General features: G+C 38.4%; 1 protein-coding gene and 1 long non-coding RNA gene across 3 annotated transcripts; one reads left to right on the top strand and one right to left on the bottom strand.

Moving 5' to 3' along the window:
• The first annotated feature begins 41827 nt into the window (after positions 1-41827).
• On the top strand, positions 41828-220138 carry LRRC4C (leucine rich repeat containing 4C). Of its 2 annotated transcripts, XM_088145767.1 has the most exons (3): positions 41828-43790; positions 94365-94537; positions 216430-220138. In XM_088145767.1, exon 3 carries the CDS (start codon positions 216472-216474, stop codon positions 218380-218382), a length of 1911 nt encoding a protein of 636 aa, XP_088001893.1. In that variant the 5' UTR covers positions 41828-43790; positions 94365-94537; positions 216430-216471; the 3' UTR covers positions 218383-220138. The 2 variants fall into 2 exon arrangements, with proteins under 2 accessions (XP_088001893.1, XP_088001894.1); XM_088145768.1 differs by lacking the exon at positions 94365-94537.
• Positions 94877-147783, bottom strand: LOC112541336 (uncharacterized). The gene is made up of 3 exons (XR_003085353.1): positions 147692-147783; positions 145508-145599; positions 94877-95271 (listed from the first exon to the last, which is right to left on the bottom strand). It is a non-coding gene; the product is annotated as an uncharacterized LOC112541336 (long non-coding RNA).
• Positions 220139-288358: the final 68220 nt, after the last annotated feature.

Genomic DNA, 288358 nt, shown 5'->3' on the forward strand with positions numbered 1-288358 from the left:
TGTCCCCCCTGATCGTTCATGATGGCAGGGTCGGTCAGAGTCCATTGTCCTTGATTGCCAGTCCCCCTCCGGCTGGGTTGGCCCCTCCCTGCTACGTGCAGACCCGCGGGTTCTGTGCTGCGTTGCGATCTTGTTTCGCTGCCCTGCGGCCCCGTTCCTTGCTTGCTCGCGCCGTTATCAGTTCGTAATTAAAAGCTTCCGCTGCGGTTTTCCTGTTTAGCTGGCCGCAGGTGGCTCGTTAATTAGCGGCGCTTTCGGTTCCTCTTTTCCCCGCTAGCTACCGCCGGTGGATTCCGCGTGGTCTGGTTGCGAGCTTCCCTGCAGCCCCGTGCTTCCCTGAAACCTCGTGCTGACCGAACCTGACAGAGAGATCATATTCTTTGTATGTTACTTGTTAGGACTCTGCAGATTTTCAGTCAATCAAAATTGAACTGTGGTAGGGATCTGTTCTAGATTCAAATCAGGTGGTTTTTGTTGCACTCCTGAACAGCATTCTTTGACTCATATAATTTGACTGTGTAGAACTCATTTTAGCAGAAGTTTAAATCTTTTACACTCCTGAGAAAGAAATAAGGTTGTATTGTGCTGCATAATGCTGAACATTCATGTAGTTGGCACGTTGTGCAAGACATAAGCAGAAGAGTTCATGGCTCTTATTTTCCATTGTTGTCTTTTAAAATCACATCTGTGCAAAGTTGCTTGATAAAAGAAACAAGTTGTGCTTTGACATCACTGATAACTCTTGAAGTTATTTCTGTAAAAAAATAGGTTCCATAGTAGAAAATTAAGTCCAATATCTTGTATTTTGGATTTAAAATATGAAACTTAGCAGACTAACAAACATTTATTAACTTTTAATTTTTTTTTTTTTACATAGATCTTAGTAAGCAATGCCATTCTTGGGGGAAGAGCAGAGAAACAAATATGAATACTTGTATTAGTCCATGAGCTAGGACAAAATACTTGATGAATAATACAAATTGTAAAATGCACCCCAAAAATAGATGTTAGACTTGCAGCAATCACATGATTTAAAAATCTTGCCCAGAACCAACCCTACTTTAGGTAGTGTCCACAACTGGAGATGGGAATATCAATTTCAAAGTTGTGTTAGTCATGTTATTTTATGAATTGGCATAAGAGGTCTTCTGGCCTAATATTTTATTTGGGTGACAGACACCCCCTGGAACTGGCAACATTCATCACCCACGGTAAATATTTTGTTATGCAAATCTTATAGCCACGAAGGTGTCCTTTCAGAGGGTGATGTCATTACACCCAGTCAACTCTTTGCTCACTTCTATTTCTTTATTTATTTTCTGGTCTAAACTTGAGGCTGTTTAACCACCTATGGTTTTCTTTTGCCAATGATTAATGCAGAAGTTTCAGTGCTATCTTATGGATATTTGTTGAAAAATCAGCCATATTCTTGGGTAGGATTTATGGCTCCACTTGCCAGTTAAGAGTCCATGGGCAACATGGGAGTCAGCATATAATGATTCTCATCACGTACTATACTAAAATGAAATGGCTAAGTGATCTAATTACTCCAAATATCATTTTCTTTTTATTTCTAATAACACATTGTCTAATCATTTTAAGAAAATTCACTGTTCCTTTTATTCTTCTTTCCCCTAGATTCAGTTATTGTTGTTGCTGCTGCTGCTGTTATTTTAACTTTGTAAAACAGGAATAATGTATTTCATTATTTCATTGTCAGTGCTATATATCTCATCTAGCTACAATATATATGCTCTGTCATTTCCATACAGCCCCAAGCATTTTGTTATATCTGACATGTAATTCCAATTGTGTTTGGAATTTTCTTTAATAAAAATATATTCACAGTTGATATTACCTACCAATATATGAGACTTTTAAGATATCCGAACCAGGTGAAAGGAATTACTACAATAATTTTTATAAATGCTGTTTCCATCTTTGCTTCTAGTACAGTCAAAAAAATCTGTCTAACGATAATGCATATTTACACGCTCATTTTAATCCCAAAGGATCTAAAGTTCTTTTCATACAAAATAGAGTTATTTATTTATTTATTTATTATAGTTGCTTGTATGCTACATACTCCATAAACTCATGGCAGCTTGCATCAATTGAATAGCAAGAATGCAATCATAAAATCCAACAACCATAAACAGTGTAGCATTCCATTAAAAACACAAGCATCTCAACCCCATAAAACCCCACATAAACAACAAGCAATTCCCTGCCCATCCTGCTACAGATAAAAAGTACAAGTTAAAAAAAAGTGGTTTTCAAAGCTTTCCAAAAGGCCAATATAGTGGAGGCCCATCTCATCTAGGGGGCAACATCCACAGATTTGGAATTTCCTACCCATTCACCTTGTGAAGCTTGTTGTGAAGTTTAACTCATGGAGATATATAGGTCAGCTTTTCTTATACCGATAAGGCTAGCCACACTGTCAAATTAGATACTGTGCTAATGCAAAAGAGGGAAATATTATTAAATATGCAATCATTAAGGTATATAGCATTTTACTATCTGTATATATATTGCAATATATTTATTAGCCTTCAGTTACCTATTCACCTGTTATTGTAAGTCTAAAACTCAAAAACCTGTTTCATAGGCCCTTCAATCATACCTCATTGTTTAATTACGGGGGGAAATCCTAAAGATACTTGCAAACCTCTTCCTTAAAGTGGGGAATTTATAATATATGGATAATGACTAAAAGGTCTCAGAATAGCATATACAGTCCAACTTTCCTTAAGCTCTCAGGAACGACACAGATGTTATATCATGTCATGCCCCCATGTATGATATTTACATGACTTCAACCCCTCCTTCTTGGAGGGGAGGGAATTCCTCTATTTTTGTACCATGTATATTCTGTGTGGTATTTTTCAATTACAGTGACCACCAGGAGGTATTGTGTTACCAGTTTCATCCTTATTCGTCCTAAATAACCCACATCTGATAATTCTCAGTAAGGATAAAACTGGTAACGTGATGCCTCCTGATGATCAATTTAACCAATAATGGCTAGGACAATTTCAAAGAGCAATGAAAGTTGATACTTGAACTAAGTGAAGCTCAAGATATATTGATAAGCAGGAAGTTCTGAAAAATTAATTTTTTTTTCCTCTCCAACAGTTGAATTTTATTGCAAGAAACCTCATAATGAAGATGAGCATTAAGACAACCCCCCACCCCACTGCCCCAAAAATCAATTGATGCTATAGAGCATTATACCCTGGGCTTCAGAAAACTTTGGTTTGGGAGGGGAGGGCCTTCTGGTTTTATCTCTTTGCATGATTTTGCCAAGCGTCTGAACTCTCTGTCACACATGGGTGTCCTAAAGAAGGGCCAAGGGAGGAAAAATAATACGTACGTCATGACATGACACAAACTCTAGTCCTTCCATATTTATATTGCAAATGTTGCATGCAGGTAGATAATGGGTGAGGCTTTATTGTGATGAAATCATGATTTTGATGAAATCATGGCTTGCTGTGAATGCCCCTGCTCTAACAGGGGTAGTGTTTTAGCTCTGCATATATGCCCTGTATATATGCCACATATAGGAAATTATTCTACCATCTCTTCAGCAATCTTTCAAAGATTCCAAGAGAAAGAAAGGAGAAGGAAATGTGCTTTATAAGCTTCCTTCCACCAGCTCAAGGATGGCTGGAATCTGAATAAACTAAATGTATTAAAAATGCTATATACATACTCTTTAAAAGAATGATTCATTGTTATATCTTAAAATGCAGCAAATTGTAATAGAAAAAAAATATACAAGTTGTAATAAAGGCATACTAATTAGCATTATTGGCACCATGTTATTTCATTTTGTCAAAATGGTCCAAATTCAAACATCTCAGAAAAGGCTGGGGGACTCATTAAGGCAGACATAGAAGCGTGGCTTCATACCAATTTTTCGTAGGAATCTGATGTCCAGTTGTGTGGCTTAGGTTTTTTTTTTTTTTTGCTTTTGCTTTACATCTTGGACGCCAAAGCCGATGAAATAATGTACCAGCTGTGCTACACTGCATAGCTTAACTAGCACAAATTGACAGGAACATTTACACTTCAGAAATGTAGTTTTTGAAAGTATGAAATTATCTAAGCTGGAATGTGGCTAGGGCCGCAGCACAGTGTTTGCACCTGCAGAATGCTAGAATCCTCCTCACACCTGGCTAATAATATCTTCCCTGCTACCCTTAATTCTTGTGTTAACAGATGTTAGTCCTTCCTGTTGGAATAAAGACTTCATGTTATTCCTGCTTCTTCTGTATTCAAAGCTCATGCATGGCATTTTCCCCTGTCGATTAAAGAATGATAAGGCATCTTCCTCATATGCATTCTTACTGTGTGTGGATTAGAAGTAATGCCATCACTGGAATCTCAGAGCCAAATTCTGCATACTAAATCCAACATCAAGGACAATAAAGATCATCTGCTACAATGCTGATTTTTTCTCCCTCAGCAGCATTGCTGTCTGTTAAATGCAATTTTACTAGTTTAAGATCACATTGCACTCACCACACTATAACAGGTTTTTATAACAGATTTCACCTGGTTTCCTTGATTATGAGCTGGGTGCTATTATCCTGTAGCATTGCCAATCCACACTTGGTGAAGCAATTGTTTATTTGAATATTTAGGTACTTCCAGTGTTAGTAACATATCCTTCCTGAAAAAATCCAAAGTCCCATGACTGTGATTTTGTTGTTGCTGCTGCTATATGGTAAGTCACTATCTTTTAGCCTATTTTCAACAGTAAAATAAAAATAGTGAATTTAGGATTCCTTTCTCTAAATCAGTCACTGCAATGATGATTTGACACTGACTTTCTAAATATTTAAATAGACAGTAAACAGTATTACTGTTCTTTTTGATACAACAATGCAAATATTACAGAACAGGAAAACAAGAACAGTAACTTGTTTCCATTTTTTTTCAATCTTTCCTGTAAAAAGACATTATAGATAGATAAATGAAAAAGAGAAAGCCAAGGATAGGAACAAAATGATTGCTTCCTTAATGGATGTATAAGCACCAAAGTGTCCCAAGGATCAGTATTGGGACTGATGCTTTTTCACTTGGACACAAATATTCTGGAACTGGGCAATACAAATGGAAATGTATTCATGTGTTTTTGTCCTGCTTGTGAACTTTCAATGTGCAGGTGAGTCACCAATGTAGATATAAATGTTGGACTACATTATCTTTTGGCCTAATATAGGACCGTTTTTCTGCATTTCTTATACCAAATAATAGCTTTCCCTTCATTTGAGTTGAATGACTCAAGGATAAAATATATTTGTGCATCTCCTGAGGTCACTACACCATTCTTAAATCTTTCACCACTTAGCACAGAAATAGCATTGAATTATGATGAAATTGGAGGTACAATGCGGTGAACAGGAAAAAAAAAGTTGGCAAGATCCTTCCTTGAATCCTTCACACAGATACATTCAGGCAGACAAACAGCTCAGCTATGCAATGCATATGAGAAGAGTTGTCAGAAGTAGGACTCAATGGAGTTTTAAGATTATTTGCAAGTCAGGGTCTTGATGCGGAGAGCAATAGCTAGAAGAGTGTTGGCCCTTCATTTCTCCCAATATTAGAAACAGCCAATGTACTCAGAGATATGGTACCAAGAACAACCAGGAGGGCAGAAGGACATATACTGTTTCATGAGTTTATTTAAACTCATGAAACATTATATGTCCTTCTGCCCTCCTGGTTGTTCTTGGTATCATTATCCCTGAAACTTCTAAATTTAGAAATTAAAGTTTCTAAATAATGTATAATGAGTCATGAAGGACACTTCTTTATTTTTAATTCTATATTTTCAAGAGTACAGCTCATGCAATAATACTGATGAATTAGGAGCAGAATTCCTATACATTTTGTTTTTCATAACATTGTGTTTTGGCTTTCCATGCAGTAAAGTGACATACCCTCAAGTGAATGGGTATGTCAGTACTTCACTTTCCTTCATCTATCCAAATACCTTGCTATAATGTTGCAAATGTAAGGCACTTGTTCTCCTAAGGATTTAACTCAAGGTTTACCAAGCAAAAAATCAATATTTTGATGAAGTCAGTAACACTGAAGAGTAGCATATTATGCTACCATTTCTTCTACTCAGTTGAACATTAGAGATAGTCTTGAAAAAGGATTTCAAAGACCATTACGTAAATATCAGTTTAGCCTAGCTGGACAGGAGTCAATCTTTTGACTGACTTTTATAGTTTGGGGGATATCAGTTACTGACCATATATACTAATCGCAAACTCAGCTGTCAAAACCTTAGATATTCTGTAGTGAAAGGAAGAAATTAGTGAACTAAAAGAGAGAAACGAGGACTCTTTGGGAATTCCAAAATTTGAATAAGTGTAATAGTATTTACAGAGGAGACATGGAAGTGCATGTGGGGATCCTAATGGAAACATAGAATGCTTGTTCATTTAATCTATGTGTGTGTGTATACACACATACACACATATACACATATGGAGAAAAAGGAAGAGTGGTTGGAAAATTGTACAGTGATATCCATCTATGATACTTAATCATATTAATTTATGAAATATATTCAACATTTCAACAACTGGAAAAGGCAAGGAAATCAGTAACATCTCCTTTATGGTTATTATTAACAGTCTTTCCTACACTGATTTTACTTCCATGCTCAATGGGGAAATAATAAAAGTTACAACTTAAGGTGCTTTCCTTGTAGATTTTTTAAAAATATTTTTTTGTTAAACATTCAAATCAAGTCAGAAAAACTATGAGAAAATAACACAGGGAACACTGTAATATTTTTTCCCCCATTGTCATCTGGATTTTCCTGTGAGAAGTAAAAGAATAAATGAAAATGTTAAGGAAAAAAATGAATTAAATCTGCAAATGTAGCTATGCATTGTGATCCAGATCTGATTATTTATCACACTTTGAGGAGCCAAGGCCAGAGCATCTTTTGCAGTATCAAATAATGATACATGCCTCTACCTTGTTTCTCTCTGTGAAATTACTTGTGATTAGTTCCACACAGCAAAAGCTAGTTCAAAGCCAAACTGTTCAGTATTGGGATTTTGCCACACCATATTTGCATCCCTTTAAACAAACTGGAGAAGTCACATTTCTGCATGAAGGAAATCCTGATGGTTTTACTGATATAATACTCAGAAAACAAGACAATGCAATCATTCAGGGGATAACACATAACAAGGAATATTTTGCTGCACAATGCAAGCATTAAAGAAAAGGACTGAGGAATAAAGAGGTGCTAAGCATAGGCAGGCATTTGCAGACTGAAAGGAGATCATGAACGTTATTCACTGATGGCAAGGAAGCCTTCCTCTCTTCCCTCCTCACTGCTGTGTAAAGATGAAATTTGAGAGGAAACAAATTAGGGAGAAACAGGTTAAATTTTCCTTGGAGTTTTACTTTACATAAGATAACATCCAGACTAATGGCTTTGTGTTTCTTAACTAACATAAGGGATAGCATGATCTTCAGCTGTAGCAATGTCATATTTGGGATTTTTTTTTTTTTAAAGATTCCACCTGCTATGTTTAGCCAGTAGCTTTTTACAAAGCTAACTAATGAACAATCATTATGTTGTTTGCACTGTTACAGCTCAAGCAGTTTTATGTATCTCAGAAACCCAAATTCTCATATATTAAGATCAGACTTAATAGCATTATCACTTACTATTAGAAGCAGTTAAGACCAGATGTCTCATACTCAAATCATCACAAGTGCTGTTTGAGAGCTAGTCATTAGCCCAAAGAGTGCAACACTGAAGCTTTTTTTCCTGCATTGATATCAACTCTCTAGTGAGTCAAAAATAAAGAAAATGAAGAGTATCACAGTATATGATGAAGCATACATTTATTACAGAGGGGGAAAAAAAATCATTGTAAAACCAAGCTACTTTTTCACCATTTTAATTTGGCCACAGGTCTCAGCATTGTTCATTACTCAGAATAGAACATCAAAACATGGGTTTGGGAAGAGAACCTCGGTGTAATAAATATTAATCAGCCAACCTTGAGAATTTACCAGATGAGGAAAAAAGTGTTTGTGTGTGTTCTTGTGGAAGCAGCAAGTAACTTGGGAAAGAACTGGTAAGAATCTGGATTTCAAACATTTATATACTTCTGCTTCAAAATGGTATCACACTGAAGCTCTGTTCACTCTATTTCCTCTGCAGTATTGTCAATTTCCACAGCAAATGGTATAGACAAAAATGGAAATTGTGGTTCAAGTACCTGAAAATCATTACAGTGTATATCAAGTTGTTTCTGTAAATGAGAAATGATGTCTGTGAATTCTGAGTTCAGCTTTATCCAGAGTTGGGAAATAGATCAAATGACCAGCAGTCCATCAGCTCTCTCCCACCTCACAAAGTAAGCTTCGCTTTCAACAATTTAATAGTGTCCTACATCTGCGTTATCACTGGTTCTCTATTTTGAAGCTCTAAGTTCAGTGCTTTCAGGTGATCAGTTGCATCTGTTAGAAAAGCAAGATTGCAGATAAAAGTAGAATAATCTAGATGGGAAACTGCCTTTCATCTTCATGAAGGAATTAATGTCCACCTCAGGACATTCCCCTGAGTCAGCTATCTAACTTTGATGTGGTGTAGAAGTTTGCCATACTCACCATCTATATTTATTAGAAAAGAAGGGAGTTTCCTGGGATTCAGCCTTAAAGCATTTAAGGTTTTACAACTACATCCATAATGTCCTCATTTTTATCCTTTTACAATAGAGAATTTTCTGGTACAAAATGTAATATATGCTAATAAAGTTGATTCCTCCTATAGTTAAGCTTACGCTGGATGGAGTGTGGTCTTTTAGATCAAAATTATTGCCCATTTGTTTTGTCACTGTAGTTGACCAATAGTACTCACCTACCATAAAATCAGAAGGGAGGGTGATTTTAATGGATAGAACATATGCCTATTTCATGGCACCTAATTTTGAACATGTACGTTTTGTTGCAGGTTACAGACTTGGAAGGTGGCATGAAGCCCACAAGTTTAAGATCCCTAAAATAGACATGAGTATTTATATGGAAACATAGTTTAGATATTAAAATCTTCTAGTCAAGTGGGATTATTTCTAGAATCCATTCCAAGTTGTAAATCAGTGATAAACATTTACTTATGAATGTATTAGAGTTACATATTGCATTAAAACTGTGAAGACTGAATAGAATATTAATCCATGTCAAGGATGGAACTTGAGTAACCAAACTCAGGCTATACAGTATATTCTTTCAGTTATATTCACTTTTAACTTCTTCCTACATCAATACAATAATTTCATTCCCATATTCCAGTTTCAAAGTGTTAACATCTTTTCTTGTACTTCCTAGTCATTTCCTTAGTTTTCCATTTCAAATCCATTCCACCTATATCTTCCTTTTTACTAGAGTTCTGTCGGGCAGAGTGATAATCACAAACACTCCTGTTTGTGCAGAGCTCAGCAAAAACTCCAGGAAAATATTAGCCATGAAAGCAAACACATTGCAATGTCCATTTCTTGTTTCCCAAAGAAATCCAGTCAGAAAATATATATTAACTGGTGTTTATTGATAAAAATGCAAAATTCCATAAAATGCAAATATCATACAAAATATAAAGAAAAACACATCTTCTCATGTAATGTAGCATCCAAGACTTATTAGCAACACAAGCTTAACAAAATCTCTAGCTACAAACTCTTAGAGAAGAGGTACACTACTTGGTACTTTGTTACAACTACGTAGCCCATAAAACCTACATAGTGGCTAACACCAAAACAACTACCAACTACTCAGAGAGACTGAACATTTTCCTCCCCTTGTATTATAGCTCTATGCCACCCCCACTGAGTAACTAGCATACACACTCCAATAGGTGGCAGTAACTAGCACAATACACAACACACAATAACAGGTGTTTTTCACATGATCTCTGTAGTCAAAATATTATTTGTTATTGTTGTAAAGATAACGGGATGAATCCTTTCCCATGAGAAAGACAATCCTGACAAGTTCAGCTCACTGTTGCTCCTCCTGATTTTCCATACAACTTTGAAAAGTTCTTGTATTTCTCTCAGCACGCACAGGTAATTTACATCCTTACTTATGCCTTTCGCATATATTTTTATCACAGTCACACTGCTTTTTCAGTACCTCAAATGTCATTTTTCAGTACCTCCATTCTAGCATGGAGTTGAATTCCCTATGGTTAGACATGCCTGTTATGCTATTAATCTATTAATCTGAATTTAAGACTGGAGTGGCCCAGGTTCAAGTCCACCCTCAGCCCTGAAAAGTGACTGTGTGACTTTAGGCCAATCAATCTCTCTCAGCCCAACATGCCTTTTGGTGTAGGTGATATAGTAAAGGGATAAAATGGGGATAAAATGAAAGGAGTTCTCCATGTAAGCTGTCTTGACCTACAAGAGGAAAGGCAGGATATAAAATTTATCAAACATACATATATATTTGAAAGACCCCAACATTCTGTCATAATCTAGGATGAGCAATAACCCAATCCACCACAGGAATATGTTGATAAGAATATGTTGATAGGAATATGTTTGATCCTTAATAAGTGGGATCAGACTTCTATTCCTGGACTGTTTCAAGGCATTTCAAAAGATCTCTTCATGAGGATGACTTCACTGAAGGACAGGAAACAACCCCCCCCCCCAAATCCTTTTCATCATCAGGCCATTTCTCTTGTAGTTAAAAATACCTCATTACTTACTGAAGAGTGAGTTTTAATTAGCTATTTCTACTCTTCTCTCTTTCCTATACAGTACAACTGATAATTAGTAATGAAATAAAAATTATACACCCCCCCCCAAAATTAATGTTGAGTCAATTCAAGAATTAAAAAAGGATGGGCTCACCCAAAACATGAAGTTAGGGTAAAGCAGGCTTGGATTATTTGTGCTGTAGAAATTTAAACAGTATCCAACGGCTTATTACTTTCAGCATAGCAAGTTGAGTGAACATTTTAACTGCATTCTGTTAATCTAGGGTTAGGTTTGGGTGTGCTGTGTGATCCCAGCCATTATATAATAACAAATCTGGAAAAATATAAAGCTCCTCAAACAAACATACAAAAAATGGTCACGGCTCACTAAAAGGTGAGGGCACTATATAATAGTTCCTACCCTATACAGGTAAATTGTGCCACGCCAATGATTCACATAACTCTGCTGGGATAGGGAGATGATCACTTCCAGGTTTGTTTATGCCAGTGTTGTCCAAACCTGGCCACTTTAAGATGAGTGGACTTCACCTCCCAGAATTCTGGGAGGTGAAGTCCACTCATCTTAAAGTGGCCAAGTTTGGACAACATTGGTTTATGCCCATCTGAGCACCATGCATGATTAACAGAAAGATACTTCCTACCGAGATCTTCTTTCTAAATGTGATTCTATTCTTGACCTTACCAAGTATTGCAATATAGATGCTTGTTGCCTTCTTTCCCTATTCACTGTTGTTTTGTTATCTGTGTTGTTTTGACAGTTACTGACAAGTGTCAGCTCACATAATGAATTATGCATGGGATGCATTCTCCCCCTCCTCCACATTTCCTGCCTGGCAATCATATTTACTCCCACACTTGTTCTCAAGAAAAGGACCAGCATATGCTTATATCCTGGTGACCTCTTAACCTCCTTTACCTACATCTTGTCCCTCACTAATCTCATCATCCACAGTTATCAACTTCTTGGGGTTTTCTTCAGTCCTCAGGCCTTGCTTCCTGATCTCCTGCCCTTGCGTTTTCATCATACCTGTCATACTACACAGAACCCATACAAAGTACATTTCTTGTTTCTTTCTTTCAGCTCTCAGTCAGGCAAGGAATATTTGCTTCCCATCACTAAAGTCTTTTCTACGTGACATTCTGCAGTTCTGAAGGACAGGCAGATGAGTTTAGCTAACATGGTTCGCATTACTAAGTTTTTAGTTTGTTTCTGGAATTTGTTGGAATAAGTGCCTGCCTTGGTCTTTTGTCATGAATTGGTGTCAGCATCTATTTTGTCTCAATATTCTATCACTGATTCTCCTCTTGCTACCTTCTGACAGAGTTAATGGCAGAATCTAACTCCATGTACTTTTCTCCCCTTGCCCTTGCTGGTTGAAAGCAACTAAAACAGGAGGGAAACACTGCTTGTTCCACAGTCTGCTTCCTTGTTTCCAAAAAAACAGTCTATGTCCATAGCAGTCTACAATCCATGAGTCTTAAATTATTCATTATTGTTTATTTGTGGTTCCTGTCCTAATGAATAAGATTTGTAGTCCTTAAATCTCTGGAGGAGAGTTTAATCACAAGTCAAAAACACAGTGGTTGGAAAAAATCTTCATCAGCTAAGGGGAAGATGGCTTTTGGAATCTGACTTTTTTCCAGTCTGAAATAGCTTCAGGCTCTTTGAATTAAATGTGAATCTTCGAAGGCAATATCAAAGGCAGAGTTCCTCTACATTCCTGACATGCCAAGTCCTTTTGCCCAACACAATGAAAAAAACTACTGAATTACAATCCCTTTGCACATGATTCCTACTCATTCTGATATGGTGACAGCTGGCTGATTTGCATAGACTTGAAGGAAAGCAACTTTGTTTGACATAAGAAGAGGGGAGACTTAAAATCAACTGCCAAAATCTTAGAATGGGTGTGTCTGTCAAAAAATACAAAAACTCTGTGATAATTCTAATGAGTACATCCTAGCATCTGCATTTCATGGAAATGATGGCTCTCCTGATACAAAGATACATCAGAAAATACATCAGTGACCAGAATCTTATAAAACCAGCCCTCCCATTTCCATTATTTGATTCAGAAAATAGTTCAAGGGGAAAAAGAAAAGATGAAGGAACAAACTGATATTTGACTAGTGCATTTAGACTTTTTAACTAGTGCATTTAGACTTTTAAAGTGTTGTCCTAATAAGGGAGCAGCAAAATATTTTGGACTGGCATATAGTAATCAAGATGTTCTGCTTGTTGTTGAGTTTAGCATTTATTGTTGTTTTTGTTTTGTTTTGTTTTTGTATATACTTTTTTATTAAAGATATGGATTACAATAATAAAAACTAATACAAATAAATCTTAAAGAAAAAAAGAATAGAAAGAATAAAAAGTACAAGAAAAAAGAAAAGAAACATTATATATATATATATATATATATATATATATATATATATATATATGATTTCCAACCTTCATTACAACAAGTATAGACAAATTTAGTAAATCCATAAAGGGTTGCCAGAACTTTGCAAAAAAAAAAAAAAGTCTTATTTTAACCTTGATCAAATAAGCCAACTTTATATTCCTTCCTTTTTCTTCTAACAGTCTTAATCTTTAGTTCATTCAAATTTTGTCATAGGATTTAATTTGTCTTCAATTCTTCTTTTTCCCATCACACAGATTTCTTCAAGGGTTTAACAAGCCTCTTTTGTTAATCCAATAAGAAAACATTTTCCAGGTCATTCTCTTGATTTGTCATTTGTATTTCCATTTTAATTTTTAAAACTTCAGTCAGTTTCTTTTGTATATCCAATCAGGTGTCCTTTTCCAAATCATTCTCTTGGGCTGTCATTTGTAGTTCCACATTCTCTACTTTCTCTATCTTGTCACATAAAATTTGTTCCACAACTGTCATTCCTTCATTAACATCTTTTGGACATAGTCTATCCATAGAGTCAGACACCATTACTGACACTGTTGATAATGTAGCTACTAATTTCTGGCTCTGTTCTTCAAAGATCTCTTTTAATATTTCCAATGTTATGATATTTTGTGTCATTTTGTAAGTCCCAGTACTAATTGACACCAAAAGCATGTATTTTTTTTCCCTTCTACTTACAATTTTTAGTTTCCTCTAGTGTCCAGTTCCTAAAATCATAAAGTCATGTACCTTTTTATGTCTTACTATAACCTAAGATAGACAAAATAAGTTTGGTTCCCATGAGGAGCTATTTATTTTTTTATAGTTAATTCCAAAATCTTATAGTAAAAGTTAATATTCCAAATTTAACTGGACCCTTAATCTGTTTATAACTTTCTTAGATTAAAATCTTATTTAGCTTTTTGCTGTTTATTTCAAATTCTTTAAGTTCTTAAGCTTATAATTAATTTTTCTTTAGTTCAGTGGTGAAATTAAACTGACCTGGTGACATTTCAAACTTGTTGTTCCGAATGTCTCTAATAGCTTTAAAATGATTAATAGGCAATTTCTGAAAGTGATTAGAAAGTGAATTTGGCACCATCATCATCATCATCATCATCATCATCATCCAAAGAGTTAGGCATATCAGTTTCTTGGAACAAAAATAAGGAAACACATTTGTGGCACCTAAGTAGATAACAAATTAATCTGCCATACACTCTTATGAACTAAAATGTACTTCATGAGATGCATGCCATGTTACCCTAAGTTAAAGGAATATATGTACATGATTAAGTAGGACATTGTAAATAATGGGGATAGAAAAAGAGAAGTATGATAACACTTGTTTAGAGATAATAGTCATGATATCCTGCTTGAAATGCTGTTTTCTAGAATTTTGATTCTTCTTATTCTGGCAAAATTAGAATTTACTACCAGAAGGAAGTTCTATTTTGTTTTTAAATAAAGCATAATTTTCTTTATTAGAAAATACTTTATTGAGGTTTCCCAGTATAAGGACATAAACATTTCATTATGGATATTCTATAATCTACGTTTTTGCTATAACATAAAATTTTATAACATAAAAGGACAGAGCAGAAATTAATCTGCTGATCCCTGTAAAAATGTGGGTGTGTAGACAAAGCCTGAAGACCCATCCAGGGATATGGACCAAATCATAAACTCTTGGTCCACCTCATCCATGTTCATATTACTTCCTTCCCATAAAGAAGTGATTGCCACAGATCATGAGAGAATTTGGACTCTTGTTGAGACCCATGGTTTTGTAATTTTGCATTCTCTAATTGTACAACCTGCACACATGAACACAAAAGATTAATCATCTGTGTTCAAGCTTCTGCATATGTTTGTTCTCTGCACACTAAGATTTGCATTAAAGATTTGGTTAAATTGTAAGTGATTTTCTCCCTTCTTATAACTGATTAATAATAAGCCAACTTTAACATGGCGAAGTCAATTCATCATGATTTAGTTGTGTAGCTAAGAGGGTGGGACTGTCACAACAGTTCTCTAAACAATGAATCATCACATAGTTTAACAACTTCCAGTAGATTTCTGAGTCATTGATGTGATAGGTAAGCTGACATGTAAAGATACTGTATTCTAAGGCAATCAAATTTGTTGATCATGTGTTGAAATAAATTTTGTTTCAAAAGCTCAAAATCCTCCCCCATTTTTTAAATATAAGGTTGAACTTCAAAGGCACCAATTTCAAGGCACAAATAATACTTAGATAACACATTCCAAAAATAAGAATCTGCTATATTATTTTATAACCAAATGTAAGAAACCTATAATGTATCTGCCAGTTTGGAAAATATTGCATACTGTTAATATAGATTCTTTTGCAGTATGAAATAGAAGCACAGTGAATCAAAGTAAGAGTTTCAGAGATTCATACATTTTCAACTATATTTAGATTTTAGAACTCATAAGAATTCATGCTTTTTTTAAAAAAAGTCACAAAATTTATATCATTCTGTAGGAATAGCTCGCATCAGATGAGATCAGGACTATTTCCAACCCTCCAAAATTAATTTTAAAATAATGACATTGTTGCTTGCATAAATCTAGGACTTTTTGAACTATGACTGTATCTTCCCTGATTTCTATATACTTATAAAAGACGTGCAGTTGTTTTGTTAATTTACAATAACACTGTCTCTTTTATTACAGGACTAATGTTACCTTCATCAGGAAACATAAATTCTTTTATCAAGCAGACTGTCATTCCTATGAAACATTAGATAAGACTTCTTAAGGTAAGACTGACCATAGCTTGAAGACATGTTATAGCCAATATATATGGTACAAAATTGAAGTCATATTTTCAGGACAATTTCTTTTCTCGGGAGTGATTTCTTTTTCTTACTCATTTCAATAGTTAATTTTGAATAAATTCCAATGATATACCATATTTTTGTGTTCTTATTCTCAAAAAAAAAAAAAGTGAGAACATTGAATAACTTTAAAGTTCTTGATGACAAATTCTTTTAGCCTTCAATTGTCCTGTTATCATAAGTTTTATTTTAAATGCAATGTCTGTATATTGCTTAGTATAAAATTATAGCTGCAATTCTAAGTATATTTATGCAAAATTAGTTCCCATTTATGTAATGGGTTTTATTTTTAGTACATGCATGTACCATTGCATCTAATGTCCTGACAATAAAAAACAAATCTAATTCTGAAAATATAGCACACTGAGAAAGATCTAATAAATATAATATAACATAACAGAAAAATTTGCAAATTGATGAAAAGATGTTCATGAATTCAAGATAAGGATGGAGATATATATGTTGTATAAAATAATACTGATACAACTTAAAGACAAATATATCTCTATTGGCATAAACGTTATATGCAAGCAAGATCTTATTTTATGAGATGCATTCAATAGACAGCAAAACCACTGGAGGTATATTCATGAATAGGTATATGGGTTTTTTCCCATAAATTGGAGCATTTATTGATGGATAGCACATGAGATGGCTGGAATATTATGACATACCTGGCGTAGTGTGAATCATAGCTTAGGTTTGTAGGAAGTTAGAACGGGTGAAATTTTGGAGAGCGGGAAACTTATGCTGTGTTGTTCAGGCAACAGCACTGAAGAAGCAAAGATAAAGGAACATTATATTTTGGAATATGAGAACGAGTTTGGTGTACTGGTTAAGGCACCAGGCTAGCAAAACTGGGAGACCGTGAGTTCTAGTCCCACTTTAGGCATGAGGCCAGTTAGGTGACTTTGAGCCAGTCACACTGTCTTAGGGCTAGGAAGAAGGCAATGGCAAACTAGTTCTGAAAATCTTGCGAAGAAAACTGCAGAGACTAGTTTAGTTACTAGAAGGCACAAATTGGAATATGGAGGCAGAAAGATGGAAGCAGGTCTGATGGAATTGTGATCATTGATTTTTTAGGGAAGAAGAGAGGTGACAAAAAACAAGTGCATCTAAAAAATAACCTAGAAATTATTTTCAGAGTATTCATAATTTTGAGTAGTAATGTGTTATATTGTCAAACTCAACAGAATGGGGGAGGGGACAAAATAAATCAAAATATGTCATGGCTGTTAGTATAATCTTGCCAGCCTTCTTCCAATTTAGAGTTCTCCATGAAAAAGATTATAGAGAAGCAATGTTTCACAACTGAAAACTTTAGATTTGCTATCATATTCAATGAGAAAGGAAGGAAGGAAGGAAGGAAGGAAGGAAGGAAGGAAGGAAGGAAGGAAGGAAGGAAGGAAGGAAGGAAGGAAGGAAGGAAGGAAGGAAGGAAGGAAAGGCTAATGTGCTGGCTGAAGCATGAAGCTATTAACAATAAAGCTGATACCTAGGCTTTTGTTGACACTTAATGAGCATGGAATTTGTGCCAAGTATTTCAGTCCAAAAAGAGAAGCATTTGTGCTCACTTTTTCTCTTGTACAAGAAAAAAGAAAAAGAAAGAGTCTAAAACATCTTACATGCTGAGAAAACACTATTATCTTCCCCCTTTTCATGACAGGACCTCTAAAAAAATTGCCAAGTAGAATTTTGTCAGCTCTCTTGAAACTGTTACCACCTTTGGGCTTAGAAAAATAAAGTTCAAGCCTAGAGGGTAATTTATTTCAAACCTATAAGCATCTGAAAATAGAGGACTGAAATGAAAGTGTCTTTAAACTACTGGGAAACGCTACCAACTTTCATCTGTGAATACTTGAAGAGGATACAGGAAACTGCGCCTACAGCGTATATGGAAGGAGAGGTTATTATCTCGTTATCCCATGAAACTTTAGTTCTTGATCAGGCTCTTTTGTAATCTTATTGCTTTTCCTCTGTTTCTTTGTCTGTCCTCTTCCTTTCTGGCCTACTTACACAAATAGCAAGAAAGTTGGTAAAACAGCTGTTCCTAGAGGTAACTTAATTTAATCCAGCTACACCTACAAAACCAACATAGGCCAGAAGTCTCCTTTTTGATCATTATCATCCTGAATATGGACCTATGTGGAAGATAGCCTCCCATATGACTCTCACTGGTAGCCAAAGTGGTGTAGTCCATCAAGAAAGGCTTACAGGCTTTATATGATTTCCTTCGTGTGAAGTAAGCCTCTAGGCTTTCTGCCTTTCTGCTGTTTGTCTGACACTTCTCTCTCTGACTTTCTGCACTGAAAGTTTGCACAGCTGCAACTTCAATGTTTCTAACCCTTGAGATGGGAGGAAAGAATGCCATTTTTAGTTCCTATATTTTCCTTTTGAAGCTAGTAGAACTGCTGCTCTCATGTGAAACCTGCAGTTGCTGCTGCTGCTATCAGGGGCAGCAGTGGTACCCTTCAGAAAGCCACCAGTGTGAAGGGCCAAAGAGGGGGAGCCACAGCAGCAGTGATTCAACCTGGGTTTCATACCTGAGCCATTGCCAGAAGAAGAATGGGGAGGATGCTTTGGACACACCTGGGAGTCTCGGATCCAGAACAGCAAATCTGGCATCAATTATCAAGCAAAAAGCTTAACCTTGAAGTGCTGCAGCCATTTCTGCTCATGTACAGAAAACTGTGTGAGCTTACCCACCCATCCTGCCTCCGGGGGATGGGTCTGGGGGATGGAAGACGTCAGCCTAATAGCATCTACCTAGCCTGGAGTCCTGGGATGAGAAGGCTTGGTATGTAAAGGACATAAGGGAATCACTATTCAGGGAAGACTTCCACAAACATTGGGCTTGAAGCTTACTCGTGGGAATGCTTACCTTGTGGAAGACCCACATTTGATCTTCCAGAAACTTGATATTTCCTTGAACAAACAAGCATAAGAAAGAAAATAGCACAGATGTCACATATAATCTCACAGATATTTCCAGCCATAGCAGCTCATCAATTTATTTTTTATCTATCCATTTCAAATATGTGCCATATTTTTGAAACCTAACTCCTTGCAGCATTGGTTCTAGCATTGGTGTTTTTAATAATGTCATCAGACTTCAAATTCAAGATATTGGATCATTATTTTTTAAAACTTTCATGCCAACTGAATATCTTAAGAGTGACCATTAAAAACTTTTACTGTAGCTATATATCAACTTTTCCCTGAAGAATTCATTCTAAATAGACCAGAGCTTTTTCCCCTTCTGTATACCAACACTTTTGTCCCCTGAAAATCTGATCTTGGAAATCAGGAGTGATGTGAAATATGGTGCATAGGCACACATGAAAAGAGGAACAGCTTAGGAACCAAGCAATGGGTTTTCTGAGCAATTCGTACTGGAACCTACACTTGTGATTTGTCTTTATTTTTGTCTTTCTTTATTTTTAATTTCCCATCTGCCCTTAAAAACTGCCTACTGCCCTTTGGTACCATTTCTCTTTGATTCTTAGTCACATGCCTAGATTTTAGCCAAAGAGTTTTGCAAAAGATAAAGATAATTGTGAACACATGATATGATTTTATATATATATATATATATATGTATATATATATACACACACACACACACACACACATATATATACACACACACATATATATATGTGTGTGTGTGTGTGTATGCATATATATATATAAAATATCATTATAGACTCAGTGAGTTATCTGTAATTTAAGTCAATTTGAGTCAGTTATCAATTTTCCTTGATAAAGATTTTTCTCATTTGCTGGGCAATAAAAGCAAAGAGGACTATATGCTGGACCACCTATTTGTCCATATTATCCACCAGTTCCTTCAAATTGCTTCTTACATTCTTTCACAGGATTGGTTTTCAAGAGGCAATAGTGATGCGAGACATAGAAAGGATGCCTCCCCTTCCACACATCCCCAGTGCTTGTGATATCGGGCTTATTGAGTTGTGATATACCTGCCCATAATATCTTGCAGTAGCCTCTAGGAAATATAATCTTCATAAAGGCAACTGACATTATGCCAGCCTTTGATATGTTGTGACATTTTACCCAACCACAAGAGAAAGAAATATTAGAAGGGTTTGTCCTATACATTTGATTGTCTGTGAAAGAACAGGCAAATTTAGGGCAATTAAAAATAATTGGAGAAATTCCTCTTGTTGCTGATTGCAATGGCATTAGTCATTCGCTCTTGGAGTGTGTCCTTCCCCCCCCCCACACACACACACTGTTGTTGTTTATCATGGTTTATTATATATTCTGCCTTCCACACAGACGAATCTGTTTCAACAACTGTTTTTAAGATGTCTCTTTAGTCTGTATCCGTAATTGTCTTACAGATATGCATTTCTTGAATATATATATATATATATATATATATATATATATATATATATTACACACACACACACACACATACATAGACACACACACATAGCTTTCCTGAATTGGATGCTTGCTCAGACAAATAGATATATGCAAATTTTGCCTAAATAATCCGGGGGGGGGGGCATTCTGAAGAATTATGTTTTCCATTACTTTTCCTAGTACTTTGTGCCAATACTCTTTTCTTTATGGTTGCATTGCTAACTGTTTCACATAGTTGACCCTCTTTAGTTCTCAAATGGCTAAATGATTACAAATTTGAAACATAAATTAGAATGAGTAAAATGTTTCATTTGGGGATGCAATATATAATATTCCAATAACCATTGCTGTCGGTGTTATTCTCCAGTCCTTCCACAACCATTTTTTGCCCTATTTGCCATCATACATATGTTTAAACTATGTCTGTTAGCAATTTAGCTCAAAAATAAAGCAGCATTTGATTAAATAAGATAATCTGTTCAAAATATATCTTCACTATATCTTACCCTTAGTTCTGTTCTGGTACTTAGAGAACATTGTTGGCTCATTTTGAAACATGGTGTTTGAATGTCACCTTTTTCTCTCTCTAGAAACAGTCTTCTATAATCTAACTATTGTGTGAGATTGATTATGTAAAAATATTCACATTTTCCATGTGGTTGGACTTGATCCAATATATCTAGTATTAACATAAGCTGTTATTTCATATAAATTTGGATGTAGTTCGATATTGTTATTGCCAAATTGTTACCATTTCCTTGTTATAAACGACCTTTCTGCAATATTTTGCAGACTTAGTGCTTGAATATATTTCAAGATTTAAGTGGAACCATTAGATAGGGAATAAAAAGATAGGGAATAAAAAAATAAAAAGCCACACATTTGTTCCTTATGACTTTAAGTTCTGTATGCTGTATGCTGTATGCTGTATGGCCGTGAGAGCTGGACCATAAAGAAGGCTGAGCGCCGAAGAATTGACGCCTTTGAACTGTGGTGCTGGAGAAGACTCTTAAGAGTCCCCTGGACTGCTAGGAGGTCAAACCAGTCAATCTTAAAAGAAATCACCCCTGATTGCTCATTGGGAGGATTGATAATGAAGCTCAAGCTCAGATACTTTGGTCACCTAATGCGAAGAGAGGACTCTTTGGAAAAGACCCTGATGCTGGGGAAGATTGAAGGCAAAAGGAGAAGGGGATGGCAGAGGATGAGATGGTGAGATGGCATCACTGAAGCAATGAGCATGAAACTGAGCAAACTCAGGGAGGCAGTGAAGGACAGGAAGGCCTGGTGCAATATGGTTCATGGGGTCACGAAGAGTTGGACATGACTTAATAACTGAACAACAACAACAATGCTTATTCTTAGTTTTTTATGTATTTATTCTTTTTAATTGTTGTACGCTGCCCAGAGTCACCTTGTGTGAGATGGGTGGCTATATAAATATGATAGATAGATAGATAGATAGATAGATAGATAGATAGATAGATAGATAGATAGATAGATAGATAGATAGATCATTAGATTATTCCAGAGGTTCCTGGGGAGTGCCAAAGGAGTCGAGAGCAAATTTGAGATGGATGAAAACTGGCTCACACATCTAAAGCCGGTTCCCTGCTAAACCCTGTTCCTATTCTGCCTAGGCAAGCCAACATATAATTTGTCCAAGCAATGCCTCAAGTAAGTTCTGGCAGGCTCCTGCTTTGCATGTGGAAGCCCTATGTCCTGTGTACCCTTAGCTGAAGCATTGGCAGAACTTGTTCTCGCTCTACCTGGACAAAAAGACAGCAAAATCAAGTTTTGTTTTTGTTTTTGTTTTTTTCCTAACTGCCACTATAAAAACACCAATTGGTCCAGAATAAATGTGCAGCCAGAAAGGAGAGCAGCTGTCTCAAAAATAAAACATAGATTTAAGAAAATTGTGCAAAATCAAACAAGCTCACCTTTCCCATTAAAATGTGGTCTTAAACGTGATGGTTTTATTGATTATTTCCAATGAAAAAGTTGTGTTTCATAAACTGTTCCATCTGATATACTGTAGATTAAAAGTTATATACTTATTACTTGTCCAGACCTAACACAAATGAAATGTTAGTTTTATTCATGTGGTGGATGTCACCATAGTAAAAAGTTTGGAAACCTCCAGGTTAACCAGAAATGTTTGTTTTGAGAAAATTTTGGGAACTAAATCTCTTTGGGAATCACTTAGATTGCTTCCTGTTCTTCCTGTACACCTCTCTGGATTTATATCAAACTATACAAATGTTTCTTATTATTTTATTGAAGTATTTATAGTCAATTTCTTATGCCAAGGCAAAGTGGAGTTGGTCCATAAAATAAAATAATGTTTCAAATGTTCATTGGAGCTGGTAATACAATTTGATTTTAACATAGGAAAACAAGACAAACTTACATTGGAGTGCATATGCATTTGATTTGTCTCATCATGACTTTTCTTGTACCCTTATCCCAAGGACAAAAACTATGCCCACCATTTATCCAGCCATCTCAGGAGTTGGAAATTCTCTGCCACTGTGGAAATGAGTCAGTTCAGCCATCCCTTAATGTTTTTCCGTGGTATGAATTGCTTAATTGTAAACATCAGCATATCAGAAACATTATTATGTCAAATGTTGTGAATTGTGATTAATAAAGAGGGTGCCAATCTTTTAACCTACCCACACACTCTCTATTTTCCTTTCCACCATAACTATTCTATATTGTGAACACAAGAAAGTTAATCTATGTATAGATTATCTGCTAATACATTTGATAGTATGTCATCTTCCTATTACTAATGAAAACCTAGGCAGACATTTATAATTACAAAATGATAAAAAAAAGTTCAGGAATTGTCCTGAAAATTCCAAACAAAAGAGGCAAACAATGTCATCGTCATCATCAACATCAGAATCATCAGCATTGTTATTTTATATTGTAACTTGGAAATTAGCAATTATAGTAAATGTTCATGCATTTAATTCCAATAGCGCAAATATTTTGTGTTAATCTCAGAGTTGTGCTGATGGTGCTCAGAACAGCATGGCCTTTTTGTTGTTGTTGTTTTCCCTTTAGCTTGCAATGATTTGAAGAGTTTCTGTTTTTTCACTGTTTTGAAGCAAAAAAGTAGTCTTCCCTAACATACATTGTAAATACAGTTCAACCAGATATTACAGCAGATGTGACATGTAGAAGCCACTTTCTCATACAAAGAGAGAAATATAATCCCGTTAAATGTGGCATCTGCTTGCATTGCAGTTGGGCTGTGTGTGAAGAGATTCAAGGAATCACAAATATCACCATTACAAACTTTAACTATAAAATCTGTACATAGGTTTCTCTTCATAGTGCAGTAAGAAAACTGTGATTCACTTTCACTGAAATCAATATAGTGACTTGCAGAATGCAGTATTCTACTGGAATAACCCATCAATGGATTAGATTCTTTTGCCCTAATATATAATTGCCATTTGAACTATAATTGCCATTTAATTTCCATTCCTGCAGTTGAAGAAATTGCAGATATCTAAAGTGCTTTGTGAATGCATATCTGTATTTGATGACAACTCTGAAGTTTATTCCTATAAGCGAGTCTGGAGATATCACTGCTTGCTTCGGTTTACAGATTATATATTTATTCAATTTACATTCTGCCTGTCCTCTTGGAGTTCAAAATGGTATTCAGTATAGTACTTTTTCATCCAATTTGACCTCTACAACAACTCAAGAGGTAGGTTGAACTGAAATATTGTGACTGGCCCAAAACACCCAATTAGATGCCACAGAGAATTTGGGTCTTCTTGGTCCTAATTTAATGCTGTATCTGTACCACACACTTTTTGAGCCATTATCAATATATGAGTCAGCTATGGGTACAGTTTGTTTTATTTAAATAAGCCTCTGTCTTAATATACATCCTTAGGAGACTTATCTGGATAGGTTATTTATTATTTTCCATTTATCAGTATAGTCTAGAACTCCACAGTTTGCTCCTGATCCTCCTAACCCTTTCCTTAAAATATCAGATCTGGCACATCTTTTGTATGAAGACAGGCCTAAACTATTCATCAGTCATCCATTCAATTCTACAGCTTCTTTAGTACTTATTTAACTACTTTGTCATTGAAAGATACAGCCATCTCTTTACCCAGTTACCTGCTTCTGTAGTATTTAAATATTAATGTTGGTCTTAATGTTACTGGTATTATGCTTCTCAGAATTTTTATTTTCATCAATTACTTGTTTTCATGCTTTCATTACTTGTTTTTCCTGTGAATATTCTTACTCTTCTTGATTTCTGCTTTCTGACAGAATCCATCTTTTTCCTAATAGTATCTCTATTGTTGCTTATTAATCATGCTACTGACTTCTAGGACTTGGAAAAATTTTAGCTAGCATACGAAATGAATTATTCAAAGTGTATTGCAAGATATAAACAATATATCAACATGTCACAAAATACTTCTAAAACATTACTTCTGCTTCCTCAATTTTAACTTTTACAGTGTAAATATAGTATGTATATGAACTTGCAGACAATTTGCAAAAAAATAAAAGAAAAATTTACACAGAGAAAACCTTTTCATTCTTGCATATTGAGGGGAAAAGAGGCTTGTGGTAAAAATTATCTTGTTCAGAAATGCTGAAAACTAGGACTTACCACGTTCATTGATTATCCCTGTTGAATAATAGAACCTCAAATATTTTCCCTTTGTAAGCTTGTTCTATATTTCAGTCATTTCATTCATTCATTCAGTCAGCGGTCATCTCAGCCCACCCCACTCGGTCCAGCAGAAGGGGCAGGTTGCAGACCCTACCAGTCAAGGAATTTTGATTGGTGGGGTCTAGGCAGAGAGCCTTTTCTGCTGCAGCTCCTGCCCTATGGAACATCCTGACCCCTGAGATCCGGTGTACCCCCTCCCTCATGGCCTTCAGGAAAGGGACTAAATCCTGGCTCTGCCAGAAGGCCTGGGGCTGGAAGGGGGCCCGCACCTGTGGAGATGGCTGGTGGGGTGATGGGTTTGTCCCCCCCCCCCCCAGCATCTTGCAGGTTTTTAGGCCTAAAAATTATAGGAGGTTTTAGGGCATTTTTAATATATGTTTTTTAAATTATTTATAGATTTTATCCATGGTTGGAGGGACTTGTGTTTTTTCTTTTTTGTTATTGTGAGCCGCCCAGAGTCACCCGTTGGGGGAGATGGACGGCATACAAGTCTGATAATAAAATAAAATAAAAATAAAAATATCACATTAAGTTATACATGGAGACTTTCGATTACAGAGTAAGCATATATCTTTTGGGTATAGCCTATAGCCAGTGTTTCTCATGGTGGCTGGGGAATTCTGGGAGTTGAAGTCCACACATCTTCAAGTGGCCAAGGTTGAGAAACACTGCTATAGCAGTCACAAAGGTTCTGGATGAGTTAGGACACTGAGATTGGTTGCATAAATGAGGATATATTTGCAATCCAAACAGCTATACATAGCTATGTAGACAAATAGCCAGATAATAGTAACTTTATTCAGACACCATTTGCTTTCATTACTTTTAAACTGCACAACCAATAATGGACTCGGGATATATGTGATATTTTCTATACATGAAATGTGATCTCCATTGTAAGCAGTAAATGTAAATGTAAACAGTAGTGTTCCTGCTAGCTGCCCATCAGCTTTGGTCTTGGTCAGAAATTACAGCTTCAGGAAAGAACTGCAAGTGGAATATGCATTTGCTAAATGTTAATATACTTAGCAAGACATACACAATCAGAAATAAACTATATAGGTAAAAAAAAATCTATACTGATTAACAATATAGAAAAAATTATGCTAATACCTTATTCAGGGTGATACAATCCACTTTTACAAATAGTTACAGATATAGTGTATATTGGGATAAGACTTCCAATCATAGTTCCCAAGCTAGGAAATATGAGCCTTTCTCCTAAGTCTTAAAGAATTGCTTAAATAACCCAAAATTGCCTGTAGTAACCTACCCAAAACACACACCCCATAGGGCTTATAACATGTCCTAATATGGATTACAGCCCTGCCCCCTGCATATGATGTGACAACGTGCATGATCAGAAGAGTTTAACAGTGAATAAAATAAACCTGGTAGAAACAGCAGGAAAAATCAGTATTTTTTTCCAGATTAACAGGACATGTTAACCCAAAGACAGCACCAGAAATCTCACTTCACACCTTAGTTACTGCCAGCAAATTAGGAAAAAGAAGAAACACAAAGCCCAGGTTTATACTAAAGGTGCAAGCTGGCATTAAAGATGACCAGAGCATAAGATGGGAAAATTACCTTGTGCTAGATAAAATGTAAATTAGTGTGCATTATAATAAAGCCTATATAAACCTAGAAACGTAATCACATTATAGCCCAACTGGTATGTAAAAAGCAACTGGCTTCATAGTACAACCAGGATATACAAACCAAACCTTTTGCAGAATGTTAAACCTTAATCAAATAGCACAAATGGACCAGGAAAGGGACATAAGTCAGACCTCAGATAGAAGTACAGGCAAGAATTGATAACACTGAATAAAAAGAGGAACCAAAGCATCCAGCAAAGATAGAGGCTTTAAACTAAGTTAAAGAACGAAGCAGAAACAAGGTCATAATACTTAACGAGTAAGAGACAGTGTATGCCTTGTCTCATGAGAAGAGACCTGAGTTGGGCCAAGCAAACATAGTCATGTTCATCAGAAAATGGATTAGCTCTTTTAGGTTGTTTAATGAGTGTTCTAATTCAAGACAGTAGTTTTCTGAGTCTGTGTGATGAGTGTAATTGCAAAGTTTAGATTGAAAAGATAAATCTGAAGGCATTTCATTTATCTACTCGGAGAAAAGTTCTGTTGATTCTAGCTTCAGCAGTTACATGGTTGCTACTAGTTTCAGTGAAGCAATTTGTCTCCTATTGAAAACAGTGCATATAAAACACAGATGTCTTGTATCACAAATTGTTGCTTTTGTTTGAGACTTGGGCAGTTTAACCCAGCTGGACAGCTGTAGAGACAAACAAATGGAGAAAGTATCTGTGGGAAGTGGCATTAAGTTAACAAGAAGCATCTGCAACATTTTAGTATTTTCTCTTTCCAGGAAGTAGCTGCTGATTTTCAACTAGACTACATTTGACCCTAGAATATAACAACTTAATTCAAGGATGAACAAGAACGACCTATCGAACACATGTTTCTTCGGGATGTGTTTTTGTGGGTGGGGGGTGGCTTTGGCTTCGGTGTAGAGTTTTGGAAATGGCTGGTTGCTTTTGCTGTTAATTTTTAATCCTCTTCACAGTAGATTTTACTGAGAAATGGAATGCCATAAATGAGCGACTGGAAGCAAAACACTACATAATTGCTGCTAAGATCACATTCTAACAGCTTGGATGTCAGCTGGGGAACAGAAGCATTTCACTGAGCTGATCATCTGTTCAGAAGATGATATTGATAGTGCTGATTAGTTCTTAAGCAGGCATGAATCTGGATTGGAGAACAGAAGCTTATCATTTGTAAGCAGGGCAGATGTTACCACAGAAAAACAATCACAGTTGACGTATTGGAAAGGACAAAGACATGGTCCGGTAGCAGATGGGTTGGCTGGAGAAACCCAACTGCTAATCTACGTTTTTCCTATCCCAAGCAGTAAACTACAGTAGTAAAGTCCTTATCAGGCACCCAATGGTCTAATCATGGAGTGGGCATGGCATGAATGTGTTACCCTGGGCTCTTCAACCTAGATTTCTTGGATTGAACCAGAAAATCTGAAAGGAGATTGTAACCCAGTTAGTGTTGCAGTCCTTATTGTATGCACTCAGTAAAACTGATTCCAAGGGATTCTTGATCATATAGAGGACTGTAACTGTTCTCAGAGAACACATACAGTGTTATCAGATGAGGTTGGTACATGCACCCCCTTTTCACTGACATACCTTTGAAGGCTTGAAGAAAACATGCATAATTTCTCTGTGAAATCTGTTCCCATATAGAGATGTTTGTAATATTCAAAAGCAGCTCTATCCAATCCAGATCTCTCCAGGTGTATTAGAATACTACTAGCATTATTCCTGGCCATCTGCCATGCTGTTTGGGAAAGATGGGAAATGGAGCTTGGTTTATCCGGTTTATACTCAGCAGATTCAGAACCTTGCAAAGAGATAGAAAAATCAAATTATTGGCTTGAATTTATCACAAAAAAAAAAATATATATATATATATCCATCACATATGGTTTGGGATTCACAATATGCCTGAAGTTCTGTCTTCTATCACTAATGGATATCACTAACATTATATCTCAGTGAAGATGCCTGATGTTCCCCAGTCAACTTCAACAAATGTATAAATATTGTAGAGGAATGCCCAATGTAATAACAGAGTATAATTTTCTATTTTAAAGGTTTCCATTTTCAAAGAAAAAAAAATCTTCAGTGAATTCTTGCTATTCTGAACAATCATTTTTTTAAAGAGATCGGCCACATGAGAAAGTTGACATATTGTAAACTGAAAATGTATTGTTGTGGTTATAAGACATTTCCCTCCCAGCAGACAACCCTTTTGATGTGGTGGGAGTTTTGATTTGACCAAAACAAAAAACTAAAGTTTCAAAGCTTATAAGAGTCACATTTATATCTCAAATATAGATACTGCACAGCTATGGAAACTGCTTAATACTTCTTTCAACTTTGTCAAAAGTATACATTTTAGGAAAGTTTAATAGTGCTGCAATTAAAGTATGAATTTCTAACTCTTTTAAAACTAAGTATGCTGAAAATTGGAGATAATATAATCACTGAAATGTATATGATTAAACACATATCAAAATTCTAATATGCCAAAATCAGGAGTTTAATTTCCACTTGTAAATTTTATTACGTTTAATTTGGCTATTTTAATTTTTCAGCTACTAAACTATACAGTGATAACTTCAAAGGGATTAGATTTTGCAAGTGTTTAAATGAACTGCAAATCCCATTTTTTAAAAGAAAAACAATATTTTTGTGTAATAAAATAGGTCAAAATATCATTTTTTAAATGTTCCCCGAAAAATAGATAGGCATATCAATATTTTCTTAGAAATACATTTTGACAGAATACCACTGGCTTTTTTGGAATTAAAACTAAGAACACAATCAAGTGAGCATTAAGAATTTTAAATCTGACTAATTTCAATATGAGTGATGCTGATTAATATACACTGTTATTTATGCCCCCTCTATGTGCACGTTTTAAGCTCTCTGGCTAAAAATATCATGTAATCACAGTTCTAACCTAGTTGTATCCCTTTTATATTAATTGAATACTTGCAGGATGTATAAATATAAGAGAACATTTAGAAATTTGATCCATCCTATAAGATATAAAAATAATAAAAATTAAAAAAAAATTCTAAACAATACTATTATACATCACCAAATAACTGTGTGTTTAGTGGATCATAATACAAGCAAAGTTTTAAATGTAGTGGTTATTTAAAAAAGAAAGGCAACATACAAATACCACCATTATAATTCTGCTTTTAAAAAAAAGTAAAGCAGGATATAAATAAATATCTATCTTAAAATTAGCAGAAAGTTAACATGCTATGGATCCAAAAGATAATATTTTTAGGTTGCTTAGGTTTAGATTCACGGCTGCTAATATGTTTTGTCCAGATCATTTTATAAAATTGCAAAATGCCTTCCTTCCCTTTATCAACACAATTAAACCAACACAATTAACATCAATATAAATCTAACCTAAGTTACCTTGACTTACACTTGCATAAAAATCAAGAATTGTACTATGCCAAAAATGGCAATTGAATTATAATCATTGAATAAAACTAGAATAAAACTCTATGTGTAAGAGAAAAAGAGTGCTTGTTTGAACCTTCACGAACTTTCACAGCAAGCAAAAACAGCTACTTTTGAAAACTCATAAAGTAAAAGGCAGAGTTAATAGAAAAGCATGTGCCGCAAGAGCTGGTAAATTATTAATTTGACTCTTTTGCACCAGTCCTAAGAATTAATGCTGCAGAAAAGCACTACCCCAGTACTCATGCAGGCAACAACTCTAATTCTGAGTAAATCCCTAAAAGAAATCGTACTGACAAAGCAGTAAGCTCTGTGTCTGTTTCTCTGCTGTGGCGTTCCTCCACCAGCTGTTTACTCCAGATGGGAGATCTTGAGCAGTCTGCAAAGCAGGTCTTCTCCGCTTACGAATCACTTCAAGGACACTTCCTTTGTCTTGGCATTCTTGAATCTACTTTTAAATTCTTTGTCTCTGATGTGCAAGGCTAGAGCATGCTTCTGATATGAGAGCGTTCACTCAGGGTTTTTTTTAAACAATATAATCCACTTCAGTGTGGCCACTGAAGAAAGCTGGAGATGGGAATATATTTTTTTGTGTAACTCCACACTTCTCACTGACCGGGTTGAGAGTCACAATGCAAACTCTTTTGGTGCTTGCTTAGGAGGCTCATGCTTCTAAAAACATGGAGAAGTTTATAGAAGTACTTAAAGCAAAGACACAGCCTGAACCAGGGTCCCAATCTTCTTATTAAGCAGGCAAGAACAAATCACCGTAGTTTTTCATGGATAACATCAATTAGTTGGGATCTCCTATTGATCTCTATACCACACAAACTTGGTTATTTAAGCAGGCATTTGGGGATTGAGATGAAGGACATACAGTATGTACCTAGGATATAAGTGGACATTGCTAATGATGTTGTTATTGTTACTATGTTTCTACAATAATGTCATTTAACAATATTATGAATTTGAATAACATGTTGCATATCACTGTTGTAAACTAGGTAGATTCAGTTTGATTAAAGCAGCATAAAAGCACTTGTAATAAATAAATAAATAAATAAATGAAATGTTCCCAGCATCACATTTCAAACAACTAAAGTTGTAATGCTTCCATCAGCACACACTTCTATCCTGCTTGATCATGAGATTATCTAGACCTGAAGCTCAGCTTATTACTTCTCTCTCATCTCTCCCAATGGATACTTGAAATGAAATCACTGATGGATTATTTTTATTGAGAACTAAGCTAATAGCAATCAAGCCAGAATTATTTATTCCCCTAATTCTCCTTATCTCTGACAGTAACAATGTCATGGATGAGCAGATAGGTCCCTCCCCTCTGAGGAAAGGCTTGGAAGATGACAGTTTTGTTCCCAAACGCTCTATGAAAAGCAATGCAAATAGTTTAATTGTATTAAATTTAGGGCCAGACCTTTGATCTCAGAAGTTTGGAAAAAGTGTTTTCTTTGAGTCCCATGAATTAGAACACTATACACCTTTAGCAATCAATTCGACGCATCTTACTTTCTCTTTAATAAGAGAAAAAATATTCTTGAGTATATTGACCACTAAGTATGAGTAGGACAGGACACTGATCTTAATAAAATGAAGAGTTACTTGGAATATAGATAGCAAACTGAAGATATAAATGCAGAAGCCAGATCTTTTTTTTTTTTTTTTAATATTGTTTAATTGCAATAGGAGACATAATCCCATAATGCTACTCTTATGTCTAATTTCATATTTCTTGGGTCAGAAAGCTAAAAATATTATGTCTGGGCAATGGCAACTCTTCTTCAGTTCTAGTTGTAAATATATTTATATTCTTCCTCTATAGAAATGATGGCAGACAATTGGAAACTGCTATAATTTTTTTGTTACAATTTCAACAATAAAAAAACTAATACAAACTTAAAAAATAAAAAAATAGAAAGTGCAGATAAAGAAAGAGAAAGAAAAATAGAAAATAAAGAAAAATAAGAATATAATAAAGAAAAAGAAAAGAAATATATAAAGAAATGACTTCCAAACTTCATTACAAGTAAAAACAATTTTAGTAACTTATCACCTCCTCTTAAAATGCAACAAATGATCTCTTCTTCTCATAACCCTTCTCTTATCTATAAACAAATCCATAAAACTTCATCATTTCAGTCTTAGCATCAGCAAAACTCCATTAAGGATTACCAGAGATAACAACATATCTATTTTAACCTTGACCAAATAAATCAACTTTATATTCCTTCCTTTTACTTCTAACAATCTTGATCTTTGGTCCATTCAAATAAAGTCCTAGAACCTCATTTCTTTTAATTTTTTCTTTGTCCCATCTCATAAAATTCTTCAAAGCTTTAACAAGTCTCTTTTTTTTAAATCCAATATAGGAAAATTATCCAGGTCACTCTCTTGGTTTGTTATTTGTATATCCCTTTTAATTATTAAGATGCCAGTTTCTTTTGTATGTCCAGTGTAACATCTTTTCCCATGTCAAAAATATAGCCTGTCATTTTTAAATCCACTTTGAAATCAGTCTCAATCTTGTCAGGTAAAATTGGTTCCTCTCCCATAACATCTTTTAAACATAGTCTAAAATGTCTAGAGGCAGACACTCTTAAAATTAACTTCTGGGTCCAGTGCTCAAAAATATCCTTCAATACATCTAATGTTAAAATATGTTGCTTCATTCTGTATTTGCAAGTCAAGTTTAAGTGTTCTTCTCCTTTAATTGTAGTATTTAGTTCCTTCTAGTTTCCTCTACTGTCCAATTTTAAAAATGTTATTATTAAAAAAAAAAAACAACTCAAAACCATGGAAGGATTCTTATAACTAATTTCAAAATCTTATTTCAAATGTATCTGGTCCATTTATCTGATCAATTTTATCTGGTCCTTATTTAGTCCATTTGTAAGTTTCTAAAATCAAAATTTTAATCACCCTTTTGCTATTCTTTTTTTTAAAAGTCCTTAAACTTGTATTTAAAACTTATTTCGCTAAGGATTGAAGGAAACTCATCCACTGCTGTAAAACATGTCAATCCAAAGGCTCCTAATAGTTGAAAAGACGTTAACAAACAATTTCTGAAAGTGATTAGAAAAGGAAGTATGCAACCCAGTGTCCTTTTAAAGGTGCCGATCATGCTTTGAGCTGTTCCCTCATCTAAATCTGCTGGAGACCACTGTTTTGTGGAATGAGGAGCAACTGCCTGGAGCACTTGTGGGAAATCTCAAGTTCTCTCCTTGTCTGGAAAGGAATTACAAAGAGCCAGTCTACTTGCCACCCTTACATTCCGCCGCAGTTCAGCTCTGCTTTTGAGGAGCTGTCTTCAGTTCACCATTTCTTCCCCAGAAGTCAGAAACTGCTATAAAATTGTTTTCTGGAGCTGGCTTGTTTCTGTTCCTCAGCTTGTTTGCTTATGGGTGGTGATTTTAATGCCAGGAAGGCCCTAATGCTAATGTACAATGTGGCTCAAAATTCTAGAATTTGGAGAACAAACTCTACACATTTTCCAAAGGTTGCCATGTTAATCTTTCAAAAGATTGTCTGGTTCCGTTTATGCAGTGCTGGAGGAAAATTTCAATGGAACAAGATTTAGCAATCAGTTGGGAGACAGAGATAGATAGATAGATAGATAGATAGATAGATAGATAGATAGATAGATAGATAGATAGATAGATGGATGGATGGATGGATGGATGGATGGATGGATGGATGGATGGATGGATGGATGGATGGAGTGTAAGTTACATAAGAAGGTAATCATGTGGTAGATTATCTTCTCATTTCTGATTTCTTTTGAAATTACGTCAGCAATGTTGTAATTAGAGAGAGACCAGATAGCAATTAGAGACCCCTAATATGACCTCTGGACACTCCAGTTACAACTCATTTAAAGTGGAAAGTTTCAGCTAATTACCTTGTTTCAGTGAAAACTGGTGCCTTTCCTTCTTTTTCTTAGCTCAGAGAAAAATTTAGTCCTTCAAATAAAGCTATTATTACCCCCATCTATATGAAAGGCAATAGAGCAGATCCCAATAAGTGCCACCCAATAAACTTGCTGTCCATTACTGGAAAACTATAAGTTAAGTTTTTATGTAATAAACTGAAATACTGGATGACGATTACAAAGATGACTAGAGATGAACAGTTAGGTTGTAAAAGAAGACTTCTACCTTAGATCATTCCCTGACACTTTTCCATTTTGCAGAAAAATATCAGTATCCTAAAGAAGATAAATTATTCACTGCATTTATTGATTTAAAAGCGGCTTTCGATTCCGTCTCACATGAAGCTCTTTGGAACATTTGTCAATTGAACCTTGCCTGTTGTTTTAGCTAAAGGCACTATATTTTAATATCTTTGCTCCAATGCTGCCAGGACAAAGGGCCATCTATCTTTTCAAAAGGGGTATCAAGCAAGAATGTGGCTTGCACCCCTATTGTTCAATCTCCATCTGGCAGATTTATTCCTGGCTCCTAGTAAAATTGATGCACATCTACCAAAGCTGTCAACATGGAAAGTCTGCCTTCAGGTATTTCTACATTTTACTATACGCTGGTAATGCAGATCTCTCTTCTTAAACCGGGCTGATTGGAAAGCATCTCATAAATAGGTTAAATGGCAGCTTGAGTGCAAACATAACTTTCTATAAATTATGAAAAATCCAAGGTCTTGATCTTTTCACACATATCAGGTATTTATATGGATAGCAAAATTAATGTTTCTTTTTTAAAAACATGAGAGCCTCACTTTTCTTATTTCTACAAAGTGTACAGTTCAAAGGAAAAGTATTCTGCTGAAGCTGGGAATTGTTCTGTGTCTTTCCTTTTATCTCGTAAATGTTATCAATTCTACATAATCAGTTCTAACTTGATATTTAACTGTATTTTTATGGTTTGTGTAGTTAATTGACTAATACACATATTTTTGATTCAAAAGATTACAGTTTAAATGCCTGGAAAAATCTTCATAAATAAATAACCACAAAGTACCAAACAGGCATTCTTTCAAGAGGCATTCAGGAATAATTATAAAACCACTAACAAGAAGGTCTGGTAATAGCTTATTGGTTGAGAGACATGGAAAAGAGTTTCTAAAGATGATTTCAGATTTTGGATAGGTACATAGGCAATCTTCAAGTTATTTGATCCTGCTATTTTCAGGGCTTTAATTACTAGAGTTTTGAAAATTAGAACCAGCATTTTGAACTGGACACTAAAACAGATTGAGAGCCAGTGGGAACCATTGGTGTAACTTCATCAAATCATCTTCTTTTATTAAAGAAATATTCCCCTGCTCTATGTAACTGAAGATCTTGATTCTATTTCAAATTATTTGAAATTATTTGAGGAACCGCTTCCCTGATTATGTCCAGCAGGTCCAGCAGGAGAGGCAGGCTATGAGTCCCATCCATTAGGGGATGCCATCTAGTGGGGTCCAGAAGGAGGGCCTTTTCTATTAGGGTGCCCACTTTTGGAACACCATCCTCCCAGAGATTAGATTGGTCCTGCCCTTGCTGGTTTTTTGCAAGGCCTTAAAAATGTGGTTATGTCACCGGGCTTAGGGATCCAGATGCCTGGCAAAACCCATGCAGGCTTGTGTTACTTTGCTGTTTTTTTTTTTTTTTTAAACCTTGGCTACTGATTTTATTTGTGTGGCTTTTTATATTGTTTTATGTTTTTATATAGTGTTTAATTGTTGCTAGCTGCCTAGAGTCATAAGTCTGAGATGGGTGGCCATATAAATTGAAATAAGAAATAAATAAGAAATAAATTCAGACCCATTTAGAACACATTGCAGTTATCTAAATAAGAATTACAACCAACTTTGAAAATGATATATGCAGGAGAAAGTTTTCTGGAAATTATTTGGGTAATGGAATTCTGGCTACGTTGTATCTTAGAAGAACTGCTCATAATGTGTTTAGCCAAATCTTGGTATGGTTGATCAGGAGGGTTTTAAATTGAATCCTGTGGGGGTTGGAGATGTTAAAACCAGACAGAGATCTATCAATAGTAGAGGATAGAAGTAGGAGTGCTTCTGCTACTATTAAAATACTTAATGAATAATTAGAAAAAAATGGTTCATAAAGTAAATGGTCTTCATTGTCTCTGTGCTAATGCTCAGAGTATAGGAAATAAATAAGATGAACTTGAACTCTTGTACATGGAGACAAATATGACATAACGGGCATAACTGAGACCTAATGGGATGAGTTCCCTGGTACCAATATAGCAGGTGAAGGATACAATTTGTTCAAAAGCTACAGAAGCAATAGAAAGAGTGTAGTAGTGCAGTATGTTAAAATATCTACATTGTCCAGAAATCAATGTGAACATTGCAGAGATAATTCAGGTTAAAATTAGCAGAGGAAAAAAATAAAAAACAATATTGTTGTTGGTCTATAATCACCTGTGTAATGATGGAGAAGATGTGGATTATGCTTTCTAGTAGCAAGCAGCAGATATTTCAAGAAGGCATGAAATAGTAGTGATGGCAGAATGTAATTAACCCAACATCTACTGGGAGACAAACTCTGCCAAGCAAGGACCTTGGCATTCTCAAGTTATCTTGCTGACAATTTTCTCCTTCAGGGAGCAGGAGAAGGCATAGCTATTCTTAATATGAGACTGATAAGGAAGACTTAGTTAATAAAGTGGAAGTAGTAAGAATATCGGGGGGAAGTGGCCATGCAGTGATGAAGTTCAAGGAAACTAGAGTGTAATCAAATGCATGTTTTGGATTTGAAGGAAGCAGAGCAATAATTGGGATTCTTTGGCAGGAAAACGTAAAGGTCAAGCTAGATGGCTGGATAATAAGATACTAAAGGAAAAAAATTCAAACAACAAAGGAAAAATAGAAGACCCAGAAGAAGCAGCTAATGTGGCATAGTGACAATCTAAAACAAACAACATACACATATGAAGTGGAAAAGGAAGAAAGGGAACACAGAAAGACTGAAGCTCAGAATGCAAACAGCAGCAGCAACTATGCTGGCTATGGCCAAAATAAGAGAAGGAGAAAAGAATCACTATACCATGTGCCCAGTAAAGATGGCAAAACAACAGACAGTAAAGAAAAACAGGACCATCCAACTCTGTCTCAGTTTTTTCTGAGAAGAGGATATGTATCCCATTAGGCAATTAAGAAGAACAGAATGAAGAGGCAAATTGAGGCTTGATGCTGATGGAAACAGAGTCAGGCAACAAACATCTAAACTGCCAAGACCAGATGCATTGCATTCTAGGGAACTAAAGGAACTTGATTATGATCTATCTTGAACATTTCTGGAGAATGAGTGAAATACCAAATGCTTATCTTCAATAAAAAGGAAAGGGGAGAATCTGGGAACTATAGACTAAGCAGGCAGACATCAATATTTAGGAAGATCCTACAGTAAATCATAAAGCAACCAGTGGTTCCCTGAAAATGATGGATTTATCAAGAACATGGATTTATCAAGAACAAGTCTTGCTATACTAATTTTATCTTCTTTTTTCTGTTGGATAACTTCTCTTAATAACCCTAAGCCTTATTGCATTGTGGGACTGCTGTAGACAATACTATATCTTGTCTACAGCAAAGCATTTGCTAAAGTATCCTGACAATCTGATTAGCAATATATGAAGAGGTGGAGTGAATGATAATTCAATGCAGAGACCACAGAATTGCTTGGGATAACTACCTTAGAAGGCAGAAAGAAAAGTCAAAACAGCCTTGGTAGGCTAGAAAAATGGGCTGAAAATAACATAATGAAATGTAACAGAGACAAATATAAAATTCTTCACTTTGTAACCAGAAACACATGGGCACTCAACTGGGAAATTGGACATGACAATAATACTTGTGAAAAATATTTGGAACAGTACTTCACAAATGGAATATGATTCATTAGTGTGAAGTGACTCCAAAAAAGGTAAATACAATGTTAGAGTTGTCAAGAGAAGTACAGTTCAAAATTCTCACTTTATTCAATGTTGGTCAGGCTGTGTCTCAAGTATTTTCTCTATTTCTGGGCACACTACTTTAAGGAGTATTCAGGCAAAGCTGAAGAGGGATACAGAATGTCATCAAGGACAATTAAAGCCAATATGAAGAGACTGAAGGAAATGAGAATATTTATTTTGAAAAGTTGTCTGGGAGAGGTGAGGTTATGATAGCATTCTTCAAATACTAGAAGGGATGTAACATAGAGGAAAGCCAATTATTTTACCCTACTGTGCAGGTCATGGAATAATGGCTTTAGTTAAAGGTGGACTTTATGATTGAATGTTAATAAAATTTTCCCAATAGCAACAGTTGGTTGACAATAGAACTGATCATCCAGAGAGGTAGTGGTCTCCCCTTCACTGGACATGTCAAAATGGAGATTGGATAGCCAATCACAGAGCATTTTTTAATGTGTGTTCCAGCACTGAGCTGGTAGTGGTCCCTTCCAATTCTCTGTTGCTATGACTGTATGAAACATTGTTAAAGACTCTGTCCTTATTCTGCACGTATGTGGTGTACACCTGAAGTTGAAAGGTGCCTCTCTTAGAAGATGCAAGATCCAGAGAATGTCCTCATTAAAAAGGTCTATATTTAAAAAGTTACTAGATATATAACACAACATGAGATTTGGGCACACTTCAGAAGTTTTGAGGGGACATCAGAACCTTGGATCAGGTCAAATGAAATAGATGGAGGGATATCTGTGGGAGGGGGAGATCAATTTTGACTTTTTTGACCAACCACCTGCAGATGCCCCTAAAGAGAGCACTGCCCCTCTTTCTTATTTTTTTCAGATGAAGTTCCAAACAAACCCAAGGACTGTCTAATATTGCTACAGGAAATAGCTATAACAATTGAGACTGCAATCCTACAAACACTTAATTTGAGACTATATTAAGTTTATTAAGATTTTATGTGAAGAAAGTATGCACAGAATTACACTGTAAGATGAGAAAGCTTACACACTCAGGTAACATTAAGACTCATTGCATTCACTGTAGGGATATAAACTGGGCCTCAAGGGTTGCCCCTCACCCCGTAAGAGGGCTCACACCTGCAAGTCTTTCGGTTTTCAGAATACTGTATCTAGCCTGCATAAGTCTGGATGACCCACTAGATGGGAGTGAAGAAAGTTTTCGGTATCATTCTGCTGTCCTCTAGTGGTCAAGTGGACATTTGCACCCCAAATGCTACGGTTATTCCTTCTCCCTCCATTCTTTCACAAGCAGGAAGGAAAAGGAGAGTAAGAAGAGGAAAAGAACCATTGGGAGTGGTCACTGGGAAAGTCACCAGAGCTTCTGAAGGCTTCACTTTCAGCACATGCAGCTTGAGGCATCAGCTAACTAAGGAGCAGCAGTAGAGAAGGAGGTGGTAGCAGGCAGCAGTGGCAGCAGCAACTCTATACTTGCTCCCTTCTTCATTCTTATTTATTATGGCTCCTATTGAAGCCCTGCACTTGGGCTGATAGCTGAAAATGCAAATGATCTGCAAGTTCTAATAATGAAAGTCAAGGAACACCATAAAAAAAACTGGGATTAAGATTAAATATAAAGAAGACCAAACTGATAACAACAGTTACAACAATGACAACAATTACAATGACCAGCCTTAGAACTGACAATGAAGATACCGAAGTAGTAGACAGCTTCTGCCTGTTAGGGTTGACTGTCAACAGTGAAGGAATCAGCAGTCGACAAATACTAGCACTTGGTAAAGTAGCAATGGTTTCTGAAAAGATACTTAGATGCTGTGATATGCCTATACCTGCAGAACTGGGCAGCCAATGGTTTTCCCTTTAACACTTTATGGAAATTAAAACTAGAATTTGAAAAAGCAGGATAGAAAGAGTATTGAGCTTTTGAACTTTGATGTTGGAGAAGACTCTTGAGAATATCATGAATAATCAATAAAACAAACAAATGGATCATAGAACAAATTAATCCAGAGTTCTCACTCAAAGCACAAATTATCAGGCTCAAATCAGCATATTTTGAACGTATTATGTGTCCTCTGTCTTAGGAGGTCCATAACGCTGTGATAGTTAGAAGGAAAGAAAAAAGAGGATAACCAGCATCAAGGAAGACCTGAAGAACCAGGTTGAGGACATATCACCTTGGAGAAATTCTATATTTGTTGTTGTTAAGAGTCAACACTGACTTGATGGCATATAATCTTGATCATCAATCATAGAGAGAGAGAGATAAGGGAAGGGATAAGGGAAAAAATAGCAAAGAGCAGAGAAAATGGTTTATGCATTCTGAAGAACTCTTTATGCATTTATGCAGAAGAGGACAAAAATGAACCATCTTTAGGCTTCACATGCAACAAAAATGCGATTCTGAAGACTTCAGTCTACAGGAATCAACTGGGAGATTCCTCAATCCCTGAAAACTGTTAATGTTTTGAGGAAAGAACATCAGGCTTGTATCCCACCTTCAACTGTCTCTGCAAACCATATATTAGGACAGTGCACACTTTCTAGGAGTGCTTTGTAGCTCCCAGAAATACAGCTATCCATTAAAAGAGATTCAATTTATTTTTCAGAGTCTGTTCTTTAAGTTAATGCGACTCTTAAAATAGTGCCCTGTGGAAACCTGAAGAAACTTGGGTGATTTTAATGAATGCAGATAGGTAGATATTGGCTGGTGTGAGATTATTTTCAAAACATACATAATCCTATTGCACATTAAATCATCATCATCATTATCAAGTTCAGAATTGTATAGCTCTGAAACCTCCTTCCTTGGAAAACCTGGTGCAAATGATAGAGCCCTGAGATCATTCCTTATGTTAAAAGCTTTCTCTTCTTTAAGATTCATCTTAAAGGAACTTCTTCTCTTCTTCCCCTTATGTGGAAACTTAACTTCGCAGACTTAATCGGCTGTGTAAACTGCATGCATGGCCTTTCACATTTATAGACTGTGATTAAGGAGAGTTTGCCCAGATGACTTTTTGAGATACTGGCTTCAGAGATAGAAATGATATCACAGATATTGCTGTGGCCATAAGCCAGTGTTTCTTAACCTTAGCCACTTTAAGCATGCTGGCTGGGGAATTCTGGGAGTCAAAGTCCACCCAGCTTAAAGTGGCTAAGGTTAAGAAACACTGCCAGAAGCCTTGTGGGCTTGCTTGCAAGGAACTGCCATGAAAGGAAACAAGTGTGTTGCAGAAAAGGCTGCCAACATGGGGAGATGTTTATGGGAAGCAGGTACCCCGTTCTACACAAGCTGACTTGTCTCGTGTAGCTTTCTTTCTCCCGGATGATTTTCTCTTGTTAAGCATGCACCTGTGTGCACTGCGGGCCGGCTTTTAAGAAAATGAGTTTTGACATTGCTTTCCTCAAGATGAACCCTTCTTTTCCGATTACGCCTCGCTGCTCGGAAGTTTCCTGAAGTTCACACGGCCAACGCGTTTCCTAACTGTCCGCTGGGTGGCAGCAGCGCCCCACCGCAGAAGCGCCTTTCTCTTAACATCAAGTGTTAATGCAATTGACCAATCAGTGCTAAGATGATGGGAGGTAATTGGGTAATTGTATTTTACTGATCCCAAGCTGGGGGGGGGGGGGAGAAAGATTCAGTTGTGTGTGCGTGTGTGAACGTGGCGGGGAGACAGAACGACTGTCGGAAAGTGTGTAGGTAAAAAGCTCGGCCCGGGTCAGCTCGCGTTGCTCGAGGCGCAATTGCAGAAAGGGAAAAAAAGCGCAAGAAAACGAGCGCTCCCCTCCGCAGCAGCTGCTCGAAAGCGGATTATTTATTTATTTGTCCCCTCTCCTCATCCTGGCGGGCGGAAGAGTTCAAACCGAAGCGGACGTCCGCGGAGAAAAGGGGCTGCAGGTGCGCGAAGGGCTGCGCGTTTCTGGAGCGAAGGCGGACGGTGTCAAAGCCCGCGGCGGCCGACTGCCTCGGAATGTGCCATTGAGGAGAGGAGAGGAGGGGAGGGGGCCTGACCTGGGGAGGAGGAAGAGGGAAGCCGGCGGGGATGGTGCCCAACTTGTAGATCGGAGGGTCGCTAAGCAGATTTGGAGCTGCTGGGAAAAAGACAGTTGGAGAAATACACCTCCTCCTGCCCCTCACCGGCTGCCTCGCCATCTCCCACTTTAGCTTCTTCTGAGTATTCCAAAGAACACATTTTCCCCTCCAGCGCCCCTTCTCGAAGCGGCCCTCCAGCAGGCTGGCAGCAAAAATGGAGGGGAAAGCGAAATGAAGAGGAGGGGGAGTCCCCGGCTGGCGAAATTCACGGCGAGCCGGACGAATCGCGCCTCCCCAGGGAGAGCGGCGGGTTCCGCCGGGGGAGATTTGAACGCCAGGAGGATTTTGATGAGGAAGAAAGGTGGAAAATGCAGCGAGGGGAGCGCGGGAAGAGGTGGGTGAAAGCCACCCACTTCAGGTGTTTGGAAAAATGACGGATTGGTTTTTGACGGCTGGTGGGAACCTTGTTTGCTCACTCGCTCTCCTCCCCCCCGCATCCCCCCCCCCAAGCTCGCGCCCGCCGCCGCCACTGTTAGCCTCAGCGTCTCTTTTCATTTGATGTGAGGCTCTGAAAAACGCAGAGGAGTTGGAAGGGAGGCGAAGGGATATAGTATCGTGGAGAGTTGGGCTTGCTGGCTCCTGGCTGATATCAAAAATCCGATTGCGCACTGGGTTGTGATTGGAAATCTAATCAGATCCTTGAATCGGCGCGGGGGGGGGGGCGAGAACCCTAAAGTTGGTTCGGGGAAAAATAATGTAAGAGGCTGCGCGCCCGGCTGGTGCGAAGAGGAGGGAGCAAGAGCATCGAGATCATGGGAACCCCCGATCTGTGGTGGAAGCACATGGATCGGAGAATTGAGCGTGCGGCAAAGAAGAAAGGACCCGAAGAGTCTTGCCTGGCTCCAGCTGGATCTTAGCAGACAGACCCAAAAGAGGAGAGATCGCCTTAAACGGACGGGCTGGGGGTCGTTGCGGGAGGCTGGAGAAAAGAATACAGAGCAAACCCTTCTCTCCTTCGGGGATTCAAAGGGGTTAAATATCGAAGAGAAGGAAAGGCAGAGGATCTCAGACCTCACGAGAAGATCCAGGCAGGAATGAAAAGTTTCTCAGCGGAGAAAGACTCTTTTCGTCGAACTGGTTGTTTTTGTTTTCTGTTTTCCCTTTCTCGCCTTTTTCTGAAGCCTCCCGCCCCCCGCCCCATCCGTTTGTCCCCTGATGAAGAAAGAAGTTCATACACGCAGGGACATTTGAAAACAGCCACGTCCTAAGAGTGACGGCCGGGGAGTGGAGCGAGGAAGCAAGGGAAGAGAAGTATCATGTGAAGGAAGCTGGAAGGCGAAGCAGCAGGCTTGGAGCTCTTTTGGACCGAACTAGATGGAAAATTGCAGATGGATATTTAATTTCCTATCCTTTTTTCCTCCCATCAAATTGGATCTGTTGCCGAAATGATGTAGTTTTGCCATCGGTGGTGGTGCCTGGTTTTTTTGTTCTTTTTTTTTTTAATCTTTCTTTTCACCTCCCCCCAACCCCATTTCTTCTTCGGAATTTCATTCTGGATATTCTTCTTTTGCTCCTGGGTGATTTCAAATACAGTGAGTGCCATATTCATTTTTTCCCTCTTGTGTCTTGATGCCTGCCCTTTAAAAAAAAAAGGTGATGGAGTTTGAAAGGTGATTTATTTATTCATTTGAAAGCAAGGAGAGACCAAAGAGGAACCTAAAATGGTATCTGACACCAACAGTGGGGAGGGAGGTACTTGGGAGGGAGGGAGGAGGGAATCAACCTTTGGGTAAACCTTGCAGATACCTTGATTCTGTAGCTGTCCTTTCCATTTGTTCTCTAGTAAAGAAAAGCAATGTCTGTCATACTCCTGTAGTATATTGCAATGTAATGCTTGAGTTACCAGCTGGCCCAGGGCTGTCAAACTCATCACCATTGCATAACAGTCTTCTCCAACCCCAGACTACACTGGATTACAGTTCCCATCATCTACAGGCAGCATGGCCATGCATGGTGGCTGGGGGTAGGAAGTAATAGGAGTTGCAGTCCAGCATATCTGGAAGGCACTAGGTTTGGAAGGTGGACCAAAGGAGTTTGGCGTGCTGAGAGTCAAGTAGGGGAAGGGGAAGAAATGGAAATGATGGAAATGTCATCATCTGAAGAGATCTTTGTGCGGGAAAGTACAATATGGAACCATGGTAATCAGACAAACTGGAGAAAGGATGATTCTGGGAGGCTGGCACAAGAGGTGCACTTGGCAATCTGTATCCAAAGAAGGCATGTGAGGGAGATCTTTCCTCAAATGTCTCCCAGAGCTCTTACTCTACTATGACTTGATGGTAAATCCTCTCAGTTCCCCAGAATATGTCTTTGGCAGTGAGTAAAGAAAAAGATGAACTGCTTGGGTCTTCAGACATGACACTGTCTTAAATGTTATTGGTATATCTTATTGTTTTTAGATTATTTAGCTTTCCCTTTAAAGCATGAGTTACACTGGATGCAGTGGTCTTAATGCTTGGGTTTAAAATGAAAGAGTAACATTGGTTCTGTGTATGTTCACTATGGAGATAGGATTGCACATTATGTTCTTCAGTTCTGTAACACTGTGAGGGACTCGATCTGTTTGTACAACATGCTTACCCATGGTTACTTGGACCATCATTTATTCAGTTAACCAAATTTTCTGGGTCCACACAACCCACTGAACCATCAACTAACAATAAGGGTTGAGTTTGCTCAACAGACCAGGTTCAAGTGGTTCAGTAGTTGGACAAAAATAGCCTGTAATTGTAGCTCTTTCATAGGTTGGAAAAATGAGCATGAAAAGTTCTGACTTTCCATTAAGAAAGTTGACTGCTGGTCATTTTGCCTTATTAATTACAAGGGCTTTCTGTTCCAGAAGGAGAACATTTAATAGTTGTAAAGATACAGTGTGTAGACACAGACATACTTTAATGGAGGACAAGGAATTTTTGAGGCTATTGCTGTAAGTAATCACTTTCCTTCACTGGAATATCTTTATACAGGCATTGCTATTTACCTACTAAGCATATTTCTCCTTCTCACATGTCGCTCCCCTGATCTTGCATCCATGGGCTGATAACCAAAATGTCTCTCTCTGTGTACCAACATACTTAATCAGAATGGGGAGATCTGCTTTTCTGTAAAAGCAAAACCTTCACGGGTAACAACTGGAAAATGTCTTTCTACATATCCCCTCTCCAGGATTTTCTCCAGTTGCAATCTTATTGGAGGATGAGCATTTTATCAGTTTTTCCCCTTCTGTGTCATTTAGACATGACTTCTGAACTTGTTTCATATCCTGTCGATCCAAGAGTAGTATTTCTGAGATATAGTTTCATTAACCTATGAGGAAAAGAAAGATAATTAAAACATCTGTTTATAAAAGTTATACTATATTGGTTTGGGTCATGCCTCATAAGTGTTAGGTACTTAAAATACAGTAAATCTTTGAGCTACCTTCTTAGGGGCACACATATACACAGGGATTCCCAATCCTGCAATGCTTTCATAGCAAAGTATCCAGTAAAAGCAAGTTCCCTTTCTTTATTCCATAACTCACTTAATTAAATCAATTAAACAGATTAATGATTATAGTTTCTTTTTGAAACACATGCCATTATTGGGGGGATCTGTTAAAACAAATCTTACTTGTCCCCCACTGACTCCAGTGGTTCCCTGCATAAATTTCTGCCCAGTTACAGGCTATCCTTGCATTAGCAGTGATAGAACATGGATATTGTGCTTGTGTTAGGAAAGTCCTAAAATAAGATGGAGAAGGAAAAAGCAGTGGGTTTTTAAGGGAAAAAAAAAAGTGCAGTCCTCTTGCCACAGAATCACTCTGCTATGATCTGATAAATCAGAGTTCATTGGCAAAGCCACCTTGCTATTTGGCAAGAGAATAGTGGTGTCATTGTTTCATCCTGGGCCAGATACACTGCAAGGCTACTTATCCATTGAAATGCCACTATAGTGGGTTTTATTTTTGGGGGGGGGGGAGGAGGAGGGAATCTTGATGAACCAAAAATGAAACACGAGTAAATCTCACTGCTGTGTGGAGTTGTGATGGTGGATGTGGACTTTGAGAGATGTGAAACCTGCTTGACATGGGAGCTTTCAACATGTGGACCAGATTGGACTTCAGCATCTCTTCTGTTGCGATAGGAGGGACTTTGTCATTCAGAGGTGCCCACCAGTGCTGTTTATGGATAGTGCCAATGCCACTGAAAATATACTTAAGAACCTTTGTTTTTATTTTTGTGTCCTATTTTGAATGTGCAGTGTTGTTTCCATTGTGGCGAGGATAGGCATTTTATCTGGCTAACTGTTTTCTATTGCTTGTGTCAGAATATAAGTGCAACATTCATCAGCATCTGATAATTAGCCAAGATGCCTTCCAATTTTTTCAGGATAAAAGGGTAAGCAATTCTGTAATTACCACAGGCAGCTAGGAAAGTGACAGCCAGGAGTTTGTGAATAGAGAACAATTTTGGGTATAAAATGCATGAATTGCCAGTGAAAAGGGATAAGTACTGACTGTAAAAGGTTTGTTTCATTTAGCATGTTTGGTTTTAAGAGGATCTCAAATTAGCTAATCTAAAAATATATATATTTTTAGCAGTCAGATGGTTAATGATTCAAAATAGCTCTTACAGAGACAATACTCTCATGATGATCAGCTATACAGGTTGCTACAGGGTGGGATGCAGCCTTTATCTCATTAAAAGAACCACGTTAGAACAGCATAGACGATCCCTCGTAAAGTTTCTGTTCTTCTCTTTCTCCTCCTCTCTGTGTCTCAATATAGAAAAGAGTGAGAATTATTATTTAAATATCTATGTTTTGATACTTTAGAGTATTGGAAGAAATTGTGAACAAATCAATTACATCAGTAAGTTTAGATGAAACATGATTGGTATTAAAGACTGGCCTTCAGTGCTGTAAGAAGTGACAGCAGGGAAATGGAATGTGTGCATAATACAATATACTGCTATGAATGTGAATTATTAGGGATTTGATGGGTGTCAGTTGATTTTTGCCAGGGTATCCCCTCTTCCTATTTTAAAATATGAAATGAGTTGCAGAAAGTAATGAAATCACTTCTCAATAAGCTCTGTTTTCAAATATGGCTTGGAAGGATTCATGTGTCCATAATGTACTCTTAGTTATTGAAAGTTTTGTACAATTAGTAAAGCTATTAAATAGTAGAAAATTTTGTAGGAGAATTTTAGAGTGAATATATTTTTGTCATGGAGCTATTTGGGGTACTCTACTCATTAAAACTATTAATTGATAGTGATGCTGATTTTCTAGCCATAGGAATCTTCATTCTGTAAAGTTTGTGCAAACCATGATTTATAGCAACAGTTGCTTTAATGTGGACAAATCAGTTTCTCTTTAAACAGGATTTATTTCATTTGGCAAGAGGTTGAGAGATGACATGCTAGACTATGATATAAACAGTCTTCCAAAAGAAATGCAATAATATATAACTATTGATTTTCCCTGATGGATCAAAGATTTGCAAAACATTTTTTTTATCAATTGGCTCGTAGATTTTCATATTTGAATTACATAACAATTTTAACTCTCCATGCAGAGCAGAAAGATTCAGCTTTTTGTGGGAACATTTCTAAGCTGCTTGTTCCCCTCTCCAGCAATGATACCCATGTGTTGGCTTAACTGTGTTGTGGTTAACTGATGAAATAGCAAATGCACTGTATAGGATATTACCTACTTACATTGATTAAAGTAAAGAGAGGAAGAATATTATTGCAGGTAAAGAAAAGAGAAAATAACACATTTTGCATTAAGTACACACATGTACATCACAGACCAAGACAGAGAGAGGTCACTTATATCTGGTATCCAAGCAAGCAAATACAGAACTGTACACCATTTTCTGTGCATTGTTTAAATGTTGCTATAGTGATACTTCAGGATGCAAGTTGCATGGTTCCTCCTGCTCCTGCTCTAGAAAGACTTATTCTCCTTCTTCTTGCTCTTTGTTCTTTTATAATAAGGTTCACAGCAACAACCATGTCCATAGAATTTGATTAAAAGAGATGGAAATGAGAAAATCTGCTGTTTCTTGTTTATTTGATATGCATATCCCAGCCTCCTAATATCCTACAACCCTAAATGGTTTCTGAGAAAAGTAGGGCAGGAGATACTTTTCTAATGTTAAAATATTGAACATATTACAACATTTGGGGTAGTGGTGATATGTTAATATTTCCAGGCAGATGAAATGCAGCTGTTGATAAAGAATCCGAAATAACATTAAGTCTACTTGACTTGAATCTTCATTTTTGGAACTTCTTTGGAATAATGGTTTCTGGGTAAAATAAAATGCCAGTCAGAATCATAAACAGATTCCTGGCAACTGATAATCACTTAAAGATCCTTAATTTGTGGTTCTGCAAGCCAAAGGAAACCTCTGTCATACTTGGTTTGGAATATGGGAAAGTTATTTACATTTTTTAAATCAAGTGCAACATGGTGCAATAAATGATGGTGGATTTTATGAAACAGAGATCTTCTTTTTTTAAAAAAAAGGTATTTTTCCTAACTTTAATCTGTAATCTATAATTATAGTTAGAAAAGTTAAAAAAACCCCCCAACAAATCATATTTTGAAAAATACATAGATCCAGAGCCATGGACATAACTATTGAACTAATGAATCCTTCAGTATTTTTTTCCTGGAACAGCAGAGGGAAATTTTACTTGCTAAAGCCTAAGCAAGATAGATAAGATTTTCTCCCAGTTAGTATTAAGCATTAAAATAATTCTGGGCCATCTCATGTATCATTTGGTATCTCTTGCCTGTGCTTTCCACAAAAGTGCATCAGAAAAGTTCAATTTAAGCAGTTCATTAGAAATAGGAGCAACCTCACCAATAGGAGCTTCTCACCCAGGCAAAATAGCTTGCCTGTATTCAACCATATTGAGTCTTGGAGCTGCTTCAGTGTTATGCAATCAGTAGGGTCATCACTGATGAGATGCAATGACTCATTAATTCCCTTGTCATGTCAGTGATTGACTCTTGGGGAAAGTGATATCAGGTGGTCCATGAAAGTCAGTTTGCCTCATGCATGCTAGATTGGAAAACATTAATATACTGTTGACCTGGATGCAATCTGCTACCGTGATCATCTTAGCAATGATGCTGCCAAATCATACAAAGGGATAATGAAAAGAATTCTCCTGATATTTATTTATTTAGACCTCAATCTTTGTAATGAGGCATGACTACTTTTTCTTTAATAGAAGTTTAACATTTTCTTGTTTCAGTGAGATATTGCAATAGTGTACACAAATAATTTCAGCTAATTCATAAATTTGTTCCTTCCTTTTCCCCACTGTCCTATTTCTGATTGCAAGTTGACTATCTTTCTGATGATCTTTAGGGAAAACAAGCACATTTTCTTCCTGCAGAAAACTGACTAGTATGTTACAGGCTGAGCTTTTGTGTGCATGCATCTGTGTTCAGCATGCATGTATGTATAGGTACACAGTAGGAATCAGAGATCAGATGTTCATAAAAGATTTTGAAAGGGGCTGTGTAGTACAAAGATTGTACTGCATATACAAATATATTAAATTCCGAACAACATCTCAAATCAACGACATGTGTAGAGTGCCCGTAGTTAGTAATCAGAGTGATTGCCATGAGGTGGGTGACTATATAAATAATTTAATTGTTTAAATAAATAAATTGCAATGGTGGATAGCATTATCATACCTTCAGCACTTGTGTGGAATTTGGCAGGGCTGTTGGGAAGAAAGCAAAGCTGAAACTAACCAGATAATATTTTATAGATGGCTCTAACATTCAGAAGATCTGTGGTCTGTCTTATTTGGTTTCTTATTGAATGTGGACAGAATAGATTTAGTTAAAGAATAATAAGTACAAATATTCTTGTACTGATACTATTTTGGTTATGTCAACTGCTTATAAATGCAGTGTCCACTTGACAAAATTGATATCACTTTTTAAAAATAGCTGGCTTTTCTATTTTTTCAGCTTGGTGTTATCAAAGAAGTAGCAGGACACAACTTGGTCTCTTAGTATAAATACTAAAAATACAGGAAATAAAGATTGCCTAGCCTTGTGCTTCAGATTCAGTTCCAAACAGATGCACCAGCACATGTTGCATCTGTCTGCAACTCTTTAAAGCAGCCATGTCTTTTCTCAGGATCACTAAGCTGCGTTAAAGTTCTGCAGACAGGTGTTATGTATCTCTGTATGCTCCAAGTTACCTTTTTGGAGTCAAATCCAAAACACGCTACGGCTCTAAGACTTAATCCAGGTTGCTTTGGGAGGCAGAGGGAAGATGGTGCATGCAACTATATTTTCAAGTTGTATTACTCTTTTAAGTTATCGAGAGATTCAAGTAAGTGTATGGAAGTCAGCTAGCCAATTTTCCCTCTGTTGTTTTGAGCATCCTAGATGAAATAAAATGTACATCCTGTGCCGAAGGATTAATTAGCTGGGCAATAAAGCTTTTTTTTTTTTTTTTAAATGAACTGCAAAGAATGGTGAAATAAAAAGACCAGACATCCACAACAAACAGATTTCATTACATAAAATTGTCTCAGATGTTGAAGAAATATATTGAATTCAGTGACTTGTTGCCATAGGCCTGTTCTTCTGTTTTGTTGAAAGAATTTTATGCTTGATCTGAAGCTGTCCTGTGAGCTGGATTTTATGCAACTAGTCACTCTTTTAGGCTACTGTTTAGGCTTCCACAGTTGTCATTGGTCAAATAAGTTCTGGATAATAAATATTTATTTATTTATTTATTTATTTAATAGACTTGTCTCCGCCCATCTCCCCACAACGGGGGACTCTGGGCGGCTTACAACAAACTAAAATCAGAAATACATAATTAAAAGTTATAAAAACCTGACATTACAAAGATAAAAAGGCTAAAAAATCCAAGAGGCCGATAGGGGCCACACCAGGCCGCTAAGAGGCCAGCCAACCCCATTTCTGATATCCTCCCTTCCTGCCCCAGGCCAGATGGCAGAGCCAGGTCTTCAAATCCTTCCGAAAGGCCTGGAATGAGGGGCCTGTCTCACCTCCGGGGGCAAGATATATATTAATGTTTCATTAGCCATACTGCTAACTTTAGAGTAGACCTGAATCTGAACTTAGCAAGAGAGGTTTTATCCTAATATACTGCCTGTGTTCCATAGAGCAGAATACTCACAACCAATTGCTAATTGTCATGTAGGTGACAGTTAACCTTTCTCCTGATTTAAATTATTTGCATACTTATACATTTTGATTCCTTCTCTTGTAATTCTGGGGAAATACCTGTAACATCTTGCCAGGATGCTGATGTTCCCCAGGTCTGTTTTGTGATTTAACCCCTGTGATTGATCTTCAGCAAGCGCTGATTGTCCTATTTTCAGGCCAAAGGTTCTTTCCATGTTCTTGATTCTGCATTCTGCAGAACGTCTGCTTTTTCTATTGTAACTATTCCCCACAAATTTACAAATGGAAGAAATGAATATAAAATAAAATTACTAGAGATAGTTCCACTGTACAAATTGGATGTTCCATTGAATGCAACACATTAGACTTAAAAACATACAACATTCAGAAGTTTACATACGTGTATGTATGCATAGATGTTTGAGGCATCTGCAGACCTAAGAATACACAATTGGTAGTAATCTGCAATGCAAATAATGTGGTCAAGATCTGGCTTTAAATTTAATTTCATTGATCAGCATTTGCTTAATACTCCTGATTATTCAGTCTTATTTTAGAAGGTTGGCTTTAAACATCTGTTCTTTTACTGGTTTACTTTGGGGAAGTCTCTGTTGCTCAGTTTAATGTATTTCACAGAGTTTTTGAGAAGATAAAAAGAGGTGACTTGTTCTTTTGGATAAGGACAGAATAAAATTATAATAAATAAGTAGCTTCTAGGATAGGCTGAAACCTGATATAGCTTTATGTACAGCACAAGGAAATAGTGGTTCATAAAATTCACTTTTAGGATCTTGGAATGAGCATTTTAGAGTGTGCACGAACATATGTTCCTTTAGGTAATTACATTTCCAGATATAAACTGTATGCAGGAAGAATAGAGTAATTAGCAACAACAACTTGAGAGACCTGCAGTTGTTTCTATTTTTCATCACAATGGGTGGCATTTCCACGTTTCTGGCTTTTAAAACTTAAGGCTATTCTTAATCTGAAACATTCATTTTATGCATACAAAATTTTCTAACATACCTACATCTGTAACAACAGAACGGTTAGCGCCTCACATAGAGAACATGACAGAACACAGAGCTAAATCTAGCATGTACATTAACAATGAAATATATATTTTGCTAATTGCCACCCCATGTTTGTTAAACTGTTCTCTCTCACACACACACACAAAACAGGTACTTAAAAATACTTCTTAAGAACACAGTGGAAGAAATAACGGTTCATAGATATTACAAAAATACATGCTTTTCTTATTATGCTTTTCTATAAATAGTGGATATGTTTTAGAACTCATCCGTACATTGTACCCTGGGGTCGATTGAGGTGTACATTATATATACCGTAGCCTTGTAAGGCTTAGGTAGACGATTCTCACTGATAAAATCAGACATGGAAGAAAGGGGGAAGCTAAAAATAGGAGCTTTGGAGCAAAAGGAAGAGATAACATTGGGGGAACATGTATATTTTACTACCAGTTTTAATAACAGGAGTAACTTAAAAGTCTTAAAACAAATTTAATACATACAATCCAGAGAAGGCATAAAAGAAGAAGGAGAGAAAATCTGATTCCCTAAACTTCCATGAGGCTACAGGAAGACTACAACCATTGTATTTCCCACAGTTGAATTCTGATTGGCAATCAGCTGTTTTAAGGTATAATTAACATATTTGGATTGTAAACTCCAGGTAACCATTAGACAGAAGCAAATAGTCTGTTAAAGCCTGTCTTTGCTGACATCTCATAGTCACCTGGACTTTTGCAGCCCAGATATGGAAGACTTAGCCCATGGACACCACTATGCCTGTATTTGCCAGACTCTTTGCTTCATCTGACTTTATTGCTTTTAAGGATTATTTTAATTAAAAAAAAAAAAGTGGAATGCTGACATGCTGCATCATTTTCAAGAAACTCTCCGGACATGTAGACATTCTTAGCAAATAAAAATGGTGATGAATGTAGTTCAGTGCTTTGTTTTGATGTGTGCCTACATGCCCTGAAAGCAAACAGAACAAAAGACCATCTGCTGGATAGCATCCTGAGAGGTTAGTAAGGGTGACAGGAGTGACTTCACCAGTTTAGCTTCTGCTGTATGAGTGTTTTTTAACTGCTCACTGGCCCAGTGATTGTATGAATAGGCAAGTTCCCCTGTTCAAGCAGAATGCCCAGAACGTGGTCTCAACATTCCTAAAATATTGATCTATTTCTTTTGCATTAGAACAAAAAAATATGGTAAACGTAAAAGGCTATTTTGAAAAAGCTGCCTACTCACCTTCAACCTAGGAAAACGTAGTTTCTCTCCTTGAATTTCCCTCTTTCTCCCTGTGGAATTGCTATGATAATTTCTGAAATAATAGAATGTCACTAGTATATGGCACAATGCTTTCATCTAAAGATATGCAACAATGCAATTAGTGTTGATTTTCCTTGTCTGGTTTGTTTGTTTCATCCAGGGTCTGTGAGTGTTGATTGATTATGTGCCACCAAGTTGTTGAGTCTTAGTGACCACATATATTTTCTCCATGACAATCTTTCCCTAACCCGGTCTTTCAGGTCTTCCAACAGGTCTACCCATCACCACTGTAACTGAGTTCATCTATCTTACTACAAGTCATCCTCTTCTCCTCTTTCCTTCTGTCTTTCACAGCATTAGATCCTTCTCCAGAGAGGTCTTTGCATAATATGTCCAAAATAAGACAATTTGAGCCTGATCATTTGTGCCTTGAATGAGAATTCTGTGTTGATTTGTTTGATGATCCATTGATTTGTTTTCTTGGCTGTCCACAGCATTCTCAGGAGTCTTCCCCAACACCAAAGTTCAAAGGTGTCAGTATTCTTCCTATCTTGCTTCTTCAAAGCCCAACTTTTGCCTCCATAAAGTATCACAGGGAATACTGTGGCTTGCACAATTCTGATCTTTGTAAGTATAGACACATCACAGCATTTGAGCAACTTTTCCAAGGCCTTCATGGCTGCTCTACCAAGTGCTAGTCTGCAGTGTATTTTTTGACTGCTTGTTCCTTTACTGTTGATGGTTGATCCTAAAAGGTAGAAGCTAGCCACCACTTTGATATCTTCACTGTCAGTTCTAAGGTTGGTTGTTCTACCTGTTGTAAAACCACTAATGAGTTTGGTCTTCCTTATATTTAATTTTAGTCCCATTTCACTGTGCTCCTTGACTTTTATTACTAGTGTTTGCAGATCCTTTGCATTTTCATGACATAATTTTGTCAATGTTAGTCACAAAATTATAAGAACATGACATATTTTGCTTTTGCTATAGGTTTACCTCAATCTTTCTCATGGTTGGAAAATTTAAATTGTTAGTAACTTGAACATGGAAAGAGAAAACCACAAAATATTCTCTAAGTTTCTTTCCTTTCTGTATACAGCAGCAATATGTTTAAGCAGCCTATACACTACCAATTCCCTGAGATTGAGAATATTCAGTTACAGTAAATGAAAATAATAATGTTGAGACAATTCACCATGTCCCTTGCTTTTTTCTCATTCAACAACTATTTGTGTACTTTTGTGAATGACAGCTCTTGTTTCCAAACAGGAATTATTTCACTAGGAATACCCCTGTCATGGAAAGAGAAGCTGAAATCATCTATGTGCTGTTCTTTTATTGTGTATTTTCTTCCAAGCCAAGAATTGTTATTGCTTAGTGCAAGAGTGGAAAAAATGGCACACCCCACTCCAATCCAGTTTTTGAAAAATGGGATCAAATTATTTCATTTTCAAAAACTTGAATAACAGTCTTGTTTATCATAGCTGTAAGACACAGAATTACTGTCAAACTTAGTAACCTTTTTCAAGTGTTGCTTGTAAAGCAGGGCAACAGAAACGCAAGGATTTTCCCCACATACCCATAAGGGCATAGCTATGTCTTGCGGCCTTTCGTGAATAACCTGCAGAGGGTTAATTTATGCAGCAGAGAGGTTCTCTATTTGTACTTCTCCAGACATATGTGCCCAGATCTCATTCTGTGACATTCAAACCAGGAATTGAACTCATGGGCCACTGTACTTTAGATTACTATGTACAACGTATTAGCTTTAAGAGCTGTCCAGGTGCACTGTATATAATCATCATGCAATGGTCCCTAATGTCAATTCTTGTTAGAGGGTTTGAACACACAGAATAAGATCTGGCTACATATGTCTGCTGATTTGCAAAAAGGATGAAACTGGTTATGTAGTGCCTCTGGTGTTCCATATAACTGAAAATACTGCACAGGATATACATTGTATAAAAATTTAAAAAATTCTGCCCTTGGGTGGTGGGCACAAGGGCATGACGTAATGTAACTTCTGTATCTCTTTCTGTCTCTCAGACCTTAATGAAAAGTGAACTGTAGATTTTTTAAAGATTGTGCTCCATCCTGAATTTTCCAAAATGGTTTGTATTCTTCAGCCTATATCATCTAAACACCTATGTACTCATATACACACTAATTACATTAATGTACACTGATCATATTTCAGTAAACCATCATCCTCTCTATGAAGAATGAAATGGGAGGACAGCAGAGCTCCTGTTCTCCCAAGACATTTTCGGAGAGAGAGGCAGAAAGAAAAAAATGCCAAGATTTCACTCCTACAAAATAAAGGCAAGATGGTAATGAAACTTAGTCGGCTAAATTCTCCATTGACTCTGCAGCTTCCTTACACAATACTATGTTTACATTTATACAAAGAATATTAACTGGTTTACAGTTGAAGAGAAGCATTGTGTAATGTATGTGTACTGGACTAGGCATGAATGTGCATTCTTTAATACAACTAGTAAGGTCTGAGAAGCATATAAATATAAATATCAGATTTCTTTGCCTTTTTATTTTCCTAGAGTATCTAAACCACGGTTTCTCAACCTTAGCAACCTTAAGATATGTGGACTTCAATTCCCAGAATTCCCTAACCAGCTTGCTAGTTGGGGAATTCTGGGAATTGAAGTCCACGCATCTTAAAGTTGCTAAGGTTGAGAAACCCTGATCTACACCATGCTCTTTATATGGATAGCTCTAGTAAGCCTTTACATGTTCTGGTTTAAGAAAGTATTTCACAAGCAGCAAAGTAATTGCTTTAAGCATAGTATGGTAACTTAGGGATGTGCATGGACTTTTAGATAAGCAAGTTTTTAATGTTTGGAATGCACATAATGGCACAAGCATTCTTGTTGAAGCTAAGCAGATTTAGATCAGTCTTAATGCATGTATGAGCGGTCTAATGTGAGTCCTAAAGTGTATCCCTTTAAACTCACCAGAAAAAAAGGTATTATATTAAAAAAGGTAAAATATTAATGCAATAATATTTTAATGGCTGGCATTTAGGGCATCATTTCCAAAGCTACATATGTAGTTACAATTAAAAACTGCAGCTAGTAGACTACATAGTCTATGATCCTTGCAAAAAACCCCAATCCCTATATAGATGTTACTTTCTCGAGGAAGATACTGTAACTGTTGACTGCTTTTTATTTTACATTTAGAAAAGGGATGTAGTCACACATTCAGCATTTCATCTCATTTATCTCTCAAACTTGAAAGTATATGTGACATTAAAAATAGGCGTAGAGGAGGTGAGTCTGTATCTGAACATGAAAAATTGAGTTTTACCAAAATTCACTGCAAGGGAATTATCACATACCAAGCGGTTGTTCTTAGAAATAAAGAAAATGTTAAATGGGTAATTAAAGCAGAGGCCACAGTTCATTTTGTCAGATTTCCCTAGTCACCTATAGACAAAGCCCATCACTTATTTATTGGTCAACTATCAACACTATCAAATAAGAACTGCCAACTCCTGATTTGTTCAGTTAAGAGAACCAAAAAGCAATACATTTGTCTGGCTCAGAGAAAGAATTCTATACTTTTGAACTTATCTGAAGAGTTTAACTTCAGTAAAATCATATGCAAAAGGAATGATCATGCCAGAAGGTTTTTTTTTATATGTATGTATGTATGTATGTATGTATGTATGTATGTATGTATGTATGTATATATATAGTTTCTCTTAAATCTAAAGTTTATCTGCCCAGCATTTGAGCTATCAACCCTATTTCTCAAGCAGCATTGGTCTTTTGGCAATCCTCAGAGGCATAAAATAGAGGTTTATTAATGACACGGTAAATATGGCTCTGGATTTATGCTTTGTGCTTTACAGTTTGAGTATCCTGAAATAATATTATGAATTCTATGTATCCAATAAACATTATGTAACCCACTGCAACTGTTAGTACTTGATAATTCCTGCTATTTTAAAGTCTTAAGGGAGTAGCAAAAAGAGTAACTGATACTTCATAATTTATTTGCAAACTGTATTTAGCTTTGATGAAAATATTAGCAGAATAGAATAGAAACTCTTAGCATCTCTCTTGTACCTAGATGTGTTAATTTTGGTTTCTCTCAGGTTCTGAACCCACATAACAGCCAAACACATTTGAAAAATAGTTCTGATGATTAATCTCTGTTCAACATTTCATACTCATGATGTGCTGTGTTGTTACTGGACAACAGTAAACACAGCATGTGCAAAATCAAGCAATTACAGAAAGCATTGTGACTCTTCCTGTTACGATTGACTGAAAAAGACTGCTGTGGTATATATGGCTTATTCACAAGCTGAACTTCAATGATACATGTGTGCGAGAATTCTGAGTTATACTGAGATCTTGGATTATTTTAGTATGATTTGTAAGGTTGAGTATAATATAGTATAATTTAGTATTTAGTATAATTTGTAAATCTGTAGTTTGGCAAGCTAATTTTGATTTCAGATAGGGTAGATTAGCCCATCCCTAGTAATTTTAATGTTTTAAGTGGTGTGTTCCTACTGGCCTTGTATGCCAAAATGTGTTAGGCTTGCAAACTTCAATACATTCTGTTATATAACAATATTAGTGGCATCCCAAAACTACAGACAGTAGGTTTACAGACAGGGATATCTGCATCTACAAATTAGGATTTTTTTTTAAATTTAAATGCATACTCAAAAATCTCTCTGTCACTCCAAGGACTTCATAAAAACAATGGAGCCATTCACCATCTATCTCTATCATGAGTCTCCTCAAGTCCTCCTGTAGTTTCTCCCATTTATCTGCCCCATTATCCCCAATCTCTTCTTATGTACGTAGTTATAATGAGATTTTGCTGAAAACTTTCTCCTTCCTGGATCCCTAGAAGCTATTATGGCAACTGTCCTAATAACATAATCTCGTACTGCAGTTCTCCCAGGGTGTTTGAATGTTTTATACACACTGGCTAGTATAAGGAGCCCAGTGGCATGTAGCTTTCACAGCATTTTATTGATCTACAGAAGCCTCTAGCAACCAACATTTTCTTTATAGAACTTCCGAGGATTGTTTTGAAGAACTCTCAAGAACTGGGGATCATATGTCTCCCTTGGCATGAGAGTCCCCCACGAACTGACTTAAGTTGAATGCACCAGTTTCATGGTTTTCTAGGAATTGTCAATTAAATAATTGACAAATGTGCAAAATACATTTTCCATCCAAATGGGTACTACTTAAAAAAAATACCAATGGGCCCAACCGGTTGTAGTTATACATTGGTCCATATTAATATGTATGAATGAGATTAAAGCAATCATAATTAGTTTGTGGACTATCATTTCGAGTTTTGATCAGTAAAGATGCGAACGTGCATGATTTATTTACTTAAAATGCTACTACTGAGTCATGTTTGCTGAGGAAATAACATTTTATTGCATGTAGGAAACACAATATAACATGAATGCATTTATGATGGTTAATTAATAAATTAATTAAGTGTATATGCCATTTGATTCTCAGCAACTCTGGGTGCTCTGCAAAATGTTTTAAAAAACCACAAGAAAACAACATAAAGCAAATACTTGTTGGACAAACACCACATAGAAATGTTAACTCAAGACAACTGGAGCTGAAAAGAAAATGCATACCAATAAGAAAAGGAGGAATTTACCAGGGAGGGGAATTCAGATTATTCACCATTGCATCCTATTCCTAATACCTCAAGAAAATACTGAGAGATACAGAATTCAGTTTAACTCTTACCCAGTATGATGTAGCATAATCTCACACAGAAAGGAGCTGATCCAGAAAATATTATTTTTGTTTGTTTGGGTGTGTGCCTTGAGTCAGTCTTGACTCCTGGTAACTGCCTGGACAAATCCGCGCAGTTTTCTTTTGGCAAGATTTTGTATATATAATTTTTATTAAGAATTTTGATTATAATAGTAAAATTTAATACAAACCAAACTTAAAGAAAGAAAAGAGAATACAGTAGAGAGAAGTAATAAAAAGTGCAAGGAAAAAGAAGAGAGAAGAAAGAGAAAAGTAAGAATATAATAAAGAAAGAGTTAAGTATATAAAGAAGTGACTTCCAACCTTCATCCCAATAAGTATAAACAAATTTAGTGACCCTTCACTCCCACTAGGGTTACAAACATTTATTTTTTTCATCCCATATCCCGTATCTTATCTATAAACAAATCCATAAAACATCCTTTTTTCAGTCCTGGTGTCAGCAGAAAGTACATAAAGGGTTGCCAGAAGTAACAGCATACCTTGTTTTAACCTTGATCATATAAACCAACTTTATATTCCTCCCTTTTCCTCTAACAGTCTTAATCTTTAGTTCATTCAAATATTGTAGAATTTGTTTTCTCTTCATTTCTTCTTTGTTCCATTGCATAAAGTTCCTCAAGGCTTTAACAAGGCTCTTTTGTAAATCCAGTAGGAAAAAATTGTCCAAGTCACTCTCTTAGTTTATCATTTTTTTTTCTCTTTTAAATTTTAAAACGTCAGCCAGTTTCTTTCATAGATCCAGTGAAACATCATTTGGTAAGACATTCTCTTGGCCTGGCAGTTTTAAATCCCTTTTCAATACCATCTATATCTTATCAACTAAAATATGTTCTGTATCTGTCATTTCTTCGCTATCATCTTTTGGACATAATCTATCCATAAAAGCAGACATCTTTATTGACATTTTGTTATTATGGCTATTATTTTCTGATTCCATTCTTCAAAAGTCTCCTGCAGTATTTTCATTGTTAGAATATTTTGCATCATTTTACAGGCCTGTATATCTTTCCTCTACCTGAAATTTTTAGTCCCCTCTAGTGTCCAGTTTTTGAAATCATGAAATTGTTTAGCTTTGTTATGTCTTGTAAAAACCAAAACAGAATCTATTTCCCATGAGATGCTGTTTGCTCTTTATAATTAATTCCAAAAGCATATTGTAAAATTTTATCTGGACGCTTAGTCTTTTTATAACTTTTTAAGATCAAAATCTTATTTAACTTTTTGCTCTTTATTTCAGATTCTTTAAATTCTTACGCTTATGATTAAAATTTTTCTTTCAATCAACGTTGAAGACAGACTCACCAAGAGTTTTTAAACTTCTTGTTCTGAAGGTCTCTAATAACTTAGAAGTAGTTAATGAATAATTTCTGAAAGTGATTAGAAAATGAGGTTTGCAAGCTTAGTGTCCTTTAAAAGTCTCTGCTGTTGATGCGAGCAAGATGGCTAATCCCATCATCTCCCAGTGTTCAAATCTGGGGAAGACCATTGTCCTGCAGTCACCTTGTGAGAAACAGCCGTCTGGAGTACATGTGAGTGGTCTCCTGTCCTCTCCTTATACAGAGAGGTTCCAAGAAACCGGTCTACTCACTGGTTCCTTGATTTTTGCTGTGGTCATCTTCAGTTTGCCGTACGTCCCCCAGAAGCCTCTTTTGGCAAGATTTTGGAAGTAGTTTACCATTGCCTCCTTCCTAAGGCTGTGAGAGGCCCATGGTCACTCAGCTGGCTTTGTGCCTAAGGTGAGACAATCTTCTGGTTTCTAGCCTGCTGCCTTAACCACTACACCAGACTGGCTCTCCCCCAAAAATAGTGCTGTGTGATAATGATCTGAATGGCTACTTACCATTATTAGGGAATAATTGCTGCTGTAAATCTTAGTTACCATTGACTAAGAACTTGTGATATGTTTTACCTCTACAGACTCACCACCAGAGCACATGGAATAAAACTTTCAACAGGTGAATGCAGTTTCCTATATTGAATCAGTGAGTAGAAGGCAACATATTGATGTTGGGGAAGGAACAGAATTAGTGGGGCTATGGTCATGTTAACCCTCTAGTTTCATTCTCAAGAATGTATTTGTCAGTTCCAAAGGAGCAGTCACAGAAACTCCATCTTCAATTAGTTTTTTATTGCTCTCCACACCTCTCTCGCATCTCCCTGTAATGAAGCCATTTGGCACTCATAACTAAAAAAAAAAAAAAAAGTCTCATGTCCTCTAATGGCATGCAGGCTGCAAGCAAGGCTTAAAGCAACCATGGCCAGTGATAAACCAGCTGCTTTAATGTGAAGTTTAATCTTTTATATGTCTATTCCTATTCCTCTGTGTACTGCATGTGAAATATATAGAACTGATGCAGTTCAGCAGTATCAAGCATATGAATATGGTATGGGGAATGATCTCCTTTTCTCCCATTATCATGCATCTCGTAGAAGCCAAGGGATCCTTCAGGAAAAAAAGGGTGGCAATTCTATGTTTTTCATAGATAACTCATGTTACATATAATTAATATAATTCATAAAACTTAGGTTTGTTTCACCCTACCAGTTCAGTGGTCAATTGATAAAGACAGTGCCTTTCATTGTGACTTCTAAAGTTTTCTTTAGAAACTATCATGGGTGACAGTTCCAGTAGTTTCAGCCTTTCAGTATCATATGAACAATCTGCTCCACTGCACTTATAAAGAGTCCTGATGCATCCTTATGTGCAGTCACATTAAGATGGCTTTTTAAAACAGTATTTTATCAATACACATTGAGGGAAAATGCATTAATGAACTGAAAATGATATTAATGGAACCATGCTGTGTTCAGTGCTCTAGAAAATTTAAACGCTGAAAGATTTCCACCACCTTCGTTTTGGCCTGGCCTATATAAGCCAATAATTTTCTTCATATAAGTAGCCACTTTATATTCCATGTGTATTTCTTTATCTACACTTATACATATGCACACATATAGAAATATATTGGTATGACAGGGACATCCAGAGCAATGGTCACTGGGTTCAAAATGGTGGGCATGACTGGGTAAATACAGAGATGTAGATAGACATATACTGTAGGTTATTGCATTTGGAAAGTATCTTATAATCACTACAAAGAAAGAAAATTGAGACAAAATGAAGGGAAGCCTATGGACAGGGAACTATTCCTATTATGAAAGAGAAATAAGTCAGTTGCATTCAATGTGGTAAAACAACTTACAGTGTAAGTTTGGTAGGCCAGCATCCTATCAGTTTATATCAGCAGATGACAAGAAAAAAAATAAAATTAATATCTAGCAGTATCCTATTCATGTTGTCATAACTTAAAACAAATGGTCAATTTTTGCTTTAGTGTCTGTTATTTTAAAAACAGTAGAACTGTCCTGAATTCCCTTTAGTCCATGTGTTCTGTGTCATCTTTCCATCTGCTTGGTTTCAAAGTTTAGTACTGTATCTTGTCGTACACTACCTGTGTGTTTCTGCATCTAGCAGTAAGGACTTTCAATTCTGCATATTTTTTTAACATAACAATGGATAATATCTTTATTCGGGATGATATCCATGCCATTCTCTCTATTTAGGATTATATTATTACATTACGTTATATTACATTACATTATATTGAACTCAGCACCATGTTAAAGTCTGCATATTCCCTTTCTACATTATAATGTATTAATGCTGTATGCTAACTAAGGAAAATTGCCTTATAGATCAGGGATGGGCCACTTGTGGCCCTCAGGTCATATGCAAAGTTGCCCACAGGTCTTGTTTGTGGAGCTCAGAGCCTCTAAACTCTAATTTGTTTTTTATTTTTTTATATTTCAAATTTGGTCTCTGCCCATCTCACTAGAAGTGACTCTGGGAGGTTTACAGTAAAAAACTTTATGTTTAGTCATTAACTATAATCAATGTAATTTATTGTTATGCAGCCTCAATTTCATTGCATTTAGTTTTTCTCCTAGCTATGCCCATTCCTTTGCCTTTGTTTTTTTGTTTCTGCATGCAGTTCAAAAGCCAGCTATAGCCTGGTTTAAAAGAAAGGAAAAAAGAGTGTACCCAGACACCAAGGCCAGAAAAAAGCTTAATATAAAATTATTTAACAAATACAAAATCAATAATTGCACTGTGAAAAAATGATGAAAGCAACTGAATAAACATTGCACTTGAATAGGAAGCAATAACTAGTATATTATATCCTTAACAGAGTACAAAAACACAAGGAGGAGGGAGGGACTTGCCTCAGAGCTCCTCCCCCCCATGCAAGGTTCCCACTGAAGCTTGACTAACCCTCAAAATCCCTACCTTACTTGTTTTGGGAAGTCTGCAAGAGGGTTCTCCTTGAATACATGAATAGAACCCTTGGTGTCATGGGAAATCTGATGAAGTAGACTCCCCAACCAATTCATAACCCAATAAACCCAAGTAGAAGTTTCTTGTCAACCCTTCCAATCAGCACAGCGAGTTCAGGAACATCAGGTACAAGGCCGGTGCGTGCCTCCCCCTTCTTTGTCTTTGTTCAGCTTTATCCTAGAATCATTATCTAAATGTGGCTTTTGTTTGTTTGTTTTTTTAATTATCATCATCACCAGCAGCATGTGTGTGCCTGCTGGCTTAGCAGTCTACCTATAATAAAGCAGTCTACCCTTTGAATGAAACAAAACCTATTTCTGAGCAGTCTTACATGTTGCACTGTGAATGCTATCTTAAACACTGCAGAAGGTAACACGTTCGTTTGAAGGAATGCATCGAGTGTTTGTATTTTGTCCTCTTCTAGAAATAAGATGGTGGGATTGCCGACTAATACGGATTTCTGAGTTTCTCAAGGACAACCAACAGCTCTCTTTTCTCCCAAGAAGCATTCCAAAAATTCCATAATCCTTTTGCCTCTCTGCTTTCATCTGGAATATGGGCATCTGGGAAATTTAAAAACAACAACAACATTAATGTAGTTCAAATAAGTTATCAGACCCTCCTTATCCTTATATAACCATCTGTAATTCCATTCTATATTTGCCATTTGTGTTTGCCTTTCACTAGGAAGTGACAGAATGGAAACAGTCCATGAAATCCTAACTTGCGTTTTCTTGCTTTGCATAATTGTTTCACATATACTTCTTCCCCCTTAGCTCTTGATTAATTGAGGAACTTTAATTGAATGTATTAGTAATTTTTGAATGAGGCAGTCCATTTTGATATTAGGAACAGAGCTGATCCAGAGTTTCTTTTATATTCACTGGCTTCATGTAGAGATGTTTTCGAAAAGCGTCTCTACTTGCAAGCGCCTTATAATGCAATGGAAGAAAAGAAAATGACCCTACAAAAGTAAACTTTTATTTTTGTTATTATTTTTTGTTTATTTTGTTATTTTGTTACTACTGTTATATTAATATTTGGAAATATTAGGCTTGCAGATCTGCAAAATAAATATGTTGTGGAACTATCAGCCTAGTCATAAAGGAAAACTGAGTTTCAGAGGAGAAAATAAGTAAAACAATAAAGCACCTACAGTCTTAGAGCAGGTGGCAGCCTTAAGCGGCTCTTGTGGCAGCTGGATTTAAAAAAAAAAAAAAGATTTTAAAAAATTCAGCCCTCTCAGGCTTTTTGGTAGCACCATTCCTTTCCTATGACTTGCTCTGTCAGACCTAGGAAGAAGGCCATGGCGAACCACTTAGAAAAAATGTCGCACCAAGAAAACTGCATGGACTTGTCCCTGTAGTTTCCAGGAATCCAGATTGCCTTTGAGGCAATGACTTGAAGGCATTAAAGTGTGTGTGTGTGTGTGGGGGGGGGGATTAGGTTTTAAAATATAAATATATATGCCTACAAAGTCAAATTAAACTTATATACTGTATATATATTAGATATTAGATATAAATTTATATACAGGTAGTTCTCACTTAACAACAGTTGTGACCAGAATTTCCATGGCTAAGTGACACAATGTAAAGAGCGACATCATGTGACTGCTATGCTTAGCGATGGAAATTCTGGCACTTCCAGTTGCTGTTGTTAAATGAAACACCAGGGGTTGTTAAGTGAGGATGTCACGTGATTGCTGTTTGCGATCTCCTGCCAGTTTCTCCATTGACTTTGCTTGTAGGAAGCCAGCAAAGGAGGTCACAAATGGCAACCACGTGACCGTAGGATGCTGCGACTGATGTAAGTATGAGAAGCAGTCATAACTACCACTCGTTTAGCACCATTGTAAGTTTGAATAGTCACTGAACATATGGTCGTTAAGGGAGGATCACTTGTACACTGTATAAATTATGTGTGTGTGTGTGTATATATATACACACACACACACATAGTATTATATACTGAATATATATACTGTATATATAATACATACTGCAAATAAAGTTAAAGTATCAAAACACACATGTATGCAGATACAAGAATCAGATTTAATATCAAACACACACACACACACACACACACACACACAATCCTCCTTTCTTGCATTTTACCAGGTTTGACTAAATAATGTCTGCTCTGGCCACTTTGTTCCAATAACAGTGGTTGTAACCTTTGCCTGATATAAAAAAAAAAACATTACTGGCTCAAAACTGGCAGAAATTACTGTTTTTCTTTGAGCTATTGACTTTACTGGGTATTTTAAACAAACCAACAAATTCAGCATTTTATCATTTTTCCTATCACTTGACATAGAAGGTTTCACCCAGCTTCCCAGTTGCCTAAACCAGATTTTGGAATATGATTCTGTTGAGTTATTTGGGAGCTGGATTTAAAAAAAAAGAAAAAAAAAGAACAGTAGCTGCAGGAGACATTATGGAGCTGCTGGCTACGACCATTAACTCTGGTGAGGCAGTGTTCTTGCCATTAGCTGTTCAGCAGCAGCTAATCAAAGTGCAGGAATTTGCCTAGAACAGCCATTTTCAAGGTGTGCTCTGGGGACCCCAGAGGTCCCCGAGACCCTTTCAGGGGGTCCGCAAAGTCAAATACATGTAAATATTTTAAAATTTCCCAGTTTTCATTTCTAATACAGTAGGTATTGATAGATATTATCCACATAAACCAAAGCTCTTTGGGGTCCTCAGTCATTTTTAAGAATGTAAAGTGGTCCCGAGACCAAAAGGTTTGAGAACTGCTGGCCTAGCAGAAACTAAAGTGAAGATGAGGAACCAAACAACAGGTTTTGAGCCAGTACAAACTGGAAAATGCTACTATGAACTTGGAGTGAAAAAACAGAGAGGTCACATTTGTGACTGGGGTTGAGTAGAACTTGGTCTATCCATTCTTCCAGAAACAGCCGGTGTCCTATTTTGGAAATAGGCAACCTGGCAGCATGGATGTGCCCTTTGTTTAAACATTTATAGCAGGAGAAAAATAAACAATGAACAGCAACAAAAGAGATTAGAATCAAGCCAGAGGTTAATTTTATATTTTAGAACTTTTATGATGGCTGATGGACCATGCAAAAAGACAGTAAAACACCAAGTTGTTAATCTTTAATACTGTTAAAAAATATATCCTAGTGTGTGAGCCTCTCTATGTAGGAAATTTCTAACAGAATACTATTTAGAGAAGGCACTCCTAAATTACAAGAAAGGTAATGAAAAGTATCTACATGCAATGGGTAGACATATCAAAATATTCTGAAAATGAAATCTGCTGGTAAGAAAAAGAAATAAGCATTCTCTTAAAGGTCATTGTCAAGGTAAAAATGAAGGTCTTCATATGTCCGAGAAACAGCCACTTGAACTTTAGAAGAAATACATTTAAGAATACACTTCATTTCCAGTCAAATAGGTTTTCCCTGTACTCAGTTCAAAACAACTGTAAAGGATATCAGCTCAGTTTCCTGTTCTCATATTGGTTAATTAATTGAGCAGTCCTGTGCATGTCTGCTCTAAACTCGGGCTAGAACCTTTTCCTATGAAAATACACGGTACGGTATGTGTATTCAATTCATTTGAATGCTAGTTTGTGTGTGTCAGCGTGTTTGTCTGTACACAGGCATGCATATATGTGTGTGTGAGAGAGTATCAGTCATTTTGCAAACCAGCTCATCTGTGCTGATGCTCAAGAGATCCGAAAACTACCCATAAATTGCTGTTGAGCTCTATCTTTAAAGACACTTTGTGTGCCCAGTTGTTATATGACACTGCAGAAGCTGGTGATCATTGGGGGTTATGCTATAATATCAAAGAGTGATACAAGTGAAAGAAACACTCCTGCCAGAAAAGTCCAGGTGATGCTGCATCCTGTTTTTCACAGTGACCATCCAGATGTTTCTGGGGAACCAGCATATAACACACAAAACAAATAACGCTTGCCAGGAGAACATCTTGCCAGCAGCAGAAATCCTTGTATATGCTACCACTTGGTTTAGCTATACACATTTGATATGCTGCATTCAGTACGGTAATAAGAATGCTGCAAATGCCAGTCAATGAGCAAGGCCTGATACATGGTTTTTATGATACCTGAGCGCTCTAAAAAAGTCTAAAATATTTGGCATACGACAGCTGATTCTGGATGAAAATGTACTAGAACAAAAGTGCATGCTTTAAACATTTGAAAATATGACAATTGTTGGCCAACTAGTTAAATGCAATAAACTAGACTTCTCATTACTATAAGACTACCACCAAAACGTATAATAGAAGGGATCAGAAAGTTAATTCTTTCTTCTATCCGCCCCCCTTCACAAAGGAAGGACCTATTTTATTAATTCCATGCTGAATTACTTATATTCGTTCCAAATCATACTATGATATGAATAATGAACCAATCTTCCTGTGCAGCAAAGAATTTTGATGAGGCAAGCAGCAGGGCAAACACAGAAATCAGAATATCTTCATCTCTGGGAAATAATTCATTCCTAATAAGCACATATGTGAATTCACCAAAGCCCTAAGCATGAGTACTTTTCAGAACAAAATTGTGGAGGTGGTGCTATTCTAGAATACAGATCCATGTGGTAGAGCACAGATGAAAACCGAAGAGTTAAAGTGGCATTATTTTATGATAAACATGCTACATGATCATTAAGCTTCTATGAACATTTTAAGGTGTCAGGGATTTTTTTTTCCTTCCTTCTCTTCCCTGTTGTGTATTGTCTGGCAGATCTGATTTCTGTTTCTCTTATATAGGGAATGGCTACTTACAGACCAGAAGGTAAAGGGAATTCCTACTTTAAAGGGCTTGAAAATAAGTATTCTTGAGGAATGTGGCCTTTGCAAATTGAATGGGGCTTGACAATACCTTTGAGATAGATCCTTTAAACTTCAGATGTCTAAATTTTAGGATTTAGTTCCAGGTTCAATAATTGCATTTAAAACGCTTATTTTAGAGTAAGATTAAAAATGTGTGTTCTTTTTCTAAGATAAACATGATCAAGATCATATATTTTCTGAGAAAATTGATTCAAAAATATACATTAATTACAGACTTTGTGCTGATTTTTCTTAAACTTAAAATGGAATTGAGGTAGAACAGACTTAAGGATATGGAAAATGTCAGTAAGAAGAGAGAAATCTCCATCTAGAGATGGATCTAGAACCAGATCAATGTATAGACTGAGCTTTTTGCTTCTGCTTAAAATATTTTTTCTAGAATCTTACATTTTAAAAGATTTTTTGAAAGTCTTAAGCTGTGCCTAAAACTGCTTTGAATCATGTTGAAAGTCTTAATTTTAACTTGTAATTGAGTGCCCCTAGGCTTGACCCCTTTTTTTTTTTTTTACTTTTTCTAACTCTTGATTTATTATTTTATTTTAATTTAGCATGTCTCTTGCTTTTTGCATATATTTGACCTACTTGTTGTGTATTGTCTGGCAGATCTGATTTCTGTTTCTCTTATATAGGGAATGGCTACTTACAGACCAGAAGGTAAAGGGAATTCCTACTTTAAATTAAGTGTCCTTTTTCAGTGTGCTGTGAGGTTTTTGTATTTTTAATCTGACCTGTAAGTTACATGTCCAAATCACCATCTGGCCATCACTGAAGGATGACAGTAGAACTAATAATATGGAGAAAGCTAGATTAGAATTTTCTTCTACCATTTTCTATAATTCCAGTTATGGAGAACTTTGCCTATGGCAGAGTATTTAAATGTTCACCCAAACTTTGACACTGGTCTGCCTTGCTTTTATCCCCTCTTCCTGAATATTTGGACAAGCTCTGATATTCTTGGCCGAATTAGTTTACTACATCTAAATTCATCTTGGCTGAACTGAATGAGTGCATACAAACTTGGAGGAAAAAAAAAAAAACTAATCAGAAACATCCTTGTGTTCAGCGGTATTTAAAGGATAGCTGAAAAGGAAGAGGAAGAACAGAGGTATGGTAAAATAGAGATGCTCCTTTCTAGCTCTAAGTTGATTAACTTTCCATTCCCTATATGAGAGAGTACATCATGTCTGATACTGTGAATGTATCCTCAAAGTAAATGGCACATTTCTCTACTTCTTAGTTGCCAGAAATAGTTTCTGAATGTGTAAGCAGAAAGATAATGTAGAGTTAGAGTCTATAAGGTCAGAAGGAAGAGATGGCTTAATTCTTGGTAGTTGAGAGTGTTGCAATTATGATTTCCTGGAGGAGCAAGGAGGGAAGAGGAAAGGAATGGTGCTACCAAAAAGCCAAGAAGGACTAGTAGATAGACTGATGAAAAATAATTAATAACTCAACTGAGGTTTCAAATGTTAAGTTCCTAATCTGTTCCACATCAACACTGTGTCCTGTTAATCAGAGCACTTCTACCTTTGCCTCATAACAGTTGAAACCTTTAGGCACCAGGAGTAAGCCAGGCAGTATATTCTCTAACAAACATTTCATGTGTTCTTCACAAGTTGTTAACTTCATCAACATCTTATGAGGCATCAATTTGTGCTTTGTATGAAAATATACAGAAAATGCCGTGAGATGCAATGTCATACCTTTATCTTCTCACTTTTTTCTTTTTCATTCAATTAGGTAGAAACAACAGCAGTTGAAAGGAGAATAGAATATTTGATTAAATTCTCATAGAGGATATGTGGGATTCTTCAACTGTGGATGACTGAGGATGGGGGGTATGCTGACCTGTATTTCTCCTGTAAATTCATCTCTCTGGTAGCTGTCCACACTTCAATTAACGACCAAGTAAAATCACCATGTAAGAATCACTCAACTGGTTTATTTCATTTGAGAGTGGAATTCAAATGATACAAATATCTGTAATTGTCACCCCATGGTACTAGATTGTGTTGAAGATTTTGTGATTATAGCAGGAAGTAGAAAGAATGTCATTTTTATTCCTGATTATAATGCAACTTTCCAAAGCTGATGTAAGTGATCTATACGTTAGAGACTGTAACACAGTTATATGCTGATATTTTTATGTTCTACATGTTGACGCAGCCTGCAATTTCAGATGCATACCTTAAGAAAATATGTGCACAAATATATGACATATTGGAGAAATCTGTTGTTGATTTCTTTTTAGCAGGTGCATTAGGAAAAAAATGGAACAAAACATGCCTGAATGGCTTGTTTTCCATATACTTTTTAAAAAGCACAAGATCCAAAAACATGATGGAATGGATTTCAGTTTGAAAATTATGTTGCAGCCTGTTCTGAAAGTGATTGTAAGTTCAAGTTCAGTTTCTGAAGGGTCGGTTTCACCTGGAAAAACAATGGAAATTTAGACATTATGGTTCATCCTTTTATTATGTTCCATTTGGAGTACTGCAACAGACTTTGTTTAGGGTTTCCCTTGAAGCCTATCTAGCAATTGAAGCTAATGCACAGTGCAGTGACCAAACTCCTATTGTGCAGTGCACTTAGATTTTGATCTGATTGCTCTCTGCAGAGTACTTTTGCCTTTAGTTTCTTGTGTTCTTACATTTAGATCTTTATTTTTATTTTATGAATTTATATGCCACCTACTCCTAAATGGCTTATGATGGATCTCTCTTCTCCCCCCCCCCCAATGAAATTACACTGATCTAAAACCAGATGTCTAGCTTTTGGTCTTCTCTGGCTTTCGTTTCAAGCTGTTGGTGCTTATCCATCAGCTCCTAAACAGTTTTGAGGGTGCAGATTTGAAGAACTGCTTTCTCCCTTCTAAGCCTTCTCATAATCTAAGAGCTGTTTTGTAGGGTCTTTTACGTATCAAATCAACAGATAGATTAGGCATATGGGACCATACCTGCTGGTTAATTTGAAATATAATTTTGCTCTCTGGCTTTAAAGACTATTTCTGCTTTATTTATTTATTTTTAGCCATTTTACTTTTTTTGGTAGATAGATTTGTCTCTTTTCATTTCATGTAACTTTGAGAACCATAAAATATCTAATAATTAATTGGTGTAGTGGTTAAGGCACCAGGCTAGAAACTGGGAGAGAGTGAGTTCTAGTCCTGCCTTAGGCTCAAAGCCAGCTGGGTAACCTTGGGCCAGTCACTTATCTTAGCCCTAGGAAGCAGGAAATGGCAAAGCACTTCCAAAAAACCTTGCCAAGAAAACAGCACAACTACTCTAGGCAGTAGGAATCGACACTGACTTGAAGGCACCCAAAAAAGTCCCACCGAAAGACAAAAAAACATTGGCCACTCTTAAAAAATAAAGTGAAAGTTCATAAAAGCACTGTACATTGTATTCTTTATCTGTTATTTTTGAAAATGAAATTTCAAACATTCAAATACAGTGTATTTGACTCTTCAGCCAATAGACTTGTGATTTTTTTTTTTTTTGATGAACATCAAGGGATTTTTTTGATAAAATCTGTTCATTACAAAAAAAGTATATCTTAATGTATTATAATATTAGGAAAATATAGATAGTTAATGCTTGAATCCTAGCAGAGGACTCTAAGGGCTGTAAGATTAGTTGCCTCTTGTGTTTTATTAAAATGTGGATTCCCTCCCAGTGTTCCCCCTAAAGACACATAGGTCTGACCGGGTGGCAAAAGCTAAAGCAAAGCAATCAAGATTGACTTGTATTATAAGTTTGTAGCTTGTTATAGCACACTTTCTAAATAAGTTGTTTGGGAAGAGAAGGGAAGTGTGGAAGAAAATGAGAGGAGGAGAGGAAGACTGTTTAACATACTCCAGTGTGTATAACTGTTTATTCATGTTTCATATTTGTCTTTATAAGAAGATAACAGGTCAGCACACAGTACTACAAGACTCTCAGCATTTCAGTGTTCTCATAAGATCTTACAACATTGGAATTTCACAATCTGATTGCAATGTCTCATGAAATTTTGACCATTTATTCTTTCCAACCCAACAGCATGTTTAACAGAAATTACATAAATGGGCTTAGAACTCTATGCATCAGCAGGAAAATGTTATGAAAGCAGGATAGAATGGGACCAAACTTGGTGTAGGCTAAGGAGCTGAGTTTAAGTTAGAAAATGAGCTGGATCCAGCTGGAGGCTGCAGAAAGAAACATTTCAGGGAAAATTTCCCCCAGTACATCCCAATGAGAGAAGCAGTTGGTCTGCAATTAATGCTCCTGATTGTTTCATTCTAAGTTACACTCCTGGTCATGTAACCCAGTGGAGTATATGCCTTCCCTGTGCTTCCTGGTGATATAAACAAACACAAAGGGTGAGCACACACACAGAGGCAACACATATTAGATCCTTCCCACACATACAAAGAAGCAACACGTTACTTCATTACACAAAATGGTCACTGTTGTTAAAGAGATTGGAGAGTATTCTAGAATGCTTTGCATACCTTGTTAATTTTTTTCTTTAAAAACCTGTCCCATTTTGTAAGATCATACAATGAGATCCAACACCTGAAAAGATTTCCAGTCTCCATTTTATATTGTTTAAGATGCTTTGATAGGAATACATAAAAATGAAAATTGTGAAAATTATTGTTTCCCATACCTCCTGCATCTCCCAGTACCTTCCAGTCCATCCCAGGATGTCTATCAGTCACATTTTTTTTTCTTTGATGGAATGATTGCATTGGATAGAATCCTTAATCATAATCTAGATTTACCCATGAACACGGTATTATAATTTATGCCCCTGGAAAGTCTGATTTAAGCAATACCCACAATGAGGAAAGATTATGTTTAAACTTTATATAAGTTGTAAAAACCTTTCAGTGGCATGTCACCTTTTGCTACACATAGGAATAGCCTATCAGGGTATTTCACCATACAAAAAAACTTCTCCTTCATAAAAATACAAACCTTATGTAGCGTATTATTATGGTAGATGGAGAAACAGATAAGTATTTGAATGTAATCAGAAATTATATAATCCATAAATTGTTTTATTGTTTCATCAGCTGTTCGTGAGAAATGAACCTAAGCAATGTATAGGGAGGACATTGCAGTATCATCATCGTCGTCGTCCTCATCATTATTAGGTAGTAGTAATAGTAACTGTAGTAGTATTAGAAGAAAACACACTGAATCAAAACATTGCACTTTCAGGATTATTTTCATGTACACATTAGTGTTATTTTATGTATCAAGTAAGAGTGACAAGCAAGACAATGATTGTGGCCAGAACAGCATAATCAGTAATTGTGGGTCATCTGAGTGTGTGTTGAATACCTGAGACAGAACTGGGCCAGTTTGTCTGGAGGGGAAAAGTGGATCAGTGGAATAGTCAAAGTTGAAATCTAGGGGAATACTTGGTCCTTGCTCTGGAGGAAACAGCAAAACAAAATCAAAACACTTTGTGAAACTTACTGTATGGCAGTCCTGCAGTTGAAATAGTCAAGGCTCTGGTTAAGGCAAAGACATGGGGTGAATCTATTTTGGTCCATCTCAGTTGCTCACATTTCACTAGTTTGTTCTGCCTGATCTTCACCAGTTTGTTTGCGTGACCTCTGAATCAGTTTGTGAATAGATTTTTAAAAGAAAATGAATTTATTTTTATATGCATTTCTCCTTTTTTTTTTCACATGCCACATCCTCTTAATGTATGCCTTTTCAAAGCTGTTTTCCGTAATGTTTGTACGCTTTGACTGATACACATTGCACAAATTTGAGAAACGTGAAAACTGGAGGGCAATACAAATTGTATTTCAGTTTGGGTATTCATTTAGTACATATTCAATGCATTTGCTGAAAAATGCACATTAAATGTAATTCTCCCCCATCCCTTGTTGAAGCCTTATGAGACTTAAATCCAAATGATGATGCTTTTATTTCATCATCCCTCATAAGTGAGTTTCTGGTATTTTTCCAGAATTCCTGATACAGAGTTCAAAACCAATTTTTTCTACTTTCATCAAAAGGGGCCAACTGCCAAACCATTCAAGCAAAGGTAAATTATTAATCCAGTGGAAATTCAATTATATCCAGGCAATGAAACCAGGGTGAATTCCAGAACTACTGAATTAATAACATTGCACTTGAACTCAGCTGTTAATGACTGTAAAACTGAGGTGTCTTTATTTTTCTTACTTCAAATACTCACCATGCATAATAGAACTGGGGTCTAATGCCATTGCTTGCTGAAAATGTGGAACTAAGGTGATATGTTCTGATTTAAGGGAGTTAAGATATGTCCCCTTAGCCTTCTTCAATTAGTGAATAGAAACAGCTGCTATCCTGACTGCCTCTAGCTGCAGTTGCTTTATTTAACATCACACACACACACACACACACACACACGATTTTTTTACTGCTTTTCTGTTAAACAGTTGATGTGAAACATATCGTTAGTTTATTCCATCTCCTTATATGGAGGATATCTGCATAGCTTTGTGATGCTGTCAATTGCATACTCCAGTCAATACATGTGATTTAGCTTAGTAATATATTGCATGCATCGTTAGATCAGTTTTATACAATGGCATCCATTCTGCTGCCTCCAGAGCTGCTTGATTACATTCTCGTGGTTTCCACTGCATTGGGATATAGAATTGCCTTCTCTCCCCAGGCCATTTTGTTTATTCTGCTAAAAGAGAAGAGGAGAAGTAAGATTTATTTCTTCAGAGTGAAAACAGGTGTAAGGGGAGACAGACAGACAGACAGACAGACAGACAGACAGACAGACAGACAGACAGACAGATAGATAGATAGATAGATAGATAGATATAATATTTGTAATTTCAAGGCAATCATGACTCCTGGTGACTGCCTGGACTAGTCCCTGCAGTTTTCTTGGCAAGCTTTTTCAGAAGTAATTTGCCATTGCTTTCTTGTTAGGGCTGAGAGAGAATGACTGGCCTAAGGTCACCCAGCTGGCTTTGTGCCTAAGGTGGGACTAGAACCCACAGTCTCCCAGCTTGTAGCCTAGTCCTTTTAACACTACACCAAACTGGTGCTCATAAGTGATCCATAAGACCACTAAATTATCTATTTACTGGTGCCTATGTGTACTAGAGAAATGCACAAATCAGGACAACTTCCTCTGGGAGGCAAGTCTTTATTGGTTGGTTGGTTTTGAATCATCCAGCCCATAAAGAGACTCCATGGTGGATTTCAGCTTCAAAATACAAAAGAAAATAATATGATTAAAAACTGTTACAATGGATCCGTGAAATAATTAAAACAAGAGAGGTATAAACAATTGGGTCAGTCCTGAAATAACTATTTCCCCATGTGGGATGTTGAAATAGATAAAAGAGATTGTAGATGAAAGAAACAAAAGTCTTTGCTGATCTCTTAAAACTCAAAATGTGCCAAGGAAATTTCTTTGGGAAAGAAAATGATGCAATCTGAAAGTCAAGAATGAAGAATTGCTTTGGGGTCTTCACCAAATTCATTTCTGAAGGGGGTAGAGTGCAGAAAAGGACTTCTGCTGTTGCATCTACTGCTTGAGTAGATTCATGCTTCAGCCATTTTTTTTTTTAATAACCTAATTCTAAGCCACTTAAGACTTTACAAGCATTGATAATGATTAGCTCTATACATTGTGCCCAGAAACAAATCAGAAGCATGTGCAGAGGAAAAAAATCCTGGTATAACACATCCTTGGAAATGAATATTAAATCCTGGTGCATTTTCTGCTAGTGGGGTTTGTGGGCATTCAAGAAAATCTTAAGTGTTGCCTTCAGGAGGGAACTTAAAACAATCCTATTTCACCTGGCTTCTGGGTATTCACCTACTGAAGATCGCTGCTATTTTATTTTACAGTTGAGTTTAGCCATGTTATTCCTTTTCTGCTGTTGTATGTTTTGTTTTATTTGTTCTTAGCTCTTGTAATCTACCTATAGTTAAATGTGATTTCAAAAGATGACGATGATGATGATGTTGATCTAGTTAGCTGCTGCAAGAAGATCACACAGACTGACTACAAACAATGGTGTGACAAAGTAGGAACAATGGTTCACTGGAATAATTGCAGGAAATTTGTCTTCAGGCAAGAACTGGGGGGAACACAAAACAAAGTAATAGAAAATGAAGAAGCTAAAGTGCTCTGAGACTTTAGAATTCAAACAGACCAGCACCTGCCACATAACACTCCAGACTTAACAATTGTTGATAAAAAAGACAAAAAAGTCTGGATAGTGGACATTGCAATACCTGGAGACAGCAGAATAGAAGAGAAAGAACTGGAGAAAATCACAAAATAGAACTAGAACAACTGTGGCAACAGAAAGCAAAGATAGTACTTTGCTAATAATAATAGGCACCTTGGGTGCAGTCCCAAAACATCTGGAGCACCACTTGAACATGATCAGCACTGACAAAATCACCATCAGTCAATTGCAAAAGGCAGCTTTACTTGGAACAGCTTACATCGTGTGATGATACCTTTAACACCATCAAACATCAACATCTGCTTATTTCAGGTCCTTGGGAAGGATTTGATAGGTGGATAAAAATGCCAAATCCAGTCTAAACAACTGGATGACTGTGTGACCAACAACAATAATAATAATAATAGCATAATCCTCTTGTCCAGTCTGGATGGAACTAGTGAATGAGTGACTCTAGAATGGACTCTGCATAATTCAGCAAAGGATACAGCTGGATTTTAAGCAGTCTTCATTCCATTCCCAAAACACTAGAGCTTCAAGCTCAGAGCAACTCTCATCACTCCTGTTTTTGTCAGAATTAAGTTTATAGTTATTATATTGCATCTCTAGCAAGCCTGCATTTGGGCAGAACTTTATTACCTTTGGTATTAGAAAGAGAAGGAAAGAAAGAGAAGGATTTCATCTGAAGGCAGTGTGTTAGGATGAATAAAAAAAAGAAGATGCACTCCATTTTAAAGAACATTTGTTTTGATCTACCTTCCCCCTAAATGAAGGTTCCTCAAACTGTGAGGTGTACCTCCCTTGGGGTGGTGCAGACAGAGTCCAAGGGACATGAGAAGAACCTTTTAGCTGTACATTGTTACAATAAATCCATCTTCCTCAAAATACTAGTTTCAAGTGAGTTACAGGGTGGCGGAAGAGATACAAACTTTGCTTTTTTATTTTTTTATGTCTTTATTAAAAATAAAGTTTAATTGTATTGTTTTCATTGTTCATTTTGATATGTACATTAAGATTACACTAAAGGGAGATGTGATGACAAAAAGTTTAGGAACTCCTACCCTAAACTATTTAGTAAGGTCCTCGGCAGTCTTCCTGTGAAAGTACCTTCAGAAAATGCTTTCTCAAATCATATTTTGTGAAGTATTACCTTGAAATAAGAATCAGTGATGATGAGGTGCCCCTATCAACATAGATGGACTCTAACACAGACACAAAACATATTTGTCTGAATGCCAAATTTATACTTTTGAAATATCTGAAGCAATAAAAGGAGATACCAGGAATGCCAACTGGTATGCTAACTTTGTTTTATTTATTTTTATTGAAGGACTACACTCTCTTTCTATCAATAGATGGTGCTCAAAGCATAAAAGTAAATAAAAAATAAATAAAATGCAATTAAAAACTTCATTAAAACACCATTAAACTCCTTTAATGAAAACCCATTTTCAATGCCTGTCTGAATAAAATCTTTGCTTGCTGACATTAGCATAAAAAAAAAGAGAAAACAAGCCTGACTTCCTTGGGTAGGTTGACATTTCCATCCACTCCACCAATATGCTGATGATACCCAGCTGTACATCTCCACCCCAGGTTGGAGAAGTAATGCTATAGAAGTGTTTATCCAGTGCCTAGAGGCTGTGAAGGTCTGGATGGGGAAGAACAAGTTGCAACTGAAGCCTAGCAAGACTGAGTGCCCTTGGTGTTTTGGGCCCCTATTTCTGGAGTCAATCCACCCATAACTCTAGATGGCGTTGCACTCCCTCAGATAGAATTGGTGTTCAGTCTGGGGGTCCTCCTGGATTTACAACTCCTGCTTGAGAAGCAGGTGGAAGTTGTGGCTAGGAAGGCCTTTCCATAGATCCATCTTGTGCTCCAGTTGTGCCCATTCCTGGTTCAGAGGGCTCTGCCACTCACTCATGCCTTAGTCACTTCCTGTCTGGATTACTGCAACACTACATGCATTCAGAAGCTTCAGCTGGTCCAGACTGAGATGACAAATGCAGGGTTGGGTGCACCAAGGTTTCCTCTGAGCTGCATTGGCATCTACAGTGGTGCTTAAAAGTTTGTAAAACCTTTTGAATTTTCAATATTTCTGCATAACTATGACCTAAATCATGATCTGTTTTCCCCACAAGTGTAAAACTAGAGAAAGAGAACCCAGTTAAACAAATTGGCCAAAAACATTATACTTGTTCCTTTATTTATTGAGGGAAATGATCCACAGCTATATATACATCCATAAAAATGAGGTGTTAGTAGTAGAAGGGGTGAATTTGGGAAGGCAGCAGAGAGGAAGGAGCAACTACAGTTCTCTGGTTTCCAGTAAATGGCATGGAGATAAGAATAAAACAAGAACAGCCTTCAGCAAAACACCATTTGGGTCATCCTCCGTAACAATTGCCAGTGTGATAGTTATTCCCTGTACAGCTGTTGCCATTGCAACTCTACTGCAGTTCTAGGGAGAAGGTGCCTAGAATTGCTGTTGAGAGAGTTCCAAAACTGAGGAGAAGGAAGCCCTGTTCTCATGTTTCTTTTAATCCAGGCTCTTGAATGCCTGATACGGGGTATTTGCAAGAGTCTTGTTGCTAGAAAGGTAATACAATTCAGGGAATGGATTGTTAACTCATGTGATCTTGGCTTGTCCTAATGCTGCCACATTGAAACATGAAATTAACAAAGGACTTTAAATATGATTGTAGACCAATTGTTGCATACTAAGAATGCATTAATACTTTTCTCTACAATCATACTATTTGGAATCTCTCATCTTGAGATGTTTCAGTACCCTTAGCTGTTCTAGAAGGAAGATATAGATGGATCCCTTCATGGATCGTTATTGTCTTTGTGTTGATAGTGAAATAGAAACTATTGAACATATCCTTTCCCATTGTACATATTATAGAGACGTTTATTTATGCTTATTCACCCATAAGGATACCTAGCTATGACCATTCACTTTTGGACAATGACTCTTTGATTATTTATAATGTATCCAAATTCTGTGTAGCAGCACACAAAATATAATGGGCACTGTTATTCAATAAGTATTAACTGATCTTAGTAACTAGCTATTTGAATCTATTGTTCTAAGCCATTTTAAGTAAGATATACATATTACTTTAATTTGATTAGATATTATTTTAGGGTTAGCATTAGGATTATATTATTTTAAATTAGGTTAGTTCAATACATTTTATAATTTGTAGTTTTTAGATTTGTAAATTTATAGTTGTTTGGATTTTAACCTTGCCACTATTTGAAAATACTGTATACATTTTATAGTAAAGTAAAGATTTTAGATTCATAGATTTATTCACTTGTCTATAGTTTATAGATTTTTATAGATTGTAATCTTATAGTAATAGATTTTATGTTCTTAACAGCAAGCAGTATAGTTACAAACTGTACTAATTTTAACAAATGAACTGAACTGAATTGGAATCTATCAAGACATAAAGAAATGTGGGCTATTAATTTGTGAGGGAAGGCCCAAAGGATTATTGTACATAATTGAAAAGTTTTATCTTGAACCTCATTGTAATAGTGGATTGCTGATTTGTATTGTTTATTAACATTTGAATCAGTCTTTTTGATGAAAGTATAAGAAAGAGGACTTTTCAAGAATTTGGTCAACTGTAGGGAATTATTTTATTTATGATAAATTTTCCAAGCCTTTCTTATCTTATTTCTTCTTGTTGTCTTTTAAATATAGTGTTCATAATCCAGTTCATAAATGAGCTAGAGGTATGCAAAAATTTTCTATTAGGAGAGAAGTTGGATTTTCTCACAATGTAGATAAAGGAAGAGGCTGAGCAAAATAAACACTCCAGAAAAATTGCATTCTTGAAAGGCAAAAGTATACCATTCTTGGCAGGGAATAATTAGTGTTGGGGATAATTCATGCACCTTTTGGAGAATAAGTGACAAGTTTTGTAAGATTGTGGACTGATTATGAGATTTCTCCCAGTAATTCTACAGCAACTGATGCATTTATATGAAGTGAACATTAGTGTAGACAATTCAAATCTAACTTGTGTAGTACTCAGTGAAATGAAGTCCCAAATTTAGGTCTACCTTATTTGGGCTGCAAATCTCTGGAGAATCATTAGACAGCAGCAAATCATGCTTGAAAGACTAACTTTTTGCTTCCAATAGAAGAGAATATATGTAGCTCAGGGTTGAATCCTTGGTGCTTTCTGAGCTGGGTTGTTTGCTTGCAGACATTTCATTACCCAACTAGGTACCATCATCAGTGCACTAATGATGTTACCTAGTTGGGTAATGAAACATCTGTAAGCAAACAACCCAGCTCAGAGAGTACCAATAACTTTCTGCTGTCATCTAGTGGTCAATCTCTCTCTCTGATTTTGGGTCTTGTTAACAAATTGCAGCAATAAAATTATTCCCACCTATTCTCTATTCAATTTTTTAAAAAATATTGTTATTGTTTCATATGATGTGTTTGATACTTTATTTGACTGTTTGCTTCTCACAGAATGTCTGCTAGGACAGCTGTATGAATAGATTAATACAGTAGATGCTTACATTTTAACTTTAGAATGTTTAAATTCTATCTCCTTTGTATTAGACTCCTAATTATGTATCTAGTAAAAATTACTACTACTACAAATAGAGCTACCCTGTATGGGCTAGGGTATAAAATCCAGACAACCACTATATATATATATATATATATCAATCCTGATGGGGTAGCCCTAACTACAAGTACATTCCAAAAACCTGAGGTCTTTCCATCATTCTTTAAGTTCTTGATTGCAATTTTTAAATTAGTGATAGAAAGAAAACTAGCTTTCTTTCTTGGTTATTGCATTTCAAAATGATGTCATAGAGTAAATAGATGTATCTGTATTTAATGAATTAATTGGTCATGAAAACAATGGAAGTGGGTTCTGTCAAAGAAAACCCTTTACAGTTACTGAATGGAATCTTGAATACTAATATCCTGAGTTGTGAAGTTAATGCAAATTATTCCTAGGTGTTCCTTGATGGTGAGATGTTTGAAAGCACAGGTTTGTTCTTTAGTCTCTGCCATTGTGAAATCCAGAGATCTACACTATATAGCATCATTTAAGTTCTCCCTGAACCTGTAGCAATGCAAACATTTTAGAGATGAGCTGATCACTGTGAATTCACTCTTGGCAATTCCAAGTGTTCCAAAATTCTTTGGAATAAATTGAATTTGAAGAAAGAAGAAGAAGTAGGGGTATTTGCAATAATCACTTGCTGGCTAATTATTGTGCACTAGTGAACCAATGTAGTGTAGTAGATAAAGTAGTTCAGGTCCTCAATCAACATTCACTCATTCAGTTAGATTTAGAGGCCATCCAACGCTCAGCAACTCTGGGAAGCTTATATCTATTGGCAGTAAGAAACAGTAAAATGAAAGAAAAAAGACATGGACATCTATAACATGTATCCCAAATGCATAAAAAAAAACAAACAACTTAACAGAGGCTTGATAGCTACCTTAAGCCCAGGCCTAAGAGTAGAGCTAGGTTTTCAAAGACTTGCGGAGCAGCTGCAAAATGAGAGCTTTTCGGAAACTGCAAGAGGTGGTTGTTGTTGTTGTTGTTGTTGTTATTATTGTTGTTGTTATTATTATTATTATTATTATTATTATTATATTTATTAAATTTCTCCCCCCGCCCATCTCCCCCCAATGGGGGACTCTGGGTGACTCACACAAAACATTAAAACCATAAATACATATTAATACATAAAACATCAAAGTTAAAAAAAAACATTACTAAAAAAGAGGGAAAATATTTTATTATACTCTTCCTCTTTTTTAGGAAGAGGTTGCTATTCCAGAGGGCAGGCACTGTGACAGAAAATGTATGTCTCCTTGGTCCTGATAGATACTTCATTGAAGGAACCTAAAGCACACCAACTCTGCCAGACCTTACTGGGCAGGCCAAACTATTGGAGGTAGGTGGCCCCTCAAATAACCAGGCCTTATGCATAACCAGCACCTTAAATTGCACCTGGCAGCCAAGTGGCAACCAGTGCAGCTTGTGAAGCAGCAGCAATACATGGGCATAACATGGTACACCATCACCTTCCATGCCACTGCATTCTGGACCAGCTCTAGCTTTTGAGTGGACTTCAAGTGCAGCTCCAATAGAACGCATTGTAGTAGTCCATTGCGACCATGAATTCCCCTATGGAAATTTGGGCCAGTTATTCTTTTTCAGTCCAATACAGTCCACAGAGTTGTTGCTGTGGGGATAAAATAAGCGGAGACACTCTCCTCCAATCTGTTATTCTGAGTACTTAAAAGTCAGGTAGAAATGCAACAAGCAAATAATGATGGTTTTATTGCCAGACTTTCAAGAGCAAGGCATTTTTAAATACATTTTTCCTTTCTCTTAGTTTTCATTGGTTGTAAGACAACTCCAGTAAGTGAATGAGAAAAGGGGAGAAATAAGAAAAGCAAGGAACTGTAGAAAGTAGACATCACAGCAAGGATCTAGTAAATAACCAGTGACAGATAATTAAGAAAGAATTGTTAAATATATGTTGGGGTCAAAACACCCCAAAGGTAGCCATTCTGACTTGATGCTTTCCAAATATGCTGGAATTTAACTTCCAACAGACTTCGATTCCATTCGTAAGAATTGCTGATGGAACAGAGATGAATTCTGGGTTTCACAAAGGCTGCATTGATAAGTAGCCACATAAGAAAGCAGACGTAATTTATACAGCTATGGGTAGGGAACATTTTCAGAACCATTTCATTGCATGGGCCTGAACTTATCCAGAGATCAGTATTCAGTGGATTTTATACTGGGCTTTTACATCATATAGATTGTAGCACTCAGCATTATAATTAATCCCTACCTCAAAACTATGTGTTTATAAATGAGCTTCCTTCTGTAAAGGGAGGGGGGAGGGGGGCTAGATCAGCATGTTCCTTCTGAAAATTAAAAATATGTGGGACTACAGCTGGTATATTAGATTTTCAATGATATGTAATCCAGCCTGTTATAGTTTTGTTTCATTTATTTGCAGACATTGGATTGTACTTTGCTTAATCCATAAAGAGGTTTATAATGAATATAAAAGTAATAGTCAATTATATCCAGTAAAATAACAAAGTGGCTGAAACACAGTAGGGCTATCTTATGAAAGCATTTTCCCCCTAAATAGTCCTTTCAAAAGCTTGGCAGAAGGAGAGAGAAAGAAAAAGAGAAATAGAAAAGTTGGTTTCTGAAAAGAAGTCAGTAATGGGGGCAACAAGCATACCCCTGGGGGAAGGTATTTCAGATTAGCAGGGCAATTTCAGATGGCTGAGTTCCTGGGTTCAAAGTCCCTAACCCACAAAAGAGCATATATTGGCAGATTTCAAAGCAAAAGGTAAGAATAAAAAAGACAATCCCTGAGATATTCTTGCTACAGACCATTTAGAGTTTCAATGAGACTTATTCCCAAGTAAGCCATGCTTACTTCACAGCCTTAACCTACATACCACAATCATATGGAAGCATTAATATGATTCATGTCTATGGACAATCCACTGATAAATATAGAAACACACATTAAGGAGGGGGGGAAAGGGAGTCTCTTACTATTCTTAAAACATCAGTTGCACTCTGGTACTATTAACTCCTTCATCAAGATCCGTTATATCTGTTCAGCATGTTTGTCTCATTTACAGGCAACACTCCAGATTCGGCAGGAATGTTTTTAAAAGAGGTGGTATGTACTTTAAAGCCATTGTTGGTTCCATGGTCCAGTGGAAGTAATTGGTTTAATTGCATAATGAGCACCTACGGTTTGGCTTGTCTATTCTGAAATGTGCCTTTGAGAAGAAAGAGGAGAAGGGACGACGACGATGATGATGATGATGGAATCATTTCATGGTGATTAAAACTGCTAGGAGTCACATCTAAAGGACAGTTCAGCTGCTTTATCAAACCATAGTTAAGACCCATGCGGTGGCTTGAAAGACACCGGTGGCAACTATGTTGTAGATTGTTTTGTCAGCCTTCATTTCTGTAAGAATAGAAGTACATGAGAAGAACCAGCTTGGATTAGACAAAACCTCTATTTGTTCCAACATTCCATTCCCATGAGAGCTGAGTAGATGCATGCAAGCATAGCATAAGTACAAAAGCATGCTTGTATTTGGATTTTCCAGCAAGTTGTACTGAAATGCCTTCTGTTCTCTACTCAGTTTTTGTTTTTCAGATTCATAAATTAATATACGTATTCATTGCAGAGTACCCTTTTAAGTCCCAGGGATGGGTGTCATTGTGGTTTGCCAGTGGGTTGTCAGCTGGCAGAGGTTGTGTTATAACATTGGTAAAATACATATGAACACTGCATAAAATTTGGTGTGTTTGTAGCAGGGCACCTGAGCAAGAACTACATCAAGACTAAAATTGAGTGGTAATTAGCAGAACTTACTGAATACAGGACATAGAATCTGGTATGAAGGATAGCAAAGTTCCAGATACAATCAGATTTGAGCATCCTGTCCCACCATATTGGGATAACATTAACAGGGATGGTAGGAATCTTGGATCCACCATGATATAAATGCATGCATATGCATGCATTAGGGCATATGGCAGGTATACTAGGTCCTGAGCTGAATGGGACCCTTGGAACATAACTCCACGTTCCCTTACAGGTGTACTTCCAGGAATGATCAGGAAGCTTAAGGCTGCTTACCCCAGCCACTGTCCCGCACATCTTCAGTTGTAGTAAATGGGAAACTATACCTTTTCTGTGGGAAAGATTTAAAAAATACAGCCATTACAGTACCACTGAAACCTATAAGATAGATAAGTTGCTTCCAGCCTCATCTACCAGTAGCTAAATTTCATTCTTCAAAAATAGCTAGATTAGGTTGTATGAAGGGGAGGTCCTGGCAGTTTCAATATTGAAGCTTGCAAGAGTGCCTCCTCTTTCTCTTCAGCCAAAAAGATTTCTCCCCAGATTTTGCTCCAAGACCCTGTCTACCTAAATGAATGCAATGGATTGGTTTGGGTAGGACGTGGGCTACAGCATATCAGAACAGCAAATTAATGGTGCTAGTGACCTTCCAGCAGCCATGATATAGAGTTTGAAGGGACCCTTCCCTTCTCTTGGAGCTACTGCATCAGGAATGGAGGCACATTTCAAACAATGTATTTGCAAAGTAACTTAAGTACATGCTGATTGGTGAAGTTGTTATTTAGAGATTTTTACATTAAAAAATCTTCAGAAGAACTAGTGTTTCTTTAAAAACAAACAAATGGCCAGTATTCAACTAAAGAGATACCCTTTCTTGAAAGTGCAGTTATGAAAAGGTATTGTATGGGAAATAATACAAAGATGAAACAGGTATTTCCCTCTGCTAAATTATTTTATTCATCTTTTCTGTACCTTTTAAAATGGTCAAATTTCATCACATTTTAAAAAACATATACGCAAAGAAAATGTAGGGGGCAATGATTCTTTTTTTTAGCAGTGTTTTCAAAGGCTTTGGCTTGGAGATATACGTATATGTCACAGGAAAGAATGAAATATTTAGATTAAATATAATGCTTATTTGTATGACAGCAAGAGATTTTAGTTTTGTTTTGCTTTCCGACTCTGTGTTGTATGATCTTGAAAAGAATTATGTAGACTTTTAGTTTATATGTATGTTAGGTAGTGGGAAAGGAAATGACATCTGACATTCTTCCTAAGGGGGGGGGGAATATTCACATCCTAATTAAATTTATATAGAGTTAAATAGATACAAGCACCATGGTCACTTTATAAAAAATGTTCTAAAACTATCTCACAAATTAATTGATGCCATAAATGTGTGTGTAATACTTTTTGAATGTTTTATGAAATGCCTGATTATCTAACTTGTGAATATTAATAAGATTAACAAATGTATGTTCTTTATTGAAAAAAAATTGAAGCAAAGGTCAAAGCAAGAAGAAAGCATTTAATAAAATAATATCTTCTGGTAGTGTGAAATTGTAATTTCTAATTCCCTTCCCCTGCCTTTCTCAAACATATTGTCTATTATAGCATTTTAAGATTTCTGTACTCCAGTCCTATCTCATCCAAGCTGGACAAGGGAGATAAAACTAGCTTCATAGTTACTTTCACCAAATATATATATATATATATATTTTGATAGGATAAGTCAAAGGAGAAAGATACATGCATTGCTGGTGGATAAATCCAAACCAATTCCGTGTCTTGCATCTAAACAGATCTTTATTCTTCTTTCCTCATTGTTGCTTCTTTTCCCATTATGATCATCAGTGGGAGAGCTCAGTGTTCACCTGCACACCTCCTCGACCCAGCAGCAGCCACCCCCGGTCTCACCACTCTCACCCAGCGCCACACGAGCCATCCATGAACCCTTGCACTCTTGCACATTTTATCTATTTTCTACTTTATTTATTTGAGCCCCATACATACATTTATAGCTAAATGCATATATTTATCAATTATAACTTAATAAGAGTCTCAAGATGCTTTACAGAAGTATAGCTAATACAGCAACTAAAAGCTATTACATTCTGATCTGAAAGCTTGGATAAAAAATATGGCAAACAGTAGCTATCACACCCTGTACATAAGGAGGAACTTGGGAGCAGTGATTGGGAATGCCGGACTTCTAAGTCATCACCAAATCAGATGGGGCAACTAAAGGCAGATTTATCATGTTGACTATAATGGAGATAATGTGTGCATACCGCTGGTGTGTGTGTATGTGTGTGTGTAAACAGTATTGTGAAGTTAAAAAAACCCCAATCCATTAAAACATCAGATATCAGGAGGAATTGTGGCTGAGGAATGCCAACATAAAAATATAAATTTCTAAATGACACCTAAAATGTGCCAAAGTTGGAGACTGGTGTAACTCAAAGGAGAGATCATCCAATAGAACAGGTGTTGTCGCAGAGAAGACTGTGCTTGAAGTGGCAACCTGCAAGCCATTATACGGAGAGCAATCGCCCCCCCCCCCAAACAACAACATTCTTGCAAATATTCTTCAAGCAGTTTTGATCCCAAGTTTTTAGGACTTTGTGCATTAATATTAACACTTTGAACCTTGCTTGATAGCAGACCAGAAGCCAGTGCTCATCTCATTATGTTAAATTGACCTTGGTTGTCATGGAGTGTTCTGTACATACAGTATGTTAATTGGTGTTAGAGGACTGCCAAGTGTTTAGAAAAACTATACCCTTTAGAATGAATTGAGAGTTTTTGTTTGGCTGGGTTCTGACCAACAGCTTGGTTTTCCATTGGCTCAAATGGATTCAGCTTCTGTTTCTGTTAATCTCTACTCCTAATTACACCAAATTCCATCTCTGCAGTTTCACTGAAGTGCCAAACAAGGGGACATGTGAAGTATGATTTAAAAAAAAAAAAGTAAAAAAAAAGAGAATCACTTCTAATATCAATTTCTCATGAATACATTATCAGAAGAGGAGGAAATGATGGTTATATTTTTTGTGTAACTCTTCTGTTTCTGCTGTGATTTCATGTTTATACACATAGTAGTTCATGTCCTCAATATGAAAAACAATACTATTGGAAATGTATGGTAAAGTGGAAGAACACTAACTCAGAGTTCACTTGGGGGACTCAGAGAAGCAGTAAAAAGTTGTATTTTCGCAGCTAATCCAGAGGGACACATACCTTCCTTACTGTGTTCTAGAGGGATTTGCAAGAAGTTAGGACCACATAAAAAGACAGGGGAGGCAGACAAATCCGTTGGAGCCTGCAGTCATGGAACATTTAGTAGGATTTCTTCATACATGCAAACATTTACCTTGTTTTTCTTAAGGAAGGGAGCTACGCATATCATAAAGAAACACAAAATCAAGGAAGTTGCATTATACCATCTTAATACAGTATTTCTAGATGCTTTCTGTTGATTCTGTGTCATCATATCAGATTGTGACACATGTTCTCTGTCTCTGCACAATAAAGTCTATTAAGGTTTTTTTTATGAAAATCAAACATTGCATACCTTGAGTCCCTCCCCTTTGATTTAATCTGGTCCCAAATTACCGATCCAAAGACAAATTCTGTTATGTGTTATTTCATTTTTGAAAATGTGATGTTAGCCTCTATATGAGTGAATTGGCCAAACAGGGAAAAGAGTGCCCCTACAGTTGCTTCTCTTTGTTTCTTCTGTGTAGAGCTCTGTGGTGTGTGAAGAAGGGTGTATTTTATGCTGCATGAATGTTTGCTGTTCTCATTCTGATAATCAATGAGATGTAAAATTGCAGCAATTCCATGCTGCCTAGAGCCGCTGCTGATAAACCTCATTTGGTTTGTCAGAAGGCATAAACCACTCATTAGACCACATCATTAGCTAAGCTTGCCTTTTAATGTGAAGGAAATGTGAATGAGGCCTTTTTTTTCCCCCAAGACAAAGTTTTACTGTTGTAACTTTAAAGAAAGTGCACTGAGAAGCTGCCTTCTGCATTCAAAATAGTGTAAGAGGGTGAACACAATATGAACCCAGACTTTTCCTTTGTCCTTTCAACATCCTTTACTGGCAGGTAAAGTCTATAGGAAGAATGTGATCATATTCCTGGGAAGGTGGCTACAACTAATAGTATGGCAACATCTGGCTTCCAATTTCCTGAAAGATTTTTTTTTTAAACCTCTGAAAAAGACATCTATTTTACTTCCTTATTATCAAATGCTTTAGCATTTCTTTCAGCAACCTATTGTTGCAAAGGCCGCTGTTGTTAACTGTTCTTTTATTGCTCTGCAGCCTCAGTAGTAGCTCTCATTTTCTGATCAGAAGAAAAAAGATCCATAGGAGAAATTTCCTTAGAATTCAATTAAGTCTGAGCTGGAAGAAGACTGAAACTGTGTGATTGCTCAGTGAAACACAAGACCTAGCAACACCCTTCAGCTATTGTGTAAGAAAGGGAAGTGCAGGTACCTCTCCTGATGAGGGGCAAAGTCTAAAACATTTTTTTCCTTTCTTTCTGATAGAGTTAAAAAATGCAAATGCAAATTGGAAGAGCAGGCCCTCTTGCAGTTTGGCTGCTCTCCCCCTCTAATTTTTTGAAAAGCATTATATTTGACACTTCTTACAATCACAGTCTTTTCTTCCAAAGATTAAAATGTCTCCTATAACTGTCCTGGATGTTCTTGCTTGTTAGTATACCCCTGGGTTGGATTTTCGTATTTCATTATATCTTTTTCAGGTATTCCAGTCTTCAACAAGAGTGAGAACAAGAAGGTTAGCTGTGTCTCCCTGCATGCTCACTTTCATGCCTTCCCATGTTCAAAAGGAATATCTGCAGTGGGCAGCTTCTTCTGTCTTTCGTGGGTGTTGCACAGTGAAGAATTGCAAAAAAATCATGCAGATTGGTGTTTTCAAACTTGGCAACTTTAAGATGCGTGGACTTAGCATGCTGGCTGAGGAATTCTGGGAGTTAAAGCCAAACTTCTTAAAATTGCCAGGTTTGAAAAACACTGATGTAGACGCTTCCTATACTATGTTTCCAGTTTGTAGGAGGGTCATTGTAGATGTGGCAGGCAATTGAAGTGGCCTGGGACTGTTTGAATCCCCTCAAGGGGTGACCTGCAGTGGACCCCATGTCACAAGCCTAAGACAAGGCAGTATTCACAGAGTCTCTGAGAAGAATCTAAGGTAAAAAGCTGAGAAGCGACTAATCACACACAATGAATAATTACCTTCCTTAAGTTATAAATGTTGGTCAAATGATTCATGAATTCATAACTGATGAATCATTACAAATGAGGAAAAATGTTTGGATATTAACAGATTATTTCATCGAAACACATCAACTGGGACAAATAGCTGAAAGCCATGTATAAATACTTCTTTAACTACGCTCAGACTGCTGAAGTAGAATGATATATAAAGATGTTCAGGTGTATGGAGAGGTGCTTTTGATCTTCAGTACCCTGGGAATTTACTGTGGTTTCGATGGGCAATTTCTCATAATTTGTTTTACTTCTCACAGCCTTCATCCACTTGTCTGTTGCCTCTCTGTTATGGAGTATATCAAGGGTTATTTGGTAGCAGTTTGTAACAAAAAAAGATCTAACCTTTGCTTTCTTGATCCTCTCTGAAGCCCTCTTTCTTGTTTTGCACAAAACAAGCTAATGTATAGTGCTACTGAAACGTTGAAGTTTTTACTGCCGCTATTTATTTTAATAAGAACAATGTGTTTCATCTTTTTGTTGTTGTTGTTGTCCCTAACCTACTTGAATGGACTAGCTGCATTTTGATGATGAATTACCTGCAGTCTGTGACTCTAAACACATTTACCAGGAAATAAATCCCACATACTGTAGATTGTATAAACCACTCCTTAGAACAAACCATTCACTCATTTTCTGAGGTGAAGAAAAATTGATCCAGTTTTAGAATCAGATATTTTTTTGGAGCACAAAAGTCACTTTTGGTAGTGAGCAAAGATTTTCAAATGTATAGTTTTATTGGGCCTAACCGATAAAGTACTGCAGTAGCGCCAGGAGAACCTTTTCTGGACCTGAAAGCTAGCAGGGTCCAACCTGCTTAGGACTTGAATAGGAGACCTCCAGTGTATACCACTCCTATAGGCTAGTCTGGAAAGTCCAAAAGCATCCTGGCGGAAAGCTGGAGCAAACCACTTCTGACATGGTGCCAAGAAAATGTCTGGACATGTCCATAAAGTCACCAGGAGTTGAGTTGAATTGAAAGGGACTTTAATTTTTATTTTTACTGGAAAAAAATGTTGTGGTGATATAGACATTAAATAAGTTCCTCTTTGCAAATTGCATTATAGAGCCCTCTGTTAAGTACATTGATGCCAAAAGTGGCTTGTACTACAGGTAGTCCTCAACTTATTACTATTCATTCAGCAACCGTTTGAAGTTGTGGAAGTGCTGAATGAAGGGACTTATAACCTATGCCCAAAGTTACGGCAGTTGCCGCACCCCTGTGGTCATGCGATCAAAATTTGGGTGCTTGGCAGCCTGCCCACACTTACGAATACAGAGGCACTACAACCCTCTCAGCTGCCTATCTCCTCCCCATCTAAGGCCTTTTGGCCCCCTGCCACCCTGTGCTTCGCCACTGCACTTCCAGCTGATGTTCACCATCTTCTTGCTCCCGCTGCTGATGAGGTGCTGTGGCTCAGTGGCTGCTTTTTACTTGCTGCCGTCACCACTGCCGCCGCCTCCTCCTCCTCCTCCTCCTCCTCCTCCTCCTCCTCCTCCTCCTCCCCCTTCCCTTCCCTTCCCTTCCCTTCCCTTCCCTTCCCTTCCCTCCCCTCCCCTCCCCCTCTTCTCCTTCTCCTTCTCCTTCTTCTATTCCTCCTCCTCTTCCTCCTCCTCCTTTGCAGTGCAAAGCTAGCCCTAGCCCAGGAGTGTGGCACAAAGGGGCTTTTTGTTTTATTTTTTTTCATAGCATGAAGCCCAGCCCCAGCCTGGCCCAGCAGCTAGGCTGGGCACACCTCATCAGTGGGAACAAGAAGATAGCAAAAGTCAGCTGGGGTGGCAGAGTGCATGGTGGCAAGGGTCTCAGAGTGCAGGGTGGTGAGGGCAACTGCAGCTGGGACTGGGCTGGGTGGCTATGGCTTCCTGGGGCATGGCACGTAGCCTCTGAGCCATGCATTCTGAGACTGCTTGGCACCCTGCAAGGCTGGGTGCAGGGTGGCCAAATGGGCAGAGATGGGGGGAGATAGGTGTGTGTGGGCAATTGGAGGCAATCCCTTACCTTACTGAGGCTCGGAGCTGGGAAGGACCGAGCCTGGAATGGCTTGGATTGGGGTAAGTAATTGCTTAATGACCCATGATTCTCAGTTAATGATGGCAACTGCAACTGCCAGGATTGCCATTGCTAAACTATCCAGCCATGTGACATCTTGCTTTATAACCACGTTGCTTAGTGATGGAAATTCTGGTCCCAGTTGTGGTCATAGGTCAAGGACTACCTGTATAGCAAAAGCAATTCAAGGTGCTGCTTATCACCTATAAAGCCCTCCATGGCATGGGGCCTGGTTATCTGTGGGACCAACTATTTCAAATTGTTTATGCCTACCCAGTATGGAATATGGTGTATGTATGGTGCCCACTCTCCAGTGATTCTGGAAGGTCCTTCAAACGTGGCTCTGTTCCCAGGCTTGGGATTACTATGTTTGTGAAGCCCCTGACATGTTTTTCTTTTTCTTTTGTTGTTGTTGTTATTTAGTGCAGGTGGTAATGTTTTGTTATTATGTTTTAACTATTTTAATTATATAGTCCAATAATGTAAGCTGCACAGAGTTTTCTGGAGTGGGCAGTCATATCAAATTTAATAAATAATAATAATAAAAGCAGCCCTCAGCACTACTGGGGGAGAGAGAAACACCCCATATACACATTATTTGCCATGAAATACTTAAATATCCTTAAGATACATAGATAAATTAGAGAAAAGTTTGTAGTTTTCATTCATGAACTGATGGAATTCATTCTTTGTTGGACAAAGAAGGAAGCTGTTAAAAACCTAATTCTGTGACCTACAGATCTCACATTTTCATAAGTGTGTCAGTGATTTTTAATTAGAATCTTAGACCCATTTGTTCACTGTGATGGTGTTGTTGACACAATGATGATGATGATGATGATAAAAATTGATGAAAACTAAATTGTGTTTTGAACAGACCCACTTAAATTGCTTTGACTTTGCTAATTTTAAATTTGCTAGTGATTAATTAAGTTGAAATGATTGCAATGAATTTAGGGTTTCTTTTGAATTGTCTGCTTTGCAATTTAATGAAAACTGCACTTCTGAAACCTATATACAGAGTTAGAAATCAAAATTCAAATTTTTCCCACTTTTGAAATGTACCTTAGGAATAAAAAATGTGTATATGCTAGGAAATTGGAATTTGATAGTAACTCTAACCCGTATTTGCTCTTCACTGCATACAAACCCCAGATTCCAGGCTTTCCTAAACCATAAAGAGCAGCTGATGGTCTGTCAAAGTTTTTTTCTGGTTATCTGAGAAAAGCTTTCTTTTTTTGTTATTGCTCATCATTTCATTATGATTTCTAATACAAGAATGGGCAATTGCATTTGTCAGACTTTCTGCACAATCTGTACCCAACTTCCTTTCTATGTGCCTGATCCACGTGGTTTTGGTTTTCATAGACAAGGCAAGAGATGCCTAGTAGAATGTGATTAATGCCCCCTATTAACTGTGCATCCTAAACCTGTACATCCTGTAACCTACTGAATGTTAATATAATGCTGATTTTGTATAATACAATACAAGCCAGTTTTCCTTTTATGACTTGTAGTATTCTGTTAACCACTTCCTCCTTCCTTGATCACATACTGCCATAAATCAGTCTTTACAAATAGCTGTACTGGCATTGAACATTATTTTGTACATGATATTGAACTCAATATTCTCTTCCTGTTTTAAACAGATTAAGACTATGAAGAAAGACTGGCAGTTTGACACAAGGGGGTTGGCTTCAATCTTGCTAGCCCCAAAAAAGAAGTCCTTTGGGTGTGTGACTCAAGCAAGTAGAGTTACTTCTAGAGTACCTGCTTTATGGGCCAGGAATTAAGAAGGGCAGAAGATGGACTAAGTATTCTGGTAGGTTGTTTGCCTGCTCTAGCAATTTCTATGAAATCCCTTGTGTAATTGCTGTACAAAGATATAGTGACCAAAATTTATCATGCATGTGTGGTTATGAAGTTGAATAGTCAGATATAAATCATTTGTTCATATTCTAGAGGGGAAAAATAAAGAACCTGTAGGCATAAAAGCTGACCATTCTAATTTATGGGACTTTGGCTTTGAGGTCAAAATGTTCTAAAGGGATCTCTCTCCCTCTCCCTCTCTCCCCCTCTCTCCCTCCCTCTCTCTCACACATACTGTATGCACACACATACACACACACAAACTAAAACAAACAAGCCAGTGTAAGTGTAGTTTTGTAGCTAAAACATATTCATGTTTATTTGGAAGCAAGCCCTACTGAGCCCTGTTTTGACTAGAATATGACATATTTTGAAACTGAACAAGCAGTTCAAGCAAGTATTATATTTTGCTTCATAGGAAGCCAATCCTTAGTGGTGTGACTGTTCAGCAACTTAAATATAAGGCTGGCAGGAGTAACAATCCAAGGATCATCACAGCTTGGAGTCAACATCCTGTGAGTTTGACACAAAGCTCTAAGATGGACTTTGAAATGATGTTAAGAAATGAGAAATAGAAAACCTCTGCAGTTGATGTTATTTTCTCCTGAATCATCCATTCTGGTGGCAGTGATTTCAGCATCTGCATCTTTATGGATTTCAATGTGATCTCTGGTTTTTGAATTCTTCCTGGAAAACAAACAAGAAAACCATGTCAACAGCAAACTGTTATTCCCCTTCTAATCTGCATCTGCCAATATCATTGAATAATTAGCAAACTAAATGAAATAAGGTTTAGAAATCTTCAGAAGAAAATTGAAAGAGTGTGTGTGTGTGTGTGTGCATGCGTGCATTAGATGGCTTTTATATGAAGCAGATGCTGGCATGGAATGCACATTACCCTGGGTATAGAAATCTATAGAGAATGCTGACGGATTTGGTTGATGGTCTCTTAGACAATCTACCATTTTATGTTGTAATATTATCTCATCCTTCCTCACATTAGTGTCATTGATAATAGGCCTAAAGTTATAAATTAATATTGCTTATATACTGCCAAAGTGGGGAGCACCATAGCCCATGTTTTTATGCAGAAGATTCTGAGGTTGATCCCCAGATGAGAAATTGAGGAGAAATTTCTGTTTGCATGCTGAAAAATTACTGATAATGCAATACCAGTAATGCTGGGCTACATGGACTAAAGGCCTTCATCTAAAGCAGCTCCTTATGCTGCTGTCAGTGCTCCTTGTTCTTCGGTCCCTTCACTAGAGAATCTCATTATGTTGTACAAACATATTAGGAGTGAAAAAAGTGAGTATTTGCACGTGTTTGCATCACCAGTGTATTTACAGCAGCAGTGTGTCTGCACTACCAACCCTGTGAGATAGAACAGGCTTCCATACCTACTTCATCATCTGTTTGGGAGGAAGCCAATGTTACCACCACTTCTTTGATTTTGGTCCATTAATAACCTCATAATACACAAGAATTCAGCTCTAAGGATTATATCTATAAAGAAGCCTAGGCTCCTATTCCTGAGCTTCCCTTTTCTCTTCTTGAGAGCCAGCTAAATGTGTATAATCACCAGTCTGGTTCATGAGTAAGAATACTCCCCAGGCTATGCAAAAGGATAAATTGACTTACATTTCCAAATCAGTACATTTATTAAAAGATCCAGCAAAGAGGAGCCACAAATGTTTAGGAGGTATTTAAATTTAAAACAAAGAACATTGATTCTGCAAACTAAAACCGAACTAACACTTATTATGAGCTATAACTTTTACGGATTTTTGCAGGGCGAGAACCTGATTTTTACTGTTTTTCAGAGGGAACAAGTTCAGTTAATGGGGATTTCTAATGGGTTGGAAATAGCTTACAAGGATGATGTTTGAAATGACCAGTTAATAACTTGGATGATCTGATCTGGTATATTTTAGGTGATTGCTATAGTACCTGTCTAGCACAACACTGGTGAAATCAGCCTGGGATGTGGATTCATGTATATATTGGATATACATTTGTTTAGTAGAATGATTTAGCAAGTGGGATTGCTAAACATAGATTATTCATCTTTATGTATTACGTAGGTATCAAGATGCTGATCCACTGTGAATAGCTACATCTTTAAATGATAATGATCTTACAAGAGCAAAGAAAACAGGGTCCAGATTTTAAATTGGTATTATTCATAATATTCATAAATCATGCAGTGCCATTTATTTATTTATTTAATATGTCACATTTATATAGCCACCCATCTCACACAAGGTGACCCTGGGCGGCATACAACAATTACATAAAATAACAAATAGATAAAAACAATCATTATAAGAGATCAACAAGTGATTATTAAAATACAACATCAAAAAGTTTACAAATTTTAAATTTTAAAATATACAAACCCCACAGAGAAACAGAATATTAACCATAGTGGAACCATCTAAGAATGTTTCTGGTTCCCAAAGACCCCCAGACCTGATGATGCAATCAGGTCTTGAGGGACTTCCTAAATGACAGTAGGGAAGGGGCAAGCCTAACTTCATGGGGGAGAATATTCCACAAGGATGGAGCCATAGCAGAGAAGGCCCACTTCCTGGGATCCACCCCATGCCATGAAGGGCTTTAAAGGTCAAAACCAGCACCTTGAATTGGACCCGGAAGCAAATGGCACCCAATGCAACACGCAAAGCCACCGTATTCTGCACCAGTTGAAGCTTCCAGATACTCTTCAAGGGCAGCCCCATGTAGAGTAGTCTAATCTGGAAGTGACTAGGGCATGAGCGACTGTGAGCAGAGCCTCCCGATCCAGGAATGGCACAATTGGCATACAACACGAAGCTGTGTGAAGGCCCTCCTAGTCACAACTGCCACCTGCTATTCAAGCAGGAGTTGTGAGTCTAGGAGGATCCCCAAATTGCATACCAGGTCTGTCCAGGGCAGTGCCACCCCCATCCAACACCAAAGATGGTATAGTCCCAGAATCAGCAGGACTCTGTACCCAAAGTGACTCAGTCTTGCCAGGGTTCAGTTGAAGCCTGTTGTTCCCCATCCAGACCCTCACACCTCCAGACACTGGGATAAGGCGCCCACAGCATCATTTACTTCACCAAAGGTAGAGATATATAGTTGGTTATCATCAGCATACCACAAGGATGGAGCCATAGCAGAGAAGACCCACTTCCTGGGATCCACCCCATGCCATGAAGGGCTTTAAAGGTCAAAACCAGCACCTTGAATTGGACCCGGAAGCAAATGGCAGCCAATGCAACACGCAAAGCAGAGTTGTAATATGTGCTCTTCTAGGAGCACACATAACTGCCCGTGCCACCGCATTCTCACCACGAGGTGATGGATGAGCTCACCCAGCTGTCTCATGTAGATATTAAATAGGAGGGGGAGAGCACTGAACCCTATGGCACCCCACATGGTAGGGGCTGAGGGCGGGACCTCTCCTTCCCAATCATCACTGACTGGAATCAACTCTCAAGAAAGGAGGCAAACCAGTACAGCGCCATGCCACCCACCCCTAGTCCCCTGAGCCAATCCAGAAGGATACCATAGTCGATGGTATCGAAAGCCACCAAGAGGTCAAGTAGGGCAAGGATGGATGCACAACCTTCATCCTGCCCATGCCAGAGATCATCCAGAAGTGTGGCCAATGCTGTTTCTGTCTCATACCCAGGTCTGAATCCAGACTGAAAAGGATCCAGATAATCTGCTTCATCCAAGGCCCTCTGGAGCTGTTGTGCAACCACCTTCTCAGTCACCTTATCAAAAAAGGGAGGTTCGATATTGGACAAAAATTGTCCAGTATGGTGGGATCTAATGGCTTCTTGAGGAGGGGTGCACCACAGCCTCTTTTAGAGGCAATGGAACAATCCCCTCCCTCAAAGAAGAATTAACCACCACTAGAGCCCACTCACACAACACCCCCCAGGACACTTTCACAAGCCAGGAAGGGCATGGATCTAGGGAGCAGGTGGCTGGGTTCACAGCTTGAAGGACCCTGTCCACTTCCTCGGATCCAACAGGTTCAAACTGTTCTCACATAACTGGGTAAGACTCCACCTCAGGTATCTCCTCTGGACCTGCAACAAAACTGGCATCCAACTGTGAGTGAATCTGAGCGATTTTATCTCACAGATGCTGAGCAAGTTCATCTGCATGCCCCTGCAAAAGGTGCTCTGGGCTCCCTTTACCCAAGAGGGCCTGTGTCACCCGAAACAGGGCTGCAGGTTGGCAATCTGTGGATGCAATAAGGGTGAAGTACTGTCACTTCGCCGCTCTTACCGCCACAAGGTAGACCTTAATAGCAGCTCTAACCCATGTCCAATCGAGCTTGTACTCGGTTGAGCGCCAATGACACTCTAGATGTCTCTTCTCTCATTTCATCTCCCTCAGCTCCTCCATAAACCATGGGGAGGGACAGAATCTATGGGAGGGAGAAGTTGCATGTGTACAGTCCAAACCAGGACCTCAGCCTCCACCTTATTCCAAGTGGCAACCAAGGCTTTGGATGGATCATGCAGCAGACCAGCAGAAGGAACCCCCAGCTGTCTCTGAAACCCATCTGGGTCCATTAATTGCCAGGGGCAGATCAATCTAATAGGTCCAGCCTCCCTGCAGTGGGTAGTGGCACTAGAGAATCCCATGGACATTGGCATGATCTGACATGACAAGGGAGACACCAAAAGCTCCCCCAATTTCAGATCACATAGCCACTTCTCCGACAGGAACACCAAATCTGGAGTGTGACCACTGTCCCATGTTGGGCTCTGGATGACCTGGGATAGGCCTGTGGCAGGTAGGCCCCTCCCATTCATCCTCCATCAATTCCTCTTCTGGCTCTCACCCAGAAGGAATCAACATACTTACACAGACACTCACATATCCAAGCATTCACAGGACCCTTCCCTTGCTGCTTCCACCAGCTAAAAAAGGGTTCCCTTCATATTCACCCCAACCAATTTCTCCTCTGGTTCACCCAGACAAAGAAGGCGGTCCTCAGTTCAAAATGAGACACCTGCAGTCAAAGTGGGAAACCACAGTCCAGCACCCAGACAGTTAGTTGTCAGATGGAAGCTGAGCCTTTCTTCCAGCTAAGGCTACCAGAGGGAAGCAAAAGACCTATGCGGCGGCGGAGGGGGGGATTGACAGCAACCTGGCAATCCCCCACCCACCCAGCTACCACTCATGCCTCCAACCTTTGGTATCCAGCACAGAGCAGATGATGCAGAAAGGGAGAAACACAGCAACAGAAGAGCAGGAGCAGCCCGTGTTACACACGCTGCTCCCAGGTTCGGCTTATGGTCATTTACTCACACACTTACAGCCTGTTGAGGCACGCGGATCTTGTCAGCCCCCCTAATAAGAATGTTACACCCGCTGCTCCCAGGTTCAGCTTATGGTCACTCACTCACATACTCACAGCCTGTTGAGGCACGCGGAACTTGTCAGCCCCCTGTCAGAAAACGACAGACACGGGTTCGGTTATCCAGTAGACAGAAGTTTTTATTGGGCACGTTTGCAAAGGTGGGTCCCTCCCGCAGCAATGGAGGAACCCCGAAGCAAGGTCTGACAGGTTTTTATACCCCCTATCTGTCCTCCCCCTCCTGCGAGGGCTTGGCTCACAATCTCACCTTTTTTACTGCCCCGGAGCGCCGCTAATTAACCGCAAAACCGCAGACATTCCACTTTCCGAATCCAATCAGCGCAATACACATTCCAATCCCCACTTGACCCGACAGCCGCCCCCTGCCGTTTCTCTTCACTCTGGTGCGAACGTGCCTCTTGCCTGCAGTCTTTCCTCCCTCCTGCCGTCCCTCTCCACTCTGGTGCGAGTGTGCCTTCTGCCCATCCTCCCTCCTGCCACCCCCCCAAGGCTGCCCCATGGTGCACAGCGCTCTCCCCTAGCAAACATGGTTCGTTTGAGGCCCTCACTTCTCCCTGCCTTCTCACAATCCCCCTTTTTCTTTTCACGCCTCTGTTGGGCCTCAAACCTGGCTAACAGGATTGCTCCCTCGTCCCGGACCCGGGGCTTCACACACTGGGACAGGTAATTCCCACAAGCAGGGAGACATTGCATTAAGCAACATACTAGGACCAGTAAGGCAATGAAACCAATGGCTAGTACAAAAAGTTGTTTTAACCAAGCAAAGTTAGGTAACCAACTAGTGAGCCACGACCAATTCCATCCCTCTGGATCCTCGGATATGCGAGAGGCTAAGGTCTTCAACTTGGCTAGTTTTGCTTCAACATAATTCTTATTGTTGGTTAGGTTAAAGCAACAAAGACCTTGAAAAGATTCACAGCCTTGTCCTGCCCTTAATAGGAGATAGTCTATAGCTATCCGATTTTGAATGACCACCCTCCTGATCTCAGTGACTTCTTCAGTGAGGGCTGCAATGAGAGAGGATGTAAGGTTGACACTTTTAGCCAGGAGGCAGGCCACCTTCCTTAGGTCCAGGTAAGTTCTTCCGCTTAGTGCAGGAACCCCTACTAAGGAGAGGGCCAGAGCCATGGCTTCTGTTTCGGACAAGAGTGTCACATCACTCTCACAATCAGATGGCAGCTCCCTTTTTCTTTTTCTTTTGATGGGTGCGCTTGTATTGGAGGCAGGGCATATAGAGAGGTCAGGCGCCCTATGGCACAAGGGCCCCCTGAACTATAGGCTGGAACATAGGTGTAAGCTTCATGTCCACATAACAAAAAGAAACCTTTAGGTAGGTATAGAGGGGTTGAGGCGTAAGGGATATTATAGACCCCTCCACAAGTGAAAGCAGGACCTTTTGAGGGCAATGGGGGTACGGTTCTGGGTATTGTTGAAATATACACATTGAGTTGCATTGGTTATCCCCAAGAGATTTAGAGCCATTTGCCTTTGATTAGTCCAGGGTCTTGGTATGGGAGAAGACCCAAAATGATAGAACATCCCCCCCCTCCCACGGGGATCATCCCCAGTGATCAAAGCTGTCTGTGCCAATTCTACGCCTTTATGTTGGTCATCTCCTCCCCTGCCTTAGTTCAGTTCCTTTTAAGTTTTACTTTGAGTCTGTCTCCCGGTTGGGCAGTCCATGGTCGGGGGTCGGGAGCTTGCTTAACCCGATGGTAGTGGGTCCAACCCCCTGTCAGGTCCGAACCGCTGATTCAGTTGTCAGGAGAACTTGGTATGGTCCCTCCCAAGATGATTTCAGCTTCTCATCCTTCCACGTCTTTATCAGGACCCAATCCTCTGGCTTGTGGGGGTGTTGGTCTTTCAGCAAGGGGGCCGTTGAGCGAGGAGTCCCTGTTTTCTTAGAGACAAGAGAGATTGTGACAGTACCAAGAGATACTTTCTCAGGAAGGCATCCTTTAGCTCGGGGATAGGCTCTCCCATTGGAGCCAGGAAAGGTCTTCCCATCATCAGCTTGAATGGGGAGACCCCCACATCCTTGCGAGGGGCTGTCCGCATTCGAAGCAGGGCAACCAGAAGTGTCTTTGTCCAAGGTAGCCCTGTTTCCAATCCCAGTTTGGTGAGATGTTGCTTCAACACCCCGTTGGCCCTTCCCACAGCTTTACAGTGTCTACCAAAGCCTGCACCCCCCGTGAGACCCTTCGTGCAGTTTCTCCACCATCCCCCTCATGTCAGCACGGCTCACTACTGGGGTCCCCTCAATTGTAACCCAATGACCTGCTTCCTCCCTGCAACCTTCCCTTTCCAGCAGCTGTGAGTAAACCCCGTTCCAGCCAAATTTTCCCGAAAATGTGCACTACTCCCCAGGCATATCGCGAGTCTGTGTAGACGGTGAGGGACACTCCCTTTCCCAACTCTAGTGCCCGTTTCAAAGCGTGCACTTCACACAGCTGAGCCGACCAATCCCCTGGTAGTGCCCCCTTCTCTATTGTCTCTCCCTCCGCCGCCACTATCGCATATCCTGACTTCCTTTGTCCCTGCTCTACTCGACTAGACCCATCCACAAACCAGACCTCACCCTCCTCCAGCGGGACCTCCTGCAGGTCCTCCCGGGTCTTTGTTTGCAGCTGCAACAGGGTGGAGCACTCGTGCTCTGCCGGCTCCCATTCTTTCCACTCCCCCGCAAGAAACTCCGCTGGGTTCAAATTCCTGTCTGTTCCTACCACCACATCAGGACTTATCCGGAGAACTGTCTCATATTTCAACATCCTCCCTTCTGTCATCCAAGCAGCCGCCTGCTGACTAAGCACACTTAAGATCTGATGGGGTGAATGGACAATCACGGGGCTCCCAAAAGTGAGTTTTTTCCCTTCTGTCACTAGTACAGCAGCGGCAGCCACTGCCTGCACACAAGTCGGCCATCCCCTCACCACCGGTTCTAGGGCTTTGCTCAGGAAGGCCACTGGTTGATATTTCCCAGCCCGTCTCTGAGTCAGCACTCCAATGGCAGTTCCCCCATGGGCTGTAACGTATAGGTGAAGGGGGGGGGGGCAAGTTCGGTAGAGCCGGGGCCGTCACCAGGCTCCTTCGTAATTCCCCCCCACTTCTCTGTGTCCCTGTCTGTCCATTCTACCCTGTCAGATGATCCTTTCAACTTCTCATACAGAAACTGAGCCTTGCTCATGTACTCATCTATCCATAGCCTGCAATATCCTACTAGACCCAGAAACCGCCGCACCTCTGTTTTAGTATGAGGGGGCTTCAACTGCATTATCCCCTGTATGGGAGAAGGATCAATCAACTTCTCGCCCTTCCGGAGTACATGTCCTAAATACTTGACCTCCCTTTCCACAAATTGGACCTTCCCTTTTGACACCTTCAATCCTTCTTCAGCCAACCAGTTCAATAAAGCCACTGAGTCTTCTCTCACCTTTACTTCCTTCTCTCCAGACACCAACAAATCATCCACATACTGCAGCACCCGAGAACCCCCAGGGGCCCGGAACCCCTGGAGTTTCTCTTCCAATGCCTGTCCAAACAAGAGGGGCTCTCGGTGTACCTCTGGGGCAGCACCGTCCATCTCAGTTGTTGCTTCAGCCCGCGCCTCCCATCCCGGGACAGCGGGTATTGGGCTTGCCGCAAACCCGTCACCCCTGGTTTCAAGGGGATGCTAATTGGGGCTATGCGAAACCGCCCCGCCCCCTTCTCCTGCCCATACCTCAGGGTTCACAACCTCCACGTCCGCCTCCCGCAACAAACACATCCTTTCTGCCTGTTCCACATTCCACAACTCCACTCCTAGACTACCCATGAGATCCCTTCCCAGCAAGTTCACTCTCGCCTGTGGGATCAGTAACACATCTGCAGTTACCTCCTTCCCATTCCACTCCAGTCTCACTTCCTCCAGTACGTCTGCCTTGACCAGAGAGCCTCCCACCCCCATCACCGATACCGATGCGCCCCGGGATTTCGCAATCCCTGGGATGTTCGAGAGGCTCTGGTGTCCACGAGGAACTGCCGTTCCTCGCCAGTGGGACCCACCGTGATGTTTACCAAGGGTTCCCCGTGGGTCCCGGTTGGGGAACCATGACCCCCCTAGTCGTACAGGGGGAAACTCCTCTCATGTTCTCCCGATGTTCAGCATTATTGGGATCCCAATTTGGGTCTGCCAGAGGGAATTTAGTATCTGCGGCCAGGGCATTTGGGACATTTGCATTCCTTTGCTCCCAAGCCCCGAGCGCAGCTCGCCAAATCTGGCCCCTCTCTTCTGGCGTATAGAGGTGGGCTAAAATGTAATTCAGTTCCCCCAGGAGTATTCCACCGGGCCGAGAAAAAGTTCCAATTGTTCGGCGGCGGTATGGGCGTTCTCTTGCATACGAGGGAGGGTCCTTTTAATTCCCTCAACTCACTGGGTTTGATGGGAATCGTTACGTAACTGGTGACGGCCACCCCCTGTGCGTTCGTTCCGTTCGGGACTTCCCGGACGGGGAAGGCACTGGCCGACCTTAGAATAAAGGGCAAGTTCTGAATGTCTTGGTTCAGCTGGTCCAGCTCTTTCCGCAGCCCGGGATAGGGTGGGGGCGCCGGAGGGGGAGCGGTAGGAAGAGGAGGAGGAGGAGGAGGTGGCGGCCCCCATTGAGGTCTAGTCAGCCAGAGGTCCTCCTCATCCTCCTGTTCTTTTTGGACAAAAATTTTGGCTAACTTGGGTCGAGGCCCCTCCCAATGAACATGGAACCAGACTTCCACATAGGGTTCCTGTGTTAACATTTTATGCTCCACAATGTAGTTTTTTAGTTGGGTCACCCAGTAATTACTGGGGATTCCAATGGTAGGGGAATTCGGGGTCCACTAGTGGATATTTTCGCCATTCTTTAGTGCACAAATTTATCATGGTCGGTTTTTCCAGACCCCTGGTGAATGGACACAACCAGGGTGTCTCCCACTGTTGCAACAATTGTCCTAATGGAGAATCCGTGGGGATTCCCCTACTGCGTTTTTCCCACTGGCCCCTGGCCTTACACTCTTACTCTGCGCCTTACCCATCCTTCCTGACTACGTTTCCCACCTTACAGAAGGTCCCGGACTCTTCTGTCCCCTTGCGGCGTCCAACGCCTCGTAACCACGCTAATCTCCCCGAGATTATGGGTAGGCTGTACTCACCAGACCTCCCGGAGGTCCCCTCGTCGGCCGACTTCCTCTTTACTTCTGTCTGACTGGCGATTGGAGTCCCGTCCTGGACCCGACTCCGGGGAAAACGGGAGACACCTCAACGGGGTGTTACGGCCGATTACTCACCGGTTCCCCACAGTCCGGTCCACGTCGAGGACTCCTGCCTGGCTCGCCAATTTTGTCAGAAAACGACAGACACGGGTTCGGTTATCCAGTAGACAGAAGTTTTTATTGGGCACGTTTGCAAAGGTGGGTCCCTCCCGCAGCAATGGAGGAACCCCGAAGCAAGGTCTGACAGGTTTTTATACCCCCTATCTGTCCTCCCCCTCCTGCGAGGGCTTGGCTCACAATCTCACCTTTTTACTGCCCCGGAGCGCCGCTAATTAACCGCAAAACCGCAGACATTCCACTTTCCGAATCCAATCAGCGCAATACACATTCCAATCCCCACTTGACCCGACAGCCGCCCCCTGCCGTTTCTCTTCACTCTGGTGCGATCGTGCCTCTTGCCTGCAGTCTTTCCTCCCTCCTGCCGTCCCTCTCCACTCTGGTGCGAGTGTGCCTTCTGCCCATCCTCCCTCCTGCCACCCCCCCAAGGCTGCCCCATGGTGCACAGCGCTCTCCCCTAGCAAACATGGTTCGTTTGAGGCCCTCACTTCTCCCTGCCTTCTCACAATCCCCCTTTTTCTTTTCACGCCTCTGTTGGGCCTCAAACCTGGCTAACAGGATTGCTCCCTCGTCCCGGACCCGGGGCTTCACACACTGGGACAGGTAATTCCCACAAGCAGGGAGACATTGCATTAAGCAACATACTAGGACCAGTAAGGCAATGAAACCAATGGCTAGTACAAAAAGTTGTTTTAACCAAGCAAAGTTAGGTAACCAACTAGTGAGCCACGACCAATTCCATCCCTCTGGATCCTCGGATATGCGAGAGGCTAAGGTCTTCAACTTGGCTAGTTTTGCTTCAACATAATTCTTATTGTTGGTTAGGTTAAAGCAACAAAGACCTTGAAAAGATTCACAGCCTTGTCCTGCCCTTAATAGGAGATAGTCTATAGCTATCCGATTTTGAATGACCACCCTCCTGATCTCAGTGACTTCTTCAGTGAGGGCTGCAATGAGAGAGGATGTAAGGTTGACACTTTTAGCCAGGAGGCAGGCCACCTTCCTTAGGTCCAGGTAAGTTCTTCCGCTTAGTGCAGGAACCCCTACTAAGGAGAGGGCCAGAGCCATGGCTTCTGTTTCGGACAAGAGTGTCACATCACTCTCACAATCAGATGGCAGCTCCCTTTTTCTTTTTCTTTTGATGGGTGCGCTTGTATTGGAGGCAGGGCATATAGAGAGGTCAGGCGCCCTATGGCACAAGGGCCCCTGAACTATAGGCTGGAACATAGGTGTAAGCTTCATGTCCACATAACAAAAAGAAACCTTTAGGTAGGTATAGAGGGGTTGAGGCGTAAGGGATATTATAGACCCCTCCACAAGTGAAAGCAGGACCTTTTGAGGGCAATGGGGGTACGGTTCTGGGTATTGTTGAAATATACACATTGAGTTGCATTGGTTATCCCCAAGAGATTTAGAGCCATTTGCCTTTGATTAGTCCAGAGTCTTGGTATGGGAGAAGACCCAAAATGATAGAACATCCCCCCCCTCCCACGGGGATCATCCCCAGTGATCAAAGCTGTCTGTGCCAATTCTACGCCTTTATGTTGGTCATCTCCTCCCCTGCCTTAGTTCAGTTCCTTTTAAGTTTTACTTTGAGTCTGTCTCCCGGTTGGGCAGTCCATGGTCGGGGGTCGGGAGCTTGCTTAACCCGATGGTAGTGGGTCCAACCCCTGTCAGGTCCGAACCGCTGATTCAGTTGTCAGGAGAACTTGGTATGGTCCCTCCCAAGATGATTTCAGCTTCTCATCCTTCCACGTCTTTATCAGGACCCAATCCTCTGGCTTGTGGGGGTGTTGGTCTTTCAGCAAGGGGGCCGTTGAGCGAGGAGTCCCTGTTTTCTTAGAGACAAGAGAGATTGTGACAGTACCAAGAGATACTTTCTCAGGAAGGCATCCTTTAGCTCGGGGATAGGCTCTCCCATTGGAGCCAGGAAAGGTCTTCCCATCATCAGCTTGAATGGGGAGACCCCCACATCCTTGCGAGGGGCTGTCCGCATTCGAAGCAGGGCAACCGGAAGTGTCTTTGTCCAAGGTAGCCCTGTTTCCAATCCCAGTTTGGTGAGATGTTGCTTCAACACCCCGTTGGCCCTTCCCACAGCTTTACAGTGTCTACCAAAGCCTGCACCCCCGTGAGACCCTTCGTGCAGTTTCTCCACCATCCCCCTCATGTCAGCACGGCTCACTACTGGGGTCCCCTCAATTGTAACCCAATGACCTGCTTCCTCCCTGCAACCTTCCCTTTCCAGCAGCTGTGAGTAAACCCCGTTCCAGCCAAATTTTCCCGAAAATGTGCACTACTCCCCAGGCATATCGCGAGTCTGTGTAGACGGTGAGGGACACTCCCTTTCCCAACTCTAGTGCCCGTTTCAAAGCGTGCACTTCACACAGCTGAGCCGACCAATCCCCTGGTAGTGCCCCCTTCTCTATTGTCTCTCCCTCCGCCGCCACTATCGCATATCCTGACTTCCTTTGTCCCTGCTCTACTCGACTAGACCCATCCACAAACCAGACCTCACCCTCCTCCAGCGGGACCTCCTGCAGGTCCTCCCGGGTCTTTGTTTGCAGCTGCAACAGGGTGGAGCACTCGTGCTCTGCCGGCTCCCATTCTTTCCACTCCACCGCAAGAAACTCCGCTGGGTTCAAATTCCTGTCTGTTCCTACCACCACATCAGGACTTATCCGGAGAACTGTCTCATATTTCAACATCCTCCCTTCTGTCATCCAAGCAGCCGCCTGCTGACTAAGCACACTTAAGATCTGATGGGGTGAATGGACAATCACGGGGCTCCCAAAAGTGAGTTTTTTCCCTTCTGTCACTAGTACAGCAGCGGCAGCCACTGCCTGCACACAAGTCGGCCATCCCCTCACCACCGGTTCTAGGGCTTTGCTCAGGAAGGCCACTGGTTGATATTTCCCAGCCCGTCTCTGAGTCAGCACTCCAATGGCAGTTCCCCCATGGGCTGTAACGTATAGGTGAATGGGGGGGGGGCAAGTTCGGTAGAGCCGGGGCCGTCACCAGGCTCCTTCGTAATTCCCCCCACTTCTCTGTGTCCCTGTCTGTCCATTCTACCCTGTCAGATGATCCTTTCAACTTCTCATACAGAAACTGAGCCTTGCTCATGTACTCATCTATCCATAGCCTGCAATATCCTACTAGACCCAGAAACCGCCGCACCTCTGTTTTAGTATGAGGGGCTTCAACTGCATTATCCCCTGTATGGGAGAAGGATCAATCAACTTCTCGCCCTTCCGGAGTACATGTCCTAAATACTTGACCTCCCTTTCCACAAATTGGACCTTCCCTTTTGACACCTTCAATCCTTCTTCAGCCAACCAGTTCAATAAAGCCACTGAGTCTTCTCTCACCTTTACTTCCTTCTCTCCAGACACCAACAAATCATCCACATACTGCAGCACCCGAGAACCCCCAGGGGCCCGGAACCCCTGGAGTTTCTCTTCCAATGCCTGTCCAAACAAGAGGGGCTCTCGGTGTACCTCTGGGGCAGCACCGTCCATCTCAGTTGTTGCTTCAGCCCGCGCCTCCCATCCCGGGACAGCGGGTATTGGGCTTGCCGCAAACCCGTCACCCCTGGTTTCAAGGGGATGCTAATTGGGGCTATGCGAAACCGCCCCGCCCCCCCTTCTCCTGCCCATACCTCAGGGTTCACAACCTCCACGTCCGCCTCCCGCAACAAACACATCCTTTCTGCCTGTTCCACATTCCACAACTCCACTCCTAGACTACCCATGAGATCCCTTCCCAGCAAGTTCACTCTCGCCTGTGGGATCAGTAACACATCTGCAGTTACCTCCTTCCCATTCCACTCCAGTCTCACTTCCTCCAGTACGTCTGCCTTGACCAGAGAGCCTCCCACCCCCATCACCGATACCGATGCGCCCCGGGATTTCGCAATCCCTGGGATGTTCGAGAGGCTCTGGTGTCCACGAGGAACTGCCGTTCCTCGCCAGTGGGACCCACCGTGATGTTTACCAAGGGTTCCCCGTGGGTCCCGGTTGGGGAACCATGACCCCCGTAGTCGTACAGGGGGAAACTCCTCTCATGTTCTCCCGATGTTCAGCATTATTGGGATCCCAATTTGGGTCTGCCAGAGGGAATTTAGTATCTGCGGCCAGGGCATTTGGGACATTTGCATTCCTTTGCTCCCAAGCCCGAGCGCAGCTCGCCAAATCTGGCCCCTCTCTTCTGGCGTATAGAGGTGGGCTAAAATGTAATTCAGTTCCCCCAGGAGTATTCCACCGGGCCGAGAAAAAGTTCCAATTGTTCGGCGGCGGTATGGGCGTTCTCTTGCATACGAGGGAGGGTCCTTTTTAATTCCCTCAACTCACTGGGTTTGATGGGAATCGTTACGTAACTGGTGACGGCCACCCCTGTGCGTTCGTTCCGTTCGGGACTTCCCGGACGGGGAAGGCACTGGCCGACCTTAGAATAAAGGGCAAGTTCTGAATGTCTTGGTTCAGCTGGTCCAGCTCTTTCCGCAGCCCGGGATAGGGTGGGGGCGCCGGAGGGGGAGCGGTAGGAAGAGGAGGAGGAGGAGGAGGTGGCGGCCCCCATTGAGGTCTAGTCAGCCAGAGGTCCTCCTCATCCTCCTGTTCTTTTTGGACAAAAATTTTGGCTAACTTGGGTCGAGGCCCCTCCCAATGAACATGGAACCAGACTTCCACATAGGGTTCCTGTGTTAACATTTTATGCTCCACAATGTAGTTTTTTAGTTGGGTCACCCAGTAATTACTGGGGATTCCAATGGTAGGGAATTCGGGGTCCACTAGTGGATATTTTCGCCATTCTTTAGTGCACAAATTTATCATGGTCGGTTTTTCCAGACCCCTGGTGAATGGACACAACCAGGGTGTCTCCCACTGTTGCAACAATTGTCCTAATGGAGAATCCGTGGGGATTCCCCCTACTGCGTTTTTCCCACTGGCCCCTGGCCTTACACTCTTACTCTGCGCCTTACCCATCCTTCCTGACTACGTTTCCCACCTTACAGAAGGTCCCGGACTCTTCTGTCCCCTTGCGGCGTCCAACGCCTCGTAACCACGCTAATCTCCCCGAGATTATGGGTAGGCTGTACTCACCAGACCTCCCGGAGGTCCCCTCGTCGGCCGACTTCCTCTTTACTTCTGTCTGACTGGCGATTGGAGTCCCGTCCTGGACCCGACTCCGGGGAAAACGGGAGACACCTCAACGGGGTGTTACGGCCGATTACTCACCGGTTCCCCACAGTCCGGTCCACGTCGAGGACTCCTGCCTGGCTCGCCAATTTTGTCAGAAAACGACAGACACGGGTTCGGTTATCCAGTAGACAGAAGGTTTTATTGGGCACGTTTGCAAAGGTGGGTCCCTCCCGCAGCAATGGAGGAACCCCGAAGCAAGGTCTGACAGGTTTTTATACCCCCTATCTGTCCTCCCCCTCCTGCGAGGGCTTGGCTCACAATCTCACCTATTTTTACTGCCCCGGAGCGCCGCTAATTAACCGCAAAACCGCAGACATTCCACTTTCCGAATCCAATCAGCGCAATACACATTCCAATCCCCACTTGACCCGACAGCCGCCCCCTGCCGTTTCTCTTCACTCTGGTGCGATCGTGCCTCTTGCCTGCAGTCTTTCCTCCCTCCTGCCGTCCCTCTCCACTCTGGTGCGAGTGTGCCTTCTGCCCATCCTCCCTCCTGCCACCCCCAAGGCTGCCCCATGGTGCACAGCGCTCTCCCCTAGCAAACATGGTTCGTTTGAGGCCCTCACTTCTCCCTGCCTTCTCACAATCCCCCTTTTTCTTTTCACGCCTCTGTTGGGCCTCAAACCTGGCTAACAGGATTGCTCCCTCGTCCCGGACCCGGGGCTTCACACACTGGGACAGGTAATTCCCACAAGCAGGGAGACATTGCATTAAGCAACATACTAGGACCAGTAAGGCAATGAAACCAATGGCTAGTACAAAAAGTTGTTTTAACCAAGCAAAGTTAGGTAACCAACTAGTGAGCCACGACCAATTCCATCCCTCTGGATCCTCGGATATGCGAGAGGCTAAGGTCTTCAACTTGGCTAGTTTTGCTTCAACATAATTCTTATTGTTGGTTAGGTTAAAGCAACAAAGACCTTGAAAAGATTCACAGCCTTGTCCTGCCCTTAATAGGAGATAGTCTATAGCTATCCGATTTTGAATGACCACCCTCCTGATCTCAGTGACTTCTTCAGTGAGGGCTGCAATGAGAGAGGATGTAAGGTTGACACTTTTAGCCAGGAGGCAGGCCACCTTCCTTAGGTCCAGGTAAGTTCTTCCGCTTAGTGCAGGAACCCCTACTAAGGAGAGGGCCAGAGCCATGGCTTCTGTTTCGGACAAGAGTGTCACATCACTCTCACAATCAGATGGCAGCTCCCTTTTTCTTTTTCTTTTGATGGGTGCGCTTGTATTGGAGGCAGGGCATATAGAGAGGTCAGGCGCCCTATGGCACAAGGGCCCCCTGAACTATAGGCTGGAACATAGGTGTAAGCTTCATGTCCACATAACAAAAAGAAACCTTTAGGTAGGTATAGAGGGGTTGAGGCGTAAGGGATATTATAGACCCCTCCACAAGTGAAAGCAGGACCTTTTGAGGGCAATGGGGGTACGGTTCTGGGTATTGTTGAAATATACACATTGAGTTGCATTGGTTATCCCCAAGAGATTTAGAGCCATTTGCCTTTGATTAGTCCAGGGTCTTGGTATGGGAGAAGACCCAAAATGATAGAACATCCCCCCCCTCCCACGGGGATCATCCCCAGTGATCAAAGCTGTCTGTGCCAATTCTACGCCTTTATGTTGGTCATCTCCTCCCCTGCCTTAGTTCAGTTCCTTTTAAGTTTTACTTTGAGTCTGTCTCCCGGTTGGGCAGTCCATGGTCGGGGGTCGGGAGCTTGCTTAACCCGATGGTAGTGGGTCCAACCCCCCTGTCAGGTCCGAACCGCTGATTCAGTTGTCAGGAGAACTTGGTATGGTCCCTCCCAAGATGATTTCAGCTTCTCATCCTTCCACGTCTTTATCAGGACCCAATCCTCTGGCTTGTGGGGGTGTTGGTCTTTCAGCAAGGGGGGCCGTTGAGCGAGGAGTCCCTGTTTTCTTAGAGACAAGAGAGATTGTGACAGTACCAAGAGATACTTTCTCAGGAAGGCATCCTTTAGCTCGGGGATAGGCTCTCCCATTGGAGCCAGGAAAGGTCTTCCCATCATCAGCTTGAATGGGGAGACCCCCACATCCTTGCGAGGGGCTGTCCGCATTCGAAGCAGGGCAACCGGAAGTGTCTTTGTCCAAGGTAGCCCTGTTTCCAATCCCAGTTTGGTGAGATGTTGCTTCAACACCCCGTTGGCCCTTCCCACAGCTTTACAGTGTCTACCAAAGCCTGCACCCACCGTGAGACCCTTCGTGCAGTTTCTCCACCATCCCCCTCATGTCAGCACGGCTCACTACTGGGGTCCCCTCAATTGTAACCCAATGACCTGCTTCCTCCCTGCAACCTTCCCTTTCCAGCAGCTGTGAGTAAACCCCGTTCCAGCCAAATTTTCCCGAAAATGTGCACTACTCCCCAGGCATATCGCGAGTCTGTGTAGACGGTGAGGGACACTCCCTTTCCCAACTCTAGTGCCCGTTTCAAAGCGTGCACTTCACACAGCTGAGCCGACCAATCCCCTGGTAGTGCCCCCTTCTCTATTGTCTCTCCCTCCGCCGCCACTATCGCATATCCTGACTTCCTTTGTCCCTGCTCTACTCGACTAGACCCATCCACAAACCAGACCTCACCCTCCTCCAGCGGGACCTCCTGCAGGTCCTCCCGGGTCTTTGTTTGCAGCTGCAACAGGGTGGAGCACTCGTGCTCTGCCGGCTCCCATTCTTTCCACTCCCCCGCAAGAAACTCCGCTGGGTTCAAATTCCTGTCTGTTCCTACCACCACATCAGGACTTATCCGGAGAACTGTCTCATATTTCAACATCCTCCCTTCTGTCATCCAAGCAGGCGCCTGCTGACTAAGCACACTTAAGATCTGATGGGGTGAATGGACAATCACGGGGCTCCCAAAAGTGAGTTTTTTCCCTTCTGTCACTAGTACAGCAGCGGCAGCCACTGCCTGCACACAAGTCGGCCATCCCCTCACCACCGGTTCTAGGGCTTTGCTCAGGAAGGCCACTGGTTGATATTTCCCAGCCCGTCTCTGAGTCAGCACTCCAATGGCAGTTCCCCCATGGGCTGTAACGTATAGGTGAAGGGGCCCGTTCGGTAGCGCCGGGGCCGTCACCAGGCTCCTTCGTAATTCCCCCCCACTTCTCTGTGTCCCTGTCTGTCCATTCTACCCTGTCAGATGATCCTTTCAACTTCTCATACAGAAACTGAGCCTTGCTCATGTACTCATCTATCCATAGCCTGCAATATCCTACTAGACCCAGAAACCGCCGCACCTCTGTTTTAGTATGAGGGGGCTTCAACTGCATTATCCCCTGTATGGGAGAAGGATCAATCAACTTCTCGCCCTTCCGGAGTACATGTCCTAAATACTTGACCTCCCTTTCCACAAATTGGACCTTCCCTTTTGACACCTTCAATCCTTCTTCAGCCAACCAGTTCAATAAAGCCACTGAGTCTTCTCTCACCTTTACTTCCTTCTCTCCAGACACCAACAAATCATCCACATACTGCAGCACCCGAGAACCCCCAGGGGCCCGGAACCCCTGGAGTTTCTCTTCCAATGCCTGTCCAAACAAGAGGGGCTCTCGGTGTACCTCTGGGGCAGCACCGTCCATCTCAGTTGTTGCTTCAGCCCGCGCCTCCCATCCCGGGACAGCGGGTATTGGGCTTGCCGCAAACCCGTCACCCCTGGTTTCAAGGGGATGCTAATTGGGGCTATGCGAAACCGCCCCGCCCCCTTCTCCTGCCCATACCTCAGGGTTCACAACCTCCACGTCCGCCTCCCGCAACAAACACATCCTTTCTGCCTGTTCCACATTCCACAACTCCACTCCTAGACTACCCATGAGATCCCTTCCCAGCAAGTTCACTCTCGCCTGTGGGATCAGTAACACATCTGCAGTTACCTCCTTCCCATTCCACTCCAGTCTCACTTCCTCCAGTACGTCTGCCTTGACCAGAGAGCCTCCCACCCCCATCACCGATACCGATGCGCCCCGGGATTTCGCAATCCCTGGGATGTTCGAGAGGCTCTGGTGTCCACGAGGAACTGCCGTTCCTCGCCAGTGGGACCCACCGTGATGTTTACCAAGGGTTCCCCGTGGGTCCCGGTTGGGGAACCATGACGCCCCTAGTCGTACAGGGGGAAACTCCTCTCATGTTCTCCCGATGTTCAGCATTATTGGGATCCCAATTTGGGTCTGCCAGAGGGAATTTAGTATCTGCGGCCAGGGCATTTGGGACATTTGCATTCCTTTGCTCCCAAGCCCGAGCGCAGCTCGCCAAATCTGGCCCCTCTCTTCTGGCGTATAGAGGTGGGCTAAAATGTAATTCAGTTCCCCCAGGAGTATTCCACCGGGCCGAGAAAAAGTTCCAATTGTTCGGCGGCGGTATGGGCGTTCTCTTGCATACGAGGGAGGGTCCTTTTAATTCCCTCAACTCACTGGGTTTGATGGGAATCGTTACGTAACTGGTGACGGCCACCCCCTGTGCGTTCGTTCCGTTCGGGACTTCCCGGACGGGGAAGGCACTGGCCGACCTTAGAATAAAGGGCAAGTTCTGAATGTCTTGGTTCAGCTGGTCCAGCTCTTTCCGCAGCCCGGGATAGGGTGGGGGCGCCGGAGGGGGAGCGGTAGGAAGAGGAGGAGGAGGAGGAGGTGGCGGCCCCCATTGAGGTCTAGTCAGCCAGAGGTCCTCCTCATCCTCCTGTTCTTTTTGGACAAAAATTTTGGCTAACTTGGGTCGAGGCCCCTCCCAATGAACATGGAACCAGACTTCCACATAGGGTTCCTGTGTTAACATTTTATGCTCCACAATGTAGTTTTTTAGTTGGGTCACCCAGTAATTACTGGGGATTCCAATGGTAGGGGAATTCGGGGTCCACTAGTGGATATTTTCGCCATTCTTTAGTGCACAAATTTATCATGGTCGGTTTTTCCAGACCCCTGGTGAATGGACACAACCAGGGTGTCTCCCACTGTTGCAACAATTGTCCTAATGGAGAATCCGTGGGGATTCCCCCTACTGCGTTTTTCCCACTGGCCCCTGGCCTTACACTCTTACTCTGCGCCTTACCCATCCTTCCTGACTACGTTTCCCACCTTACAGAAGGTCCCGGACTCTTCTGTCCCCTTGCGGCGTCCAACGCCTCGTAACCACGCTAATCTCCCCGAGATTATGGGTAGGCTGTACTCACCAGACCTCCCGGAGGTCCCCTCGTCGGCCGACTTCCTCTTTACTTCTGTCTGACTGGCGATTGGAGTCCCGTCCTGGACCCGACTCCGGGGAAAACGGGAGACACCTCAACGGGGTGTTACGGCCGATTACTCACCGGTTCCCCACAGTCCGGTCCACGTCGAGGACTCCTGCCTGGCTTGCCAATTTTGTCAGAAAACGACAGACACGGGTTCGGTTATCCAGTAGACAGAAGTTTTTATTGGGCACGTTTGCAAAGGTGGGTCCCTCCCGCAGCAATGGAGGAACCCCGAAGCAAGGTCTGACAGGTTTTTATACCCCCTATCTGTCCTCCCCCTCCTGCGAGGGCTTGGCTCACAATCTCACCTTTTTTACTGCCCCGGAGCGCCGCTAATTAACCGCAAAACCGCAGACATTCCACTTTCCGAATCCAATCAGCGCAATACACATTCCAATCCCCACTTGACCCGACAGCCGCCCCCTGCCGTTTCTCTTCACTCTGGTGCGATCGTGCCTCTTGCCTGCAGTCTTTCCTCCCTCCTGCCGTCCCTCTCCACTCTGGTGCGAGTGTGCCTTCTGCCCATCCTCCCTCCAGCCACCCCCCCAAGGCTGCCCCATGGTGCACAGCGCTCTCCCCTAGCAAACATGGTTCGTTTGAGGCCCTCACTTCTCCCTGCCTTCTCACACCCCCTTGCTTTCTACCTGGGTTTTCCAGATAGGTGGGGCTGGAGCAGACAGACACACAGCCCTGGTCAACAGCAGGGAAATAATTGGGGATACACACAAATCACTTCCAACCGAACACTGGGGCACAAGAGGTTCTTTGTAATACACAGAGACCCAGTGAATTTAAACTAACAGCAAAACTTTACTGGTTGCAAGCTACATTTGCTCTTTCTCATACACACACACACACACACTTACCCAAGTCCTTCCCAACTAGGCTGCCAGGCACTAGCTAGAGGGAAGCCGCCAAGTCTGGATGACTCAGATGACTCAGACGACTCAGAGTGGGTGGCCTTTGGGACCCCTTTTATCCCCAAAAGGACAAGTTGATGGGATTGGGGTGAGGGCCTCCATGTGCTCAGGCCCAACCTCCTCTTTCTGGTTCAGGTCATGTGCTGAGGCCCAACTTCCTCTTTCTGGTTCAGGTCCTTTGTTTTTTTTCCTTAATTTTCCTTAACGACTTGCTTCCTTCTTATCTACCTCCCTGAAGGGATCTCATAGATAAGATTCCTGGCTTTTGTCCTCTCTGCTTACGTGCCTGCTTCATATTTAGGTTATGGCAGCTTCAGCCTAGTCTCACACCCGTCCTCAGGAATGGCCTGTCTTCCAGTTCTCCTCTGGCCTGCTTCTCAGCCTGCTTGACACAAAACTCAAGCAGTCCTCCGAAGCAGCCCAAACAGGTCCTCCAAAAGCAACTGCAGCCAAATAAGAGTAAATGAAACAACATGGCAATCAATCAATCAATCAATCAATCACATGACCATTTTCCTCCATGCCTTCACATTCTTTGCTCAGGGCAGGCAACCTGTGGCTTTCTAGATACTGCTGAATTACAACTAGGAAGCATGGCCAACAGTGACAGTTGTTGGAAACTGTCATTCAACAATATATGGTGTACCACAGCCTTCCTACTACCACTCTGTGATGTTTCTAGGAATAGTTAGCCAAACCTGCCTTCCACTCCTGGAGTTGGAAATGCAGGGTTTGTAAATACACATGGGAAAAAAACATGGAGTGCCTTGGGTCAGGATTAATAGCTTGACTGCAGTGCTGCTGGCTTCCTAGGCACTCACAGTCATACACAAAGACATCTCAGTGGACTCTGGATTCCTGTTCAACAGTATTGATTTATGGAGGAACAATCCACAAATCTTTAAGTGTGTGTGTGTGTGCTTTAAAATGTGGATTTTTAAAAAACAAGTACAGAACAGCATAATAATTTTCCTTTCATCAACTTCAAGTTTAATCTAGTCACTACATGCTTCGTTACTACCAAAAGGACAAAGGTTTCTCGAGAAACAGCACTTCAGGTGAAACTGCAAGGGCCAGCATAAAACAAAGGTCTCTCTCTCACTCTTTTCTTACAATTAAAATCCCCATCACTTTTTGATGGGAGACTTACAGTATAATGCATGACCCAAAGTCTTACCTGTGCTTGAAGATTGTGCAGCATATTCCTTTCTTCATAAATAGAAAAGAAAGTTCCTTTCATAATCTGCACTTTGGAATTTAGTTCACTGCTCAGACTCGGGGAACCAAAGAGATGAAGGAGCACAGATCCTTCATACCCACTCTTCCTAATAGAGATGCCAGGTTTCAGTATGGGATTATCCCATGGATATCTCAGTCCGCCTATAGGTGAGCAATCCACACATTAATCCAGTGTTGTCCAAACTTGGCCACTTTAAGATGAGTGGACTTTAAGATGAGTGGACTTCAACTCCCAGAATTCCCTAGCCAGCCATGCTCCTTTCTTTTACTGTCCCATCTAACAACAGGACCTCTCAGCACTTGCACATCATATCTCCTAAGCCCCAGAATGATAGTGACTGATTTGCCTTTTCTCAGCATTATATCAGGGACCTTCCGTAGGCTAAAGCTAACTGGGAGAACTTCTACCAAACCATGATTACCTACTGTTACTAGTAAGGAGGAAAACACACAGAGATGTAAGAGTTCATTTATAGATGAAACTTTGGATAGTTTGCCAATGAAGGAGTGTCATGAATTATCCTCAACAGCTTGAAAGAAAGAGATGAAATGCCCCTATACTTGTATAGATATTTATGTATGATAGTCTATGCAATGTATTCTCTGTAAAATTTATATAAGGACTTTGTTATCACTATTTCCTGACTGTTCCTAGTTTGCAAGTGAATATTTTCTGAATCTTAAAAAACAAAAAAAATATTAAAACAAAATATTTAAAAAAACCCAAACATGGTCCTCCTAAATGGGCTGAGTTCTTCAGAATTTTTTTCCTCCTTCCCCCCGCCCCTTACAGTGCTATGGTAACTTTATGTAGCAGTTACTGTTACTACTGTAGTATATTTTCTCCAGCATCTATACATTTATGAACTAAGTATTACTGCAAGTTTGGAGCAGTGAAATATTAATTTCATTGATTTCTATTTCCATTTTGCTGTTAAATATTACTTATACATCTACTTCCTGGCTGCCTTCAATTCTAACTTGTCTTGTTTGCATGGGAAAATCTATCCTAGATTCCTCCATCCCCATAAATGCAAATCACTGAGTGATGTTCAGTCCAGCTTCTGTACCATAGAATCATAGAGATGGAAATAGTTATTTAGGTCATCAGTGCAAGAATCTAAATTAAATTAAAAGATGAAAGATGGCTGAATAGTCTCGGCTTGAACATATCCTGTGAACGGGAGCCCACCACTTCCCTGGGTAATTGATTCCACTGTTCTTAATGTTTCTCATTTAATCAGAATCTCCTTCCCGTAATTTACATCCATTAATCCACGTCCTCCACTCTGAGATGATTATGACCTTCTTTGTGGCATCTTTTATTTATTTGATGAATACTATCATATCCTCCCATGATCTTTTCTTCTCAAGGCCAAGCATGCCCAAATCCTTCCATCTGTCTTCCTAGAATTTAATTTTTAATCCTCTGTTTATCTCCACTGCTCTTATTTGAACCTGTTTCAGTTTCTCTGAAATTTTCCTAAAGTGGTCACGTACTCACTCAAGGTAGAGTCTGACCAAAGAAGGGTAAAGTGGAACCATCGATTCCTATTATTTAGAAACCAATCTCCAAAGTAGAAATTATTTCCAAGAATCATGTCCTGTTCCTTCACCACAGTTACTCTTTCAATTTCTACATATAGCAGCCGTGTAATATATAATCTGTCCCTCTTTCCCAATGCCTTATATCTAGTGCAGGATTTCCCAACCTTGGCAACTTTAAGATAAGCTGGCTGGGGAATTCTGGGAGTTGAAGTCCACATATCTTAAAGTTGCCAAGATTGGGAAACACTGGTCTAGTTTGACTCCTGCTTTCTTCCATATTATGTTGCTTTTAATATCTAAACAAAAAAGAACAAAATCTCTAATTGAAGCTCAGTTCCTGGTAACTTCAAGGACACAGTCATTTAGCTTTCTCGGCAACAATTTGGAAGCGATTTGCCATTGCCTTCCTTTGAGATATTTTTTCACATCCCAGTCTAGCCTACAGCTTTCATAATGCCTAGGGGATCTCCCATCCAGACCTGACCCTGACATTTAGTATCTTGATTCCAAGAAAATACATTTTCTCCATGACACAGTGAAACTCCTTAAGAAAAGCATCTGAATGAAAAATCTGAACCTTCTGCATGCATATGTAATTTTTCGTATGTTCAGGAGCATTATGTCAGCTTGGACATAAAGTGTATGCCTTTTAAATGGAAACTGGGTTGTGCAACAGCTTATCCATTTATCTGCAAGGGGAACACTCTGTAAATCAGTTACACTTCAAAATTTATTTTCTAATTAGCTGTTTCATTGTGACTAACACTTATCCTTGGCCTTCATAAGTACATTAATGGCATTTCCACCCAGCCTTCCAGAAGGCAGGATTCTTCCATGTTTCTCAATGTGATCCCATGTTTTATAGCCACATTGTGTGGCCCTGTGTAGAGGACAAGATTACATTTTTCTGTCCTGCCTTCACAATGCCTTCCCTTCGCCCCTATCTAATGAGGCAAAGCAATTGCTGCACTCTATTGATAACCATGCTTCATACTGATGTAAAAACTTGATATCTCCCTGTTTAAAGGTTGCAGGGAAAAATCCTGGGGGAGAGGAGAAGGGTGGGAAACCAGAGAAGCCAGCATTGTGAAGGTCTTGACTGCTTTCCCCACGCTTCCTTCTGTGTTTTTGCCAGATGGTATCATCCTACCCTTCGCCATCTATGTAGTAAGAGCTATTCCTCTTGTTTCAATCTGTATTTATCTTTACCACAAGAATCTCCTTCCCATTCCCCCACAAGACAGTCCCTTTTGATGAAAAGGCAAAATGAAAAGAAAGCTCTAGGCTTTTCTCCTTACACCTTGTGCATGATGCAGGATCTGCTGGTGAGTCAGTGATGCGGCATAATCTCTCCCCCTCTCCCTCATTCCCTCTCCCCAGTGCCTATTACTCAGGAACTGCATGACGACTTGGAAGCAATAACAAAGCACAAGATATTCCAAGATAATGAAAAGCCCTCAGCTCAAATCAAAAATTCTAAAAAGGGCGTCCATTTCCAGATGGGGCAGTGGTGAGCCAGAAGTGGAATGGAAAGTCTGACTATTATCCTAATATGGGGACCAAAAAGTAATGGGGGTGCCAACTATTTCAAATCCCCAGCAAATAGAAGGCATCTGCTATTGTTATTGTCAATGCACTTCTGATTTTTTTTTTTTTTTAAAGAGGGGCAGTAAGATACACAGGGTCTGATGTTAAAAAATGAAGAACAAACATTTCTTTCTTCTTGTAAAAAAGCAACAACAGAAAACCCAAATCTGTTATAGGCTTTCCAAAAGGAGAGAGCTTGTGGTAGGAATGAAATCCCTCTAGAATAAATATAGACTAAGAAAGCTCTGTTGAGGTTGCTAAGCAGCAGCGGCCAAAGAAACAGAAAGCAGGCAAAGCTTTGAAACAAAATTGGTGACATGTGGGTTAACTGGAGTCACTGCTTACTCTCTTGTCTTCTGTTGCAAGCGGGAGATGTGGGATGTGATTGGTAAGGAGAGTGTTTTCTAAGTTTGACATATCAGACATCCCCACCCCGCCCCTCATATAGGCTCACCCAGGCTCTCCTTGGGGAACTGGAAATTATAAATGGGCTAGTGGGTATAGTTATTTTTTGGTATGTATATGTGTGTATGTGTGTGTTAGGTTGAACTTACATACTCTTATATGTTTTACCTAGTAGTACATCTTACTCAAGATGGCTTCAGATTGTATTCAACAAATTTGTTGCTGCTGCCACTGCTTCTAATATCTTTGCATAGATCTGTCTGGTCAGCCAGTTGTACCCATTCCTAGATCAGGAGGCCCTTCAAACAGTCACTCGTGTGCTAGTCACTCCACAAATTGACTGTTGCAGCACCAGGGGCTGCCTTTGGATACTACTCAGAAGCTACAGCTAGTTCATATTGCAGTGGCACAGGCAGTGATGGGCATGCTATGGTATGCCTGTGGGATATTGCCGCTGTGTGAGCTGCACTGGTTACCAGTTTGCTTGTGGGTGCAATTCAAGGTGCTGGTTATTACCTATAAAGCCATTTATAGCCTAGGGCCTGGTTGTTGAGTGACCACCTATCTCCAATAGTTTCTGCCCATCCAGTAAGATTGGGCAGGGTGGGCACAAAGGTCCCTTTGACTGAACAATATCACCTATTGGGACCTAGGAAGCATGCCTTCTCTGTGGCAGTGCCTGCCCTCTGGGACACCATTTTCCCAGAGATCTGTATGGCTCTTACCCTGATGAAATTCCAAAGGTCTTTGAAGACCTGGCTGTTCTCCCAGACCTGGGGATGGGGTGGCTGTGGAGCCCCCATCAGTTGTCTTTTGTTGTATGTTTGTTTTGTTTTTCTGGATGTGCATACTTTTTTTTTTCCTTTTTAAATTGCAAGCCATCCAGAATCATATGAGTCGGACAGCTTCTAAATTTAGATGATAGAGAGATAGACCTTAATGGACTTCCTTGAGGTAATAAAATATAATCATCATAGCATCAGAGACTCTACTTTTACATTTGGGCTCTCTGGAGAAATAGGGCTCCTCTATATCTGGCTTCTCTAGACTATTATTTCACTGTGTTATGGCCCCTGGGACTGTTTCCTACTTGTTGCATGTCCCATTTGTTTGAACTGATGGTCTACATTTTTTTAAAAAAGGGAATGTATACCATGTAGGACATTCAGTAACATAACATAATCTGACTGTTGATTTGACTTCTTCATGTATGTAGCTGAAGAGTTTTAATCTGTCCTAAGATGGGGTAATGTAGGAAGTTTGAGAAAGCATAGAAGTAGAAGCTACTTCCTGCACAGCAAAAACTAAAATCTTAGCAGAGAAAGTTGGTATAAGTTTTTTATTATTATTATTTCATAGCAGGCAATGTAGAGACCCACCAACGAAGTACATTCTTTCAGAAACTTTTCTCTTCAATTTCCATGGGGCTAAAAGATATAAGAAGGGAGCCAAATCTAATCACCACCATCCTGTGCCAAATGAGCCATATTGGGACAAAAAGACCAACTTCATAAAAATACTGATGGGGTGCAAATTGGTTGCAGTATCCAGGAAAGAGATGTTGAGTTCATACTCGGAAGCTCACTGAAAGAGTCAGCTTAGTGTATAGTATCATTGGAAAACATAAATTTGGTATTGGGAATTATTAGGAGAAAGTATGAAAATAAAACAATGTCATGCTTTTAAAAAACAAAAACCACGTTTCAAGTATTGTGTGAAGTTCTGGCAACTCAGTTTTGAAAAATATGTAGAGCTGAACAAAACAGAGAAAAGAAATCAACATTAACATGTAGATTGTATTTCCACAAACTGTGATCATGGTGACTTGCTTTGATTCTTTTTGCTAGAGGTGACTGCTCAAGTCAAGATTCTTTTGATGATAACCTAACTATGGAATTACCTTCTGACAGAGATGATATGTATTCCTGGCTTGTTTAGTTAGCTAATAAAGACTGTTTTGTTGTTTTTGTTTTAATTTCTCTGTTATTGAGCTATAGCAGGGATAGACTGTGTGCGATCCTTTACATGCTATTGAACTGCAGAACCAATTAATCTTACCAGTAAATGTGTGGAATGGTAGAAATAAAATTGTTGAAAGGTCTGCACTTACTTATCCCTTAAAGTAGGGGTTTTTTTTGTTTTTTGTTTTGGTGTCCCTGTGAGATTAATTTCCATAGTTGTGCTCTGCAGCTAGTATGATTTTAGCAAGTGAGTTACTGTCTTTCCATCTGGAGCTGTCATTATCACCTCTTAATGAATAGTCCACTCTGCCAGTTGTGGTTAAAATTGAAGGATTGATAATTACGATAATGTGGCATTTCTCCAAGATAGTTCATGAGGCAAAAGTAACAGGGGAATATTGGATACAGGACTGTATCTATGGAATACAGTAAAATGTTGAAATACTTTTATTGTTGTACGTGATGTTAAGATATTGCCCTGAATTTTAATGTGCATTGTCTGTACTGTTTTTTTTTATCAGTCATGTTCTTAGGATATGTATGTATGTATGTACGTACGTACGTATGTATGTATGAGAACCTGAATGCCAATCTACACATTACCTTTTTAAAAATACCAGTGGCTATATCTTCCTCCTCCCTTTTGTTTTACTCCAAAGGAAATTCACAGACCTGAACTACCTTAGGGCATGCTCTGATCTCAAGGCAGATGGCACCACTTGTCCTTATCATTACAATTTCTTTCAATGGTTCATATTTTAGCAAAGCAAAAGGTAGTCCTAATGGACCTAGTATGAATCAGGTGGCAAAAGGCCTTCCTACTGCATGCCCTAAGATCCTATGCTTAGTATAAATGGTATAGCTAGGAGATAGAGTGAAGCACATATTTTCATATGAATGGTCTCAGATTTAGTCCTTCCATTTCCTGGTTTTGGGAGAGGATTTTTGGAAAAGTTCTAAACTGAAGTCCTGGAGAGCTACTGCCTGCATATATCGATAATACTGATTGGTTAGATGGTCCAGAGTTCTGACTCAATATAGGGTAGTGTTCTCATGAGACTTTTTATTGGAGGACAAGTTGGGTCATTCTTAAGGGCTGGGGAAGCATGGTGGTGTGGGGGAACAATTTCTTGGAGACACATGGACAGTCCTCCCTAGCAATTATTTTGTCAAGATGAGCAATCGGTCAATCCAGATTTATGTGAGATGGATTCTACCTCCAAGTCTGAACAAAAACAAGTTTGGTTTTCATATGGGAAGCTTATATATCTACCAGTTGTTGCCCTAATAGTGCCCCAGTTCAGGCCAAAGTAAATAAGTGTCTTATGTGGAACATATAAGATATTAAAAATGTATCTAGGGACAGTCCAGAGAGGAGGAGCAATTGTCCTATAAAAGGAATGGGAGACTTTGGCTCTGCCATTTTGACTATTAGATCCTACATTCTCTGATTCAGTGGAGTCCTTTGTGCCCTCTGAGCTTGGTCGTTTGCTTGCAGATGTTTCATTACCCAACTAGGTAATATCATCAGTGTGAATGAGTGTGGAGTTTCTACCCATTTATATGTAGTAGCTTGCCCTGCCAGCAGTTCTCTCTTTCAGTTCAGTCAGGGTTTTATCGAGTCCCAAAATAGTCAACATGAGCAAGCATCAGTTATGGATATGATTGATAACATTTCTCCTAGCTCTTTATTCGGATCCTTAGGCTGTAAGAACTAAAAATAATCCAGGAAATAAGTATTTGACGGGTTGAGGGAGGGAAGAGACATGGTTATAAAGAGATGTTTAACTGTACTGATCTCAAAGTGCTGGTTGCAAACAACTTTTTCTTGAAAGCAAACAAATAATAACTGATAAATGGCAAAACATATTTAACGGTACACAGTACACAAAGTATAGAAATTACTACCTCAAAATATACAGATGACCATAAATTTGGATAGCAAATAAACAAATGCACAAAATAATTATCTGACTTTGAAACTGAGCAGGTACTGATCCATTTATGTCAAAAGAATTGGTGATACATCTTCCATCCAGAGATCAATGTTATCCCATTCAGCAGAATTGAATTTTAGGTAAATGGTGTTTTAAATCCTTAGTTTCATTAAATGAATGAAATTTAAGACAGAAAAGTTCTAATTCTCTTCTCAAAAGTAACAAAACAAATGATGTTTTATTTATGCATAAGAGCCCAAAAGCAACTGCCATGTTAAACAACCTTCCAAAAAAAAAAAAAGTAAAACAAAACAAATATTTCTATAATGTAAACTTCCTCAGTGTAACTGCTCAGTTTCATTTGTTCCCTTTGAAATACATCAGTGCTGTTGTCTTAATTTGATCCTGTTTATTGGTTTCAATATTTTTATTGCAAGAGTATCAGCGTATATATTAAATATTTAAGTACATTGTTCAATATAGAGCACTTCTTCTAAGAAATTCTGTAAAATAAAATACATCAGTACAGAATAAACAATACCTGAATCAAGAAGGCTGAAATTTAATTGATCCTCAAATTTATTCAAGCACTTCTAAGCATATTATTTGAAGGAAGTCTCCTTGAAATAACCATGACAACTTTTAAGTAACACTTCAGAATAATTGAGTAATAATTAACATATAGAACGAGCTTTAGAACTGACATTTGAAGGATTCTCTTTATTTTTTTTCCATGACTGCAGTACTGCAAATGGCTGCAGTACCTATTTCTGTGGTGAGATTAAAATTATGTTACAGTTTCTCTAGGCACAGAAGTAATCAAGTGATTGGGAATTATGTACAACAGACTTGGTAGCAGGATAAATCAGGGTTGCATCTCTAGATACAGAATTGTAGTGCCATATTAGTGGTAGTTGCTATAGCATCCTTCCTTTCCTTCTTGCCTGCCTGCTTGTACTTTTTATGCAAAGGCCATTTCTACTAAGCTGGCCACAAATGGCCTTTCACAATTGTCTACCAAATTTTTAAGCAGAGAAATCAGGAGGGACGCTTTTAACTTCATTTCTCTAAGAGAAGAATTTCTCCAGCAATTTTTCTGTGGCAAGATTTCCCATTAGCGTCATTGCTGAAAAAGCCCAAATAGAAGAGTTCCCCCTTGATGTCTTCTCTTGAGAGTTAAATGTGGGGATACACAAGAGGCTGCAGGCTGCTGTATATGTGATTGTGCAATGAAAGACAAGCAGTCACGAATACTCCCTGGAACTAGGTAAGGGCAAGAACACTACACTTTAACCAGAAGAGCTCCTCCAAAATATTCTTCTTCTTTCTGAAGCAAATTCATTTAAAACTGAATGAGAGGCAAGAGAAACACATGTGGGAGAATTTATCTCTACCCCACTTTAACTTCTATGGAACAAAGCTCTGGACTGATATCACATTGCCCAGAATGTCTTTGGGACCTTCCTGAATTTCACTTGGGGCCCTGGTCGTCCTGAAAAAATTTGGCAGATGGGAAAATGTGGCAAGTTCTCTTGGCTGAGGACCAGCCAGGCAGTACTGAAAAAATGGTTCCTGGGATTTGAAACTTTTTCACAAGATGACATTGCAGTGAGGGTTTTAAAAAAGGAAAGGAGAAGCTGGCAGTGGGAGGAACGAATCAAAGTTCTTCTATTTCTTTGGTTTTAAGTAAAGAGAGAAGTCGGATTAGAATGGTGCAAATGGGGAAAATCAATGCATGGACAAGAGGAGCAAAAGTCATCTTGCTTAATGTGCATTTTAGTTCACAGTGAACATTAAATTACACAAACAAAACTGAGTGGTAGGACCTTAAAACTGCAGAATTATACAGTCAATACTATGACACATTCAGTTTATATATATATATATATATATATATATATATATATATATATGAGCATTTTAATACTTTTTTCTTCAAATTTTTGTCATTTGATAGAAACTTTTTAAATGGCCAAAGAAAAACGTTACTGCTTTTCTCTTAAGAAATTCAAGCAAGTAGATTGTGTAACTCTGACCTTTGAAATAATTTTCTGTCTATGTTTAAATACTTACTTACATCTTTTGAATAAGGTTGAATTAGATGCTTCCTAGATCAACGGGCTTAAGAGTCCTAATTAAATGTTTAGTGCCAATGAATTATTTTACTTTCTACTGTCCCTGCTATTCTGTCTCAGTTTCCAGGCAAGCAGTGGCTGTCAAAAGTAATTGAAAGACTGGATATGTGCTGTTGATAGAAAGCTAAAAACAACTGTGCTGAGACCCACCAAATTCATTTCATTCATTGATCTTTATTAAGCCATACAATTGACCAAATCTCCAGAGCTGAAAGGTTTAAACTGTACTTTTAGAGCAAGAAGAACAATTTTGGATCCACTTGGCTTCTTGTAAATGAGGTTTCAGTTTGATGTGGATCAGTTTGGACAATGGGGTTTCTCAAAATGCCAGCTAACCCTGAACAGTGTTTGCAATAACAAATGCAAAATACAGAAAAGCCTTACTCTCCTTCAGGCTCACAACACCAATTGCTCATTTCAATCTTACACCCAATGAATACAGTTAAGGATTTTTGTAAAACAAGAGTGCTTCTTGGAGAAAGAAAAAATGATTGGATTGATAAAGTTTTGCATTTAAGTATTTTAAAAAAAATGTCCAGGTGTCTGGGAAATTGCTGGAATGTACACTGCGTGCACAATTATTAGGCAAGTTGTATTTTTGAGGATGAATTCCATTATTGAACAACTACAGTGCTCTCAGTCAATCCAAAATGTTAATAAACCTCAAACCTGAATATTTAAGAAAGTAAAAATGAGGTTTTGGCTTTCTTAGGAGCATATCTATGTGTGCACAATTATTGGGCAACTATTAGTATGCAGAATTATTATGCAACTAAATGAAAAACGAAAATTCCCCCATCTCACTCGTTTATTTTCATCTTTTAAAGTGAGAATAATAAACAAACAACTCAAAATTTACAAATAAACATTTCTGACATTTCAAACAAAAAATCAGTGACCAATATAGCCACCCTTCTTTGCAATAACAGTCATAAGCCTTCCATTCATGGAGTCTGTCAGTTTCTTGATCTGTTGACGATCAACTTTTTGTGCAGCAGCAACCACAGCCTCCCAGACACTGTTCAGAGAGGTGTACTGTTTACCTTCACCGTAAATCTCTCGTTTGAGAAGGCCCACAGGTTCTCAATAGGGTCAGGTGAGGAAGGGGGCCATGTCATTATTCTTTCATCTTTGAGGCCTTTACTGGCTAGCCACGCAGTGGAGTACTTCGATGCATGCGATGGAGCATTGTTGTGCATAAACATCACGGTCTTCTTGAAAGATGCAGACTTTTTCCTGTACCACTGCTTGAAGAAAGTGTCTTCTAAAAACTGGCAGTAGGTTTGGGAGTTGATTTTGAGTCTGTCTTCAACCTGAAAAGGTCCAACTAGCTCATCTGTAATAATACCAGCCCATACCAGTACCCCACCTCCACCTTGCTGGCGTCTGAGTTGAAGTGGAGCTCTGTGCCCGTTACTGATCCAGCCACAGGCCCATCCATCTGGTCTGTCAAGAGTCACTCTCATCTCATCCATAAAACCTTTGAAAAATCTGTCGTCATATATTTCTTGGCCCAGTCTTGCCATTTCAATGTATGTGTCTTGCTCAGTGGTGGTCGAATTTCAGCCTTCCTTACCTTGGCCATGTCTCTGAGCACTGAACACCTTGTACTTCTGGGCACTCCAGGTAGGTTGCAGTTCTGGAATATGACAACGCTGGAGGATAATGGGTTCCTGGTAGCTTCACGTTTGATTCTTCTCAAATCTTTGGCAGTTAATTTGTGTCTTTTTTTTCTCAACACGTTTCTTGCGACCCTGTTGACTATTTGCAACAAAACGTTTGATGGTTCTGTGGCCACACCCCAATATCTTAGCAATTGCAAGAGCGCTGCATCCCTCTGAAAGACTTTTTACAACTTTTGACTTTTCAGAGTCAGTTAAATCTCTTTTTTGGCCTATTTTGCCTGAGGAAAAGAAGCTGCCTAATAATTATGCACACCTTGATATAGGGTGTTGCTCTTCTTAGGCCACACCCTCCCTCATTACACAAATACACATCACCTGATATGCTTATATCCAATAAGCATTCAGGTTTATACAGCTTGGAGGTGGAAAACATGCATAAAAATGATGATATGGTCAAAATACTCACTTGCCTAATAATTGTGCACACAGTGTATATTCTTCTGCCCTACTTTTAATTTTAACTTTTTTTAATGGTATGGGGGCAGTGTACAGACTGAGCCAATCTTCTTTTGATCCTTTATTTACCAAAAAATGCATCTCCATTTCTTAAAAATCAAGCCTTCTGTTGGCACCAATGAAATATTTAGTTTAGTTTTGCTTTTTAAGTGCTGCCATCTAAGCCAGAAGTATAATTTTATAAACAAGAAAATTCCCTCACAGCCTACTATTCTTTTACAATTAAGGAAACAAAAACTAGAAATACAACAGGAGTCTCTCATTTTTATATTTCATCTTATTTGCCACTGACTTTCAGATTCTTGGCCTCTTCCCAATCCATAGCCATTAATTTTATAAAGTCATATTTCTGTAGAGATTTGTTATGAATTCAACTTTTGTTGTTGTTCAGTTGTTAAGTCATGTCCGACTCTTTGTGACCCCATGACCCATATCGAGCCAGGCCTTCCTGTCCTTCACTGCCTCCCTGAGTTTGTTCAATTCCATGCTCATTGCTTCAGTGATGCTATCTAACCATCTCATCCTCTGCCGTCCTCTTCTCCTATTGCCTTCAATCTTTCCCAGCATCAGGGTCTTTCCAAAGAGTCCTCTCTTCGCATTAGGTGACCAAAGTATCTGAGCTTGAGCTTCAGTATCAATCCTTCCAATGAGCAATCAGGGTTGATTTCCTTTAAGATTGACTGATTTGACCTCCTAGCAGTCCAGGGGACTCTTAAGAGTCTTCTCCAGCACCACAGTTCAAAGGCATCAATTCTTCGGCGCTCAGCCTTCTTTATGGTCCAGCTCTCACAGCCATACATTACTACTGGAAAAACCATAGCTTTGACTATGTGGATCTTTGTCGGCAAGGTGACATCTCTGCTTTTTAATATGCTATCTAGGTTTGCCATAGCTTTCCTCCCAAGGAGCAAGCGTCTTTTAATTTCATGGCTGCAGTCTCCGTCTGCGGTGATCTTGGAGCCCAAATAAATGAAGTCTGTTACTGCTTCCATTTCTACCCCTTCTATTTGCCAGGAATTGATGGGTCCAGATGCCATGATCTTAGTTTTTTTAATGTTGAGTTTCAAGCCAGCTTTTGCACTCTCCTCTTTCACCCTCATCAAGAGGCTCTTTAGTTCTTCTTCACTTTCTGCCATTAGGGTAGTATCGTCTGCATATCTGAGGTTGTTGATGTTTCTCCCTGCAATCTTAATTCCGGCTTGTGATTCTTCCAGCCTGGCATTTCTCATGATGTACTCTGCATATAGGTTAAATAAGCAGGGTGACAGTATACAGCTGTATATGAATTCAATTAATACTTACTTAATAGATGTGAAGAAATTATTGCAAATTCTGCTTTGGAAATGTGTGTGTGTAATTTTGTATGAGGTTATATTTTGCAGTTAGCAGCTTCCCATATTACTTGAAAGCAGAAGTCACAATCATCCTTGGAAGACACCTCTGGCATGTGTTGATTTTGCCTGCTCAAAATGAAAATTGAAGTGAAATATTGATGTAAGATAGCAAGTGCATTTATGTTTACAAGTATGAGTAAGTATTCCTGAGTATGCAGAATATACATGGCAACTGACAAGGATTTTAGTCCAGTTCTAATTGTGGGCAAATAGATAAGAACAACAAAAAACAACATTATCAGATTTACCTATCCCTATGTCATAAAAGGCATACAGTAGAGACACTCAGATCAGGCATTTATGGATTTAGCACTTGCAGGAAGGTGATGGTATTTCTTTAGTTTCCCTCCTCTCAATTCTAGTATGAAGGCAATATGAAGAGAATGTATGCCAAGCATTTCGAGCTTCAGATTTTCTCTGCTAAAAATGGTAATTGCTTTATTTATAACCTTTACTTCTTTTCTCCCTCAATGTCACTCACACATGGTTTTCTTCAAAAGTACCTTTTTTATTTAAGCCTGATATTATTTCCACAACTTAAAAGAATGATTCATTATTCTTCTATTGATTCTATCTTTGATCTCTGAAGTTTGTACTCTTGATCTCCTTTGATAATCTCTCTCTCTCCCCCTCCCCCCCTTAATAAATGTTGATGTATTCATTTGATTCTTTAGATCTGTCCTTCCCTGAATTTGTAACTCATCATATTTGTATCCTACTGAAAGCTCTCTGGGAAGAGAGAAGAATGTGATGATTTACCAAGGTTTCACTGAATGCTTTTGAGCAAACCATGATTTGTTGTTGATTGTTCCTGCCCTTCAGTGAATTATGGGCTCCATCTCCAGTTCAGAAAAGAAAAAGTCCTCTAATATCTTAACATTTCATGTTCTTTGTATTCTTTTTGTTCTCCTATCTTTTACATTGCTTTTGTATCCTTACACTTTGCATGCCTTATTCCTGATGCTGTTTTACAGACTGACATTTTATAAACAGACTGCACTTTCTTTTACTTAATGATTTCACTGTCTTGTCATTTCAAAGAGAAATTGAGCTATCTATAGGTTCATCCAGAAAGATTCCCCCCCTCCATGAGACTGTGATCCTACAGAAAGGATTAGCCAAGTCAGATTGGAGAATCCCAAAGGCATATAGCGCATCTCTCTCTAGATATACACCTATATACAAGCCTCCCATTTACATACCATTCTGTTGCCTTGCCCTTATTCCAGTGAGGTGCTGATAAATGCATAATGACTGGCTCTACCAGCTCCAGTGTCACTGCTGCACCACATCACTGACTGGCATGCTAGGCATTGCAACTCAGCTCTGCTCTCAACTGGTTCATAACATTCCTGAAAATGTAGCAATCAACTCTCACAAACCAGCTCCAGCACAACACACCTTATTCTATACATATATATATCCATAAATTTACTCACTTTTGCAATAAGTAACTTCATTCATAGTGCAGAAAAGTAGTAAGAAATTGGAAGACACAGAAATCAAAGCACAAGATTAAAAAAAAAAGGAAAGAAATAAAGATTGCTAACCTTAATACATATCATCACCGTTCTTCCTGCCTTTGCAAACCATCCTTGCTTCCATCCACATCCCTTCCCCCCTCATATTAAGCATTTTATTCTTTAAGAATTTATTTTATTCTCAACTGTTTCTTTTTCAGGATATCATCAGCTCCATCCATTACATTTTTTTTTCAGTCTTGTCCTTCCACTTGGGAAGGAAAAATGATGTATTTGTTTTTCAAGTGACTCTTCATATACTGTATTTATTTTGCAATTTGAACCTCATTCATTCTGTTTGTGTGACCAAACTACCTAACATAATTATTTCATATTGGTCACTTACTTTTGTATTCAATCCACATTCTTTCACCACCTATCGATTCTTGACCTTATCTCTTTTAACACATCCACTTAAACATCCCATTCCCACCTAATTCTATATATTTCTGACATACCCAACATTCATTCACTTTCACTTAACAAAATGGACAGGAGCAAGCTCTTACTCATAGCAGTTTTGGAAAACATACTACCCACTGCCAGAATTTACTAGTGGTAGAACAATGAAAAATATAAGTGTTCTACCACCATTTGCATGTCTTAAAATGGCTCCATTTTCCTATGTTTAGTCAGCATTCCACCAAGGTATACATATTTATTTATACTTGTTCCAGTTTTTCTATATAAAACTTGCAATTGACTAGACCATTTTCTCTGTTAAACACAGTTCCTTTGATTTTTGATACATTAATTTACAGATTCATGCTCCTCTCTGCATTGTACAATCTAAATTAACTGCAATTCATTTGGGTTCCTAATTACACAGATTCATCTGCATATAAAAATGCAAGTATATTCACATTTCCAACCCACCCACCTCTAACATCACCAGAATAATTTCTTATGTATTTATCCATAGTTATATTAAACAACTAATGGGACATTGCATATCCTTGTCCTACTTCCATTCTCATACATATTTTATTTCAAACATATAATATACTATTCCTTTTGCATTCAGCAACCAACCTTTACCTCCATATTTGAGTGACACATTCTATAATGCAAGCCTATTTACTTCATCATCCACTTTTTCTGCATCAACAAACGTACAATAAACTTTCTTGGTTTATTTGGCTGCAGAGCACTTTCCAAATTATGCTTATTGTCACCTCTTGTATCTTTTTGATCTGTATTCTGCCAAACATCTTCTCCAGCACCCTCAGCCAAGTAACCTCTGTGCAGCCATCAATAATTTAACAGCTTTCCAGTTATGCCGTCTGCATCTACATCCTTACTATTCTCCTAGCAGTTACTTGTTTGCATCATTTTTGGGGGGCAGGGGGACAATATCTTTTACTGAATTTGTTTCAGTTCTACACTTTGACATATCACTATCATTCCAATGGAAATCTCTAAAGTACTTTTTCCAGACTACTCTCACATTTGTTTCATCCAAAGCCATTTTATCACTTTTATTTTTAATTCTGTTCTGCTAGAAGTTCTTATTTAGCTCTCTTCACTGATTCCTTTAGTTAAAGAAAAAAAAATTATACTTCAGATTAAGAGAGGAAGAGAAAATGTCTAGCAGTCTTGCAAGAAATGTTTGTTTTATTTCTTGAAAGACTGCTAGACATTTTCTCTTCCTCTTTTAATCTGAAGTATATTTTTTTTCTTTAACTAAATTCTAAATAATCATTCTCATATACATTTTTCCTCATCCATAGCATTTTTTACTTCATAATTCCAAGCATCCTTTTTCATACTTAGCATAACTCTACACACTTCTGTGACCCTCCATAACATAATGATATTCAGTCTGTCATACAGCTTCCATATCTACTTTCTATTTATTCTGTTCAAAGATTATTGTGTAATACTTTTTAGCACCTTCTGTAGTATTTACTTCCACCCTCAAGTCTTTTACCACTTTCCTTTTGTTCCATGTCCATTCTCCCCAGATGTATTCTTGATGCTATGAAATAATGATCAGTTTCATATCAGGAATCTCTCATAAGGACAAATATATGCTTAAACCATGTATTCAAAATGAGCAGACCTTTTTCTAAGCAAATACTCACCCAAAAGTCACCATTCCCATTCATTTTTGACCCAGTTGCTTTTCCGCACTCTCTCTTATCATTCCCACTTATCCATTCATATAACAGAGTAATTCCCCCATCTCTCCATTTGCATTATTTAAGAATGCTGCACATTTTTTTCCAAATCTTGTATCTGTTTTTTCCCCATTATCTTCATTCACTGGACTGTACTATCTATCACCAACCTGTGGCACTTTACTTTCATACTTTGCAACAACCCAGATGACACCAATTCATATTACCTGACATATATTTTAGTCGTCTTATTCATAGTTAAAGCTACAGCTTTAGTTCCTTATATGTATTCATCAATTTAATTCCACAAGATTCAGATTCATTTGGATCTATTACATCCTTCAATTTTTGTTAGTTTCATTGTAACACATCATAGCTATTTTTTTTTTTTCATTTTATTTGCTAATTTATGCTGTTTTAATGCACTCCTCTTATATTCTAAGTCATGTTCCATGTGCCATGGTTATCATCAGATGGGCCCATTAATACTGACTTCATCTGGTCAATCAAGGTTTTTACAAAATACTTCTTGGAAACTTAAAGAATGGGAAGATGAAATTATCTTAGTTGCACCTTGTTCACCTACAGCATTCCTTGTAACAGAAAAGGTATTCCTCATCAACGTGGACACCTTTCGTTTAGTATGGCTTAAGTGCAAACAAAACTCAGTTTTACCGCAAGCATGCTCCTGCTATTCCACACAGGTTAATCTCTCATCTAGAGACTACCTCATAAGTTAACAAGTTAATGTCCTTATACAATCAACTCAGAGTCCATGCAGCGTACTGACATATACTCGTGATGCCTCTTTTCCAGTTTAACAATATAATACTAAAATCAATTGTGAAGGCTGCTGCTGTTTAGAATCAGCTTAGATTTTCATACAATTAATTATTTCCATATGCATATCTCATGCAGCATTGATTGGCGCATATGGCTTATTAAACATTTCTATTTCAATCACATTAAACATAGAAAACTGACATTTTAGAAACTTGAACTTTTCTAAACATCAGTTATGTTTCCTTGGGGGAAAAATGTTCCCTTTCTCCCAAGTTTAGAAATTCCTAGCCAAACCATAGGGTAATTTTTATAAATATAACAAAGTATGTTTTAAAGAGGCATATAAAAATGATGTGTGCTAGAACTTCATATACTAGTGGTGCCAGGTAAGTTAAAAAACTAAAACATCCATTGTACTTTGCATTAAATAAGTTTTCTAGCATTAACTTGATTTGATTGATTATCTGTCATCAAGTCCTAGCGACCACATAGATAGATTTTGTCCATGACAATCTATCCCTAACCTGTTCTTTCAAGTGACTGAGTCCATCTACCTTGCTGCTTGTCATCCCCTTCTCTATCCTTCCATTTTTACCAGCAGTAGGGCCTTCTCCAGAGGGCTAGGTGTTTGCATAATGTGTTTGAAGTAGGGTAATATGAGCCTGGTCATTTGTGCCTTGAATGAGAACTCTGGATTGATTTGTTCAACGATCCATCAGTTTGTTTCCTTGGCTGTCCACAGCATTCTCAGGAGTCTTCTCCAACACCAAAGTTCAAAGGCATCAATACTTTTCCTATCCTGCTTTAAAATCCAACTTTTGTTTCCATAGTGTCACAGGGAATACCGTGGCTTGCATAATTCCGATATTTGTAAGCATGGACACATCCTGGCATTTGAATATCTTTTCCAAGGCCTTCATGGCTGCTGTACCAAGTGCTAGTCTGCACTGTATTTTTTGACTGCTTGTTCCTTTACTGGTGATAGTTGATCCTAAAAGGCAGAAGCTGTCCACCACTTCAACATCTTTATTGTCAGTTCTAAGGCTAGTTGTTCTACCTGTTGTCATTAATTTGGTCTTCTTTATATTTAATTTTAGTCCCATTTTTTCACTGTGCTCTTTGACTTTTAGTACAGGGCTCAAACATTTTAATCCATGTTTTTTCACTTACGTAAAATACATTGGGCTGTGAACACTGAGCCATACACACAACATGCCTATACCTGATGGCAAGTTCCTGATCTTGTAACATTTTCCTGACTGTGGTCAAACTACAGGCTATTGGAGCCCTGCTTTATTTTTCAATATCCTTTTCAGACTTTTTCAGCATACCAGGCAGATCAGAGATGGTGAGATCCATTCTTGCTTTAAAAAAAGGATATCTTTTTCATAATAAAGAACTAGGTGAGCTTGGTTGTTTTGTTGCAAATGTTTTGTTACCCAGCTAGATAACATCTTCAGTGCTAGAAGGGAGTGGGGTTTGCTCTCTCTATATATACAATAGTTTGCCCCGTCAGTGTAAAGACCTAGTAGCCCAAGAAGAAAAAAACAGGAGTCATCTACAATATACAGTGTAAGGACTGTAACAACCACTGTGTAGGACAGACAGGCAGAAGGCTAGCAGAGTGCCATCCATGAACACCAACTAGCAGTCAGAAGACATAATGAAAACTCCTTAATCTCACAACACATGGACAGACTTAACCATAGTTTCAACTGGGAAACTCTCAGTATCTTAGACCAAGCTAAATTCAAAAATGTGAGGGAATTCCTGGAAGCTTGGTTATTCAGGCAAGTCAGCCATCAGCAGGCACATAGAGATAAACAACATCTACACACTATTCAAAAGAGACAATAAAAAGCAAACAAAAAGACCAGAACACCTCCTCACCAGCAATCAACACACAGAAAAGCAGAGAGTAACACCAGGATTAATACCAGACAAACAATCAAGCAGTAAACAATACCCTAATCAAGGAACTACCAACTCAGACAGACAAGCAGTAAACAACAGCCTAATCAAGGAACTACCAAAGGAGAAAAAACACACCTCCATCAACACCAACAGGACAAACTATTGTACATAAACAGAGAACAAACCCCACCCCCTTCTAGCACTGAAGATGTTACCTAGCCAGGTAACGAAACATTTGCAAGAAAACCACTGAGCTCAGAGAAGCCCAAGGACTGCACAGTTCAACCCTGAGCTACATATATTCTCTTCTATTGGAACTAGATGAAGCATTTAATGGGAAAGATACTAATAGTTTCTGATCGCTAGGTCTGAGCAATTCAGTTATGTGTTAAACCCTTGCTATACAAGACTGATTTTAATACATGGCCTGTATTAAGCACTTTTGAAGCATTTTCTTAATCCACATATCTGAATAAGGACAAATAGTTGGTTGGCTCAAAACACCAAATGAAGTTAAGTAAGTTGTACATGTGATCAGTACCGAATATATGTGTCAGAAGGAGCTAGAAATATATACAGTTTCCAATCCTACAGCATTTTTAGATATAAACGTAAGTTATTATTTATGTATGTAACGTAAACTGATGAAGAGTCTTCTGAGAACCACACTATAAAAATGAGGCTTTCAAAAACAGTTTGTTATTAGATCTAAGGCATAAGTACACTGTTTATTTATTTATTTGGGAGATTAGTGGTTTCAAAGGAGCGTGCATGTAATTTAATGAATTAATACCTACATTAATTAATCCTCAGCATTAATTAATTACAGCTAATGCAATATATTTAATATTTATCTTCTGTCGATTATAGTTATTTCAGAACCCCCTATAAAATAATTAATTGGCTACTCCTCCCATCTGGAAAATCCATTAATTTTCCACCTGCAGAAGATACAGCACTCTTCCACTTGGCTTACTAACCAACCAACCATATTCTCTGGATGTGAAAGCCAGAATGCTGGTACTGGAAGTGGATGCTTTGCCATCTGCTCTTGGAAGAAGTCAGGAAGTTGGACTGGAAAAGTGAGAGAAAATAAGGACTAGGAGGGGCTCAGTGGTGGAAGCAGCGCCCGATGGTGTAGGGAAGAAGCTGAAGCCTGCAATGTCAGGGGTCATTGTAAGCAACACTGATAACCCCCCGTGCCTAGAAATTGCAGCTACAAATTCAAAAAACAAACAAATGAACAAAGACAAACAAACAAACTTGACAACAGGCAAAGAGAGTGCTGCTGATTCTGTTCCTCCACCCAGCAATAATTTACTCTCAAGGAGATAGGGCCTTTGACTGAAGAAAGGCTGCTCATCCTTGCAATAAACAAATCCACCTTTGAATACAATCCATACATGATTAAATCAGGTATACAAACAAAGAAAAACCTTTAAATCAATATAAAGGTCAATGAGATGGAGTTCCCAAACAGTAAGGAAGAAATACCGCACCAATACCAGAGCAAAAATGCAGAGCCAAAACCTTCACATCTGATAGCTGCAACTAAGCAGGATCTCTTTATGTCTTGCTCACAAAAATGTATGCCTTTTAACAAACTATATCAGCCTGAAAAGCAGCAACCAGAGTCCTTCTGATTTTTGGCTACCATAGACTAATATGGGTCTCCTTCTATAGTATGTTTCTGGCCAGTAATGGTCTATCAATCCAAAGGTAGAATGTTGTTGTTTTGATAAGCATTTCTGTACTTCTCTTTTTCAAATAGCCTCCAACTATTGAAGCTGAGGCACTCTGAAAACCATTGGAATAAATGAGATTGTTCTGCATATGATTATAGTTTCTATATTAGATAAATATGGCATATGGTGCTTGCCAGAAGCATCTAGGAACTTGGAACAACTAAGCAGGGAGTTGAATGAAACCACAAAACATCTGTATTATATTTGGAATTCAGTTAAATGTGCAGATAAAATGTATTTATTTATTTACTCACTTATTTACTTACTTATACATTTTTAATGCTGCCTATTTCAGAGTTCTGTGCTGCTGCTATGAACATTGTAATTTTAATGGTTATCACATGTTGGTACAGCATAAAACATGGATCCATCAACTGGGCAACTTCTAGAGGTTGGTCAACCCACCTTGATCCAGTCACATGATTCTATCCTGCCACTTTCCCACATGTCTGGTATGCAGCCCCCTGACCTTAAAAGCAACCTTAAGGTCTCACCCATGGGTCTCTTACAATGGAAAAGGACTTGGCTGCTGGGGGGGAAAAAAAGGCTTTTTCATAACCATTCCCATTTCATTTCTTTTTTTAGTGATTTGAACAGTTTGATGTAATTAAACATGGACTGTTTATTAAAAAATAACACCTAATCCACATATAATTCATACATTTATTTCTAATTTCCCAATTGGAATAGAGCATGTGGGAATTTTATATATAAGAAAAGGCTTACTGTCATTTTCAGTACTTATATTTGTTTTTCTTTTCTTTTATTTTCTGTGAATAAATGAATGAAGACACTTTATTATGACTGCAGACCAAAAACAAAAGACCACCATAGTAAAACATTGTATAAGCGTCAGCAGTTACACCTCATAGGGTGGAGTTTATACCCAGTGTAACAAAAGTTAGCAATATTTAGGGGCCCAGAATTGTTTCTGGTGTCTAATAGATAATTCAGCTAAAATAAATCAGAATGACCTGGAAATTTAGAAAGGAGTGAGGAGATCAATTGCAAATGGGACTCTATAAAAAAGGCACTAGAGCAAAACATGGGCTGTTGCATCTGCATTACAGAGCATCATCATTCAGCAAAGGTTTTTTTGGTTTGTTGTCTTCCCCGTATTTCCCTTCCTATGCTGCTGTGGGGACAGTGTTAAAACAAGCCAGGGTAATGCTCATCTAAAGTCTGAAACGATGATCTTGTCAACATACAGTAATTGCCTTATTCGTGTTTTATAAACTGGTGGCTAATAAATACATCACAGGGACAAGCCACATAGTCCAGTTGTCCTTCTACATCTAAAAAGTTGGCTTACTCCACCACTATTGGCAAAAGAACATGCCAAGAAAAGCCAAAGAACTGTAATTTCCTGAAAATGGTTTTCTTTCCAGGTACAGCCAACATTATCTACTATCATTAAAGGGGCCAATCCAGATGGACTATGTAATAATTTCAGCCAAAAGCTGAAAATAATAATCCAAAGATTTCAACATTTATCTATCTATCTAGATAATAGATCTATCTATCTATCTATCTATCTAATATAGCTGCCCATCTCACATATGTGATTCTCGGCAGCACATACAATTATGACTCCCGCTTCTACCAAAGCATCATATTGGGGACATAGAGAGGGGCCTGGAAAATATTTGTCAAAAACTTGGATTGGACTTTCTCTTATATTGCCATCTAATGGTATGGTCCTAATTAAGCCCCATACAATAACTGGGTGTGAGTGTTAGCTGGAAATTGCTTAGCAGCAGCTGAAGTAAACTACGCCTTATTAAAATGGAAAGTTTGTATAGTTGAGCCTGCTGTCTGAGCCCTCTGGGATACATAGTCCTGATGGGCATTCCAGTCTCCAGAGGTTGGAAAACCACCCTAAGTATTTAAAGGTTTTGACTTGTCCGATGGTGTGCCCTCCTAATTACCAGTTCTGTAATGTGGGATGTTTGGAAAATGCAAGGATCATCGACATGGAAAAGTTTATGACTAGATCTTTGTTACTATAGGGAAGTAAAAGAACACCCAAGGATATTTGAAGTCCACTGGAAGTTGAGGACACAACTGCTACTTCATCAGTATATAGTAGTAAATTAATATCTCACTGGGCCAATTTAGTCTAAGCTGCTTAAGCTGGCCTCCAATGAATTTTTGTAAAAATTAAACAATGTTGGTGGAAACACACAGCCCTGTCTTACTCCTTTACTAAGAGATATTTCTTTGGTTAGATGAGCAGATGTTTGTTAATAGCTGTATGTTTAAGTTTATACCAAAGCTAACCTGGAAACCAAGTAAATGCAGACTTCAGATTAATGAAAGCTGCAAATGGGGATGAACTGCATCTAAAGGAATACTTTTCCATCAGATGCTGGAGCACTGGAGTATGATCTAGAACAAATCTGCCTTCCCTGAACCTCACCTGTTCATCACTCAGAATGGATGCAGATTCAGACCAATATAGGAACTTAACCTGCAGATGTTTGGTATACATTTTACTAACTTGGCTCAACAAGCTTATAGGATAGAAATTGGCAGTCACCTCTTTTATTTCTCCTATAGATTGGAATTTTTAATAGTAATAGGTGTATTCATTCATACTTACATTTACGATTTACCTTCATCAACTAGTATCCATTTGGCCTCAACCATGATGGCATGATTAGGCACTATACTGATTTTTTAAAAAATATTCTCTTGCTATCTCCCTTGCTCCCAATTCAAAATGGAGCAAAAATATGGCACAGGTTTTTACTATATTCTTCATAGAATATTTCTGGCCATTCCATTCAATATTTGTAGGAATATTTGTAGAATACTGCCATTTACAAAACAAAAATAAAAGCAAACAATAATGTTTCTTGCCCACATGAAGAGGGGAAAAAAGACAGTAATATTCTGACTTGCAAATCATAAATGATAAAACCCTGGAAATGTATTGAATTTCATTTTTGAACGTGTCTGGGCATGTGGGTGACACATACTGTGGTGTCCCCCACTTCTCTGTTTTTGTTGACATTGTTTCTGGCGGTGAATGTTCTCTATTTTTGGTTCATCCTTCTGTTATGACTTTTGTGATTTTTTTAAGAGACTATCTTGATGTTTCAAGCTAATCTGGGATCTGGCAGCAAGTGTAATAGCATCCTTATTTTATCCTGCTAAGTGGTTTTAAATCTGTGGCAATGGTCTGAAGGAAAATGAACCCAGTGCAGAGGAAGAGCACTGCAGCAAGAGATGCTTTGTTCCAATTTAGAACTGCTTTTGTTAGCTTCAGTCAAATCATAACCAAACTGGTCACATAATGGGATTCATTGTTGGCTTTTGTCGTATAACTGGAAAAGTTGCCTCTAGGAAGCACTTTTCAGTGTCTTCCTTCCGATGAAATAATATTTGCATAGAAGGAAGCCACTGTAATAAAAACTCATTTTGCATTTGTGAGCTCTTTGGTTTGGATTTCTGAGCCATGGGTTGGCAGCCCTGTATGTCTTTAATGGCCTCGCCGCCTAGAGCTCTTGTTGCCGCTATTAGCAGCAGGCATTCTGCTCATGTAGCAGCGACCCATTTTATTCCTTTGTTCTTTCCTATTGGATGGTACTGTTCTTCTGGCTGCTTAATGGCAATTTTACTATAACGCTCTATAGGGAAACTTATCTCTAGACCCTCCTTTAGCCTTGCGCAAAAAAAAAAAAGTCTTAAGAGTTTTTCTCCATGAGTGCCCAGTAGGAATTTCTTGCTTGCTTTGTATGTTCCGGCTAATTCCCACATTTTCAGGGTCTGACTTGATTGCCGGGAGTCTACCTAATGAGCCACCACATGGAGAAGCGAATAGCAAAGCAGCCTTATGCCCTTTGCCTGTTGGTGTGCTCTCCCTTTTGTACTTGCTGGCCTTGGACTGAGAGGGAATAGGACAGCACTCTTCAAAGAGCGGAAAGGAGGTCATATAGAGGGAGATGAAGAGATATTCTCTATCATTCCACACTGCAGGACCAGGAACAATAGATTCCAGCTACAGCAAGAGAGATTCCAATTCAATGTCGGGAGAAAACCCCTTCCTAATAGTGAGAACAGTTCAATCATAGAACCAATTACAACTACTTACTCAGGGGACTGGAGGATTCTTCCTAATGGGGTGTGTTCAACATTGGACAGCTATCTATTATGGATGCTTTAATTTGGATTTTTGCACCGAGCAAGGGGTGAAACTCAATGGTTTAAATGGTCCCTCCCAATTCTACGAATCTATGATTCTAATTTTGGTTATGTATATCTAAAACACATGTTTAACCATCTGTCAGAACTTGCCTGCCTCTCTTTCACCTGTCATTTTTCCCTGATTGAGGATCAGCTGTTAGCTGGAACAATAGGTGACAGCTCAGATTTATGTATAGCTTTATATTGTGAGTTTAGTAGTTTTCAAGAAGAGTACTAAACTCATCATCTTTTGAACACCCTAGCCATTGTTCAGAAGAAGCCGAAAGAAGACCTGGGAGGCAGTGTGTGTGAGAGAGGGTGTGGAATTGAGAGGGGGGGGAGGGGGGAAGGGGGGAGGGGGGAGAGGGAGAGACAGAGAGAGAGAGGTTACTCTGTCTGATATAAGTGGCTATTCAGGCTGATTCAGGTCTTCAAAGTGGGAGTTGGCTCAAAGACCTGGTGGATACATGGGAAAAACCTATTTAAAATATCACAATTCTACCCCTCTGCCCCAAACAGTGATTGGAGGAGAGGGGGCATGTCTACCCCAGCCTAAAGTGGTCAATAGATGCCAGGCTGATTCCACTCCCTAGGGATTATTTACCTGTGACACAGAACAAATAGTCAGTGAACTTTAGAGATCATACCCATGGAAAAATTGGCACAGCTTGTTGGCTGTCTCAGTGGAAAAACACTAATTTAATACTGGAACAGTCAAATATTACTTTAAGCAATCTCAGATATGAATTGGGGAAGATGAAAGCAATGCTTGGGGGACATTTCAATGGTGGGAGAAAGGCTGCTGGAAGATGTCCATGTCATGGTTAGTACAAGTGGGGAAACGGCCCATATCTTGTCACAAAAATCCAAACAACCACTTAATGGCAGCACAACCAGCTAGAATCCCAAGTTTTTACTGACATCTAATATTTGTCCAGATTTTTGTGTCCCAAATATTATAAACTAGTCCATTTATGGCTGTTTCTTCACTGTAGAAATGTGTGTGAGCCCCATGAGGATCTCTCCTCAACAACTCGGTCACCAAGTATCCCTTCCCAGCAACATATACAATTTAAAATTTGAATTAGGGTTGTTACCACTGTAACTATGTAATGAGCATGGTTTGTTATATTCCTCTAAGCCAACACAATTTTGCTCTAGCTCAATTTCTGTTATGATTGTTATAACAGATAATACCACAGTTAAGCTCTTTTCTTGCTCTGTGTGGCTTCATCAACATTCATAAATGAAAGGATTTATAACTAATCCAGGAATTTGTTCCCATAATAGTCAGTCAGATAACTATGCGAAGTCCAAAAGCAGGACATAAATTTATCTGCACCTTCCTGATCATGTATTCAGAAATTGATACTGATCTTACAGGAATTTGTGGAGATAAAATCATCATGTCTTTATATTTTCCATTATGTATACTGATCTGACATCAGATTGCAAAATCCTATTTCTTTCACAGAATTCTGCAAATCTTAAATCCCAAGGTAAATAGTTGGATGATATAATTGATTTCAAAAATGGAAGGAAATAGACAAAAATATTAAGAAAATCTTAAAAATAAAATTTGAATTGAAACCACACACTTTTCTTAGGAATAATCCCAGAGAATATGAACTAAAAGTATCACAGTCCAGTAAGATACTTGCTGACAGCAGCAAGAACTAATTTGGCACAACATTGGAAAAGTGACAATTGCCAAAAATACAAGAATGAGAGATCAAAATCAAAGAATAAACAGCAATGGCAAAACTGACTATATATGCACATACACACACACACATATATTCATAACACAAGATTAACTAAATTCCAGCAGGAATGGCTCTACTACGTAGGATACATCACACAGCAAGGCAAGTTTATACATTTGGCTTCTAAACAAAAGAATTAAGAGACTAATAAAAAACTATAGACAAAGATAGAAGTCATAATGTAATGTAAATGATGAAAAAAGTACAAATACTTAAGTAGCAGTTAGTGGTTGTAAACAATGGAAGGGAAGGAGAAAATGTTATTGAAAGTTCCCCCTAAGGATGTTTTTAAAGTTTTGTTGTTATTGTTGTTGCTGTCATTGTTTTTACTTTGCTTTTAGTATTTCACTCTTTTGTATCTATATTCTTTATTTTTAACATCAGCTTGAAGACCGTAAAGTGACTATATACTTATCATGAAGTTTTTTTTTTTTCCCCAACACTAGCAATAAAATACAATTGGACTTACTTTCATTCCTTTTTCACAACAATATTCTCCCTGCCTGGGGACTCTATGTGCTCTTGGATTCATACCCAAGCAGACTTGAGGATATGAGGCATCTGTAAATACAAATTAGCAAACTACATAGGCAAACGTACAAACAAAATACAAACCAAAAAAAAAATACAAAATACGACTTAGAACTGTGGGGTTTTATTCACTATTAATTATTCATAGCTGAGTTGTATAGAATTGCAAAAGTTTTTGATATAATTTATCTTCTATAATGATTTGTTACGCCTTATCCCACGTATTTTGGTGAGACTCCATTACGCATTATTTGAAGGTCTGAACATGAATATACATGAAAGAAAAAAAAAATGATTTAAGTTCAGGTTCCTTCAAGCTGTAAATGGATCTTTTTTCCTCTTCTTCCAGCTAGTCAAATTATCCCTTTACTAAGAACTCCAAATTATGTAACAGACTAATTTTAAAGTTGAAATTGGCTTTCTCAGGAATTTATACAAATTATTAGCAACATCCTCAACTTGCTCAGCACCATTATGTCTAATGCAAGCTGGCCACTTTTCTTTAATATTCGCAAGAGCCAAAGGTGGCTAGCAAAGCAGAATAATATGAAATAACAATACAAAACCCAACCAAATGAATCTCATTTTATAGTTGCCACTGGGTAATATTTTTCTTAAAATAAAAAATATTACACTAATTATAGTCTGACCTACAATATTTAAATGGTTCTCAGGAAATACGCAAATTAAAAAAAAAAATTCCATAACTGTAAGCAATGCACCAGATTTCAGGTCAGTATCTCTTTCTGTGACTATTGCGACAACAGCCTAAATAGATTTTCAGATTCAGGGAAATTTAAAAAGCAATGCTGCACTTAAGTTTAGTGAGTAAAGCTGTTTGAAAACAAACTGATAGTAGTACTGCTTTCTGGGACCTGGAGTTTTTGGCCATTGTTTGTAGATACAAATATATACAGGAAAAGAAGGAAGGATCATTTAATTACTATAATTCAAGCAAATGTTGCCTGGATACCTTTAAGTATTATTTCCACTGGGTTTGGCGTAGACCAAGAATGTCTTATCAAACTAGTACTAATTAAAACCTAATTCTAAATGCATTAAAATAATGTTTCTGTTATATGGAACTTTAGCATAAGAACTCAATAAAATAACTATAGTGTGTCTCATGCCTTGTCTTCACTAAATCGACAGCTTCTCTTTTGCTTATTATGTTGCTGTATAAGCCCCACATACCCACACAACTACTTCTATACACCATGAGCCTTGAATGCTTTACATGCAAAATGTCCTTTCTCCATTGTTTTCCATAACCAGATTACTTTGTACGCAGCACATAACAACAAAGAAATATATCTTCATTCTGTATACCTTTGCAACAATGTGGGTGGGACATTCATTACTATTGGCAAGGAATATTTAATTTTCTTTTTATTTTGAGCTGTATCATATCTTCTGGGGGTGCAGTTGGACCACTGAAGAGACATGGAGGAATTCAGGTTATGCTATGAAAATGTTCCTCCTCTGGACCATTTTCATTCTGCCCACAGGTCCATCTACCCAACTTTGCCTACTCTGTTAGTGCATAGTTTGGACTGATACCATGCCTCACATTCTTCCAGTAAAGCAGTCCGAATAAAATAATGTTTTGTAAATCATACATATATTGTGGTAAAAACAAAAACAGACACTATGCGCTATATCCACATTTTGAGTTTATTAGTATGGATCCATCTTCTTTGTTGCCTATCCTCTCTTGTACCTCTGGAGCAGGGTTTGGTCTCTGTTTATATACTGTGGCCTGCCCATGGTGGGGGTGGGGATTGTTCTATTTTTTCCTCTGGTAGTTCCTTGATTAAGGTATTGTTTACTGCTTGTATGTCAGGTGGTAATCTTGGTGTTAATCTCTGCTTATCTGGTTGATGATTGCATTCCATTCTAGCACTGAAGATGTTACCTAGCCAGGTAGTGAAATGTTTGCAAGAAAAGAACCAAGCTCAGAGAACCCCAAGGCTCCACAGTTCAACCCTGAGCTACACATATTCGCCTCTATTGGCATTAGGCTGTTTTCACATGCGTGAGCATGAAAAGCCACTTCACTTTGCATATAATCAGGAGTCTGATAGCACTTTTTCTCAGTAACACAGTTTATGAAAAATCATACCTTTTATGCATAGAGGGACATCTGATGAAGTCAGCTACCACTCCCAACAACTTATGCCTTTTGACAAAATGTGTGAGTCAGAAATGGTCCTACTAAACTCCTGATGTTTGCCACCTTCAATGTTCATTTTGCATGAGAGTTTCAAAATATTTGCACAAGGTTAAACATTAAGGAAAGTAGAAGCAGTCTATATTTGCCCTTCCAAAGTTCTTCCACAATGCAGGGGATCTTTCTCTGTACCTCGAGTGGCAGAAGAACTGCAGAAACACAAAGAAATGGCATTGTCTGTTCCTACAGCTCTCGCCTATGGTGGGACCTTCCAGAACACACACCAGGAACATCTTTCTTCCTCCCTTTAATTTGGGGAGAAACAGAGATATGCCTTTTTCAAATTACAGCAACCTTACACTAGAACAATACTAATTTTTTTTTTAAAAAGCATCATTAGTAGTCCTGTTGGGCTTCCATCTCATGATAAAGGGGAAAACAAGTCATTTATACATTTTTTAAAAAATCAATAAATAATTAAACATGGCTTCTGGTATGAGTTGGCCTAAATGAAGACTCTGAATGTGTTCCACTACTTACTAATCAAGCTGAATCTTCATTTCCCCTTGATGAAGACAATCTCATGCATCCAGTTAAATGATACACTGTGCTTATGTAGCCGTGTTTTGATTAGGCACAGATTCATTTAATTAGCAGTTTGTTTGATCAATTAGAAAATGATCCCTAAAGTCACCTACTTACTTAGATCTGCTTTGAACAAGGATTTTAATCTTAGTGATGACTCCTAAAGAAATGAAGAGGAAAGAATATAATTAAACCATTAACGCTTCGGGGAGGGGAGAAGCACTAGCTAGGTATGAAGCAAGGAAAGCAAAATAGCCTTACTGACTAAATATATAGATTTCTAAATAAAGCAGAGGTTCAAATGGTTCATGGGGTTTGACCCTCTAAACTGAACTTCTATTATTAGGTATTCTTCCAATCAGTAATGAGCAACTGTGAAATTTTCACAATTGTGAGGCATTGATTTTCTTTCCTCTTAATGAAATTACGTGTGAAATTCCCATTGACTTCACCATTGGAGCAGAGTTAAATGAATACTGTATTTGAATGGTTTTGTAAATACATCCAACTCACATCTTAACTAGAAGACTAGAAAATTTATTCTTATAGCTTCTATGTTTCTCATGGACATTGGACTGGTTTCATCTTATAATCCAATTCATCAAGCAAAACTTTATTCTTGGCTCCAAATAATTTGAGCTTTTTAAAAAGATATCTCTTTTTTTTAATTAGGCATTGAGATAAAATAATTCTTCTTCTCTTCCCTGAAGATGTACCAAAGCTTATACTAGATGTCTGAAGCAATGCTGTCTTTTTTAAAAAAAAGAAGAAGAAGTATTGTATAAATATATAACTTTAGAAATATAAGAAATATAACTTTAGTAAACCCAGACATTTGTATCTTTTATTTGGTCCAATATGCATGAGGCTTTGCTCAGGGAGGGCATGAGGATTGTTGCTATGTACTTGCAGCAAATATCTCCTTTGGGTGCCAAAAAAGTGTGGGGCTAGTTGTCATGCTTAAGTTCTGTACTGCTTCCATTCTGTATGTAGTTAATGTCAAAGCACAGTCTATTCCAAGATCTGGTTTGCTGAAGCTTTTGGATGTTCCTACTGTGAAAAAGGAAGCCAAGGATGAAGACAGTGGTCCTTCGTTATTGTAATGTTCCACTTGTGGAATTATTATTATTTTTTTAAAAGTATTTTGCCCCCTTTTGAATGTTCTGATCATCACTACTAAAAGTTGTCAAAGCTTCACATGGGCCCTACTGATCTGTAACAGGAGTCTAAGTGAATAAATATCACAGGCATTTTGTTTATTTCATAAACAAGGTATCCACGTGCCAGTATGGAAAACCAGTCAAGTTCATTCAGTTCACTTAAAGGGAAACTAGGCCCATATTTGTTAAACAGAGCTGATCTGGGCTGGTCCTGACCTCTGAGAAATTGAATTTCTCAATCCACATTGCAAGGAAGATCTCACTTTTCAGATTCTAGAGAATACAATGTCTCATTCACAACTTGTACTAGGAATAGATTGAAAATTTATCCCAATTCTCACCTTTTGCTTTCACTTTCCTGCATTGCGGATAGCATTCAGTGGAAAAGACAGGCAAAACTTTAAATAATCCTAAATACTCTTTCATAGAACTTCACCTCTTCAGGATATTCATCTGGTACCTTTGCAGATGCATTTCCAGCATGGGATTTGAACTCATTTTCTCAACCTTTTGAACTTCATTTTCTCAACCTTAACATCCAAGGGGATTTTATTATCTGAGAATAACTTATTGATATTTTCTTTTTAAACTGTATGCTAATGTAGTCTTATTGCATTTTTGTTTACTTTTCAGAGGTTTTTTATTTGCCTTCCATGAAACACCAAGAAAATTCAATCAAATGTTAATATATAAATCCATCACACAAGTAAATGTTTGCCAAAAAAAAAAATCTATACAAATAAATAGTAAATACTATACAATTTGGTTTTCAAAGCAATGAATAGATAATACAGTTTATATTAAAATGCAATGAAAGTGTGTTATGTGGCATAGGATTTTAATCTCAGAATTATATGTGTTTTCTTTCATAGCATCTTTGAAGAGCTTCTACCCACTTGTCATCTTCTTTCTGTGTGATTTGAGTTATGGAGTTATTACTACGGCAGATGTAACAGGAAAACCGAGGTGTAGAAAGAATAAATCAACTGTTTCAGAGCTACGCAAAAATCTTGTTGCAAAACTAAAAAGGATTCACTTTAGAAGCAGAAGGAAATCATTTGTCACCGAACATTCCTTGTTGAGGTGTGTTCACACTCTTTTTGGTAGCATAGATGGGCAGCATATCTGGAATCACTTTTTCTTTCTTCCCCAACTTATTATGGCCTTGACACTCTGATACTACCTTCTTTCTTTTTCTTTTTTTTTTTTAAAGAGGCCAAATGTAATATTCCCTACTGTTTGCCTGCAGTGCTGGAGCATTTTATTAAGCTGGTATTTTTATTTTCCCTGAATGTGATATTGGCAGATTCTAGAAATCCCTTCCCACAGGCCATCTGCAAATAATGCTCTTTGCTGTCCCTGAAACCATGTCTCGAATAAACACTTCTTTGTCCTCCGGTGGGAATGGCTTCCTGTTACCAAGTTGAGACAGCAGATGCACTCAGATCAGAGACAGAATTAGAGTCATGAGAGGAAACATCATTTCAACTTTGAAACATTTTGACCTCAGGACAACTGTTTCGAGTGTTTTGATCATGCAACAAAACATCTTGGCTGGGAGAGAGCAAAGTAGAAATGAACAAAACAAAGAAACAGAGATGTTTCTAGAATTTTGTTTCAAGGTCAGATGCTGTTTTATTCCAAGTGTGAATTATTATTATTTTTTTCCCCCAAGAAGTGAGATTTCTGCTTCTGACTGTTCTGAGCACTGTGATTGGGCTGTTTTTTTCTGGCTTGGGATTGGATTGCTTTCCCTTCCTTCCATGTTTTTTTCCCCCAGTCGTAGCTAATAGAGCAGCAGAATACATTTTTGTGCCTGATGCCATTTGTTTAGATCAGTGTTGTCCAAACTTGGCCACTTTAAGATGAGTGAACTTCAACTCCCAGAATTCCCCAGCCAGCCATGCTGGCTGGGGAATTCTGGAAGTTGAAATCCACTCATCTTAAAGTGGCCAAGTTTGGACAACACTGGTTTAGATGATGTGGGAGCAGAAATGTCCATAGTAGAGTAAAAAAATCAAGATGGCAGCCACAACCACACGATTGAAGCCCCACCCCTTTTTCACAGCACACATAAAAAGAGTTGCGGCTTCAGTTGTCCATTCACAGCCACCATCTTGATTTTTTTTTTTTTTTTATCCTTCCATGTGGACAACCTTGTGTAGGAGTGGGGTCTGCAGAGAAAAGCAGTCACCAGACAGAAAATGAAGATAGCTTGGAGCTGCATATCAGTTACTGCTTTTTTAAACATTGCTTTGTGGTAGGATTTCATGAGGATAGACTGTATGTGTGTTGACTGTGAAGGTATGTAAATGAAAGGATTACTAGTCTACTCTTGGTTTCATTGGACTGTTAAGCTCTAGTATGTGATCTGTTGATGTTGAGCTTCAGGCTATATTTAAAAATGCAAAGCTTCTAATTTGGGATGATTTGTAGAACTTCAATGTGTTTGTGCAAGTACTTGTGTCCTGATAGTCTTGTGTTCTGTGCATGTGTCCTGATGTTCCACCAGCCTTTTTTTTCCCCTGCCAATAGACACTTCTGTGTGCAAGCAAAGCCATCAGCAAAGAACCATGCAGTTGTTTTTGCTGCATTGTGCCTAGCAGGCAGGCAGCAACACGCGCACACACAAACACAGAGATATCAGATCTATTGCTTAATCTTGCTAAGTAAGTGAGGTGTCAGTGCCTGCAGAAAAAAATTGGCCAAGGAGATTATATTTACTTTTTTATTAAATTTATAACACTGGAAAACCTCATGAGAATAGGAGGAAGTACAATTTGTGTCTGCCTGCTTGCCTGGCTTTTTGATTTTCAAGCCTCAGCTTGTTTCTCTTCAGGCCAGGGTATGTTCTAATTAAAAGAAATGTTTAAAAGATTAGCAGGTCTCTTTGACTCTTAATCTGTTGGGTGAACAGCGCAGAAGGGTTATTTAAAGGATTTGAAAAGACCTCTATCTGTTCTGTGTCTTGAAAAGGGAAGGAGATTTCTGATAACAGACTTTAATCTAAACAGTAGACAGATTTCTCACCAGTTAAGAAGAAAGCTGTGTGTTCCATTGTGGCTTATGGTGATTTGTTTTAATGTTTTCAAAAATGCTTTTAAATTATTCTTTAGCCATGATTTCTGTAATTGGGGCAGTAAGTAACACACTTTCTCCAGCAAACATTTTGAGTGTGGTTTCAACTCATTTTGAGTAATTGATTGGAGTTGACCAAATATATATATATTTAGAAAGGTAGAATAATCATAATAACAATAACAATAACAACAATAACAATAACAATAACAATAAAACAATAACAATAACAATAATATTACTATTATTAAAAATATTTCAGCATTATGAATGGGATTATTTTATTCCAGGCTAAAAACAAATGTTTCTCAACTATATACCTTAATTGGGCAGGGCCACATTTGGTGCTTTCCTTCAAGCCAAACAGTATTTTTGGACAGCCTTAGTCTTAACAGATGTGCAACATGATTAGAGAGATGAATGCAAATAAACATTATAAATATTTTTTTTTAAAATACTCTCTCATTTTCCACTCTTGTGTATAACTTGCAATATAGTCTTTATAGGATATTAACTGCTTGGCAGCAGAAAAATTAAAATTGTATGGCATTACTATAAATAAATTGTATTGCCACTGTTACTTGAGTAACTGATGTAGTGGAGAGGATTTTGAGATGTACCCTTGCTTGACTGCATAGTCTTTTGAAAACTACACTGACACTGACTGAAAAAAAAAAGGTGATAGATAGATAGATAGATAGATAGATAGATAGATAGATAGATAGATAGATAGATAGATAGATATCCAACCCTTTGTACATCTTCAGTGCACAACATGTTCACTCATCTTAGCATTTGTTGGGGGCCACCTCAGGGTTTCTAAGAAAAGATGGTTATATGGAACCAAAAGTCTTACCTTCATGTAATTGTCTACAAGTGTTTTATCTGTACATCACTCACCCAGCCTGCAGCAATTAATACTGCTGGAAGTAGATCAGAGAGTAACCCCTGATTCTGTTATACCAGCCATGGTCATTTCCTAAATATGACTCAGTATACCTGAAAGCAAAATCCACAGGCCAACAGAAGTAGATGACAGACAAAATTAAAGCTTTCAGGAATTCTGTTCACAGATTAAGGAGTGTAATTAATCCATCCATCATTTGATTGCAGATTAATCCAATTAATTAATGAAAACTAGACATCTTGAAATGCATATGGAATAGACAGCAGGAGAATGAGCAGATGCCCTATGTGGGTTGCTGTAGCAAGTAAGCAGTAAAGGCACAATGAAAGGAAATCTTGGGAAGGGACTTTCATTTCATTTTTTTTTTTGCTTTATTTACTTCATTTTTTAATCTTTGATAAGGTTTTTCTGTGAATCTGAAATGTCAATTCCTGTGTGATCTAGAAATTTTGAAACAACTTCTTGGTACTTGAAGAGAATACAATCTAGTGTCAATGTCATAATCAATGAGTAAGGTAATGAGAAATGACCTGATTGGTCAACTTGTCATAGGAGGTGCTGGAGAGTCTCTAAACAGCTATGGTTTATTCCCCAGGGAGGGGAATAAATAGATCAGCCTGTGGCTATAGTGGACTCCACTATTCTTGAGATAGTTACTTATTTACTGCTAAGCTTATTAATTAAAAGAGCTCAGCTATTTATTGAATGTTATCTTTAGCTGTCATTTATACATTGCAATCCTATTGGTATTAGTTATGAAGCAGTCATGATATTTACATACTAGAATTCATATCTTAAATAAAGACATCTATTTATTTATTGTTATCCCACCTTTATTATTTTTAGAAATAACTCAAGGCAGTGAACATATCCAATACTCCTGCCTCCTCCTTCCCCACAACAACAACTCTGTGAGGTGAGTTGGGCTGAGAGAGAGTGACTGGCCAAAGTCACCCAGCCAGCTTTCATGCCTAAGACGGGACTAGAACTCACGGTCTCCTGCTTTCTAGCCTGGTGCTTTAACCACTAACTAGTGGTTACCCACTAAATTAGGGGGTAGCCACTAAATCTAATTAGATTTAGATACCACCCAGAGTTGTTTTGGAGTGAAGTGGTACCTGAATCTAAATAAATAAATAAATATTCCAGACTTACTATACCAGAAAGAACACAGTCAGTAGAAAGCCACTGCCTTTGGGAGTTTCCATGTAATTACTCCCAATGTTGTTTCCAGTGGGTTTGGAAAGTTCTATCACTTTCGATATATATGTGTGTGTATGTGTGTGTGTGTGTGTGTATATATATATAGAGAGAGAGAGAGGGAGAGAATGTAAATTCTTGCCTGTTCATTTTTTTTTTCTTTCTCTCTCTCTGCTTTTGCCTGCCTTTTATCTCATTTTGCAAGTTAACTGTTTTGATGTTTGCTGTTGTTTAATGAAGCTGTCAAGCTATGCTAGTTGTACTGAGTGGTGTGTGTGCTTGCTGTGATTTGGATACAGGAATTGACTGGGACTTTGCTGAGTGCAAGCTAGACAGGACATAACCCATGTAGTCTTCCAACGTTTTTAAGGACTGTTTAAAGCTGATTTCACCAACCTATCATTAAGGTCATTTTGAATTCCTTAGTTTAAGAATCCTTAGTTTAAGAATCATGCACATGTGTTTGTGTTCATTCTAAGGCTGGATTCACACATGTTAAGCTGTAAATTTGGTAATCATGGCTTGTTGAATAAACTACCATGCCTTGCATTCTAATATCATGCTAAGTCATAAACAGTGGTGTACAAATTACAGTAGCTGGGCTCCTTCACTGCCTTAAGCCACAAACATCCAAAACTCTATTTAGGCTTAGTAGACTGTATGAATCCAATTTGCCATGAACATTTATTCTCCACCCTTTATATAACATATATTCTATGACTTTGATAACATTGTATAACTTTGGTATCTTTAACACTTAGTAAATCATACTTCCTGATGCTCACTTGCAATTATTCAGAAAACAAGTTGTCTGGCATTTTTTAAAAATATTTGCTCACTTATCAATATTTTGCATATATTGGTATGTGAAAGCAAACCCTTGGTGATGCACCTTCTAAAATTTACTCAGTTGTTCCCAGCAGAAAGTAATATGACTTGAAATGATTAAAAGAAACTCTTAAACACCATTATAGACTAATGAAATCCTGTTATCAAACAACACAGACAGGAAACTTCTGAACAGCCCTAGAAACCTTAATTAAAAAGAAAGAAATGAAGCTGAAATGTTATATTCAGGGAGAGGCCAAGAACAACAATATTTTCTCTTACATTTTTTCATTGTCTGCTTAGTTTCAAGGGCTCTGCACTGAAACCTCTGATGGCCATACGGTTTTCTAAAGCAGGAGTGGAAAGCCAAACATTCTTATTTGTTTCTGCAAAATAAATAAATATTCAAGCAAGCAAACAAATTTACATCTCTCGATTATTCCAGCAGTTACAAAATCAGGGAAAGAACTCAAAACTGTTCCTATCAGAATGTTAAAAATACGTGTCAGTATAATGAGAGGATTTGCATAATCAGGCGCCTCTACATGCTTTTAGGATTACAGGATCCTCAATATTCATAGATGTTTTGAATGAATTTCACATATATTGAATTTCCAAGAGCCTGTTCCTTTCTGTATGCATTTTCTCCTATTTTTATTAATGTTATTATGAAATAAAATAACAACATAGGCAGGAATTTTGATCATTCAGTAACAGTCTTCTCCAGGTCCATTATAAATACAACTAAAATATAATGCCCTTTTATATTCTCTCTCTCTTTCTCTCTCTCTCTCTCTCTCTCTCTCCCTCTCTCTCTTTCTCTCTCTCCTTTATAATGCCTATATTATATTATTTATATAAGTTTAGGTCATTTTGCTCTTAGTAACCACAACATATAGCATCCTTTTTTAGAAGTATCAGAAGGAAGAACAGAAGCTAGATGGATTTAGAGTAAGAAAAAAATCATGCTGTTGTAATGGAAAGTAAGAGGTCAGAGTAAATATATGTCTGTTGCTTAGGGATGGAGTAAGAAATGCTTTGCCTTGTAATGCAAACATACAAAAATCCATACTTTTAGATTGCTAAGCAAATTATTTAAAATTTGCACTTTTCCAAATATTGTGACATACCTTCAGATGAAAATTTCATACAGAGAGCAATACACTAAAACACAAAGACCAAAATGGTCATCATGTTGGAAAATTGAGAAAGAGCAAAAATCAATCAATCAATCAATCAATCAATCAATCAATCAATCCCCCAAAACAAGGCAACAAGAACATACAAACTGGCAGATTCTTCCATGGATACACTCATCTATAAGCCTTAAGAGTGTATTATTTTAAGCATAAAACACAACTTTTTACTTGGTGTATTCTACTTTTTCTTCAGGTGTGTGGTTTACCAATCAGAAAATATACACAAGGCTTATTTCCATAATTCTACAAGAGAAATTTGGGTTCATCAATAAATGAAGTAGATATATGCAAGTTCTCCAGTGGTTAAAGCAAACAGTCTGTTGTCAAAATGAGAAGTGGGAAACATCTCTCCTGCCCAAAAGAGAGTAGCTTCTAGCCCATTAGATCACACCAGTGGAAGAAAGAGGCACAAGATTTCGAAGCTTGAATTCACTATGAAAGGGCTTGGATTTGACACATGGTAGTTATAGAAATTGTTTCACAATGGCTTCGTTTCTACAATAAACCTATGTATGTGAAGCTATTGTATCTTTGAATGCCTGCTTACCTGTTTTCAGTCCAGTTTACCATGAAAAGCCTTAAATTTATTAATACTTAATTGCACGATCAATGTTTCATGTGAAAAAATGAACCATGACAGATCTAACATCATGAACAGAAATTTGATGTCACCAAACATAACATTTTTTTTTTATGTATTCACTCTAAAAGTTATCAACTCTTGAGTAAAATAAGTTTTAAAAGACATCCTTGCATGGTTGGTTGGTTGGTTGATTGGTTGGTTGGTTGGTTGGTTGGATGGATGGATGGATGGATGGAGAGAGAGAGAGAGAGAGAGAGAGAGAGAGAGAGTTTTGTTATTCCATGTATGAGAATGTTCATATATGACACATGTATGGTACAATTTACCTGGAATGGTACTCTGAACTTTGGCATAAGGGACCTAGCATTAAACAGCTGATCAACTTGCAGGAGAGCCAATAGAGGTGAATATGTGTAGCTCAGGGTTGAACTATGGAGTCCGTGGGGTTCTCTGAGCTTGGTTCTTTTCTTGCAAACATTTCATTACCTGGCTAGGTAACATCTTCAGTGCTCTCTATTTATGTGCTGTGGCCTGCCCTGCCAGTGCTGGTGGGGGTGGAGGTTTTGTTTTGCTCCTCTGGTAGTTCCTTGATTAGCATATGTCTACTGCTTGATTGTGTGCCTGGTGGTGACCTTTGCTTATCTGGGTGATGATTGCTGCTGAGGCGATCTTCTGGTCTTTTGTCTTTTTTGAATAGTATGTAGATGCTCTTTATCTCTATGTGTCTGTTAATTGCTACCTTGTCTGAATACCAAGCTTCCAAGAATTCTCTTACATTTTTGGATTTAGCTTGGTCTAAAATGCTGACAGTTTCCCAGTTAAAACTATGGTTAAATCTGTCCATGTGTTGTGAGATTAAGGAGTTTTCATCATGTCTTCTGACTGCTAGTTGGTACTCGTGGATGCGCTCTGCTAGTCTTCTGCCTATTTGTCCTACGTAGTGTTTGTTACACTGTATGTTGTAGATGACTCCTGTTTTTCTTCTTGTGCTACTGGGTCTTTTGGTTTACCTGAGATATTTTGGAGTGATTTTGTTGGTTTGTGTGCTACAGAGATGCCATGTGGTTGTAATAGTCTGTTGGTGGTTTCTGAGATGTTGCTGATGTATGGCACTGTGATCCTTTCCATAGCTTGTGTAGGTTGTGTTGTAGTAGGTTGAGTGGTCAGGCACTTTTTGATAAAATTACATGGATATCCATTTTGTTGGAAGATATTGTATAGGTGGTCTTTTTTCCTTGAACCAATCAGTATCTTGCAAATTAACAACCCTCAGGATTGCTGTGACACTTTTGAGGATAATGGAACAATTTTGTTTTGTTTTGTTTAATGTTCAACATCTACAGTTCTCTTTATATTGGTTTCTGTTAGATTATGTCAGCGGGAAAAAGACTGCAAAACACTATAAGCATCATAAATAACTAGTGTAACTGCTTCAGGGTCTATGTTAGAAGTACTGTTTCATTTCTCATAAGAATAACAGATCTTGTTACAATAAAGGGAAAACACAGAAGTGCTCAGTGAGGGTGAAGAGAGGAAGGATGGACTTACTCTTTCTGACAATAACCATAATTTTACCTTGTAGGTAGAGATCACTATATTAATGCTTAAGGAAAACAGTGATTAAAAAAAAATATCTGTATATAACTTTGCAGTTTCATTTACATTCACTAATGCATCAGCAAAATCCTTATTTGAATAATGCAAAATCCTGTTTCCTCTTCCCCAGGTGCTTAAGAGTAAGATTTAAGTATTAAGTAAGGTAGCTGTGAGATGAAAAGCATTGCCTACTGATTCAAAATTAGTCCCAAACTTAATCTTGCTCAATTTGAATTTGCAGCTGTATCAACATTGGACTAACTTTCTTTTTATATAAAATAGAAAAACACATGTCTGGAAATACTTTATGTCATAGATACCCATGTCATATAGCAAGCAAACAAGTCATATATAATCTTTCACAGTAGATGGCAATGAATTCACATGTTGTATGTGCAGGCACAGGATTGTCTTTGCAACTGAAAAATATCTCCATGAGAACTGAATGAAAGAGCATATTGTACAAATAAATGACTTCCTTTACCAATCAGGAATCTGCAGAACCAGAGACCTTCTGCACTCGTTAGAATGAAAGCAATTTCATTGCAAAATACATTCATGCAGCTTCAGACAATCTCTATACTGCATATCATGCATAAGAGCAATCTTATGCCTGAAAAAAGGGAGGACTACAAATTAGCCTTATGACTTCTGCTTATTTTGCTTTAACTTGTTATATAAGTTAAAATGCAATTGTCATAACCTACCTGTGATTAGCAAATTGTGTGTATCTCTGATATTTCTCAAGTAGTAATGATTCCATGTCAAACTCTGAGGTTTTAATATGCTATAGGGATAGGCACCCCAGCTCTGAATGACCCTACTCACCCCAAAATGCATTTTTTCCTTACTTGCTTGGCTCTATCAGTTTATTATTTTCATTATTTCTGGCATCACTGAGCCATCCTTTGACACACAGGAGAAAGGAATAGTTTGTGGCTGCTCTTTTAATGTCCTCTCATCACCACTGAGTATAATTTTATTGTCCTCACTGTAAAAAGAAATGGATCACTCAAAGTATGAACTGGCAGAAGCTAGTGGATAGCCTGCCAGCCTGCCTGCCTGCCTGCCTGCCTGCCTGCCTGCCTGCCTGCCTAGGAGGGATTTCCAGCCTTTTGAACATGTATGTATACTAACTGATCCATTGTCATCTCTATACCATCATTATCTGCAGTGCATAACCATAAATCCTTGAGTCAGTCATGACATTACACACAATATGATTTGCATTGCAGCAGCTGGTAATAATAAAAGAGATCATACTGGATGTTGCATAGGAAAGTGAATTTGCTTATATTGGATCAGTCCACTGTACCATTAAGTCTTACTATATATATATATATATATATATATATATATATATATAGTGTCTCTGGCTGTAGCCAATAGTGGTTGCTTTGAATGAAGTACAAAAATATTACAGTAACAGATACTATAGTATCAATCAAACTGAACAGAGCTTATATGCAAAATGTTTAGGGGACTGCTTCTTAACACCATTAATAAACAGCTTCCAAGTAAAATTGGAATTATGCACAGCATACATGTAAGTATACATAAGTGAGTAGACAAGAACTGACAGTGGGGAGAAACATCCTGCTGAGTGTATGTGTTAGGAATATGACATCCGGGGTGCAAGAATTTATGTGACTGCTAAATGGCACAATATATACCGGAAAACTAACCCACTGCTGACATGTAGTAGTCATCTGTACTTTTTCAGCCCAGATATGCTTTGTGTGTATGTGTGTGTTGTATGCATATTTCCCAAGTTTAATCTGCAAGCAGCAGTCTATCTTATGATTTAAAGATCTTTGAAATCCACCACACAGTTATCTGACTGAAGAGTCATCCACAAATGAGAAGGACCACCAATCAAGTAGTCAGACACAGATAGTTTCACCCATAGCAACATTTGTGAGGCATCAAAGCCTGCTACTGCTGACTCTTGCACTTTGAACCAGAGTCTCATTTACCCAGACAATAGGAAGACCACCACCTCCATGTCAAGAGGGAGGAAGCAGGGGAATGTTGTGTTGCAAAAGGAACCATCTAACACGGGCAACTTTCTTGAGAACTTGACCCTGAAGCTGGAAACTTGGATTAATCTAAGTTCAGATTAATCTAATCTTCAGAAGCTGAAGATTTCCCCTAATTAAGATGCCACTTGGATGCAGTCAGGTGTTAGAATCATTCTTTTGATAATCCAACCTTCTATTTCGTTTTAAGCTGCCATGTAGTTTGTTATGAAGCTTTCTCATCCCTGGAGATTTAATCTCTTTGAAAGTAAATACATGTTCTTGGATCAATCTTATCTCTTCATCCTACTCCTGGCTCAATACCTGCCCTCTTGCCTAAGCCAAAATGGGAGATGAGTAGTCATTCATTCATTCACAATAATTTGTATGCTATCTACTCACCAGCCTTTAGGCCAGAACATACTTCAAAAGCCCTACCAAAGATAGCTGTTTTCACGCTGCTTCTGAATGATAAATGAGTGGAGGTAACCTCTCCTGGAGAAAGAGAAAGAGAAAAAAGCAAAACAAAGGTAATCAAAACAAAAGATACAGTTCCCATGGGGCTTGGAAAAAAGTACTTTTTTGTTGGTCAACGTGTTCTGGAAAATATTTCTTTATCAGGGGACTCTATGTGCAGTGATCAAATTGAGTTGCAGAAGGGGTTGCTATTGAGAAGGTCATTCTCCAGGTCTTTGCTCCCTGATTTCCTGGGGTCAGTGGGCACTTGAACCATAGACTCATGGATAGATGATGTAAGGCAAGCAAATTCCATCAGGAACAGACTACCCCAAAGTTAATGAACACTGATGCTACGTAAGACTTTATAGGTACTTCACACCAGTGCTTTGAATTAGGCCTTGCACCCTGCCGGCTGTAAGGTTTGCCCCGTTCAACAGAGAAACTCCCGTGACACGTGTGGCTCACAAAAGAGGTTTACTCATGCGTAACGTAGCAGTCACAAGCAAAGCCAGGACTGACTTGGTACACTTGCATCACTCGTTATATTCCCCCCTTCCCGCGCTTTTTTCCGCCCCGCGATCGCGTTACCGCTGCGGATTATCGGCCCCCCAATAATCCCTCTTGATTGTCCATGATGGCAGGTTCGGTCAGGGTCCATTGTCCTTGATTGGCAGTCCCCTCCGGCTTGGGTTGGTCCCTCCCCATTACGTGCAAGCCTGAGGGTTCTGTGCTGCGCGGCGATCTTGTTTTGCTGCCTGCGGCCCCGTTCATTGTTGGCTCGCGCCGTTATCAGTGTATAGTTAAAGCTTCCGCTGCGGTTTTCCTGTTTGGCTGGGTGCAGGAGGCCCATTAATTAGCGGCGCTTTCGGTTCCTCTTTTCCTCGCTAGCTACCGCCGGTGGAGTTCGCGTGGTCTGGCTGCGAGCTTCCCCGAAGCCCCGTGCTGACCGAACCTGACATACCGCCCCCCTGAAGACAACTCCCCCCCCCGACTTTATTTCGGTTTTCCGGGGTATTTATTGTAAAAGTCCCGCACTAGGTCCGGCGCTCTTATGTGGGTTTTGCTTACCCATTCGCTGTGGGACTTGGGAAAATGTTTCCATTGCACTAGGAGCTGGACCTGCCCTTATGCCTCCTGGCGTCCAGTATCTGGTTGATCTCGAAATGCTGCTCCCCACCGACCATGATGGGTGGTGGCACCCCCTCTGCCTTATGCCAGGCGTTCCCCGGCTGGTGCAGCTTTAGCAGGCTGCAATGGAACACCGGGTGGATCTTCCCGAGGCTTTTCGGGAGCATCAGCCTGACGGTTACTGGATTGATGACCTCTGCAATGGGGAACGGCCCCACAAACCTCGGGCTGAGTTTTTTTGATGTCTGGTGCGTCTTTAGGTTTTTGGTTGACAAATACACCTGGTCCCCCACTTTCCACTGCCCCTCGGGGAGTCTCTTGCGGTCCGCGTGTTTTTTGTAATTGGCTTTGGCTCTTTGCAATGCCGCGTGCGCCGCTCGCCGGGTGGCGTCGATTTGGGCGAACCAGGCGTCCAGGGAGTTGATTTGGGATTCCGGCTGAGGCAACTCTGGCATGGGGACGAAGTCTCTCCCGGTGGCTACTTTGAATGGAGAAAAGCCGGTACTATTGTGGACGGCGTTATTGTATGCTACTTCCGCGAATGGCAGTAGCTCTGCCCAATCGTCCTGTTGGTGCCCCACGTAGCAGCGCAGGTACTGTTCGAGCCCCCCGTTCAGGCGTTCCGTGGCTCCGTCCATCTGTGGATGCGCCGCGGAGGAAAGGGCTTGTTTCGTCCCCACCCGCTTCAGGAACTCCCTCCAGAACCGCGCGATGAAGGTGCCACCCTGATCGCTGACGACCCGACGGGGCGCGCCGTGCAGCCGGTAAATATGTTGCACTAACAGCCTCGCCAACCTCTCTGCCGTGGGGACTCGCCGGCACGCTACAAAGTGCGCTTGTTTGGAGAATAAGTCCATAACCACCCAAATGGCGGTCTTCCCCTTACTCTCCGGGAGCTCTACTATGAAGTCCATGGCGATCTCTTGCCATGGGCCGTCGGGCTCTGCTACCGACTGGAGTAACCCCCTAGGCTCGCCTTTGGCCCCTTTCGCCGTCGCGCACACCGGGCAACCCCCCGAGTATGCCTCCACGTCCTTCCGGAGCGTTGGCCACCAGAACTGCCGCCGAATTAAGTGGAGCGTCTTCACGAAGCCGTAATGCCCCGCGTTCCGGCTGTCGTGGGCTCTTTCCATGACCTCCCGTCGGCACCCCTTGGGCACGTACAACTTCCCTTCGTGCCACCACAAACCCTCTTGGCTGGTTAGCGCTTCTCGGTTTTGCTTGAGCCAAGCGTCCCGCTCCGCCGCCTCCGCGAACCCTTGTTTACCTCAGGCGCCGCGTCCCGTCGCTCCCCCTTGGTCTGGCTCCGGGTCACCACCTTTGCAGCCAGCCTGCTGGCAGGGATGATGGAGTCCACGATCTCCTCTCGTAGGCTGGCGTGCTGGGGCATGCGAGACAACCCGTCTGCTAGGAAGTTGCGCTTCCCGGGGATGTGTTTTAGGGTGAACCTGAACCTCCCGAAGTATTGGGACCACCGCGCCTGTTTGGGGGATAGCTTACGCGGGGCCTTCAGGGCCTCGAGGTTCTTGTGGTCCGTCCACACCTTGAATGGTTCAGCTGCCCCCTCCAATAGATGCCTCCACGTGGCTAGCGCCCACTTGACGGCGTACGCCTCTTTCTCCCACACCATCCACCTTCTCTCTGTCTCTGTGAATTTGCGGGAGGCGTAGGCGCATGGGTGGATGGCCCCCTCCGGACTGGGCTGGAGCAGGACCACCCCCGTTGCCACGTCTGACGCATCTACTTGGATGATAAACCGCCGATCTGGGTCGGGATGGCGCAGGATCGGCTCCGCTGTGAACCGCCGTTTTAGCTCCTCAAATGCCCCCTGGCATTCTGCAGTCCACGCAAGTGTCATGCTGGGCTTGGGGGGTTTTCCAGTGCCCTTGGTTTTTAGCAAGTCTGTTAGGGGAAGGGCGATTTGGGCGAAGTTCGGGATAAACTGTCTGTAGAAGTTCGCAAACCCCAAGAAGCTTTGAAGTTGCCTCCGGGTTCGCGGCGCTTCCCAGCCCAGAACATCCTTTACTTTCGCCGGGTCCATCTCAATTCCCCGACTGGATATCCGGTAGCCGAGGTAGTCCAGCTGCTCCTGATGAAACTTGCATTTTGATAGCTTCGCGTACAGCTGCGCCTTCAGCAGTCTCTGGAGCACCGTGTGCACCAGGCTCACGTGCTCCGCCAGGGTTTCGGTGTAGATGAGGATGTCGTCCAGGTAGACCAGGACACCCCGGTAGAGTAGGTCGTGCAGCACCTCGTTTATTAGCTTCATAAACACCCCCGAGGCCCCTTTTAATCCGAACGGCATCACGGAAAACTGGTAGCTTCCGAGCGGCGTCTTGAACGCCGTTTTCCACTCATCTTTAGCGCGGATCCTGACCCTAAAGTAAGCTTCGCGCAAGTCCAGTTTTGTGAACACCCTCCCCTTAGATAGGTGCGACATTAAGTCCTTCATCAGGGGGAGGGGGTATTTGTACTCGGTGCTGATTGCGTTCAGCCCCCGGTAGTCCACGCACATCCGGAGCAAGCCATCCTTCTTCTCCCGGAATAGTACCGGGGCCGCTAATGGTGACTTCGCGGGTTGGATGAATCTACGTGCTAGGTTCTTGTCTATGAACTCCCGCAGAGCCCCCATCTCCCTCATTGACAGGGAGTACATTTTCGGTTTGGGCAGCGTTGCCCCTGGCTCTAACTCGATGGCGCAATCACTGGGTCGGTGTGGAGGGAGCTGGTCGGAGTCCTTCTCCCCGAACGCCGCCGCCAGGTCTTGATATTGCCTCGGGATTCCGCCGCTCGTCGTGGGTTCCCCGGACTCTGTCTCTCGTTTTGCAGTTGTTCCGCCAGTCGCCACTGCCTCCCCACGCCTCGGGATCGTTGCGAGTCTCCGGGGTTCCGGCGCTGCTGTTGCTGCTGTTGCCGCCTGGGTCTCGGGCTCCGTCTGCTCTCGTCCCGCCTCCCTGTGCCTCGGATCCTCCACTTGCCCGTCTGTGGTTGCGGTCGCGCCCGTTGCCACGGCCTGGTCCCCTCTGCTCTCGCACTCCGCCGGCCTGTCGACCCTGAATCGCACTGCCTCCGCCATCCAGTCGACCCGTGGGTTCCGTCGCTGCAGCCACGCCAAGCCGAGCACCACCGCGTAGTCGGCCACCGGGACCACCACAAATCTTAGTTCTTCCCGGTGGCTCCTGATCGTCATCTGGACCAGCTCGGTGTAATACTGAGCTGCCCCCCCCCGCCAGCGTGCCGTCTAGCTGGCTGAATGCAATGGGCTCCTGGAGGCGCCTCAGCTGTAGTCCAAGTCCCGAGACCACAGCTGGGTGCATCAAGCAGTGGGTGCAGCCTGAATCCAGCAGTGCCCGCAGCTGTGCCTCCCCTCCGGATCTCACCCCCCCGGATGTGTATCCTCACCCGGAACGGAGGGCAGTCCTCATCCCCGATTGGGTCCGCGCGCCTCGGTTCCCCTGCCCGCACTGGGACGCCGTTCAGTGCGAGCGCGCCTCATTTCTCGCCGGCTCCGAGTCCTCTCCGGAGGACGCCATCTCCGGGGTCGACCACCCCCGCCGTCCTCTTTCGGTCACCGCCGCCACTGCACTCTTCCACGGTCGGTCGCCGGCCCTTTTCCCGGTAGGACGCGGGGGCTTGACTTCGGGCCGTGGTGAGGCTCCGTCCCGCTCCGTCGGGCACTGCGCCACTCGGTGGCCTCTGCCTCCGCACCGGAAGCACAGGTTCGGGGTTCTGGTCGCCTCTCACCCCCCGGTGGACTGCCGCCGACTGCTCCGCCTTTCCTCTGGGGGTCTCTCCCTCGGCCAGTCCCTCGTCTGGTCCCGTCGCCTCGCGCTTTGTTGAATCTGCCGCCATGCCGATTCCGCCGTTCCAGCCAGCCAGATCCAATCATTCACTGTGGGCGGGTCATCCCGTCCCAGTGCCCGCTCCAGGATCTCTGGATTGAGCCCCCTCTTAAAATACTTCACCCTCAGGGACTCCGGCCAGTCTGTGAGCTTCTCTACCAACCTCCGGAACTCCAGGGCGTACTCCGATACCGACTTGTCCCGCTGTCTGAACTGCAGGATGTCGTCCTCAGCCCGCTTGGCGCTCAGTGTGTCCTCGAATCTGTCCCGGAGCGCCTGCATGAAGTCCGGGAAACTCCGCAGTTCCGCCGCGTTGGCGTCGTATAGTCCGATCACCCAGCTAGCCGCTTGGCCGTCTAACAGCTCGGCCACGTAGGATACTCTATCCTCGTCCCTAGCGAATAGGTGACCACCCCTCTGCATAAAACCCCTGACGTGCGTCAAAAAGTGCGGCAGCTGTTCAGGGTCCCCTGAGAATTTCCCGGTGATGCCTTGAAGTCTCAGGGCGTCCGCCGCCCGTCGGTCCACCGACTGGGGCAACGTGGGTGGTGCCGGCTGGGGTGCCGGACTGCCACCCCTGTTGCTCGTGCCATCGCTTACCGCCGATGGTCCCACTCTCTGTAGCAAGGTCTGGAGCATCACCTCCACAGCGTCTGGGCGCCGCTCGACCCTCTCCTCTAGTCGGGCGAGCTTCTCGTCCCACTCGCGGTTCCGGGGGCCCGAACCCCAGGTCATCATGACGCCTGAGCTGTCTGGCCCTTGGTTCACGCACATCGACCACCGCTCGGTTGGAGGGTACCCGGCCCTGGCCGCTGTCCCGTCGCTTCCGGGTGGCTCTGACCGTCCCTCCTCGAGCCTGGGTTCCTCATGCTCCAGCTGACCCACGGATTCCTCGTCACTGGTCATGCCTGTATTAGAAAGGGAAACGCTCCTCGGTGGTACCGGGTAGCGCTAACGGTGAGTCCTGGCTTTATGTAAGGTTTGCCCCGTTCGACAGAGAAACTCCCGTGACACGTGTGGCTCACAAAAGAGGTTTACTCATGCGTAACGTAGCAGTCACAAGCAAAGCCAGGACTGGCTTGGTACAATTGCATCACTCGTTATATTCCCCCCTTCCCGCGCTTTTTTCCGCCCCGCGATCGCGTTACTGCTGTGGATTATCGGCCCCCCAATAATCCCTCTTGATTGTCCGTGATGGCAGGTTCGGTCAGGGTCCATTGTCCTTGATTGGCAGTCCCCTCCGGCTTGGGTTGGTCCCTCCCCGTTACGTGGAAGCCCGAGGGTTCTGTGCTGCGCGGCGATCTTGTTTCGCTGCCTGCGGCCCCGTTCATTGTTGGCTCACGCCGTTATCAGTGTATAGTTAAAGCTTCCACTGCGGTTTTCCTGTTTGGCTGGGCGCAGGTGGCCCATTAATTAGCGGCGCTTTCGGTTCCTCTTTTCCTCGCTAGCTACCGCCGGTGGAGTTCGTGTGGTCTGGCTGCGAGCTTCCCCGAAGCCCCGTGCTGACCGAACCTGACACTGGCAACCAGTGCAGCTCCTGAAAGACAGGTGTTATTCTGCTGCATAGACTGATGCTGGTCAACAAACAGTCAGCCACATTCTGTACTAGCTGCAACTTCCAGGTCATTTTTAGGGGCAGCTCCATGTGGAACAAATTGCAGTAATCTAATCAGGAGATGACAAGGATGTGAGATACTGTCTTTAATGTTTCCAAGTCCAGGAAAGAACACAACTGGCAGACTCACTGAAGCCAAAGGCTTTTCTGGCCATGTTCTGTACTTGTTGTTCTAGCCATGAGTCCAGGAGAACCCCAGATTGCATACCTGCTCTTTCAGGAAAAGTGCAAACCCATCAAGATCAATAGTTGAAACATCCATGGAACTAGAGGGTTCCTGTATCAACATCAACTCTATCTTGCAGGGATTCAGTCTGAGTCTATTCTATTTCATCCAGTTCCTTACAGCCTCCAGATCAGGACTTCTTCCACATCTTCTGTTTGGCCTGTGGTAGATATATAAAGCTGGATTTCATTAGCATATTGATGATACCTAACCCAAACTGACAGATGTCTTTCCCCAACATCTTTATAGATGTTAAACAAAATGGGGGGGGGGGGGAGAGAAGTCCTGGGACACCTTAATGTGAAGTATCCAAGGGCTCAACCTCTCCTCCCCAATCAATAGCAGTTGGAACTGCACACTCATGAATGGGTGAAATCACTACAAAGAAGTACCCCCAACTCCTATCCCTCACAAAAAGATACCATAGTTGATGCTACTAAATGTTGCTAAGAGATCTAATGGGGCCAGAAGAAGCACATCACCACCATCCTGGTGCTAACACAGGTCATCCTGAAGAGTTGCCAATACAATTTCCATCCCATATCCATGCCTGAACCCCAACTGAAAGGGACCCATATAATCTACTTCATCCAGGACCTTCTGTAGTTCAAGTCCAACCTTCTTAACTAAGAAGGATAGGGTGGAGACATCAATAGTTATCTAAAATACCCTAATCAAATGATGTTTTGTTAAAGAAAGGGTACATTACCACCCCCTTTGATTCTGGCAGCATCACCCCTTCCTTCAGGGATGCATTGACCACCTCCTTCCTGTATCTATGATGTCATTTCCTCTCTGGCTGCATGCAAGAGGGGCCCAGGTATGGCTTACAGGGGACTGAGTTTATGCCACAGAGAACCTATCTACTTTGTTACTTAGTAACATTTTACCTGCTTCATTGAGCAGCTTAAAAACTTTTTCCTCCTCTACTTTTTATTCTCAACATATCTGAACAAGTGTTCTTTGCTAACCTCAGGTCATCGTCAAATTTAAGTTTTCTGACACTACTTCTACAGTTCAGAGCTATGTGGATGTACTGTTTCTTGGTGACTGTTCCTGTTTCCAGCTCTTATGTGAGTCCTTTATTTTCAAAGATATATTAACTTGTTTGTTTAGCTATATTGTAGGGATGGGCAAAACTCACCATTTCAGGATCAGAGCACTCTGGAATATTCTATTTTTTCTCTTCCATGTTGCACCAGGGAGAGAGAGGTGATTTGTGACCAAAAATCCTCTGAACTGATAGTATTTTGAGATACTTCAGGGGTAACCTTGCCTCCTATGCTCAAGATAACTAAAATAACTTCTCTTTGAAAGATTTAGTCCCAGATACTACCTGAACCACCCCTTGGAATGACATGGTCCAGAAGCAATTTGGCATGCTCCAGAGGAAGAACAGAACTGAGTGTTCTGGACTTCTTTAGAACTTTCCTTTCTTGAACCAATAAGTTTTGTATATCCATGCCACATTAGTTGTTTCTGCAATCTTCCTTTTTATTTGTTCTTTTTAACAGAACTGGGATTAATTTAAATTGTACATATAGTACAGTTTTTTAAAAAGGACTTCCCAGTCACCTTAGCTCTTTTTCCTATTAGCTTCTCCTGCCATGGAATTCTATTTATCATTACTCTATTAAAATCTGTTTTTTTTTTAAATTCCAAAATATATATTCAACTGCACACAGATTTAGTATCCTTTAAAAGCAAGGACTGCAGCCTTAAATGGTAATTTAATAATGTAACATTCATGCTACTTTCACTTCTTCAACTAATGTGAGAGTTTGTATCTTAATGGATGTCAGCATAATTATTCTCTTCTTTATCTACCAATGGGATCCATAACAAGCCACAATGTCAAAATAATGACATGTACATCATCATGGCATTGCCTAAGAACTCTATTTACATAATGGCACTCATGTCAATTGACCCCCCAACACACACACACACACACACACACACACACCTATTTCATGCCTCTTTGATAAATTGGCAGCTTGCTTTCCAAAAACATTTGATTGTGTAGCAATAGATACCAAAAAAAAAAAAAAAATTATTCATTCCTTCATTTATTTTAATACAGATGCTTTCTCATTCCAATTATTTTTATTTTTCATAATATACAAAGTGGGGAAAAAAACAAAAGAAAAAAGATTACAGATGCTTTGTGAAGTCTCACCAAGTTCAATCACTTGGATTTCTAAGCAGGACTAGATACCTTTGATAAAGGCTAAATGATACATGGGAATGTCTAATTTCATTTCAGCCATTGGATGACTGTGGTATTGGATAATGGAGGGACTAGGAGAATATTCATGCTAGCATCATCCAGCCATAACTGTGGCAACCTATTGGCATTGGTGTTATTTCTGCACAGCTATACTTAGTGGCACTATAACCCACTGAAATGGAGAATATGGAGGAATCCGAAGATTGGATTCAAATTCATCGTCTGAAATTCACTTACTGATTACATTCCCAACATACACAAATACAGTCTTTCTCTTATGTTGCAGGAAATTTGTGAATATAAAATGACCAAAGCTCTAGGACAAGCTTGTGAGATCTTTACCAACAAACATGAGTGATCCAATTTTTACACCCTTGTGCCTAGATGAACAGTTGGATACATTATAATTGGATGGTACTTGCAGGTGAATGTTTATTTTCTTAGTAGATTGGACACAGTGAATTCCATCTTTTATGGGGCCTTTATGGTAATATTATTATAGATAATCGTGCAGGAGAAAGCACTCAAATGCAGCAATTAATGTCCAATTTGCTTTTTAGCAGCCCAAGGCAGATCTGCTATGGTTGTAATCCAGTTTAATGACTGCTTTAGGAACAAAAAAGTCCTCTGATAAATGTTTTGCTTTTATAATGGGGCATCTTAGCAATCTTAACATAGGTAAATGCACATATAAAGGAGGTAAAAATATAGAAGGATATATAACCAGGGCTGAGCTAAGGAACTATTTTTTAGCAATATGACAGAAGCAAAGCAAGACTTGGATTTAGGGAAGTTAGATGGTCAGCTTCACAGTTGCCCATGAATTGTTGTGTCATATTATTTTGCAACTTTAGCTTTACAGAATTGAAAACTTATTCTCTGTAGGTTTTGGAGCCAATGTTTAGGGTAGAAATTGCTACCTAAATTCTCAAAATAGGTACATTTTATAAACCTATATTTGAGATACTGTAGTTTCCCCTCATGTAATTTATAATTAAAACCTGGTATGCTACAGGACAGCTTTTGCCAACAATATATTTCAGAAGCTGTAGTCAATCTGGAAATGTTTTTCTTGTTCTTATGGCTTGGAACAGGTAATGATAACTACAAATGCTTTATTTCTTTTCTAGAAGTTGCTTTAGAAGTTCTTTAAAAAATCTAAAAGAATGTGGGAAAGATTTTCATGGGAAAAGTGCATTCTTGTCCTTCTTTAGTTATGGTTTAATTATTTGGTGGCCAGGGTGTGAATGTGAATACCATGTCTTTCATTATACAATCATCTTCCAAATGGTATCCAGTCTCCTTGGCTTCTTAAAGTTCCATAAACCCATGGGAGCTATAATGAGGGAACTCTTCCCACCAGAATTCTCCATAAATCAAAAACTATTGTGTATAGTAAGTCATGTGCTTGCCATTGTGATCGTCTATTTCTGATTTGATGAAGAGTAACTTTTCCAATTGTTATCTTCCTGTTCTAGGGGATAGTTTTTGGAATAAATACCCCTCTCCCTGTTAAAACTTTGGAATTTTAAAATTTGGATGGTTGTTTTAGCTCTTTATTTTCCATTTTAGACTTAGATAATCCCCTCTGACTGCAATGTGGTATGCATGTGGCATACCTTTATAAAATATTTTTTTTACAGGTATGATTTCAAGTGTGTGTGTCAAGTTTTTATAGTTATGAAAAGAGAATACCAGAAATAAACACAATTCCCTTTCAGCCATGATTGGGATATTTGGGATATAGAGCCAATATTTGGATCAGAGGTAAACAGAACGCTAGATATTTAGATGTTTATCTTTGTAGTTTATTTAAGTACAGGTAATCCTTGTGTGTCAATCACAGTTGGGACTAGCAACTTGGTCATTAAGTGAAGCAGCCACTAAGTGAAAAATCACATGACTGTGTCTGTGCTTACAATTTTACTTCAGCTTTCCTTTGCTTTACAGTATCAGAAGAATAGGACCCCAAACAGCTGGATGAGCCCAAACAGTGGGGATGGTTTCCGGACCTTGATTCATGAGGAAGCTGGGCAAAAGGGCAAAACTTACAGCCCGTTTTCTCCAGTCCCCTGCCCTTTGGAATGCTCACCCCAGTGCTGGGATAATTGGCAAGAAGAGAATTGATGTTTGTATTTACATTCATTGGAGAGGAAGGGATTACAAGAGAGTAAGCAGGCACATATTGGGGAATACACATCGAAAGGAATGTAGTAGTGCTGGCTGTTTGCATAGCACACTGCAAGGTGTGAAACTGATTAAAGTTTTGTTGGTTACAGGCAGCAGCTCCAGCTGGCTAATTAAGGTCACAGAACTGAACTTGTTAACTTGCCATTAGCACTTTTTAGGGAAGCACTGTGCTGTGGAGGAAACCAACTCAGGAAGAGGTCATTTTTTCATACAGTCTCTTCACTTTGTGAGGATGGGAAAAATTAAAAAAAAAATGGGTCAGGCACAGGACAATGCCTTTTAACTGACTGTAATGGTGAACATGTGTGTGAGAGAGAGAGAGACTGCGAAGGTCATAAATGCGGACATTGGTTGCAAAATTACTTTTTCATCACTGTCAAACAGTCATTACCTGAGGCAGTCACTAAGTAAAGTCTACCCATACTGTACAAAGCATGTTTGCTTATACTGGCTGCTTATAAGCTTAACTGAGACTATGAATCTGTGTTTATATGGCCTTGAGATAATTTGTGTTCTATAGCAAGCCAGAGTAGAGCTTTGCAAGAAGTTCTTATTAAGGCACACTCCTCCACCTGGTATCCCCTTGATGCTAGTGATAGTTGGTGTGTTTGTAGTCCAAATCTTCTGAAATATTCTTCCAACTTGGGATGAGTTGATCTAGGCAGTTTACTGAAACATGTGGTTATACAGCCAAGCATCTGCTGTCACAGCACTGAAGCACATTGCTGCCAGCCAACAAATGGAAATGATTACAGATTCTCCATCTAACCTATATCCCAATTAGGTAAGATGAATACAGGTGACTACCAGGAAAGGTCTAATGTAGCTTTATATATAGCTTAATATCAGAATATTGTTATTTGTTCTTTTGATTATGTCAGGAAGGTAATGAAAGTCTCATTATTTTTTAATAAGAAAACCCAGTTTCTGTCCTTTATCTGGGAAAAACATGCCTCCAAAATCAGGAACAAATTTAAATGGTGAAATGAGGCTAGGATCCGCATAGAATGAAAAGGGGAGGCAATTGTCGTATTTCCCCAAACACTGCTTAACAACTTAAAAGGGACTGAACAATATGTTGGTAAAACTGAGGTGAGTTGTGAATTGGGAACATGTTATTCTGTAACTATTTTACCAGTTATAAAATTATTTGAAGATTTATAACCCATGTTCTTCTTTTTATGTAACTGTCCAGTGAAGAATCATCTCTATTGATGGAATGTTCCAGGTGGCATTCCTTGTCTTGATCCCTTTATTCCTATATGTAACAGTTGTGATGAGGTAGATGTAAGTCTGCATACACCATCGCTGGTGTTGAGAAAGGAGAATCTCTTCTGTAATTAAAATCTTAGATAATTATATGATTATTGTGCAGCTTCAACAACACTTCCTCAAAATATTTTGCATCAAACCTTAATCTGGTGAAATTAATTATAGTACTTGGTTAAGAGTTTCCTCCAGATCATGGAAGCAGATCAGCCTGTCATCATATAGGCAGAATTGCCTCTGCGTAGCTTCATGAGGTAAAAATCAGTTACTCTTCAAACAATTTTTCTAACCACATCTAACCTTTTGTCAGGATGATAATAGAAGTGCTGCCTCTGATGTAGGATTGCAGAAGGGCACTGTTTATCATTCATAATAATTCTAAAATCCACTGCTTTTCCTTTTCTCCCCAATTTGTTTGTTGTTTTTAGCATGGTTTGCAGCTATAGACACCTTAAATTCGTAAACCAAGTACAGTATGAATATAGGACATAGGGAGGAGATGTGGCACATCAATATGTTCTTCCATATTCTTTCAAATTTGAAGTCAAAATGCTTCTTTTTCCACCTGGTTCCTATTGTGCCCACTGTGAAAATATCCTGTTTTAGATATCTGTGTGTTTGCATTTCTCCTTTGGTCTTTTGGACTCGCTACCAGTTCTATTGCATGCCTGTGACCTATTTCTAGTGTTCGTGTGGCATTCAGGGTAATATACTTGATAGCTGCCATGTTGCTGCCAGCTTTCTATCTTCATAGCTTATACAGGGGTTAAACTGTCTACTGCCATATTCCTGGCAAATGAAGATGTAAGATCCAGCCTGAGGATGTCAGCTCTCACATGAACAAAACGCTTAGATTCCAAAGATGATACTCCTATACTTTCTACAGTTTCTCAGTCTAGGGTTTTAGAAAGGGCCATGAGCAAAAAGTCCAGAGAAAACTGCAAGGAGCAGATTGCAGAGATGTCCTTGGCTCTTGCTTAAGCCCTTAGCTGACTAAAGACAGGCGCTAGCTTTTTATAGAACAAAAGCTTTTTTTCACTGAGACTTTATATCCAACTTTTTGCACTAAGTTTTCCCAGAGTCTTACAAGTATTTGTTCTGCACAGAGACTGTTGGTGCCCTTTCTGTTCTCTGTGAATGCAAATCCTTGGTCCTCGGTCAGGCCAGCTATATTTGTGATGAAACCCATATTGCAAAGGAGGAACTATTGTAAATTCTAGGAAGTTGTTGAATTCTTGGAGGATCTCTATATGTATGAACTGCCTTATGAGCAACTAAAAAAAAGTGGGATTTTTGTTTCCAAAAAAAAAAAAGTTCAATTGAAAAGACATGCAACACTAACACCTTTTAGGGGGACATTCTTGGTTTTAAAGTATAATTGGTTTCAGATTAGATATGGCTGGTATCATAGTATGAATGAGTCAAGAAATTTCCAGTGAAGGGAAAACTGCCCTTTCCTATTTCAAGAAAGACCCTAAGAAATATATTGAGTTTTATTCTAAAATATAATTTGAAGTCTGGCACACTGATTTCTTAATGTAGATTCATTATATCTTATGGCTGATTGCAAGCCCATCGGTATGGAATCTTTGTTGTTCAGATAATGCATTTCTGAAAGGCCAATTTATGGAAACTGCAGAACCCTGATAAGGATGTACATGTTTAAAATAATGTAATGGGTTGTAACAGAAGTGTCCATCCTAAGGGTATTCTTGGAAACTGATAGCACATTTCTATGGTTTTTCATAAAATTGTGAATTATATGACAGCATTTCAGCTTTTCTAATTGTGGTTGAGAAAGACATGCTAATATGGAGTTCCTTGTAAAAAATGAATCTGTACTGCAATGCCTTCCTATTTTAGATTGTTGGTGAATGATCTATTTTGGGGGGAAAATACAGGACAGGTGTTTCTCTTTGGGGAAGAGCCTTTGAAAGTCCATTCCATAAACTGTTGCAATAATAATTTAGACGCTGAAAAAGTCAATCAAAATTTTAAAGAATAATTTTAATCATCAATTTGCTCCTTTGTTTGATCAAATGAGTTTGTTTCTTTACTTTCGTAAGCAGCAGAAATATAGTAGTTTGCAGCTATATCCACAAGTATAGATGTGGATAACTGTACAAATGTACATGTACAGATAACTGTACAAACTAGACATGTACAGATAACAGTATAAATGTAGTCTCTAACTTTATTGAATTAACAAGCAAGGATCTGCAGTTGTGAGCTTCTTATTGGCTAATACAGGCAAACAAGGTCTGCTCCTGAGACTAATGCTACCTTGGCCACTACAGGTAGTCCTCAGTTAATGACTGTCCTGTTTAGCGACCACTTGAACTTACGACAGCACTGAAAAAGAAGCTTTACCACCATAAATTTACTCAAATTTATGGCCAACGAAGCATCCCCGCAGTCACATGATTGTGATTCAGGCACTTCGCAATTGGTGTGCATTTGCAATGTTTGCAGCATCCTGCAGTCACACGATCGCCATTTGGGAGCTTCACAGCTGGCTTCCAACAAGCAAAATTAATGGAGAAGCTGGCAGTAAGTCGCAAGTCATGATCACATGACATTGCACTTAGTGGGTGATTCACTTAGTGACTGCAGCGGAACTGACGTCATAAAGCTGGCACAGTCATGTCACTTAGAGATGGAGTTGCCGGTCCCAAATGTGAGGACTACCTGTATTTTAAATGCTGAGAATATTTTTAACTATAGACCTCAAGTCCTAAAATACCAGTCATGTGACCCTGAGACCCAAAGAGGCTTCTTCCCATTCCAAGTGGAATATTCCAGGAAACCTAAAGATTTAACACACAAGTCACTCTCGTTACCTGCATTGTTCACCACCAGCAAGGGATAAAATTCCAACTTTTAACTCCTGAATCCCTCCAATAAGTTGTTCTCCATATCATAAGGAAGGCTTAAGGTGTGGCTTCCAGAGGAAGAAGTGGTGTACTGAAGACAGCTCCATGAAAAGTGGAGCCAAAAACTGCAGTGAACAATCAAGAGACAGGAAGTAGATCAGCTCTTCAAACCTCTCTGGACAAGAAGATAGCTGCTCCTTCTGAGGAGACCACAAGGTAGCGATCTCCAGTGGGTTTAGAACTCTGGGAGACAAGGGAAGAGCCACCTTGCTTCAACGGTGGTCAGCATCTTTAAAAGGACACTGAATTTGCATGCTTCCTTTACTAAACATTTTTGGAAATTGCTTGTTAACTGCTTTTCAGCTATTAGAAGCCTTTGGATTGACAATGTTTGACAGCACCAAGTGAGTTTCCCTTCAATCCTTAGCAAAAGAAAGTTTTAACTACAATTTAAGAACTTAAAAAAAAAATATGTGGGGGGGAGAAAAAAACAGCAAAAGGGTGATTAAACCTTTGATTTTAGAAAGTTACAGATGAACTAAGGGTCCAGATAAATTTTAAATAAGATTTTGGAATTAATTATCAAGAATCCTTCCGATGGGAAAATGCTTTTGTTTTGATTTAAAAAAAAAAAACCCCATAAAAGATAAGATTTTAAAAATTGGACACTAGAGGGAACTATAGATTACAATTAAAGGTGAAGAACATATAAACTTGACTTACAATTACAGTATGGAGCAAAATATTCTAACACTAGACATATTAAAGGATATTTTTGAAAAATAGACTCAGACGTTAATATTAATAGTGTCAACAGAGACATATGCCTCTATGGAGAGACTGTGTCTAAAAGATATTATGGAAGAGGAACAAGTTCTTCCTGACAAGATCGAGACTGAGTTGACAGTAGATTTACAAATGATAGGCTACAAGAATGGCATGGAAAAAGATGTTACACTGGATATACAAAAGAAATTGGCTGATGTTGTAATAATTAAAAGGAATAAACAAACCACGAGAGTGACTTGGATAATTTTCTCATATTGGATTTACAAAAGAGGCTTTTTAAAGTTTTGAAGAATCTTGTGAAAAGGAACCAAGAAAAAATGAAAAGAAATCAAGTTGTATGACATTATTTATGGATTAAAGTTTAAGGTTGTTAGAAATAAAAGGAAGGAATATAAAGTTGGTTTGTTTGATCAAAATTAAAATAGATATGCTGTTATTTCTGGCAACCCTTAATGAACTTTTGCTGACACCAGGACTGAAATAACCATGCCTTATAGATTTGTTCATAGATAAGAGATAGGATATCGGAAGAAGAAATCATTGGTTGTATTTTAAGAGGAGGTGCTAAGTTACAAAAATTGTTTATACTTGTGATGAAGATGGGAAGTAACTTCTTTACATATTTCTTTTTCTTTCTTTACTATATTCTTACTTTACTTTCTTTTCTATTTCTCCTATTTTTTCCTTTTTTTCTGCACCTTCTACTCTTTCTTTTTATTCTTCTATCTCTCTTTTAGTTTGCATTAGTTTTTACTATTATAATTATAATCTTTAATAAAATTACTATTTAAAAAAAGAAGAAGAAAGACTTATGGTTTGGAAGCTAATTTTTGCCATTCCTTTCTATGACTGTAATATTTTCCTAATAGTAAAATCCCCACTTTTACAGGTAGAAGGTAGTGGTGACATGTGCTGTACAGCAGATTATTATACTGGCAGGATTTTTTAATAGAGCTATCTAATGTTTGTGGATTTGTTTGCTGTCACAAATCCACTGAAAACAATCCTTCCATTATAGGAAGATTTGCCACCAAATTTTGATGGGACAATTTCAAGGAGGTTAGGGATTTGCTTAAAGGGCTTTTGGGAGATGCATGTGGTATATGGGCTGTGGGTTTCCCATCTCTGGATTAAATCACAGATTCCATTTTCTCCTTTCTCTCTAGAGAAGTACATCACTGGAGACAAGTGTGGATCTTCAGTTCTTTGCTAAATGTCCAGACTGTATGCTGTATTCATTAGGCAGTGGTGTGTGTGTGTGTGCGCGCGCTCCCTGTAGTCAGACAAGGGCAGCACATTGGCTTTTTCAGGATGCTGTTATAGAAACAGTAGGCATTTTATGTTTCTTGGAGAGTGATTGAATTTTTAATGTTGCTCAGGTATCAGCTCCTTCACTGGGCCAAAACTCGATTAAACATACGGTTTGAGGCAGTAAAACAGACGAACTTGCATTTTCTGATACAAATCAGCTTCAGTAACTAAATCTCTGAGCTAATTGCTTCATTTTCTTAAAACACCCATTTGTCAATCACTTACAGCAAAAGTTAAATACACTGGTTAAAGATTTTGATGCTACCTGGGGATTGAATGGAATTCTTTCCTTCTGCAGTATCTCTAATTAGAAACATGCTCTTTTAGTTCACGGTGCTGAGATTAGCTTAATTTCAGTGAAGACATAATGCCGTGCCTTTGATTTAAAAATAGTTAGTACAGATGTTTCTGCAGAGAAAAATATTCTAAAATATCTCCTGACTATATACTGTAAGGTTCTCTGCATTTGTGCTCAGCAGTCCAGGATAATTATATTTTATATATGTAATATGTGGGAAAGATCTTGGGAGACCGGGCACAGAGACACTGTCAAGGGAATGCTCAGATAAGAGACAGCATAGCCTGCAACTGGATAGTAGGTGGGGCAAGAAGCTCAGAAAAGACCCTCCCTAGTTTCTTGGGCTGTAAAGAAGACGGGAGTGGTGGTGGAGAATTGTACTTTGAGACTTCCAAGATTGATGTCAGCTGCACAGGATAAGCCAGATATCCTGTGAGCCAGAGCTAATTTTACTTCATTGTGAAGGTACATTGAATCTTGTAAGTCTGAAAATACAATTCTCTTCCCCACATCTCCTTTACAGCCCAAGAAACTAGGTAAGGTCTTTTCTGAGTCTCTTGCCCTGCCCACTATCTAGTTGCGGGCTATGCTGTCTCTTATCTGGCCATTCCCTTGGCAGCATCTCTTTGCCCAGTCTCCCAAGGTCTTTCCCACATACCATTGCATCATATGACTGTTCTAAAACAAATCTGAGTTTTTGGTGACTCAGTCAGAAAGTCATTTTTCCCTCATTCAAGGCTTAGTTCCAATCTCTGGTATATTGTACTTATGTTGCAATATATGCATATAAAAATATTTCAGAATACATTAACTCATGAAATCAATCACAGAAGATTACATTGTTTCTGCATGTGGATGGCTTGTTTCAAATCTCATCTTTTGGGACTGTTTTTTTTTTTTTTTAGCATAATTACAAGGTGGGGCGAGAGGGGGATTTGGCAATTAGTTCAGCAATTGCCTCACTTTTGCATTTTCAAATTCTTCACACACACACACAGAATATATATATCAGTGTAATAATTTGAAGGAATTCCTGCCACTGTTGTCTGTTTTCTCTTTAAAGTAAATAATACTAATTTAAATTCTGTTCTTTTCTCTTTTATCCCAAACTGAATCATTGCCACTACTTTGAAATTAGGGGAGCTAAGGCTAGGAGAAGATACCACTCTGTTGTGACCTCTATTTTGTGGAATAGCCTTCTGCAGGAGGTTTGGGTCTTTCCAGCCCTGCTGAACTTCTGGAAGTTGGTCACAGTGGAGCACTTCTGAGAATTCTTAATGTATTAATATAGCATTGTTACAATTGCTAATTGTTATCAAGGTACTCTTTAATTTTACATTAATGATATTTCTTTATGTTTTTGCTACTGTAGTTTATATTGCTTATATTGTTGTATTGCTGATGTTTTAGTTTTGTAACCCAATAATAGTCATAAGATTGTTGTACCCTAAAAGTCTAATAAAGATAACTGCATAGCTAACTAACCAACTAACTATGCAAATATTTGATGTTTACAAATTCCATCCAGAAATCTCCCATTTCATCCTCAGAACAGTCATTCTGAACTACAAACTGGATTTTTGGGATTGAGATGTTTCACTGTCAAAACTGTACACTGCTAGTTATTAAGGAATGTTTGATGTTGCAAAAATATTTAGAGCACTGGTACATGGAATGTCAGAAAAATGTGAGAACCAAGGCAAACTTGATATTGTCAAAGAAGAAATGTCAAAATTGAATGTTGACATTCTGGGAATCAGTGAATTGAAATGGAATTGGAATGGATAACTTCACATTGAAGAGCATCAAATTCTACTGCGGACAAAAAATAATAAAATAAATGGAGTAGCCATCATTATGAATCAAATTATATCAAAGTCCATGCTTGGTTACAACCACCAAATAATAATAATAAAAAGTTAGAATGATCTAGTCCAAGGCAATATTATGATGATCCCAAGTTTATGCTCCAACCACCAATGCAGAAGAAGCAGACAATTGTGTGCCAATACCTTGTTTAACTCAACATTGAAAGAAAGAAAGAAAGAAAGAAAGAAAGAAAGAAAGAAAGAAAGAAAGAAAGAAAGAAAGAAAGAAAACTAATTATTGGAGACTGAAATGCTAAAGTTGGAAATAAAATAGTGTAGAATAACAGGAAAATTGGTTTGGGTTTACAAAATGAACCAAAAACAGACTAATAGAGTTCTGCCATGAAAATTCAATGTCTATATGGCAATATCTTCTTCCAACAACCTGAACATGGTTTTACACATTGTCAACAACAAAATCAAATTAACTAGATACTGTGCAAGCAAAAAGCTTTATTCAGTCAGCAAAAAGAAGACCTGGTGCTGATTATGGATCAGATCATGAACTTGAAATAAAGTAAATATAATTGTCACACCAACAAGATATAACCTTATCAGTATTTCATATGATTGTTTAGTGAAGGTAGAACATAGATTTAATGGATAAGGATGATAGCACCTGAAGAACTCTGGAATGAAATTGGTGACACCTTTAAAGAAGCAAACAAAAATATTCCAAAAATCCAAAAGCAAAGTGGCAATCCACTGATAGTTAAAAAAAAAAAAAAAAGTTGCAGACAGAAAGCAAAAGTCAATACAAGGAAAGGGAAATTTGCCTAACTAAATGCTGAGTTCCAGAGGAAAGCAAGATGAAATGATGCAACAGAAATTGAGAATAATAATTTAAAAGAAGAGAGTTATAGAAATCAAAGCAAATGTTTATACAAAGGCATGAATATAGCAAATATACACAGGAGAAAGATGCTATAAAGGGGAAATAGTGTGAGAAGAACTGTGGAAGGGGAAGAAAGGAAGACTTCAGAATCACTACCTCAAGTTGCTCCAGGACTCCCTCATACTTTACCATTCCTAAAAAGAAGAGCTTTGTAGAAGGTTGGGGCCTTATAGCTTCTTCACTAATTCTAAAAGCTCACTTTAAAAAGTATGCTACATTGTTGCTCTTTTTCTCAGCTTGATATTGAATTCAAACATTGCTGGTATTTTTTTAAAATTAAATATTTGCAGCTTCTAAAAAGCATTTTCTAAGAATTTTGAAATGGCCATGCATATATAACACAGAAATAAGGCACATTGCTTTTCTGGTACATTAAAAGGAAGACTACTAGGGAAAATGAAATAAAATCTTTTGGGTCACTTTTGGGGCCTGTGGCACTGAGGTATGTGGCTAGGAAAATAATCCGCTATTTTCCCTACTTTTTTCAAAAATAGACCAGAGAAAGAGGGAGGGAGGGAGGGAGGGAGGGAGGGAAGGAAGGAAGGAAGGAAGGAAGGAAGGAAGGAAGGAAGGAAGGAAGGAAGGAAGGAAGGAAGGAAGGAAGGAAGGAAGATCCAGTGACAAAGGAGATGATTGTTAAAATTATAGATCATGACATAAAAGGATTTATCAAAAATATAAGGCTTTGGGCAGACCACAAGACAATACTGATATACTCCTAATTTAGAGGCAACTCCTTTCTAAAGTGGTTTCAAGTTGCATAAGACAGCATTATTGATCTTGTAAGAAAGCAAAGGTACAAGCAACACAACATTAGATTGAAACACAACGGCAAAATAAAAAATTAATCTTACACAATATTTCTAACTATTTTTAATCCACCCTTTCAAAGATAGCTGTTTTCCTGAATCATATTTCTTTAATCTGAGACTTACCCTCCAGACCCCTGGAGTTAGTTAATTCTGAGGTTGCTTGTAGATGGAATGAGCTCCTTTTGTCAGGGTCAGTTTTCAACTCCTGTCTTTATTTTAACAAGATGAAGTTTTTCTCTTTGGCAGAAAGGGAGGGTGGGTATACCCCTGCATATGTGATCCCCAGCTATGCCTCAGTCACATGTGCAGGGAAATTCAAATGCTTTTGGCTATCAGCAAATGTAGGACTGCTTGTCCATTCACTATGGCATTATATAAATACACTCCTTATTCACTTTATCTGCAGACTGTGTATTGGATAAAATGAAAGATGAAAGAAAGATCTGAGCATATTGCTGTGAAACTTACTAAAATTCTAAATTTATCCCTGGATTATTATTATTATTATTAAATTTATCCCTGGGAGGATTATGCCGTTGTTGTGGTTGCTTTAATTGCAGTGGCATTTAAGACATCATTGTGCCTGTTCTTCGCATGAGGAGAGGGCTAATTTAGTTGTGTGTATAGGTAAAGTGTGAAATTAAACCCAAAAGACAGCTTCAATTAGAACACCCAAACCATGCTGAAACAACAGGGATCTTTGAAGATTTTAAAAGCAATTCAATCTTATTTTTATATGCAGCTTTTTATTCTCTTCTCATTTTGGAATAAACAACCTCCCCAAAAGGGAGAAACACTTTATTAATCTCCTTAGAATGATGCTATTATTGCTGAATAAACTTAAGGTAATGAGAAGGTACTAACCACCTCTTTTGCTATAGTGATAAAACAGGGCAGCAATGTATGTGTGATAGTTCTTCACTCCACTCACTGACAATAGACTAAATAACAAGGAAAGGAGCAAAACAGCCAAATAATGTTATAAAGTCAGCCAGACTATTGTTTTTTTCCATACATCTAAGAAACACAATAGTTTGGCTGACTTTATAGTATTATTTCCTGTTGGAGCTACACAAATATTCTCAAGTGCTTCATGAAGCATGCTGTTGTGAGTTTCCAAAGGATGTAGTGCTTTAATACTTGATACAAGGAGTATCAAAGATGCTTTCACAGCCTTGAAACAGACACACAAAACTTGCACAGTACACGATACTCTCACTACATATTTTGTCAGGCTTGAACCTAAAATAGTATATCTGCAGCTTCTCTCTGCTATAGTTGATGAAATTGTAGGTAACCAAGACAAGCAGTAATGGTCTGTTTGTTTACCTACCTGCCTATTTTCCTACAGTATAGCCACCAAACATAGTTATTGGCATGACACAAATGTTACAATGGTGAATGGATTAAACCATGCTGTTTTTATTTAGAATGTTATTCTAAGCAGGTGTCTGAGAATGTTTTATATTGGTTAACATTTAAGTCATTTCCATAATATGCTTGTAACCAAGTTGTAATGGCCTTCACGTGGCTGTAATCTGCTGAGGATGACATCCAGCAATTGTAACTGAGGAAACTGTTGGCCAGTGAGTGTCAGAGAGAAGGGTCAGCATGGGAAATAACACTGAATGGGGAGGAAGTTGAATCAGCCCAGATTTGCTTTTTCCTAATTAGTGTGATCTAGTTAATGGAATAGACTGGTACAGTTTGTGTCCCACTAAAAGAAAAGGTACGCGGTTGAAACAGCTGGAAGCATGTGAGAATAAGTGAGTTAGGATAAAAGTATTTAGAGGTATAAGAAGTTATGTTTATTTTGTTGCTTATCTCAAGGCCATTATTAGTCTCTCAATCTTTCTACAGTGTGTTTAAATTAGTTTAATTGCTCCATTTTCTGACAGTGTGATGCTGTTTCTGTGTTTGCTTTTTATTTCAAGCCTTAGGTAAAATAGACCAGAAGTTTAACTTTTATGGTGGTAGAAGTCAACAGACTTAATCTTATATTATTGTTTCAAGAAACTTATTTATGCTATTTTTTTAATTGGCTCATTTCAAGGTAGGCTTTCTAATCACTTCTAGCACTTATAATGTAAGTACAATTGCAATATCAGTAAGAAAATTGGGAGAAAAGAAATACATACATGAATTTGAAAAGGTTCTGAAGAATGGAAGTCTAGTTCCTATTTTGTACCCTTGTTGAATAGTGTTTCCTATTCAAAACCAGCAGGATTTAATTAAAGTATTGAGGATTTAGGAGTGTTTATAAGCTTGATGTTATGGTCCATCAAATCAACCCTGACTTCTGGTGATTACAGGAACAAATCCTGCCGTTTTCTTGGCAACGTTTTCACAAATGGCTTGACAGGACCTTCTCCCTAGAGCTGAGAGAGAGTGACTGGCCTAAAGCCACACAGCTGAATTCATGCCTAAGGCAGAACTAGAACTCACATCCACATTCAGACACAAAACCCTCTCTTTCACTTGTTTTACAGTACTGAGTATTTTAGGAGTATTCATATGTGAGTGTTTCTGTGCACACACAAGCACATTTTTGAGGTAATTTAATTTAATTTAATTTTTAAAACTGGGGAAAAGAGATTAAAAAATCATGTATTTTAGCAAAACCTTAACAGGATGAAAGCTAAGAGCATGCAGACAATCAACGTCTTCAATTGATACTGGCCTTGCAGTTAAATTATAGCTAATTCTGATGGCTTAAACAGCCTATCAACAGTAAAACAAGGATTCTACTTCATTCATAATTATTAAAGAGCATACTCAGTAAGTTCATGGAAGTTTTACCAGGATTGTTTTCATTCCACATAAGCAATTGGCTGTAATGACTCAGCTTTACTTTAATAATTAACTCTGACTGGCTTTTTTTCATCTCCAACTGACCCTTTATAGAAGGCCCTTAACAGGAAAACAAACAAACAAACAAAAAACCTTGACATGACAACTAATATATCTTCTGATACACTTCAAAGTCGTACTAAAATTAGATGTGAGCCTGGGAGATCCAAAGCCAGGTAAAGCTTAGAATTACAGAGTTGGAAAGAATCAATAACTATCTAGTCCAGCTTCCTCTTGGTGAAGATAACTCATTGATATCTTCTAAGAAATCTTATCAAAGGATCCATCACTTACTGAACCGATATGTTTCATTGCTAAATACTTTCAACTTTTTCTCATTTATTGTTTGTCCAAAGCCAAATAATATGTTTTTATATTCTTATTTTTGCATTATTGACATTATGTTTCTATTGAAACAACCTAAAATAGCATTTTTGTTTGTTTAAGTCCCAGCATGATAGTGCTGACTCATGTGTACCTTGTAGTCTACAAAAACATGTTTTTATATAAATTACTTAAAGCTCCAAAATATTTCTACTTCTTCCTGTTTATATCTTAAGCAAAATAAAATAAAAGTCCAAACATGTGAAGGCTTGCATTTTACAAATATTGGCTCAATTTACAATTTTGGGATTAAGGTACAGGTAAAAACACTTTTTTTCTTTGCACCTTGGTCTTCTCTGAATTTTTTAAAAATATTTTTATTGAATTAAAAAAGATAATGAAAGGCATTACAAATTCAACTCAGAAAGAAAAATAATAATTAAGAGAGAATAGAAAGTGCAAGAAAAGAGGAAGAAGAAGGAAAGGAAAAAGAAAAGAAAAAGGATGAAGAAAGAAGATAAAAGAAAGTGACTTCCAATCTTCATCACAACAAATACAAACAAACATAGTAATTCTTCATCCCCTATAAGATTACATGCAAGTGTCTCTTTTTCCCATAACCCATTCCTTATCCATACACAAATCCATAGATCATTAACATTTCAGTCCTGGTGTCAGCAAAAAATCCATAAAAGTTTCCCAGATTTTTATAGAAACATGTCTTATTTTAACTTTGGTCAAACTAACCAACTTTGTACTCCTTCCTTTTGCTTCTAGCAATCTTGATCTTTAATTCATTTAGATGTTGTAGGATTTGATTTCTCTTCAGTTTTTTCCCCCCCTTCCCATCTCAAAGGCTTCTTCAAGGCTTTAGCAAACGTCTTTTGTAAATCTAGTCATTATTCAGGTAATTCTCTTGGCTTATCATTTGTATTTCCATTTTAACTGTTTCTGTTTTATAATTCACAATTTTTTAAAAAAATTTCCAGTATTTTAACAATTTCTTTATATTCTAATATTTCTGCATCAGATGAAGTTTGTTTCTGCTCTTTATCCTGTATGTCTTCCAAGGTATTCTCTTTCACATCTGTCATTTCTTCTTTAACATCTTTTACACATAGTCTGTCCATAAAAGCAGACATCATTGCTGACATTGTAGCTACTAGTTTCTATCCTCATTCTTCAAATATCTCCTGGAGTATTTCAAATGTCAAACAGAACCATTTTCTGTCATTTTGTCCCAGGGCTGACCCAAAACGAAAGGCAAGCCTGTCTCTCTCTCTCTTTTTCCTTTTCCTTTTGTGCCTGGAATCTTTAGTCTGCTCCAGTGTGCAATTTCTGAAATCATAAAGTCTTGAATTTCTGTTATGACTTAAGGTAGACTAAATAATTTAGTTCCCATGAAGGTGCTATTTATTTAAATAATTATTTCCAAAACCTTACAGCAGAAGTCCTAACATTCCTAATTCGTCTTGTCCCTTAATTTGTTTATAACTTTCTTGAATTAAAGTTTTATTTAGCTTTGTGACATTTATTTCAAAATCTTTAAATTCTTAAGCTTGTAGTTAATTTTTCTTGTATTCTGGATTAAAGGTAAACTCATCAGGTGGCTTTGCAAACTTGTCATTTTGAAGATGTCTATAAACCTTAACATAGTTAAACAGGTAATTTCCAAAAGTGTTTAGAAAGTGAGGTTAGTGAATCCAGTGTCCTTAAAAAGACTCTGCCACAGTTGAGAGCATGATGGCTCCATTCATCTCCTGGCACTCAAGCCTGTGGGGAACCACTATTCTGCAGTCGCCTTGCAAGGAGCAGCTTTCCAGAGCATAGGTGGGTGATCTCCCATCCTCTCCTTATTGGAAGAAGTACTTGTCAATCCTTCAGTCATGGCCACAATGTCATCTCTGCTTGTTCGGAGAAGTCCTAGCTTGCCATTCCTCACCCGGAAGTCCCACACTTCTCTGAATTTCATAATATAATGGATCAAAAATTGAGTATAAACCATTGTATCCAATGGAAAGTTATGTACAAAAATGAATATTAGAGAAAGTTGTGGACAAAATGCGTATGTTAGGGGAAATCAATAGAAAAATAAATATGACTTAACATTTATTTTATATAATTAAATGCACATCAAATATGAATATAATATTAATGTGAAGTCATATGCAGATCAATTTTGAAATTGACAATATGGATTTATAACTGAATACATATGAAACTGAATCAGAATGGAAATAAACCAATTGATCCATCTTAATACTGTATTTATAAATTAACTGACACCTTCCACTGGACTTGATCTTGATTGAAACAATTGTTTAGCTTCAAAGAGACGGGGAGATGCCACAGGATTCCACATAAGGAAAGGCCTAATCTTGATTTTCATTGATTTCAAATTACTGATTGGTGTCACACATTCCACTAAGCCTGGAATAATCCATAATTGGCTTGATTCATACAACATGCTAAGTGAAATACAAACTATAATGTGGTTTAAATGTTTTGTAAAGCAGATTACTTAGGTGCCAGTAAAAATTGTTAAGAAGACAAGTTTATATAAACAAAACTGTAAAAAATTACCATAACTTCTATTTTATGAAACCAAATGAAATTACGGTATGATTATTATTATCTAGAAAGCAGTCAAGTTCTCTTCCTTTTTTTCCAGCTGGAAAAAAGTACAATCCTTATTTCAGAAGAAGTGATAGTTAGTGATAGAAGATATAGAAACTCAGGAAAATATACTCTGTTAACAAACCATATCACCTCATCATTTTATTCCACATTTGGTTAAATTCATTGGATTCCCCATCTTTAATGTACAATATGCAACTATGGTTTAATCTAAAATGAAAGTAGAGGCTTTCTCTATTTCTCTCTTCAGAATTAAGGAGAAGAAAAGTAGAGGGATATGTACATCTCATACTCACTGCAGCTTGTTATGAGTCACTGAGGTCCCACTCTGTCTCTGTGTATGTATATGTCTTGCTATTTTTAAATGCCCCTTTTCTTTAAAATCATCTATATTTGCCAGATAACTTTGGGAAGGGGAAGGTTGTATCATTCTGCCTAGCATTATTTCTCAGAACAGAAGAGGCATATAATGCAGAAGGGGATGGGAGGAAAGAGGAGAGGAGGGGAGGGGAGGGGAGGGGAGGGGAGGGAGAGGAGAGGAGAGGAGAGAAGAGAAGAGAAGAGAAGAGAAGAGAAGAGAAGAGAAGAGAAGAGAAGAGAAGAGAAGAGAAGAGAAGAGAAGAGATCTTTTTTATATAATGACTTCATTAAATTTTTAAAAAAACAGCAAGATAAAAACTAACTAAAAATAATAATCAAGAAAGAGAAAAAAAGAAAAGAAAGAATAAAGAAAAAGAAGGCAAAAGTAAAGAAAAAGAAAGAAAAAAAACAAATTAAAAAAAAAGAACGAGTGACTTCTGACTTCTTTTATAGCTGATATAAGTAAAACATACATTAAACTCTTACTCTAAGATTTCAACTTAACATCATTTTTTCTATAATCTATTAATTTAACTAATCAAATCCATAGTTCATAATTTTTCTCTGCTTCCCACCAAAAGTCCAAAAGGGGCTTCCAATTAGCAATAGAATTAGCCAATGTCTTTTCTCTAATCAAAGCTGTCAATTTCACCATCTTGGCTAGCTCCATCAACTTTATAATCCATTCTTCCATTGTAGGTAATATTCTATGTATTATATATAGAATAATCTTTCTACCTTTGAGCATATAAGAGTCTCACTGCAGTTATCATATATAAAAACAAAATTCCATGAGAATTTTCCAACTGTTTATCCATCAGCCCCAAAAGAAATGTCTCTGGTTTCGATTGTATATTAATCTTCAAAATCTTCTGAATATATGTATTTGAGTCCAAGGCCTTTTAGCTTTATCACATGTCCACCGATGATAAAAGGCCCTTCTTGTTGTTCATGTTTCCAACATATATTTGAAGTCCCTTTATACCTTTTTGACAATCTTTCCAGTGACAGATACCATCAATATATCATTTATAACAATTCTCTTTAAGATTATAACATAATGTAAATTTCAACCCTTTCATCCACATATTTTCCCATTGTTCCATTTGTATATTATATTCAAAATTTTTAGAAGAGAAGTCCTTCTCTTGTGAAGAGCAATCATGGACAGAGTGATCTTACTCATAATTTCCTATAAATTAAGTTGACTATTAGGTATTGTACAAGTATATGAAGCTTTCTGTTACATCACTGACCCAGTAAACTCCATATTCTCTGTCCTAGTTTCCCAATGTTTCAAACATTCAGCCTTACCTATAGATGCCAGTAGCTGAATGCTCTTATAGGATCTAACAACAGTTTTCAAAACAAAAAATACAAGTCATTTGAAAAATAACTGATCCTATATAGTAGGGCTGTGTTGACCATTTGTAAAAGCACTTTGCTGCTCAAACAGTCAAGGTTTGAAGTTACTGAACAAAAGCTAATTGTGGCCACTTCAGGGACCCATCATCATAACTGTGTATGCACAGAAGTCAGTTCAGATGATATTGTTGCTGAAGGGCCTTTCTGAATGTTTTTGCAAAGTTCCAATGTATAGTTTTTTTATGTTTAAACTTCTATTATTCCATTTATTTCTGGACTACTAAACACAGAAGCATTAATAAACCCCATCTTAATTTTTACATAAATGTACAAGGGTTTAACAGAGGAATGGGCAATGTATTGGCATACCAAAGTACATTCAAGCTTCTGTGCCATACCAATACTTTAAATCTGGATCTCAGCAGGAAAAAGTGAGTAGGACCAAAGGAAAGAAATGGTTATATTAAAGGAGGGGGGGGGGGGAAACCAGTACCTTCTAGAATAATATATAAATTAAACAAACAAAATAAACATTCTGGTTCTAGAGGTGGCCAGACTGATCTTCTAAGAATCTTCCAAAAATGTCAATTATATTTTAGTAGATAGAACATCCCAAAGTTCTTATTTGTATTTTTTTTTAAAGAAAGATACATTGATGCATATTGATAAGGAAAACCCACAATTTTGGTCTGGCTTGCATTCCTGCTGTAATACGTAAGCAGGTTTAATCCAATATTCTCTGGAGTTTAAACATGAAAAATAGAAGTATTGAAAGAGTTCTAGCATTCATGGCATTTTTAATTTCATTATTTTTAGTAAAGATCCAGAACAACTTGTGAAAATCTCTAAAGGTGCTCGACATGTATTTTAATTATTGTAACACTGGAGCATCATGATGTTTCCCTAAAGCCTAAAGTCATACTTAATCAATACAAATTAATGTGCTTTAATATTAATTGGGCCTAATTAATCATTTGTTTCAGAGAAGAAAATGTCAGATATTGATTAATTTACTCTGTGGACATTCAAATGTTGCCTTCATGTGTATTATTAACTTTAACTACTATTAGAATGGTAGAGTCCTGTATATAATAAGGAAAGTGAAACTGTTAAAATGGCTTAGCCTTTTCACTTCAGTGCTGTTCAAATCTGCAAGAAAATAACTGCAGCTAAATCAATAGGTAATTGGAAATTTGACGCTAAAAATTTATCATGGGAATAATATATTCACTCCCCATTCTGATATTGTCCAATAAAACAGATTGATTTAATTGAAGTTTTGCTCCTAAAAAGACACATTCTGCAATCTCCCTGAAGTTAATTCCTTAGTTGTACTTTTTTTTTTTTCAGTACTGCTTTTAATTGCTGTGAGCCACTTAGGTGAGATGGGTGGCTGTACAAATTGAATAAATAGAATAAATAAAATAAAATAAAATAAAATAAAATAAAATAAAATAAAATACCATTCATGTTTACTCTTCACATTGAGTTCAGTGGAACTTTATCCCAGATAAGAGAGTAAAGGATTTTAACTGTACTTTGCAGAATTATTTGAGCCAATCTTTCAGTTTCTCCTGTTAGTAAAGAGAAGATTGAAGCATGAAAGTTTGCATTTATTGTATTATAAATGCAGTCCTGGTTTCTTTGTATACTTTGTTCTAGTTGATTTGATGTGTAGTCAGTCTCTCCATTGCTAACTCATCTATGAGATTAAATTCTTACACTCAGGAGAATTATAACAGTGAGATATAGAACATTATCTGGAGAGAATTAGTTTCTTATGTTAGATGAGTTTTAATCATCACTCTTCAGAGGTTTCTCCTTGGTGTTCATCCTAACCTTGTACACAAAGAATTATTTTATAAGAGTAGGGGCTAACACAAAACAAATATATATTTGACTACATGTAATTTAAAAGCTTCTAGCATCTCCAGATTACACAACCATGCCCCAGAAGACTTTAGCAGCCCATCATGCTTAGGAAAATGAAGAGGCTTACTGTATATCGGAATATCTATACATCTCAAAAATAAAGTGCCTTCTTCTGAACAGTGTGACAACAGTTTAAGTTGTGGAAACCATTGCTAGCATAGGTCATGGCTTTGCCTAGTCATTTATTTTTTCTCTTCACAAGCCCTGTATAACAAACCTTTCCTTAGCACTTAAAACCTGTGTTGTGATGAATTCCCCGTTCAGTTACTAATTCTGCTTGCACATATCCCAAGTTTCTTTCCTCTATACACAAGGAAAAATTTAGACCACTGAGCATCTCTGTCAGAAGAAAGCATCACAAATCTGATAAAAAGAAGCATAGTCAATAACAAAACTATTAAACCCTTGGTAGGAATATGTGCAATATCACCCAGCTCTGATATATTTTACTCTGGAGTCTATCTCCAAAGATCAGCATTGGCTCAGATGAAATAAACTAGCTAGAGATGAGATTACTAAATTAGACCTAGGTTGTTAAATACTGGGAAGTCTAATGCTTGAGGGGAATCTCTTGCTTTAATAAAATTTGAAAAATCAATAATAACCACACGTGTCATTTTTGTTAAATGCATTTTGGCAAATCTCTTTTTCCCAATAATTTTATTAGAAGTTTTAGATAAAATAAAAAAAGAACACAAGGAAGAAGAAGAAGAAGAAGAAGAAGAAGAAGAAGAAGAAGAAGAAGAAGAAGAAGAAGAAGAAGAAGAAGAAGAAGAAGAAGAAGAAGAGGAGGAGGAGGAGGAGGAGGAGGAGGAGGAGGAGGAGGAGGAGGAGGAGGAGGAGGAGGAGGAGGAAACAAAACAAAACAAAACAAAACAAAACAAAACAAACCCCCCCCCTCCAAAAAATGACTTCCCACCATCATGCCAAGAGTATAATATTCCAGATTCATGTATTCTGACTGAAGAAACAATTAAGAAAAAATATCTAAACTAGAGCAGGTAATTGTTTTTAGGCAATTCCAGTTGCGGGGAGGGGGAGGCTTTCTGAGAACTTCAGGAGGCACAGCCAGTGCCATAATGACATCACCAAAGTGGGAGAGAAACAGTGTCAGCACTTTCCTGTGAAAATGTGGGGAGAAGGTAGGAAAGGATTGTGGGAGATTAAGGGCCAAAGTAGGCTTGCTTGCTTGCTTATTTATTCACATAAAAACCCCATGCTGTTGAAAATCAGTAGTTTTGCTGCTAAATTTCAGTAACGTGATCCAAAAGTACTTTGAGGTTAGCAAATAACTAACTGGGATGCCCACCCCGAATGGGATGTGGGTAACCCACCACCAATCTAGGGTCTGTTTAGGATATTTGCAAATTTACTTGTGTAAAAGTACAGGCCATCTCGTGAAATGAAGAAACTGATCTACATTAGTGTTCACCTCTTACAAGTAAAAGCTATCAGGGTAATATCCTACATATGTGGCTACTTACAAATATGTGCATATTTGTTGTTATGACGTGAAAAGGGGAGGGAATGCCAAAAAGTATGCTGTACAGTCAAAAAAACACAACCACCATAAATTGTTGAAAAATTACTGTGGGACGCTTAGTTTGTACATGGCACACTTCCAGTCAATCCATATATCCAGATCAGAGCAAGCACACACACCACTCAGTTCAGCTAATAGCAACAAAAATGGCCTTAAGTCTATTTATTACATTAAACATTAAAATTTATATTAAACATTTAAAAAGTGGGAACAATGGGATAAAAGACAGGCAAAAGTAGAAAGAGAGAAAGAAGTGAACAACAGGCAACCATTTAAATTGTCTGTATCTATCAAAAGGCACAGACCTTTCCACAGCTGCAGGGGGGGGGGGGGGAAATAGCAGTGACAGTCCCAAAGAGTATGGCCTCTGGTTACTCTAGCTTTAACCCTTTAATGCACAAAATAGAGATGGAAAATAGGATACCAGGTCATTGCTCCACTATTCTGCACCAGGTATGGGAATTATGCATCCAACATAAATCACATAGTAATTATGGTTTTGTCACCTGCAACAAAGTTCCTGCTATTTAGAATGCACTGGTTGGGGTTTTCTCTCCCACTCTTTAGAATCCTAGATAGCTGTGAATTATTCAGGTGAAAATGGGTATATGTTCCAGAATGTAAAGGGGCAGCTGAAAATAGTTGCTAACCAAGCAACCTAGAGTGATGTTTAGTGAATTTTCCTAGGATGGGAAAGACTTTCCTAGTTTTCATAGTGATTTCTCACATTTCCCTCTTTTTTTTCTCACTTTTAAATATAAGTAGAAAAGGAAGAGGGAAATGTTACAGGTTTACTCTACCAAGCTCTTTCCCCATTCTTAAGTGCTGCTTGTTAAATTTCATTAAAAAGGGAGCTTTTTTAGAGTTTGTGTAAGCCAATTTGGGATAAAGCATCCTGAATCATTTTTGTAAAGCTTCCTGGCACTGTACATTTTTAAAATAGCTAAGCAATCTGTAGAGTGTTTAAGGTAAATATAAATAAATAAACTGTAATGTTGCTGACAACTTGGACAGCAAACTGAAGGTAGATGCAGTTGAAAACAGCTGATTTAATATCCTGGTTTTCAAGGGGTGGGGGGATGAGGTTTTAGATTAGAAATGCTTGACATATCATTAATTAAATTGAAAGGTGCATTCCTGTACTACTCTAATACTGTATAGAAAACCCACTGAATTTATGTGACTATAGAAATTGAAAAACTTCTGTAGCAATGGTTTCTTCATTGCATAGAAGAACTCCTGAAAGTCTGTCCAAAAAACCAAAGCAGAGTTCCTCTGGTTGCCTGCAACATATAATATTCTAATAGCTAAGGGGCAACACTTTTTTTTTCTTTTGCAATCAAGGGTCATATCTGATTATAGTTGTTGACGCTGTTTTTATTATTTTTATTTCAGTGGCCAAAGGTTGAAGCAGGTGGAAAGATGACTTTATGACATCATGCAAGTAGGCAGCTAGGATTTACTGCCTCTTTCTCTCTGCGACATGCTTAACTTCTTTGTTCCTCTTACCTCTTGTGGGAATTGAGTATGGAATTGTGCTGGTGATGTTTGACAGCTTTCCCCTGACTTTTGGCAGTGCTACCTCCCAGGATTCCAGGAGATAGAAAAAAATTACCCTAGGAGCATAGGCATGTTGCAAGTTTCCTAGCCCAGCTGTGGCATCCATCAACAGCTGTAATATAAACTACTGCTGGAGGCAATGGGAGCTGTTATTGTCATACAGAAGAGGTTGAGTGCATAGGGCCAAAAGTTATGGTCTTTTAATTTTATTTTTTATTCTTTGGTTGTCCAAAGAGAGGGCTAATGAGTTTCTCCAAATGAACGTGTTCAGATGCTGGTGGCATCTTCTCCCCCAAACCTATATGAATGTTAATACAGCCAATCCATATATTGCATGATAGTAGAGATCCCACACAATTTATCTTCACTTGTGATAAGAGATAGCCTAACCAGCCAAACTCACTTCCAGCTAAACCCTGATCTCCTGGCTCATGACTCTAGACTCATTGTAGCTACCAATGGATAGATTGTATATTGCTCTGTATGCATGTTTCTCCCGTTCTCACATAATAGAATTGTGGACACACAGCCTGGAATCCTAAAATTGTTATTTGTCATATAATGAACTCCAGTATTATGTCTGGTCAGCACTTGGAGAGGACGATGTGCAGAGAAATGCAGAAGATTGCAGGAAATAATGTTTTGATTCATTAAGTGCTGCTTCCCTACCTCTTTTAATTAGCCAGTACTACAGCTTAGAGCCAAAGGGCACTGTACCATTTAAAGGACTTCTTCTTTGGAATGAGACCCAAAGGCAGTGCCTTTAACACTTCCGGTCATTAACATTTTTGTGATAATTTATATTTTTAATCAAGTCCTGCCATGCTTTTATACTTTCCTTGGTTGCTAATATTGATCTTTCCCCAAGCAATAGGTGCTTTGGGAGGGGTAACATGATATTCACATTGTGTCTAAACTAAATGAAAGTTTAGCTCTCCCCACATTTGTACAAATTCTTTATCATTCAATAAAGAGTCATTAAAATACCAATTTATCAATACCTTGGCCAGATTTCAAAGTAATTGCACTATGGTCTGATACATAACAAACATCAATATTACATTCTTGAATTTAGTGATTTAACGTCGATGATATTAAAAAATAAACAAGCCTAAAAAAATTCTGGTGCACACTTGAATAAAATGTATATTCTCTTTTAGTTGGATATATCAAGCACCAGTGGTCTATTAAATTCAATTCTTCCATATAAGTCTTAATTGTTCCCCCTACTAATCATTTTTTTTTTCATACCAGTGTATTTCTGTCAAGCTCAGGAGCCAATATTTTGTTAAAAGCTCCTCCTATTACCACTTTATCATAAATATACTCATTCAAGTGTGGAAACATTCATAAAACATAATAGGAGAATCTAAGTTAGATCCATAAACATTAACTGTAGCTATTGCAGTCCCTTTTATTTTCGCATATGGAACTAATTAATGCCCATTTATATCAGTAATAGCCTCTTGTACATCAATTGAAAATCCTTTCCAGACTAATATGGCCACACCGTTAGCTTTTGTTGAAGTTACCTCTCTGAGGTAAACCTGTCCCACCCAATCTTTCATTAATAGAGATTTATCCTGCTCCATTAAATGAGCAGGATATACTTGAGCAATATCTGCCCTTAACGAGTTTAAATATGCTAAGATTACATTCTGTTTCTTAGATTTTCACAACCCTTTTACATTAAGACTAACTTCATCCATTAATTTTATTTTGGCCCACTTATCAATGTTCTCCCAATACCAATTTATTTTATGACTTGTACCATTTAACAAATATCTAATGATGAACTTTTCCATGTTTGAATATATATCATGTTTTCTTGTATTGCTCACAGATGTAGAACCTCAAATTCTACATAAAAACTCAAATTAGCATCTAAATGACATTCTATTACCTATAGAGAGAGAATCTATTTCCCATATAGTAAATATGCTTAAGAAAAAGAAAGAAAAGGGTATTATGTGCAAAAAATAAAGCAGCAAGAAGGTAACATTATTAAAGAGACTAAAAAGACCCCCCCCCCAAATAAAATAAAGAAATACATGACTTCCCAAATGAGACACCACTGTGATTTTGTCTCTCTTCTTGTAGATGGAATGTACAGAACAGTTTCAAACTTACTACTTAAGGTAAACATATTGTGTCTAAAGATAAATGCTAAGATTGGCAATATGTCCAGACTTTTTATCATGAAGTTAGCAATAACAAAAACAAGAGTACAGAAAAAAAATGAAAATGTAGAGCCTTTTAAAATGACGCTTTTCCAGCACATCTTTAGGCAAATTCAAACTTCTCTCTCAGCAACTTCCATACAGTGAGACACAATCAGGCTTGCCCATCAGCATATTTCAGAGATAAGATAAAGGCCTCTGCATTCGAAGGATTATCAGATCTGTGAATCTGGTCTTGGTGATTAATGCAGAATGTAGCTGGGAAGCACATGAAATATGGAAGTTGTGCTGACCTAGCAAGACTTTGTGCTTTTGTGAAAAGCCTTCTCTTTTCAGAGATTTCTTTAGTAAAATTAGGATAGATTGATATCTTACTTTGGCTGGAACCCCACTTCAATGGAGACTTTACTGATTCCTGGTGAAATATATGTAAAATCTCATACCTTGTAGTAACACAAAGAAACTGCACAATAATGATATTGGAACTAGTTCCAGTCTTCCATCTTATTAAAGAAATATTAATCACATGTTTTCAAAAAGGAGCTTTCTGAAAAAACCCTCCATAAATTTAGCCAGGTTTGATTGACTTGGAGGGTTCTCAATGCCAATCACAGGTAATTTTTTCCTGCACAATTGTGACTTACAAAAATAATTCGTTTATCCAAAATATTATGACTAGCTTGAGTAATAGTCTCATGAGCAGCTAACCAGTCTTCATAGCAAGCCATTTTCTCTTGCAGCTGCTTTAAATCATTTTTAAGCTCTGCCAGATCTTGTTGGATCAACTTCAAGGCTTGAACCTGAGCCAGGATCTCTATTAACAAATTAGTTGAAGACTCCTCCTCTGCCTTCTTCTCTGGCTTGGCAGATAGTGGCACAGCTGAAATTAAGCTAGCTGTTGATCTAGTTGCCATCCCAATAGCTCATAAAAATAAATAAGTAAGTAAGTAAGTAAATAGGTAATAAAAAGTTTTATTTACCTGATGATCAAAGTCTTTGTCCACACAGAATTCAGAACTTTAATCAGGAGAGAGGTGAGAGACGTGCACTCACAATGTCATCCCAAACTGAAATTTTGGGTTAATTTATATTTTTAATCAAGTCCTGCCATGCTTTTATACTTTCCTTGGTTGCTAATATTGATATTTTCCCAATAGGCAGGTGCTTTTCAAAGGAGGGAGTAACATGATACTCACATTGTATCCAAGCGAAATGAATGTTTATGAAATCCTTTAGAAAGTTTTCAGATTAAAATGAAAGGCATTTTTTTTTCCATTACTGCTCTGTAGCTGTAACTGTCTTAACCTTAAAGAAGAGGTGTACAAGTTTTTTTTTCAGGCTAAGTATCGCAATTGGTCTTTAGATAATGGGCCAGGAGACACACTAAAATAAGAAAAAAGGGGGGGGGGAGGTCGTGACAAAGTTAGAACAAAAAACTGGATTTAATTTAAATCCCATTAAAATTGTTTAAAATAGTTAATATGATCACTTCCAATATATTAATAATTTTCCCCTTCTGGTCCTACAAACATGGAATAGTGAGATACATACAAAGGCCTTTGTTTTGTTTTTAATGTGATATTTCTGTGTAACGTCTGGTGGCACTATTCTTTCAGGTTTACAGCCTGTTGATGACCAGTATTTCCATAGTTTGGAGTTCTAAAGTTGTGTTTACCAGCCGCAATTTTGCCATTCCAGAGATGGTGGTCATGAACCTCCTGCTTCAAACAGCATCCCCTTTAGGGACCCAGCAGGCCCTGTCTATCTCCTTGTTCCTTGTCATGCCCTTTGCTGGGCCCAGCTGCCGGTGCTCCAGGGTGATTGCTCCAGTGTGCTACGCCAGTAACATGAAAAGGATAATTGTCATTAACAGTATGGCTTTATGATAACTGATTCCTGAAATTGCCATACCTTTATTTTTCTTAACCATAATTCTAATGCTTGTTTTTGTGAGCCTCATTCATATCTTAAGTGATGAAGCGTCATTGGCTAAGATCCCAGCATGTTACATATATTCCAGAGCACTGGGAGTATTATAAACATCCTATAAGCAGGTGGATTGTGTGGTACATCTTTTCCCCCTTGAAAAGGATTATGAGAAGGAAACAGTCAGGATGTATATTAAAGCTGAGAAAAAGAAGTTAAGAAAAAAAGAGCCAATTCATCTAACATACCACAGGGAAGATGGTCCCAGTCACAACCCTGCTTGATAATTCTGCTAATGCATCACCCAACCACTGAGTATGCTTAGCTGGAGTCTTTACGCATCTACACAAAGCAGCTAAAAGGTGTAATGTATGTCTAACTTAAATAAAAACATGCACCACCCAGAGTTTTCCTAGAGTTGGGCGGTCTTAAAAATGCAAATAAATAAATGGTTTTCTGTATTGCATCATTATTCTACTGTAAATGACAATATATTTATTTAATTCCAAGTGCTGATAATAACCTATACAGCCCTATATGGCTTAGCACTGGAATGCATTGGACAGTCCTTTGCTAGAATTGAGTCTGCCTATGTGGACTGAACACCTAGGGAAGTCCTCTGAGAGTCTCCCCATCTTGTGAAGTTCATGGACAATTGGTGAAATGACAGGCCTTCTCTGTGGTTGTCTCCATGCTTTGGACCATGCTACCTCCAAAAGTATGCTCAGATCCTTTCCTCCTCCTGTTCTGCATGGCACTTAACACCATTTTCTTCCACCATGCCTTTGATTCTGATTGATTGTGGGTGGCCATTATAGTTAAACCTATTTATTTTATATTTTCTTACTGCTTTTATTCTGTTCTTTATTGATATTTATTATAAATTTCCCAGAAATGCATGGACTGGGATTGTTGACAGATACCATTAAATAAACAAATAGTTCAACTCAAAAGAACCTTAAGATAAATTATTTGAAAAGGAATGCATGGCAGTAGGAAGCACATTAAAATAGTGAAAGCACATTAAATATTTCAAATTCAACATCAGTAACAACAAAAAAACACAGATATCCATGAGATTAAAAGGTAAGGTAGAAATCGTACACAATAAACTGTGAAGAATGAAGTTTGAAGATTCAGTCTGATTTTTTTAAAAAACAAAACAAAACAGAACAAAGAAGGTTCATGTCAAAGAGTTAGAAGAAAAAACTGGATTTAATTTAAAAGCCATTAAAATTGTTTAAAATAGTTAATATGATCAGTCCCAATGTATTAATAATTTTCCTCTTCTCATTCTCATAATATGGAATAGTGAGATCCATATTAGATTTGATTTCACTTGTAATCAAACCAAAAATTTGAATCAATAGCAGTTAGCACAAATACAGTTGAGTCTTGTCCCTTTATATGATGATAAGGAAGTTCATTTTGGCATGGAACTACAATGTGGTATAATGGTTCAGATATTGTATAGGTAACAGGTTCAAACTGACTGGATAACCTTGGGCCAGTCACTATCACTCAAACTAAAATCTCACAAAAGGATTGTTGTGGGGCTAAAATGAGGAGATACCTCCCCCTTAAAGAATCTTAATATCTCAGAAGGTAGGTAGGATACAAATGTAGTAACAAAAACATAAATAAATAAGAGGGTGCAATTGAATATGGAGACATTCATTTTAAAGAAATAATATCTTTCTAATAACGATATGATGATCAGGTTTTATTCAAATTACATTTGCAAAGTTCTCTTCAACGAAATCATTATGAGGATTTTTAGGGAAGTCTAAAAAGTTTGATAAAATTTCTGAAATTGCTTTGAAGATTGTTTGCAAAAACACTGTAGTGGTCTTCAGGCATACTTTTTTTAAAAAAAATCAGTATATTTTTTTCTTCTTCTTTCTTATGCAAATACTTCATAAATGAATCATCATTTATACATAAAAGGATAGAAAGAATATGTATGTATGTATGTATGTATGTATGTATGTATGTATAGGTTATTCCAAAATTCTGAGATACAGTATGGGATTGCAGGGACAGGAGCAAAATAAAACACCGATGATTATAGTTATAGAGTATAGATGATTGTACTACTAGCAATGAACAATTTGAACAATGAACTTGTTGAAATTGTACACTAACTGGTAATTTGTCCTTGAATAATAATTAATCATGAAATTGAATCATGACTGTGTCTTCAGCATTCTTTGAGGACCTATGAGAATAAAGAAAAAATGCATACAAACAAGAAACTTTCTCATACATATATGCTGTGTCTTTATTTCAGACTATATAAAACTAACATTGACAGTGTGGACATCAGAGATTATGACCATCAGTTAGTGAGGTTGTAGCTAATAAATGTGGCCCTTCTTGCCCCTTTTACTCTCATTTAAACACAGTTCTATTGTTAGTTATGGGTTGTTTAATTCCTGAATCATGCAGGCATTTACAGGTATTGGTCAAGAAAAAAATAGCAGTGGCATTTGGAGATGATCTCATTCCCCAACTTCTTAAAGTTGGACTTCCTTTTATACTATAACTTTGACTTTTTCTGATGACATAAAAGTGACATCCTTTATTGGAGTAAGAAGGTTCCATTTTTCATTAAAAATAAATGAGATACACTTTGCAGAGCCATAATTATTTTGTTGTATTAAACTGTTTAAAAGGCAAAAAACAATATAACTTTGTATAGCAGGAATGGACTGACTGGCTACTGTGATGTACTATAAGGGGGGGTGGGCATGGGGGGGTGGGGAGACATGCCTTTATTAGAAAACCACCATCCCAAGGTCAAGGGCAAATCAGTGACACAGAAATACATGTATGTTCTAGAATTTAAGCACAGCACCAAAATCAAGCTCATAAGTCCCTTTGAACAGAAATCCATGTTTGATATTACTCCAAACATTCTTTTTCAGGAAGCTAAATTGTAACAAATGTTGGAAGCTTTTCTAGTGATTGTTAGATAGGTAAAATGAAAACTTCTTGTCAATAAACTGAAAGTCATTTGGTGATCTATTGTCTGCCACTCCTGTTCGACAGCAAATATATCCTGTCTCCTAAATTATATGTCATATATCTGGCCTGGGAATTATTCAGTGATTATCTGGAAAAAATTAGATAGATTACCTTGTTCATTTTCATTAGAATTTAACATTCATTTCAACTGTGATTTTTAAAGCCCATCCATGATAGGAATTTGAGAATGGGGTGTGTTTCAGGAAAATTTAAAATCAACAAGTTAAAAGAAAACAGAATAAGAAAACACTAAAAAGCAGTAAGAACTTAAGAGTCCGTTTCTGTTTTAATCAAAATGTATTTTGTTTATGAGGAAGAATAATGTGGCCTTTAAGAAATGGAGGTGCCACAAAAACTATTGACCCCCCCCCAAAAAAGGAAATTTCCAGAAAGGAGGGCAATGCTAGCTAGAATATGGATTTCCTTTTTTAATATAAGCAATAGAGATCCTTATCTTCAACCACACCAACTTTGGATCCATCAACAGTGTTATGTCTCATCCTCCTTCCCAATTTTGGTTTGAAAAAGAGAAACAGAGGCATATATTTAAAGAGGGTTTTTTTTCTTGTTTGTTTATTTTCTGTTGCCTCTATCATGGTCCCTGCATTTTGATTTTCTTAGTAATTTGAGTCTTATCTTCTTTACCGAAGTACACTATTCAGATGAATGAATGTACTGTACTTGCTTGCCATGACCTAATACCATTTGTTGGATCAGACTTGGCCTTCCTACTAATCTAGGCCTTGAAGAGTCTTTCATTATTATTTATTTATTTTATTTATTTATATATCAAATTTGTCACCACCCATCTCGTTAAAAGCAACTCTGGGTGGTTTACAGAAAGGATAAAATCAATTAAAATACAATATAAAAGAAGTCTTAAATAATAAATAGATTCTAAGAATTGGTGGAATTCGTGGAATTGGTGAGTAGCTCAGGGATCTACTATATTAAATATATTGTGTTTGTTTATATATACAGTGTATACACACACACACACACAATTTATATTTATTTATTTATCATATAATAAATAATATATATTAAAGTTTCTTCTCCTGTGACAAGACATCTGAAATAAATTACTAAGTAGCTCTGGCTACGAATCTGCAGTGAAGATTAGCGTTGTTTCACTAGAGAAGCCGAACCTGAATTGATCATCCAGGTAGTCGCAGCATAATTCCTGTCACTTAGAGAAAGTTAACTGGCATTCTACCAGTTGTTCATTCAACCTTTGTACAAATACCTTTGACTTCTGTGCGTAGGTTTTTGGCAGTCTTTTCTAACTCCCAAATATCTCTAGCTTATTCACATCAGCAGTTGCTAGTGTTTCTTCTGAGTTATCACACAGCTTCGATCTCAATCTTATGTCACTTGCTTTCTCTAAAATCATCTGGAGCTGTCCTTTTTCCCCCTGATTGTAATATTCAAACATGTACAAATATTGTATGCAGAAGTGCCTGTGACCTATTCATTGCTCAGCAGTGATAGATCTGGTAATAATGTGCTTGCAGTTCTCACTGTGCTGTACTTTGTAACACCCGGAGTTTAATTGAAAATACACTCTGACCTTGGTTTTGTTCATTGGGCACAGAAAGGACACAGTTGCTGTGAAGCTACTGAGAGACATTATTCCAAAATGTCATATTGCTAATTTTGGCAGTAGAAGTCCCTCCTACTGAAAGAAAAATCCCCAAATCCAAATATAAAAAAGCAATGTGTCACTGTTCTATAAAACATTGATAAAACAAGTATTTTCCAAAAAAATCAACTTCATTTCTCTGTACCTCTTTGTTGTTTTCAAAATGCCATGGTATTATAATAATTTGATTTCTTCTAATGATCTAATCCTCATTCATAATTACATAAACAGCTTGTAAACTGCAGACCACAAAAATATCTATACTCCATTCTTACCTTCAAAAGGTTTCCATAGTTACAAAGGACAAGAGATATAATTATCATTTGCTGGACAGAGGATTCTTAACAGCATCTCTGCTTTCATATATAATTGTGATTTTCCTCCCAAATACATTCTATTGGCTAAACTGTGAAGTAAATGCTTATGCGATCAAATTCAGAATGAAGTTTGTCAGAACATGCTTGTGTAAATATTCTCCACAATTAACTTTTTCATACAGTATTACTATACATACATGTTCATACTATCTGTGGGGGGGGGGGGCAAGGAAGAGGGTTGAGGAATGTATAGTCTTCCACATATTATTGGAATCAATTTTGTATGACATGCCCCTCCCCAGCAATCTTTCCTTTGATCAGGGAAGGGTGGAGTTGTATTTAACATCCAGAGGACTAAAATTTCCACCCATGTTATAAAGATTAAAAAAAAAAAAGTAATAGAAAGAATTAAATTCTTAGTTGTGAGTTCAGCACATTAGGGCATCACTGATATTATGTAGGTTTATTATTATTATTTGTTTATTTGTTTTGTTCATTGTGATTTTCTCCAAACTGAATCATAGATGCCATCTGGTTCTAGTCCTATATTCCAAGTATTAAAATTCAGATAAAGTTATTTACATATCTAAGAGTGCCTGAATATGAAACATTTCTGTGTAGATGTCCTTTGAAACCAGATCATTAGAAAAACTATTTTTGTCTAAAAATACTATATAGTGATCAGATTGTTGTATTAAGATTTGGGGAAACCAGATTAGTCACCATAGGCCTGTCTCATAACCTACAAAGTGTTATGATAATAAAATATAGACAAGACAGCCAGGTGCCATTTTGAGATCCTTTGAGAAAACTAGAATGTAAGTGAACAAAGTAAATAATAACTCATTCAAATATGGTGGTTATTGTATGTTTAAAAACATAGGTAATATTGCAAGGACTGAAACATGAAATATGGTCTTCAAGGATTTGCAGTTTCTAGAGTCTGGGTTACAACTGCCCTGTTCCTCATGTCTCATCAGACAAGAAGTCAATGAACAAGAAAGGAAATTATAAGTTAAAGAATACCATCAATCAGTAGGCTACTTCCTTAGGGTTACTATACAATTTAGGTTCTCTGTGGTCTCTTTGTTGTCCTCTAGTGGTTGTCTGGACTTTTGCAGACCAGATATGATAGCTCTATTCTTTGCTAGATAAAGACAGGATTGGATTTTTTTTTGCCTACTGAGCAAATGTTAATTCCTCATGTCCTTAGATTTTCTTAGTTCAGTGCTGAAAGAAGTAGGTCAACAATAAAAAGATCAAATCATCTTTTTGTTTAAAGCCAGATGCACAGAATTTAGAAGATCTTCCAAATCCAAAGAAATGTAACGTGAGTAATTTGGAACAATGTAGTCAAGGGAGCAGAGTGTTAGGTATTCCCCTCCCCCCCACAAGAAAGAGAATATTATTGAAAAAATTAACACAATAAGAATTGTAAAAGTTAAATGTGGAGGCTCCCAGAGACTATGTGATGATTTCTTGGCTTCTGGGGAAAAAGAAAGAAAAAGAGGGATCTCTTCCAGCATTAGCAGAAATGGAAGACACCAGAATTTTAGCCTCCTTACCTCCAAAAAGGATTAGATTTTTTCCTAGCAGGAGAATTCCCTGAAAGCAAAAATGTGAGAAGGACACTCAGATTCAGGGCTCCAGCTTAACTATACAAAAAGTAAGACCTGTTTGAGAAATCAAGGCATTTTATTTATTTACTCAATATTTATACCCTGCCTTTCAGAATAACAAACCTCCCACAGTACAGTAGCTGGAAGGAAACAGAAATAAAACTGCAGTGAAGCTATGATATATTCAATATATATTGAAATCACACACATGCACACACACACGTATCTGTATATATATATAAGTGTATATATATATTCAAGTGTCTGTATGTGTGTGTGTCTCTATATAAATTGTATATTTGTGTGTGTGTGTGTGTGTATGAAATCAAGAATGTATACATACAAACATACATATATACTTCAAAAATAAACAAATGCAATTCTAAGCTCCATGCTGTTGGTGATAATGGCCCTGTAATAGGCAGAAGAAAGAGTCCAACTGAAGTAGGCACCTGGTTTGGTTGTCTCCTGCCTGCTTTCCTCTCTTTAGAGATGCTGTTTCAGAAGACTTGTCCCTGTATAAGGAACATGTAGATATATTCTTGTCTGGTTCAATAGTTTTGGCACAGACTATGTACATTTTATCCTAGTCTACCAATTAATTGCTCCTCCCCAGCTAAAACTCCAAGTTTGGTAGTTAATATGCAACCTTCAGAGCCAAGCTTCTTCTAAGCAAACAGTACCTTGAGTTTATTATGCTTAATGTGATATCTGCTGGGTACATGTTCCTACCCCCTTGGATTACAGATTAATCATTTGAGAAATTCACTTCAAGAAATATTTGTTTTTTTATTTGCGTTATATATCGCCCCATTAGAATACAAAGCTTATATATTGTTTTCTATATCTAGAATAGATATTATCAAACTTGTTGGTTTGTTTATCATACTACTTCTTTCTTCTTAGATTCTACTATGAGAATTTCCAAGTATGCTAGGAATGTGATTATAACTGTTTAGCAACCAAATCTGTACCTGAAGCTCTTTTTAATTATGATGGCATTGCAGTTTAATCATCGCAGGATGAAATATTTCTTGGTTTCAATACACTGATGTGATTTTGATATATTTTCTTCTGTAAGCACATGTAGTCTATAAACACTGTCCTCTGAATATGTAGAAGGTTCCTATTATCGGAGTTATTTCAGAGTTCCATGATTAGTTGTCTTATCTTTTAATTTCCTTCGTGTATGTTCCTTAAGGTGAGTGTTAAGGAGTCAAAAACAGTAGAAAGACTTCAGAAGATCAATGTCCCTTCAAGAATTACTGAAATGAGGATTAGATAGGCCAAGGATCAACCATCCATTAGTATAATGAAACAACTGCTTTGTATCTCTCCCTAGTCAGTAGAGATTTCAAGTTTACAAGACTTGATTTAAAATGTCTTGCAATGAGCTGGAAAGGTAAGTTATTTTCCAAAGGTCAAAGTAAGTGGTAGCAGTTAATTCTGTTGTCGACAATGTTTACTGAACTTTTCAGTAGCAGTAAAATCTAAGCAAGGATTGCCGGATTGGTACAGAGATGTCTCTGTGTTCAGGCACAATACCTGCAGAGGGCTATATTGATATCTTTAATGGCATCAGGGTAACTGTTCCTTGATGGAAAGGTACAAGAAACATTATGAAATGCCTACCTTGAAGTAATGGTCTATTCTTAATTTTCTACATCCTTAGTGAATGTAGGGATGCTAGTCTGTTTTAATATCCAAAATTACAATTTTTCTCTATACAATGAAACGAACACAGTCTATATGGTTTAATATATTTTTATCATATATTTGAGCATTGATTATGCTTATTTTATAATCTTATTGCATAAAAAATATATTCCTCTTACTGGACATATAAAGTATGTGTTTGATAAAAGTTGAAAATATTCGAACTTCCTCTTATTGGGAATATAAAGCACATCAATTGATGTTCACAAACAACCTTTCAGAATTCCTGATATATGTAAACTATATCAAATCCAATTCTTTTGAACTTCAGATCCAACTTAGAGCTGCCACTATTTAGTGTTGCTGTCCTTTAAAAAATGTTATCAAATTCCCAAAATCGCATGAAAATCACTCAGGTCTAACTTTGAAAACATGAAGCAGGATATCTGTAAAAATGTTCCTGTAGTATTAATTAATTTCTTCTTGACTTTTATTATATGGTTAGGAGCAACTGATATATTCCATTGCCTAATTGAAGATGATGTAGGGAATTATTTTGAGGGTTTTTAATGAACTAGAATGAAGTTTGCAATCCAGCTGATGTGCTTAAAAGCTACGGTTTCTTCTTCTTACCTTCTGGCTAAAGTTACTACTGTCTCCTATAGGTTTAGCCCCGTTAGTATTTAGGGATCATATCAAATCTTCGTGGCAAAAACAAGCCTTAGATAGAATTCAATTGCTGGGCTTCTCTATGCAAACTCTGTGCTTATTAGGATTTGATAATGCTAGAACTACCCTTAAACAATGTATCTGGGACATAGATTTACAAACAAATTTAAGTAAGGTGTTGCACCCCAATATTTGTCAGTTTCTACCACAAGGGTTTATTCCAGCTTCTTATTTAACGTCTATTACAGTTCTGAAATTTCTCAAAGCTTTTACCCTAGCTAGAATGGATGCACTGCCCTCAGCAGTCCTTTTTGGACCTTTTAAGGCCATTCCCATGCACCTTTGATTATGTCCATGTGGATATGGCTCAATAGAAACATTAAGCCATATGCTATATATTGCTCCCTATATAAGGATTCTGGACAGACATATATATTCCCGATATTGAAGAGATTTCCTGGCAGGGAGTGTGACTTCTATCTAATGCTACTCCTTTCAGACAAAGACCCAGAAATATCCTCCCAAGTTGCCCAATTTTGTGCTACCATCTGTGCAATACGCTCCACCATTATTTAGAGTTAAAATTCCACAACGTAGTATCTTACTTTGATATATTTTAGCACTGTTATTTTAATTATTAAATTAAATAATATTAATTGTTTTGTTTTATAGATATATATAAATGTAAGATGGTTGTATTGCATACTTTGATTGTATCTGGCCTTAAGGCTGTAATAAATGTGTGTGCGCTATGGTTCTACATAGTGATGAACTTTCAAATGATAATTTGAAACATCTTTACAAAGAGGGCTTGAAAATGCAGCCTTGCTATTTTGAAATCTTTGTTTTTTTTTAATTATTATTATTATTATTACTATTTATGTGCACTCTTCCTAAATATTAAGGGTTGGATCCAATATCAATAATACTTGGAATATGCTAAACAATCAATTAATTTAATATATAAGACATTCTTCAAATGGGGAAGAGATGCTGAGTATGTGGTGCACACTCATTCAAAAGCTCTTCCCTTGCAAAGGATTGTTGATATCCCCGAAAGGGGGATCTGCCAGGGGGTGGGGGTCAAAAAAGTTCTAGACATTCAATAGAAAAATTGTATACATTTTTCTATTTAAGTAGTCTTACTATATTCCTATGGTTTATCCTTAACACTATATTTAAGATTATAAGTGTAAAAATAACCTTCAGAACCAGGACTGCATTTTACAGACACTTAGTTTGGATTTTCTTATCAGATACTGGGCAGCTAAATCAATTCTGCTTGGTGCCTTGAACAATTCCTCTGTGTTCAATCCTAGTTCATACAATTATAAACTTGATTCCGTTTTTAGGCAAGAGCTAGCCCTGGGTAGCTTCTTCAGTCATTTGTGCAAATGTGTTAGCTCTTCCAAGTAATATACAAGTTGATTTCTATAAAATGTTTCATTAACTGTGCATTCAATAATATAATAAATGCATTTCAGATTATGAAGCATGATGCTGTCCTTTGTCTGCCACCTCCTGCAGATGCTTATGTATACAAGATCACCTTTTTTTGTACTAAATCTTTGTTTTCAGAAGAATGAGACTAGTACTTCTCTGCTGATACACCTTACTTAGAGCTCATTGTTCATTTATGCTCATCACAGTTAAAGAATGGAAGCTAACAAATTACATATAAGTCTGAAGTGAACAGTGATTAAAAAAAAAATCCTGGAAACTTGTATCTCAGAAAGAAAGGGAAAAAAATTGTATTCTTAAAACAATCCAAGCAGTTTCCTTTTTTCTGAAAACATATACAGGCTCATAGGCCACACAATAAGATATCTCAACTCTTAATGATTGGATTAACGTATCAATATAGTTTTTTTGAGTCCCAGTTTGGTGTAGTGGTGAAGGCATCTGGCTAGAAACCAGGAGACCAGGAGTTCTAGTCAACACAAAGCCAACTAGGTGACCTTGGGCCAGTCACTTTCTCTCAGCCCTAGGAAGCAGGCAAGGGCAAACCACCTCTGAAAAACCTTGCCAAGAAAACTGCAAGGACTTGTCCAGGTAGTCTCTGACAATTGGACATGATTAAATGGATTAAAATATATATATACTTTTCTTAGCTACATTATGGAAGTGGTTTGCCATTGCTTTCTTCCAAGATTTTTTTTTTTTTATGTTGACTTCTCAGTCTTACCTACAGCTCTGTGATTTCCTGGTTTTCTTCTATATATGCTGTAACGAAGTTAAGCTGTCTAGCTTTTTTCAAATCAGCCAGAGCGTATTGCTACCACCAATAAAGCAGCATGCTTGAATACCCCAACAATTGTTGCTAACTGACTCTCATGCTTACAGCAACAGCACAGAAAAATGCCCCTATGATCATAACCCTTGCCTTGGGCCTTATAGATATGAACCTGCTGCACTGTGCTTAAGCCATATACCTATGAAACTGCTAAGAGGCTGTTATTATTATTCATGTTCAATGTCCACAGTAAAGCATAGGCCCAGAGAAGTTTTTGCAGCTGAAATTAAACATGAGAAATGAAGCTGTGAGTGATTTCCTTGGTGTTTCCCACCATATATCTCTGAACTATGATTTTGGGGTACACAAGCACTCTGTAGACCTGTACAAAACAAAGAAACTGGTGTGTTCTGATCAAACACTTGAAAACTGAAAGAAATCCTCATTTACAATTCATTGTTGTTGCCAGCATGATGTTACTAGGGTGGGATATTGGATGTACCTCTGAAATGTGTTAACTTCCTTAGCCTTATGATGGATAGTTGTCTTTAGCCAAATCTAATTTCAATTTATTTCATTTAATGGAAATTAGGCAGAAAACTGATGACATTATTGGATCATGCACAGTTTGGATCTTTTTGATGTGAGGATCATAGGAACACAGAAAATAATTCACTGGCAAAATGGAAATTGTCAGCAGAGCAGACCTGCCCCCCACATCTACTTTACCCACCAAATATGTCATAAAGGGTTAGCGGTTTGAGGATATGTATGGAATTCTGGAGGAGAGAGAGGATAGAAAGCATCCTTTGTGTGGACAAAAAACCATTACACAATATTAATGATTTTTATATCTTCCAAAATCCTTTCTCAGACAGAATTTTTCAAAGAATTATGCTTCTTTTTGACTTGAGTGGACCTCTGTCGATTTTTACATTTTTGAATAGGTTTTAAATTGTTAAGTCAATTTTAAATTAAATTCTTCTAATTTTATCTCTGATTTTATATTTTTAATTTAAGCAGAAAGGCCTTAGTAGTTGAAAATATAAACAGTGAGTGAGTGAGTGAGTGAGTGAGTGAAGGAAGGAAGGAAGGAAGGAAGGAAGGAAGGAAGGAAGGAAGGAAGGAAGGAAGGTGCTTAAATTAGCAATCCAAGCATTATGGACTGTCATGATCAAAAGTATCTTTCATGTATATCTTTACCCTTGCCAGGTTGGGGTGCAGGAATTTAGAGCCTATTTCTCAATAATTCAACCTGTGTTGATAACAACAAAACCAACAATGCAGGAGATATTGTCTGTATCTAATATAGACAAGAAGGCACCCCTCAAAGGGGTATTAGATTCAAAACATGCTAGGCTCATTTCAATAAACAGTTCTCTGCACCTTCTCTCTCTCTCCTTTCCATTTCCTTTTTTTCTATTTCTGTTCTTTAAATTCCAATCCTGAAGCATTTCCAAAATGCCAAGAAGCCTCTTAATATACAGTATATTTATATATATTACTGAAGAAAACTAGTATCAAATATTCCCATATATACATAAATTCTTAAGTTAATTATTTTTCTAAATAGATTGTTACGTGAACAGTAATATATTTTATCCTATTTTTTCAGAGTACAAGACTTTCCCCACTCATGTAAAATTAAACAGTTCAAAGCTTTAAAGGAAAACCTTTAGCAGATAGTATTTTTGTTCTAGTAAATGCGTGTATTGTGTATCTGTGTGCTCTGGGTTATAAATGTGCTTGGAGCTTGCTGTAATTTATAAGACTTCACTTTGGGCTGATTTATAGAAAATTTCATTAATCTCTACAGTACAGGGACCTTGCAGTGAGCAACAGATTCAAAATGAATCCAGAGCTGGGGGTTTAGGAACAACCTCAAATGAATCAGCACTCAGAGACTTTTAATGGTAATGATAATTTGCAAAGTTGAAAGTTCTTTTTTCACTTAACCAAAGATCTGAAAGAAGCAATTTTGGGAGGTAACTCTGAAATTGCCAACCCTTTATTCCTGCATTTGGTACACATGTACTAATGACAATTTCTATCCTGCAGTGGTCAAAATATGAGGATAGGGGACAATGTGTATCAGGAAATAGGATCACTTGAGGCTTTTTTTATATCTGTTTCCTGAAATAAGCAAACAATATGCATTCTGTCAGCAGCTGTATTCAAGGAATAAAAGCTTTTCTTGGCCACCTTTTGGCACAAATCATCAAAGAATTTTTTCTCCCTGGAGAAGAGATTTGCAAGCCTAAAGATGATTCATAGCATATTTTTTCCCCAAAAAACAATGTGTTCTAGGTAACTTTACCCAGCACTCAAAACTTCTGGAGAGCACCAGAATGGGGAAGTTTGAGTGCTTAAATGACATATAAAGGGTGGAATGCATGTTAAATGAATATGGCGTAAGGGGTGCCTTTAAATCTGCTTTTTCAATTCTTTATTTTTGGTCACTTTGTAGCTTACTGAACTAGAGGAAAAAGCATCACAAGCCATTAAAGAAGCATATATACAGTTTACTCTCTTAATCTCTGATTCCATCATCCATGGCTTTGCATATCCACAATTTATTTATTTATTTATTTATTTTATTTATTTAATTTGTCCCCACCCATCTCCCCACAATGGGGGACTCTGGGCGGCTTACAACTTACTAAAAAACATGAATACAGTTAAAAGTTATAAAACCAAACATTAAAAAATAAAAAAGCTAAGAAATCCAAGAGGCTGCTGGGGCCACAGCATGCCACTAAGGGGCCAGCCAACCCCAATTCTGATTTCTTCCCTCCCTGCCCCAGGCCAGATAGCAGAGCCATGTCTTTACGTCCCTTCGAAAGCCCTGGAGTGAGGGGGCCTGTCTCACCTCCGGGGGCAAGATGTTCCAAAGGGCGGGGCCACAGCAGAGAAGGCCCGCCTTCTGGACCCCGCTAATCGAAGTTCTTTTACCGCGGGGATCTGAAGCATGCCCTCTCTGTGAGATCGGGTGGGACGGGTAGAGATCGTGGGGGCGAGGCGGTCCTTCAGGTAGCCTGGCCCCATGCCATGTAGGGCTTTAAAGGTGATAACCAACACCTTGAATTGGACCCGGAAGCAAACTGGTACCCAATGCAGCTCACAGAGCAGAGGTGTTATATGGGTTCTTCTTCGGGCCCCAAAAATTGCTCGCGCGGCCGCATTCTGGACCAGCTGAAGCTTCCGGATGTTCTTCAAGGGTAGCCCCATGTAGAGCGCATTGCAGTAGTCTATCTGGGAGATAACAAGGGCATGAGTGACTGTCCGCAAGGCATCGTGATCCAGGAAAGGGCATAACTGGTGCACAACCCGAAGCTGTGCAAAAGCCCTCCTGGCCATGGCTGCCACCTGCTCTTCGAGGAGGAGTCGTGAGTCCAGGAGGTCCCCCAAATTACGCACTGGTTCTGTCTGGGGCAGTGCTACCCCATCCAGAACCAAAGATGACAACGTCCCGGATACAGAGGAGCCATTAACCCACAGCCACTCCATCTTGCCAGGGTTCAGCTGGAGCCTGTTGTTCCTCATCCAGACCCTCACAGCCTCCAGGCACTGCGAGAGGGCGGAAACGGCATCACTTACCTCACCAGGGATGGAAATGTATAATTGAGTATCATCAGCATACTGATGATACCTCATCCCATGATGACGGATGATCTCACCCAGTGGCTTCATATAGATGTTGAAAAGGAGTGGAGAGAGAACTGAACCCTGTGGCACCCCACAAAGGATCGGCCAAGGATGGGACCTCTCGCTCCCTATCACCACTGATTGGGATCGGCCCCAGAGAAAGGAGCTGAACCAGCACAGAACTGTGCCGCCCACCCCCATATCCCTGGGCCGTCCCAATAGGATACCGTGGTTGATGGTATCGAATGCCGCTGAGAGATCAAGGAGAGCAAGGATGGTCGCACTACCACCATCCCGCTCCCGCCAGAGATCATCCATAAGTGCAACCAATGCCGTTTCTGTTCCATAGCCGGGCCTGAAACCTGACTGATAAGGGTCCAGATAATCCGTTTCCTCTAGGACCCTTTGGAGCTGCGAAGCCACCACTTTCTCAACCACCTTCCCCAAGAAGGGGAGGTGGGAGACTGGATGAAAATTGTCCAGTACAGTGGGATCCAGGGAAGGCCTCTTGAGGAGGGGATGCACCAACGCCTCTTTAAAGGGTGCTGGAAACACTCCCTCCTGCAAGGATGCCTTAACCATCGCCTGGATCCAACCACATGTCCCTTCCCGAGCTGCTTTCACCAGCCAAGAGGGGCATGGGTCCAGATGACAAGTGGTGGCCCTCACAGACCGAAGGATCCTGTCCACTTCCTCAGGAACAACAGGATCAAACCATTCCCAGCTAACCGGGCAAGGACGATCCCCCGGTATCTCCCCAGACCCTGCACCACACTCGGAGTCCAACTTGGAATGAATCCGAGCGATTTTATCCTGCAGGTGCTCTGCAAATTCCTCCGTGCGGCCCTGCAAATGCACCACCACATCCCCCTTACTGAGGAGGAACCTGGTGATGCCAAACAGGACCGCCAGGGGGCACTCTGCAGACACAATAAGGGCAGAGAAGTATTAACAGTTGCTAAAAAAAGATAAAATCTTTGCATCCATGTAAGGGGTTTTCATATCTGTTCTTAGGGGCTAATTTTTTTGTTACTTTTGCATGCACAAAATGATAGACAGTCTTTTGCACACACTTGGGCACACATAAAGTACACTTTTCAAGTTCTTATTAGCTAGTTTGATTATTTGTGGGTGCTAGGCTGGAATGGAACCTCTGCAAACAACAAGGGCTACTATAAACCATTTGTTCATGTTTTTTTTATTATTATTATTTCACTTTGTGACCTGCTTGGTAAAAAGTTTATATTTCATTCTTGTTTTCTTATATTTACGCACACATGTATGTACCAGGAAGGTTAAACACAGAAAAACTGGTCAAATAGTTTATTTGGGATGGGCATGGACAACTTACCTGCTAAACTGCTTTATTTGGAATGCTTGCCAATTCCTAGATGAAAAATATAAAGGTGCTCATTTTGATAATTCAGTCATCATTTTATCCTTACCCAAAGGTTGATTTTGTGGATCTCCATCTTCAGTTTTAGAAGTTCTGCTAAGAACAGATGCTGGTTTCCAACTGTTATTCTCTACATCCAATAACTAAAAATCCAAACGAGTCCCTGAAAATAAATTCCCCATAAAGGTTCTGAGTGTTCTTCTTTAAATAATGTTATTACAGTGGTGAATTATCTGGTAATATACTGTCATCTTTAAATTAATTATAAATGAAGTTTTTAATAGCCATTTAAATGGTGTTCTAATTAGACATAGATTTATTGAAATGAATAATTTAATTCTGATAATTTAGCTTAATTTTCAAATTGATTTTATAAGTGGTTAATTCAGCCTTTGGCTGGTTACCTTCAGATACGTTGGACTCTTTTTCTTAATTCCCAGCCAACATAATGGTGGCTGAGAATTGGATCAGCTAAACTTCAGTATATCTGGAATGCAGGCTGAGAAGAATGAGTTAGCTTAAAAATAATGTTCATAGTTCTGTAATCTTAGCCAAAACAGGATTTCCAATAGGCATTTTTTCCTAATAGTTAGAATTATATTTAATTATACACTTTATTTTCTTTTACAAGATCTTTTTTGCAGCTAAAGAAAAACCTCAAATGATCAAGGGGTAATTTTAAGCTGTACATATGTTAATAATAACTCCCTGAGAAGCTTGTTTCTAGGTAGTTGTAGATACTGGTTATATATAAAAATATATTTTTAAAAAATGTGTGGTTACACAATTATAAGTATGAAATAAAAATGTAATATTTGATACTAATATTGCGTTTTCTTTTTTTCTTTAGAATATTGGAACTCCTGAAGGACCAACTCCAAATAAATTATGAATGTTGAACAAGATGACCTTACATCCACAGCAGATAATGATAGGTCCTAGGTTTAACAGGGCCCTATTTGACCCCTTGCTTGTGGTGCTACTGGCTCTTCAACTTCTCGTGGTTGCTGGTTTGGTCAGAGCTCAGACCTGCCCTTCTGTCTGTTCCTGTAGCAATCAATTTAGCAAAGTAATTTGTGTGAGAAAAAATCTGAGAGAGGTCCCTGATGCTATATCTACTAACACAAGGTTGCTGAATCTCCATGAGAACCAAATTCAAATAATCAAAGTGAATAGCTTCAAACACCTGAGGCATTTAGAAGTCTTGCAGCTGAGCAGGAATCACATTAGAACAATTGAAATTGGGGCCTTCAATGGTCTGGCTAATCTCAATACTTTGGAACTCTTTGACAATCGTCTTAGCACCATTCCTAATGGGGCATTTGTGTACTTGTCAAAACTGAAGGAACTTTGGTTGCGAAACAACCCCATTGAAAGTATTCCCTCTTATGCTTTTAATAGAATCCCTTCCCTGAGGAGGTTAGATCTGGGGGAACTAAAAAGGCTTTCATATATCTCAGAAGGTGCCTTTGAAGGTCTATCCAATTTGAGGTATTTGAACCTTGCTATGTGCAACCTTCGGGAGATCCCTAACCTCACACCACTTGTAAAACTGGATGAGCTAGATCTTTCTGGGAACCACTTAACTGCTATCAAGCCAGGGTCTTTTCAAGGGTTAATGCACCTGCAGAAATTGTGGCTGATCCAATCCCAGATTCAGGTGATTGAAAGGAATGCCTTTGATAACCTTCAGTCACTAGTAGAGATCAATCTGGCCCACAACAATCTAACACTACTGCCTCATGACCTCTTCACACCTCTCCGTCTGGAAAGAATCCACCTGCATCATAACCCTTGGAATTGCAACTGTGACATCCTGTGGCTCAGCTGGTGGATTAAAGACAAAGCACCCTCCAACACTGCATGCTGTGCCCGTTGCAACACACCTCCCAGCTTGAAAGGAAGGTACATTGGTGAGCTGGACCTGAATTACTTTACATGCTATGCTCCTGTGATCGTGGAGCCGCCAACAGACCTCAATGTCACTGAAGGCATGGCTGCTGAGCTTAAATGCCGAGCATCAACATCCCTGACCTCTATATCTTGGATTACTCCAAATGGATCTGTTATAACACATGGGGCTTATAGGGTTCGGATTTCTGTGCTCAGTGATGGCACATTAAATTTTACAAGGGTAACTGCGCAAGACACAGGGTTGTATACATGCTTGGTGAGTAACTCTGTTGGGAATACTACGGCTTCTGCAACTCTCAATGTAACTGCACAGGAGTGTATTACTTATTTTTCAACCATCACAGTAGAAACTGTGGAACCTTCTCAGGATGAGGCACGGACCACAGAACAGGTTTGGCCTACGCCGGTTATTGATTGGGACACCACCAATGCGACAACCTCTCTCACACCACAGAGCACAAGGTCAACGGAAAAAGCATTCACAATTCCTGTGACAGATTTAAGCAATGGGATCCCAGGAATAGATGAGGTTATGAAGACTACCAAAATCATAATTGGTTGTTTTGTGGCAATCACTCTTATGGCTGCTGTGATGTTGGTCATTTTTTACAAAATGAGAAAACAGCATCACCGGCAAAATCACCATGCTCCAACACGGACTGTAGAAATCATTAATGTGGATGATGAACTTACAGGTGATACACCTATAGAAAGTCATTTGCCCATGCCAGCAATAGAGCATGAGCACTTAAACCACTATAACTCTTATAAATCTCCTTTCAACCACACAACAACAGTTAACACAATAAATTCCATACACAGTTCAGTGCATGAACCATTATTGATCCGAATGAACTCTAAAGACAATGTACAAGAGACTCAGATCTAAACCATTTACAGATTTAAGGGGGAATTTAAAACAAAAAGACAGTTTATTAAAAAAAAATGACACAGATGACTGGGCTAAATCTACTGTTTCAAAAAAAGTGTCTTTACAAAAAAAGAAATTTATTTATTAAAAATTCTATTGTGAGCGAAAGCAGACAAAATTATGTGTATTCCTCAGAACCTCTTTTTGCTGCATTTATTTACCCTACCCTACTGATTTCCCTTTCCTTTCTTCTTTCCCTTTCCTTCCCCTTCTATCCCATTTGCCATATTTTTCATAGAACAACTTGATTCTCTAAAGAACTGGTCTAGGAATTTTTGTAAGAATTCTGTTAATGCTTTGGGAATTTTTATGGTGAATTCTAGTGGTGAGATTCGGTCTATTTTGTCTTTTATCATTTTATTTTCTTCTCATGCCCTTTTTGAAATGGTTCAGTGAGGAAATGGATGTTAGCAGTAGATTCATAAGAACAATCAAGGAACAGAAACAAACAAAACAAAACATTTTATTTTTCTTTTATTTTTTCACATTTCTGTATTTCCTGAAGGGACCATTCTGTGGAAGGAAAACAAAACAAACAAACAAACAAAAAACCAAGAAATTAATTTTCATGTGAGCATCTATAAAACCCATGATCTTTTAAACAACTCTAGAACCAGGATTTGTAGTTCAAACACTAAAATAAGATTATAAATAAAATATTGTTGGTTTTTTTTTTCTGTACTCATTTTTAGTGTGATGTTAAAATGTCAAAAGGTGGTGCCACATTTTACATTTTTTCCTTTATCATTCCATTGCTTTCCAACAAAAAACAAAAACGAAATAATAATAATAACAAGAATATTATAGCAACATTTTGGGTTTTAACTAAAAATAACAATACACTTACTTTTTTACATAATAATCAGCATACCATGCCTGATCACCATCAATAAATCAGGAAATTTATTGGGGTTAAATATAAGAAATGAATTTATTGAAGAAATGAATGAAAGTTATCTTGATATTTGATGAGAATTGTTCATGAGATAATATCATTTTTCCCCTGGAATGCTCTGGAAATTCTGCCTCAGATTTCAGGCTGCTGAAAGCAACTAAACTTACTCTTGTTGGGACACCAAAGGATTTGCTTTCCTTGTTAACCAAAGGGGGGGAAATGTATCCATTTCATGTTTGAAGATAAGACTAACCAAAAGGAAGGAAGGAAGGAAGGAAGGAAGGAAGGAAGGAAGGAAGGAAGGAAGGAAGGAAGGAAGGAAGGAAGGAAGGAAGGTAGGTTTGATGCCCCAGAAAAATAATATATTTGAGGGGGCATTTGCTACCCAAGGTTCTCAAACCACTGGTCCAAATAATTTGAACCAGCACTAATCTTAACCATGTGTTGGAATGTGGCCTTAATTTGTAAATAAAGGTTATAATTAACCACAAGTAAATATTCATCTACTTTTTCTGGCTTTGGTGGTGTCTTGTATAGCAAGCCAAGGACATCAACAAAAGGTTCAGATTTCACAAGGCTTGTTTGATTATATATTATTAACCTCTAGTTCTATCCAACTTTTTGTTAATGTTCATATGAAATGAGGTTTTTATTTATTTATTTTGATTGCATGAAAACACAGCTGCAAATATGGATGCTGTTTGCTATTTAGCTCAACTGAAATATGGTGGAGCAAGATAAGCTAACAAATAAAATTGTGACATTGAAAATTTCCAGGAAACAGTATTCAACAACAGGAATTAATGAAAAAAATAAAGATGAGGAGATTCCTTTAATTCTTTTTCTTTTTATCTGACTCTGACCAATCATAAGTACTACAAATCCAAGTGAGAAAGAGACAATAGTAGGCTTTTTTGTGTGTGTGTGATGAAACTGTGTTCCTTAGTGAAAACAATATGAACAATGGTTCAGAAGATCCATTGGAATCATTCCAGCCAGGGGCCCCATTCAAAGTCATGCCTTTCCATGTCTTTTAGAAAGCAGTAATTATTTATCAGAGTTACGGTGCAGAAGTTGAAAATTGCAATCCAAGCCATTACAATCCAAGTCTCTGACCTCACCAAATGTGCTCTTAACTCATCAAGGTTCAGTGCAACATTTCTTGTCAGCTAGACCTCAGTCTTCCCAAAGTTTTGGGGGAAAGTAGTCACAAGCAGAAAATTGGCAACTGATTACACACTTGAAAAGTTGATCTCTATTTTACCTTTCCCTCTCGACTAGAATGTTATTTGGAGGAGGAGAAAAATATTGATCGGTTCCATATCGATATTAATATATGTTCCATATGGATATAGTTGTATCCTGTAATAACTAGTTTAGATATTTAAAAAGAGCTGAAATAATTAACACAAATTTGTTTTTGAAAGTGTTCTCAGGATTTGTTTGCTTTTTATCTCTTTTATCTGCTGGGCTTCATGGCTCTTCTCATTTGAATAGTGTTGTTGTTGAATTGCAATATAGTAACTTCCTCTCTGCAATATCCTTAAATAATGCTTCTGGCTTGGGTAATGGAAAACAACAGTATGCATTAAAGCAGGGTTCCTCAACCTCAGAAACTTTAAGATGGGTGGACTTCAACTCCCAGAATTCCCCAGCCAGCCATGCTGGCTAGGGAATTCTGGGAGTTGAAGTCCACCCATCTTAAAGTTGCCAAGGTTGAGGAACCCTGCCATATAACATTTTTTTCCCCCCTTCAGCAAAGTTTGAAAACTTACTTGTGAACATTTCAAACCTTGAACCAAATAAGATGAACTTTTTAAATCCTGAATGTACCTGAAACATTTATGGTTTTCCTTTCTATTCCACTCCTAATAACCTTCCTCTGCAAGCCACCAATTCACCAACACTTTTTTCCCCTTAAATTTATTGATCCAGGCAAGAAGAGCAAGCAGAGCACATGAAATGAAGGAAGTGAAGTCCTCTTCTGCTGCCCCGCCCCCCAAGAATCTTATATTCAATATACACTGACATATTGCATATTTCCCCATAGTCTCAGAGAAATTCCATCTCCCTTGAATCTCCGGGAACAACTGTACTTTAACATCAATTGTGTTCTTCTTTTGGGATATCTCTCTGGCCAATTCATGGCATGGGAAAATTTTCTAATTCTCCTATACCTTTTTACCATTTTTGAGTGCCTTGTCTCATAGAGAAAACTCCTCTAATTTAACTTACCAGCAAGGAATATTTCTCGACCATTGTCATCAGGAAAGATTTTGTGAGAGACTTCAGACAACTACATGGGGGGTGGGGGGGAAGCCACATGAAGAAAATGTGAAGAATTTATTATCCTGACTATCTGGGCAAGCAGTCCCTTTTAAAGTAATGAAATGATGTAGGTAGCATCTATTTATAAGAATGTAGGGGGTGGAAAACACACCTATTTAGTCAAAGATCAAAAGTATTGTAACATTGAAATAGTAAACATAAGATGACTTGAAAAAGTTCATTTCTATGCCATCTGGCAAAGCTGGAAGATCAGGCAGAGTTCACAACTGAATGTTGTTCAGTTTTTTTCAGACAGATTAAGCTGGACGGTCATTGTGATATAGTGGTTAAGATACTGGACTGAAACTGGAGAGAACCAGTTCAGGTCTGCCTTCAGCCACAGAAGCTCTCCAAGTGACTGAGCCAGTCACTCTCTCTGAGCCCAGTCAACCTCACAGGCTTTTTGCTGTGAGAAATATGGGAGAAGAGAGTATTATGAATGACACTTTGCACTTCTAAATAAAAAACAGGATAAAAATCAATCAAATCAATTCAATTGGTTTCAAAATAGAATAATGTATCTAGAAGGTAAGCAGCCACCAATCAGGCAGACAAAGAAGCTCATTGACAAGTTTGGGCAATGGTTTTTTTCTGCTGTTACAGTTGAATAAGGCCTATAGAATCAAGCTAGCCACAAGAAATAAATAACCTAAGAAACAGTTCTGCAAAGGAATCTGAAACAGGTCACTTCAGTTTTAACATGGATTCTGTTGTGAGGTAATCCAAAAATGAACATTTCCTAAACATTTCCTATTTAACTTCTGCTTAGTAACATCACTTTCTCTTTGTGACTTGCTCTAAAAGCTTAATTTGCATCATATCAAAGGCTGTTTCTGCATCCAACAGTTCCAATATGGCTCTTTCATTTCCATCTTCATACAAAGCTAATAGGTCAACCAGAAGACTAATATTAGCAGACACTTGATATTCTATAATGAAATTGAATTCTGTTGGGTGACTTATTGAAGGTAACATCTTCTGCAGCCTATGTGAAAGAAGTAGCTGTTAAAAGGCTGGCATCGACATTTAAGAATGACAGTTCACACAATTGCTAGGATCCTTTCTTGGTTTCAAAATACTGTAATGAATGCCTTATAATATGATTAAGCTAAGGCCCTATTTTCAAAAGATTCCTTGTGAACCTCTAACAGAATAGGAATCATGTTTTCCTTATTTTTTTTATGCCACTGAAGGAATCCCATCCAGCCTGGGGTGCGGGGTGGGAATTCCAGATTTTATTGTTTCAATTATGTCAAATATTAGTTCAGGGTGCAGCTAAATCTTCTGAAAGAACAAGATCTCTGGAAGATTTATTCTATCTGAAAAAAAGCATTTTCTCAATGAATATGCCTACATTTTCAGAATATAAAGTTTTATTATACTCCAGAAACAGAAAGTTAATTTCATTGTTGTCTCTGTGGATTATTCCTCCAAAATCTCCTATTGCAAGTATAATCCTACTTTGATTCAATTGTTTCAGATGACAAGCCAATAGCTTATCAATTTTTCCCCCTGTTCCTAATAGAGTTATTTCATACAGTTCAATGAGTATTCCATATTTAAGACACATAATTGATCAAGTTCCACTTTAAACAATCTAAAAGGGGGGGGGTGCTTCCAAGGTGTGCTTTCTACAATGTATACTCAATGCTTTATCTCCTTTTCTAGAATTTTACAATATGAGTCTTTTATTATTATTATTTTTTCCTTCAAGAGGCATAACGTACTGTCTTACTCTGTATAAATGCTTTAAAAAATTGGCATTACACGTCCTATCATTCCAGTCCACACAACCTGATAATGGACTTGTAGTCAAACATCTCATTGGAAACACCAGATAAGTTAATCTTTTTAATCTTTTACTTATCTTCCAACCAACCAACTATTTCATGGGTTCTTTGCTTAGCATATATGGACAAAATCCACTGTAAGTTTCACTGAAGTACATGAAGAAAGTTCAGCAATATAATTTCTACCTTCAACTATAAGACTATATGGCTTCTTAAAATTCCAGCTGAATTACATCTTTATCCCTTCAAGAAAGTAAATCAAAGTTGTTTCAAGGAATTTCAAAGTTTGGGCTTGTTCCACTGTAATGAAAGCAATATATTCAGCAGCTGGAAGACAATATCTACAAATAACAACATTCAAAAAGTGGCCTTGAAATTTATAACAAATCTTCTGTCTTCATTTATTTTTAGTTCTGACATTCTCATCATGTATTTAGAAATAACTTGCCTCACAGGAGTAGGTATTCAGGTATTAATATAAAACTTGAATAAGTCTGTTATATCAAAGATGTATATGTGAAAGCCTTTGTTTAGAAATATGAATCTAATATTCCTATTTAATCAAGTGAAAGAATGATTGGATCTACGCTGAGACAACATGTAAAGAGAAAATACGAACAATGTAAGCTTGATTAAATCTCTAGGTAACTAAATATATTTCAAGCAGTAAATTGTTGCAAACATCTAATAATCCAAGTAAGAATGATGATTTCAATGTCAGATCTGAACTTGATTTCAGAATGTTTTATTTCCATCAGTTTAAATGGAATTTCTCAGGGATGCTTTAAGAAGACAGGAATATAGGGGAGCATACCTTCTATTATTTGTTTGTTTGTTTGTTTGTTTGTTTGTTTGTTTATGTGCTTACTTACTTGCTTTCTTGCATATTTACTTTACTTTATATCAGGAGTCATTTGTCAAGGCAGAATTTGCCAGAGTTGTAAACTTGAACGTTGATGACAAATCTTGCCTGGTACATGATGCCTTTATCAATTGGTCTGTTGTAAACTCAGACAATAATTAGCTTTAGTGGATTCCATATCTAATCAAAAATATGAAACCAAGTCACTCCAACCTTATAATCCAGCTACATCTATTCTTGGATTCACCCTGAGCAAGCAGGTTGAGATGTGGTTATGAAAACTGTCACAATTAGCTTCTATATTTCACAGTTTACTCCTTACCACTAGTTTTAATACATCACATCCAGTCTTGGCAGACTTAGCAAGATCAACATTTAATAGAAAAAGTTCATCTGCTTGTAATTCAGCAGAAATTTTATGGAATGTGAAATTCTGACAATTTAATCTGTGATATGATGTGTTGCTTCTATAACAAGCAGAAACTCAAATCTGAAAAAGTTGGACATAGGTAAGTAAGAACCATACTGTGCAATAAGCATAATAAACAGATGCCCTAATAGTTTTGTAGAAATATTTCAAAAAAATTGCATTTCTTCTTGAAAAATAACTTAAATTCCAAGGGAATTTAATTTCTGAATAAGTGGACGGAAATCTTAAGCACAGTGACTGTTCTGTTTGCTAGGTAAGCAATATGTTTATTTTCCTTTTCCACTCAAAACCATCAGAACGCATTGATGGGTCCCATTTGGCAACTGCACATTTCATTCATTTCAGGACTGTTGCTTCTCCAAATTACTCCTACAAGATAATATACTTTGAACTCATTTCCAAAGCTGCTGTCTAAACTGGGGGGTTTCTTTTTTTAATACCATTGCTGCTTTTTCATTTTCATTACTGATTGGTCTTCTGATTTCACTATTTTGATAATGTTTCCTTAAAATTTATATTAGCCCTGTGTAAATTGGTACTGTTACTTTTATTTTTACTGTTATTATTATGACAAGCCCATTCATGTTATAGGTGCTTTTTTTTTTTTTTTTTAAATACAGATACACAGACACACAAACACGTGCTAGGAAAGGAAAACATTGTTGTGTCCATCAAAATGTAGCACATCATCTGAAGTAATTGTATTAGGTACGAATTCTGAACGATTTAGTACCTGGAAGGTACTTTCTCTATAAAGCCAATATCGTTGGAAGGGATGACAGTTAATCAGAGCTTGTAGAAGGGAGGCAGAAAAGAACAGCTGTATCTCTGTAATGTTATGTGGGAACGACCCTGAGAGACAGATGGAAGAGATACAGGCTAGACCATGGTCAGGCAAACAACAGCTGAGTCTGCAGAAGGAATGTGGGCGTGGCAAATGTCTCAGAAGGGACCCTCCCTAATTTCTTGGACCGTGAAGGGGAGAGGGAAGAGATGTACTGTCAGACTTGCAAGATTCTGTTAATGTAATCTTACAATAAAGTTAGTGACTAGACAGTGGGAAAATCCAAGTTCCCTTCAGAAATCAGAGAGAAGGGGGACATTATCCAATTGTTTTTACTTGAAAAGAATTATTGTGTACACATGCACTAGCAGCACAGAAACTCCTGTTGCTCTTGTGTGCTCTCTCTCTGTCTGTGTAAACACACACACACACACACACACACACACATCCACTTACAATGATCACCTGACCATTACATGTATAGGTGTCTATAATAAACTGAAAAAAGAGGATGGTAATGGGAACCGCAAATACTAACTGGAATTACTTTTATTCCCTTCAAAAGAGGGAGGGGGGGAACCTACCTGGTTCACAGGAAGAACTTTTGCTAATTCTAGGCCATTAATTTGGCTGAGCATTAAACAGAACAGCACATCACATTCCAAGTAGAAATGATGCAATGTGTACTATTCTTTGATCCACGGTGTTCTAACCTATTAAAATCTTATGCTCCGAGATGTAGAGCTGAATTAATGTAATATTTAGTAGTTTGGGAAGCTTTTGAATCCCTTAAACTCTTTTTAATTTTGTTTCTGCCTAACTGTCTATCACTACAGATGTGTCTGGTGCTTTGTAGAGTAAAAGGAGTTTGCAATCTAACATATTATTCAGGGAGAACAACAGATAAAAGGAGGTAATGGGAGGCAGGGGTAAACAGAGAAGTAATCGGTTGTTGTTTCTGATACACACACACCAGCTTAATTACAGTAGAACAGCTTCCCCACCTTGGACCACTGCCACACCACCATCTGTTTCATTTGTAAAGCATTCCCATAGCACTTTAAAGCCAACCTGTGTTTCCTCCACTTTATCCTCACCATCTGCATATCCAAAACACATTCTACACTGTATTGCCCATATGCTTGTAACTCTTGAGCTCACAAAGGGCACCTTCAGCTCATCACTGACACATCAGGCAATAGCTGAGCCCAGTAGGAAGTGAATTGGTTTCTACAGCTCCCATTCACACATACTGTATATATGCAGACAGTCCATGTTTTGGGGAGTCTTAATCTGGTGATTTGCAAAGGAGTGCTGCCAGTAGATTGAGATCAATTTGAAATCTAAAATAAACTACAACAATTTGTAAAACACCTTTTCTACTTGGTGTAAAATTAACTGTACTAGAGGATGTTTCATACACTACTATAGTAAGGGGACACACAACCCCCTTTTACAAAAACAGCAAGAAAACAGACAATTTGAAAGTTTGCAGAATGTCTCTATTGGTTTGCTGTAGTAGCTGCTTCTTGATATATAATAGATCTTTTGGTGCTGTCCAAACTGGGCTGAAATTCCAGAGTCCCAGTACATCTGAAAAGCATCTGATGGAAAAATGCTATAGATGAAAATGGAGAATTTGGATGGGAATTTGTGTAGAGTTTGCGGAAGAGATTCTGAAAGATAATACTTCTGTTAAACATAATCATTAGCTATAGAAATTTGTAATACAAAATAAGGGAGAATGGATTTTTATTGTGTAAAGTTCAGGCCTCTGAATGAATACTTTGATAGTCAATAACAGATACTGTACTGCTAAGGTGAAGACATCCTAAAGAGATAAAGCTAACCTTATTCCTTATTCAGGGACTAGTGTTCTGAGACCAGAGAATTATAATTGAAAATAAGACTGCACAGCCTTGCCTATAGACCGGAAGGATTAAATTCTATTAGCAAATAAAAATATGAAGTCTATGAAAGTGAGGTAAGGCTTCCTTTTCTGTCTGCTTTTATTTTAATTTTTACCTTGAATTTCCCATAGGCTTTCAAGGAAGTTGATATAAGAACACTGGTAATAAAGAACAGCCATGTGGACATATGGAACTGCTTGGAGTATTATACAATAATAGTTTATATAGCCCAGTGCAGTTCTTTCTTACTGGCAGAGCTTCCTTGGGTCACAGGCAAAGGTATTTTCCATTCCTCATTCTCAAGATCCTGTTGTGATGATGGGTAATGAGTCTAGGATATTCTTCACATAAGCATGTGGGATGATTTTTCATGAGATGCATTTTCTTCCCTAGGCATTAAAGAAGTAAATATTTGAATACCTATTTCAGTAGACTTGTGTGCATTGTAAGTGAACTTGTTCCATTTGATACATGTGTATTCATTAACAAGATGTCAATTAAGAGGGAGCAGTTCATAACAGGAAGATCTCCGGATTTATCTGCACAGTCAAGGTACATCAGGAGCAAAAGTAGAAAACAGAAAAGTGATATTAGAAGTCATCATAAGTTAAGTTTGGGAACATCTATGAATGGTTAGACCCTTCTGGAACTCATCCACTAAAGAAGCAAATTCAACCTTTGGAGTAACCTATTTTCCCTCCATCTTTCTAGGATATGTATACATAAAATAATAAACCAGTGAGTTACATACATACATCCTCTGCCAGTGGATACCTGCATTTCCAAACATAAACCTGCCAGTGAACACCTGCACTTCCAAATTTCACAAGGGAAAATAGGATTTTGTTCTATTCGTACTTGTGTCTTCTTCCACTGATGACAGAATTTGTTGCAAATGAATATCCATTTTTGCCAGATTAGCAGAGGTTGGATTGTCCCCGTTCAGTGGATTTCATGTGTATTACAGTGGGACATCTTAAAAAACTGATCCTGAACATACAAGTTAAGTGTGCATGAACAGACAAAGGTATGTGGTAAATATAGAAAAACAAGCAACACTTGCCATACTATGAAAACTCCATATTGATATATTAAAATGCTATTTTGATGGACATTATATTTCAAGATTATATAAGATTTAAAAACTATACAGTATAAGGTAGCTAGTTTCTGGGGAATAATCTCACGGACCAGATGAATGGGGATAACTAATAAGACTTTGGAGTGGAATACAACAGGAAGAAAAGTATGATCAGAAAGTAGTGTGTTCTAAGACACTAGTTAGAAAGATGAAGAGGTAATCTGAATAACATTTGAACACAAGCCGTCTTTCCTGACAGTAGATTATTGTTATTTGTAGGTGATTGACTGCTTTCTGCTGAGTAGCAGAGGCTGCTGTAGGGACTGTAAGAGGAATATAAGGCATCAGTTTCCAAGGGGCAAACTCACTGAGTGAGCAAAGTGAGAGAACTAAGAAAGTTTGCTAACAGAGTTTGTCAGAAGAGTTAAAGGGAAGGTCCCAAATAAATGTTCCCTCCAATGTAGAGAGTACTCAGCTAACCAGGTTCCCTAATAAGGAAACAAGAAGAAATAAAAGCCTTCCAACTGGTGCCTAAATAAAGATGACTTGAATTCATAGATCAGGAATGTGAATATGATTTAACAGATATAATGGAGACCTGATGGAATGATTTATGTCAGTGTTGAAGTTAGCAAGCCAGAAATAGAACCTGAGGCCAGACAAAACTGTTTTCAAAACACTGTGCAAGTTCCCTCAACTTTCCAAAGCTGAAAATGGGAGCAAAAAAATTGTTCCTGTGTAAGGGCAGGAAAAGAGATTCCTCCTTCCTGCATTATGTTGTCAGGAGGAATTAAACTATGGTTTTGGCCAAAGAAAAAAAGGAAATCACCTCCCTTGAGCACCCAAGTAGTGGGGTAGAATGAATAGAGAATGCAAGGGTAGAGAAACTTGGCTTATCCATACTGCCCTGTTAGCAAAATGGCTGGCATTTATTTTTTGATTGATGCTGTCCTTTATCCATCCTTTATTCACAAAGCAACCTCAGGGCACTTTTTTTTTTTCTGTTTCCCTCCCAAAGAGTATTTGTCCATGTTATGTTGCTTCTAGTGCTCCTGTCCCTTTTGGTTAGTCCCTTTGTTGCAGACTAACTCCAGCAGTTCATTGCAGAGGCAAGAATGCCTCTTCAGATGAGTCAATGCTCTATATACTTTGGAATACTTTTTTAGAGCTACATAAATAGCATACTCTCTCTAACTCTTGCCCTGTAAATAGAAAGTTGATGGTTCAAACACTAGCAGAAATGTGTATGGCTGTTTACTTGAGGAAGAAGGGTTTCACTCTCAGCTCTCGAATAACTCATGGGATACTCATGAAGCCTTTCTACTTTGACTGGAAAAATGATGAAACAGTGCACCACTGGGCTTTTATTATTATGGGGGAAAAAAGCAGTACATAGAGAAACAAGAAGCTAAAGGAAAGGAAAAAATATATAATTTAAAAAAGAGAAAATCACAGATTCCCAACCAGTAACCTTTTATTTACAGGAAAAGAGTTATAGCCATTGTGCTACTACACAACTAATGGAAAATGTATTTCTAAAAAATATTTAGAAGGTACAAAGTAGTAAAAAGAGGCTTTAAAAAACTGCTTGTGTCTGTATTTTGTTGCTTTAACTCTGTTTTAACTACACGCACACACACACACACACAAAAATATAAACACACCTACATACATATATACACACAGAGAGAAGTATAAATGACTAGTAAGGCTTGTCCATGGGAAAAAAAATTGATTGGCTATTACTTTTCCTGGAACAAAAATTTTTAAAAAATTTTAAAAATGGGAAGGCAAGGAAATTTTCTAGTGGGAAGATGTCATAGCCAGACTGAATACCTTGCAAACTGTTGCTAAACTCAATCCAGATAACATTTTCTTAATCTAGTTTAGAGTTGGTATGAGCGCTGAATAGAAGAAGCTTAATGGTAAGTGTGGATATGCTGTTAGATGGCTGAAACTAATGAATGGATGGAAACAAAGGATGAAATGCAAACCTTTTCAGTTTCCTTCTTCCCTGATCAGAGAAAGAGAAGCTTCAGGCTATGGGGAAGAGGTGAAGAGAAAACTGGTGTGAAGGCTGAAGCTAGAAAAATCGAAACCACCCAAGACTACTGTCAAAATATGCAAAAATAACCTCAACATTCAAGGTTGAGAAAGGATATCAAAAAATCCATTACCATGTAAACATGAGAGAAAAAGACACAGGATTTAAACCCTGGAAACATATAAATATGGCTAGTTACTTAAAATCAGCAGTGGCTGATCTTTGTCATAGTAGCAACTTTTTAATCTGAAATAAAAGCAACTTATCTGAGTTTTCTTTTAATCTTCTGCTGCTAAGCCCATGAGCATGTGTTTGTGCAGCTAAAGAGATAGATATTTATTGTGCCCATAATAAATCTCTAATATCTCATGTGATTGAGATCTATCAGTTGAAGTACACTTTTTTTTTTTTCCAGAAGGAAGAAAAGTAACAGAAAAGGAGGAGGGGGAATTGTATTTTAAAGCACCCAACCCTATTCCTAAAATCAGAGCAAATTTGGCAGTGCTGTAGGGAACAACTGAGATAAGATAAGCAGAGGAAGAAATAAAAGCACCCATCCAACCAAAAAGGAGATGTGAATTATATGTTGATTTGTTGGTGCTTTCTGAGCTTGGTTGTTTTCTTGGACATTTTTCATTACCAGGATAGGTAACATCATCAGTGTGTGAGGCAGTGAGGTTTGCTTGCTATTTATATATTGTAGCTTACCCTGCCAGTCTTGGTTGGGGTGTGGTTTCTTCTCTGATGGTTCCTTGATTAGGGTATTGTTTCCTCCCTGGCTGTTTATCTGGTGCTGTTTCCTGCTTATCTGGGTATTGGTTGTAGGAGGGAGGGGGATGTGTTCTAAGCTGTTAGTTGACTTCCTAGGCTTTTTTTTATCATGTCTCTGGAATCTTATGTAAATTGATTTTTTTCTCTAAGTGTCTATTGATGACTGATTTATCTGAAAGCCAAGCTTCCAGAAATTCCTTAGCAGTTTTGGATTGAATTTATCTAAAATATCAACATGTTTCCAATTTAAACTGTAGTTGAGTCTGTCCATGTATTACAAGACTGAGGAGTTTTCATCATGTCTTCTGAGTTCCAGTTGCTGTTCATGGATGTGGTCTGCCAATCTTCTACCTGTGTCCTACATAATGGTGGTACAGTCCTTACATTATATGTTGTATCCTGTTTTTTGTTCTTTTTTGATCACTGGTTGTTTTGGTTTGCTTAAGACGTTTTGGAGGAATTTTGTTTCTTTGCATGCTACAGTGATGCAAAATGGTTGTAGTAGTCTATTGGTTGTCTCTGAGTTCTTTTTCATGTATGGAAAATTATCCTTCTCATATGTTATAATAGGTTGGGCTGCAGGGGGTTGTATAGTCAGATACTTTTTGATAAAGTTGTGTGGGTATCTTTATGTTGGAAGTCTGTTTCTGACATTTCAGGTTACTACTGTATGTGCTTGTTGGAAACCACAAGCTCATAAAGCACCAAGAGCTCAACGGTTCAACCCTGAGCTTCATAAATGATTGGGGAGCTTAATTATCCTGATATTTACGAAAGCAAGCAAGCTACTCCTTTCTTGAACTTCTTGACTTGCCTTATGGACAATTTTTGCCTTTAGAGAATGAAGGAAGAACAAGAGAATAAGCCACTCTTAATGAGGCAGTAAGCAATAGGGAAGATTTAATTAATTAAATGAAAGTAGCATGAATATTACAGTACTGTGACGCCAGAGTTCTTGATTTTAAGCATAACTAAAGTGGAGTGTAATTCAATGCATACAGTTGACTTCAATAAAGTGGATTTTAAGAAACTTAAAGCTAGTTGGAAAAGGGACTCAAATTGGGTAGGAATTTCTAAAAAAAAATGAGATGGTAAAAGAATAATTACCAAAAAAAATTCCTATAAAGAAAAAAAAAAGCCAACAGGGCTGCACAAAGATTAGTGAAGATGAAAACAAAAAGGGACACCTATAGAATGTGTATATAAGACCATGGAACTATAAAGATGGTGTCTGAAAATAGGACTACCTGATCTGGAATACAAAGATCCAATTGACTACTAGATGAAAGTAAGTGATACAGAAAACAGACCTACAGTAGGACAAAAGATCAGAATGAACTGAGGTTGGCAAAGAATGCCAAGAATAATGAAAGGGGCTTATTCAGAAAACAGATCTAATTTATTTTGGTTCAGTCTTCTCTGAGGAGAGGGTGTGTATTTCACCATGCTAATGAGAGGAACAAGATGAAGGGTCCAGAATGAAGCTGGGGATGGACAGAAAAATGGCCTAGGAATATTTATTTACTCCAATTCAGGGTTGGATGAGTTACATTCTAGGGAACTGAAGGAACTAGTCTGGCTAAAACTGTGCAGCAACTCCAAAAATGGATGGACAATGTATGAAGTGTGAGATAACTGGATAATAAATGTAATCCCTATCTTCAGAAAGAGGGAAAGGAGTGGGCAAGGAACTTCAGAGCAGTCAGTTGGACATCAGAACTGGGAAATCTCTAAACTGCATCATAAAACAATCAATTTGTAAAGTGCTTTGAAAATGGTGCAGTGATTACTGGAAGCCAACATGAACTTCTCATGTACAGGTCTTTCCAGACTAACCATGTATCATTTTATGATTAAATTCCTTAATAAATTATAGGAATTCTATAGACATAATATAGCTTAGTTTCAGCAAAGCATTTGTCAAAGTACTCATAACATTCAGATGAGCAAGGTAAGCTGAATAGATTTAAACAGACACATCTCTGGCTCAAAAGTCATACTTAAACAGGGTACATCAATGTTTCTTCACCAACATGAAGAGTGATATCAAGAAAAATACCATAAGATTTAGTCCTCATCCTGTATTCTCCAACATTGCTATTAATGTCTTAGCAGTTTTGCAGATGACACAAAATAAGAGAGTATAGCAAGTACTCCAGAAGGCAGAAATAAAATTCAAGATGATAGGTTAGAGACAAATCAGTGTTAGATAGTTAGGAAACAGAAATCAAATGCACAGGCATAGAATGGTAGATACCTTGGCTTGGCAATGATACTTGTGAAACAGATCTTAGAACAGTAATCGGTATTATAAACTAAATATGAATTAACAGTGTGATGTGGCTGCCCAAAAGGTATTTTTTGCAAATTTAGACTGCATCAATAGAAGTACAGTTTCTAAATCAGTTCTCACCTTGAGTATTATTTCCAATTCTGGGCACCACATTTTAAGAAGCATTCTGACAAAGAGGCGTAAGTCCAAAGAAGAAAACAGGGATATTAGAGTATAATAAACTAGGAAGAGATGCTGAAAAAGCTGGGAATGATTAGCTTTCAGAAAAGAAGATGGGCGGGGAAGGGAGGACTATGATAGCATTGACGACAAGATGTTACACAGAAGAAATAGGTTCTCTATTAATTGATGTCATAATACATTTTAATTATTAGAAGGCAGAAAATTTCTAATGATATCTTGACAGTAGAACCAAATATCCAAAGAGGTGGTAGGCTTTATTTACTGATTTATTCAAGCAGAAGCTGGACAGCTATCAGTAGGACATGTTTTAATATGGGTTTCTGTGTGGAACAAGGAATTGGACACAACGGTCTAAACAGCCCCTTTTGATTCTGTTATTCCTTGAGAACCCATAATTTCCTACTTGCGAAATAGAAAATTCTTCAAACCCCATAAAGTTTTATTCCTTTTGCAGAACAAGGTTGTATTATCATAAAACCATTAATTAAAACTTGTTTATTTATGTCACTATTGTTTATGCTATCTGAATAATCATGAGGATAGGACAAATTCAGTACATTTCTCATCATACTATGAGATGTTTGGTGTGCATATACTGTATTCAGTGCAATCTGACAGTAGGAACTTTCTGGATTGCACATTTTTTTCACACATAGCAAATCTATGTAGAGGTATCTGATTCCATGTGTTGATCATTCCTGACATATCAAATGAGATTTGACCAAAAAGCTGAGTAATGTTTTTGTAATCAGTGTGCTTTAAATATTACTCTTTAAATCATCAATTCTTCATGTTTGGATTTCAATCATAGGAATTTCATTCAAAAGGCTGTGGTTTCTTATTTTTGTACCTTATTTGTATATCATGTTTCACAGATCTGGATCAGACCTGGATTGGAGCAGTGGGGTAAAAAAAAACCTGTGGCATAGACCCCCATCCTACAGATCAGAATGTCTGAAATTAGTCAAGTGAAATAAGAAGGAGCTAATCAAAGAATATAGAAAGTAATTCTAGAGTAGCAACTCAAGCATCACAAGTGGAAAAGAGTGACCTCACTTTCTGGAAAATGACTGGAAAGCATGTCTAATAATACTAGACATAGTCACATATTTAAAAAAAATACAAAAAGGTTTTATATGGATTTTAACCTATCAAGTGTGAAAATGCCCTATTTGCTAGCAAATTTTGATTCATGTGTATATTAGGTTCCAATTTCCTCATGATAGAATATTTAGTAGTATCATAAACAAGGAAAGGGAAATGTGCAAGTTTTATGGTGATTCAGATCTATACTACATAATTTAATTTACTCTATTAAGTAAATGTGTTGGCTTCACTGGTCTTTCTTGTACATCACTCAATCATATTTAGTTATAATCCTCTTAGTATGCTTTTTCTTCATTGGAACATTATATTCTTTTAAACTCGATTGTTTACTGACTGTATTTTCATGACATGCTGAACCAAAGTATCTGACCTAGCTAAAATGCTCTCTGAACTTAGCCCCTATACAGTAGTTAATTTATGGTGCAGTGCCAAGTGAATCCAAAACACTGGGTTAATTGAGAAAACCTTGATTAAGGGTAAGCAGGTAACACAAACACAGCCACTTCTAGGTAGATTTCATAGAATTACATTGTTATCTATTCAGTTGGTCTCAGGATAATACACAAGGACCTTGTCTAGGTTGCAAGGAAGGAAGGAGGGAGGGAGGGAGGGAGGGAGGGAGGGAGGGAGGGAGGGAGGTGGCTGTCTGTCTTTTATAGTCACATCTAATGTCCCTCTGCTTTCAGCTAACAGATTGTGTTCCACTTGTATTTTGCTCATGCTAGAGGAAGATAACTGATCTGAAGGTCTTACACTATTTTGTCCTGTGCTCTAAGAAAGAATAGGAAAGACCAAAAAAAAAAAAAAAGCACAACTTTTATCCCTACCCTTGTCAGAACCAGAAGTTGTCCCAAGCTTAATTTCAATAAAAATTCCTGCAAACCTAACTGCACTTACTAGGGATTAACTCCCATTAAGCTCAGTAGGGCTTTTCTTTCTTTCCTTCCCATCAAGGAGCTCAGAGGAGGAAAAAAAAAGGAAAAAGGCAATCTTATATATTCATGTGTTGACAATGCTATAGCAGGAAAACTTAGATCATTGGTGTGATGGTCTTGTTTATGTTGGAAACTCTTTATATGATCAAGTGTCTTACTTTATTTCTGAAATACATAACCAAGTTTTCTCTCTTCTCCCCAGCTTCAACAACCATTTGATACTGTAAGTGCTACTACATTAATGATATATTTAAGAACACAAACAGAAACATACAGACTTTAATTTTTTTAAAAAAGTGAAAAGTAATATTTTATTCTTAGCATATGTCATTTTATTCTGTTGTATAAACACTAAAATAATACGATGTCCAAGAAATTAAGCACAAAGCAGAAATAACAGCTGACCCCTAAGTGACAGTTACATATTAGTTCCAATAAAGTGCAAAAAGGGATTATTCACAGAAATCCGATTTATGATGCTCAGAAAAACATGCACAGGTAGCACATACATTCAGTGGTAGACAAAACATCTCCATCGTCTGCATTAAAAAATAATAATAATAACTTCACTTCCTAATGTCTCCTCTGGCTTGTTTATTTAATTATGATTTAATTTGTAAAGCACATTTGCAGTAAAATATTTTAAAATGTCCAGCCTGTTTTCCTTCCCAGTTCTTTGACTATCATATGAGAAAAATCACAAAAGAAGTCCAGATCTGCTAGATGGAAAGGTCCCAGCCCAACATCCAGCTTTTTCCCATGCGATCTGCCATCATGTATACATGGATGGATGTACATGAATGCATATACATTCATGTATACATTTGTATCTGTCTATATCTATATGCCAAGTTTGATAGATTTAAAATGTTATCAAACCATACGGTCGAAATTAATGATATAACAAATATAACAATCATATACAGTATATATGCTTTGTGTTTTACAAAATTACAGAAGCTTGGATTGAGCTGTGAGGAAGTAGTACTCCATGGATATTATGTGAATTGGGTCTTTGCCTCACTCAAAATAAAGCAGCTCTTTTATCCTGCTATATATCTATAGTACATTTATGTTGTTTCCATAGCAACACAGAGATCTCCCTTGACAACACTCCCTCCTTTCTTATATGTATAAGCTTGTCCTTCTTTTTCAAAGATATGTACATGCTGAGGAAAAGTAGTATATTCAACTTCCACTTTTTCCACTATGAGTCATTTCTCATCTGACTTTCAAAACCAGAGTTACTAAACTGGAGAAGGAGAAGAAGAAAAAGAGTTTTTCCTTGAAAGCCTGGTAACTTTAATGTTTAAATTGGAAAATTGTGTAACCTGATTACTCAGAAACACTGAATGTGTGGAAGTGGAGATTGGCGGTGACATAAGATACACTGGTATTTATGGACATCTGTGCCCCCAATGCAGTTTGAGCTGTTATGTATGTATGTATGTATGTATGTATGTATGTATGTACGTAATTATGAAAGCAATTCTAAGCAACCTTAAAAGAGTTGGTTTATGGTTTGCTATCCTTCAATGCAACGTTAAATGTTATTTTCTATTCTTTTCTCCCTTCCAGTGGTTGTACCATGCAAAGCAATGCTGTTAGTCTACTTCCATTTGTTTGAGAATATATATATATATATATTTCTCACACGTAAAGCACACCTCTTCAGAGGTTCAACATTTCTCCCACTGAAGCATCATGCTTCTACAATATGCTGCAATCCCTACAACTTCTCTGTTTTTTTCATAGTCAAATAACTTAAGAGTTTCATGAGACATGATCTCAGTGTATATTCTTAAAATAGAAATCTCACATTTGATTCTTAGCTATACCAGTTTCTAGATAATACTACAACTCTCTCTTTTCTGTCATGACTGAAAGAATAAAATACTTTATTTTTATGCTATAATGCAAAAGAAAATGAAATATATGTTTTATCTGTATTTATTTTATTCATTTATTTATGCAATTTCTATAGCTGCCTATCTTAGTCCAAGTGACTTTGGGTGCCAAAAAAATTCAATAATTAAAACCATTAAAACGATTACAAATTATACATATGGGCAGCCGAGAATTATCATAAAAATTACATTAAAAACATTACATAAAAAATGTATGTACTTTATCACTGAGATCTGTTCTCTAGAAACATACCAGTAAGTTATAATTCATATTATGGAAAATAATGAGACCCTTTTCTTCCACTGATGGAAAAACATTTTATCATATTATAATGGGAACTAGTCTCAGTTCTTTCACCATGGGGAGACAACAATCTCAACCAGATGTCCTCCTTAAATGTTGGAATGTCTCCTTTCACTATTTTCTGCCAACTTAGCTAATAGCTATGGTGTATTCTTCATCTCAGAACTGTCATATTTATTTTATGTTGGTTCTGTTACAACTCTCATAACTTTATAGTCATGTCAAGCGATATCAAACTGAATAATCCTCAGACAATACTGGATCCTGTTACTAGAGATATTTCAAATGATGGGCTCAACAAGACCTTCACAGCTCTAGCTCAGCCCAGAAATCAAATCCCTGGACCCACTAGCTTGGATTGGTACTTACTAGCAGGGAGGAGAAGATGAAACTAATTAGTTTTCAATTAAACATAAGGGGAAAAAATGCGAGATCTGTGTAATAGTGGAACAATGGTGATTGGGGTTTTCCATCTCTGGAGGTTTTTCAGAAAATACAGATAGCCACCTCTTGAGGATGGTTTAACTGGTTTTCCTGAACATTGCAGAGGGTTGAATTAGCCACAATTCTATGATTTTACCAAACAAACAAAGCAGCTTCTTGGCCTTCTCTCAAGTTAACTTTATTTTAAAATTTCTGCATAATTTAAACATAAGCCTAATTTGCAAGAGATGATACGTATTGATATTGGTATGATGTTTACAGTGACAGACTGTGATTTAATATGAATTATGCACAAGTTGTAAAGGCCTTTTTGAAACTTTTTCAAAAGCAGATCATTAGCCTCTGTTCTGTTTCAAAAGCTGCTTGCATCTCCTTGAACTAAATGACAGCACACACTCTTACATACACATATTTAATGGAAGGTTAAACTGCTTTTCAATGTTATCTTGCATATTTTTAAGGGGAAAATGTTTCATGGTTCCAACTCTCTTAGGCAGATTCACATGCTTTCTAAAGACAGCAATTTTTTAAGCATACATTCTTAGAAATAATTTAGAATAAACATATTTTGAATAAATCAAAGTAATAACTCAGTTGTTTTTCTTCTCCCTCTTTTCTCCTTTGAAGTTACAATTTTTCAATAAAGTTATTTCCACCATTTCTCATGGATAACTGCTCTGAACTCTAAGATCTAAATATTTCTCTAATACTGTACATATTGTCATCTTCTTAATTTTATTTTACATTGGAAGGGGAATGGTGTAGATCAGTGCTTTTCAAAGTGTGGTCTGCAGACTGGTGCCAATCTGCAAACTGCCTGCCACTGGTTTATGATGGGATAAGTACAGAATTCATGAGTAAGCATTTAGAAACTTTATCAGCAATTGGACATTGCTACAACATCCAAGCGTGTGAGCAGTAGACTGATCTTGTTGACCATTTCAGGTGTTGTTGAAGCCACATGTGGCACAAGCTGGATCCTAGTTAGATGCAGTAGGACCATGTTACAGGTGTAATGCTTTAAGATTTTTCTTTTTTAGTTTATTACAGCCATAAGGCCAGATACAGCAAAATATCTAATAGTAGAACCATTACACACACACACACACACACACATAAAACAATAACTATAATATCTAAAAATAAATAAGAACATATATAATCAAATCAAATCAAATTAGTATTATAAAAAGTGATGAATAAATGATTATCCAAACTGAATTAATGGTGCAATCTACTGTACAGATGGTAGCACAAAACTGGGCGACTTGGGAGGATATTTTGCACCTTTGTCCAAAAGAAGTAACAATAAGTAGAAATCACACTCCGTGCCCAGAAACGTCTTTAAAATCAGATAAATGAAGGTCTGTCGAGAGTCTCTTTTAGGGAACAGCATAGTAGCATATGGCTTAGAGTTTCTATTGAACCATCACCACATGGACATAACCAGAGAGACATAGGAGCACCTTTAAAACATCCAAAAAGGATTACCTTTAAGATTAGTTTGTCACCTGTAGCCCCAAAGCATATGAAAATCCGACAGACAGGAAGCATCTGTTTATTTTTGTAACTTGTTATTTTTACACTAATTTTAATTGTTCATCAAGCTTTTTTTAAATTTATAGTTTAACATTATTAGCTAAATTAGGGAAATAAAATTTGTATTATTTATTTTTAACCCTAATTTACAGATGGCAAAACACAAGTTCACTGGACTTTTTAGTCAAGAAAAGACACACCTTCTCCAAATGCAGCAATGGCAATAATCCAAATGATGACAATGGAAGTGATTCTGAGGAAATATACACCCAAAGTACTCATGCTAGTTTTATGTGGAAGTTTGATCCCTTACATGTCAAGTTTGATTTGGAGCCATAATTGATGGTGAAGTGCTAAAGCCACCATGTGATATTTGTGGAACTGTTCTGGCTAATGAGGCAATAAAACCATCAAAACGTGAGCAGCATTTACATAAAAAAACATAAAGAAGTAAGTTCAAAACCAGAAGAATCATCTGAAAGAAAGAGTACAGAATTAAATAGCCAACAGAAGTACTGTAGATGTCCAATATTTCACATATAAACAGTACTTTGCAGGTCTCTTATAAAGTAGCAAGATAAGAAACCAATTTGGTCCCAATTTTTAAAGATGGGACCTGGACATCCAGACTTGCTTATTTGTCTGATATCTTCAGTATTTTTAATTATCTTAATGCTTCCATGCAAGGAAGGAATACAATATGTTTTTCAATGGCAGATAAGATTGAACAATAAAAGCAAAACTTAGAAGGTTGGAAAAACAGAGTTTCTATAGATTGTTATGATGTGTTCCATAATTCAACAAAAAGTATCAGTGAAGTGGGTGATAATTTTAATATTGCATGTCTTCAAAAAGTTATCACTGAAACCTTACAAATTTGCTAGAATGTTTTGAATTTTATTTTCCACCAACAGAAGTTCCATGCATAGGAAATTCATGAATCTGGAATCCATTTCTTTAATCAAAAATAATTTACATTTAACTATAATTTTACAAGATAAATTGTTAGAACTGACTACTGATGACGGTTGGAAATGAATTTTAAAAATTCAGCATTACTTGCTTCATTTTAGATAAACATTAAAAATGAATATCCTGAGCTTGTTGAAATGGCTTTAAAATCTCTTCCTCCATTCACATCAGCATACCTCTGTGAGACTGGTTTCTCTACTCTTTTGTTTTAATAATAGCATATTATTAAAACAAAATATAGAAACAATTTAGATACATATTTTCCCAAGTAGTGTTGTCATCAGTCTAACCAAGTTCAGATAAGTTAACAAGCAAGAAGCAGGCTCACATTAAAAACTTTAAATAATGATATGCATCATGCTTGTTCAAGGTGTTGTATAAGCATTTAATATAGACACTTGCTATTTCACTCAAAGCTTTTTGTTCTCATATAATTGTGGAACAACAGAGAGTTATGGGTGTAATAGTTGCTATATTAATCTCCAGTATGCACACAATGTATACAGTTTTTGTAATTATTTTCTTTTTTTCCTATGTTTGCTCTGATTATATTTATTGAAATTTAAGATTGTTGAATGTAATAATAATAAAAAGTGGGTTTCTATGTTGTATGTTTGGGCAGCATTTGTAGGCCTTGATTCTCACCTATCACCTTTGCTAGATGTATTGCTTTAACCATATGTAAGCTTTGCAACCTATTATCAGGTTATTCTCCTTTTGGCTTTGAAGAGGAATTACACTTTAAGCAAGATAACAAATATCGTGTGTAGATTTTTCCCCATCATATTGGGAAAAAAACATACTGTGGGCTTTTGCCTACAGCAGAATTTATTTTTTGTTTGTTTGTTTGAAACAGGAGAATTGCCAGGTATGCAAAGTTATGCATTTATAAATGTAGAAGTTTGGCAAATTATATTGTCTCCCTTCTCACCATTTATACCACTTTCAATTGCACATAAACTCATTTATCACTTTTCTTTGTCTTCCGTAGACACTCCTTTCTTCATGAAGCTATTTCTCATACTTGCTTTCATCAAGCTACAGAAAAACCTTGATGCAACAGGCTTCACATGTGGGCAGCAGACCAAATTTCAAAATTAAGATTAATGTTATTTGCAAGCTGCAAATGATTCAAATTATATCATTTCCATTTATTTCCATCAATTGTGTTTGTATAACAACATAATCACAAATAATGTAAATCTCTCCAGTGCCCTATTTTGGGATTCAGTGGACATTCCTGAATAATGGAGCACCCGCCCCCCTGACCCATTGGTCTGTCTATCAACAGTAACACTCTATGGAAGTAAAAGCTGGGCTCTGAAGAAGCAGGATAGAAAGAATTCTGATGCTTTTGAACTTTGGTGTTGGAGAAGGCTCCTGAGAACACCATGAATAGCAAAGAAAACAAATAAATGGATCATAGAACAAATCAATCCAGAGTTTTCACTCAAGGGACAAATGACCAGACTCAAATTATCATACGGTGAATATATTATGCAAAGTTCCAACTCCCTTGAAAAGTCTATAATGCTGGGAAAGGTATCAGTGTCAACCTTTAGTGACCCCACAGACAGACCTTCTCATGGATGATCTCTCCTCAACCTGCAGACCTTCTTGAGGATGATCTCTCCCCAACCTGACTCTTCATCAATGATGTACCCATCACCAGTGTAATGAAATCCATCCACCTTGTCACTGGTTGTCTGCTTTTTCTCTTTCCTTCTACCTTTCCCAGCATTACAGACTTCTCAAGAGAGTTGGGGCTTTGCATAATGTATTTAAAGTGAGTGAATAAATGTGTGTGTGTGTGTGTGTATGTATGGTGACCACATATATATCCAGACCAAATAGCAACGTGCTTCTCACTAATACTGAAATTATTAACAAGAGAGAATATGTCATAAGACAAAGTGTACAGATTTGGTCTAATGTCCCAGGATTTCTTTTACTACTCCTTTGTACTGGATTGCAGACTTACTGAGATATCGTATTTCACAATAATGGCCAGACTGATCAGTTATTGCTATATCACTAAACAAAACCTAATTTGCCCATCATAACCAAATATCAACTTTTTGTGTATGTATTAGGGCTATTCGAAGTAACACGAAGGTGATCTGACTCATTTTGCTGAAATGGAGAAGCCACTTGATGAAGCAAGGGTGCCCTTGAATCATTTGGGTGCCCTTGAATCATTTCAGATTAGTGCTTTGGAAAAGGCCCCTTAGAGTTTTTTCCCCTCAGTGCTGTCTGAAGTGCTTCCAGAATCAACAGCTTCAAGAATGTTTACTAAAGCCCACTAGCCTGAAAGACCTTCAGTATGTCTAGCCTGGAAGATCTTCAATATGCATATAACAGCACTGGGGATGAATATTTCTCTCAGTTTTTCTCCCAGTGCTGGCTGAAGGGTTTTATGTTGCATTTTCAATTATCAAAATTTTAATATATGTACTATTGCAAAAATAAATTCTTTTGCCCTAGGTAATAAATCTTCCCCCACTGTTATGTACACTTAATATGGTATTGATAATAATGATAATAATATCATCATATCAGAGGTGGATTTCTTTCCTTCTCTTCCGGCTTGTGGTTATCTGAGTTACAAGATCTTCTCAGGTTTAGTTTGATCAATGACTCCAGATGAATTGCAAAATTGTAGTTGTATAAGGCAATGTAATGTAATTATTTATTGGACTTAGAATTGAGGAGATACAATTCAAAATTTTAATCACATATGAAACATGCTGCATGACACTGGACTAGTTACTAAGTCAGCCTAATTACCAGAGTTGTACATATATTATAGCAATAGAGATAGAGATGAGAGAGATGAGAGAGAGAGAGACAGAGCTGCATTAAAGGGCATTAAAAGACAGAATATAGCTGGAGTAGATAATAACATTCCTATAAATGTTTTTATAACTAAAAGTCACAGTCTATGTATGTGTTAGATAAATTGGGTTAAAGGAATGTAGTAATCTCTCACTGGCATATTATTTATTTATTTATGATCAAATATCCCCAAAGGCTTGGTCTTTATCCATAAATGATAGGCACACATAGACACATTCTCATACATATATATATGCATACATGTTATGGTTATTATGTATGGTGGGTAGGATAATTAAACCTCCATGTAGAAATTATGAATAAGTAAGAGAAGTTGTTTTGACCTTGTACTACTGACACCAGTAAGTGGCAAATGACTCTTGCCTGGGTTTATTAGCATGAAATAAAATGGCTAAATCCATTACAGATAGGCTACCATACGCCCAGCAGATTGTAACAGTAGTCAAAGTTCAATTTTGCATAGGAGATAGCTCTTTCATTAACTACAGAATTTAAGATATGAATTCCAAATTTATAAATTCCAGTTATCAGTCAACTTCTGCATGGCCAGCAGTCCTTGATATGAAGGGTGATATTATTTCTTTTATTCCACTTTTAATTGATCTTTCTCCCAGATGGACATAGCTTGGGGGGAAGGGGACACAGATTTCAGCATGCATGCTTCATAATACCAAATGAACTGTATTCCAAACCAAAGAACATGTAGACTTAAGCACACAGCAGAAGCATGAATCTGGCCAGGCTTTGAATAGAAATGGTATGAAGCTCTGGAACAAATCCATAACAGGATCAATACAGAAGAATGAATCACAAACAAAGATTCAATATTCATCTGAGCAGAGCTGGATGGAATAAGAACTGAAGCACACAGGGAGCTACAAGCAGAAAAGTAGAGAGATTGCAGGCAGAAACTAGGAACACTAAACAGAAACAGAACTAGGAAAACTTAACAAGTCCAAGTTCTGCTTGCAGTACTGACCGATGGTATATTTTGGGTTTAGCTTAGCATGTTGGGTGATCCCAATCATATTGTTCTTGATAATAATTTACTGTGGCATATTGCTTTTATTTATTCAATTAAAAGCTTAATTGAAACAACCATAAAAACACAATAAAACAACCAGCAGTTCTGCCTTAACTGAACAGTTCACATTTATTTAACACACCAAAATCCTGCATGAGCACGTATGCACACATGTGTATAGTCTCATCTCTTTCTCTTTCTGTCTCTTGGGAGAGGAATAACACAAGGGGGTCCCCCATTAGTAGCCACTGGGAAGGTCCTCTTTTGCATTTCTTTATTTTGTGAACTGCCCAGAGTTGGGTGATGTACAAATTTAATAAATAACTATATTTCCTTTGGAAGCGGGACCTAGAAAAGGGAAATGCTGAACAGATTACTGTCTAATGGACATCTTGATCTCTGGTGGATGTGTGGCTTTCTATCCTATAATCAGTACTTTTAACTATGCCAGAGGGGTAGTAAGTGGAATTGCTCTAACACATGCTTCCTTTAGATTATCCCTACCAACTAGGGCTCTGCGTGATTTGGAAGAAGTGTTTCAGTCTTCATATGAACAGATCTCTTCTCTGCTAATAATTAAAGCAGCTCTGTCATTTTTCAGGTTGCTGTGCGGGCCTGAAAAAAAGATGCAGCTGCATTGGTGGATCAGCTCATTAAAGTGATTCTTAAAACATGGAGCTGCAGCAGGACGCTGTAATCTCTAAGACTCCCTCCCCATAGATCTTATTGAATCATAATTCATGTTTTCAGATCAGATTCACAAAGGGATTTAAGTACCAAAGTATCTTTATTTAGAATTTATTCCCTTCCCCCTTACAAAATGTATAACAGACTTTATACAACTTGTGGTTGTTGCTGGATGCAGTTGGCTTAAAGGAGAAAACTCTAAGACTGGTAAAAACTAATGACACTGTTGCATCTAATTACTGTGAGCAAAACGTGTCACCACATAGATGGTCTTCAAGGGGCGGCTTTGTCTGTTTAAACTCTCTGGATCTGGAAGTATTCCAACACTGATTCTCAGTGGAGTTGCATTTCCCCATTCAACACTTATACACAATCTGGGGGTTCTTTCTGACTCTCAGCTTTTGCTTTTAGAGCAGGCAGAAGCTGTGCCCAAGAGGACCTTTGCACGGGTACATCTTCTGCATCAGTTGTGTCCTTTCCTGGATCAGGGGGCCCTTCAGACAATCACTCATGCCCTAGTCACCTCACAATTGGATTACTGCAATGTACTTTGCATGGAGCTATCCCTGAAGACCATCCAGAAGCTGCAGCTGGTCTAGAATAAAGCAGCACAGGTGTGATGGAGGCTCTGCATTATGTGCATGTAACCCTGTTGTTTTGTGAGCTACACTGGTTTGAATTGCTCCTGAGTGCAATCCAAGGTGCTGGTTATCAAAGACTTTCATGGCATAGGGCCTGGCTATCTGAGGGACCACTTACTTCTAGTTGCCTCTGCCCACCCAGTTTGGTCCAGGAGGGTGGGTGTGCTTTGGGCCTCATCAATTAAAATATGTTACCTTGCAGGACACAGTAAGTATGGATGCTTACTTCTAATACCTGCCCTCTGCAAATGATCTCCACCCAAAGATTTGTGTGGTTCCGACCCTTACGTAATATGGAAATTGTTGAAGACCTGGTTGTTGTCCTAGACCTTGGGAACAGGGTCATTGGGGAGCCCTTTTTAGTTTGGGTTTATTTTCCATTTTTTTGGGGGGGTGTCGATTTGTGTTGTTTTTGTCTTTTTGCTCTTTGGTCTGTTGCATTGTTATTTTAATTAGTTTGTTTTTACTTATAAGCCACCCAGATTAATTTGGAATTAGGTGGGCTATGCATTAAATAAATAAATTCCCTTCCCACCAGGAATAAGGTTGCTTAACCAGGACTGCTGCAGCTATCAGCAGAAAGTATAAGGACAGAGAAATAAAGTTGTTTCACCACAATATATGACTCCTAATATGGATTCTTACTTGTGTTTGGTTGATTCACTCCAAGGCTTCTTCAACAGTGCTCTAGGCATTTCTTCTTGCACTTTGTCTCCCAGAGCTGGTCCTGGGCCTGATGTTGACCACCACATTGACTCTAATACCACCACCATTACTTTTCTGCTCTCTGTGTTATTGTTGGCCCTGGCTATACCTTCAAGCTGCTCTCCCTCTCTAAGGTCTCTATGGGCAACATCCAGGTATCCAGTGGTGTCTGAGGCTGCAAAGACTTTTCAGGGGTTGACAAATGCTATACCACCAATCACCATACTCTATGAGGCAGTTTCAGACATCTTTCTAACACTCCATCTGCCCCCCAACCCCTCCCCCCCAACAAATCCCAACAATCTCACTCTAACACCTACTTCTGGCTGCCATTTTAGTTGTATGTTGGTCATGTTTAAAATCCTTTTGCTTATAAATGCATCACTGTCACCCCTGCATCCATAATCTTTGAGTTTCCAACCTGTCGGATGTGTAGTTACTCAGATACTGTTTGGTTGCTGAACAGGAATAGTCTCAGAATTATCTTATTCCTAGAGCACAGAAGTCATATGAAGACATTTCCATACAGCTGGTGGCCATTTCATTTCTTTTTTAGGATTATTAGTATACTCCCTCATATTACTAGATTTCCTTGTGTGCCTGCAATACAACTGAATATGGATAGAGTTAAAACAATAGGTCTTCAGACTTTAGGATGAATTGAGATGCAGATCACAACATCACAGCTGACCTTATGTAGACTGAATCAAATTGATCTGACCTCATTGCCTTGGGCTTTTCTCTACTGTCTAAATAATATAAATAGGTTGCCATACTGCACACTATTCTGTGATATAACCATCATCTGTCTTCCAGCCTCCTACAGCTCCTCTTTTGTCTATGGGATTTATAACAGCTTTTGCTGCTTCTTAAAGTATCTCAGTAAATTAACAAGAAAGGCCACCGTGTGAAATTTTAGAACAAAGAAAACAGAAAACAAGGAGGAGACAGGGAAGGAAGCCAAAACTGTTCTTCCTAAAAGTTAAGTGAGAAAGTTTTTTTATGTCTCTTTTAATTGTTGTTTCTTTATATGGTCTCATTATGCTTGTGTATTTTGATTTCCTGATATGCTCATATATTGTATCCCTACGCATATTTTTAATGAAATTATATTCTCAAATAACCGTGCATAGGGTTATATTGCTAAATTGAAAATTAAAAATAAATACGTTAGAGAAAGAATAATTCCCAATCTCAAGAGATTTTTGTTTTGTTTCTTTCAAATTATTTGTACAATTATGAACACATGTATGCACACATTTAATATATTTCAGGTTTCCTTTATTTTATCTACACGTAGGGAGAATTTCAATACATTCTACTGAAACACCCCTAAAATCTAAATATTTTGAAATAACCCATAATCACATTTAACACTTTAAGATTACTTTTGTGTGGTTGACGATTGCTGATTTGTTTTATTATATAAAATAATACAATTATGCCATGTTCTACTACGATATCTACTCCTTATATATAGGAGTAGATTTCATTTCTTTAAAATTCTTGATTGGGTGTTAATGCTCCAAGAAATTAGAAGGAGTTTTTTTGTGATGGCATGAGTAATCTATGGCTCAGTCTTCAAAAGTATCTGTTAATTCAAGGCTGGGGAAACATGTAACCTCTGAAATTGTTCAATTTATAACTGCATGACTATTAAGTGATTGAAGAATAATTCCTAACCATTTATTGCTGTTGTTTCTCTTAGGGGATGATTGCAAACTAATGCACTTCAACCTCATTATGTCTGGCTTGACCTCCTTCCTCTTGTTGTTATACAGGATTACAACAGAAATATGGATCCACTGACCTTCAAAGGTAGACCTTGATTACAATTTCTGGCAATCCCCACCAGCATGGCCAATGCTAAATATTACAGTTCAGACATGGAAGAATACTTGTAACCAACCTTTAGATTTCAAGATATAAGAAAATATGAGCAAATATGGGGCTATGTTTAAAGTTTTTGGAATCTCTCTACTGTCATTTGGTGATTTTCTGGATTTTTGTAGATCAGTTCTGGTAGCCCTAGACAAACCACAAGCACACTGTAATGGTGATGGAAAAACTAATCAGCAGCTTCTTTCAAAGTACTTCACTGAGATTTGAAACTTCTTTATTTAAATTATAAAGTAGAAGAATGGACTCAGAGAGAGCAGAAAGGATGATAAACAAAAGCGGTTTTTTTTATTAACTGAAGTGTCTAGTAATATTGCCTGCTTAATTTTAGCAATTTCTCCTCTTATTCCAAAATGCCACAATGATTCACAAGTTCAGATCTCCAAATGTTGGATTATATCTCTCGTTATTCCGTACACAATGACCACAGTAGAATTATAGATAGAGTTCTTTTGGTACTCTTTGTAGGCACCATTCATCCAATGGGAAAACAAATAGGTTCATAAACTGTTGATCAATTTGTATCTACAGTGTGTGACCCCATGAGTGCTGCTGTCTCACTGTCCAGAGAGTTCCTGGTAGCAGCCAATGGCCATTTGGAGGCAGGGTGTTGATATTTGCAGAAGCTGCTATTACCTAGTGGTGCTCAACACTTGTCAGCTGGATGAGCTACACTGAAGATTATGGTCCTTGAGATCTTGCTGGTTGATGTCTCTGTGGATGAATGGGTGTATGGGAGCTTTCTGTGGTTTGTCAGGCATTTCAGCAAAAAGGGATTTTCCAGCTTTTAGATATGTGCATCTGGAGGAGTTAACATCCAGAAAAGGGTTTTTTAAGCTGGCTTTATTTCCAGTTGTTCACACATGGGAGACAAGAAGTTAATGGCTGCAGTATAGAAAAGCCCTCTATGTTGTCATTCAGCACTAAGCCCATCCTGGTGGTCTTTGCAATAGTGTGAGAGGACTAAAAAAAAAAAAAAATTGTAATGCTTGGAAACTGTAGAACTGATCTTGGTTTTGAGCCCAGTAAAGTTTGTCACATTTTTAGCACACTAGGTTCACCTTACTTAGGCCTTTACAGAGCTTTGAAGGGGGGCTTCAATTCAATAAAAAATTCAAAACAGACTCCTGGTATGAAGCATCATTTTCTTCAAAGCCCCAGGTTGTAGAGGTTGTACTACTTGAATATAGATGCTTATAAGAGAGTAGCGTTCATGCACTGTGCAGGCACAGAGGTCTTTTTCCACCAGGCCAAACTGGCCAACTGAATTGAATCAGTCCACTTATTTCAACTGTTGTTTTTTCTTCCACCTTCTGACTGATGAAGTTGTCAGTAAGAGAAGACAGAGAATTGTTGGACCTTTGACTCCTGGCAAAATAAGATTTTCAACATTTGTCAGTACCTCTTTGAACGTTTGGTCATTAAACACAAAAAGCCCTCCTCTGTATCCTCTGCCTGTCCAGGTGGTCTGTAATAAACTCCCCTAGTGATACCACATTTGTTTCTCTCTCCTTTTATTCTTACCCAAACACTCTCAACAGGATGTCCATACGCTGTTTTCTGAATTTCTGTGCAGCACCTGCTTTCTTTATATATACAGTGCAGCATTCACTCCCTTTCTGCTAAATCTGTTCCTTTCAAGTAAGTTGTAGCCTTCCAGGTTCCTTCAGCACCCTGGGATGTATGCCATCTGGACTTGAATTCATTTAAATTAGCTAAGTTCTCTCTTGCTGTCCTCTTGTCTGTCTTACACTGCAATTTCCTCTTTTCTCCAGTGCCATAACCATGGTCAACTAGGGCTTCATTTTCCTTCTGAGAAAAGACTAAGGCAAAATAGAGGTTAGAATTCTGCCTTTTGACTATCACCTGTTATTAATTCACCATATTGTCTTCACAATAAACTTACAGTATTTTTGGATTTCTTTTTTATTTCTAACATGCCCACATGTCTGTATCATCATTTTTTTCCATGTCTTTTATTTCTTTTGGTGGGGGAGGGGAAGTTATCATAAATTTGAGGTTGGATAATTTGGGTGAGTACTATAGGTTCAAGCGAGTTGTGCAAGAGCAGGATTCATCTCTTGGAGCTCCTCCCTAGTTTTTTTTTTAAAATTATTATTATTATTGTTGTGAAAACAATTTATTTATACTGAGAATAATGCCATTAGTTCTAATTGTGGAACTGGAACACTCACATTAATTTTGAAAAAGGTGGTTATTCATGTACGGTTGTGAAATGATTCACATTCAATCTGGAAGAGGTGTTTTTTGGAATGTTCAAATCCTGTAAAAGGCACAGGTGTTTTCACCCTCTCCCTCCCTCCCTCCCTCCCTCCCTCCCTCCCTCCCTCCCTCCCTCCCTCCCTCCCTCCTTCCTTGTCAATTTATATGAAAATGGCCATATCATAAACATATCTTTAGATAAACACTGGGGACAGGGAAAATGGAGTGAGGATATTGCTCCTCCAGACAGCAGCATTTGGTTTTAGTTCCAGTAGTGAATTAATGGCTGTGGGAAACATACAGAAATAAATTGGCCTTGGTTGTATCTTCAAACATTGGGTTAGTCTAAAATTAAAAGCTAAGTTAAGCTGAATTGTGGTACAGCATCACTTCTTTCCTCCACACAGTTCCCCTGATTTAATCTACCACCTCTGAAACCATTTACCTCATGGAGGAAGCACATGGCACACCACTTCATTTTATTCAGCACCTTTAGGCAACTTCAAAGAGTGAGTTTCCCCAGTGTGATTATGGCCATGATTAAATGAGGAAAATATTGATGTGAAAAACGCTAGAAGCAATATCAATATTAGGGATGTTTTGCAGGCATATTAGAAATTACTGTCATGGGTAACGTAATAGCCCTGTGCACTAATATGCTCACGGACCACACCTGTAGTATCTACTCAATTTTTTTACCCACTGGACATTTATATTAATTATTTTTCTTAAAAACAAAAACAAAAAGCATAAATGGGAACTGGACAATTGGAAAGCCAAATCCCAGGCTTTAGTAATATTTTTATTTACAAGAATGTTTCTGGACCCCAAGAACAGGCATCACAGGCATTTGTTGGAAAAAAGAATAGTGGGTTACACAGTTCTAGTGCTTGGTTTGAGAGGATGCTCACCTGCCCAGAAAAAAAAAGGGTCAGAGAAAACTATTTTATCTTTTTGCATTTGTTCCCTAATTGGTTACGTCTGCTGGGTCAGCCATTTTAAGAAGAAACAAGGTGCACCCTTGGCAACCATTTTTTAAAAAATACCCATGAAATGGTCTCAAGATGCCAAAAATGCCACAAGTACCAGTGACTGACAGCTTTTGCTATACAGCTTGGTTTGTATAACATTTCCCTGTATACCTTTATTCATAAGGCTCCTTGAGATTAGGAAAGAGGCACTGTGTAAGTAGGCTTTTTACTGTCTTGGTGTGATGTGTGCGCACTTACAGTGTTTAGACATGAACACCTAGTTTATCACATATCTTTCATTTCCTTTTAACTGGGAAGGAAGGAAGGAAGGAAGGAAGGAAGGAAGGAAGGAAGGAAGGAAGGAAGGAAGGAAGGAAGGAAGGAAGGGAGGGAGGGAGGGAGGGAGGGAGGGAGATGGATTGCTGATTTAAGGATCTATGTTCTAAGTGCCTGCAATATACACTTCCAGGAAAATAAAGGTGCACATCACAATTCCCCTGGCAACGGCAGTCATCCTTACAACACTTGTGCTATTTCATTCCAAGCCACAAGAGTTCTATTCAGCCACATATGAGGGATAAAACAGTATGTGACTGTGAGGAATTTTTTTCAAAAATGTATAGCCCTTACACTTTGCATAATCTGGAAAAGGCCTGTCTTATGGTACCAGCTCATTCTTATTAGGGATTTGGAATGAGATGTAAAAATGTATTGCAGATATTTAGTATGATATTTATATCAAGTTCTTGTAGGAACCAAATATTTCTGCAACAGACAAGGATGTTAAAATAGCAGAAATATCTAACTAGTTCACATTGAAGCCAGTCTTCTTTCCTTAGAAGCCCAGTTTTTGACAAAATAGACTTAGATACTGGCTACTTACATAGAAAAGAGACACCTGGAGCACTGCTGGTGAAAGATGAAGAGCATAGCTGACCTGATAAAGGTAAGAGACTTTCCTTGTGGCAATAAGAATGGCAAAGCAAACTCTTATGGTGTCTGCAGGACTGCCTCTCCCTGAGGATATCTGCCCACTCCACCAGTTTGGATAGGATGGGTGTTCTCCAGATCCTTTCTCTTAAATGCTGTCATCTAACAGGACCTGGGAAGCATAACATTTCAGTAATGCCCCCTGCTCTGTGGAACATCATCCCTCTTGAGATCCAGCAGACATCTATCCTTCTAGTCTTCCAGAAAGCCTTAAGAAGCTAGCTCTACCCCCAGGCATTGGGAAGGGGTGAAGCTGGAGTTCAGTGATTTTTCTTATTGGGGTTTTAGGGCACTGGGTGCTGTTTTTTGGATATTGGTCAAATGTATTTTTCCATTCTTACCTAGGGCTATATCAGTTAAGCTGGATCTCCTCAATAGCAACATACCTATTTTAACCATTAAATCCATTCTGAGGTGTGCTTATTTCTAAGATACATCTCTATATAGATATATAGATAAGAGATATAAAGTCATTTGGCAGGGAGATGGGCAGTGAAAATTTGAAATATAAATAGATATCTGAGACCCACTTAGGTACAGAAGCTGTCTGGATAATTTTGGGTCAGTCACTCTCTCTCAGCCCTACACTGGGAAGTTGGAGAATAGCATGATAGATTACAGTCCATCCCCTTCATGGATCACTGCCGTGTTGTGGCAAAGGGGCTTGCATAACTCAATGAAATCATGAGCTATGCCATGCAGGGCCACCCAAGATGGACAGGTCATGGCGGAGAGTTCTGACAAAATGTGGTTCACTGGAGAAGGAAATGGCAGCCCACTCCAGTATCCTTGCCAAGAGAATCCCATGGACAGTGTTGAAAGGCTAAAAGATATGAGGCTGGAAGATTAGCCCCTCAGGTCAGATGGTGTCCAATATGCTACTGGGGAAGAGCGGAGGGCAATTCCAAGTAGCTCCAGAAAGAGTGAAGCAGCTGGGCCAAAGCCAAAAGGATCCTCGGTCGTGGATGTATCTGGAAGTAAAAAGAAGATCCGATATTGTAAAGAACAATATTGCATAGGAACCCAGAATGTAAGACCTATGAATTAAGGTAAACTGGATGTAGTCAAACATGAGATGACAAGATTGAACATTGACATCTTGGGAATCAGTGAATTAAAATGGACAGGAATGGGTGAATTTAATTCAGGTGACCATTATATCTACTACTGTGGGCAAGAACCCCTTAGAAGAAATGGAGTAGTCCTCATAGTCAGTAAGAGAGTGGGAAAGGCAGTAACGGGGTACAACCTCAAAAATGACAGAATGATCTCAGTGTGAGTCTAAGGCAAACCATTCAACATCACAGTAATCCAAGTCTATGCCCCAACCACTGATAGCGAAGAAGCTGAAGTTGACCAGTTCTAGGAAGACCGACAACACCCTCTAGAACTAGCACCAAAATAAGATGTCCTTTTCATCATAGGGGATTGGAATGCTAAAGTAGGAAGTCAAGAAATAATCAGAATAACAGGCAAGTTTGGCCTTGGAGTACAAAATGAAGCAGGGCAAAGGCTATTAGAGTTTTGTCAAGAGAACAAGCTGGTCATAGCAAACACTCTTTTCCAACAACACAAGAGACGACTCTACCCATGGACATCATCAGATGATCAATACCGAAACCAGATTGGTTATGTACTTTGCATCCAAAGATGGAGAAGCTCTATACAGATAGCAAAAACAAGACCAGGAGCTGACTATGGCTCAGTTCATGAGCTTCTTATTGCAAAATTTAGGCTTAAATTGAAGAAAGTAGGGAAAACCACTAGACCACTCAGGTATGATTTAAATCATATTCCTTGTGAGTACACAGTGAAGGTAATGAATAGATTTAGGGGATTAGATTTGGTAGACAGAGTGCCTGAAGAACTATGGACGGAGGTTTGTAACATAGTACAGGAGGAAGCAACTGAAACCATCCCAAAGAAAAAGAAATGCAAGAAAGCAAAATGGCTGTCTGATGAGGCTTTACAAATAGCTGTGGAAAGAAGAAATGTGAAACGCAAGGGTGAAAAGGAAAGATATAAACAACTGAATGCAGATTTCCAGAGAATAGCAAGGAGAGATAAGAAGGCCTTCTTAAATGAACAATGCAAAGAAATCGAGGAAAACAATAGAATGGGGAAGACTAGAGATCTCTTCAAGAAAATTGGAGATATCAAGGGAACATTTAGTGCAAAGATGGGCATGATAAAGGACAAAAAAGGCAGGGACCTAACAGAAGCAGAAGAGATTAAGAAGAGGTAGCAAGAATACACAGAAGAACTCTACAAGAAAGATCTTAATGTCCCTGATTTCCACGCTGGTGTGGTCACTGACCTTGAGCCAGACATCCTAGAGAGCAAAGTCAAGTGGCCCTTAGGAAGCATTACTAACAACAAAGCTAGCAAAGATGACAGTATTCCAGCTGAGCTATTTAAAATACTAAAAGATGATGCTGTTAAAGTGCTGCACTCAATATTCCAACAAGTTTGGAAAACTCAACAGTGGCCATGGGATTGGAAAAGGTCAGTTTACGTTCCAATTCCAAAGAAGGGCAATGCCAAAGAATGCTCAAACTATCGCACAATTGTGCTTATTTCACATGCTAGCAAGGTTATGCTCTAAATCCTACAAGCTAGGCTTCAGCAGTACATAAACCAAGAACTACTGGATGTACAAGCTGGGTTTCGAAGAGGCAGAGGAACTAGAGATCAAATTGCCAACATTTGCTGGATCATGGAGAAAGCACGAGAATTCCAGAAAAACATCTACTTCTGCTTCCTTCACTATGCAAAAGCCTCCGATAGTGTGGATCACAACAAACTGAGGCAAATTCTTAAAGAGATGGGGGTACCAGACCACCTTACCTGCCTCCTGAGAAATCTGTATGCGGGCCAAGAAGCAACAGTTAGAACCGGTCATGGAACAACCGATTGGTTCAAAATAGGGAAAGGAGTACGACAAGGCTGTATACTGTCACCCTGCTTATTTAACTTATATGCAATACATCATGAGAAATGCCAGGCTGGAAGAATCACAAACCGGAATTAAGATTGCAGGGAGAAATAACAACCTCAGATATGCAGATGATACCACCCTAATGGCAGAAAGTGAAGAACTAAAGAGCCTCTTGATGAGGGTGAAAGAGGAGAGTGCAAAAGCTGGCTTGAAACTCAACAGTAGAAAAACTAAGAACATGGCATTTGGACCCATCAATTCCTGGCAAATAGAAGGGATAGAAATGGAAGCAGTAACAGACTTCATTTATTTCGGCTCCAAGATCACCGCAGACAGAGACTTCAGCCATGAAATTAAAAGATGCTTGCTCCTTGGGAGGAAAGCTATGGCAAACCTAGACAGCATATTAAAAAGCAGAGACATCACCTTGCCGACAAAGATCCGCATAATCAAAGCTATGTTTTTTCCAGTAGCAATGTATGGCTGTGAGAGTTGGACCATAAGGAAGACTGAGTGCCAAAGAATTGATGCCTTTGAATTGTGGTGCTGGAGAAGACTCTTAGGAGTCCCTTGGACTGCAAGAAGATCAAATCAGTCAATCCTAAAGGAAATCAACCCTGACTGCTCATTGGAAGGATTGATCCTGAAGCTCAAGCTCAGATACTTTGGCCACCTAATGCAAAGAGAGGAGTCTTTGGAAAAGACCCTGATGCAGGGGAAGATTGAAGGCAAAAGGAGAAGGGGATGGCAGAGGATGAGATGGTTAGATAGCATCACTGAAGCAATTAACATGAAACTGAGCAAACTCCGGGAGGCAGTGAAGGACAGGAAGGCCTGGCGCGATATGGTTTATGGGATCATGACTTAACGACTGAACACAACAACAATGAAATTATAGCCCATCATATTCAATGAAGAGGACTCCATCCTGCAGTGGATAGATTTAGACTAATCATCATCATTATAATCATTATCATAATCATCACAAGAAAACTTTCATCTTAGAATTGTGCCACAAAAGCAGAGAAGTTCAGGATAGATTTTTACTCACTTTGATAAAACCTCAGTTCCAGTTTGACATTCTAGAACTCAAATGTGAAATAGACATGGCAGCTGCATTTTAAAAAGTGGGAGGATAAGGCAGGTGAATTAAAAGGTTTTTGGCAGTTTCTTGCATCAAGTCTCTTGGTGACCTATGTTCAGTTAAGTGATAGAAAGACTTGTCATCAACTCAGTGTGACTCTTACAATCAAATCACCTTCAATCACCCCAGCACAGACTTTTAGATGGGTGGTGAGATCATAGAAAAGGGCCTTTCAAGTGCTGATTGAGTAGCACAACCAGGAGGCCATACAAAAAAGATTGAAGACAGGCAGAGGAAGGTCTGAGCCAAATTACACTTACAAAGACATACTTGGAACTTAAGGAATTCTGCAAATGAAAAGACAAAAACAAAAAACAAAAAACAAAAAAAACCCCACCAAACAAAAATAAACTTGGGAGGCTAGTCATGCTGGAGTCAGCCTAAGAAGTACATCAGGCCTGGAAAGCACTGAGGTTGCTGTCACTGTAAGGAAATACAGTGGGGCAAAAAAGTATTTAGTCAGCCACCAATTGTGCAAGTTCTCCCACTTAAAAAGATGAGAGAGGCCTGTAATTTTCATCATAGGTATACCTCAACTATGAGAGACAAAATGGGGGAAAAAATCCAGAAAACCACATTGTCTGATTTTTAAAGAATTTATTTGCAAATCATGGTGGAAAATAAGTATTTGGTCAATATCAAAAGTTCATCTCAATACTTTGTTATATATCCTTTGTTGGCAATGACAGAGGTCAAACATTTTCTGTAAGTCTTCACAAGGTTTTCACACACTGTTGCTGGTATTTTGGCCCATTCCTCCATGCAGATCTCCTCTAAAGCAGTGATGTTTTGAGGCTGTCGCTGGGCAACACGGACTTTCAACTCCCTCCAAAGGTTTTCCATGGGGTTGAGATCTGGAGACTGGCTAGGCCACTCCAGGACCTTGAAATGCTTCTTACAAAGCCACTCCTTCGTTGCCCAGGCGGTGAGTTTGGGATCATTGTCATGCTGAAAGACCCAACCACGTTTCATCTTCAATGCCCTTGCTGATGGAAGGAGATGTTCACTCAAAATCTCATGATACATGGCCCCATTCATTCTTTCCTTTACACGGATCAGTCGTCCTGGTCCCTTTGCAGGCCTCTCTCATCTTTTTAAGTGGGAGAACTTGCACAATTGGTGGCTGACTAAATACTTTTTTGCCCCACTGTAGCCCCCCCAGTTTGGAGCTTTAGGAATAATACACTAAGTCTCCCTCCCTCATCATACTTCTTAGAGACTGAGAATATGTCCTGCTCATTTCTGCGGTGAAGATGAAGCCTGCAGTCTCAGACCTGAGCCCATCTGTACAAAATTCCCCTAGAGAAATAGTAGTTTGTTTATTTATTTAATCAGTTTGTATTTCCACCCATCTCAACAAGTGACTGTGGGTAGCAAACAATATCAAAATGCAAATAAATATAAGTACAAACTTAATCCTACTCTCCAAAAGGTACTGAAAGGAATTGGGGGGGGGGGACGATGAAACAAAAAAGGGGGGGCAAATGATATATGCATGTGTGTGTATGAGACAGAGATAATGAGTCAATCATTTTGAGATTTCCACTAATGCCAAAGACCTGAAAACTAACAAGATTCCAACAAAGCCCAGCTCCTTCTCTACCCCAGATGGAGCTGCATCTCTCCACATTTCCTGCATTACAGATGTTTTGCCAGTACAGCATTCTGCTAGTCTAACTCTATTGTTCCATTCTAATTTTTTTTTTTGGCCTGCTGGAACAACTTATCCTTTTTGTAGCAGTATCCAGAATGATTTCCAACATAGCATTAACCTTTTTGAACTACATGACAAGTGGAAACATGGTGCACTGTGACTGCATGGGGGGCGGGGGAAAATCTAGCCACTTAGTCTACAATTTTGCAAACGTTCAGCATGTGCCCTGAAGTGCAAAGCTTCCTTCTTCTCAGCCCATATCTTACCATCTGAAATGAATGTGTGAGTCAGCTATCTCGAAATAAGGTTTCAAGAAGAAATGTCTGATATTTAAAGTATAGAATACTGTTTTAAATGAGGATAATATTTCTTGTCTCTTCATTGGTAAACACATAATTCACAAATTCAGGCAGCAAGGGTAATGATAATACTTAATCTTTCTAGAGTACTATGGATTAATGTTAGTAACAGCACAATGTGCTAACCTCTACCAAGATGCCATTTAACTTAACCCTAATCGTTATGCTTGGGAATCAATTTTTAACAGAACATTATTGGCCAGTGAGTCATGGTATAATAAGCATGTGTGTCTCCAACATTATGCATATTATCCAGAGAATATACAAAATTCTGTAGAGTTCTGCACATTTCCCAAGATCTATTGAAAAGTATATTGCATGTACAGTACTGTGCAGAAGTTTAGGCAGGTGTGAAAAAATGCTGTAATGTACTTTACAGCATTTTTTCACACCTGCCTAAAACTTTTGCACAGTATTGTATATATTGTAATTGTTTATGTTTATCAATTTACAAAATGCAAAGTGAGCAAACAGAAGAAAAATCTAAATCAAATCAATATTTGGTGTGACTACCCTTTGGCTTCAAACCAGCATCAATTCTTACACTTGCACACTTTGTACACTTGCACAAAGTCAGGGATCTTGTAGGATTAGAGTCAAATGTATGATTAACCAATTATACCAAGCAGGTGCTAATGATCATCAATTTCATATGTAGGTTGAAACACAGTCATTAACTGAAACAGAAAGGAGCTGTGTAGGAGGCTTAAAACTGGGTGAGGAACAGCCAAACTCCACTACTAAGGTGAGGTTGTGAAAGACAGTTTCATGTCACAGGTCATACACCATGGCAAGACCGAGCACAGTAACAAGACACAAAGTAGTTCTACTGCATCAACAAGGTCTCTCCCAGGCAAAAATGTCAAAGCAGACTGGGGTTTCAAGATGTGCTGTTCAAGCTCTTTTGAAGAAGCACAAAGAAATGGGCAACGTTGAGGACTGTAGATGCAGTGGTCGGCCAAGGAAACTTAATGCAGCAGATGGAAGACACATCATGCTTACTTCCCTTTGACTTTGGAAGATGTCCAGCAGTAACATCAGCACAGAGCTGGCCGAAACCAGTGGGACCCAGGTACACCCATCTACTGTCCGGAGAAGTCTGGCCAGAAGTGAAAGAATTGCGGCCAAAAAGCCATACCTCTGATGTGAAAACAAGGCTAAGTGACTCAACTATGCATGAAAACATAGGAACTGGGATGCAGAAAAATGGCAGCGGGTGGTCTGGACTGGTGAGTCAACATTTGAAATATTTGGCTGTAGCAGAGGGCAGTTGGTTTGCCAAAGGGCTGGACAGTGGTACAATAATGAATGTCTGCAGGCAACAGTGAAGCATGATGGAGGTTCCTTGCAAGTTTGGGGCTGCATTTCTGCAAGTGGAGTTGGAGATTTGGTCAGGACCATTGGTGTCTTCAATGCTGAGAAATACAGGCAGATACTTATCCATCATGCCATGTCATCAGGGAGGAGTGTGATTAGCCCCAAATTTATTCTGCAGCAGGACAATGACCCCAAACATACAACCAATGTCATTAAGAACTATCTTCAGCATAAAGAAGAACAAGGGGTCCTGGTAGTGATGGTTTGGCCCCCACAGAGCCCTGATGTCAACATCATCAAGTCTGTCTGGGATTACATGAAGAGACAGAAGGATTTGAGACAGCCTACATCCACAGGAGATCTGTGATTAGTTCTCCAAGATGTTTGGAACAACCTACCTGCTGAGTTCCTTCAAAAACTGTGTGCAAGTGTACCTACAGTAGAAGAATTTATGCTGTTTTGAAAGCAAAGGGTGGTAACACCAAATATTGATTTGTGTTTTTCTTCTGTTCGCTCACTTTGCATTTTGTAAATTGATAAAACATAAATAATTACAATATACATTTTTGAAAGCATTTTTACTTTACACCATTTTTGCACACTGCCTAAAACTTTTGCACAGTATATTGACTAGGAAATGATACAATTTCCTCTCATGTTCATATGTGTTCCATAACTCATGATGAACATGGAGAATAGCAGGTTATTGTTCATATTGACATTTGAAACAATAACAATATGTTTAGCCCAGAAATCCTTTTCAGTGATTCAGTGGTTTGGGAGATTTTATGCCAGTATTGATTCAGTGGTTATTTCTGGTTGGTTTTGGTTGTTTGAAGTTGTTTCTGGTACAATTATGTTTTATTATATTTAGTGTTCTTTCTTACTACCTATTTTTTTAATTATTTTTTTTAATTACAAAAGAAAAAAAATACATAAAAGTACTGTAACATAAAAGTTTAAAAGTACAAACATGCAACCCCAAAAAATTAATATATCATTATAATAGTACACAGTTCCAATTCTTCATATGCTTATCTAATTCAAATGTTATTCAAGTACATATATATTTCTAATAGAGTTAGATGACTATCCTGTTTTGTTTTTTGAACCCAGTGTATTTTGTATAAATGAGTCCCATATTTTAATATACTTGTCTATTCGAAGTCCACATCTAGAGGCAATCCGCTTATAGGTGGCAAATGCAATCAGGTCTTCAAGCCATTGAATAAATGGGACCATACATTTATCTTTCCAATGCTGCAATATCAGTCTTTCGGCCAAAGCAAGGGCACAGAGAATCTATTTACATTGTCCAGTTGTCAAGTTCCATGTACTAGGTATATAGTTCAAAAGAATATTATCCTCTGAAAATTTTAGTTTTGGTTGAACAATCATATTTACTCTATATAGTCCAGCACTTTCTCCCAAAACTTGATAAGTATAGGACATTGCAAAATATATATCTTTTAAAGTGTTGTCCTTATTACATCTCCAACAAAATGCTGTTTTTGACAGTCCTTTTCTATACAGATGTAGTGGAGTCCAATAAATTCTAAACATTATTTTTTGTTGTATAAGTCATAATTAAAGGTCCATTGACACTCTTGGTATTGAAGTTAAGACACTCTCCCATTGTCTAGGCAATATAGAAATCTCAAATTCTTTATTCCACTCATCCCTTAGCATCTGTATATCAAATTAATTTGTTGATAACAAATATCTATACAAACTAATAGGGTTTTTTTTGTTTTGTTTTTTGTTTTAGTTTTAAAGGATTTAACAAGTTGTTCTAATATCTCAGGTTTCTCAGAAGCTGAAAATGCTGCTGGTCCAAACAATGTTGTTAACAAATGTAATTGTAAATATTGCCATTGGGTTACATCTGGTAGATGATATTTATCTCTTAACACAGCATATGTTAAAAATTCATCTTCATCATCCATCAATGGGTCCAAAGTTAATATCCCCACTTCCAACCTATTTTTCCACATCACCATCTTTTTCCCAATTTTTAAAGTTTGGTTTCCCCATAAAGTCAGTTTGGTATGGGAAAAAGGGTCAAATCTTTTTTTTTTATTAGACATTCTGTACCTTAGCTTTCTAACTGACAAAATTGTTTCCAGAGATATTAGAGTTTTAGTGTATTTTGATCCTAATATTGTCCATCTGACCAAAGGTGTTATATATGTATATTCCAAAGTTGCCCAAATCGGAAAATTAATACCAATTGTTGGCTTCCAGTATTTAATATTTGACAATAGATAAGCATGATTTGACAATAGATAAGCATGATACCTGTTGTTAACTTTGTTACAACTGAACATCAACTGAGCAGCTCTATAAACAAACACATTCTAAAGCCTTCATTTTCCCTTCAACCTTAATCTCTGCATTGATGAGGAAGATCTGACAATGCCTGATAACCACATTCAGCTGAAGATATATATGATGGAAAGTGCCTTTCCAATGTTTGGTTTCAATAGATGTCCCATTGGAACTTGACCAGAATAGTGATCAGCCATACTTCACAAGGAATAACTCATACACTCAAGGTTTCCCAAAGTACCAGATGAGGTAACTTTTGATGTAGGCTGAAAATTAGGAGATGACCAAGATTCTTTCTGGTTAATTAACATTTTTCTGGGCTAAGTCGCCTGGCCTGTAAACAATTTCTAAATCTCAGAGGTGAGAAATGGAGCTTTCCCAGAGGAATGTCTGAACTCTAATTGGTGAAATGAATGAGCAAGCCACCTTGTCCCTCATAACTACATACAACATATTTTCTCCTACTCCTTGTGAAGGGATGATCAAATACATTAGACATGCTGATAAATATTTACTTACAGTTGATAATTCATAAATTCAGCTAGAAACTCTACTGTTTCTTTTACTTTGTATGCATTCTTCTCCCTCTCCCTCTCCCTCTCCCTCTCCCTCTCCCTCTCCCTCTCCCTCTCCCTCTCCCTCTCCCTCCCCCCCCTCTCCTTTTTGACTCCTTATATTCAGGAATCCTGATTGTGAGCAGATCCTGGTTGTGTGAATTATTGTAACTGCATTTATCTGAACACTGTCATTCAAACTTTTCTGGGAAGCCAGAGGTGGAGGAAGTGGTACTGTCTCTCTTCCACAATTAGGTTTTCAAAATGTCTAAAAGTATTATTTGTCCATCAGCTATCAAAAGCTGAATTTATGGAGCATGGTTTTCTATTTGTGTTTAGCAAAAGAAGAAGTTCTATGTTGAAATTAGAATGCTAGCTCTAAAACAGGAAGGAAGGAAGGAAGGAAGGAAGGAAGGAAGGAAGGAAGGAAGGAAGGAAGGAAGGAAGGAAGGAAGGAAGGAAGGAAGGAAGGAAGGAAGGAAGGAAGGAAGGAAGGCTGGCAGGCTGGCAGGCTGGCAGGCTGGCAGGCTGGCAGGCTGGCAGGCTGGCAGGCAGGCAGGCAGGCAGGCAGGCAAAAGAGTCAGAGTCAATGTGCAGCAGGAATTATATTAGTTTAGGCAAAATAGATGAGAATGGAAAAGAAAACAACCTCATTCTGCTTGGTATTTAGCAACTGACTGAGAAATGTGGATCTGAATGAAGCTTGGAATGTCAGCATATTGGGACTAATACAGTGATGAGATGTTCTCTTCCCGCTCGTTTTCAATTCTTTAAAAATAACAGGGTAAATAAGATCTATTCCTTTTTTGAAAAGAATACTGCCCTGGGGCCTTCAAAGCTGTTACTGGAAGATGAGTTCTTTGTTGTTCTATGATATGAGCACTGATACAGTTATTGAAATGGAGCAATGACAGGCATTTTGAGGATAGCTCTAAACAACTTTTGAGAGCAGTTTTATGGACCAGCAACTTCAAGGGATGGGAAAAATGTATTTCTATATTTTTTGTCAGCCGAATGACAAATGTGATTAATTTTAAGTAAGTGTAAAATGATGCATATTGGGGCAACCCCCCCCCCCAATAACCTCACAGGCACTGATGAAATCTAAGCTATCTGTAACTAAAAGGGGGAAAGATCTTGGGATCATAATGGATAACTCCATGAAAATATTGTCTCAGTGTGCAACAACTCTAAAAGAGGCAAATTCCATAATTGAGGTTATTATGAAGGGGACTGAAAATAAAAATTATTTATCATCATAATTTAGGTGATTTATAAATTCCTAGTATTGTCATATAAATCTATGATGTATCCATATCTGGGATACTGTGTATAGTTCTCAATACCACGACTGGAAAAGAATGTAATAGAGCTGGGCGGGGGGGGGGGGGGAGTGCAGAATAGGGCCAGCAAAGTGATCATAGTGTTCCAACAACTTCCATGGTAGAAAAGACAGAAACCTCTGGCATTCTTTACTTTAGGAAAAAGATGATTAATGGGACACATGATACTCATATAGAGTCATGCATGGCATAGAAAAAGTGAACAGGGAGAAATTTTATACCCTCTCTCAAAATACTAAGATCAGGAGCATCCAATGAAGCTGAATGGAAGGAGTCTTAGAACAAACAAATGAAGGTACTTTCTTCCTACAACACATAATTAATCTATGAAATTCATTACCATAAGACTGTGAGAAACAAAATGTATAAGATGGATCTGGATCTCACTCAGCAGGGCTAATCTTATGTCCTTATGTGTTCTGACACTCAGTAAAACACCTTGAAGTGATGAACAATCTTGTTTTACCTGTTATTTTACTTATTCTTTTACTGATGCTTCTCTTCCTTCCTCCATTTCTTATTTTGGAAACCTTCTCTGCCTCCTTTTAAACTAGTTCCTGAAACATCATTCTGTACATTGAAGAGTGTGTAGTAGCTGGGCAATATAAAAGGATTTAGACAACATGGAGTTTTTAATGTAATTCTTATTTTTCCTTCCCCTCTCCTGAACAATGAAATTCTCTTTTTAATACTCTGCAGCAGGTTTTGCAGGCACATGGAAATTCTAAAGTACAGAATTGTTGGTAGATAATATATCTCCAGCTACCAAAATAGATGATCCACCTTAAAAAATGGATTTCTATGTTAAGGTAAAATATTAAAAGCCCCCTTTACCATGTGTTAATAGGTATAAATGGGATTAAGCTTTGTAATGCAGAGATTATCTTGCTTCAGGATGGCACAACAAGTGAAAAAGGTAAAGAGATTTGCATACTAAAAAAGTAGGAGCATTTCCTATTCTTGTTCTGTATTATGAAATGAAGATGCCATTAATAACTAATTTTGTCAAAACTAATTCTTCCAAATGAATGTATTTAATTGATATCTCACTATTTCCCCAAATCTATCATTATGGCCTACTAGTTGGTAACATCTGATCTGAGATAAAGAATTAAGATGAGTCAAAATCTTTCCAGAAAATTTAACTGATCAATGGGAAACTGAACCTTAGATTTCTAGCATGCATATAGAATCCTGCATTGGCTAAACAAGGATGAGCTGTACTATAACTAAATTTAATCAAGCAAGTAACCTTAAATACATAAGCACACCTGTTCAGAATGCCAGCATATATTTAAAATTTATTCTAAAGAGAGAATGATTGTTTCATTTTATTCAGTAAAGATCCTTGGATTTCAGCAAAATTCTCAGCCCTGCAGAACAAGAAAATGTGTCTGTCTATTCCTTACTGCTTGAATTTAAGGTATGCATAACTTGGTTAGGAAGATAACATATGAGGGGTAGAATTTCCTACAGGCATCCCTATGTCCATATCTCTGTGTTTTTTTTCATGTACATTGTACATTTACTTTCTTCCTTGCTCTAGAGATGCTGCTGGTTAGGAGCAGATATTTGCTCAGTGTAATGGATTGATATGGAGTAACTCATATTTTATATAGAAAGGAGAAGCCTCAATATAAGAATGCCATTTTGAATGGCACTGTGTCAGACTTCATGTACAGTTCTGTCCTCTGCTAAAAGATTCAGATACTATTTAATTTCAAGACTATATTGGTTAAAATTAGCAGCTTGACCCACTCATATAAGACCAAGTGTGAAAAATCCACCCTTTCCTTCCCCTTTGCTTAGTCCTAAGCAGGCCAAAAGGTGCATGAATACATATCCAATGGCTAACTTCTTCCATCACTCAGTCTCATACCAAGTAGGCCAAGAAATCACTCAGATGAGATCTAATCAGGTCATCCAAGATATTGACTAGTCAGTTTCAATTTACCATAGAAAATTTGATGGAACAGACTAATTCTTAAATGTAGGACATTCCAGTACAGAACAGATTCAAAATAATCTGCAGAAGCTTGTTTATTTTTTCCAGACCTTTTGGGCACTCTACTAAACATGATAAATGTTATTTTGAAGTAAAAAACAAAAGTTACTTTGCAGTAATCTGTTCTTGAAAAAAGAGATGGAAAACTGATATAATATGATATATTATACCATCTATATCATCTAATATCATATAGATATGATACGATATGAGATATAATATGATATAATATGAAGAGGAAAATTGCATAATAAAACTGGCCAAGATGCAACTGTTTTTAAAATCCCTTTTTAATTTCCAGCAGGATTGGCTGTAGATGGCATATAACCCAATTGGGTGCTGTGGCAGCATCTAAATAAGCTTGTCTGGACCTGAAAGCTATGCAGAGTGAAACCTGGTTAGTACTTGGATGGGAAGCAACAAGAAATCCCAGTCAACCAGATTGAGAATGTTAAAAAAAAAAAAAAATTCTAGAAGAAAACTCATTGCCAATTGTTACAAATCACCCCCACATTGTTGCCAAGACGCAATATGCATGGGTTCCTGAAGTCCCCAGACGCCAAGGAGCCAAGCTCAACTCTAAGGAGATTTTACTTCTATTAATTATTAAATCACTATGCAATTGTATGGCTAGCAATTTATCAAATGCTAATATCAAAGTTAACTGGAGAGATTAATGTCATTCTATTTTTAACATAGCTTTACCTTTTAAACAAAGCTTCTGCCCTCTAAGTTTACATTCAGGTAAATCCACAAGATAGATGATAGAGATAGAGATAGATATTATGTTACACACTTCTAAACAACATTTTTTTCCATGACTAAATCACACACACTCCCTCTTTAATATTTTCACATGGCTTTTCAACATTTGCCAATTAATGCAACCTTTGTACAATTTAATGTTTTTGATGTTTCAATGACATTTAGCTTAGACTTAACTTTGTATAAGCAGAAACAGAATAATAAGTTTTATTATCAATGGATAATAATTGGATGGATGGATGGATGGATGGATGGATGGATGGATGGATGGATGGAGTTGAGAACTCTGTAATACCAAATTGCAGTTGTATTCAAACTGTCATCCAAACTGGAAATGAAAGACATATAAGTAACTACAGGGGTGTTTCTGAGTCTTTGGAAAAGTAAGATAAAACATATACAACATCTCTCTTTTTTCTTTCTTTCTGCTTGCAAAAAACTCAAAGCAGCTTACAACATTTTTTAAAAAAAACATTTAAAATGGAAGGGGGGAAAGACTTGTAAAAACAATTACCAAAAAAACCAAACCAAAACAAAAATCCAACACTAAAAATCCTAATTACAAAAAAACCTAATTACAAAAAAAACCTAATAAAGCTACTTGTTAAGAGGATATGGAGATAGTGAATAACATCTTCAGATGTTTTCTTTACCACCACCTCTAGTGGAACTGCAGTCCTAAAGACAAAAGTCTGGATCAGTAGGGAAAAGACCACCAGCGATGATGCCAGCCTGGGGTCCTGAGATAGGATATTCCATACTTTTCAAGAGCAGCCACTAAGAAGGCCTTGACCTTTGCCTCTGCCACCTTTCGGGTACAAATTATTTTACCTTAAAAGAGAATCAAAATGTTGTTCTGAAAAATGTAAACATGTTTCTCTTTATTAAGAGACCCAGACATGTGAATCAGTCACACCTCTTCTTTTGTTGTTATGTGAGCCATTTTGAACAAACAGTGCCAAACGTTATGTGCTGAGAACCCCTGCTTATTTAAAAAAAGGTTGTGGTTCCCTGATAGCTGCTTTAATCTATATAGCAATTAAAATTCTGCATAGAATCACTGAACATGTAAAGAAATCATCTCATAAAGAGGATTATATAGATATGAAGAGCATATCTATAAAACCTGAGAGCTTCCTGACAGGAACTTTGATAAACACCCTTTGTATTATCTGTCATTTTCCAAAGGAGAAGGGTGCTGTGGGAATGCTTCCCCCCCCCCCCCTTCTCCCTACAAGCTTTCCTTATGCAAAGCCCAAGGGTGCAGACAGGAGACTGAATGAATGACTTTCAGGGATGATTGGATCTGTTCTTAAGTCAGAATGATGCTTGCAAATTGTCTCCCCATCATAGCCTTTGGGATTGGTGGCAAGATTCTGGGTGTGGAGAGAGAGAAAGAGAGAGAGATGACTATGTTGACAGCCATCACAATTATACCTTATTGCCACCTAGACTCTCTTTTTCAGTAGCCATATATCTAATGGCACTGTCTTTTACAAATGGACAGCCAATTTACTTTTTCTGTTCATGATCCTCATTCCCATCTTTCATTTATGTTTTTTCCCCTGCTAGATAATAAGTAATAAGGAGGGAAGAGAAAGAAGAGCTCCAGTTTGCCCATTTCATGCTCCAGAATTTGGAACAAACTGGGACAAAGAACTCTAAGAAAGATGCAAGGTAGGTAGGACTTCTTCCAAAACTGAAGATCCACATGCAATTTGTCAGGCAGTTCTTGCATAGCCCTACTCCTTATTATATCAGGAATCTTTTTCTTTATTGTCTCAAAAGATGTTGATGCAACTGCTGTCTGTGTGTCTGTACCTACCTACCTACCTACCTACCTACCTACCTACCTACCTACCTACCTACCTATTGCACTTGCAGTCTAAACACAGACCAGCCAGTCACTTTGAATTGCCCATTGAGCATCTATCAGTCAGCAACAACTTTTGATCACTGCTCACCTGTGGGTGGTAGAGAGAGAGATGTTATATTTTCATGGAACTGTAAACAAAGGAAAAGATTTATATTTTGATAAGTGAAACTTTAAGGGAAGATGAAGTTTCCCAAACTACTAAATGACCAGCTTAAAAAGTAAAACAAAAAAATAATTTATATTATTTACAGAAATCAAAATCAATGTTCATGTTCTTCCCATATTCACTATCTCCCAAATCTGCATCGGACAAGGATATTTAATTTGAAGTTCCATTGCTGAAATCCTGTTGACACTGATCTGATCACCTTGGGTATTTTCAGGCTTCTGAAAACGTTCAAAGAAGGAGCTGTGAGGCCTTTAAAATGGTTTCCAGTCTCACAATGTGACTGTAATGCTCAGCCTGACCTGAATTTGTTATGAGTTTTTTAGAGTCTAGCTTATCAACATGAGCATTAATTTTCTCAAGCAAAATACAAGCAGCAAGAAATAGCAAAGGATAATGTTCCCAGTGGTGCTTTTGCACGCTTTGCTACTACTTAATCTGAGCATGCCGACGGTATTTTTTTAATTACTAACACTGAATACAAAGACTTTTCAAGCATAAAATTCCAAATTGTTTTTGCTTTTCTTTTTCAAGATAGCATTTCAGATTAATGATCTTGTAGCTGTGTTTCTAGACAAAATATTAAAGAGTAAAGAGTAACATACTGACAACAAAGGTACATGTTATCAAGGCCATAGTTTTCCCAGTTGTAACATATAGCTGTGAAACCTGGACCATCAAAAAGGTTGAGCAAAGAAAATGTTGATGCCTTTGAATTGTGATGTTGGGGAAAATTGTTGAGAATACCTTGGCCTGCAAGAAGAACAAATCATTCAATAATGAAATAAAAGCAGACTGTTCATTGGAAACACGAATATATTAAAGCTTAAATATTTTGGATGGATAATGTGAAGCCAGTTGTTGGTGGGGAAGACTCTAATGCTTGAAAAAATTGAAGACAATCAAAAAAGAGGTCAGTACAAGATAAGTTAGTTATACAAAGTATCACTGATGATACAAACATGAGCTCATGGGGACTCAAAGCAGTTTCTGACAGACAATCCTGGTGAACAGTTGTCCATTAGATCACAAAAAGTTAGAAATGACTGGATAAAGTATTCAACAGCAACAGCAAACTCTGATGGCTGGCGTGGGTCTTCCGGGCTGTGTGGCCGTGTTCTGGAAGTTTTGTTTCCTAACGTTTTGCCAGCATCTATGACCGGCATCTTCAGAGGGCAGGAGCACAGACAGGAGCAGTTCTCTCTGCTCTCCTGTCTGTGCTCCTGCCCTCTGAAGATGCCGGTCACAGATGCTGGCAAAACGTTAGGAAACAAAACTTCCAGAACACGGCCACACAGCCCGGAAGACCCACACCAGCCATCGTATTCCGGCTGTGAAAGCCTTCGACAATACAACAGCAACCTCTGTTCCTCACTTCCAAATAAAAGCATACAAGAATGTTTGGAATATATTATCATCCTGTTAGTGCTTTCTCCATTTTGATCCTCTGTGAACAACTAGCTGATGATGAAAGGATGACTAGTTAAGCAACAACAGATAGATCTCTCTGTACATTAGCAAACTCTCTTCATCTAATGTGATCATTGTTGTCTACTCATTTATATTGCATGCACTTCTGCTGTGTTTATATTAAGAAAAACAAAGGAAGGTTACAGGGGAAAAAAAACTGTTTCACATATCAAAATATGCAGTTGACCTGTGCAAGGTGGCTTTGATTTGCCTTCACAAGGCATTTCATGCAAAAGAGATAATATGATTTAACAGCACTTGCAACAGCTTTGCAATTTAGAAGGGACACAATGGCTCTCGCTGAAACGAAGAGGCAACTTTATTTGACTGGTTATTGCAAGGGCAAATGAAGGCAGCTGAAGTAGATGAAGTGAATCAACATAGCTCATTTACTTCCTTTTTACAAATAAGCAAGCTGCAATGCTATCTGAAGCAACCTCAAGAGTAGGCTTCTCTTGAGGCTTCATGAAAGAAAATACCACATCAAAAATTTGCACAGTGCTAATATGCAAGCTTTGGGTTTTAGGAACTCTTCCTCATGTCCACAGTAATGTGTATTAATCCATTATTAAGTCAGAAGGAAAATACAGTATATCAGTATGGGAATAGCTATTAATGCAGCCTAACTTTAACATTGCGTTAACAATGGGGCCAGTCAATGTTGCTGTATTTGCACAATGTAACACAGGGTAGTTACAGAGGCAGAGTTTGGTGATGACATCCTTCCATCTTAGTATCATCTACTGTAGGAAACAAACCATCAATTGCTGCCTTTGAGACTTTGCTCTAGACAGTATTTTTTTTAATTGATTTTTTTATTTTAAAATAATAACAAACCAAAAAACCAACCCCCCCAAAAATAATTATAATACAAATTCAAAAAAGAAACAACACAAAATAGTATATCATTACAACTTTTACAATTCTATATATACATATCTAATGTAAACATAATTCAAGTACATATACATTTATTTCTGATACATGTAAATAGCTATCATTCATCTTTAACCTACTGTATTTTGTTTAAATGAGTCCCATATTCCATTATACGTGTCCATACGAAGTCCACGTCTAGAGGCAATCCGCTTATAGGTGGCAAATGCAATCAGGTCTTCAATTCATTGAATAAACAGGGCCATACATTTATCTTTCCAATGCTTCAATATCAGTGTTTTGGCCATAGTAAGGGTACAGAGAATCCATTTACCTTGTCCAGTTGTCAATTTCCATGTAACAGATATGTAATTCAAAAGAACATTATCTCTTGAAAATTTTAATTTTTGTCACGCAGTCATATTTATGTAATCCAGTACCTTCTCCCAGAATTTAGTAAGTATAGGGCATTGTAAAAATATGTGTTTTAAAGAACCATTACCCTTATTACATTTCCAACAAAATGCTGTCTTAGACAGACCTTTTCTATTCAAATGTAATAGTGTGCATTAAATCCTAAATATTATTTTTGTTGTATAAGTCTTAGTTTTAGGTCCATTGACTGTCTTGGTATAGAAGTTAAAACACTTTCCCATTGTCTAGGCAATATAGGAACCTCAAATTCTTTATTGCTCTAGCCAGCCTTGGTACTTTGTTGGAGGAGCAATTCAGGGCTTCTCTGAAAAGCTTATGGCAAGGGGTTGCATGTTTCATGTGGTGCTGGACACTCAACTTACCAAGCTGCAGCCATTTAATCCTGATCTGGGCAATGAAAATCATCCAATGCTTTCCAGAAGTTCTAACCACGAGAATGCCAGCCTTTCAATATTCCTATAGACAAAAATGTCCAGCATCTAGAAAAAGAGAAATGCCTTATTTAAGTCAGCCCTTGTGTATGACAGGGGAGGGAAACTGCCACATAAGTCCTCCTGAGCCTTTAGTTTTGTGTCCTGATAGCAGTATTTGTCTCCTGGAAGACACATAATTGGTCTTCTACAAGGACAATATTGTTGTCTAAACAACAACAACAACAAATACAATGAAACTGCTGGTGTCAGTGAGGCATCTGGTCTCTCAGGCAATCACAGCAAGAATGGCTATGGAGGCTAAGAGTCCATGGGAGGGAATACTGCTACAGGTGGCAATTGGAGCCCAGCAGATCACTGACATCCAAGGACTCCACCTCCATGTGATTAGGATGTCTGCATAGGAGGTCTTCTGCTGGCATAGGATAGAAAACACTACCTTATGCCAGAATATTGATGATATCTCAGCTGGATGAGGTATGACTTGTCCTAGTGGTGTCATGTAGATATTAAGTAACATAAGGGAACCCTGTGGAATTCTATATGGTCAATCAAAGGGCTTAAGCATTCCCCTTACTTAGGTATGAGTGGAACCACTGTAAAATGGTGGCCCCAACTCCCAATCCTTTCAGGTAGTGCAGAGGAATACCATGATCAGTGATAATGAACTTCACTGAATGGGATAATAGGACTGAGAAGAGTGCACTACCCAACAAAGTCCTAATGAATTTCGGCCACCAGAGTGATGAATGCCATTTCAGACTCTAATTGAAATGTATCTAAATAATAAATTGTCTCTATCAAAACTTGATTCTTTTGATTCTTCATTCAAAAGGTAAGACCATGCAATAGTGCAATTTTTAATAGGGGTAGCCAGTTTTAAAACAAATCATGGGTATGCTTCAGCAAATAGATGTCTTTAAATTATATTTAGAAAGACTCCATACTTGGTGGCCACCTAATTTCAGTGGGAAGACCACAATAGTAATACTAAATGAACATCCATATTATTGGTAAACAAATGTTCACAAGTCATGTTACAATAAATATGGTATATTCTACAGGAGACACCCAGGTGGGCCTCTCTTGAGTAAGAAGGGCAGTGTAGAAGAAGGTGGATTCTCAGATAAACTGGTCACAAGCAATTTAGGACTTATAAACCTGCAATAATACTTTGAACATGACTTGATAACTAGTTGGCACACACTGTGAAAAATCTTTCAACACGAGTACTCAGATGTGTTCAGTAAGAACCTGACTGAACAACCTAGCCATTATGTTTTGAATTTATCAGATCCACCCTACATTTCTCTTCTTCCCAGAATAAGTGAACCAACCCAGACACAGATTTGCTTCTTCAACATTAGACCTGAATAATGTCTCCCACACATCCCTTGCCTCTCTGTTAATCTGAGAACTGATCACAGGAGGAGAGTTCTTAAATGGGTTTTCAACATATGTCTATAGGTACAAGTCATTTAAAGAATTTCTCCCAATATTTCAGGTTCCACTTAAATGAATATGAACTAGTCTGCAGAAGATCAATGAAAAGCTTATTTTCTAGAGGCCATTTAAGTAAATAACATTCAGTATACATGGGGGTGGGGGGTGAATCCCAAACATTTGTTTATTTAAACAGAAATTGTCTTATTCTTCTTTCACAAGATATAGCCAACAATCCAAAAATAGAGAAACAAAAATTTAAATTACTTTTCTCCTCTACTTGTTTCATCAAAGGCTATTCTGCTGAAGCAAGCCTTTTTGTTCATTTTCTTTCTCTGTATATATTGAACTTTTAAAAGATAGCACCTCTAGGCATCCCATGATACCTATATTTTTTCTTTGTATTCTCTATTTTCATCCTTATCTTGTTAAACTTAAATTGCCGTAAATAAATATCATATATATTTTACTGAATAAAGCAACATTGGAACAATGGGTATTTTTATACTACAAGGTAATCTTTTTTTTTTAGCAAATAAGATAGTGTTAAATAACCTTATAATGAGAGAGAGAGAGAGAGAGGGAGAAAGAGAGAGAAGGAATATATATAGCAGTAGAAATAACTAAGAACCTTCTTGGTAGTAGCTCGATACTGAAATATGCTGCTTCTAGGGGTCCATTTGGCCCCTTCCTGTGGGCAAGTCTTCCAGAACAGATATACTTGAGAGTGCATGTGTATATAGCCAGAACAAGCCCTTTTTTTAAAAATAAAAAATAAAATAAAAATCCTTGTTTCCAGAATGCACTCCTATGTTTCTTTGCCTCCCTGTGCTCACACAGGTTAAATGAAAAATAATGCCTTCTCCTTCTCCATAACTTTAAATAAGGGTATTTTCAAAAAGTGGAACAAGAAAATAATCTTTGATATGCTGCATGAGATGTGAGGTCTAGTGTTGTCATATTGCAGTGAAATCTTCCAAAATCCATTGCTCAGCCCCACAGAAAGAAGCTGCTGGTGATCTGAGAGAGATTCTCTTTGCTTCCAGGTGTTCCATGTAGAATTGCAGGTCTATTTTAGCCTGCAACCATCGACTAGTGGTAGTTCTTTTTCATTCAATATTGTAGGAAAATGCCAGGGATAGCCAAGCCAAGCCAAGCCAAGCCAAGCCAAGCCAAGCCAAGCCAAGCCAAGCCAAGCCAAGCCAAGCCAAGCCAAGCCAAGCCAAGCCAAGCCAAGCCAAGCCAAGCCAAGCCAAGCCAAGCTTCATCTCATATCCAATTTGATTTTTATGGGCTGCTGGGTTTTTTTCAGATTTCTTTTAAAACCATACTTGACTCATTCATTCTTTCATTTGCACTTTTGGACATGACCCACGGTTGAGAAACACTGTAATATTAATGTAATACACTGAAATTTGGGGAAGGAAGAAGGAAAACATGTTCAAAATCTCAGATTGTTCCAAGAATCACTTTAGAGTACAAACAATTTAATATGTGTGTTGGGATAAATTGAAAACTTATCCAATATTTAATGGATAAAATGGAATAGAAAGTAATAGCCCTTTGTTGGTAATTATGTTTTATGTAAAAACTGAATGTGGGACCCCTTCATCTCCACCCTCACCCTTCTGAGCAATGTTCTTGCTGAGAATGATTTTTTCCCCCTTCAAATAGATTAATGTGAGACAAATGCCTATGTGTGTAAAATGTCTATGGCCCTTGGCTATCTCTCTCTTTTCATAGCAAAAATGTTCCACTTCCTCAGAACAATGAGGGACTCACATGGTCATTATGGTCAATATAAAATACTGCTAAGGAGAAGCAGCCTCTTAGGGGAACCCTGTTGACAACTTTTAAATAAATATTTTAGTATTATATGATGGTCCAGTAGCAGTATTTAGCATTATATGGTGCTTCAGTAGCAGAATTCAGTTCTTTATATTGAACTTTTTCCTTTCAGTACATCTGTCTAATAACACTCTGAATCTAGCCTTCTTGGTTGTAAATAGTTGTAAGAGGCTTGAATAAATGTGTAGACTTGTTCCAACTTCTGTGATGTGTGCTATATTCAAATATTCTCCATCATAATTTCACTCAACAGGCATTCTATGTGACGAGTGATTTGGAAGGCTACTTGTGAAAGGAACAAGTGCCCACCCCATTCATCCCCAATCGTCATCAGTGGGAAACTTCTATTGGCTCTCTGTCCATTCCTGAATGGAAAGAATTCTTCATCTCAAATAACCAAGTCTAAATTCCATCCATTATTTCTGACTTTCTAATAGATCTGATGACAACTTCCATAGTCCAAGTCACAGAAGCTATAAAGGGAATGAGTAGTGAAAAAGACTTGAGTTCACATTCATAACACTTTCTGCTATTTTGAGAGAGAGAGAGAGAGAGAGAGAGAGAGAGAGAACTAACAGCACAGCCCAAATTAGAAACTGTTACCTGATCATTTCAGTTACCTACACATTTCAGTTTTTTTCTAGAGTAAACCATTCAAGACAGAATCTTTTGTACAGTTTCAGTCAATAAATGTTCTTCTTTAATTGACATAGATTTCCAATGAACTGGGCCAACCAAAGACTAGTTAAGTGTATTTCCTAAAGTTCACATGCCTCAGAGAAAAATCTTTTGGAAAAAAAAAAAATTCAACAGCATTCCCCAAATGACGGTCATTTTGCACTTTGGTTTGGTAGATGCATTGACTGGGATTCATTTTATGGCTGAAAAAAAATATGATCATTACTCTTATTATAGTTGCTGTTCTGTGACATTTTCCATTTGCTTTCCTTATAGAATGACAGGGCAATAGGTGCAGCACATTATTAAAAATGGTATCTTTGTTCAATCTTTGGGGCTCATAATTCCACTAGTCTGCTCTGGCAAGTGTTACAAAAGAAACCAAATCCCACTGTTGTAGGCTCAGAGAAGTGTCAAGTATGAGGAAAGAATAGCAAGGGCTATTCAAGAGGCTATTTTTGGTTTGTGACTAAGCAGCCCCCCTGCTGATCCAGTGTCTTGCACATCTCTCCTGCAGTTTCACATTGCAAACCCTTTGTTTTCTTCACAAAGACAATGACCTCCTGGGTTACGAAATAACCCACAAGCACACATATTCCAGGGCCATAATCCTTCAAATAATGCACAGATAGGGTATAAATAGGGCACAATCTAAACAAAACTGACACTTTTGGATTCCTTTTAGCACAAAGAATTAAGCTATTTCGTTGCAGTCTATGGGGTTTTAAAAGTGGGACTAGAGAATGCTCATTGTAATCTGATCTTTGTTTCTACCATGCCCCAAACACCATCACTGTTATATTGGGAACTAAATGTTGCTGGAAATAATGGATGCATTTACAAACACTCTGAGATGAGCCTTCTCTTAATAGCATAACTGGGTATTTCTAGGTAATATTCAAAAGAAAGTTTTCATGTTTAAGTGGCAAATGAATTTTTTTTTCACAGTGTTCACAAACTTTTTCTTTCTTTCTTTCTTTCTTTCTTTCTTTCTTTCTTTCTTTCTTTCTTTCTTTCTTTCTTTCTTTCTCTCTCTCTCTCTCTCTCTTTTTCATTGTTGTCCTTCCTTCCTTCCTTCCTTCCTTCCTTCCTTCCTTCCTTCCTTCCTTCCTTCCTTCCTTCCTTCCTTCCTTCCTTCCTTCCTCTTTTCTCCCTATCCCGTTTTTATCAAAAATTATGAAATAGTTGTCACTAATAGGATATACATAGATTTTTAACTGGAATATTTTTCCCTTTCATTTTTTTTAAAATATATATTTTAAGAAGGGAAGCAAGTATTTCCCCCAAAAAAAGTCTTTAAGAAGTTTATTTTCTGTAAAGTGGCAAATCTGAGTATGTGAAGTAAAATGAATGACATTTCCTCCACAACATTGTTTTAAGTATAACTGTATGAGCATTTAACTCTCAGGGCTCTACAAGCTGGCTTCCTTATGTAAAGCTGGTTAACCTTTTCAGATATATTACATCTTCTAATGATGTATTCCCATGTACAATTCAGCACTCAAAGAGAAGTGAGGAGTCCCACAACTCCTGAAGTCATACTGGTGATATCAGTGAACATCTACAGTGAGGGCTCTTCATGTACACTTACAAGTAAGGCTAGAACCTTCACTTAGAAGCTCATATCGATTCTTAGCAAGTCCCGAAGGACTACACTTGCTATAAATAATATCCTCATTCAGCAAATCCAGGTGTATTTTCTCTCTTTCATATGTATAAACTTTCCCAATCCCCCATTTCCATAAAAGAAGAGACAGCTTTGAATTTGCAACCAAAGCTGTACACTGAAAGAAAAAAAAAAGATGGATTGGGAAAGCAACTACATATAAATCCAGTTTGTTGAAGTGAGTGCATATAGAGTTCTTGGTAGTAACCAATGCCTTATCCTTTACCAGTCAAGCATATCTAACCTGAAGTCAGTATCTGAAAGTTATGCTCTTTTAAAACGTAGCTTGAGAATCAGTAAAAGGCATATCAGAAGAAAGAGACAAACAGCTATCACAATATCTTGATATCACTGCCAAATGTAAAAGAATCTGTTGGTGAAATATATATTAGCCAGATATTTTTCAGACTAGATTTATCTCGCTTTCTGCAAGTTGCTACGTCGAAGTGTTACTCTGTAAAAACTTTATTTGCTGCAGAACTTGGCAGATGTCTCCAACTCAACAGGAGGAGAGGATCTGAGAGTGTGAAAACCCGTCCCCAACTATTCAGAACATGACATTTTTATATGGGAACCTTGACCAGTTTAGGTTTTGTAATTAACTTCTTGTCTCAACAGGAATACCTCTGTGGGTAATTTCCTAGCAGTAAACATCTCAGACATATAAATCTCTCCCAGGACCTTTCCGTCTGATCATTGAGCCTCAACTTAACTTGCTGTGGTTCCATCCCTTCTTAATCTGATGCACTGACAAGTGTGCTTCCTTAGTAGGGCTATTACTGTCAGATTCAGCCGGCGCGGCATGGCTAGGAACTTGCCCAGCCGGGCTTAGTCAGTTTCAACGCTCGAGCACTAGCAAGGAAAGGGGAAGTAAGAAACCGCAAACTGATTAAAGGGCCAGCTGGCGCTGCTTAACTAAACTCCAAGCGGATGCGTTGTGTTAACGTCCGATTGCCACAGGCACTGTAGACAAAAGGGAGTGCCGCGGATAAAGCAATCAGCTCATGATTGGGGAACTCCTGGTTTTGCGAGCAACAGAAAGACCCATCGACAACAACAACAACGCCAGCAAAGACAGCAATCAAGAACACAAAAGAGCTGGACTGAATCTGCCATTTGAGTAAAGGGGGGGATTACTGTAACCAAGCAACAAGGGTTAAGCACAGGAACGGGGAACTATAAATTGTATTGTAAAATGTGCCAAGCCAGTCCTGGCTTTGTCTGTAATTACGAATGTTATGCTTGAGTAAACTTCTTTGCTGAACACATGTGTCACGAGAGTTTCTCTGAGTCGAACGGGGTAAACCTTACAATTACATCACCTCTGGTTCCCAACTTTCTGTTTCATATTTGCAGATGCCTCTTTTTTAAGGAGATCATGCACTGGAAGGCAGTGAATGATGATGTTGTGGAGAGCATCAACTCTCATCAAAGGCACAAAATGAATGATAAAACTTATTGGTGTAAATGCAAGAATGAAAGGCATTCATCCTAAAAATGTCTTCTCCTACCCCATGTCTGTTATCAGCACTGAGGTTGTATCACATGGCACATCATTTCCCTTGATGGGAGAGATTCCTTCATTGAGAGAATGAATCCAACTTGAAAATTACAATATCTCTCTTTATATAAGCAGTTTAGGTAAGCTGGTATCACAAAGAATGTAAACAGTAAGACAACTGGAAGAAATCTTGAACTTTATAATACATTTAATACAATATGCCCCACCCCCCTCAGCTTCTCCATTTGTTCCTATAAGCCTGCATCGTCATAATTTTTAGATATACTGTGAACTAATAGTCTCTGGAGATATTGGGAATATAATAGAATGCAGAATCCTTAATGCTAGGTTATGTTTGACAGGACACAAACATGTTCTGTGAAATAACTTCCATTGTGACTTAAAAAAACTTCAAGAAGTGATGGCTCCATACTGTTCAAAGTTCATAATTACAGGAAAGGTTGCCTACCATATCTTTATGGGATATGGTATTTGCATGCATATTTGAACTAACCTGGAATATTTTCTCAAAATGAAATTAGGACTTCTTTGTTATAATCTATTGACTAAGCATGAAGCAATATATGTTTTAGTGGCTGCTGTTTAAATCCTCTGAGATACGGTAAATTAGACATCCAGCTATACAGGTAGTCCCTAGTTTAAGAACGAGTTCCGTTCTCAAGGTCTGTCCTTAAGTTGAATTTGTATGTAAGCCAGATATATTTTGTATAATACTGGAGAAGTAGTATTGTGTAATTAACTCGAACCATTGTGTATTTAACTTGAATCATTATGTATTTAACTCAAATTTTGCTACAATAGGTTCCGTTAGTAACTATGAGTTGTCCTGAAACTGAGCGTTCTTAACCCGGGGACAACCTGTATTTAATACACAAATTCCAGATTAATTGAAAGGATCCTGGCATAGTTACTCTAATAGCTTTGAATGAAAATACTGAACATGTTAATAAATGGTGGACTGACTAATTCTCAACATCATGCTTATAGCCCAGCTTATCAGTAAGATCTCTGGTATTCTTAGAGGGAGAGAGGGAGAGAGAGAGAGAATTTGTCATTAATCTGCAATTCTGAAATAGTTATAGACTGAGAGCCTCTCTTTAAAACAGATTCCAACTGCTGTTCACTTTTGTTCTGCGTTTCATTTTTTGGGCAATTCATTTTGCTGGCTCATGTACAGATTTTAAATTAAGGTTCACGACTCATTTGTTTGAATAATTCATAATTAATTGAGTTGCTAATTTTGCCATTTGCTAAAGTACCCTGGGATGCATGGCATTAAAGGTCCTATTGAAGTATGGGCTGATTAACTGATTTCTAGATTTTGTTTTTAGCAGAACATCTCGCAGATGTGAACAAAATAATGTTTCATCTTCTGCTTTGGTCTCTTTGTTTAATACCAACATGACATAACAACACAGGATGGATAGCCACTTAAAAAAGCCAGCTGTGAAAAACAAAGACAATCTAGGACTTATCTTGCCTTTATCACACTCTCTTCTGAACTCATTTTTATCATCATGAGCAATTACCACCAACACCTTGTGGCCTGGAATATTGGAACCTAAAGACATTTTCTGTAGAGAATATATGAGCCCTTAGAGCTCCCCCAATAATCAACATCCATATTTTCATTCTGGGCTCTGTTGTACACAGGAAGTGTCAAGGGAAGGGGAACAAGCAATTGTGGTAAAAATGCCATAAAGACCCTTAACATTTTTAGAAGGATAGGAGCAGTCTGATGTTTTTTGTTTTGTTTTGTGGTTTTTTGTTTTGTTTTGTTTGTTTTTTGGGGATGAAAATCTTCAGTTTAGATGATGATGATGATGATGATGATGATGATGATGATGATGATGATGATGATTCTGCATTGAGATGGAGTGATTTTTCTCTCCTCTCCCATTTTGGCAATTGGTTTGAAAATAATATGCATCATTGAAGTGTCCCTAAGGAAGAAGCCTAAAAAATTCACAGTGCAGGAAATAAGGAATTATGGTGAGTGAAAAAGGTTTAAGGCTTTTGTTGCTATTATTTTCAGTTCAACTGATTTCAAAGGAAGTACAATAGAAAAGAAGTTTATGAAGGACACAGATCACTGACAGAAGCCCTTGATCCTAAACTCTTCCACCATCATTGAAGTGTCCCTGAGGAGGGAGCCTGAAAAATTCACAGAGCAGGAAGTAAGGAATTGTGGTGAGTGAAAAAGGTTTAAGGCTTTTGTTGTTATTTTCAGTTCAACTGATTTCAAAAGAAGTACAACAGAATAAAAGTTTATGAAGGACACAGATCACTGACAGAAGCCGAAGACTAACCGAGCCCTTGATCCTAAACTCTTCCAGTTCCCACAGCCTTTGCTAAAGCTTTTTTATTATTATTAAAAAGTATATCCTTGCTCTTGGGAGAGAGAACTAGTAATTTATAATGAAACATTTCTACAACATACAGCTTCATCCCATCCCCCAAAGCACTGTGATCAGGGAGTCCTGGTAAAACTATTTACAGTCCCAATAGATGTCATATACAAAAGTTCACCTCTTCCATCTCTACTTCTCACTCTCCTCCCCCTTGAGGTTTTCTGATATGGAAAGTTTGGAGAGAAAATAAGTGTTTTTGTAGATAGGTTGTCTATGTCTCTGTCATGTACAAAGTTTGGTAAGGGTTCAGATTCTGACCTGAAACACCTTAGAGCAGTGTTTCTCAACCTCAGCAACTTTAAAATGTGTGGACTTCAACTCATGCTGGCTAGGGAATTCTGGGAATTCAAGTCCGCACATCTTAAAGTTGCCACAATTAAGAAACACTGCCTTAGAGGAACCCTGCTTCATTTCAGAAGCAGAACATATTAGAATCAGATTAATTCAGTTTGAGGTTCAGGATTTGTCTGAATCTTATGTATTTCCCTTATTATACCATAAAGAAAAAATAATAATTTCTGGTAGAAAACTAGGAAAGCATAGCTGCTTTTGAATGTTCCCTATATAAAAAATAACAATTGCAGAAGCTAAAAAAATATCATGGGAAAGATCTCACCTTCTGCCATGTTGATTTTCTTCTCATGGGAGAGTGCATTAAAACCTCTGACACCCCTTTGCATTCCATGGTATATGTAAAAAAAAAATCAGATTCTATTCTTCAGTCCTACTGTATTGTGGTAATAAGTGGTTCCTACAATATAAATAATTTTTAACATCTACCAAACATACAGGGTTTTAGTCAGATTTTAAAAGGCAAGTTCTGCAAATTTATGCAATGACTGGAGAATATGTGTGAAGGGGGAATTTAAGAACAAAAATCCTAGTTCATTGGACTCAGAGGCTACCAAATGTAATTTGGCTGAAAACTGTAAGAGAATTCACTGACTGTAAGCTGAGTAGGAAATTACTCAGTATTTTGTACTCAAGATGTTTTCAATACATATACCACAAACAGGGTAGAACCCAGAGAAGAAAGCTCTGAAGGACAGCAACTGTTTGTTATTATAATGAATGATCAGATTGGTTGACTTTGACAGTGTGAGAACCAATGATAGTCTTTGGGATAGTAAACGTGATAAACCCGGAAGTAACAGTCACTGAGTTTCTGCTTGTACTAATTGTTTGAATTAATGCCTTATTCATCAATAGGCATCATCAGATTCTCTGCAAACAAAGGATTGCTATAGCTTTAGTAACAGGGAGCTTTTCATTAATACTGAAGTACTGGGCATGGTGTATACACCTTCCTAATTTTAAGTTCTCATTCCAGAGATACAAGTTGTTAGATGTCATGCCCTCAAGCTAGAAGTTCCATGACTTTATAGCTCATAAAGCAGAGTGCACTATGAAACAATCAACAAACTACCATGGCCTGAGAGTTCAATTCCCAGTACAGGAAGTTGGACTATATAAGATGTAAAATTGATTACAACTGCTACTTATATCTGATGAGTTCCAAATAATAATGAAACTGGTCATATATTGCCCTCTGTTGACTAGTAATTGATAACAATACTACAGCACTACTGTAAGTTTCTGTGATGAGATAAATATCAGGCATGTTTAATATATGCTCCCATCTGTGTTGGGAACTTTCTAAAGCAAGTTAAGTTTCAGCTCACATTTCTCATAATTAGTCTTTTATTTGGATCTGCTACTTGATTTCTTGATATCATTTTAAAACAGGTCTTCCCAGATTTTGGATGACCTTGGGGGCAAAGCCTACCTTTATGCTAAGAGAGTGCCATTTCTCTTCTTATCTCTGATTTTACTCTGCATTTTTGTGCAGATACTTTTGTGTCACCAGAATCTATCTATATAACTGAATGCACTTCTGAGGGTATCTCTATCTCAAAATTCTTGAGAAGAGGACCCTCATTTCTTTTTCCATTCCAAAAGCAGACCTGGGAAGCGGTAGGATTGCTTTTATATTGAGTTCTTTGAGGTGAACTGATGAACAGGATTATTAGAAATAGTGTTTGAATTTTGACAAAGTTCCTAAGCAAAATTCTCAGAAGTCATTGGATAAGCAGTCAAGTCTCTTTATGGATTGATAATTGCTTAAAGATAAGTAGGATCAGAAAAAATGACAACTTTTCATAATGGAGATATGTTCCCTAAAGGATCTCTATTGGAGTTGCTACTGTTGATTTATGTATAAATAACCTACAATTAGGAGTGATCAGTGACCTGACCATGACTGCTGGTGATGCCAAATTATTGAAATCATCCATCATCATCATCATCATCATCATCATCATCATCATCATCATCACCTCCAAATGGATTACTTCAACAATGGGAAAATGGATTTTAAAATGGCACATACAATTCAATATAATCAAGTACAAAGTAATGCATATTGGAACAAAAATTCTCTCTCTCTCTCTCTCTCTCTCTCTCTGAATATACACTCATACAGATAGATTGGGGGAAGTTCAGTGAAAATGTCAGCAGAAAAATTAAGGTGAATTCCATGCTAAGAATCTTCAGGAAAGAAGGGGTTATAAATAAAACTGCCTGTAAGCATTGACCTATGGTCCACTGCACTTAGAATAATTGTAAAGTTTTGATTACTGAATCTTATCAAGGTTATTGTAGAGCTGGAAAAAGGCAACCAAAATTATTAGTGGGCTACAGCAGTTCACCTCTAATGCCAATGTATAATATATCTGAATGTCTATGACATTGTTAAAATAATGGTACATTTGTTTAAACTTTAAAGTTGCAGTAGATAATATCTGAGATTTCTGCACATATTCTAACATTGCAATCCTACATATGCAGATTTAGAAGTAAATTTCACTGTGATCAGTCAGATTTACTCCCAGAGGAGACTTGTCAGCCCTTCGAAGTAGTCCAGACAGGAAACCAAACCCACGAGTTCATACACTACCTTTATTGTAAGGTTTCAGTAACAGAATCTTGCAAGTCTGAAAGTCCTTCTCCCCTCCTTTACTTTTACTTTCCAGAAAACTAGGAAGGGTCCCTTCTGAGATGCTTCTCATGTCCCTTTTCCTTCTGTGGGCTGAGATATCTGTTGTCTGACCATTATCTAGGCAGCAGCTTTTCCTCCTGTCTCCCAAAGTTATTCTCACAGTCAATTGCAACTCTATATAGAATTATAGTCTACAAATATTTTTATATTATTATTATTATTATTTGTACATTTTAAAGTAGTTGCAAAATACATTTTTCCAAAGAAACTTTATTCCTTTTTGATGCTAGGTTTTGGCATTTAGTTGATTCAAAGTTTCATTTAAGGCCCAGTTACCACTATAAAAATTTACTTATGGCACAGACTTGGATGACATTCAATTCCAAGTGGCTCATAAGGGGAAACCAGCCTCCCTTCAGGGCTAGGCTAGTCCAAAATGAGGGGGCCATGAGTGAAAAGACCTACTTCTGCTACCCACCACTTTCCCATCCAAAGGAAAGGGATCCATAGCATACCCTCTTGGCTCAAAATATTGGATGGGCTGATTCCATCTGGAGCAGACAGTCCTGAAGGAAACAAGGAGCGAAAATTAAAATACTTTATCTTAAAACCAGCACTTTGGGTTGGATCCAGACATCTGTTGGCTACTTGTCCAGTGTATCTCCTAAGAGCTGGTCTCATTCTGCTGAAACTACTCCCCACCCCCATCCCAGTCAGCATGAAGACATTTTGTGTAAGATTCAGCATCTTCAAGGCAGCTCCTTGTAAAGCAAATTGCAGTAAGCTAATGTAATTACAACAACAATGTGATTCTAGTAAAGGAAAATTTTCTTTACATGTTTGTTCTTGCACACAAACATACCCTTTTCCTTTTTTTCTCCTTTAATCAGTTCAGTTTTTTGTACAATTTATTATGAGATATTGACATAAAAGTTAACTTTAAAAAGAAGGAAAGAAAAACATAAGGTTGGTTTTTGCTGGGAAAATTGTAATGTAGCATTTGGATTATAATGGAGGTAAAGGTGAGTAACTCTGTGGGAGTTTGGGTGGGGGGAGATCCTTCAAATCCACATGCACCCTTTCCCAAAATATTAAACTGAATCACTGCAGGGTTAGTTATAATGATCTTATTCTTGGCATTATTATGATTAAACTGGGTATATTTAACTAAGCAGTGATAAATTAAAAGCACAGTGGAAATCTGGGTGGGTGTGAACAGATGAGTAATCTTAATTAGAAATATAATATGCCCATTATTCTGTGATGCAGATGAACTTTTATATTATAAATGGTAGAGATAAAGGCTTTTTGTGCAGTGTATTTCCATGTTGACTAGAGATAAAAGTTAAGTGAAAAGGGTAAAGTCTCTTAAAGAATGCAGGGGTAATTAATTTCAAGAAGCAACATCAAATATTCTACTTATGTATAATACACATGTTATGTATTCATTTCAGAGAAAAAGTTTACTACATAGTTAATTATAGAAAAAGCAAAACTACATTGAATTGGGTTCATTGTAGGAAGTTCTCTGTCACCAAGGATGTCTTTATTTTAATCTAAGCAGAATAAATGGAAGCATTTATGGAAACAGGCAACACATTTCTATGGTATTTACCCTTAAAATTCTCAGTGAGTTCTGAATAGAGAGAAGCTGTTCAAGGAATACCTATAAAACAGAGAAAAATCCCATGACCCTTTGCATTTTATGAAGATTTTCTGCCTCAGAAAAGAAGATTCACTGTCAAGCTGGGCCATCTATATGGAAGCTGAAGTCATAAGCATCTGGAGGATCTCATAGAATTTGATCTGAGTACAGTGTGTTGCCACTTTGACTATTAAGATGTAGCCTTCTTGCTGTTGATTCAAGCATGAATAATACAACGTACTTTGACTTTTATAATCAACATGTGTTTTATATAACATCCTTAAAGGATGTACTGTGACTTCCCGTAAGCTTTCTGAGGCTATGGGCCACTTTTTTTTTTTTTTTTACCCAGGATCTTGGTTATGTACATTGTTGGTTCAACATTTTATTGTTGTTTTGTTTTAACTCTCTTTACACTGCCCAGAGTCATCACTATGAAATGGACTGTCATATTAATTGTTTAGATAAATAAATATCAATTATATAGTGAGAAACAAGGATTATTAGAGTAATCCTAATATATTCAAGCTTTAAATTTCATGACAATGGTTCCAAACCATTGGATATGCAGACCACTGGTTGTTAAAGAAGCTACTGTAACCAGTTCTGGATGCATCTGTGTGTATGCGTCTGTGTGTGTATCCAAAATTTTGGGAGATTGCCAAAACTTGGAAATTTTTTTTCACTCCAAATTTTGCAAAATTTCTAGTAGGAACATGAACATCTCTGGAGATGTGTTGCTTTCATGCAATTCTGGTCTTTTTTTAAAAATGTAATTATTTGTTTAGCTGTTTATTTATAAATTACAATAATGTCATTTGGAAGAATCGTGTGTGTCATGGAGTTTTATGCATTGCATGGCTTGCTGCTGTTGTGCTAAATTGTACTGAAAAAACTGTAATGGTGTGGAAATGACCCATATAAAGAAAAAGGCTGAGAATTGTTGTAAGATTACATCCCATGTTTCACTTTGCACAATAATATTTCCCTTGCTGACCTCTCCTCTGAAACCCAAAATCTTCTCAAATCTCCTCTGGAGGTCTTCCATCCCTCCAGATCAGATATGGAAAACATGTGTGCTGGGATACAGGGAAAAGATACAACTGGAAACCATGCTATTTATTTAAAAATTGCTAGTCCATGTTTTGGATAACAGCAACACAGCAGCAGCAACAAAAGTTCTTTCTTTCCTTCTCTACCTCTCACTCACTGTCACACCTTGGACATTCCCATACCTTGAACAAACACACACACATACACACCCTGAACAGTTTTTAAGATTATTGTTATTTATTGTTTGTTTGATAAGTATTTATTTATTTATTTATTTATTTTAATTTATTTTTCAAATTTGTCACCGCCCATCTCGTCGAAACAACTCTGGGCAGTTTATATTAGTTTCCTTACTGGGAACTTATTGGAAAAGTAGTGAATAAAATAAAATGTAGTGGAAAAAATAAAATGAGTGCAGTAGATGGGGGGGGGGG

Source organism: Python bivittatus, unplaced genomic scaffold, assembly GCF_059951505.1.
Source record: "Python bivittatus isolate LINGU-HERP-01145 unplaced genomic scaffold, Pbiv_v1 ctg000480_np1212, whole genome shotgun sequence".
NCBI lineage: Eukaryota > Metazoa > Chordata > Lepidosauria > Squamata > Pythonidae > Python > Python bivittatus.

Coding starts and splice junctions, on each gene's coding strand:
- LRRC4C (XM_088145767.1), top strand. CDS start 216,472: ATGTTGAACAAGATGACCTTACATCCACAGCAGATAATGATAGGTCCT.